This window comes from Ambystoma mexicanum, chromosome 1q (genome assembly GCF_040938575.1).
Source record: "Ambystoma mexicanum isolate Mex_15411 chromosome 1q, UKY_AmexF1_1, whole genome shotgun sequence".
NCBI classification, from domain to species: Eukaryota; Metazoa; Chordata; class Amphibia; order Caudata; family Ambystomatidae; genus Ambystoma; species Ambystoma mexicanum.
In genome coordinates, this window is record NC_090922.1 from 1,388,591,386 (window position 1) to 1,388,879,743 (window position 288,358).

A 288,358-nucleotide genomic window follows, 5' to 3' on the forward strand; every position below is an offset into this window, starting at 1 on the left:
CATATCAGTCTTTGTCCTGCACTGGGGCAGTCCAGCACCGAAATGCTAGGCAATTCTCCTCTGAACAAGAGTAGCAACAGCAACCCCAGACATGTGTTTCAGTCTGGTTGAACCTCATCAGTAGAATAGTGAGCAAGTGGTCCACATCTGGATTCCCCCTAGTAACTTAGGGTGAGACCTAAAGTTACTGGAAATATGCAAATAAAAAGGAGGGTCCTGGGAGACTCTCTGCCAGACATGAGTCCCGGTTACAAGAGCCTTACCCAGAGTATTTAGCTCACTATCTTTTACAGAGGAGAAATGTCCTACACATATCAGTCTTTGTCCTGCCCTGGGGCAGTCCAGCACCGAAATGCTAGGCAATTCTCCTCTGAACAAGAGTACCAACAGCAACCCCAGACACGTGTTTCAGTCTGGTTGAATTTTCTCTCAGAACATAAACTCTGGCCATCTGCTCCAGTTTCTGCCCTTCAATTGTTGATTTTAGTCTGGTGTAAAATGATCAGACTTCCTTCTCCCAATGCTAATGGATCATCTGTTACTTATCTCAGAGAACAGGGCCCAATAAAACCTGCTCCTTGTCACTCCAGTGTCCTGAGTGGAAACTTAGCCCTTCTCAGGAAATAGAAACTTAAAGTCTAGAAACAGACACTTATATTTGTGGAGGTTACATTTCCTTGGACACATGAGGCCTTTTTAATGTGGCAGCAGGAATGAAATACTGCCTTGTCAATAAATTGCATTTACTTTTCATGTAAAGCCTTTTAATATCTCTCATGACATCAATGTCCACTTCACTTTATGATCTACATTTGAATGGTTTAGGCAAGGGAGTTTCACTGTTAAACTGTTATTTTCCTTCCAAACTGTGGAATGCCCACCTTTCAAGGCATCTTTTGTTTTCAGCAAGGTTGCCGGTATTGACAAGTATTGAAAAGTAGGCCTCAGTCACATGTAATGAAAGGTACTTTCATGGCTTTGAATTTCGCATGCAAGATCCATTTTGCACTCTTCATTTTCAATGTACACAGCATTTTATGTGAAAAGCTGCATTTTGTCTATCTGTCAACAAGGTGTCTTTCCAATTCCCTTCTGCAGTCTGATTTCATTTTTCACAAGTTCCTTACTTCAATTGCAGAAGTACACACGTTTGAATTCACTAGGCACATTAGCAGTGTTGACATTTTGAGGCCGGCTTTTCAGTCTGCCAGTGTGCCTTCCCATGACAAGAAGGTTTTTCTGTAAATGTTGGGCCTAACATGACGTTTCAGTTCATTTGTTCCTGGGGCTTTCATTAAACCCCACATAGGTAAAGAACATTGCTGCTCTGCCGAACAGTTTATGTTCGTCTGGTATGTCATTATAGTACTCTATTGACGTTGCCAAAAATAATGTTCCCTTTTAATGCATTTTAGGGTAAGAGACCATTTATTTTGGTCATTTTTACTTGTCAGGGTGAAATTACCAACCTGCACCTCACACTGAAGCACCACCAGCGCCAGTGCACTTATTATCACTACGGAGAAGAGACAACCCCAAGTCGGGTGAAGCTGCATGTAGGCCTTTGAACCACAAGCCCAATAGTGTCCATTAAAACAGCTGTACCTACTTTCATGCCTGGCACGTCAACAACACATCTGCAACCAGTGTACATTTCAACTTTCACTGTGCCATTATTTCTGGAGCAGTGGGTAACATTTTTCACTGGTATTATGGGTACTAGTCCTCCCTCATTTTCTACCCAGGTGAGCGGTTTCATATATTTAGGTCATTCTAAAAGACACACTTTATTTGCATTCTGCACAACCTCCTCATACTGCTATAGGATTGCTAGTGGTTTGCATCTTATCAGTCCATCAACCCACCCTTTGGTGGTTAGTAAACTTCATTTTATTTGCAATTGGCCACTATCCCAACAACCAGGTATTTCCTTTCCACTAGCACCATTGCACTGCAGCAGTTTCTGGTCTTCTATTCTGATCTATCCCCTATTTGTATATGACATTATATATTTCATCGTCGTATGTTGTGTTTTAACATTGATCATCAGGGGTATTTGTTATATAGATTTATCCTCACGTGGAGAGCCTGCATGTGTTACCCACTCTATGGATGCTGTTTGGTCCTGGAATTGTCCTTGTGTCATGCATGATATGATATGATATGATATGATATGGCATTTATAACGCACCTATAAACAAGTGTTCAAGGTGCGACGAGGCAAGGGAGGGGGAACAGAGGGAAGACAGACAACGATCCTACTATGCCAGGTGTCATTCAGATCACACAAGTGAATAGTGGAAGATGTGTCAGGCAATGTGCTGTGTTTGTAGGTACTTCCCTTGCTATGAATACTCTAGAGGCACTCATGGCATGGCGGATGAGGGAACAGACAAAACAGCACTCATCAGACTTCTCCCTCCCCACTTCGATCCTGTGCTTGTACTACATGTTATTGGTATTGTGGGGGAATTATCAAAATACTTGCTCAAGTGTCTTCTGTCATGTGGCCCACTTCTTTTCAATCTATTAATTAGTGTACTTGCTCCAGGGATTGATTTAGGTGGGATTCTATTTTCCATTCTTTCAGTAGCTATACCTGTGTCCTTCTCACTGGATACTAGCCGGGCCATAACATTCTTGACAAGCTATTTTACTGCAATGAAAATAAACAATCAAACAGCAAAATGAGAAAAAGGTTTCTATAATCAGAATAGCCAGTGTATGTGCCTTTTGCAGATATCTATGTGTTTAAACTCGTTTAGGCGATAAGAGAGAATATCTAACATAATTAAAAAAACAACTTGACGACCTCAATGACGCTGGAAAAATATCCCTTCTCTTGCTTCTTGACCTCTCACCTGCCTTTGAATCGGTCAACCACCAGACTATATTGCACCAGCTTACCTTCTCAGATCACTGCCCAATGGATCTCCTTCTTCCTTGCAGACAGAACCTCTAGAGTCTTCGTCGGCGAAGCCTCCGCATCTTCAACAACTACCTCCTGCAGCATTCCACAAGGCTCCTGCATTTCCCCTACCCTCTATAATATCAGCACTAAACCCCTATTCGACCACCTGGACTCTATTGGCATCTGGTACACACACTATGCAGTTGATACTAAAATTCTGTTCCCCCTTTCGGGAGACCACGCCAGGACAGCCTCAAAGTCAACACCATTTATGAAAGAATTCAAACCTGGATGTCCGTCCAGTCCCTATGTTTGAAAAATGATTAAATTGATCTCCTCCTGGTGGGTACCCCTGCCCGGCTCGCCAAACTGGACATGCCTACAACTCCTTCACCATCAATGGCCATGCCATTCCAGTAGCTTTTGCCATCAAAACTCTGGGGGTCTACCTGGATGATACCCTTCATATGTCGAGGCAAGTTAACAACATTTCTTCCACATCTGTCTACACCACCAAGCTCACCCACGTGAAAAAAACATTTCTCTATGTTGACAACTGCACTGTATTCTCTTGTGCCCTTATTGTTTCTAAATTAGAATATTGCAACATCATCCTTTGTGGTACATCAGAAAAGAACCTAAACAAGCTACACATTTTACAAAACAATGCCATCCGAGCTGCAGTAGACAGAAGGAAACATGACCACATCTCTGATGCCAGAATAGACACTCACTGGCTCCCCATCAGGGAAAGAATCCAATTCAAAGTCCTTTCCATCTCACATCGCTGCCTCTCGAATGATACACTCTCCTACCTTGCCCAGAAGATAAACAGATACTCACCCGCCAGACCGCTGTTCTTTAAACAGCCACCTCCTCACTGTACCAAGTGGGATCCAGCTTCAACCGCCTGTGGAGCCACACTTTGGAACAATCTACCCCTCACCCTGCGAGCCAACCCTTCCTACCTCTCATTCGTGAAGAACCTTATGACTCACCAGTTTTGTTCAACTGTTGTACCCTGCTAACTTACTTCTCCTGTACTCTGCCTGGCTTGCATTTCCTGTAACAAGCAACTAGATGCTATAAATACAAAAATAAATTAAATAAATAAATACATACATTTAATAAATGCAATATTTTGCCAGAGGAACTATCTCTTTCCATTTCTTAAAAGGATAAGCAATCACAAGAAGAACCTAGTTAGGAGTGAGAGCAAATTTCTTTCAAGGACAATATATGTTTTTAAGTTGAACAACAAAACAGCTGAACAAATCTTCCAAGTTCCTAAAAAGGGATAAGTGTTCAGAGGAAATGAAAAGGCCAGAAAAAAAGGATGGTTATGGGGAACATCTGATATTCTTCCTGGAATGGGAAAGTCTATGCTCTGTGTCTAAAAAGTGTCTTTGGAGAATGCCGAACAATGTTCTTGGAATAAAAAAACAGTATCTCCTTATTCTTGCTGCTGCTGTTCCTGCTGGTGATTGGCTCTGGCCATCGCTCGCGTCTGGGGTCCTGGAACTTATTCTTTACCTTCGACCTCCGGATCGTTGGACAGGGGACCTGGGGGAGTAACAACGGTACTTATTGACGTCACTTAAGTAGAGGCAGGCTTTCCTTCTTTCTACTTTAACTGCAGAAGGGGTCACTGCGTCTACTGTGTAGGCTGCCTCAAATCTAGGTTTGTGCCAATGTGTCACAAAGTTCCTACAGAGGACCTCATCCCCCAGATAAAATTGGAGGGGCTGTAACAAACTATCTCTATCAATATGTTTGCAGTCGTCTTTGGTGACCCTTGAACCCCCTTGCCTTACCTGCTTATGTTTACAGATTAATTTCAGGGATTTAGACATAGCCATCAAATAATCATGCATTTCTTTACCAAGTACAGTGGCTGAATTCTCAGCATCAGTTCTAGCCTGTGTTGAAGGAGCAATTGGGGCAGTCATTCTGTGTCCTGTCACCAGCTCATGAGGTGTCAAGTGGTGACCAGAGCCTGGCTAATTTCGTAAGGAAAAAAGAGCCAGAGGAAGGCAATGCAGCCAACTCTTATGCAAGATATACTTTATTTTTGCTGTGCATTCCTTCAAGAGGCTGTTGAGGTGCTCACAAATTCTGTTTGCTTGTGGTTGGTAAGCAGATGAGAATGTATTCTTATCTCCAATAGGGCTGTTATGTATTCAAACACTTTGTTTACAAAATGGGGTCCATTATCCGAGTGTAGCACTTACAATAATCACCATGGAGGGAACACCTCACATACAACTAATGCTGCAGCCGATATGGTATCGGGATTTGTGCATCGACCTGCTTTGATCCATCTGGAAAAAGGCGTACAACTACGATCATATGTTTGTAGCCGTTACATTTTTTTAAGCATATCTACATAGTCGATATGCACACGCCGAAATGGTCCAGTAGGGTGGGGTACTGCTCCTCTCACCATTTTCAGTGCATGCCCAGCAGTACATTTCTGACACATCATGTAAATAAATCAGTCACATGCTCCTTCAGATTTGGGATCAACCAATCATCCGAAATCGACACTGCAAGGCATTCTTTGGAGATGTTTGCTGGATAATGAAGCTGCTCCAGTGCTAATGTGAGCAGCTCAATAGGCATAACAGGATTCGCTGTGTTATCCTGGCACCACACAAATTCAGATGGTAATAAAGAGCACCCCTTATTTCTCCACAAATACCTCTCTTCTTGCGGGGAATTCTGTAATTCCACAATGTGCGTTACTGGCAGTAGGTTGAACCCTTCTGTCATCACCATGTTATGTGTGCGTGAGTATTTGTTTGGGACAGTTGTAATGTCTAGCATCTCTGGAAAATATGCCGTCCTTTTTGCTTCTAAATCTGCAGCTTTGTTGCCATAGGAAAACATGTCTGTGCCTCGTGTATGCATTGCGCACTTGAGCACGGCTATCGCCGATAGATGTTCCAGGGCTTCTAATAGTCTCTTTAACAATAGTGCATGCTGTACTGGTGTGTCATCTGCATGCTGGTAGCCCCTCCTTTTCCAAGGTGACAACTCTGAATGTACTTTTGTTGTCATGTAGGCAAAGTCAGAGTGCACTGTCACCACCTCATCTTCATGCTCCTTGAACACTAAAATCATAGCTACCAACTCTGCTGCTTGTGCTGAAAAACAACTTCAAAGATTCCATTGTCTATTGCCTTCACCACTGCTGTCCCCCTACGTCGCAATTCACTTCTCTGGCCAATCGTTGATGACCCATCAACAAAGACAATCATATCCCCGCCTAGGGTGTTTTCCTTGATGCGAGTTGCGTAGTCATAAAAATCAGCTTAGGTACATAATCTCCCTCTTCCACAGGTTCTGCTATCAATCTTGCTGGGTTACCTGTGCGACCCCTACCATTTTGATCAATGTATTCAATATTATAACCTCGTTATTCAATGCTTTCTGGGTTGTCAATATGCTTTGGATTTCTCAAGTGTTGCAACAAGAGCATGTTCCACATATAATGTGATGTAACAGCCCATTGCAATAGTCACTGATTTCACAATTGCAAAGGCTGCTGCAGCCAATGCTTGTTCACTTGGGTAATGGCCTCTCATTACTGGATCTAAGATTCTGCTGTAATTTGCCATGGTTCGTGTCCCAGTGATGTTTTCTGTGTGGGGACAGCCGTCATCACAGCTGCATTTGAATGGGAGAACAAGAAAAATTACTCATTAAAATCTGGGATCCATAACACGGGAGCTGTGCTGATTGCTTTTCTCAACTCTTCAAATGCGCTTAACATCTCACTTGTCCATGCCAAAACTGTTCTGTCTTTCAGCGCTTCTTTCAGTTCTTCCAAATATGGCCTGACATACGTGCTGTAGACAAAGACCAATGCCTTGCAATTACAGCATCGCAAAAACTGTTGCATCTCCTTTACAGTATTTGTTCTGGCCATTTTTCTGATTGCCTCTACTGTTTCAAGTGTCACTTTCCCCGTTCTTTTGATATTATCTGGCCTATATACAATACTTCCTCCTGACAATGTTTCTTTGTCCATCTTGTACCCTTTTTCGGCCAAGACTGTCACTAATTTCACAGTCTTTCCTGCACTCTTCCTGTGTTGCACTGCAAACTAAGAAGTCATCCACATACTGTATGCCGTGCTGTCAGTTTGGATATTTCCCAAGTCCATGTCCAGCACTCAATTAAAAACACTGTGGGACTCACAGTACCCCTGTGGGAGGTCACTGTGTCGTTACCTAATTCCATGATAGGTAAACTTGGTCAAATATTTTGAGTCTTTATGCAGGGGAATAGAGAAAAAAGATTGTTCTAATCTATCACTGTATAGTATTGGGCTTTAGATGGTATATGACACACTATGGTTGCTGGATTTGGCACTAGTGAGAACTCAGCCTCAAAAATACTTTTCAGGGAACGTAAATCCTGTATAAATCTCGAAGACCCCTCTTGTGCCATTTTTACAGAGTACACTGCTGTGTTGCATGTTGATTCGGAATGCACTAATATACTTTGCCACATCAAGGCAGCAATGATTTCATAAACACCTTCTTCAGCTTCCTTCGACATGTGACACTGCTTTTCTTGTGGTAAAATGGCATTCTTCTTACTCCTTTTAGTAAGCCAACATCATATGGATTGTTAGTCCACAATGAACTCGGTACCTTTGCCAAATCCTCCTACATAAATGATGGTACCTTACTTAACAATAATATTAATTGGGGGGCCTTGCTGTAATATATTTGCAAATTATATGTAAAGCAAATGTTAAAAATCATCTTGTCATCTGAATTGTCATATTCAAAAAGGTCTTCATCAGTTAAGTCAGTTAGTCTGTGTGTTCAGTCAAGCACTACAGCAGTGTTCCAGGTTATTCCATTACCATAAACTCCATGTAATATCACTTTGTCCTCTCTATTGCTAGTTCTAATTCAGTTGTAATTATCTGCCCTTCCTCCACATCTGTGGGTAACTCTGGTGTCAGATCCATGCCCAGTCTTGTGCAGAGGCAGGACAAACACCTACCTCCCCATTGGGTCTTGGCATCTGGGAATAGTATTATCACAGGTTTCTGTTACCCGCCTAGGAAAGAGGTTTAGGGTCCGCTGAGTGCATAGTTAGGGGGTTTGAGGGTAACCGGAAAGAGGGTTAGGTAGAAGTTATGGATGGGTAGAGGGTTTAGAGGAAAACATGCTCCTCTGCTCCGGCATCCACTCCTGGGGTTGGTGATCTGCGCCATTTCATACCATTCACAGTCACACAGGTTTAATGCCTCATAACTCCTGCCTAAAGTTTAGTATGATCAACTTCCTATTGAGCCAAAAGCACTGTGAGTTTCAATTGTTCCTTGCTTATTCAGAGTGTGTAAACACTTCAGTATAAAATATTTTCAATAATAAAGTAAACACTACTTAGATGAGTGTTGCTTTCATCCTGGCTTGTTATCTAGGAGTCTGTTCCGGCAAAGGAGGCTACACTAGAAAAATACCAAGGAATTATGAGAATGCACAGCAGAAGCTGTCTGTTATCTCTACTGTGGAGGAGTTGCTTTAACTTTTACTGTTTGCACCACACGGCTGTTAAACCCTGCTACCATTCCCGCCTCCAGCACTGATGCGGCCCGTAAGTTCAACAGTTCTACTGTATGGTGGTAATGTTCTCCCGGACTTCTTATCACATGGGTAAATAGTCTCAGGACATATTAGCTGCTTGTTGGCTAAACATTTTTTGTACCCGTAATAGCATTCTTTGCATGCATGCATTTGTAGTAGCAACTATGCTGAACACATATTTCTAGGAACCTGCACTTATCTGGATCATGGAGCGGGGCCTGCGGTTGACACAGGTGGGGGAAGGACCTGCGAGGGCTTGCCTGCAGGAGCTCCTTTGAAGTGCGTTCCTTCTCCTTGGAAGTCAGTAGCGTGAGTGAGACCTCACGGGCTCAGGCATGCACGCTAGCAGATGTGTGTCCCTGGCCATGTCGGCAGGCTCGTGCTTACACGTGGCTGCTGGGAACGGAACGTAGTCTGGGAGTGTTCCTTTGGTTCCCTGGGCCTTTCCTATAGTAAACACAAATAAGTCTTCTGGAATACTTGATCCTAGGCCTTTTTCTTATACACCAAGCTTTGGTTTTATTTGCACTACTTGTACTGCCAGCCTCATGCCTTTGCCTGATAGTACTCCACCTCCCTCCAGCAGGCCCCGGCTTAGTAGGATGATTGCGGTGAAACATGCGGAGGAGTTGAGGAGTATGTACATTTTGTGCATGTTCCCAAGAGCGATCTTTCTGGCCCATACCTCTCCCAATCGATCAGGTACCATAATTGCCCTTTTCTCAACCGTGAATCTAGGATTGCTTTAACTTCAAAATCTGGGAACCCGTCTACTAGGATTGGTGGGCGTTTCTTTTAGTGAATGGATGCAGGGGCTAGCTTGAGTAATGCAATATGGTAGACTGGATGTATTTGCATCTGTCGGGGTAGGGTTTGCACTGCCACTGGGTTGATAATTGCTTCTACTGGGAAGTAACCTATAAAGTGGGGTTGGAACTTTCGTGATCCAGGCAAACAGAGATTACGTGTAGCTAGCCAAACCTTTTCTCCAACCTTGTACACAGGGCTCTGTCACCTTTTTCTGTCTGCATATTGCTTATACTTTTGTTTGGCTTCAGTTAGGTTGACTTGAATGCCTCGCCATGCTTTCTCAAGTTGTTCTTTGCGTGCCTACGCAGCGGGGACTGTGGTTGTTTCTGGCTGTGGAACCAGCTGAAAACGCAGATAGAAACCATACGTACCAAAGAAATGAGTCAATTTAGTAGAAGAATGAATAGCGTTGTTATAGGTTAACTCGGCCAACCAGATGGTGTCAGCCCTGGAGGTTTAACTTTCGTGTGTCATACAGCGTAAGTATTGTTCTAAAGTTTGGTTCATTCACTCAGTTTACCCGTCAGTTTCATGGTGATAGTTGATGGAAAATCACATATCGATCCGTACTGTTTTGCAGAAGGCCTGCCAAAAGCGTCATGTAAACTGTGGGCTTCTGTCTGATATAATGTGTTGCAGAATTCCATGAAGCCATACTGTATTCTGTAAAAACAAGTTAACCAAGGTATTTGCTGATAGTGTACCCTTACACGGGATGAAGTGTGCCAACTCGGTCAAGGAATCTATCACCACTAGGAGTGTAGTAAACCATTGGCTCTCTGGAAGCTCTACTATTAGATCGAGTGAAATTGTGTGCAAGAGCATAGGTGCTGTGGGTAGAGGACGGAGGTTCCCTGCTGGCTTCTGATGTTCGGATTTATTCCCTGAGCAGGTTTCACAGGTCGTTACATATTGTTGTATGTCTCGTTTCATGTGAGGCCACCAAAAGTGGTGACTGACCAATTCTTGAGTTTTGGTTATGCCTGGATGTCCCACAAAAGGCAAGTTGTGGCACCATCTGATTCCTTGTTGTTGGATTTTCATGGTTGGCAGAAACAAGGCTGTCCCATGGAAATAGCCCATCCTTTACTGTTTGTTGTTTGCTTGCGATATTCCACTGGGCAAGCTCTTGCGCTGTCATTGCGCCTCGGATGTCTTCGAACACATTATCCACTACGACATCACTGATGACACGAGTGGGAGGCAGTATGGGTTTAGGCTCTTCTGTATTCATAGTTGGATTGTTAGTCGGTTCTGGGTAGTGCGACAAGGTGTGTGCTTTCTTGTTTTCAACTTCTGGTCGATAAGTGACTACAAAATCGAAATCTGCGCAATAAATCGCCCCTCTCAGTTGGCTGGGGCTTAAAGCCTTGGCCGACTTCATGAACTGTATGTGCCGGTGATCAGTTAATATGGTGATTGTATGTTGGGCACCCATCCGGTAATGACGCCATTCTTCAAAAGCGGCTTTGATCGCTAGTAACTCACGATCAGCGGTTACATCGTTTTGTTCAGCTGGCAGTAACGTTTGTGAGTAATAGGCCACTGGATGTAACTCTCCTGTATTGTCCTGTTGCAAAAGGGTGGCTCCTATAGCATAACTTGAGGCGTCCATCTCCACCACATAGAGTCGCTTAGGGTCTGGATGAAGCAGTGCTGGTGCCGTAGTAAACACTGTTTTGAGGGCTTGAAAACCTGCTTCTGCAGCAGCGTCCCACTGGAAAACCACGCTCTTTCTCAAGTCTGGTGATGGCTGAACTTTTTTAGCAACGCTGTCTATGAACTGCCGATAAAAATTGGCGAGTCCCAACACAGTTTGTATGTCCTTCACAGAGGTGGGTGACGGCCAGTCTACTATTGCTTGCATCTTCTTCTTGTCCATAGTGACTCCTTCAGGGGGACAGGATGAATCCCAGGAACTCTACTGTCATCTTATGGAAGTCACACTTCTCAAGCTTGGCGTAAAGCTTATGTTCTCGTAGGAATTGAAAAACTGCCCTTACATGGTCTTGATGTTCTTCCATATTTCGGGAGTAGATGAGTATGTCATCAATATCGACAACTGCAAACACGTCGTGGTAACCCTGCAAGACTTCATCTAGGAAATGCTTGAAGGTGCATTGGAAATCCCAAAAGACATGACCTGATACTCATACAATCTGAACTTAGTTCCGGAAGCGGTCTTCCATTCTCCCCCCCCACACCCGCACCAGATGGCTGGCTCAGCGTAAGTCGAGTTTGGTATAAGCTGTTAATCCCAGTACCTGGTCTAATAAGACATGAAGCAATGGCGAGGGGTAACGATTCTTCACTGTGATACGGTTGAACGCTCTGTAGTCAATGCATATTCTTAGGTCTCTGGTCTTCTTTGGCACGAAGAACAAGGGAAAGGACACTGTTCAGGTCGAATGTCTTATGAATGGCTAAATTAGTATCTATATACTCCTTCAAGTGCTCGTTTTCTGCCTATGTTAACGTGTAGATCTGACTGCAGGGTGGGATTGCTCCAAGCTCTAAGTCTATCCTGCAGTCAAAGGTCTGATGTGGTGGTAGTGTTTCAGCCGTGGGTTTACTAAAGACACCCTTATACTCTTGATACTCTGAAGGCAAGCTGTTGCCTACATTCCAGATCAGGTTTTCTATTAGGCCAGGCTTGCTGTTACTGGATGCTACATTTGCCTTTTTACAATGCTTCAAACAGTGATCTGACAAGAACTGTACCAAACCCAAGGTCCAGTCCAGTTATACTCTTGATACTCTGAAGGCAAGCTGTTGCCTACATTCCAGATCAGGTTTTCTATTAGGCCAGGCTTGCTGTTACTGGATGCTACATTTGCCTTTTTACAATGCTTCAAACAGTGATCTGACAAGAACTGTACCAAACCCAAGGTCCAGTCCACCGTTGGATTGTGAAGCCCTAACCAAGGCAACCCTAATGTCAAACCAAACTGCTGGGCTGCTATGACGTTGAATCTCAGTCTCTCTTGATGTTGTAGGCTGCACTCCACCGGTTTGATTTCCTCCTATTGTTCCCTGTTTACCAGCGGTAGACTCAGTTGCTCTGCCAAGGTCTTATCAGCAAAGTTGTCCCTAGCTCCAGAGTCTACCATCAACGATACAGGAACTTGCTTGCCCTGCCAACTTAAGTGGCCTGCGACGGTCACATGAGCGTCCTGTGATTGCTGGGTATTAGCTAAGAATGTTGACGTGTCTTTAGATTGGCTCACCTGACCACCCTCAGTACTGGCGAGCACTGGCGTTTCGCGACGACTCTCCCTTGGGCTTGGTGGGGCTTGGTGGGGCAATCCTGAATGAAGTGGCCTGGATTTCCACAGAATAGGCATAATTTACAACGCTGTCTCTTGTCCTTTTCTTCTTTTGATAATGGCCCCCGCACAGATCCTATCTGCATTGGTTCTTCTTGGTTCTTCTCTGTTCCTTTAAAGGATTTCTGCTCATCTAAATGAACTAATGGCTTGGACTCTGACTTTTGTTGTTCCTGTTTGCATTAATTTTGCCTCTGATCAAGGCGTAGCGCCAGGCATATCATAGATTAACAGTTTTCTGGCTGGGGGTCAACTTGCGCAATCAAATCCTTGATTTCATCCCTTAATCCCTGGTCGAATATGGCCATCCTCTTCTCCTGTGACCAGTCCGTTTCTACCGCTAGTCGATTAAAGGTCGTAACATAAGTCACTAACACTTTGCCTCCTTGGCAAATCATCAACAGCTCTCTCTGACTTTAATTAGCAGTGCGGACCGCTGATTGAAAATTTTGATGAATTCCTCTAAGAAACCATCCCATCTCTACAAGAGTGCATCGTCCTTATGTATCAAGGGGGTAGCCCAGTAAGCGGCGTCTCCTTCCAAATATGAAATCACAAACGCTGTACTGGCTTGAGTTGAACAAAACACTTCTGGCTTTGTCAGAAAATGCAGTTGACATTGTATTACACATTGGTTGAACTTCTGTGGATTCGCCATGGTACCTTTCCGGTGGTGCTAACAGGAGTGGTGGTCTTGTGGATACTTGGACTTGGACCAGAGTGGGTGGGGCCCTGGGCAATGGTTTAGCTTGGTGCAGTGGTCTGGGCTGCCAGGGTCTGTTCCTGACCAGCCAGGCTTACAAAATGCTGCCAGGTCGCAGAGAGCTCGGCCTTGATCTCCTGCAGAAGGGTCAACATGTCCTCCATTGCTTATCATGCTGACTAGGTGCTTGACAACTCATGGTCTCACTCTTCTGTCAGATCCAGGCCCAGTCTTGCGCGGAGGCAGCACGAACACCTACATCCATGTTGGGTCTTGGCACCTGAGAATAGTACTACCACAGTTCTCTGTAACCTGCCGGGGAAAGAGGGTTAGGGTCCGCTGAGTGGGTAGGTAGGAGGTTTGAGGGTAACTGGAAAGATGGTTTGGTAGAGGTTATGGATGGGGAGAGGGTTTCAGAGAAAACATGCTCCTCGGCTCTGGCATCCCCTCCTGGGGTTGGTGATCTCTGCCCTTTCATACCTTTAACATTCACACAGGTTTAATGCCTCAGAACTCCTGCCTGAACTTGAGCCAAAAGCACAGTGAGTTTCAATTGCACCAACATTGCTTCATGCCAGCCTGCCCCCGGTTTGTCATATTGTGTTTGCCAACACCATCACTCTTCAGAAAACTTTACATGCCCACATGCTTCTTAGCAAACATTACATGCACACATGTTCCTTGCTTATTCAGAGTTTATAAACACTTCAGTACAACATTTTCAATAATAAAGTAAACACTACTTAGCTGCGGGTTGCTTTCATCCCGGCTCGTTATCGTTAGGAGTCCATTTCGGCATAGGAGTCTCCATTAGAAAAATAGCAAAGAATTATGAGTGCGCAGCGGAAGCTGTGTATTATCTCTACTGTGGAGGAGCTGCTTTATATTTTGCTATTTGCACCACGCAGTCGCTAACCCTGCTACCATTCAAGCCCCCAGCACTATTGCGCCCCGTAAGTACACAGTTCTACTGTGTGGTGGTAACGTTCTCCCTGACTCCTAATCATACGGGTAATTAGTCTCAGCCCATATTAGGAGCTTGCCCACTGAACATTGTTTCGTACGTGTAATAACCTTCTGTGCATGCGCACGTTTGTCAATATGTTGACGGGTGTCTTTCCAGAGTATAACAATGGCGTAGCCATCTCATGCTCTTATATGGTTATGGGCAATTTGTCTGTAAAAGGAACTCTTGTCATAGCACCTATAGAATATTGTGCCCCCACTGATATTCCTAACATAAGAAACTTTCCCCCTCTAAAACAGGATCTCGTCACCCACGTATCTACAGAAAAGGAAAAAGCATAGTCACCCGACCCTCGGTTCCTCTTGGTGGTCTGAGCTAATCAATAGAATTGGACACATTAAGTCACCTTGTGGTTGGCCTATTGTGGATACATGTTCAGCCCTGTTCGCGTAAAGGGATACCCTCCCACTACTGTCACACCCCTTGCTCTGGATACTGCCAGTACTGGCAGCAATATGTTTGCACCCCATTGTACTATGGCATCCTGGAGTACTTGTGGTTGCACTTGTGGGTGCGGTGACTGAGATTGTACCACCTATTGTGGTTGTTGAATTTGTGGTTGTACTATCTGCTGTGTTTGCGGCATTTGCGGTGCCTGTGTTTGCTGATACTGCGTGTAAACTTGGACGTTATATTATGTTGGCGAAGCGCTATACTGTGGTGGGTACGCTGACCCCCCTCTTGGGACAAGGTGTTGCCAGTTTTGTTGTATGCCTCCACTACTTTTACAAAACTGGAAAATGTGTCCCAGTTTCCTGCAGTCCAACATTGTGCTGCAGATCCTCCGAACCCTAGTTGCCCCCCATTAAACCCCCAACCAGTGGTACTTGAAATCCAAACCCTCTGCTTCTGGGTGAAAATCCTCTCCCTCGGGGCTAATAATGATATACCTGTCTTCCAGCGAAGTTTCCAATAATCCCTGGCTGCATCTGCTGTGCCTCCTGCATGCTCCGCTTTCCTCAACATTTGTTAATATGGCTCCTGCTAATGACAATTGTGACAGCTCTTTTGGCCCAATTTTCCTTCTTCTATCTTTCTTTCCTCATATTTTTTTCTGTCCTTCTCTTGCCTTAGTGTACAATGATGGACAATAGTTAATTCTATCTAAGGCCAGGGTTTCACCACAATCCCCACAGTTTTCTTGAATTTTCTCTGTACCTGTTAGCTGGGAGATGGGGCATAAAATTTGATGGCATGTTTTGTCCCACGCTTCTCTAGTCTCTAAACGCCATTTCTATTGAATGTTTTACAAATAGGCAGAAGGGTCTTCATCTGGTCCCATCTTTCACGTCATCATCGCACTCATGTCTGCTGTGTCTGGGAAGTGTAATATGAGTGCACTCCATACATCTGCTCGACAATTGTTAGAAGGGGCACTCTCATGTTGGGTATTTTTTGCTGTCACCCCACAATATCCTGCCCATTTCCAAATGTCGTCTGACTGTTCACCTAATATGGCAACAAACAAGCTTTTCATGTCTCCCACAGCTAATGTTATGCCAGCCGTCTCTCACTGTAACTCATAAATCCTCTTACCTGCACCTGCAGTAAGAGACTGTAAATTGTAAATTAAAATATTTGTATCTGTCTGTGACCAAGGTATATACTGCACTAGTCCTCTACCTTTCTGTAATAGAGAAAATTGTGTCAGGCCGGTTTTGTGTAAAGGTGCAGCTACACCCTTCGTCCTCTTTGGTGCTTCCGTCATGCTAACGTTCTTTCATCCTGCTAAATTTCTTAGTCTATTGTCTCGGGAGGATAGCTCAGTAGCAACGTGCTCGCCTTGGAAGCAAGATGACACGAGCATGCAGGTTTGATCCCTGGGTCTGTGCTTAGAAACCTCTGGGTATTAAGCGCGTTATAAATGACCTATCAAATTATATCATATTTACATATGGAGTCTTCCTTTCTGCCACCCTCGAGCTCATCTTTGGGAGCCAGCGGGTATTTAACAGGCTCTGGCCTTATCGCTGGTTCCTCTGAATTGGACCAAGCTACCTCTCTCCCGACAACCGTGCCGTAGACAGGGTTAATGTAGCTGCTTCTTCCGCACTGTCCTCGTCATCTTCCTTGTCTGTCTGTGTTTCTTCTTATTCCTCATCCCGTCTGTCCTTAAACTGTAGTCTTCAAAGGGGATCTCTCCTATATATCCCACTCATTACCTCTTCCAATACATCCCTGGCTTCCTGCTGCTGATTCATTCCCCAACCTCTTAATCCTGTGCCATCCCTTCTGTTCCTGTACGGGCTGTCACTTTTTCTTCTCTTGACGTCTTCTTCTCCTTTGTCTAACAATGTTTGACTACTCATGATATCATCAACTTCTTTATGGCGCCTCTCTTTTTTCCCTTTCTTCATCTCGTCTTTTTCCTCGTACTTTTTCTTCCTGTCTTTTGTTTGCTCTTTCTTTCTCTTCCTGTTTCTTTTCACTTTCCTGTCTTCCTGCCCTCTGTTCTCCCTTTGTTTTTTCTCTCTTTGTCTTTCCTTTTTTCTCTCTTCCTCCAGCCTCTTCTCATTCGCTGCCTCCTGTCTGTCTCTACCTTCCCTCACCTTCTCATAACATTCATCAATGCCCTTTTTCCATCAAGTTTCCATATTATCTTTTCCCCTTATCCATTTATCTGACACAATTGCCATCTCATCTCTTTTGACCTGCGTGCCATTTGCTCTTTGACGCTCCTCATCAACTTCTGTTAGGTTTGCTTGCACCCTGCACGGTGCATCAGATTCCTCCTGCAATAGCACTTGGCTTTGCCTGCTCACCTTCTCGCTTATGTTATTGTCTTCATCTGGGGGCGTATATATGGGGTTTGAAATATCCTGGAGTGGCCTTTAATGGGTATAATCCCTGTACAGTCGTGGACGGGTCACTAGTTTGGGAAGAGGAGGTGTAGCTCTGGGCTTTGTGCCATTTATATTGCGCTGGTTAAACATCTGTTCTTTTTTACTTCGCTCCTCTTCTCCAAACATTTTCCACAGCTCGAGTATACTTAATCTGTCCTGTAATTGCTTTCCCTTATGTGTGGCATGTAAATATGTGCACATGTGTTGCAGCATCGTTTTCAAATGAGTGCCGTCTTGAGGCCAGGGCATAAACATCTTGCCGGTCATGCCTTTTACCCACTGAATGTGCTACTTAAGGATTTTGTTTTTGTATCTAGGGAGTATCTTGAACCAATGAATGATGGGAGTATCCACCATGCTAACAAAGTGATGCCCAATTTACCAATGATCAATGAACACTGCTTCAACCCTTGCTCACCTTTTATGGGGGGTGAAGGATTTTAACTCGTTTCATGATGCAAATCTAGTGTTGGAATTTGCAAAGAATCTAAACTCATTTACATTCTCAGCAAAGTGTCCCTAATGCCATGCCCAGCACTTAACATGGGTAAAGGCTGCCAAATAAAACACCCATGCCGCCACTCATTTCGAAAGCATTTGGGAGACCATGGGTGCGTTAGGAATTCAGAGTCCTTCAGGGGCGCTGGATACTGAAGGCCTCATCGCCCCTCCCTCTGCCTGTCTGTCTGTCTCAGACTGGGGTGGAGTCAGAATGCTGATCCTGATCTGTGCCTGATCAAAGATTAGGCAGGAGGCCGGGTGAAGGGCGTTTGCTGACCCTCCGTTCCTCTTCATCCAACGAGATGACGCCTGGAAGAAAGGTGAAGCCCAGCATCCTGAATAAAAGATCATTGCTGCAGCCTGTAATGTTTTTAAAGCAAAAAAAGGGAATTTTCTGCTTGCATGATTTGTGAATGTATGTGTTTGAATGCGTGTGTATGAGAGAGAAAGAGTTTATTCGAAAAGGGAGCATGCATGTTAGTGATAGTGTGTATCTGAGTTTGTGTGTGAGTGAGACCTCCCTTTGAATGTTCTGAGTGCCTGTGTGTGAATGATTGAATGAGAGCTCTAGGAGTGTGTCTGCTTGTGTGAATGTGTATGAATGAGTGTGTGCATGGAAAGCTGGGGCCTTCGGGGTGGGAGGGGGGCACTGTTGCATGCAGCTTAACACCGTTGTAAAATTCCATGAGATGTTTTATTACTATGGCATGGCATTTTACAAAGGCTCTACTTATAGTAGAGCCAACGTGATGGTGAGTTTTCTTAACAATAGGGCTGGGGAATTTGTGCAGCTAGCATGCCACAGTAAGAAAACATGTCTTTGAAGCAACCAATGTTTTCTTACTGTGGCATGGCATTTCTTTACTAGGAATCAATGGTGAAGACAACATGAGTGTTCCAATTTAGTACTGGCCCACATTGGTGGGCCAGTCTGGACACATTTCTTTACTGTGGCATGGCATTCTTTATTGGGCATCAAGGGGGAAGACAGTACAATGAGTGTTCTTACATAGAACTGGCCCAGGTTGGCATGGCATTTCGTTATGGGGCATCAAAGGGTATTGTAGCATGGTGAGTGTTCCTATGTGGTGCTGGCCCACATTGATGGGCTAGTCTGAACATCTTGGCATTACTTGAACTGGGCATCAAGAGTGGAGGCAGCATGATGAGCTTTCCTATGTGGTACTGGCCCACATTGATGAGCCATCAGAACATATTTCTTTAATGTGTGATATCATTTTTTTTCCTGGGCATCAAGGGTGAAGCCAACGTGATGAGTATTAGTACGTGTCTAGACTGGCCAACATTTGTGAAGCCAGTCTGAATATATTTTCTTACTGTAGCATGGGATTCATTACTAAACAGCAAGGGTAAGGCAAACATGATACATGTTGTTCCCTTGCTAAATTTGCATACATTAGTGCAGCCACGCTTGACATATTTTCGTTTTGTGGCATGGCATTTTTTCTCCTTAATCCAACAGGGGTATGTTCTGATATGGTAATACCTGCATATATTGGTGCAGCCTCCATGGAAATGCTTTGGCACAGCCAGCATGACCATGTTTTTATACTGACATATATTGGGGACACATGCATGATGAAAATGTGTTGGGAAACGCTCCTGTACACGTTTGGTGACTTGCATCTACTGGATCTTTTCGGGTGATACCCCACAAAAACGATTGCAAACTGTGTCCTGTTGAAGTGTGCTGGAAATGCACGAGTTTCACTCAAAAGTGCATTAGCTTGGTAAATTCAGTACCAGTGCAGAGATCACAGGCCGATCTTAAAATAAACACCTCCCTGGCAATGATACACTGTGGAGATGTTTGATAATTTACCAACTCCCTCCCGTGCCCCAGGGGGTGGGGTCAGCAGAGGGAGGCTCTTGCATCCACAGGAACCTGCATCAGAGCGCTTCTCCACACACCTGTGTGCAGGCACCACAAGCAGCACCGCCTGACAGTGGTGTCAGGAACCTCAGCCCGTCCGCCATGGCTGCCTTCCAGCTTGTTCTCTGCTTGATTCTAACGACTCTCGGACCCGTCGGTTGCCAGGGAGGTACAGTACTAACAGTGTTTTATTCCTCTTTTAGTCCGTGTGTGATGCTAATACGGTTCTCACTGGAAACGAGGCTGGCACTGCTTGCCAGGAGAGCGTGTTTGTGTTGGCACCGCTGACTCGGGGTGAGAAAGTCTGGCTTCACCGCTGCTGAAACTCCCAATTCATTTTCTGTCTCGTATGTTGCGCAACTCGCCATGAGGTCACAGAACTCGGCGTGCCATTGGGAAATACTTCGGTTTGTCAACAGAGATGTACAAGTCATAACAGCAGGAACAATGGCAGAGCATTCTAGCGGGGCAACACCAACCTGTGCACAGAAAGAAGCTTGCAGGGAGACTGCAGATGGAAAGTTCTCCTTTACTGTCTACCTGCCACCCCGCATTTTTAGTTTTTAGTAAAGAAACTGAATCCGTTCAGTGGCACAAAAACGCAGGACTTTCTACCTTTCAAAAACAAATATACAATGAAACCAACAGACATCATTAGGCAGTTCCAGGATGCACATGCAATCTCCTCGAATGTTCCACGCAGGGTTCCATTCAATGCTCAAAAAGCCACGCACCAGAAACTGGACCCAGTAGAAACTCCGTGTAACTGGTTAACTGCAAGTTCCACCGGGAGAGTACAGGAGGAGGTGGCAGAAAGGGTGGGCACTCAGTCGGCGCCGAAGCCTTAATTTAGCAGCGGCTGCGAACAAGTGACCTTTTAGTTAATATTCGGCTGGTCCAGGTACTATTTGCTTCCTTAAGCAAACTGAGACTGTTCCTCCCTGATTCCGCGGGTACCCTTTAAAGGGCGGGTGTCAGCACCTGGCCAGGTCGTGTTGCTATAGAGCCCACCAACCAAGCAAGCCGAGGGGTCTACCTGCACCGCAAGCTGTCCATGAGGTCTGAAGGAGGTGTGGTCTGTCCCGCTTGCATAGTCTGGGGTTTAGTCATAAAACTATTAAGTCTTTTGATCGGTGACAAGAGGTGATCATGCTTCTTAGAGCCGAGATATCGTGGCCTAAATAAAATATGTCCGTTTTTATAAAGTGCTTAATGCCATGCCACCCCTGTGCTTTGTAATGGCTACTTACTTTATTTATTTATTTACGTATTTATTTATTATACGTTTTAGTTCATAGAACTTTTAGTATTTTTATATGCTAAACATTTGTTACTTAGTATAACCCCGATTTCATGGTACTCAGTTTAACGATCTCGAGTGGCCAAGTGGGCACTGCCCGAATTCAGACTTTGCCCCGAAAACTTGACATATTTGTCAGATGCAGCCTGGGGACTTCAGGGACTTTCCAAACAGGCACCTGATTGGATGCTTTAAGGGAACCTGAAAGATATGCGTGTATGAGTGGGAAGCTACTAGAGCTTTACTCTCCCATAAATGAGTCATCCTGTATTACACACTGGTTTGGCTCTCATCTTCCTGGCCTATCAGTCATGGTCATTGCTGGGACCTTGATCTTCCCAATTCACTACCATACCAGAGGCTCTCCACGCAGCCTCTGCCTCCTGCTCCTACACCGAGCATATTAGTCAAGCGAGGTGAATGATATGGACTTTGGATCAGCCAGAAGCGCATCTTCCTCTCTGCCTTTTCCCGCTGACACAGTGAGGCTCTTCTTACTTCCTTATCCCCTACAAGAGTCCTTGTTTGCCCTCATCTAACTGTTACATTCCACCATTGCAAGCTCTCCTCTACCCTCCGCCCCGATCACTCACGGTCAATCTTCTCCCCTCTCACCCTGCTAAAAACCTAGCTCATTACTTCTCCTTGTATCTGCCTGACTACACTCTTAACACTCCTGCTTCTTGCTTCTCTCCACCCACTCCCACGCCATCTCTTCTGCTGTATCACTCTTCCTGACCTCACCTGTGGAACTAGACAGTAATTTAGGAGAGCCAGTCCATACCAGACCCGTTGCACTCTCTTGCCCCATCACCTGGGCCCTCATCTCCTTCCTCTTCCATATCTGTCTTGTAACTGGTACTTGTTCCGCCCGTGTCAAAGTTGCTACGCTATTCCAATCTCAGATTACAGCTTCCAAGCCAACTCTTGGCCTGCCTCTCTGCTCGCCCACTGCTCCATAATCCTAGGGCATGTTGGGTTCCATGTCATCACTAACTACCTGGAAAATTAGATACTTTGTGACCCCTCCACCCCTACCCTTCTGGATGTCAGGCAGGTCGTCACTAAGAGATGGAACGGATGCACGTCTTCACCTTCCTCACTTCTGCCTGCTACTCCGGTCTATCCTCAAGTCTCATCTTCCTCGATTGTTCCGCAGCCTTTGACACCATGGACCACTCTTCCCTCACCCTCACACACATTGTTATCTGAGATCTAGTAGTCAATGGGAATACCGGATCACCTCTTGGCCATGAAATCGAAGCCTTTTCCTTTTCATGGAACTCTGGCACTTCCTCGTCCACCCTCTGCCAGTGTGAGCCCACCAGGGCTTTCTAGGACCACCCCTCTTCACAATCTACCGCTCTTCAATTGGCAAACTCATTGCCTCTTTTGGCTTATCCTACCCTCTTTTTCTCCTTTCCTTCTTTCACCCCTGAAATATCCCCCCATTTATCCAGCAGCCCCTCCACCTCCGGTGACTGGGTGACTGCTTGTTGTATTTCTTGATGGAATGGAAGTAATTCACCTCTATACTTCAATTGCTCTTTGCATCTCCAGCCCTGTTTCCTTCCCCTCTGATCTCCTCACACATTACCCAAAGTTTCGCAACCTGGGGGTCTTCTGTGACAGAAACCTCAAGCTCCAGCACTTCATTGCCTCAACTTCATGAACCCACTAACGTTTGAAAATCCATCCTTATCTCACCCATCACTGCAGTGCAACCTTAAGCTCTACCCCTCTCATAGGTGTCCTCGACTATTGCTCTAACTTCTCCCCTACCCCTTCAATCCTTTAACTAAAATACGGAACTTTGCTACTGTACCCATTCCTCCCCATCTCCTCTCATCGATGACACACCATGTAGTACTATTCACTTTTCAAATTCACCTTACCTGTCTTTAAATCCACCTCTCCACTTACCCACCTCCACCCCATCTAGCTAATTCATTCCATTGTTACCCTCCCTCTCACACTATTTGCTCACTGGCTTTTCTCGACCTATCCCTTCCCTGTCCAACCCGCCCTGCCTCCAGCTTTTGTTCAATGTCACACCTGGCACCATTTCGCTGGACTGCCCTAGTCACGGAAATAAAGAACACTGACTCTTCCCATATTTCAAATTGGCTAAAAAAAAACACGCTGGGAGTACATTTAAGGTTATATATCTAGCTGGTATGTCAAATATAATGAGGGGCTGGAGGAAGGAGACGGACACAGGAGGGTTTGCTACAAAATAATGCTTTTATTCAAAGAATAATAGGGTTGGAGAAAAGGTCTCACTATCTCTAATTGAATGAGGGGTTTCCCTGCCTCAACAAAACTTGCTAAAGGAACAGTCGTCAGGATGTCAAAATATATAGTCCATCGCCCTGTGTCAAAAACTAGCCTGGCCCTCACACTCTAGATCCTGCAAAAACCTTCTACAGGGGAAAATCAAAAATGTCCATTGTACCTAGTCCAAATTTCAAAGACAGTTCATCAACTCAAAGTAAGATTCACCTGCCCTGGTCTTTCCCATACCACAGTTGTGGTGAGCAATTCTTATGTGTGAACAATCAACACTTTAATGTTCTCCCAGTCTTAGTTCCTTTCCCGTTGATAGCTTATCCTACTTCGCTTACTCGCCTGCCAAGAGTTGCCAAACTATATTTCCCAGAATTACTGGGACGAGGACGAGTGGCTTTTTACAGGGACACACATTACATCTAAATTGTGCCTGTTTGTTCTTTGTTTTGTTTTACTTCTGTGATAGAATGGGTTCACTTTGTTGCCTAAACTACTATTCACTTATAACGCTCTTTCAGTAACATTGTCATGGTATAGACATAGATTTACTTGCACCTATTCCTGTTCTCCCCATGCGTTACCTGCATGAGTTGTTCCACGGTTCCTTTCTCTGGTCGTCAGCGGGGCATATGAGGGCATTCTCACAGTGTCGCCATGGTGTCGCTGACGTATAACTCCAAATCTGCACTTCAGCAGTACAGCAGTACCGCTCCTGTTGTCCACGCCGGGGCTGATAAGAGCTCTCCAATGGGGTTCTGTTTCTTCTCCTCACGGCAGGCGGTGCGCCAGTCCTAGAATTTGGCTTTATGATGCTGGCATTCCCTCTCTCTCTTTGCCCTTCTTTTCTTCCGGCACGCCTCCTGCGCTCGCCTGCTGGTACCATCGGAGCTTGGGAAGGCAGTGACTCTGCAGGGGCGTTCCATCTTTGTCGGCACCCTGATGGTTGCTGTCCTGGAAAATACTGTAGAAGCATCAAGCTTCCCAGCCCCACAGGGTTTTGCCCCCTTGATGCGCCCACTCACATTGCCAGCATTGGGGAGGCAGCTCATACTCGTCTCCATTGTGTCCGCTCCTCGCTGCTGTTCCCACCCGTCGGTCACAGCTCAAGCTTCCTGTGGCGGCTTACCAGCCTCAGTGAGAACGCTGCATGCGTTCTCTGATCTTGTTCAGGAAGGACATAGGCACACCACCGTGTGAAGCCCTGGTTTCTGCCAGCTCTCGGGCTCCCACCGTGTCTTTACGCCTGTCTTTCTATTTTTAAAATGGTTTGGTCCACCTCTTCTTCTTCCTTACTTTTGTTCAGAGTTTCACTTCTTTTCGTTTTCCACACCTGCAATTATGCAATCCACTTCCATGACTCAGACTTCCAATACTTTCACTACTACTGCCTTCCCCACAATGACAACTACTGCTTCTACCACTTCCCCCCCTACTCCCAAGGCTACTAAAACAACATGAGTTCAGTTTGTGGCTTGTTAGGATGGTTCCCCATCAAGTAGTTCACACATCCCTGTTGTACTTTCACTAAGTTCCATCTTTATGGCCACTGTGAAAATTGGGGAATTTCAGTTCCAATGATCAATGGGATGGGCAACTTGGAAATTACTGTGCCTGTTACCCAAGTGTTCTAGCCTAACATGTTAATTGTGAATTCAGCCACCGGGTACTCCCCAGTGTTGCTGTGTATGCAGCCCACCTCTCTTCTCATCATTTTCTACCAGTCCACCGGTAGTAACTCCAGCCATATTGCTGATTTCTTAGACCCAGATTCTTATTGGGCCCATACTAGTCTACCTTTTGCACTTGCCGGGACTTTATAAGTGGTTTTGTTGCCTGACCACAGATATTGGTCTGTCCAGGCTGACAACATGTCCAGGATTGTGGGCAGATAGTTTGGGAAGAGGATCTTCCCTTCCATTTATTGGGAAAAATACGGGTCTCCCCCTGATAGTCGGGATAGCTGCAGAAGGAATCATCTGCTTGATGATTCATTTCAAAACTTCCTTAAATATTAGGGTCACCATCCTCTTCTTGGGTTGTTTCCAAAGAACTACCTGTGTCCTCTTCGTCATAGGACGTTAGGTTCTCTATTTCCTGCTCAGATTCTTTTTTCTGTGTTTTTGATTTATTGTGTTCTGGTGGAGACTCACAGGCCGTATCCTTTATGAGGCAATATCCTGGGGGAAACCAAAAATCTTCCCAAGCGGATTCTGGTTCATCCAAGGGTAGTAGAGAGTAGCCAGGTGGTATCTTTCCTACGTCATACACAGGTTTTCTAATTTTCTGTGAGAACCCCTATTTAAGTGTGGGAAGGTAAGATAACTTTCTGACTTTAAAGGTTCAGGGAGGGACCTTTGAGTTCGGAGAGACCTGGAAGGATCACATCGCTCCCAATAGTTCTTCCTGTTCCTCGAGTTTTACCGGGGAGCTATATAGGTTTCCAGACACTGTTGTCTTTTCCTTAAAGGAAAAGTTTAAGCCTACCTCCCATTTAGCATGCACATTTTCTTGGGTCTCATTGGTTGCCCTACTGCAAAGGTTCCCATAAACAATAGTGTCCATTACTTCTACTTTAATCATAATTGGTTCTAATCAGAAGTTTAAGAAGGCCAAAGGGACTTCTTCCCCACAGACAGGAGGGATAATATCTTACTCCCACTTTTCTTGTCTCCTGCTCCAGGAGGCATTATATATGTGGCACCATTGGCGGCGAGACTGACCCCTAGTTCTAAAGAGATCAGAACATTATCCCAGGCAGGAACCAATTATTCACAAGGACAGAAGAGATTTCAACTATTTGCCTCCACTGTTTTCCTCTGGTGCAAAAGGGCCCCAGAGGTTAAGAGGTGGAAATTGATCCCTGTAAAACTTAGGTGTTTAGAGATTACCAGATTTTCTGGCCTAGCCTGATTTCTTGACCTTAAGCCTCTACAGTGGGTGGGTCATTTTCTATGTCCCTATCATAGGACATACTGTGGGAAAAAAATATGTGGGTCATCTCGTCTCTTAGTACAACCGTCTTACACACTATGTGGAATCTCAAGGTTTATATTAGCCAAGCCGCTTCCAACTCCAGATACCATATGTGAGGGGTTTCCCTGCCTCAACAAAACTTGCTACAGAGTCCCAGTCTGCCCCAGATCCTTGTCAAGTGAGGAGCTGCAGCTACTGCTACTGCGACGTTAAAGCTGCTCTGTTTATACTGTTTACACTGGCTTTTTAACATCAAGGCAGAGACTCCTGACTCTACCTTAAAAGTTGAATGCGTGCGCGGAGTGCCGTGCGGAATCCCGTGGAGAGTCCCAGTCTGCCCCAGATCCTTGTCAAGTTAGGAGCTGCAGCTACTGCTACTGCTACTGTGACGTTGAAACTGCTCTGTGTTTACACTGGCCCTTTAACATCAAGGCAGAGACTCCTGACTCTACCTTAAAAGTTGAATGCGTGCGCGGAGTGCCGTGCGGAATCCCGTGGAGAGTCCCAGTCTGCCCCAGATCCTTGTCAAGTTAGGAGCTGCAGCTACTGCTACTGCTACTGTGACGTTGAAACTGTTCTGTGTTTACACTGGCCCTTTAACATCAAGGCAGAGACTCCTGACTCTACCTTAAAAGTTGAATGCGTGCGCGGAGTGCCGTGCGGAATCCCGTGGAGAGTCCCAGTCTGCCCCAGATCCTTGTCAAGTTAGGAGCTGCAGCTACTGCTACTGCTACTGTGACGTTGAAACTGCTCTGTGTTTACACTGGCCCTTTAACATCAAGGCAGAGACTCCTGACTCTACCTTAAAAGGTGAACGCATGCGCGGAGCGCCGCGCAGAGTCCCGTGGAGAAACCAGTCTGCGCCGGACTGCCCGGTGCACGGTATGTCTGGCCGTCTGACTCTGCAACGCACGCTACTTGAAAGGCATGCAGGAATGGATTCTGATATTGAAAGTGAGACGGTAAAACCCCATGTAACTAGCATCAAGGTAAGCAAAGCTCTGACAGTTTCACCGAACATGGCGTTTGTTTCGCAAGTTCCGGCGTTGCAAATATTAGCCAAAACGTGTGCTGCTGAAAATGGGCTGAGGACCGAGTCCCCTGTAAGTACAAGTACTTGTTTGGCTGCACCACAAGCAGACTCGCCAGCTATTGTATCTAACATAGTGCACCTAGAGCCTTCTGCAAATGCACAGTTACAGCATGAAGAAAATGTTTTATGATCCAATCTCATGAAAACATCCGACCCTACGCCTGGTAATGTTATCAAGCGGCTTACTGAAACTAATGACGTCAATTTCATGAATAACTCTGAGGTTGTCAACGTGATTGAAATCAACACAGCTTTGTTTCTCTCGCCGTTTGATGTAACTGACGAAGAGCTTCTTCAAATACAAGTCTCAGCTGAGGCGGCTCGGCAAAATACGTTTGTTTTCATTCCTCCACCTACAACTGGCAACAACTGCATGGCACTACTGAGAAATCTAGAGAAACCATCTGCAGGTTCTGAAAGTGAAGGCGAGATGACTCGAATCCATCAGCCGAATGATGAGTCACTCAGCATTTCCAACATAGGAATTGTGGAATCTCAAGACAAAGGGAAGCAGGGGCAACATGAGCAACAAGCATAATGTCTGCTGGACTGCCTCTGCTCTTGAATGGCTCAAGTAACATGTTGGTACGGGCGGGCGGGTACCTACCACTCTTGTGATGCCACTGATGACAATCAACCTTCGTGGCAAGATTCACCATCCTCCATCGAACAGTGAAAAAACGATTGGACACGACTTAGCAAGTCGTGAAGCTCGCTTGGCAGAGTGCCTGACTGCTGATTACCACCAAATTAAAGACAAACTGATCAACAGTTTCGTCTCTCATTCCATGAAAACATCACATTTACAATCTAAAGATGCATTGCCAGCGGTGGATTTACTAAAACCGCAATATCAGACCTCGCATTCGAGATTTAAGGCACAGACCACCACTCCATTAATGAAAGGTATGCCCATGACCGAGAAAGTCCTGCAAACAAGGGAACCGATTTCTCCAGTTATACCAGGAACATGGTCGGTAGTTAACAGCAACCCCTTATCGAATTCAGATTTAAGTATGAGCAACACCAGCGGTCATTTAAAACCATCTTCCGATGCCCCTCAACAACATGACCAGGATACGGATCGTAATAATAAAGCAAACATATCAGTGACAGCTGGTATTCAAATTAACAACAATGTGCTAGCAGCAACTTCGCTAGCACTAATTCCTTTTGTAAAACTCTACGAATCCATACATGAAGCTGTAAAAGAGCAAGGTTCCCAATTATGCACCTTAATTACTAAAATGGAGAACAAGCTAACACCGCCTTACAGATTCAAACAGACAGAGAACATCACCTCACAACTCAATGGCAGCACCGCTTGGGTGACCTCGCATCCGGTGTACACGCAGACAACGTAATGCTTATGAATGCGGTTAGGAATGCATGAAATGGCTGAGGCATAATGAAAAACGAAATTGTGGGCATTTCGAGGCACAAGCCTCAAGTATTATCTCGTACCCTTTAACATCTGTCAAAAGTAGTAGCTCACAAACCCTGCCATCCAGTGTTCCGAGCGTAATGTCGCCAGTGAGGCATCCCGATGTAGTGCATGGAGCAGATCTTACTCAGAAGTTGCAAAAAGAAATCGCAACTGACTGTCTGCTAGCTGTTCCTGAGGTGCCCTCATCAAATCTAATTGAGCATTCGAACATTAACATCGGCACCACAGACAGTGGCATGTCAGCAGGTCCCGACATAACCAAAAAGTTGAATCCCAAGGAATTTGTGCCTAGAAAGTTAAAGCAACTCTCATTTGGTATTTTTACCGGACCAGCAAAAAATCTGTCTGAAAATGATCAACTTCCATTGAAAGTGAACTCCGTTCAAGTAGCACCCATGAAACGCAAGGCTGTGAAGCAAGGAGCAACCAGAAAGTCAACAAATACCAAACAATTTGTCAGGAACTTACCAACCCCACCGAAATCGGGTCTATTTGAGCGCAATAAAGACAAGCAAAAACTGGATGCACAACCAACAACCAATGCTGACTCAACTAAAAACTCTAAATTAAATGAAGCACAAGGTGTAATCAAAATACTAAGTACCAGGAAGAGAGCACGATTGGATACTGACATCGACTCTAGTGTGGTGCAAGAAGATTCAATTGATTTACGTGATCTATCCACCTACTCCACGGAGTCAGTCATCTCTACCAGTTTTAAGGGCTCAGGAGGATCGCTCACTCTCACAACTGCCATTAAAGTTCCAATTGCTACATTGAGCGGTTGACCCATTGACAAGACTTCAGACCAACCGATTGTTCTTGGTCAAGAGGCACATGAATTACTGCCAACAGTGCAGAGCTTTGGTGCTAAACATGTGACTTCAAGTTTTTCAGCTGGTTCTGAGCAAACAAAATACAAATCGAGTCACAATTTGAATCCTAAAATGACCCTGGCACAAACGAAAAATCAAAGTCTTCAAAACGATTATGACGTCAAGATCTTATGATGTCAAAAGTTCAGGTACCTGGAAGATGCGGTTTGAAAATCTTTTCCCTGAAGATACAGATATCAATCTTAACCGAAGGAACATGATGCAATTGCTTCACACAATTCCATTGTTGCGGACAATTTAGTCAGATGACATAGTCATCGTTGAATATATTTCAGAAGATGCTACCGATAGAGTATTTCTGCATATAAGATCGACTGCAGTAGAAAAAATGCTCCTCGCAGCGAAGGATGAAATATTATCCTATGGCTTTGACATCCAAGTAGAAAAGCCACAACCTAATTCGAGACATGGTTATGATTTGTCCACTAGGCGCAAAATCTTCGAACGACTCAAGAAGAGAGGTCCTAAGGCAGCAATTCAAACTGAAATTGCCAAATTCCTTAAATGAAATGCGTCATCAGGAGCGGAATGATAGTAATATGAGAAGGGGTGACCATTGCAGACAACTCATAACTAGTTCATCCTGATGGAGAGTATAATTGTGGACTAATCTCATGGAACACAAGAGGTTTTAACCATCTTTCCCAAGATTGGTCTCTACCATTGACTAACAACTTTGCAATATTAATGCAAGAGACTTGGCTGAGAGAACCCCCATAAAAGATGGATGCTCTGTATTGTTAAATGCAGCATGAAAAAACAAGTTGGGTCGTCCTTTTTCAGGGTTATTAACTCTGGTGAATAATGCCTATGGTTGGAAGATCATTGAAACCTACAACCCAAATATGTATGTACAAGGAACCTTGCTAGAACTAGACACAGGGAATAAAGATGAGGCAAAATATGTATTAACCACTTAAGTGCCATGGGTATTTCTCCCCAGTTACAGGGCCTTTTTTGGTGATTTTGGTATGTGGCCATTCAATGGCTTGTAACTTTTTTGTTACATTAGGTATTTCGGCCAAATATGGCTCCTTTGTTTCCCACATGTAGGCGGTCGTAACGCCACCCAGGAATCCTAGGTTGCTGTAGGGGGGTGAGAGAAAATAAGCAAAAGGTTCGAACAGTTTGGGTTTTTTCAAAAAATGCCAATAAAATGATGTACAAAGAAGCCTGTGGTTTTTTCCTTGTAAGAGTTAGGAACGAATGGTTTGCTGTGCTGAATTCCCCAATTTCCTGGCTTTCAAGAACAGGTAGAGTGGAAACGAAAAAAAAATATTTTGATGTGGTTATCAACTGTTTTGTGAGAGGTAGGCGATTTTGGCCATTTTTGCCAATTAGACATGCATGGACGGAATGGCAGAAAAGGGTAAGAAAGCCGAATTGGAGGACAGAAAGGCAAGTATTTCTGAAAAGTAGACAAAATTCCAGGTTTCGGAAGGGGTGATTTGCATAAGTCAGGCAACAACTAGGTAGGGGAAACTGCCATAGATTGGGGGAAAAGCAGGAAAATGACTGAAAAAAAAGATATGTGTTGGACATGGTTGGCTTGGTACGGCAATGGCTTCTATGAATTTTGAGAAAAGCAATGCTCAGCTACATTCCCCCGACACTTGCAGTTAGGAGAGCACACATGTTTTGTAGTGTTTTACAAAACAAGCAATACAACAAGCCAAACACTGAGCCATGGTACACAGGAGTTTTACGCTCACAGCCTGAACAGACGTACTTAGCATGTGTAAATCGGGAAAAACAATGTGGTGAGGAACGGCAAGCATACATTTTTTGAAAGAGCACAGGCAGACCCTTTCAAGGGTAGGTGACTTGTGCAGGTTACAAAAGTGTATGGTGCCTAAAGCAGCGACTAAATGTAGGTCACATTTGGGAAATGAAAGGGTTGTGTGACAAAGACCACCAGCAAATGGGTCAAAACGTTATGAAAACCACACAAACACAACATATGGCCTACCGTCCCGCGTTCCCACAGGTGTCCCGATGAAAACGGTACCTCACATGTGTGGGTGCACCTACCTGGCCGCCAAGGGGAAAGACTAAAACACAAGTAACTCCAAGTCTGTTTTCAGACCGGAATTTGAGACGCTCTGCCGACCGGCACAACATACAGATATGGGCCTCGGGTGTCCAAGCCACCGGGGAAAACAGGGAACCCCATGCATTTCCAAAAAGAGGACACCTGTGGGAATCTGCAGAGGTATGATATTCCCAAATCGCCCCCGAATTTATTACCCAGACACCCCCACAAAGTCCAAAATGTGGGAAAGAAAATGCATTTTCCACATATTTCGCTCAGCTCACCCATCGAAACACGCCCCCAACAACACATGGCCTACAGTTCCGCGTTCCCACAGGTGTCCCGATAAAAACGGTACCTCACATGTGTGGGTGCACGTACCTGGCCGCCAAGGGGAAAGCCTAACACATAAGTAACCCGAAGTCTGTTTTCAGACCGGAATTTGAGACGCTCTGCCGACTGGCACAACATACAGATATGGGCCTCGGGTGTCCAAGCCACCGGGGAAAACAGGGAACCCCATGCATTTCCGAAAAGAGGACACGCGTGGGAATCCGCAGATGTATGATAGGTCCAAATCGCCCCAGAATTTATTACCCAGACACCCATGCAAAGTCCAAAATGTGGGGGAAAAATGCATTTTCTGCACATTTCGCTCGGCTCACCCATCGAAAAACGCTCCCAACAACACATAGCCTACCGACCTGCGTTCCCACAGGTGTCTTGATGAAAACGGTACCTCACATGTGTGGGTGCACCTACCTGGCCGCCAAGGGGAAAGCCTAAAACACAAGTAACTCCAAGTCTGTTTTCAGACCGGAATTTGAGACGCTTGCCGACCGGCACAACATACAGATATGGGCCTCTGGTGTCCAAGCCACTGGGGAAAACAGAGAACCCCATGCATTTCCGAAAAAGAGGACACCCGTGGGAATCCTCAGAGGTATGATATGCCCAAATCGCCCCAGAATTTATCACCCAGACACCCCCGCAAAGTCCAAAATGTGGGAAAAAAACGCATTTTCCGCACATTTCGCTCGGCTCACCCATCGAAACATGCCCCCAACAACACATGGCTTACTGTCCCGCGTTCCCACTGGTGTCCCGATGAAAATGGTACCTCACATGTGTGGGTGCACCTACCTGGCCGCCAAGGGGAAAGCCTAAAACACAAGTAACCCCAAGTGGAAAGGGAAAACAGGGAACCCCATGCATTTCCAAAAAGAGGACACCTTTGGGAATCTGCAGAAGTATGATATGCCCAAATTGCCCCAGAATTTATTACCCAGACACCCCCGCAAAGTCCAAAATGTGGGAAAAAAAACGCATTTTCCACATATTTCGCTCGGCTCACCCATCGAAACACGCTCCCAACAACACATGGCCTACCGTCCCGCGTTCCCACAGTTGTCCCGATGAAAACGGTACCTCACATGTGTGGGTGCACCTACCTGGCCGCCAAGGGGAAAACCTAAAACACAAGTAATCCCAAGTCTGTTTTCAGACCGGAATTTGAGACGCTCTGCCGACCGGCACAACATACAGATATGGGCCTCGGGTGTCCAAGCCACCGGGGAAAACAGGGAACCCCATGCATTTACAAAAAGAGGACCTCCGTGGGAATCCGCAGAGGTATGATCGGCCCAAATCGCCCCAGAATTTATTACCCAGACACCCCCGCAAAGTCCAAAATGTAGGGGAAAAAACGCATTTTCTGCACATTTTGCTCAGCTCACCCATCGAAACACGCCCCAACAACACATGGCCTACCGTCCCGCGTTCCCACAGGTGTCCCAATGAAAACAGTACCTCACATGTGTGGGTGCACCTACCTGGCCGCCAAGGGGAAAGCCTAAAACACAAGTAACCCCAAGTCTGTTTTCAGACCGGAATTTGAGACGCTCTGCCGACCGGCACAACATACAGATATAGGCCTCGGGTGTCCAAGCCACTGGGTAAAAGAGGGAACCCCATGCATTTCCGAAAAGAGGAAACCCGTGGGAATCCGCAGAGGTATGTTAGGCCCAAATCGCCCCAGAATGTATTACCCAGACACCCCTGCAAAATCTGAAATGTGGGAAAAAAAACTCATTTTCCGCACATTTCGCTCGGCTCACCCATCGAAACACGCCCCCAACAACACATGGCCTACCGTCCCGCATTCCCACAGGTGTCCCGATGAAAACGGTACCTCACATGTGTGGGTGCACCTACCTGACCGCCAAGGGGAAAGCCTAAAACACAAGTAACCCCACGTCTGTTTTCAGACCGGAATTTGAGACGCTCTGCCGACCGGCACAACATACAGATATGGGCCTCGGGTGTCCAAGCCACCAGGGAAAACAGGGAACCCCATGCATTTCTGAAAAGAGGACACCTGTGGGAATCCGCAGAGGTATGATAGGCCCAAATCGCCCCAGAATTTATTACCCAGACACCCCGCAAAGTCCGAAATGTGGGAAAAAAACGCATTTCCCCCACATTTCGCTCGGCTCACCCATCGAAACACGCTCCCAACAACACATGGCCTACCGTCCCGCATTCCCACAGGTGTCCCGATGAAAACGGTACCTCACATGTGTGGGTGCACCTACCTGACCGCCAAGGGGAAAGCCTAAAACACAAGTAACCCAAGTCTGTTTTCAGACCGGAATTTGAGATGCTCTGCCGACCGGCACAACATACAGATATGGGCCTCGGGTGTCCAAGCCACCGGGGAAAACAGGGAACCCCATGCATTTCGGAAAAGAGGACACCCGTGGGAATTCGCAGAGGTATGATATGCCCAAATTGCCCCAGAATTTATTACCCAGACACCCATGCAAAGTCCAAAATGTGGGGGAAAAATGCATTTTCTGCACATTTCGCTCGGCTCACCCATCGAAAAACGCTCCCAACAACACATAGCCTACCGACCTGCGTTCCCACAGGTGTCTTGATGAAAACGGTACCTCACATGTGTGGGTGCACCTACCTGGCCGCCAAGGGGAAAGCCTAAAACACAAGTAACTCCAAGTCTGTTTTCAGACCGGAATTTGAGACGCTTGCCGACCGGCACAACATACAGATATGGGCCTCTGGTGTCCAAGCCACTGGGGAAAACAGAGAACCCCATGCATTTCCGAAAAAGAGGACACCTGTGGGAATCCTCAGAGGTATGATATGCCCAAATCGCCCCAGAATTTATCACCCAGACACCCCCGCAAAGTCCAAAATGTGGGAAAAAAACGCATTTTCCGCACATTTCGCTCGGCTCACCCATCGAAACATGCCCCCAACAACACATGGCTTACTGTCCCGCGTTCCCACTGGTGTCCCGATGAAAATGGTACCTCACATGTGTGGGTGCACCTACCTGGCGGCCAAGGGGAAAGCCTAAAACACAAGTAACCCCAAGTGGAAAGGGAAAACAGGGAACCCCATGCATTTCCAAAAAGAGGACACCTTTGGGAATCTGCAGAGGTATGATATGCCCAAATTGCCCCAGAATTTATTACCCAGACACCCCCGCAAAGTCCAAAATGTGGGAAAAAAAATGCATTTTCCACATATTTCGCTCGGCTCACCCATCGAAACACGCTCCCAACAACACATGGCCTACCGTCCCGCGTTCCCACAGTTGTCCCGATGAAAACGGTACCTCACATGTGTGGGTGCACCTACCTGGCCGCCAAGGGGAAAACCTAAAACACAAGTAATCCCAAGTCTGTTTTCAGACCGGAATTTGAGACGCTCTGCCGACCGGCACAACATACAGATATGGGCCTCGGGTGTCCAAGCCACCGGGGAAAACAGGGAACCCCATGCATTTCGGAAAAGAGGACACCCTTGGGAATTCGCAGAGGTATGATATGCCCAAATTGCCCCAGAATTTATTACCCAGACACCCCCGCAAATTCCAAAATGTGGGGAAAGAAACGCATTTTCCGCACATTTCGCTCAGCTCACCCATTGAAACACGCCCCCAACAACACATGGCCTACCGTCCCGCATGCCCACAGGTGTCCCGATGAAAACGGTACCTCACATGTGTGGGTGCACCTACCTGGCCGCCAAGGAGAAAGCCTAAAACACAAGTAACCCCAAGTCTGTTTTCAGACCGGAATTTGAGACGCTCTGCCGACCGGCACAACATACAGATATAGGCCTCGGGTGTCCAAGCCACTGGGTAAAAGAGGGAACCCCATGCATTTCCGAAAAGAGGAAACCCGTGGGAATCCGCAGAGGTATGTTAGGCCCAAATCGCCCCAGAATGTATTACCCAGACACCCCTGCAAAATCTGAAATGTGGGAAAAAAAACTCATTTTCCGCACATTTCGCTCGGCTCACCCATCGAAACACGCCCCCAACAACACATGGCCTACCGTCCCGCATTCCCACAGGTGTCCCAATGAAAACGGTACCTCACATGTGTGGGTGCACCTACCTGACCGCCAAGGGGAAAGCCTAAAACACAAGTAACCCCACGTCTGTTTTCAGACCGGAATTTGAGACGCTCTGCCGACCGGCACAACTTACAGATATGGGCCTCGGGTGTCCAAGCCACCAGGGAAAACAGGGAACCCCATGCATTTCTGAAAAGAGGACACCTGTGGGAATCCGCAGAGGAATGATAGGCCCAAATCGCCCCAGAATTTATTACCCAGACACCCCCGCAAAGTCCGAAATGTGGGAAAAAAACGCATTTCCCCCACATTTCGCTCGGCTCACCCATCGAAACACGCTCCCAACAACACATGGCCTACCGTCCCGCATTCCCACAGGTGTCCCGATGAAAACGGTACCTCACATGTGTGGGTGCACCTACCTGACCGCCAAGGGGAAAGCCTAAAACACAAGTAACCCAAGTCTGTTTTCAGACCGGAATTTGAGATGCTCTGCCGACCGGCACAACATACAGATATGGGCCTCGGGTGTCCAAGCCACCGGGGAAAACAGGGAACCCCATGCATTTCGGAAAAGAGGACACCCGTGGGAATTCGCAGAGGTATGATATGCCCAAATTGCCCCAGAATTTATTACCCAGACACCCATGCAAAGTCCAAAATGTGGGGGAAAAATGCATTTTCTGCACATTTCGCTCGGCTCACCCATCGAAAAACGCTCCCAACAACACATAGCCTACCGACCTGCGTTCCCACAGGTGTCTTGATGAAAACGGTACCTCACATGTGTGGGTGCACCTACCTGGCCGCCAAGGGGAAAGCCTAAAATACAAGTAACTCCAAGTCTGTTTTCAGACCGGAATTTGAGACGCTTGCCGACCGGCACAACATACAGATATGGGCCTCTGGTGTCCAAGCCACTGGGGAAAACAGAGAACCCCATGCATTTCCGAAAAAGAGGACACCTGTGGGAATCCTCAGAGGTATGATATGCCCAAATCGCCCCAGAATTTATCACCCAGACACCCCCGCAAAGTCCAAAATGTGGGAAAAAAACGCATTTTCCGCACATTTCGCTCGGCTCACCCATCGAAACATGCCCCCAACAACACATGGCTTACTGTCCCGCGTTCCCACTGGTGTCCCGATGAAAATGGTACCTCACATGTGTGGGTGCACCTACCTGGCCGCCAAGGGGAAAGCCTAAAACACAAGTAACCCCAAGTGGAAAGGGAAAACAGGGAACCCCATGCATTTCCAAAAAGAGGACACCTTTGGGAATCTGCAGAGGTATGATATGCCCAAATTGCCCCAGAATTTATTACCCAGACACCCCCGCAAAGTCCAAAATGTGGGAAAAAAAACGCATTTTCCACATATTTCGCTCGGCTCACCCATCGAAACACGCTCCCAACAACACATGGCCTACCGTCCCGCGTTCCCACAGTTGTCCCGATGAAAACGGTACCTCACATGTGTGGGTGCACCTACCTGGCCGCCAAGGGGAAAACCTAAAACACAAGTAATCCCAAGTCTGTTTTCAGACCGGAATTTGAGACGCTCTGCCGACCGGCACAACATACAGATATGGGCCTCGGGTGTCCAAGCCACCGGGGAAAACAGGGAACCCCATGCATTTACAAAAAGAGGACCTCCGTGGGAATCCGCAGAGGTATGATCGGCCCAAATCGCCCCAGAATTTATTACCCAGACACCCCCGCAAAGTCCAAAATGTAGGGGAAAAAACCCTTTTCTGCACATTTTGCTCAGCTCACCCATCGAAACACGCCCCAACAACACATGGCCTACCGTCCCGCGTTCCCACAGGTGTCCCAATGAAAACAGTACCTCACATGTGTGGGTGCACCTACCTGGCCGCCAAGGGGAAAGCCTAAAACACAAGTAACCCCAAGTCTGTTTTCAGACCGGAATTTGAGACGCTCTGCCGACCGGCACAACATACAGATATAGGCCTCGGGTGTCCAAGCCACTTGGTAAAACAGGGAACCCCATGCATTTCCGAAAAGAGGAAACCCGTGGGAATCCGCAGAGGTATGTTAGGCCCAAATCGCCCCAGAATGTATTACCCAGACACCCCTGCAAAATCTGAAATGTGGGAAAAAAAACTCATTTTCCGCACATTTCGCTCGGCTCACCCATCGAAACACGCCCCCAACAACACATGGCCTACCGTCCCGCATTCCCACAGGTGTCCCGATGAAAACGGTACCTCACATGTGTGGGTGCACCTACCTGACCGCCAAGGGGAAAGCCTAAAACACAAGTAACCCCACGTCTGTTTTCAGACCGGAATTTGAGACGCTCTGCCGACCGGCACAACATACAGATATGGGCCTCGGGTGTCCAAGCCACCAGGGAAAACAGGGAACCCCATGCATTTCTGAAAAGAGGACACCTGTGGGAATCCGCAGAGGTATGATAGGCCCAAATCGCCCCAGAATTTATTACCCAGACACCCCCGCAAAGTCCGAAATGTGGGAAAAAACGCATTTCCCGCACATTTCGCTCGGCTCACCCATCGAAACACGCTCCCAACAACACATGGCCTACCGTCCCGCATTCCCACAGGTGTCCCGATGAAAACGGTACCTCACATGTGTGGGTGCACCTACCTGACCGCCAAGGGGAAAGCCTAAAACACAAGTAACCCAAGTCTGTTTTCAGACCGGAATTTGAGATGCTCTGCCGACCGGCACAACATACAGATATGGGCCTCGGGTGTCCAAGCCACCGGGGAAAACAGGGAACCCCATGCATTTCGGAAAAGAGGACACCCTTGGGAATTCGCAGAGGTATGATATGCCCAAATTGCCCCAGAATTTATTACCCAGACACCCCCGCAAATTCCAAAATGTGGGGAAAGAAACGCATTTTCCGCACATTTCGCTCAGCTCACCCATTGAAACACGCCCCCAACAACACATGGCCTACCGTCCCGCATGCCCACAGGTGTCCCGATGAAAACGGTACCTCACATGTGTGGGTGCACCTACCTGGCCGCCAAGGAGAAAGCCTAAAACACAAGTAACCCCAAGTCTGTTTTCAGACCGGAATTTGAGACGCTCTGCCGACCGGCACAACATACAGATATGGGCCTCGGGTGTCCAAGCCACCGGGGAAAACAGGGAACCCCATGCATTTCCAAAAGGAGGACACCTGTGGGAATCCGCAGAGGTATGATAGGCCCAAATCGCCCCAGAATTTATAACCCAGACACCCCCACAAAGTCCGAAATGTGGGGAAAAAAACGCATTTTCCGCACATTTCACTCGGCTCACCCATCGAAACACGCCCCCAACAACACATGGCCTACTGTCCCGCGTTCCCACAGGTGTCCCGATGAAAACTATACCTCACATGTGCGGGTGAACCTACCTGGCCGCCAAGGGGAAAGCCTAAAACACAAGTAACCCCAAGTCTGTTTTCAGACCGGAATTTGAGACGCTCTGCCGACCGGCACAACATACAGATATGGGCCTCGGGTGTCCAAGCCACCGGGGAAAACAGGGAACCCCATGCATTTCCGAAAAGAGGACACCCGTGGGAATCCGCAGAGGTATGATATGCCCAAATCGCCCCAGAATTTATTACCCAGACACCCCAGCAAAGTCCGAAATGTGGGGAAAAAAATGCATTTTCCGCACATTTCGCTCAGCTCACCCATCGAAACATGCCCCCAACAACACATGGCCTACCGTCCCGCGTTCCCACAGGTGTCCCAATGAAAACGGTACCTCACATGTGTGGGTGCACCTACCTGGCCACCAAGGGGAAAGCCTAAAACACAAGTAACCCCAAGTCTGTTTTCAGACCGGAATTTGAGACGCTCTGCCGACCGGCACACCATACAGATATGGGCCTCGGGTGTCCAAGCCACTGGGGAAATCAGGGAACCCCATGCATTTCCGAAAAGAGGACACCCCTGGGAATCCGCAGAGGTATGATAGGCCCAAATCGCCCCAGAATGTATTACCCAGACCCCCCCGCAAACTCCAAAATTGTGGGGGGAAAACGCTTTTTCCGCACATTTCGCTCTGCTCACCCATCGAAACACGCCCCCAACAACACATGGCCTACCGTCCCGCGTTCCCACAGGTGTCCCGATGAAAACAGTACCTCACATGTGTGGGTGCACCTACCTGGCCGCCAAGGGGAAATCCTAAAACACAAGTAATCCCAAGTCTGTTTTCAGACCGGAATTTGAGACGCTCTGCCGACCGGCACAACATACAGATATGGGCCTCGGGTGTCCAAGCCACCGGGGAAACAGGGAACCCCATGCATTTCCGAAAAGAGTACACCCGTGGGAATCCGCAGAGGTCTGATAGGCCCAAATCACCCCAAAATGTATTACCCAGACACCCCCACAAAGTCCGAAATGTGGGGAAAAAAACGCATTTTCCGCACATTTTGCTCGGCTCACCCATCGAAACACGCCCCCAACAACACATGGTCTACTGTCCCGCGTTCCCACAGGTGTCATGATGAAAATGCTACCTCACATGTGTGGGTGCACCTATTTGGCCACCAAGGGGAAAGCCTAAAACACAAGTAACCCCAAGTCTGTTTTCAGACCGGAATTTGTGACGCTCTGCCGACCGGCACAACCACAGATATGGGCCTCGGGTGTCCAAGCCACTGGGGAAAACAGGGAACCCCATGCATTTCCGAAAAGAGGACACTCATGGGAATCCGCAGAGGTATGATATGCCCAAATCGCCCCAGAATGTATTACCCAGACACCCCCGCAAAGTCCGAAATGTGGGAAAAAAACGCATTCTCTGCATACCCATCGAAACACGCCCCCAACAACACATGTCCTACTGTACCACGTTCCCACAGGTGCCCCGATGAAAGCCGTACCTCATATGTGTGGGTGCACCTACCTGGGCGCGAAGGAATAAGGCTAAACCACTGCTATCCCCCTCAAAGGGTTTGGGGAGCCAACCTACAGATTTAGGCCTGGGGTGTTGCAGCCACCAAGAAAAACAGAGACCCCCATGCAATTTCGAAAAGAAGACACCCGTGTCAATCCATAGAGGTATGATTTGCGCAAATCGCCCCAGAATTTATTACCCAGAAACCCCTGCAAAGTCCCAAATGTGGGAAAATAAACGCATTCTCCGCATATTTCGCTCGGCTCACCCATCGAAACACGCCCCCAACAACACATGGCCTACCGTCCCACGTTCCCACAGGTGTCCCGATGAAAATGGTACCTCACATGTGTGGGTGCACCTACCTGGGCACGAAGGAATAAGGCTAAAGCACTGCTATCCCCCCCAAAGGTTTTGGGGAACCAACCTACAGATTTAGGCCTGGGGTGTTGCAGCCACCAATTAAAACAGGGACCCCCATGCATTTCCAAAAAGAAGACACCCGTGGGAATCCGCAGAGGTATGATTTGCGCAAATCGCCCCAGAATTTATTACCCGGACACCCCTGCAAAGTCCGAAATGTGGGAAAATAAACGCATTTTCCGCACATTTCGCTCGGCTCACCCATCGAAACACACCCCCAACAACACATGGCATACTGTCCCGCGTTCCCACAGGTGTCCCGATGAAAACGCTACCTCACATGTGTGGGTGCATCTACTTGGCCACCAAGGGGAAAGCCTAAAACACAAGTAACCCCAAGTCTGTTTTCAGACCGGAATTTGAGACGCTCTACCGACTGGCACAACATACAGAAATGGGCCTCGGGTGTCCAAGCCACCGGGGTAAAACAGGGAACCCCATGCATTTCCTAAAAGAGGACACCCGTGGGAATCCGCAGAGGTATGATTTGTGCACATCGCCCCAGAATTTATTACCCAGACACCCCCGTAAAGTCTAAAATGTGGGGAAAAAAACGCTTTTTTTCTGCACATTTCGCTTGGCTCACACATCGAAACACGCCCCCAACAACACATGGCCTACTGTCCTGCGTTTCCACAAGTGTCCCGATGAAAACGTTACCTCACATGTGTGGGTACACCTATCGGGGGCGCAAAAGGAAAAGGGTAACACACTGGGAACCCCAAGACTTTCGCCACTGCCCATTTTGTTCATGTGGGCAACCTACAGATTTGGGCCTAGGGTGTCGAAGCCAGCAAGGGAAACAGGGAACCCCATGCCTTGGGACATCTGCCTTGCGCAAATTGCCCCGGTTTTATTACCCACAATCACCAACAAAGTGTGATATTTGATGGGAAAAAAACACAATGTTCACTTTGTCTGGGGTTCTGGGTAATAAATTCTGGGCCGCTTCGCGCAAGTCAGACCTCGGTGCATTCGCATGGGTGTCCTCTTTTGGGAAATGCATGGGGTTCCCTGTTTTCCTTGCTGGCTTCGACACCCTAGGGCCAAATCTGTACGTTGCCCACTTGAACAAATTGTGCTGTGGCGAAAGGCTTGGGGTTACCAGCAGGTTACCCTTTTCCTTTTGCGCCCCCAGTAGGTGCACCCCCACATGTAAGGTACCTTTTTTATCGGGACACCTGTGGGAACGCGAGAAGGTATGATATCTGTGGTTGGCGACGTGTTTCGGTGAGTGGACACAGGGAAATGTCTCTGAAATTGGCTGGAAATTCAGACATTTCGCTCTGGCCACCCACTGAAAAATACCGCCAACAACACGTGGCCTACCTTCCCACGTCCCCACACGTGTCCCGATGAAAACGGTACCTCACATGTTTGGATGCACCTACCAGGGGCGCAAAAGGAAAAGGGTAACCCACCGGTAACCCCAAGCCTTTCGCCACTTCCCATTTTGTTCATGTGGGCATCCTACAGATTTGGGCCTAGGGTGTCGAAGCCAGCAAGGAAAACAGGGAACCCCATGCATTTTCCAAAAAGGACACCCGTGGGAATCCACAGAGGTCTGCCTTGCGCAAATTGCCCCAGTTTTTATTAGCCACAATCCCCGACAAAGTGTGATATTTGGTGGGGAAAAAACACAATGTTCACTTTGTCTGGGGTTCTGGGTAATAAATCCTGGGCCACTTCGCGCAAGTCAGACCTCTGCGCATTCCCACGGGTGTCCTGCTTTGGGAAATGCATGGGGTTCCCTGTTTTCCTTGCTGGCTTCGACACCCTAGGCCCAAATCTGTAGGTTGCCCACATGAACAAATTGTGGTGTGGCGAAAGGCTTGGGGTTACCAGCTGGTTACCCTTTTCCTTTTGCACCCCCGGTAGGTGCACCCACACATGTGAGCTACCTTTTTCGTCGGGACACCTGTGGGAACGCGAGAAGGTATGACATCTGTTGTTGGTGACGTGTTTCGGTGAGTGGACACAGGGAAATGTCTCTGAAATTGGCTGGAAATGAAGACAATTCTCAGACATTTCGCTCTGGCCAGCAAGGAAAACAGGGAACCCCATGCATTTTCCAAAAGAGGACACCCGTGGGAATCCACAGAGGTCTGCCTTGCGCAAATTGCCCCATTTTTATTAGCCACCCCGACAAAGTGTGATATTTGGTGGGGAAAAAACACAATGTTCACTTTGTCTGGGGTTCTGGGTAATAAATTCTGGCCCGCTTTGCGCAAGTCAGACCTCTGCGGATTCCCACGGGTGCATGCATCCCAAATGGAGGGCACCACCTCATGCATCCCTCCCTGGCATCAGATAGGGGAGGCCCCACCTCATGCATCCCTCCCTGGGGTCAGATGCCCCTTCCTAGGAGCAGATATCTGCCCCCAGGGAGGAATGCATGAGGTGGGGCCCTCCATTTGGGGTGGGGGGTGAGTGCCACCCCCCGTTGCAGTACAACATTCGCTGGCAATTTAGGGTGCCCCTCAGCCCCCCCTAAAATGCAACCTACGATTTTTGATTTTTTTTTGCTTACCCAAGTTCGCTTGGCGCAGATGGCCACATTAGTGTGCCAATCTGCCCCCAGGGTGCCCAAACCCTACTGCCCCATCTATTGGGGGTCCTGCCCCACCTTTTGTGGTGGCCCTCTCCTCACCCACACCGAATGGAGGGGGGGCACATCATGCAGTCCTTCCTAGGAGGCTCAGGGAGGGCTGCATGAGGTGTCCCCCCCACCAATTTGGGGTGGGGGGGAGAGGGCCACCACAAAAGGTGGTCCATTTTGTACTTCTAAAACACTGGCGCCCCAGAATGTGGGAGGACATGATGCTTTATTGGATTAGCCAGAGTGAAGAGAAACAAATCCTTCCCCATGGCGGGAAAGACACATACATAAAGATTGGGCTGGCATGGCACCCACAAACAAACAATACGCATCTTTCCCGCACATACATTATATTTTACGTGTCGGCACAATATCATTTTCATTTCATTTTCTGGTCTTCACATGACATACACCATATCACGAACTCCCCCCTGGTTACTATTCAAACAGCGTCACAAATGGAATGAATTGCCATTTGCAACTTGTTGGCCACTTTTTCATTGGTGCCCGAGCCAATTTTATGGCCCAGTCCTACCCTGTATAGGGGTTGGGTTAGGCAATAAATTAAGGTGGGGATGTGTGAGTGCGGCGGGCTGCTAGGGGTCTCACCCCCAAATAAAATAAAAAAGGAATAAAATGCAAAAAAAGTAAATATACTTTTGGGAATTAAAAAAAAATAATTCAGTGTTTTTGGCCTCTGCATTTTTTATTCTAGTGCTAGGGTGAGGTAGCACTCAGGTTGTCATTTGATATACACCCCAACACCATACTGTCAATCCTGTTTTCTGTGCATTCATTCTACATGTCTTGTCAAAGCTGTCCTCCCTTGTTGTTCCGATGCCCCCTCACACACATGGTTACTGTGCCTACCATTGCTGCTCATGTAGTAACTTAAGGCACCCAACCAATGGAGTTCCCCAACAGCTATTCATGCTCAAGCACAACATTGGTGAAGCTCTCTCTGCTATCCAAATAATTACAGATGAGCACCTGGCAAGGGGGAGCCAGCCAATCAACTCTGTCTGTGCCTGAACTGACAGTGTAAGCCCACAATTGGCAGGAGATCATAGTTGCTTACCATAGCCACCAGTGACATTCCACCCCACCGCTTGGCTCACCCTCACTCCACTACTTCCACCAGACCTCCACGCCATCGCTCTTCTACCCCACCATCTCGGCCCCACCACTTGCACTTACATGGTCTGCTTGCTGCATTTCATATTCCCTCCTCTGCCATGCTGCCATGGACATAGACAAGGGACTCCCCCCCAAGCCCATTTAGAGTCGTTGGCGGCCATCTTAAAAATGCCAGGGTGCTAATAGCATCAATTTCCATGTTCACAGCGGGATAGGATGTTAAAGGCCCTAATCCCGAGCAGAGGACCTTGCTTCACTCAGGTGTATTATGGCTTGGGCTACCCATATGTAAACTGTGCTGGTCCCCTTCTGTGAATTTGGGAATTAATGCTATGTTCAAAAGCTAATGAAGGAATATATTAACTCATTGTTACCACTGATTTGCTTTCTTGAGAAAACCTGGTACCGGCACGTGGTCCCACTAGATATCTCTACATACCCCCTCAGTCTTATTTAGAAGGTTTCAAGATCTGGCCTGATGACATCAAGGGGATTCTCAAGAAGCAGCACAAATGAAAGGAGCACAGTGTATGCACTTGTTACAGTTGAGCTGCTTTCAGAAATTCTCAGGTCACCTTATCACAAAGGTGACCCTGAGCATTTCTGGAGGGGCTGGGCTTTAGCACAGATTCACTGCCCAGCCCCGATGCATAAATTAGTGTCAGTAGCACGCTCCTGACACTAATGTATGACATGTAATTTTTTGGGGGATCTCATTTATTCTGCTAACTAGCACCACATTGCACATGCCCCGTTGATTCTCAAAAAATTAAAAGAATACATATCATAAAACCATTAATCAATTGCTAGTAGTGTCAGTTACTACATTTGTGGTCATTAATGCTTTGTTCATTGATCTGTTTCTGCTTATCAGCTCTCTCTTCAATGATGACCCATATCTCAAACATTTTCAATTAACAGGCGCTTATGACAATGAATGCAGTTAATATTGCTTAATTATATTTTCTCTACATTTTGCCACTAATAAGAGAGACTAGATGTGACACTACAAAGGCCATGGCAACACAAACAACCATAATGGCTAAACATTTGCCTCTAACCCACACATTATTGAGAACAGACCTAGCCCCTGAAATATTTCCGGACACATATGGGAGACGAATGAACATGATTACAGTGCTTTTATGAAACATGGTAAATTGAGGCATCGTTGGGCCTTATACAAGAAAGTTATCAATGAGAGTACAAAGGAATTGGATGCCCTTACAAAGGAAGAATTAAGGGAAACAGCTTCTCAAACAAATATGAGGACATTCTGGGAATGTATTTGTTATGAGCCACAAAACTCTGAAACTAGAAATAATAGTGGGACTATATATATATTTTTAATGTTTATTGGTTGAACTTAAAAGTCAATGAACTGAATGAACCATTTACATTTATTGGAGGGAGGACTAAAAGTCAATGAACTGAATGAACCATTTACATTTATTGGAGGGAGGACTAATGTCTTAGAAGCAGACTGGATTGATCCTTTTTCTAATCTATATAATCCTGCACAAAACGTATCCGCAGAAAAGGATTTTTTCTTTATTATTAATTAAAAACATATTGAACTCATTTTACCCTTCCAGACGTTACTAAGGCTATTCACTCAAAGGCACTAAAGAGTCCCGTTCCAGATGGTATCCTTGCGGTTTTGTTCCACTCCTTGGAAGACCTTTGGGCTCAACTTCTGGCCTCATTACTAGGTTGCCGGTCCGGTAACAACGGTACCGGTATGCTTGCCAGTACCATTGTTACCGGACTGGCAAACTCTGAGTTGTGCTCGCAGGTGCCTTTCATTCCGCCAGGTCTGCCCTGGCAGAATGAAAGGCACACGCGAGCACAGCATATCTGTAGCACCGGCACCTTTATGAACGGTGCCGGTTCTACAGGCATCCCCATTCCCATTGAGCCCTATGGGGCTGAAATGGGAATGGGGCTATACCGGCAACCGCGAAAGAGCAATTACCGGGTCTGGCGGGGCCGGAATACCCCGGTAATTGCCAATTAGCGGGGGCCGGATTTTCATGCCGGTATCGAGGTAGCCTTGCTGGTAAAACCAGCAAGGCTACCTCCAACCTCGTAATGAGGCCCATGTCTTTTACTACATGCTGGGAAAGGGAACATTTCCTGAGACCTGGAAACATGCTATTATTTACTCAATCTACAAAAAGGGCCCCAGGTCTGCCCCAGTTTCCTACCACCCAATCTCCCTACTAGACTCCGAATCTTTGCAAGGGTCATATTAGCCCGTTTACACTCATGGGTTGATATAGAAAATATCCTGTCTATGATGCAATTGGTATGTATTTGTATTTGTATTTGTTTATTTATATTGTACACCCTGCCCAGGAGCATCTGGGCACATTTCTTACAAGGTTACAGGTTAAGTTACAGGTTGACAGCCTCAAGTTACAGATTCTTGAGATGAAGGTACATACTAAAAGGCAGCGGTAGTGGATGTAAATATAGAGCATGTATTACAATAACAATTCGAAACTTATGATTGCTCATGATTATTTCGAGTAGCTTGGGCTGTCCACATGAGCGAGTCTTGTCAGTGCGGTCAGTACCACAGTGTGACAGAAATGTACAATCAAGCTAGGGTGGTGGCAAGGCCTTGCTCTGTGAGCCAGCATTTAGTATTGTTCTTAAATGCAGAGTAGCAGACTTCATTTCTGAGCGTGTTTGGGAGTGTGTTCCAAAGTTTGGATACAAGAACTGGGAAGCTGGACCCCCCTGCATGTTTTAGTTTAAATCTGGGTATAGCAAGTGAATGAGCTTGTGCAGATCTAAGTGGTCGGGTAGCTGTGTGTGCAGTGAGGCAGTTGGCCAGGTATTCTTGTGCCTGCTTAGTTAGGCACTTGTGTGTAAGTGCAAGGGCTTTGTGAGATATCCTAAGTGCCACAGGGAGCCAGTGGAGGTTCTGTCTAATGTCAGAGATGTGCACTTTTTAGGGATATTGAGGGCTGCTCTAATAGCATTATTCTGAGTTTCTTAGATCCTGTTGATGTTCTTTTGACTAGTCCCCAAATAAAGGTCATTGCAATAATCAGTGTTGGCCATTACAAGAGTTCTCGCCAAAATGATGCAGTTAGGAGTGGTGCTGAACGGTCTGCAGGCTGTCACAAGTTTACACGTGTATGCTGATGCTGAGACCACCGAGTTGATTTGTTTTGTCAGGGAGAGGGTAGAGTCAAGGTGGAAGCCGAGAGTTTTGGTATTGTTAGACACCTTGATGGTATTCCCATCGATGACAAAAGCTTTGAAAGCCGGGTCCAGTTTATTGAGTCGAAGGAGGGATCCGAGGGTAAGTAACTCAGTCTTATCATCGTTTAGACATAGACCATAGGTACCATCCAGGCTTGGATGACTGAGTAGATCTCATTGAGAACCTTTAAGTCTGTTGTGTAGTCACCAGTAATGGGAATGAGAATATGGGTGTCATCCGCATAATTAATATAGGTGACACCCAGATAATCGAGAATATCAAATAACAGTTTGGTAAACACATTGGGCCTTATTACACGGTAGGTGCTAAACCATGGTGCTATTAGCACCATGGTTCATGCTGGTAATTTACCGATTCCGCCATGGCGGAATGGGGAATTACCACCCCATTCCGAGATTGGCGGGGCGGTAATTCCCCATGCCGCCATGGCCCTTCCCCATTCCCATTTTTGCCCCATAGGGCATAATGGGAATGGGGAAGGCGTTAATTACGGTGCCGCAAATTGCGGTACCGTAATTAGCACCAAGGTCCCTTTGCGGGTCCCTACTTTAACGGCTGGTCTACACCAGCCGTTAAGGTCGGGTCCCACAAAGGGACCTCGTAGTAAGGCGGTAAGGGTTAACGGTCACCGGTAGCATTACCGGTGACCGTTAATCCTTACCGCCTTCCGTGTAATGAGGCCCATTGTATAGTGTAGGGGATACACAGGACCCTTGTGGGACCCCACATGTGATGGGTAAGGGCTCAGATGAGACAGATGGTGAGAAGACACGCATAGTTCTGTGTACAAGGAATGATCTAATCCAAGCGGTGGCCTCATCAGAGAAATGGGCAGCAGTTTTTAGGTGATGGCAGAGTATTTGATGATCGACCAGGTCAAACGCTGCCGAGAGGTCAAGTAGTAGTAGTAGAGCTAGCTTGCCATTGTCTTTAATGTCCTGGATTTGTGTTGTTAAGTCAATGTCTCAGTGCTATGTTTTGGGCGGAATCCTGATTGTCGGAGACCGAGGAGTCTATTAGACTCAAGGTACTCTTGAATTTGTAAGTAGAATGCTCGGTCTAGTATTTTCAGGAGGAAAGGCACTGTGGTAATCGGTCTATAATTTGACGGGTTGCTAGGGTCTATAGTGGGTTTTTTGATGAGATGGATGACCCAAGCATCCTTAAAGTCATCTGGGACCGTACCTGCTTTGAATGAGGCATTAATAAAAGTTGTGATTAACCGGGCTAAGTCGTGGGCAGCTTCTTTGATGATGGGAGCTGGGCAACAGTTGCCTTGGCAGTCAGATTGTTTAAGTTTTTTAATTATGTTTTCCACCTCCCAGATCGCTAAAGTTGAGAAGCTAAAGAGTTTGCAAAGGTGCCTAGGTGCAGAGAGACTGCCAACTGGTGCTCTGGAAGGAGGGTCAGTCAGTAAGCTACATTTTTTATTATTGATTTTAATCTTCAAAGTAGCTATTTTGTCCATAAGTGCTTTATGTATACTAGTGCACCAATCAGCATTAGTGATACATTTGTCTGCAGGGGTTATGGGAGATTCAAGTTCTTTAAGGATCTTGAAGAGCTCTTTTGTATTGGATTCTGCCTGAAGAATCCGTTTATTGTAGGTGTCCTTTTTTGCTGAGATAATTGCTTCCTTATAGTTAACTGATGCAGTGATCAGTGTATTTTTGTTAGCGTCAGTTGGATGGCTTTTCCAATGTGACTCTGCATTTCTTTTAGATTTACATAGGTCTCTCAGCTGAGGTGTGAACCACGAGTTGTAGAGATTGTTTGGGGACGGACCTGTAGGCCTTGGACCTATATCCTATTATATCAAAAACCCTTTTCATTAAACAAGAAAGAGGATATTTAGCTTTCATGGATGTGAGTATGGTGATTAATAAGGTCAACAGGGCCAAACTCTGAGATTGCCTAAAAGTCCTTAATTGTCCCATGGAACTGATAAAACGTCTGTTCTTAGTACACAATGGTACAAGAGCCTGTGTTAGAGCTGGTAATGGTGGATACTGCACAGTATGCTTCCAAGTAAATACTGGAGTTAGGCAACGCTGTGTTTTTGCCTCCCTCCTATGTTCCCTATATGTAAATGGTCTGCACGATTTCATACTAACCTGTGGGGCTGACACCCCTCGCCTTCGTGATATGAACATACCAGTCCTCTTATATGCGGACAATACAGTTTTAATTGCTAGATCCCCATTTCACTTCCATCTGTTTGAAATTATGCAATCTTAGTGCTGACTGGTTTGGCTAGGTACCTTACCTGGCCTATTCATATACATGAGTGAGTTTTAATTACGAGAGCAAGATTTAATTGAATCTTTTTGTGAACAATTAAGGCTAAATGGACAAACTTGGAGAATATTGTTAATAATTGCCCATTTTCTACTCAATTCACTGTAGATTTAATCTGCTTTATTTATATGTGCCCAATATACCGTGATATACGCTGAAATACTGTTGTTCCCTCTTTCACAACCTGAGCTTCTCTCAATGTACACCTGCCTTGTTTTTATTGTCAATAAATATGCCACTTTTGTGAAGTGCACTGAAAAGGAGAGAGTATCTAATGAAATATTGTATTAAGGAATACATTAACATAATTGATTGTATTTATGCAGGTTTATACTTATCTTAAACCTCTATACAAATACGTTGTATATAATGATTATATGAAGTCATGGTTGATATGGCTATTTATGTGAATTTTGTATTTTTTTGTATTTGACAAATTGTACTTTAATTGAAGTGAATGAATTAATGAATTGTTTCTATAGTAGACTTCTAGAAATATAATATGTGATTAGTACATAACTGCTATAAAACTTGAATGGAAAGGCATTGGAGACCAATGTTTGCATATGATGTGTTGCTGTTTATTATGCGGTCTCACTCAACTCATGGAGTTCCTTTGCCCCCAAGCAAGGTGGCACACAATAAAGCACTTTAAATTCAGGTTAACTTTGGTGAGGCCTAAAACCCGACTCACACCCAACTGCAACAAATACCATGTGTCACTAGGAACCAGGCTGGTGTGTAGTAAGAATATTTATTTATTTATTAAAAATGTGACAAAATGCTACCAGCCGACATCAGCCACCAATGTGGTGGCAACACCCAATATCACAACAATAACTCTATTATTGAAACAACACAGATGGAATTTTGAAACATGCAACAACAGATTTAATTTCGATTTAACCAATGGAAAACATTCACAATGCAATACAGGGTCCACAGAAATGACTCAGTTTGAAAGAATACTCTTCTACCAACAACCCCCACACTCCAGCCCTCAATTAAATATGACCCCCTTGATTTAAAGGCAAGGTGCAGGGAGTGAGAGCAGAATGGAAACATTGTTTTGGTTGTCCCAGGAGGATTGCTCAGCGGCAACGTGTTTCCCTTGGAAGCTAGACGACACGAAGCAACACAGGTTTGATCCCCGTGTCCACGCTTAGAAACCCCTGGATATTTAAGCGTGTTATAAATACGCAACTAAGACAAAAAACAATTACGTAACTAAAAAAACAACAATTCCTGTAACAGCGCCTCAATGCCCGCGGGCTGTGTGAGAGCTTTAAAATTGCAAATAAAAAATACTGATTTAACAGGTACTGTTTGGGAAGGGAATTCAATGGGAACAAATTGTTTTTGTGCTTGTTAGTAGAAATGTAACATTAGGGAAAGGAATAATATGGGAAACATCGTTTTTAAACTTTTAATTAAAAGGCAAGGTTGGGAAAAAGGGATTCCAATGGAAATCGTTTTTCAACACACATGAAAATAAAAGGCAGGACTTGGTAGTTTGTGGTCAGAGAAAACATACAAACAGGTGAGATGCAATATTCTGTAATTCTGGTTTAAAATGAATGGGGAATGAATGGAGAATTTCATTTTACAACACACCTTGACTCGAAAGGCAGTGTTTAGGATTTCTTATTTTGGGATAATAGACCCCCCTTTCTATATAGAAGTGAAGGGTTTCAGAAGCAGTCAACCAAGTCTTTATGGGCTATACTGGCTCTAACACACTTGGCATGAGATTTGTTAGTTTTTCATTCTAACAACACACATTCAGTGATTTTCTATATGGGAATTCATTGATTTACTTTAATCAAATGTACTAAGGATCTACACAGTGTCTCCGCCTCCCCACAATTTGATGGAAAGTATTAAGGCAGGCAGTCACCAACACAATAATTTCAAAAGATGGGTGGCTTTCTATGGGGAAACAAGTTGAATGAGACTTAATAAATTGTGTGAATGGCCTATCCAGTTTCACCCCTCTCCTTGACCCTCTAGTGGAAAGGGATAAAGACAGGTGGCTACCTACACAATTGATTGCTTTGGGATATCTACTTACATGGGAGCTCTATACTCTTTTCTCAGGAAGCTTGCCAGAATTTTAGGACACTCTTTTTTTGTAGACAGTTCACACCAGGCTTCTCCCACCACAAGGTCCCTCCAGACAGACTTCCTGGCAATGTTTCTCTGATGGTCTATGTATCTCTCCTTGCCTCTCTGTTAGTGGTTCCTTGCTATAGTCCAGCAGCAGGCTGTTTCCCAGAATAAAATCCAAAAAGCCTCAAAAGCCCTGTTCTGATACCAACATACCTTTTTATAGGGTTATTGACACTGCAAAATGGTCATAATACCCACAGTCAGGATTGGCTTGCTTGCTCAATTCACTTGCCACCAAGACTTCCACTGGCTGCCTATAGGACCAGAAGTTGGGAAATATGTATGATGTAGGCTGAGGGCGGAGAATAGATACATCATTTCAAAATGAAAGGGAATTTGTAAATCTTTTGTGCTAAAAAAACCTCATAATGTAATAGCTCCCTGGGTCTTTCAAATAACCCCATGATGATGTATATATCTGGGTTCGGTCCTATTTTTCACAACAAATCAGACCATACTAGTTTTATTTCAGCACGCCCTTTCTGAGAAGAGCTACTGTTTTTTGAGATTTTCTGCTATGCCCAAATAGCAAAGAATTTGACCATTTCCAGTTTAAAACTTATTTTCATGATCTACCTATTTGCCAACTTACCCATTTCTCAGGTGTATGAAAATGGCAGAATCACAATTTTCCTCATAATTTAACTTATGTGCATTGCAAACATTTTGTTTTTACAAGGTCACCATGGGCTTTTTCTTCTGTTTAATTTGAACCCTGGGTGGGGACGCTAGGCCACACGATGCTCCTTAGTTTTAGCCAAAACTGTATTCACTGTTTAATCCATGGCAATACGTCACATGTGTTAGTAAGTTTTATTTTCCTTAAGTTTCTCTTTCTGTTAAAACATTTGACCAGCCATCTGGTTTATCTGTGTTTATCTTAACATGTTCTTTTGCTTGGCTTCAAAGCCTTGCTCAGTGCTTAATGTACAGTTTATGGGAAGCTTGATCTTAAGGTCACTTCTACAGGGCATGTTATCAGCAACTAATTGAAAACCAGACATTCTTCTTGGTGGGCCCAGCCCCAACAGGTCTGGAGTTTGGTTTTCAAAGGGTATTTGTTCAGAACTAAATGCAGTTTTTATGAGGAACCTGACCTTAAAGGTTGTTTCTGTTGGTTGGGTTATCTGCAATTCACCACAAATGCAATCTCTCTTTTTATATATTTAAGCCAATCTTTAAGACCAGTCCTCCATCCCTAGCAATCATCAAGCCAAAGGGCTGCAAGGTCAGGATCCAGATGCACCCTATTCAGTTCAAAGTTCAATGGGGGATTTCATCTTAGAGGGAAAATCAATGGGCAGTTTACCATTCTGAAAGGCTAGCATATTACATTTAACCACTGTTTACCTGCAACATTCAATGCTGCACCAGAGCCTGTTGTTTATACATACAGTCTTTTCTTTATATAATATTAACAGAAATGAGATAACTCTATCCACACAGACAGCTCATAGTTACATCAGGGAGCAGTATTTAAATCTACACCAAACAAAATAAGCCTTTTTTGTGCATGCTGTCATTTTATATGGTGAAAACGGCCTCTTTCCTCCTGATGAATGTAATCTGTCCTTCACTTTATTTCTGGATTGCAAAGGCTGTGTTCCTTTTATTTAGCTTCCAAATGCACAACCATTTCTTTTCATCTCATGTGCATTGCTGCAGTTTTTAGATAGGTCAGTGTGTAAGCTATTTCTTTAATATTACAGTTGAAATGAATGAGTATCCCTTTGGTATTTTCCATGCATAGGCCATTATTTACCATGGGAAAATGATGTCCCCTTTAATGCTCAAAGTACGCCTTTCCAAAATGTCAGTCCATTTGTGAAAAGTAATTGTCTTTGTCCACTTGCGCACTTGTCCATTTTAATAAAGTTTAACTAGGCCCATTTCTTTCCACGTTACTTGGCCTTAAATCAAAAAAAGAAGTGTTTTGGACTGGTCTACATTTTCTAATGGATAGCACCAGCCAGCTTCACTCTTAAATTCTTGCTTGGCCTGGCCTCTTTATTTCTGTCATTTAGGGGCTATATTTTACCCCACAAATCCCCCCTCTTGACTCTTTCATTCAGGTAACTCAGAGTAAAGAGCAAGGAGAGAGTGTTTTTCTAATTGTATTTTTGGCTTTCATTTCATTCCATGAATTTACGCATCAGAGCATGTCTGCTCTTTTTCCCCATCCTGAAGGTGTGCACTCCACTCTTTTCGGGTTTTGGTCCTGGACCCCTCCCTTTCCGGTAGCTTCACCTCTGGGCTGTAGAGGCAAGGAGTTATTTAATCTGCCAAGATTAAAAGAGAGGTTAAGTATTTTATGCAGTACTAATTTCCTGGGTATTATTGAAATACGAATTGACAACAAAACAACATTACTTTTCACTTGACATATACAACTCACAACATGATCTACTTTTGGTGCATTCCTTATAAGTATAAGTTGTTTTACTCCCTGTAAATGTGTGATTTTCTCCATCAAGTTTCCATTCTTTCCTTTTATTCTTCAGGTGGTTCCTGGGCTCTACCCTCACTGTGTTCTTCAATCATTCGTAAAATGTCTGTCTGGGATGACAGCTTTTCAACTGATTGATATAGACCCATTTCTCTTCCGTCTGTTCTCCTTTAAGGATGCTGATCTTCTAGGCGACAAGTGAGATTTTATTGACAATTTCAAAGGCACCATGCCAAGAGGGGAGGAACTTCTGCTCCTTGGTCTGGTTCTTTAGGAAATTGTACACGTAGACAGTGTCTCCTACTTCGTACTCCTTCTTGGTAGTTTTTAAGTCGTAGTGGGTTTTCATCCTCTCTGCCGACTTTTCTAAATTGCGCTCAGCATAAGCAAACGCGTGCTGAAGGTGTTTACGTATATTTTCAATGTACTCATGGGTCGTGGACGCGTTGATGAGGGTCTGCTCTTGAGTTCTGTACAGAAGATGTTGAGGTAGCACAATCTTCATCCAGTCATGAGCGGAAATTGAGATACTTTTGTTGCAGAAGATGGTGTAGACCTAATGGCCACCAGGACCAGCGGTAATCATGAAGGCTGAAACAAGAGAAAATGTGATTGACGATTAGTGCAGCTGCTGTCTCCGCCTTACAGAGAAGGCATTCTACCCACTTGGCAAACAAGCATGGCACAGTCAACATGTGCTATTGTCCTCTAGAGGAGCGAATCACTGGCCCGATGAAATCGACTTGCAAATCTGACCAAGGCAGTTTCATTCCCCTTTTCTGTACGAGAGCTCTGTGTGTGAGGGAACTTGGCTGAAGTTGAGCACACACAAGGCACCACTTTAAGTATAGGTCGAGGTCATGACCCATGTGTGGCCAGTATGCGACCTTGCACAAGATTTCTAATGTAGTCTGAAACCCCTTATGTGTGTGACTTAACATCAGGCTCCAGAATAAGGTAGGTAACAACCACTGGTCACATCAAGATGTGGATATCCATACCAGCAAACCGTCTTGGATTCTGAACATTTTGAAAAACTTCATCAACACCCAGAGATCATCCTTCCCGATATAGTCGGGTTCTGTCAGAGGAAAATTCATGGGGTCTTCAATATGTTGATAACATTTCCCAATAATTGGGTCCTCTTTTTGTGCTGTAATAAAAACTGCTTCTGGGGGTTCTGTACTCCACTGGGTAGTTGAGAGTTAATTTTGTCATTGGTTTGGGACTTGGTGACAACAGGGATTCAGTTTCTAGGAGATCCCTGTGAATGGCTCTGGTTTTGGCCTACTGGTCACTCAAGTCATTACCAGTTTTGTCTGGTCCCTCTATTTTGGAGTGACCTTTGATCTTTTTCCTATAGATGGTCATCTCATTAGAGGTTACCAGATCATCAATTGATTTGATTAATTTCCTGTGCTTGAGCGGTTTGTTATTCGCACACAGCATGCCTCGATTCTTCCAATTAATCAGGTGTTCCATGAACCCATTCCTGACATGATCAGTGATTATGACTAGTTCTTTGAGTTGGAATTGTACGGCAGTGAGGATGGCTTGATGTACTGCCATCAACTCTGCCACCTGACTACTTCAAAGAACTATTTTGTATCCAGCAGAGCGTTCTGGGGCATCATTCACTAAGGCATTCCTAAGGCGAGCCTCTAGTTCTTTTTCCCCGTGATTGTCAACATGGTAGATGCACCCATCCACATAAACTGTGGGTATCCCCTGACACGTGTCTTCTTCATAGACTTTCTGCGGGGAAGTAAGGTACACCTCCATATTGTCCTTGGTCCTTAGACTTTCGTCCTCAACACAGTTTTCTTGAGCACAGTCATGCAAGTCAGCCAAACTTTGTGCTAGAGGACTCTTCTTGTTTTGCGCATATCTAACCTCCACAGGAAAGCCTTCAATGGACAGAATCCAGGAAGTAATTCTGGAATTACTCATGTTCCCTGTTCAGATGTGGTCACTTTGGAGATATTGCCAGGGTTGGTGAGGTGTCTCCACGATTATGTGCTCCCACTGAATGAATGGGCAGTAATTCTTCACTCCCCACACCATTGCCAGGAGTGTCTTTTCGCAATCACTGATTTTTTCCTCCACAGAGGACAATTGTCTTGCTTGTGTACAAGATTACTTTTTTGACCATGTCATGCTTTTGGTATAATACTGCTGTTAAGCAAGTATCTGAGAACTCTCTCTCTAAGAAGAATTCCTTGTTCTTTATAGGGTAAACCAAACAAGGGGCTTGGTAAAGTCTACTCTTTACTTGTTTTACTGCTTTGGATTGCTCGGTACCCCACTCCCACTTGACCATGGCCTTTAATAAATGGACAGGACCATGTGTCGTGTGACCTCTGCGTAGTCTTCAATGAGCTTTCTACTATAATTAGTGAGTCCAAGTAGGCTTCTTAGTTCTCGCAGAGTAGTAGGGTCTTTTAATTTAAATAATGCTTCCACCTTTTTTGCCTGGGGAATGAGAACCTCAGGTGTGATTTCATGCCCTAAGAAGTTCACGCGCATCTTACACCACTGTGCCTTCTGAAAGTACAGTTTTGCTCTGGCTTTCTGCAACTGGGTCAGAACATAGCATATTTCGGCTATGTGTTCCTCCACAGTTGAGCTCTTGATTAAGACATCATCTACAGTGCATCTGTAATTTTTGGCTTGTGTTGCCTGCTCTATGTCAACCTCTGCTTGCCTCACATGTTCCATTAAATTAGTATTTTCTAGCCTCATGTCAGTCAGTTCCTGAGAACATAACTCACTTTTCACCACATCTGTCCTTAACTGAGGTACTTCCTGAAACAGTGCACGACTTTCTTGACTTCATTTTAATTTTTCTTCCTTTACCTGCTCTCTCTGCTATTTCAAGGTGATCAGCTCTTGGTGCATCTGATCTAATTCACGCTGAGAATTAACCTCCCTAATGACTAACCGGCTGTTTTCAGCTTTCAGTTGTTTAATCTGTGCTTGAAATGTGAAGATGTCCTCTAAGCAGGCTCTATTGTGAACAACCTGTTCATTTAGTTTGTGTTGACTTGCGCTCAGATTTTCAACTCATTCTTTATACTCCCAATGCAGTGCAAAAAAAATGGGCCTCTTGCTCTGCATTCGCTTGCTGTTGTGTCGCGAACTCATCTTTTAGCTGTTGAATAATATTTTCTAAGTTTGAATCTGAATTTTGGCTTTGTTGCACTTTTTCCTCTAATTGGTCCAACTCTCTCTGAACTTGACTCAAAAGCTCAGACTGGTTTTGCACAGAGGCCACACTATCCTGGTATCTTTCTCCCATAATCGTCATATGGACATACATATAGCCTGTGAGCTGAGCCATTTTAACTTGCTCATCTTTGCTGGTCTGTGTCAGTAAAAGTTTGTCAAGGCCTGATGTAACAGCCCATTATCCTGCGACATATCAGCATTTGCAGAGGTAACCTCCTGCATCATTCTAGCTTGCCACATTTCATGTTCTTGTTCTACCCATTCACCTTTAATAAACAGTATGGATAGGAGGTGCTACCTGGCCATATTAATGTATACGGTGCTCATTCTGAAATGTGTTCTGCACCTGATATACACTCTATGCAAGGGCAAAAATCTGAACCCTGTTCCTGCTTAGTTTCCACTCACAATGACAACTCAAAATGTTTTATCTATTCGCCACCCTGGAATCCAGGGTACAGGTCTGAATGGCACCTTCACAATTCAACACAACTTTCCATCCACTGCAATGCAATTATATCAAATGAATATTCTGCTGCTACTGCACTGTCATAAGTGAAGACTCTCTACCAATCTCCGGCCACAAACCCCAGCATTGTTGCAGTTTATTAGGTGGTTACACTCAACTCAGGGAGTTCCTCCCCCCACCCCCAAAGCAAGGTGGTGCACAATAAAGCGCTTTTGATGTCAGATTCACTTTGGTGAGGCCTCCAACCCATCTCGCACCCAACCCCAGCAAATACCCTCTGTCACCAATGGACTAGGAATCAGGCCAGTGTATAGTGTGTTTTTATTTATATTTTTTACTTATGTAAGGTTTGACAAAGAAAACTAACAGCCGATATCAGCCATCAATGCTGTGGCAACAACTAATATCACAACAATAACTTGGCTATTAAAACAACACAGGTACAATTTTGAAACATGCAGTCACAACTTAGAATACATGTAATTTCAATTTAATCAATAAAAAACATTCACAATACAATGAAAAACATTGTTTTGCAACACACATTCAAAGGACAGGCAGTGCTTTGGGATTCTGGTTTGGGAGCCAAGGGCATCAATGGGAAATTTCGATTTTAGGCTTTCATTTGAAAGGCAAGGTTGGGAAAAAGAACTCAAAGGGCCTCATTACGACCCAGGCGGTAAGTTACCGCCTGGGTCGTACCTTTACCACCATGGCGTAAACTATGTTTACGCCATGGTGGTTGGCGGACTTACCGCCCCATTCCGAGGTTGGCGGGGCGGTAAGTCCCCAATCCCCATTTACCCTTCCCCATTCCCATTTTTGCCCCATAGGGCATAATGGGAGTGGGGAAGGCGTTAATTACGCCACCGTAAATTACGGTGGCGTAATTAACATCAAGGTCCCTTAGCGCCATGGATTTTAACACCTGCTAAAAGCAGGTGTTAAAACCTCCATGGCGCTAAGGGACCTCGGAATCAGGCGGTAAGGGTCGGCGCTGTTTACGCTGCCGTAAACCCCTTACCGCCTGAGTCGTAATGAGGCCCAAAGTGAAATAGTTTTTCAACACACATGAATATGAAAGGCAGGACTTTGTAATTTGGGTCAAAGAAAATGGGAACAAAGGGGACATTTTGTTTTGCTACACACATACAGATGAGATGCAAGGCTTTGTAATTCTGATTTAAAATGAATGGGGATGAAGGAGAAATTTGGTTTTGCACCCTCCACACTGACTAGAAAGTCAGTGTTTTGTGAATTACTTCTTTTACTACTTCTAGGGGATTCAGCCCTCCCTTCTATACAGAAGTCATGGGTTTCAGAAAACAGTCAACCAAATCTTTATAGGCTATACCGGCTCTAACACACTGGGCATGAACTTTGTCAGTTTCAAAATCTAACAACACTCATCCCGTGATTTTCCATATGGGTATTAATTGATTGACTTTAATCAAATTTGCTAAGTGTCTACCCACTGTCTCCCCCTTCCCCCACCATTTCATGGAAAGGATTAAGGCAGGCAAGTCTGAGCGCAATTCAATTTCAACAGAGAGGGTGGTTTTTTATGAGGAAATAATTTGAATGAGATTAATAAACTGTGCGAAGGGCCTACCCAGTTACACCACCCTTTTACCCACTAATGGAAATGTGATAAAAGCAGATGGCTTCCCACACAATTGATGGCTTTGGGGTATCTACTTAATTGGCTCAGGAGGCCAGCCAGATTTCTAGGAGCCTCTTTTGGCAGGCAGCTCACACCGGTTCTCTCCCACAGCGAGTTCCCTCCAGATAGACCTCTTTGAGATAGGGCTCTCAGTTTCCAGGCAAGGTTTACCTTGATGGTCTTGGTAGCTCTCCCTGCCTCTCTGCTAGTTGTTCCTCGCTAGAGTCCAGCAGCAGGACATCTCCTGTAATGAAGTCAAAAACCACGGTTCTGATGAAAACATACCCTCTTAGAACACTGATGACACTCCAACATTGTCATAATTCCCACGGTCAGGATTGGCTAGCTCCCTCCTTTCCACTGCTCCGACCAGACCATCTGCTTGCTGATAGGACCAGGAATTGAGAGGAGTGTATGATGCATGCTGAGGGACAAGAAAAGATACATAATTTCTAGATGACCGGGAGTTTTACATGTTGTGTTCTGTAATCTCATAATGTGGAAGCTCTCTTAATCTTTCAAATGACCACATGAACATATATATTCTTAAATTCTAGATTTTATGACAAGTTTACGAATGTGGCAATAAGCCACGAGACGGCAGGCCAATACCACCCCAGGTAATGCCCCCAGCGAGGGCCTTAACGAAATCCCGGGGCATTACCATGGGCCCTATTGCCCCACCGTCGAGGGGATTATAGCTATTATATCCCAGCCCGTTAGACCGGGATACTAATAGCTTTTTTATCTGTTCCGAAACGCTGGCACGAAAAGAAAATAAAAGTCAAATAAAATGGCCGCCGGGAAAGGGAGAAAGGGAAAACGTAGTCCGTTTCCCCTTTCCATGGCGGCCATCGGAAGCAGACGAGCTGGGAACAGAAGTGAAAGAAGAAAAAAGAAGGTAAGTGGGGTTTGGAGGGTGGGGAGGGGATAGTTTGGAGGGGTGGTGGAGGAAAAAGAAAACATACCTGAGGCCCCGGCGGGTTGACGAAGGCAGCCTCTAGCCATGGGGAGGCTCAGAGCGGAGATAGACCCGTTTTGGCCGTCTTCATTGGCCAACGCTGCCACGCCCCCCCGCCGGGAACAAAAGCAGGCATGTAGGTGCGTCCATGGGATTACACCGTGTTATGGCTCGGAAATGAGCCAATCGTGTTACATGTATCCAGTGGACACATCCCCAAAGGGTACTAATATTATTTCGGCTCGCCCTTCCTCGGCGGAGCTATCATTTTTCATGGTTTGCTGCAGCGCTTAAATAGCTTAAAATGGGACCATTTCCAATTCAAACCATACTTTCATGATCCATCACTTTACCAACTTCCCATTTCTCAGATGTATAAAAATGGCAGAATTATCATTTTGATCAGAATTATATTATTATTATTTTTTTGATATAGTTGAAGAATCAACTTTTCAATACAAATTTCTAAAAAAGAAACCAAACTCATACAACGCTAGAGATTGATACATAAATAAAATACAATTTTACATACAAAGTTGAACAGTTATACATAGCTATTACACGAAATTTCCTTTCGTAAAACCCTATAACATATTAAATCATAATCACAAATTAAATGAAATGCATATAATTAACCAAGTTTTTGCCTTTACATTTTGTTAAAATATTATGCCATCACTTTAAACGCTTTCTAAAATATATAAAGTCATGATTAAGCTATTTTTAAAAGGCTTCTATGGGGTAGGTTTCATTTGTGTTATCAAATTGCCATAAAGTTTTCTTTTAATTTTAGTGCTTTCAAAAAGTTCACAACAGCTGATCTTATAGTTGTTATCTTAGTATTATAGATTCAATGCCAGAAGTATTCGATTGTAAGAGGAGTACATGTTTAAAAATGTTTCTTAAAATATTCAATTCTCATGGGTAATAACATCGGACATTCCGCCACTAGATGGTATAAAGTTTCTGGAATTTTTGGCTTTTTACAGAATCGGCAGAAGTTCTCCGTTTTACTGATGACATTCCACTTAGCTAGATTATTTCTTGTATGCCACCAGTTCATTCTGAATCTTAAGAAAGCACTTCTTGCTTCCGCACCAGGAACTTTTAACAAATAACTTTCAGTAGTCCTAACTTTCTTAATGGCTACTTTATGAGATAGAGCATGTTTAGCCTTTTGGCATTGTTCATATGTATTTGTCCAGTCCCAAATCATAATTTTTTCTTTTGCTCTCTCAGGATTCATCATTAGCAATTCTTCTGAGACCTCTGTTTTTATCAAAAAATGTCTGACTTGTTGGCGCCACGTGCCCATTGCTTTGTGCTCACTCATTCTCATATAACTGGACAAGACATACAATAAAGAATGATCCTGTTGCACCATAATACATTTCCGATGTAGGCTACATAGTCTCCACATATACATACAATTTAACGATGATATTCCCAATTCATACCTCAACAAACACATCTGTGATGCTTTTGGAACATGAAAGACCTTTTTCCAAAATTGTCCTTCCAATCTTTGCCAGTCCATCTCGTTTCTCCAAACCCTGGAATCAGCACCATAAAGTACAGTCGGCACTACCTTTTGACAGTAAAATAAGATTATTGGTTTCAAGGAGAAAGTACAATATCTGTAATTTACGATAGATGCCTGCGAAGTAGAAGTGCTGATTTTTCTTTTCAATTCTTCAAGGTACGGTATATCTGCTCTGGACTTGTTTACATTCATTCCTAGATATTTATATTGGTTACATTCTCTAAAGTTTGAGCCATTAAGGACCACGAGAAACGAGATGCTCCTACTTTTTTGTTGGGTACATTCTTCAAAATGTTTGTTTTTGAAACATTTATGACCAATTCATTTTCTTGTACATATTTCCCCAGTTGGTCAAGTAAGTTTTGCAGCCCCCTTGTCGTTTTTGCTAATAGGACCAGGTCATCAGCATAGAACATCCAAAGCATAGCATATTTACCAAGGCGAGGCGCATCTGAAGAAACTCTACTAAATTTCTTCACAACATCAGCAATAAAATAATTAAAGAGGGTTGATGCCAAAAGGCACCCCTGCTTCAGACCCTTGTATGTTTTAATCGACTTCGATAACATACCATCCATTGTCAAGCGCACTTGTATAGAGGTTCCTGTATGAAATTGCATTATCCAATGTAATAAATACTTTGGGCATGCATTTTTCATCAGTTTGTCACACAGTAATATTCTTGACACAGAATCGAAAGCGGTCTCGAAATCAATGAAGGCCATATAGAGTGACTGATTTACTTGTAGCTCATGTTGTTTAATAGCATCAAGAACTTGTAAGTTCACCGAAGAAGCCTGTTTGATACGGGTCATTAAGCTTCGATTCCTTGGTCCATTTGTTAAAATCTCTCAGTACGAGACGAGCAAAAAATTTTGCAGGCGCATCAAGAAGCGCAATGGGCCTGTAATTTTTTGGGTTCTTTTTTGGGTTCAATCTGTCCCCTTTCTTATAGATGATTGACTTTTGCCATCAAGCTGGAACTTCTTTGCTAATAATTACTTGACTAAATATGACTCCCAAAATGGAAGCCCATATCTCAGGATTTGTCCTTAGCATAGCATTAGAAAGACCATCTGGTCCAGGGGCTTTCAACTTACTTAATTTTTTAATATACATTTCAATATCCAAATTATCATGGATCAATTCATGGATCCCATCATAGCTATGCTTGAGTTGTCTTTCCGGAAAGTGGGTTTCAGCATACAAAGAATTATAGTACTGTGCCCATATTTCCTCAGGTACCACATTTATTTGTTTTATGGATTGTTTGCTTCCATATACAGTTTTGATTAAGCCCCATACTAGGGCAGAATTCTTAGATACAATTGATTAGAGCATAGATTGAGCATCTTATAATAGCATTTTTGCTTTTGGGTGTTTTATCCAGTTTTTATATCTATTCTTACATTTAGATATCAAGAGTACCCTATTGTTGAGATTCTGTTGAGTTATATACCAAACCTCCCTTCTGAGATCTGCTTTTATAATGCTGATCTCATCATAAGAGTGTGGATGATTTCTCTGATCCATGGTAGATATTGTGGACGGCTTTTAAAATAACTGTAGTGTTCCCACATAGCCTTCGTGTGAATAATGTAAATCTGGTTTTAAAATGTCTTTCGGGTAAGATACCGCTGAAAGCAGACCATTTAGATTCTTTGTTGACCATTTGAAGCGATGACCCTTAGTAGACACTTCTAGGTAAGTTATATACTTAGAGCTGGAATTGGCAACAATTTCACTCGGCCAGGACCATGTGAGATGGAGAAAATTATGATCACTTTGTATCTGTTGTAATACTTCAAAGGAGGAAACAATAGAAAAAAACTCACTGTTAGTGTATACATAATCAATAGTGGATACAGCATTACCTTGTTGCCATGTTGCTTTAGGAGGGATGTCACCACATACTGCACCATTTATCATGATGAACCCCTTCTCATCCATCAAGTTTTTCCATTTTTTCTTAGTTTCTTTCATTTTCCCCCCTTTATCATTCATGCAATCCATGTTTAGATCGCCTACAACAATTATAGATTTGACCAGCTGATCTTTGCCAATCTTGTCCAGACATTTTATCAGATCTTTAAAAAAATGGTTGTCCAAAATGTCTAGATGGTTCCAGTATATATTGATACATGCAATAACATGATTGTTAAATGTAATTCGAACCAACTGCATGTAACTGTTCAGGGATGCCTATGCTTCAGCAGTCAAACCACTTGTTAACTTTATAGCTGTCAGAAGTCCCGCTTTTTGGGTGACCTCTAGCTAATTTGATGGCGGGTTCAAGGATTATGAAATGGTTTTCCCACACAGGGGGGGTAATAAGCCATATTTCATGTAACATAATTATGTCATATAAACCTAGAACAGACATTGAAGAGGATGTAAGATGCATGTGACCTCTAGTGTTCCAGGACGCAAGTTGAAAATAGGTCTTACTTTCTTTACAAGATAGCTAACATTCATTAAACACTTTGTTTTGGGAGAAGGTCGTTATCATTTTTGTTTTATAGTCACCTGCTGTAAAATACTTTATCGTCATTGGGTCAAAATGTCTATCAGCTAGTTGTGTCATTCCATTTGTATTATTCATATATGTGTTGGCTTGAGTTGAAGGATATATGTTAGCTACATTTAAGGAAGGAACACTATCTGCATTTGATACCGCAGTGGGGTTATCTAACAAGAAACCCAGATGATATATTTCATTTCTTGCTTGCCAGATAGAGTATTTAACAATAGCAGATGACATCCAAATTTTTACTACAGACCTATCATGATCATTGATGAATTCTATTTGAGCAAAGTCATCAGACTTGGTCTCTTGGAGTGCTTGTATACTTTGCATGATGTTTAATACAGATTCAAATCATATAATCCACAATCGCCACCTCGGCATTGTGAAATAAGGCTCACGTGGGTAGAGTCATTATATTTATTGTGTCTGTTTCTCTGTGGCATTTTCATTTTTTGTTGTTTATGTGACGCCGACTTTTTTGCATGTTCTTGCCCTGCTTTTACTCCAACACCGGCGTTATTTTGATATACCTTTGTCTCATACATTTTTGGGGTAAATTCCCCCACCCGATTGATCTTAGTTTCAAGCGGCCTTAGCATAGCAGATTTAGAGCTTTGAGTGTTTCGCGAGAAAAAGATATCCATCGATTTCATAATTTCCACTCGCCTTTCCTCTAAAGTTGAAAATGAAGTATCTTGGTATCTTTTTCCATGAACACCACTCTGCTATTTTGTATAAGTCACTTGTGAAGAAGGAAAAGTCTTCAAGGTATCCGCAATTTGTTCATGTTTAGTAACTTCAGTTACCAAATCATCAAGGGGTACATAAGTCAATTCATTAGTCAATACATTTTTGTCTCCTTTAGAGACCAATTGTATGGGTGGAAGATTCGGTTTATTTCTATTAATAGCAATATATTTTCGTACAATTGCCACACTTTTCTCTTGAGTTCTTTTGTCAGGTGTGGATAGCAGTTTTATAAATTGAAGCGAGTTCTTCTTTTTCTGTGTCTTCGTCAATTTCTGATTCTTAATTTTTTTATTCTCAAATTGCAAATTTGGCATTTGTTTCTTCCCTTTTTTTGTCACACTGAATATATTGTATGTTTCATTATTTACAGGAGGAAGCACAGTAGGCTATTTTTTTCCCCAGTAACTTCAACTCCTACTAAGCTTATTTCGTTGTCTTTCGTATCTTGTTGGCCAATGATTTCAATAGCACTCTAAGCTTTTTTCCCGTTCACAGGCAAAGGGTTTGTGTCCGTTTCAAGCTGTTTTAAATCGCTATCAGTCATGTTATTAGTCACTTCCTTTACTATTACAGGTGAGATAGTGTATATTTTTTGAGAATTTGAACTTTTAGGCAATACATTTTCCACATAATGGGACACAACATTCTTATTTTCCAGCAGTTCTTTAAGTAAAAAGTTTTGATCCAATAGCCTTGCATCAAGTGTTTCATACATTTTAGCCAAGGAAAATAAGGCTGTATTCATGGCCTGTAAGGTTAATTCCGTTGAGACCAGTGTAACAGGTATTTGCGTACATTGAGAGCCTGTCTTGCTGTGTTCGGAGTGTTTGGGGGAATGTTGCGTACATGAAATTGATGATATGGAAGAGTCATTGGAACATTCTGTGAACATCACAGGAGATTGGGACAAATGTTCTACATCGACCTCTACACAGGGTTGATCATCTGGAGCATCATGATCTAATGGATCTGCAACAATTTGTATTTTTTGTATTGATTCTCCATTTACATTATCGTCGTCAAGAGCCAGGTCCCCAGAAGATGTAATATCACGGGGTTGCACTGGCTCAGCATATATCATAATCTCTATCACAGATTTGTTAATGGTGGGGAGAGCAAAATCCCCCAGCAGATTTTCTTCGGAAAAGGCTGAAAGTAATGAATCGGATGGTGTACACAAGTCTATCGCCGCAGGGACTACTGGTGCAGTCTTTTCAGGGCTTTCCATTATCACTCGGCTGTCATCAGTTGTGTTTTTACAGCTTGTTTCATTCTCTTTGTCCATATCGTTAGGCACTCCCGATAAACTCTCAGCGTAAACTTCCTAATGTCACTAGTGTGTAACAAAGACCGGCCCCTTAGGGACCCACGATTGGCAGGGCCATTCATATTTCGCTTAGGAGTTGTATGAAAGTCGTAGGGTTTATCAGTCAGAGCTTCAATGTTGGGCATATTAGACCGAAGAGAATATAGTTTGACTATTAGGGTGGCTGTTCTATACCGATACAGTTGTTTAGTTTACTAATCACAAACTTTCAAACTTCATATAGATTAGTTCTGATGAGAATATATAAAGCAGAGAGAATTTTGTAAAATATTCACAATAATCTGGTCAAATTCAAATGCCACTCACTGCTTGTTAACAGTAAACAGTATACTTCAGGTGACTTCCGGGTGCGCTGCACACTCAGAATTTGAAGCTAGTGGCGGGCGGAGACAGAGGAGTGGCACAGATGATTGCTCCAATCACTAAGGAGCTGCAGAGGGTAAAACACAAAAGACAAAAGAGGCGGGAGATCAGGGGTCAGCAGCTCACTAACGGTTCTCAGCAAAACAGAGAACTCAGTTTACACATTTAGTTTTTCACTTTAGCAAGTTGAAAAGGATTACTTGAGGGTCAGGCAACTTCTGTGTTACATGAAATGACGTCCTCTCACAGACGTACCATGGCAACAGTACGAGCTCCACAGGAGAATTTCTTTCAAAAGCGCAGTTCAATCGGCAAAGTCTGCTGCAGTAAACAGTATACTTCAGGTTACTTCTGGGTGATTATATACATCACTAAAATTTCTTTTTTTTACATGATCCAGACTGGCTTTTCAACCTCTTTTAAATTGAACCAGGAGTGGGCTCGATAGGACACACAATGCTCTTTTTATTTAGGAAAAATGAGTTCAATGTTTAATCAATAACAGGGCATAACATGGCCCCAGTTTCACATTCTCTTAAAAGATGTGACCAGCCATCTGGTTTATCCATGTTTATCTTAATCTTTTCCTCCTTGGCTTCAAAGGGTCCTTGCTTGGAGCTTAATGTACAGTCTATGGGAAGGCATGACCATAAGGTCACTTCTGCAGGACAGGTTATCAGCAACTCCCATAATTACAAGCTACTTCTTTGTATATCTTAGCATTTAAATTAACAGTCAGACCTGTTTCTTTGGTGGGTCCAGCCCCAAAGGTCTTGACTTCAAGTTTTCAAAGGGTCTTTATTCAGAACCGATGCACCATTAATGGGGAACCTGATCTTAAAGGTTGTTCCTGTTGGCTGTGTTATCAGCAACTAACCACAATTCCTATCTCTTTCTCTGTATATTTAAGCATTTACTTGAAAACAGCCCTGCATTCCTGGTATGCATCAACTCAAAGGGCTGGGAGGTCAGGATCCAGATAGAATATTCAACTCATAGTTCATTGTGGAATTTCAGCTCAGAAAGAACATGTTGCAGTTTACCATTCTGAAACACTAGAATATTACATTTACCCACTGTGTACCTGTAACCTCCAATGCTGCACCAGGGCCTGTTGTTCACAATATAATCTTTTCTTTATACAATAATAGAAAAGAGGTCAATGAAACAATCTGCTGCATTCAAAATAGGGCAAAATTAGCACAGGGAATCAGTATCCATTTATGAAAAACGAAACAGGCCTTTCTCTTACAAATGTAATTTTGATGTGCTGAAATCAACTCTCTTATCACTGAATAAAAGCAGTCTGCCTTTCAACTTTATTTCTGAATTAAAAAGGCATTATTCCTCTTTTTTAGCTTCCAAATGCACAACTATTTCTTTTCATCCCATGTGCACTGCTGCAGTTTTTAAATCTGTCCATGTGTGATGTATTTCTTTAATATAACAGTTGAAACGACTTGAGTATCCCTTCGTATTGTCCACGCATAGGCCATTATTTACCATGGGAAACCATTGTCCCTTTAATACACCAAGTATGCCTTTCCATGTAAATGTCAGTTAATTTGTGAAAAGTACAACGACCCGAACAACAAAACGGCCACCTCCCTCACTAAGGACCTCCTGATCTTGGCTTCTCACAGAAAATCACTTCTCCTACCCATTCAAAAGGCTGCATCCTAGACTGGGTGATCGACCATAATTGTGACACAGCCATCGTTTCTAACACTGTCCTCCCATGGACAGACCACAACTGCCTTTTCACCATCCCATTAACGCTGTGCACCAAATCTACCACCCCAGCACTTGCTACATTAGCTAGAAGCGCCAAAAAACTCACTGCGGATAACATCTGTGCCTTTCTTGACCTCCCATGCCTAGCACCACCATTCTCACCAGACCCTAACACCCTAGCAGAGATATTCAAAGACACCCTTACACATGCAATTAACACCATTGCCCCACTAGAAAATAAGAAAGAGAAAAAATCATTCCACTCTAATTCTTGGTTCACTGAGGAGCTCCAAACCCTGCGCAAAAGCAAACGCTAGACGCTTAAAAACTAGTAGGTCAACCCCTGTGACCTCACTAAAGAAAACTTCAAAACTATCGCTAAAAAGTACAAAGACTCTATCTTCAATGCTAAATCCGAAGCATACAACCATTGCATCTCTGATGCTAGCTCCCGAACTAAAGAACTCTTTACTATCTTTAAAGAACTAACAGTCCCACACATCTGCACTGACGAGATTGTTAAAGATGAAGCATGGTGCACCAGCATACAAACTGCTATGCTAAAAAAAATAGACCTCCTCCAAGACAAAATTTCAGACCACTACAAGGCATTGCCCAAGCAGAACCTTCCAACTCAGACACTGCCTAATTCCAAAAATAGCAACCCTCCCAAATTTTCATTCATGGAAATCACAGAAGCAGATATCATAGACATTCTTAAACATCTCAAACCATCACAATGCAAGGGCGATGTGTGCCCCCCCCCAAAATCATAAAGGAATGTGCTGAGCCATTTGCTCCTTTCCTTAGCGCCTTCATTAATGCCTCATTCAGAACAGGCATAGTCCCTGAGAGCCTTAAAGAAGCCTGGGTGCGCCCGCTCCTAAAAAAACAACGCTAGACCCCTCTCAAACTAATAACTACCGGCCCATATCAACCGTCCTGTTCCTTCTTAAAATATTAGATAAGGCCGCCCACAGACAAATACTATACCTTGAAACCTACTCTATTTTAGGAAAAAGACAGTCTGGTTTTCGCAAAGGGCATGGAACTCAAATGCCTCACTGGACTTAAAAAACCAAATCACACATATCCTCGACAAGGGCAAGCCTGCCCTCCTCCTCCCCGTAGACCTCTCAGCGGCTTTTGATCTGGTTGATCACAAGACCCTTACCAATCATCTCACGCATGCTGTGCACTTCTCCAATCATGCAGCTACATGGGTCACTTCCTTCTCAGAAGGCAGAGCTATGAAAGTGTTTTCTAATATAGCTAATGCAGAGCCCACCATCATTAACTGTGGTGTTCCCCAGGGATCCTGTACTGCCCCCACCCTTTATAATCTTTTCACTAAACCTCTCTTTGATAATCTGGATGCACTTGGGATCACATACACTAACTATGCTGATGACACCCAAGTGCTCCTTCCACATACGGGGATTTATCACCATGACGCTACAACCCTACAGCAAATATAATCCACCATCCAAGCTTGAAAGTCCACTAATGGCTTGTGCCTCAATGGGGACAAGACAGAAATCCTCATTCTTGGTCAAAAGTTTACATTAGCCAATCTTGACTCGGTCTACTCTAACTTCCGTATTGACAACTGTATCATCCCAGTCTTATCATCTGTTAAAACTCTAGGGGTCCACATTCATGCCACACTATCCATGGATAAACAAGTCAGTGCCATTGTCTCTGCCTCCGCTATGAGCACTAAACTTATCAAAGCTATAAAGCCGTTCTTAATCAAGGACAACTGCCTGTCATTGCCAGAGCTACTATAGGAGCCAAGTTGGATTACTGCAATGCGCTCCTAGCTGGCACCTCCAAAAGAAATCTAGCGAGACTCCAAACTACCCAAAATAACTCACTCGGAGCAGCACTTAGTATACCTAAAAGTGACCACATCATACAAGCAAGAAAGACTGCTCACTGGCTCCCAGTCAAAGACCGCATTACATTCAAAATTCTCACTACCACTCACAAATGCATCAACCTCTCAGCACCATCATACCTATCAGACATACTATCCAGATCTCACTCAACAAGGCCCACCAGACATTGCTACTCTAAGCAACTCACGGTACCGTGCATTAACAGAGTTAAGGCAGGAGGGATAGGATTCCCCTACCTTGCCCATAAGCTATGGAACGCACTCCCTAATGCACTCAGAGCTGAAACGTCTCTCCATGCCTTCCGCAAAAATCTTAAAACTGCTCTTTTCAACTAACTAACTTCACTCACATACCCACTATCTGCATGTTCATCCATGTCTGATACTATCTATTCCAAGTATTCTGGTATGTATTTTCTGTATTTTTCTGTATGTAACTAAGCAATGATCACCATCTGTAACAAGCGCTACGATGCTCCTGGGCTGCTGTGCGCTCATCAAATGTGAATAAATAATAATAATAAGTGTCTTTCTTCACTTGCGTATTTGTCAATTTTAGTAGAATTCAGCTATGCCCGTTTCCTTCCATGTCACTGGGCCTTAAGTCAGAAAAAGAAGTGTTTTGGACAGGCCTGCATTTTCCAATGGATAGCACCAGCCAGCTTCACTCTTAAATACTGGCCTGGCCTCTTTATTTCTGATATTCATAGGCTATATTTTAACCCAAAGTAGGAGAGTTGGCTGACACCACACCCCACCCCTGCCCATGCTTTCTTTTTAAGGCCATTCCATGTGCAAGGCAATATCCAGATCCAGTATGCCTCTTTCTTTAGAAGCGGATTTCCTAGTTATTTTTTTCTTCGTGACAGGGTACATTTATTTTCCCAGATTCTGAATCTGGCATAAAATGTCTCCCTGGTTCTTGTATTCGGGAAATCAATTTGTAAGCTTCATATTTTAGTGTGCTTTGTCTGTGGCGAGGCAGTTACTCACAAGACCACTTGAGCATCTGATGTGAATCCCTGTGAAATCTGTTGTTAATATTGTACAATGCAGGGCATATTTAAGTGAATTATTTATACTTTGTAGGCAGAATTATCAACATTATTTCATTTCATAATGCTTTATTTCGACAGTAATGTCATAAAAGCCAACAAGCAAATTATACAATACATAAACAACACGACAGTCATTAAAAAGTATAAGAGAATAAAACAAGCACAGAGAACTAAAACAACCTGTTGAAAGATAACCAAACATCACAATATGATAATCAGTGCATTTGTACCTTGTGTCCTCCATGCCCAGACAAGATATCTACCGTTAGCAAAAACTGCTAAAATATTGCTAGAGTTAGTGAAAATCTGCCATGCTTCATCAATGGTCCGGCAGAAACACCACTCCTTTGGGTCATTTTTCAGGTGGCCATGACTCATCTTATGACAGATAAATGTTTATGGGGCGGTGAGAACAACATGACCCGCACACTCCTCCCATACTCACTGGTGTATCGCAGAGTAGAAATTTCCAGCCCTGCCTTTATGTTTATGGTGGACGCAATGTTCTGGCAGTTTAGCGAGTGCTGCCTTACTTTGGATCCTGGTTCGGTGCTCATTGTAACTTTCCATGGGGTACGTCCTTGTGTATTTCAAACTGCATTGGTAGGAGAGACAGTAAACCATGTTCTGGGGATAACAGTTTGACATAACCCTCAGGTCCCATTTTGCTGACACTCATTTGCTAGGCTGGTACAGGGTATGAGGCACAACGCCCACACGCATAATGTCCCCACATCTGTCACAATAGGCTCTTTTCCTGTCCTCATGAATAATTTGTTTTGAATACTAACTCTCTATGTTTTCTTTCTAGATTCAAGGGCTCCTCTTACAAATATTCTATATGTCTCTTCTCAGACCAATTTAGATGTCAGATGTCAAACTGGAGTAATGTGATCCTAGCTGTCTTTCTAGAGTGAAGGCTGGTGTTTAATTTACACACACTGTGTCTCACTTACTGGCCCTCATTACGACCCTGGCGGAAATCAAAAAACGATGGCGGAAATGCAATACCGCCATCGAATAGCGCTCGGTGCGATCATGATCCGTCACCGTAAAGTACGATGCCATTAGCGACACCGTAGTGAACGCCAACGCTAACTGCACCAAGTACGCGCACGCGCGCCATGCCAAACCGTAATTACCACCATGGCGCAACGGTACGCGAATTCTGACCCTAGCGGACATGCACCTAACGCCATCAAGCATGGCGGAAAGTACCATTCCGCCATGGTGAGAAGTACGGCATCGCGAACCAACCGTAAACGGCCCTACTGAGTGCCTGTACACCACTCCCTGGCCACATTGCACAACTCCTCGTAGGTGCAATGAAGTCACACAATGCAACCAGTGAAATGTACAAGTCATCCATGCCTGCCAACGAACAAATGAATCTAGGGGCTCCAAGTGCCTTGTGAGTGGCCATCCATATTTGCCATGGCACCATTGCCGCACTGATGCAGCACAGGCATGTGAAGGGTCAAGTCCAGCAACATGAACAGAAAAATGAGACAAACAAAAACAGGCCCCCCCATCGACTGACACCAGTGTAAGGCAACATTCAAAGCAGTATCCTGAGTGAGACTGCACCAGCCCTGTACTCCTGCCAGTAAACAAACCAACCATCAGCATAAGCATGTACCACACAAGTTGGCAGAGTGACTGAGCAGCCAGGCTCATCTCAAGAGGGGCCAATGGGAGCTGCAGGGCACAGATGGCACGAATACAGAAGCCATTCAAATGGACATGACCTCAGTCTCCCTCCAAGAAACGCACGCAAACACAGGCACCTGTGACCAGCCATATTCTGATAATCACATCATTCCACCAATCCACCTGGCTGACCGGCATCTGTTACACAAAAGCTAATCCCCCGCCCCTGAGCATGACATCATTAAAACAGTCATAATGGCAGCCCCTATCCCTGACCTCACTGGGCTTCGTAGGCAAACGCGCCCAGTACAGTACCACGCAACTATACTCCGAAGCTGGAACCCAATGCAGATCTCCTCACAATACATCGCTCCACAAATAGGAATATGCTACATCACTTGCAAAGAAGAACGCTACACGGTTCATATCAGAATAGAAATTTAATGCACAACAAAATCACCAAGCCCATACAGCCATTAGGTTATGAACTCCAAAATATATTTCATCATTGTGGGCTGCATCCGCAATAAATGACCAGCTTCTTCTTATGTGACGCCCTGTTCCTTCATGGTACACAGGGGCTACATTCACGTTCAAAAAGGCAACATGGAAGCGCCTAGAACCGCAGGGCCGTCCCATTAGGTAGGCACTAGTCCAGCTGAAAGGCCGAAATGTTGCTCCTAGCCACTAGTACTGCGTAAGGGCATGTGGCCCATTGGCGATCGTCCCATAAGATCGTAATGGTGCTCCACTGATTAACACGAAGCAGCAGGTGTCGGGTGTAAAATCCATCTGCAGGAGTGGCATACAGATGGCAGTGGCAAAAGGGGAGGAGATACCTGTCACCCAAATGAAATGAAAAAGAATAGTATGGGCATCCGAACTTCATTTGAATTACTCACTTCAATGATCACACTAAATCCACAGCCATATGCATGCTAGCCCACTCCAAAGGATTATTTCCACCCAAAAACCACTTGCGAATCATAACTATATATATCGAGGTGAAAACACTATTACAAACAAGTGTTTTTGTGCATGCGTCTGTTAAAACAGAATCCATTAGATGGGATTAGTAACGTGCATAGACACAAGTGTTTGAAGGCGCGTCGAGACAGGGAGGGTTCAACAAGGGCAGATAGACGATGGTCCCACTATGGCAGCTCTGCATCACATAGCGCAGGGGAGGTGGATAGATTCCAAAAAGCCCTGTACATGGCAAACTCTGTATTAAATCATCTGTCCATGCATCCATACATCATTCCCTCATCCCGTAATGAAAACGCCTGATTTTATACTCACATAACATGTGAAATTTCCATTGAGTCTGTGCGTTATGCAGTCTGCAAAATCCACTGTGCTCCAGCCCGTAATTCCAGTGTTGTGAAGTAACATGTATTTGGGAACGTCCGGCCTCATCGTCCACTACGCTATTGCGCATCCCATACTATTCATATCAATCATTGCATTCAAGCCATGGCCCCTGTCCCAAGGACATTGAACAATAGAACGTTATATTAGCAGTCAGACCTGTGGGCATCTCCTCGCCGCTAGCTGAAAACCGAAAGCGCCGTCCTTCGAATTCCTCATTTGCAACATCACGTCAAAAAGGCATCTGTGACCGCTTGAAATCACAAATTCATCCATCTAGTGCGGCAGTGTGTGAAAATGGCAACTGGCTTCACTCACAAATGGGACGCCCCGCCCGTCGGTGAACCTCGGTACAGTGTTGCATGAGGGTCCACCGTTAATCGAGTACTACATTCCACTGACCCTTCACAAGTCTGTTCGCGACTGCAAAGATAGTATGTGAAACAATGGGACCATAGCAGAATGAACATATGAACCAATATTACACTGCCATCGGGAACAAATACATGATTGTAATAGCAAGATGCCATTCGTCGAATTGCAGCGTTGTGTGCGGGACGTGCTCGCCCAAAGGGGATTGCAGCTTGCACAGGTGGAATGAATCACCACAGGTGGAGGCTATACAGCCTGAAAACACATAAATTGCACACCCAACCCCCTCCCACAACCACACCCACTCCGAAATGCTACCGGCAGGACTAGCGATGTTGGCCCTGGGGGACCTGATAGCACTGCAAGTACTCCAACTTCAAGAAGAAGACGAACACCAACTACTACAACAACCGGCCGCACAGAGGAGATGCAGGAGGAGGAGGAGGGCAAGGCAGGGCCAGCAAGGGCCGCCAGCACAGCCACTACAACCACGCAGGCAGCCCGCAATCCCACGCCTCCGAGCACATCCGTTCAACCTCACTGATGAGCAGATCCACACCCTCTACCGTTTGGACCGGGACACCATAACCGCCATTGTGGACATGACACAGGCTGACCTTGTCAGCATGATAGATAGCCCAACCGCCATCCCACCCCTACTGAAGGTGGTGTCTGTACTCCACTTCCGGGCCACAGGCACCTACCAGCACACAGTCGGACAGTTGCATGGCATTTCACAGCCAGTGTTCTCACGGACACTATTGCAAGTGCTTGATGCCATCCTGAGGCACGCAGACGACTACATCTCTCTAACACGCGCGGAGCAGGAAATTACAAACACAAAAGTGGAATTCCATGCACTTGGCGGCATACCGGGTTGCATTGGTGCCATCGACTGCACCCATGTGGAATTGGTCGTCCCACATGCCATGGAGGCCCAGTACCGCAACCGAAAACAATTTCATTCTCTGAATGTACAAATGGTGTGTGACTCCAACAGGATCATTACACATTGTTGTGCCCGATTTCCTGGATCAACCCATGATTCTATGGTCTTGAGGAACTCTACAATACCACGCTACATGGAGCGACACGCAGGGAACAGATCCTGGATACTCGGTGAGTCTCATTTCAAGTATGATAATGTGGGGTATGTGATGCGGCAATGACCTGGCAGGAAGGGGGGGGGTGCGTACGTAGCAATGTCATTCCACAAACATCCTTTATTGTCCACATACAGGTGATGCCGGGTATCCACTGAAGAGATGGCTCCTTACACCACTCCGGAACCCACAGGACCAGCATGAGGAGGACTACAACCATGCCCACTCACGTACGCGTGTAGTCATAGAACAGGCATTCGGCCTACTGAAGACTCGTTTCCGCTGCCTCAGCAGGTCTGGCGGGGCACTCCTGTACCGCCATGAGAAGGTTGCAAAGATGGTCATGGCATGTGTCATGCTACACAACATGTGCGTACGTAGAAATGTGCCCATGCCCCCTGACGCAGAACTGCAAGCACCTGAAGATGGTCATGATGAGGGTGGGGATGTGGCAGCACCTCAAGGAGTCTGCGAGGCACAGGAGGGCCGTGACATTCGTCAGCATATCATAGATGCATGCTTCTAGCACTCACGCCTGGTGGCTGATACATGGACACGGGACTTGTGGCACTGTGTGTGTCTGGAACATGCACAATATGGACTGTACGCCTATAATGGCCTCGTACACAAAGATCAATGTCCACACATCTCATTGGATGATCGTGCATTGTTTATGGCATATGTGAAATTATGTTACACACCCCATCGACCCGCCACCCAAGTGAGCCCAACACACACCCTCCACCCTCCTACCTCCCCCCCGAACACCAGTGTCCAAAGATGCTCATTGTCAGTGGGCAGTCGCTATTGCAAGCCCCCTCTCCGGGTATCAGGGGCACCCCTGCCTGTGGAGCGCAGGTTCCTCCCAGATCTACGTTGGGGGCTGCCCTGGACGGAACTTGCAACGGATGATGTCTCTGCCTGCTCACGTCCATGCATGTCCCTAAGGGTTTGTGAGAGCTCAGTGAGCACACGGCGCACAGCGGCAAGTTCAGCACATACGTCTTTGGACGTCGCATGCAGTTCCCCCCTCAGGCTCTCGGTGCTTCTCTCCATTTGTACTCTCAGGCTCTCGGTGCTTCTCTCCATTTGTACTCTCAGGCTCTCGGTGCTTCTCTCCATTTGTGCCCTTAGTGTCTCTGTACTTCTCTCCATTTCTGCCCTAAGTGTCTCAGTTGATGTTTCTATGGCTGCCTTAGTACCCCCACATTCATCAGCATGGTCCTTGAGGAGCGTGGCAAGTTGCTGCTGTTGCACGATCACCTGGTCGAGGGACTGTTGCCTCTGCTGTGCCATGGCCATTTGCGGTGGTGTCACAGAGGGGCTGGTCACCTCATGTTGCCTTGCCACAGGGCTTGTGGGGGATGGCCAGTCGTCGTCTTGTGGGTGCCCCTGCGTGGTATCCTCATGGTGTACGGGATGGAACAAACAGGGGGATTGAGACAGGTCATGGATGGATCTTACTTCGACATCCCCGTTTTCTGTGTCGGAGCATGCTGCCATTAATGCAGTGTCACCTATGGTGCTGCTGCCACCAGAAGCAGTGCCTTCTGTGGCATCCATTGGGGGGACCTGTGGTGGTGCTGTTGTGGGCATGCTGGCTGCTGGGGTGCCTGTTGAAGTTCCCTCCTGTGTGCTGCCACTTGATTTGTGCTGCTGCCGTGTCTTGATGCGTGCAGCTGAGGTGGAGGGTCTTTGGCTGTTGGTCTTGGCCCTCTTTGCAGGTGTGCTGGTAGGGGTGTCCTGGAGCTCGTCATTTGAATCGGACCCTGTGGTGGAGTAAAGGAGGGCAAGCGTTATTAATGGGTCTGTGGAAATTGGAATGGCAATGTATCACATGCATTGGGGTGGTACCTGAGGGTGATTTGGGTTGGGGCCTTGGAGGTGGTTTCATTTGTGTGGATTGAGGATGCAGTTGTTTTGCAGCCTGCAGTTAGGGTGTGCCTGCTGCACGTGTAGAGGGTGTTTTTAGGATTTTTAATTATTTATGTATTTAATGTGACTTTTAAAGTGTGCTATCAGGCCTATGTATGTGGACGTTCTCCTGGACATGTGTTACTGTTGCACTATGTGGACACATGGTACTTCACATGATTGGACATTGTGGATTTAGCATTGTTTTATTTGGCCCACCTACCTGATTCTTCGGATGTCTGCACTCCTTTCTCCATCCCTCCGACTCCCTCTATACTCTCCATTCCAATGGTGGAGGCACAGATTTCTTCCCAGGGGGTCAACTTGATGGGTGAGTCCGATCCTCCCCCGGTAGCTGTGGCAATGTTACGGTTGGCGGATAGTATGCTCCGTACGCGTATCCGCAAGTCGTCCCATCGCTTTCTGCATTGCTGTGGGTTGCGGGGTGCGGTCCCCACCGCACTTACCCGCTGTGCCACCAGGGCCCATATGGCCTTCTTGTTCGCAAGTGCCGTCCTGGTCATTTGCGTCGAGAAGACGACGGCAGCATTCTCCTGGAGGGTCTCTGTGAGCACGGTGAGTTCCTCACGGGAGAAGTGGACCTGCCGCTTGCGGTCGCACGCTTTTTTCGCTACTTTTCCCATTTTTATTGGTTTCACTAGGGTGGATGACGGGTTGGGATGAGTCTCAGGGTAGTATTTTTAATGGTTGTGTGGAAATTGTGTTTTTATAGGTGTACGGCGTGCTGTTTCCCGTTCCGGGACCATGTTTTTACTTCCGTTTCCGTATATTTACGGTCACCGTACTTTCCGATTGCCGCTCATTGCGGTGACCGCTAAGATGGGTGGCGGAATTGCACCTAGGGCGCCGTACGGCGGCGGTGAGGGGCGTTTTGGGGACATTTCCGCCATCGCGGACTTTGCACTTCCGCCATGGCATAGTGCTCGTGCCCGATGGGTCGGAATTAGCCGCACTTTGCTCCGTCGTGCAATGGCGGAAACGCTATTTACGCTATGGCGGTCAGGTCAGTCACTTTCCGCCAGGGTCGTAATGAGGGCCACTGTTCCAAAAAAGCATTTTTTTTCGTCTGCTGTAAATTAGAGTACATCTGATGTGTGGGTTTCTCTCATTTGACAGTGTTTTGAATTACAAAGGCTGTGGTTATGTGCCAGTTCATATAATCATCAAATTATTAGTTTATCTCTTCCAGATCTCTTCTCTTACTCATATTTGTCCATAAACCAATGTAGGTGCCAATGTAGAGACCATACTTGTACCCGTACGTAGGGCAAACAAGTAGGTCCTGAAAATAATGTATTTGGGACCAGTTTTGACAATGCCGATATAGGTCAAATAGGAACCCTTTCACAATCATCTCTAAAAATGACTGCCTCCGCCTCATATTGTGAAATGTTAGTATAGAGAATGGTCACCTCCAGTGCCACCAAGATCCATATTTATGGTCATTGACCACGTGCATAGATTGCCAGATATATGTAAGTATCTGGAAGCAAATGTTTACATAAATACATCCATGCAATGGGGCAAAGGTGCCAAAAGTAAACTGATGGCTGATACATTCTGCGGGCCTTAATGTGTTCTTATATGCTTTCGGCAAAGTGTGGAAATCCGCAATTATCTTGTCTTTCTTCTGAGGAAATTCACCCTCACATGGACTAATCCAGCTTTGTGGTGAACGTTCCTTCACTCCTTGTGTGAACAACCTCTTGATCCAGTTGGTTGGATCATTTGCAAGTGGTTGATGTGACTATCTACTAATTGTCTCAAATACTTTGCATCAAAATACTACATATCAAGCAACACCTATGCTTTATTCTTGGCAAAATCATCTAGTGCCTTCTGATCTTTCACTGTAATATTTTGTTGCACCACCGCCGGTTGCCTTTGTATGTTGTCAATCTCTTTCTAGGTAAAGTGTTTTGAATGTCAAAATCTCTGGACTCATACCTACATTGGGGTGTAAATAGGGAGGCCAGACATAACCCGCCATTTCTATTACTCATCACGTGTGGGTGCTCTTTGTAATAGTACTGCAGTCTTATGTTCCTTAAAAAGGAACTAACTTCAGTCTGTAGAATCAGAAAGTTAGTCAACTTGGTGGAGGCCAAACAGCAGTTACTTGCCAAAAGCATCTAACGTAATCTGGTCATGGGTTATTTGTGAAACATTCATTATTGCGACCACCAAACTGGATCTAGTCTGTAAGCTACGCATCTGTTCTGTATCTGAGTAGGTGGCAGAAACTGAAACCACCATTTTCTTTCCCACCCCCCTCACTGGGGAAAAAAGCATTGTGGGGATTGGTATTCTTCAGTAGTTATCATTCGACATGATGACCCAGGCCTAGGCCCATCTGCACTCAATGATTCAGAATTGCTTTCAGATGATCCGGAAAAAGTGATATATTTATATGTGTTTGCCTCCACTGTGGTGGCCAATTACACTACCTGTCAGTCTGTGAAGTGTGCTCCAGAGTGTAATTAGCCTTAAAATAAAGATATACTTTTTCTTTATTATAACTATCTATATTTTCCAGTTTGTATGTTTTTTGAGGCAATAGGCTGCTCTTGTCTGTCTATTCATAGTATCTCTTTTCAAGACAGTGATGGCCCTAGCAGAAATCGTGAAATAACCCTCAGATATGAATGGTCTATAGTTCTACAAAGTAGCAATTTCATGTTGCGACTGCCTTAACTTAATGGTTTGATGTGATCACCCAATAGGAGCCAAGCATAATTAGATTGGCTGCAATTGAACAGTCAACATTTTGGCCAATTGCCTGTTGCAAGACGAACTAAGGGATGGTGTCTGTGGTATCTTGTGGACATGGAGAAAGCATTATTTATGCACAATTGTTTAAAGAGTACAGGACTCACTGTGCTGCCACACATTAACTCCTGTCTCTCACTTTGCACAATCACCTCAGCACATGAAAATAGGCCAAATCTACTCCCTCATCAAGAGACCATCGCTCTACACCACAATGCCTGAAAACGAATGTCTCATCATTGTCTTTCCATACATCACCAGAATCCTTGAACACTTCCTCATGAGGCAACTCCAACAATGCATCAACACAAATGTCCTCTGCAACTCCTTCCAATCAGGTTTTCTCCACAGCCCACAGACTGCAACGCTTCACATTCTAGATGACCTCCACAACATCACTAACAAAGGACCCACAGCCACCCTCATACTGCTTCACCACTCATCAGCCTTCAGTGACACCGGTCACACTATTCTCCTAAACATCCTATCCCATAGAATGAAACTGTCAGGCACTGTTTTTGGCTGGATCACCTCCTTCCTCGCTGACAGGACACACTTTGCCTTCATGACCCACTATAGATCTGACCCCATGCCAGTCAAGTATGGAGATGCATTAGGATGCTCCCCATCTTCTCTCCTCTTCAACCTATATGTTGTATCCCCCAAAGCGACCCTTAACAACCACAGCGTCCATTATTACAGATGACACACACATATATTTGCAAATGTCCTCCCCCTCATTACTCTCAAAATCTGTCTTCCACCATCAGCTTCTGGATGTCTGGATGGCCACCCACTTCCTCAAACTCAACCCATCCTAAACAGAATACCTCCTCACCTTCCCTTTGCCCCTAGGAACAAACCCACCCACCCACCCTGGACCAAAGACCTGGACCTGGACCCATCACAACAAACCAACGCATATCCCTCTCCACAACTGTCAAGACCATGGCTTCACCTTCAACTGCCACCTAACCTTCACACATCACATAGCTGCCATCACCAAACCATACAACCTACAACAGCACCTCTTATGCACGATAAGACACATCCTCCCACCGGATGAATTCCAGATCGCAGTGCAAGCACTACTTCTGTCCAAAGTGGATTACGGAAACGCTATCACCACTGGACTGCCCAACAGCAACCTTGCCCCCATACATAATGCAGCAACAAAACCTATCCTGTACGTACACAACCATTCACACATCATCCCATCTCCCTTCCAGATCCACTGGCTCCACATGCCCCAGAGAATTACGCATTGCATTGTATGCAAAGCCATCCATCTTAAAACCCATCTTACCTTCACAGTCAACTGAAACCCATCAGAAAAACCAACCAGAATCTCCGAGACATTCCACTCTGAAAAATAACATGCACACAAAAACAAGCATTCACTCAGTGGGCACCCAGAGGCTGGAGCACCCTACCACTCCACACCCACACGGCACCCTCCATCATCACTTTCTGAAAAAGCTTCAACGCACACCTCTTTTCCCACAGCTAACCAGGCCATTTCATTAACCCTGCATCCACTATCTATCCTGGCCTCCCTATCCTTCCCTGAACAGTTTGTATCTTCTTTTTCACCTCCAATCTTTTGAAGGTTGTAGGATGTTCCAGACTCCCTGGGTAGGGCCAGAGTTGGGAACACATTAAAATAAAATAAATACTTCCCTATTGGATCATTTTGTCATGCAGACTCTTCCTTATTTAGCTGCATGACAATCTGTAGGATTATTCCTAAACTCAGATCCCATCTTAGAATATGAATTATTTTGGGGGTGCAATGCCTCCAATTCATAAGCAGAAACTTGGTGAGGTCTGGATTGTACTACAGAACCTACTAGGACGTTTGAAGTGGGTTGGTGACCCCGTTGGGTAGCTTCTGGCAGACTCTGGAACGTCAAGGTCGTGACCAGGAGTGGGGAACACAGGGAGTGAGAGTGCTGAAGAAACGTGCATGTCCAATGCACAGGAGGAGCCCGGCTGCATCGCGATGCAAATCTCAAACAAGCATGCCCTGACGCTTGTCACATATTTATCCATCACTCAGCGGATAGAAAATGCAGTAAGTTACTGTGATTGACAGTATCACCCACATTTCTGAATACAACCGGGCAGATAGCTCAGGTAGTTAGCGCTGGCCCCTACATGGCAAGGCTTGCACTTCTCAAGTATGAATCATTGCAGCACTGATGCTGCCCTTCATCCTTATGAGGTTGATAAAATATGTGGCATTAAATTTAGTTCGACAATATTCCTTATAATACATGGCCACACACTGTCATCCCCTTGATAACATTTCCTCTTAGTCAGCTACTGTAAGAGAGCACGCAGTTGTTGATAACTATAATCAATGTTGAATCTGTTTGAATTAAAAAAAATAAAAACACTAATGAGCACGTGTAATGTGCTGGAGAAAACTGTTTTGCAGTTTTATTAAATGCATCTAAAAACTGTTTTCTTTTTAAAATAAATAACGTGCAGGTTGATGTTTTCTCTCATGTGTTAAACGCCAGCATTGGACAAGATAAACACATTACCATGAAGTGTTCCTTGCCAATTAATGACTGTAAAGTTTCAAAGGAAGATATTGTAGCAATAAGCCCTGAGACGGCTGGCCAATACCACCCCAGGTAATGCCCCCGGGGCCCATAGTTACTTCACGAGGCCCCGGGGGTATTACGCGGGTAGTATTGGCCCATCGTCGAGGGGCTTATTGCCATTAGTACCCTGGCCCGTTAAATTGCTGCTGCGTTTCGGAACACATTTGTTTTTTTTAAATCAAATAAAATGGCCGCCTGGAAAGGTGGCCATCCGGAGCGGATGCGCTGGGAACAGAAGTGTTCCCAGCGTGTTCACTCCCGAGAAAAGAAAAAGGAAGGTAAGTGGGGTTGGCAGGGCAGGGAGGGGATAGTTTGCAGGAGAGGGGGTGGAGGAAACAAAAAAAACATACCTGAGTCCCCGCATGGGGAGGAAGGCAGCCTCCAGCCATTGGAAGGCTCGGAGCGAGGATTGCCCCGTTTCGAGCCTCCTCATTGGCTAAGGGCCGCCACGCCACCACGTACATAGGCATTCAAGGGATTCCCGGCCTGGTAATTCACTGTTGAGGGCCAATCAGAATGCTTGTTACATTCTGGTTGACCTTCTCTGGGTACTAATTTCGAAGAAAGGAATGTGAGTAACTTGTCAAGGCTCTAATGAAGTGGTGCAGTGCAACTCGAATTCCCTTTCTTCTTGCTCAAGCAGCAGAAAAGTTGACGATACAATTCAAATGATATTGATTGCAGTTCCAGGAGTGATATCATTTTCTTGTTTCAGCTGAGTGGTGAGGTCACAACTACCGGTAATATTAAACTTATTTACGGGCTTTTATACGGTATTGCAGGCTGCCGTATATTCTAAAAGCGTGGAGTTGAATTGCTTCATGAAGGTCTGTCTTAAGTACAGCCGTCAAACCTTGACATCTCAAATAGGGCCTGTTGACAGTAATCATTCACGTGAAAAGGTGAAAACCCTTTTGAACGGTTCAAAGGCGGTATTTAGTAGGAGTGCCATACATTTTAAATAGTCCCTTTCTTGCATGTTTCTTTGTCTGCACTCATGTAGATATGCAACCCAGGATATTAAGTAGCTTTACCAATCAGACATAAAACACATTGTACCGTTCTTCCTTTCTGTAGATCCAAGTGCCAGGGCCAGGAAATTCCCACAATGGTTGACTGGAATCATCGCTGTGTCTGTGTTCCTCTTCCTTGTGCTCATCGTCTTTGTCATAAACAGGATCTGGTGTGAGCGGAACCAGTAAGTCGGCCATTTACATTTGTTTTGTTTGAGCAAAGATGTATTTTTTTTCCTCGCCCATCGATATACTGATGTCCATTTTGTACAAGGTGCTATGTCTTGCTGCAGTTCTTTGATTAGATGATACTATTAGGCCACGTGTCCCCTCAGCCTGCATTGTTGTTTTGCATTATTCTGGGTTTCATTTGTCATGCAGCTGCCTTTATAAATGTATCCCATTTGTGTAATTAGAAGATGTTTCCAAGCTTATAATATGCTTTTGCATGCTGTTGGCACAGGCATCTATTGTTATGCACATAGAGATGGAAACCGAACCGGCTGGACTAAGGACTGCATTATAAATATGCTATGCTGTTGGTGTATAGCCTTTTGAATGCACACTACTGTGTTGCAAAAGGATTCCTGCAGCACAGAGGGAATATTTGAGATATAGGAGAGTGGGACACTATGCCCAACTGCCAAGAAGAGAAATGGAAAGGTCCCTTCACGACCCACACCTGCTTTCCTGAGTTCTGCGGTGCTCCTCTCACCCGGATGTACTTGTCCAACATCCTGCATTGCTGCTGCAATGCATAGGGCATGGTGAGAAGAAGTCTGCAGCACTCTATTTTTCCTTCTCCCTCCTTGCTTCGCCTCCCTTCTGAGTGCCTGTTGTTGGTAGTGGAACTGGGAAAGTGGGTGTGGCTCAAACAGCGCAGTTGTACCTCATACCAAGCATATCCTCTCTTTCACAGCCACACCTGTGTCCCTATACCTGCTGCTAGATGCAGTGCATGGCTCAGGGATTGCAGCCATGCCCCATTCCACGCTGCAGTCTGCAACCCAATAATGTCAATGCACCGGAGAGAATTGCAATGTTAACGCTTCCTCTACTGTTCAGACATCCTTCACAGCCCCTCTACATGCAGGCGGGCATGAAGTAGATATGCTCCTTATGCTAACTGGGCAATTTCAATGGGCATACTCGAATTTGGCCTTACATTGTTAACTGTTCTTGCAGAAATGATGCCTGGAGCGGTACATGGAGATATTCGAACAGAGCCTTGCAATGCTAACTGGGCATAATGGAATCAGGCTGTGTAGTACTAATTGAAAAAAATGGAATCCTGCCATGCAGCGTTAACCAGGTCTAATGCAAAATAGCCGTTGAATGCTAATTAGACATACTGGGCCTCATTACGAGAATCCCGCTAAAGGGCCCATTTCCTGCATGGAGGAAGTAGCGGGTCTGTGCTCGTTTGACGCCGCTAATAGTGGCTGATTACGAGTGCGTGAGCATGCGCGAACCCCCATGCCGGTAATGGCCATACCGCCATGCCACTAAAGGCCCTCCAACCCCTGATAGCGGCATCACAGGGCCCGCCGTTACCGCCTCCGCCTAGGAGGCACCCCTTAATACCGACCCGGTAATAACATCATATAAATACCGTGCTCGCAATACCGGACCCGGAAGTAACATCATTGCTTCGGAACGGGAAATGCACTGGCAGCCATCTTTAAAAACACAATCCATTGCAATCCTCTCAATCCACCAGTGCTGCATAGGAGAGACCAGGCCCATTTAATAGGACATGTCCAAGGCTACCCGAAAAACCAACCCCCACCTGCGCAAGAAGTGCTTCTCAGATGAGGAATTGAATATGTTGGCAGATACCCTTGCTGCCCATGGCGATGAGGTCTTCACCCATAATCTCAAAAGGGAAGTGCAGCAGAGGAAGAATGAGATATGGGAGGAGGTAGCACGCAAGGTGTCTGCAGTTGGCACCACCCCACACACCGTCAAAGACTGCAAAAAGAGGTGGGACGAGCTCCGCCTCAGGGTCCTTAACATCCTGGCCAGCAATCACCGGGAGGCCATGGCCACAGGCAGGGGTGCCCACTCCCCGGTCAAACTCATGCGCTGGGAGGAGACATGCAGCACAGCCATCCAGATGGAGTCAATAGAGGGCTTCGGGAAGATGGAGACGGGTGCCGCAACATCTGGAGATGGAGGTGAGTGACCCTGCAAACCCCAGTAGGGCAAACCATGACATAGCACAAGTGATGTGGAATAGAGCCTAGGCAAGACAATGCATGGCCCATCACACACACATCAACATACCCATGTCCAGATGGAGGCCCAAACCCTGCCACACTGAAATGCATGCTGAGTGCCAATCCCATTACCAACACACAGAAAACACACAGGGACCATTCCCATCTCATACATCACACAAACCCCAATACAACGGCATACAACCTGGCATGCATCATTGCCGAATTGAGACGTCACAGCCAATGCCAAAATGACCCCCACAAACTACACTGTGTGACACACCTTTCTAGATATCACTGCATGAGAAATGAAAAACTCCACAGCACCATCTCATGCATTTTGCATGTAACACCATCACTGATGCCCTGCATCTCTTCTTCCCCCCCAGGCACCGATGGAGAAGATGGCAGTCAAGACCCAACCACAAGGCCATCCATGTCCTGGGCCAAACCACCTGGCACTGGCAAAACCACCTCCAGGGCAGCATCACGGCCCACAGTACAAGCCAGTGCCAGTGCACAGGCCATGCCGGCACATGAGGGCCCCACAGCAGTGGATGAGACTGCAACCACAGAGCTGCCAACAACAGTGGAAAGGGAGGCCAGTGGCACCCATTCTGCTGCAACAAGTTCAGTGGGTGAGGCAGCAGCCACAGCCCCACTCAGTGACATTGACATAGGAGCAGAGGAGTACCTGGACCAAGAAGGTACAATCCATGTGGCATGTCCACACAACCCAAGCCCCCGTCCACCTCCCAACACGCCACTCAGTCCTCACTCTCCAGCCCCATGCTGGAATCTGCAGTTCTGCTGCACAACCCCCAACTCAGTACCACCCCAGAGGCCAGCCCTGCAATGACACACCCTGCCGCAGCACCATCAACCTCTGCTGCTCCCACTGGCTTGGAGGCACAGCTGTCAAGGGTGGAGGCATTGACATTGGGCGCCAACATGTGGCTGACGGGGAGGAGACAAGGGGGGAGATCCGTCAGGCCATTGCTGGGAGCACTGCCGCAATCAATGTCTGTGCTGTAATGATCTGTGACAGTTTGGGGGCGGTCACGCAGGTTCTGACTTGCATTCTGCAACATATGCAGCAACAACAACCTGCGCCAGCCATGCAAATCCCTACGGCATCCACCCCGATTGTACTCCTCTTCATGCCTGTTATGCGGGTTCTGCACAGGGGTAAGTAGCCACGGCTTCAAGGGATAGCCTCCATCACCTGCATGGGAGTACAAAGAGGTATGTGTGGGTCATTCTGAGCTGCCACCTTTAGGATTCACGGCCATGGCCACAGCTATTTGGTGTTGACATGCACATGTCCCTGTACGTATGCACACAGATTATTTGGATGCATTGTGTACTGCAATATGGTCTGCTAGTCTGGGTAGCGTTGTACAGATGATGCAGGGTGTTCACTTGCATGCTGATGCGGATGTACTGTGGATGCGGAACAATGTCTTGCCTCCCATAATTGCAGTGTATGCTAGTCTGTGACTAATCACAATAGCGACATTGGCACAGTTGTAATCATGTTTAGTCATGCATCGCTTGACATACCCATGGTGGCCTGGTTGTGCATCTTGCATGTTGTCATTGAGGTACGGAATTTCTCTAATGTGTGGCAGTGATATGTCATGTTCGGGTTGGGAGGTTCAGGTCAGAAGTGTTTAGCTCTGAGTGCATTGTCCACTCACTGCCCATTCCCACCCAGGTGGAGTATGCATCCCCCCATTCCCACCCAGGTGGAGTATGCATCTCCCCTCCCCCCATTCCCACCCAGGTAGAGTATGCATCCCCCCACATCACAACCCCGATGCACTACCATGTGCCAGTCAGGCAACTCACCAAGCAGCCAGGCACGTCGTCCAGCATGTCGCTCCATGTGACGGGGTAGCGTGGAGTTACGCAGCACCATGGCATCATGTGTCGATCCGAGATATCGGGCACAACAATGTGTGATGATCTTGCTGGAGTCACATACCATCTGCACATTGATGGAGTGGTATTGTTGCGATTGAGGTACACCACCTCTATGGCATGAGGGACTACCAATTCGACATAGGTGCAGTCAAGGGCACCAACGCAATTGGGCATGCATGTCAGTGCATGGAAGCCTACTTTAGTGTCGGCATGCTTCTGGGCAGTCCGTGGTAGCGATATGTGGGTGCTAGCATGCTTCAAGAGGGCTTCCAGCACATGGGTCAACATGCATGAAAAGAGTGGTTGTGATATACCATGCAGCTGCCCCACTGTGTGCTGATAGGTGCCTGTGGCCAGGAAGTGGAGCACAGACACCACCTTTAGTAGCGGGGGGATGGCAGTGCGTATTTCAATGAGGCTGACAATGTCGTCATGTATCATGTCCACTATGGTGGTGATGGTGTCCCGGTCCAACCGGTACAGGGTGTGGATCTGCTCAGGGGTTAGATTGAATTGACTGGGTCTGATGCGAGGGATTGGTGGCTGCCTACGAGGTACTACTGGCTGAACTGGTGGTAATTTCTGGGCCTGTCTCACCCTCCTTCTCCTCCTGCGTCTCCTCTGTACTGCCTGTTGTTATTGCTGTAGTTGTAGCAGTACAGGCATGTCCTCCAGCCCCATGCAACAACTAGTGGTATCATTTTGATGTGGGAAGGGGTGTGGTGTGTGGGTGTGCTCCTTTTATGCTGGGACAGACTCCATTGACTCCACCTGTGGTGATTGTGGGCACCTGTGGCAGTTGCCTCCACTGCAGGTTGCTATTTATTGGTGGTCCGTGATGCCTGTATAGACGCATTTGTGCAGGCCCTAATTACCACCTTCGGGATGCCGGTAAGTGCATGCCCGCGTAACTTGTGATGCCCTCCTAAAACCGACATCCCGGTATTTCCTCCGCAAAGGGGCGTGTGTACGCCCGCCTGTCGGTATGAAGGGGCACGGTACGGGCGGTGGCGGTATTGGCAGGTTGTCGGGTCGTAATGGCCCGGACCCGTTAACGATGCCGGTAATACCATTCCGCCTTCCTTTTTTCATTACCTCCATGCTCGTAATGAGGCCCACTGTGATTAGGTCTTGTAGTGCTAAGTGGCCATAATGGAATAGTTTATCACTGCAGGGTTAAATTGCCATAATGGCTATGTAGTGCTAGCTGGGCATAATGAAATCGGGACATGCTGCTTTTAATGGATGCAATTGAATTGTATTACTGTATTTGTATTTATTTGAGGTACATGGAAGTCAATTTCAATGGAAAGTACTTACAATAACAATAGACAGTGGAGGTGTTCACCAGAAGGACGTCTCTGCTATAGCACAAAGATAAGCACAAGTGGTGAGCGGGTTTATGAAGGTGGGGACAAAGGTGGGATTCATTTGTTCATATTGTTATGTTAAGAAGGTTAACAACAGCAGCAGAGGCAGTTGTAGTGATGAATTGTCGCAGTCGGAGAGCCATCAAAGAGCACCAAATGGTTGTGAATCTTGGACGAGTGGCCAAGAAGACCAGGCTTGAAGGTGAAAGGAGAGGCAAGGGTCGGAATGTCGCTGCGATCAAGAGAAAAGATGACTTCCATTGTTTAAAATGAGGAAGCAGAGAGCCATTCAATGGCAGATTGCTGTGACAGATTGCAGTTAGACCGTATATTATCTGTAGAGGCAATCAAAATGTACAACTTTGAAAATCTTCAGAAATATTTTTCAAACTTCTGTGGAATCTGAAGTGCCATATTAACAGAGGAGAAATCTGTTGGAACTGTCGAAACATTCTAAAATCTGCAGGCGATTTCTAAAATCTGCTGAGAATTTTGAAAGTCTTTGCTCATAGGAAATGTTCATTTCCTGCAAAGAAATCAGATTTACAGATATTAAGTATCTCTAGTTAACTGTTGAAAGATGACTGGGGTTAAGGAGGGAAAAAAGTAAGAAGATGTGAGTGTTGTAAGCAAAGAGAGGGTAGTGAAAGCCAAAGGACAAGATAAGTCCACCAAGGACAGTGGCATAGAGGGCGAAGAGCAGATGTCCAATAACTGGTACTATGAGGATGCCAATAAGGGTAGGAGTGAGGATTAGAAGTGTGCAGCTTCCAGGAGACCATAAAGGAGCACTTGTGGCCTGCTGTATCAGTAGCCTAATCTGCAGTACCCGCTCTGCTTGGGGTGCAGAGCATGTTCAAAGATTAGAAGATACCCATTCGACCACCACAGTGGCAGCAAAGTCACTGCAGCACAGGAGCAACATTTAAGATATGCCCTCTGTACCCAAACTACGATGATCATGAGTACCCCATGGTGGCATGGTAATCTCCAAGAACAAGCTGTGCCTGAGATTTGGCATAGTGCATGGCGTTACTTATGATTCTGGCTGCGGAATCACAGTTGATATTGCACATTGTGGGGTACATTTAAGGCCTAAGGCAGAACCCCCTACAACAAAAACTGTATTTCAGCAGTCACCCAAAAATGGCTGTGATTTGGTCTGCTGAGCACATATGGGATGAGAGTTGAACACAGCAACCCCAAGAATAGCTGCATTGTGTTTTCATTCACATGAATCCAGAGAAAACAACTGAAATTCAGAATGGCTATGCATTGCTGTTCTGTCGTTTAGACATTCAAAGCTGCACAGGAAAATGACTGCATTTAAAACTGCATCACATTGGTGCTACTATCATTTTAAACATCGCACAGTTTTGTTCTTTTAAAAACAGAACCCTGTCTGGGTAGTTCGATTTGAACACCATCAAATAAGGTCATCCCTCCCAGAACGGCAATGTTTCATTAGTAAAGTCCATGAAAAGCAAAAGAATGCTTGTTCAAGTCTGCACGGCTTAGATTTATTTTTTTAAATAAACCAACACTTGCAAAGAACTTCTAAGAAAAGATGCTCTCTCTTGAGCAGTGTCAATTACCAAGAAACCATTTTCAAGCACATCTCTGTGTCCAGAAACTGACCAGATCTATAAAAAGCCTTTCAAAAAGTAAATGTAAAGAAATCTGTGTGCAGGAAAAAAAAGCATTTTGTGAAATTAACATGAGAGAAAAAGAACATGGGTGAATCTGCTTTTGTAAAGCAGAAAATGACATTGGGAAAGCTAAATGTGAAATAATACTGTAGCTCACACAGAAAGACAATAGTACATGTGTGGAGAGGGGCTGCAAAGATATGTATATTGTGCTCTGTCTTTCCCCACAAAAGACAAATTATCCTGGCTGAGGCCCAGGAAATTCTGTCAAACCAGGTTGGCAGCAAAGCTCATTTCGCACCTACCAGTGACTAAGGCTGCAATGACATGTGGCCTGTGCTTATGGACTTGTCAGTGTGATAATTACAGGTTCTCCCAGACTGCCAGGCAGAAATACTCCCAAGGACAAAGGATGCGGGTGAAGTCCTGGGTTTTGCCATGTGATTCATTCATCCACTGGAGGACTTCAAAGGGGAGTCATAGAAACCCTTGTGCAAGCTGACCCTGGGGAGACAATTTGGATTGTGGGGGTGGCAGCACTGCCCTCATTTTTGGCAATTCCACCTCATTGACAATGTAGGACATTTATAAGATATTTTTCTCCGCAATCTGAATAAGCAGTAGTGTGATATCATGACAGTTTTAATGTGATTTTTGGACAAGCACAATAAGACCATGTGCATCTCTCTGGCACATGGTGGACTGAAATGGCAGGAAAAATGCATTTATGGGGGAAGCATAAATGACACAGACATTAAACATGGGGATACTATGCCAAATACTATTATGCATATGTGTAGCCATTTGCTGAATTGTAGATAACGCGTATCTCCTGAAAATTGTGAAATTATGCCCAAGGGCGAAGCAACATAGCACAGAATTGGCGTTCGAACCGGCATATTCCTTGTAAAATATGGAATCTGGCTATCTGATTTTTATGATGGCGACTATTGTAAATATGAAGTTTTGTTCCATAACCCACTTTTGTGAAAAATAGGCTTGTGAGACAAAGGGAGTCATAAAAGTACACACTCATAAGGTGAGGTCACTTCCCTGGAACCAATCAGCCCGCAGGGAGGAGGTGACACCCGTAGCCTGGCCCATCCCATGCAAGGGATTAGTCCAGAGCACTTCTGCCCAGAATTCTAAAATTCTATGAGGTCACTCTGCCTATATAAGGGGTAGACACGGAGACACAGGGAAATTCAACATTTAAAATTCACCCTGCAAGATTCCGAGACTCCAGAACCAGATCCAAGGGCAGCTGATCCCATCCAGGCAGAACCACCTATTCAGAACCACCTATCCAGAACCACATTCATCACAACAATCCAGGGAGAAAGGAGGAAAGGCAGCTGATCCCTTTAGGAGAATCCAGTGACCAGACTATTTGCCCAGCTGACCCAATCAGCTGTCCACAGTGACCAGACTTTGCCCAGCTGTTCCCCACCAGGAGAGCCCAGCTGACCCAGTAACCAGAGCTCTTGGCCCAGCTGACCCAGTAACCAGAGCTCTTGATCCCGCTGCCTGTGACAAGATATGTGGCCCTGCCATCTAGAGACCCGGATGGCTGTCCACATTACCAAACCCAAGCTTACCATGTAAGTGTCCTATCACCCAGTACCCCAAAACTGCATATCCTGCTCTTTTACCTTGCACCCTTGTCCAACCCTATTCAAATCCCATAAAAACCCTAGTCATTTTCCAAATTGCCAGTATCCTCTGTTCACCCTTTCCTTAGAAGAATCTGTTTAGTCTATATCTGTTAGCATATTTCTTTATTTCCTTCAGTTACCTGTGTAAGTCCCAAGTACGGTTTGCAATAAATTAATTAATTCCCCATTGAAAATTCACATTCATTATTGTTGCACTTCAATGGAAAAATTTTGTCGAGTGGTTTTACTAGTTATAACCTTAAAATATAGTTTCAGTAGACCTGATCACTGTGCTAACAAAACTGATTGCTTTCCTTTACATAGCCGACTTGCATTTCCCATTATAAAACCCCTACTATCATCCTATAAAGAGTCTTCCCTTCCCTTCAGTATCCTATCTGTTCTGTGTCTTTGTTTGCCATCCCAAAAACCGATTTGCAATTTTGATTGCTAATCCCATTTTCTTAGCTGTTTGCCAGTTTAAAGCCTGTGTGAAATAAAAAGTTGCAATTCTGCAACTTGTGATTTTTGTTGCATTGTTTTCCTCCCAAAATCAATTTCCTCATCGGTGTTCATGTTGCTTCAGTACCCTGCTCAGTAGCCTGTATGCTTCCTTGACTCTTTAGTACAGCCACATACATTTTTGTCTTATCTGTCCTACCACAAGTGTAAACTGATCGACAAGTAACAAGTGTAATCTGAGCATGCTCTTTTGCTCAATTTGAAGGTTTTCATTTTTCATTTTTGGCCTCCGATTCTGGGGTGGTGAGTCGAATTTAAAAAACAATTTTTCCCTCTTGTTGCCACTGCTTTCCATCCAAACAGAATTTAGTTAGAAGGTTTTTGGGGAGTGTTGCAGGGGGAGTGCAAAATAAAAGTGCCATCTATGATTGTGAAAAAAGTGATTTTGTTTCCATTTCTATTTAAGATTTATGTCGTTGATGTCAGAACGTTGATTAATTGTATTACAACATGTTACATTATATTGTCACCAGACTGGTGATTGCTGCCATAAATTAGATTTTGCTCTGATTTTCATTTGAATTCTAAAAATAAATAAATATTTCTTTGTTACACACCAGCCTAGTTCGTGGCCCATTGCGACACAGGGTGTTTGCTAAGGTGGGTATGTGACGGGTTGGGTGCCTCTTCAAGAAAGAATCCAGGGTTCAAATAAAAATAAAAAGGCATGTGTTATTGTGCGTCACTTTCAGTGTCAGTGGAAGAAGTCTCTGGATGGAGTGGGCCGTGTCTTAAAATCCGTTACATGTGTCAGCTCCTATAGGTCAGCTCTACTCTGGAAGGGAATGTGTATTCAGGTCAGACGGGCCGATACTGCCACATGGCAGGATAGAAACCCAGGCGTCCCTTTGATTCTCTTTGTGAGGGCTCGTGTCCTGGGCGCAGGTATCAAAGGAGCACACCCATTCAGGAGGAATAGACTTGCACCAGGGTGCTGCATAGCTAGAGGTCTTTGTTGTCAGTAGGAGCGAAGGGCATATGAGATATGATATGATAATTTATTTATATCAAACTTGTACACAAGTGTTTCGGAGCACGACAAGGCAAGGGGGGAACAGGGGAGAAAGAGTAGGACAGGCAGGAGTATTCTGGACACTGAAAGGATCCTTCTGCCATCTTTTATCTCACAGACTCATTTTTCCTTTTCCATCTCCTCTGCTTCATCAAGATAAACAGGTCAAAGTCCACTCCAGCTAGGAGCAGGGATTCGTCCCCTTAAGCCAGCTCACTTTAGACCAATCACCCGAGGACTTGGGCCTTTAAAAGAAGGAGTCTCACACCCCTTCAGCAGAATTCCCTCAGTTCCCAAGGATCCTTTAGGTCTGAAGAGGTGTTCTGAACATTCTCACCTGAACTTCCTTTAGGACAGTTTCTCTGTCCAAACCCTTCTGCCAGAGGTGAAGAAGGAGCCGTCCAAGACAGAAGGAAGATCTGTCCCCTAACCATTACCAGGGAACATCGGGAGTGACCAGTGCTGTAGACCAGGACCAAACATTCTGCAGCAGATCTTCCGTGCCATAAGAGCAGACCCTGAACTAGAGCATCCTGTCCTCGAGTACTTTGCAAAGGCCTCACAGCCCCTGAAGGGCCAGACCAGCTGCAGCTCCCTGTTCTAGCACACCAGACCAGTCACTCTGTGTTCCCCAGATCCTAAAAAATAGGGAAGGTGCGGGTGCTGGTGTCTTCGTTCCTCCAATTAGCCAGACTATTGAACTGCATCTAAACTAGCTTGATACCGAATTATGTCCTAGCGTAGCACATCACCTGCTAGGCCCAAAGCGACTGCTTGACACCGGAACCCAAACCTAAGCTCTGGGGGCTCACTCGCTGACACTAACCGGGGGTAGGCCCAGTTAGCCAGAGAACTGCTGCCTCTTTAATAGCACATCAATGCGCACTTAATCACCACTTCAACAACCACCACCCACCGACTCGAACCCCACGACTTGCCGACCACTCTGGGCGGAAAAAGCCCTACTCGGCCTGGCCAACTATGAAGCGTGCTTGGGACTGCCCTGACCTGCATCATTGAACCGCTGCCGTTCAACCGCATAGAACACCCGCTTTCTACCTTACTCATGGCCCGCTTGGTGCAAGGGTTTCCACAATCTGATGTGTCAGCACACCAAGAACTGAATTCAGGTACTGTGACACTGAACTACCCTCACAGTCCACTAGGATGCTAGAGACTGGTTAGGTCATGATAGCTCCTGTTTGCAACCCAATTTCCTTTTTATGGTAGTGCCTTCCCTACGACCACTGGAATTGCACTTAGAGTGCTACTTTCTCCAGTCTGTCGCATCTCTTCTGTTCTTTCGTTTGGGGTGGGTTTTTGCCAAGTAGTCTCTTTTCGTTCTGCATACAGATTGTGCTTTTTATTAAAGTATTTATATTTTTATACAACATTGAGTGGACATTCCCTTTATATTGGATTGTGATACTGTGTTGTTTGGATCACTACTGGTGCACCTTCACATCCCTCTTAAGAGTATAGCCTTCTCTCGGCCCACGTGACTACAAAAGGCAAAGGCGGTATATTTCTTGATTGTCCCAGTGTTACCTTTATGATTGAGTTGTGTTTTGGTCTGTAGAAGTATTAGGGTTGAGTGGGCCATTTTACCCCTACTCATCCTTGTACTGCTGTGAGGCAGAATCCAATTTGTCACACTGGTGGCAGAGGTGGGAAGCTCAGCCGGCAAAAATAAGTCTGTGTAGTTAACATTAGATTTTACTACAAAAACATTTTTACAAGTATGTAACTCGACATTCATGAACAAGGTGCAGACCTTGATAGCAAGTGTCTTGAACAACCTATGCAGAGAGAAGGGTCTCCCTCATGGCGGTAAGCCAAACTTCTGAAGGACCTCCAAGCTTTCAAGGAATCTAGGGGTTTGGATGGCTGCTTAGTGACCCGCAGGGAACTGGAACCAATAGTCATGGTGCTCACACACCTGGGGGGCATGAAAACTGCTGAGAAGAGTGATAGTGATATCACTTCTCAGCATTCCTCCCACCAGACACAGTGGTCTCACAAAGATCACAAGCCTCCTGTAAGTCACACTCATCTGTGGTTTCCCGCGCTACGGCCAGGCCTACTGGGAATCTTGATGTGCTTGACGCCAACAGGCTAGACCTCCTGGAGGAAAGGATAATAGCTCTGGAGGAACGGAAACAGCACACTGCCGAGCCCCTGGCTGAGAAGCAGCACAGGGACTATGATGTTGAGCACAATGGAGCTTGAAGCCTGGAAAGAGGGGCACCGAAACTTCCAGTGAAGAAGGAAATATCTACATTGGTGGCTCCCAACTAAAGCCTAGCCTCTCCAAGGACTTAGTCCAACTGTATGACGACGGGAGGGATATTTTTGACTGTTTTGAAAATATGGAGTTAGCTTTGCGCCACCAGGAGTTGCAAGAGGAGTTGCGGGGTGCAGCCCTTATGAGCTATCCACCGACGGTTGGAACTGATGTCATAATTCAGTTGACATCGAAGGAGAGGCCTTTCTTATCCAAGATGAAGGCTGCAGTCCTCTGGAAGTTCTGCAAAACCCCAGAACAGTATGCCAAGAGCTTTAGAGATCTCACTAAGAAGGGGAGTCAAGCCTTTTAGGCATTTATGCATCAATCCCTAAAATATCAGAGTGCTTGGGTCACAGGTAGCAAAGTTGACACATTAATCAGCATGTTTAACCAGATTGCATATGAGAGTATGCTCAAAGAATGCGAGAAGGAGTTACACCAGCCTTTAGTGGAGAAGACTATTACAGGCCCTCAGGAGCTTGCAAAGGCTGCTGATCGGTTTGTGGCTGCTCACAGCAAGAAAAAGGCCAGGGTGAGTGTATCCAAGCGAGATGATAAGGGGCTAGAGAAACATAAATTGAAGAGGGTAAGAGGGATTGGGTCCTCTTGCCAAGCGAGGACCCAAAAGTCAGAGGGGGGGCAACTCATCACCTACATCATCCACTTTGGCAGAAAGGAGAAGTGAGGGCACCCCCAGCCCTGGGGATCCGCATTCACAGCCCCTTAAGGCTACTTTACCTGCAGAGTCAGGAAATATAGAAAAGGAGATTCCTCCTTCAAGTGTAGACCCAAGACGGCTGTAGTTAGTACTACACACATGGAGGAGGAAAGAGAAGAGGAAACAGTCAATGTAGGCATCTGAGATGATAAATTCCCACCCTGGTATACCTGAGCGGGAAAGGTATTGCATATCCCACTGAGGACCTGGCTCCAGCTAACACAGAGATCTTTTTGGATCTTTGTGATACTGTTGAAGGTATCACCGCTGCGCGATGACAGTGGGTGCGAGAAGACCAGCTCATCCCTGGTCCTCCCAGACTACAATATAACAAGAATCCTAGAACACAGTACGCTAGTGATGCTGTATCAAGAACAATGGCTAATTTGTCAACAGCCAACAAGTGTTTCAACCCTATTTGTGTCAATCTCAAGGCTGTACCATGAAATGACAACAACAATGTAAGCAATAAACATAAAATCACCTGAATAGTGAATCCTAAAGAGTCACAGGCCACAAGTGAAGTAGAACAGTCAATTGAGTAACAATAGTACTATGATACAACAAACACCATGTATTACCAAATACAATTTTAAAAAAAGTCCTACGCAGTGACAATGTACAAAACGGGTGGGGCAGAGATTTAAGGGGAAAAGAACCAACCATTAGTTACTTACTTGTAGAAGTACAAACTACAATATGAAGAAACAATGGTCCTAACAACATCTAGCATTTCTTACCCAATTTTAGATTATCAAAGCTGTCAATTGTTCTGTCCACAATGATGAGTGTCCTGCTTATTAGAAGGTCCAGATAATTTCACTTGCAAACTAACAGGCTTGTTGAACAGTTCAACATGACCATCAAGGGTATTATAGGTGGTTTGGATGAGCCACCCAGGAGAAAATTGGATATTCTCCTGCCACATCTCTTGTTCTCTTACCAGGAGGTGCCACAGAACGGTGTCATGTTGATTACCTTCAAGTTCCTGTTTGGTCATCCCATTAGGGGTGTCTATGTCTGGTGTAGGAAGGATGGAAGGACAAATCCCTGAACTCCTTCCCACGACATAGTGGACTATGTGTTTGGCTTCCAATCCTAGATGGCCAAGTACAACCAGAACCTGAAGGCCAGCTAGGAGCTCATGAAGCACTGGCGTGACCAGGAGGTGACCATGACTGAGTACACAGCGGGCCAGATGGCCTGGATCATGTAACTCGTCAAGCCCTGTGCCTTGCACAACAAGTTGACTGGGCCCTGTGTGGTGCTGGAAAAGATCAGTGAGGTTGGTACCTCATTGATATGAAGACACTGAGGCAGACGCATCAGGTCTTTCATGTCAACCAGCTAAAACTCCATTACAGCCAGGATGACTTAGTGACTTAGTGATGGCTCTGGTCATAGATGATGAGACAGGAGGAGACGGATCCCCTACCTGATTTGTTACATGCAGAGCCTACCCATGGGTCTCTTGAGGGAGTTCAACTCTCCCCAGACCTCACCGTACAGCAATGGTGTGACTGCAAGCAGTTGCTGGACCAGTATGCAGGTCTGTTCTCCTGACACTGGGGAAGAACGATAGGTGCAAACATGACATCGACACTGGAGCCAGTAAGCCGGTGAAGAGTAGGTTTCACTGGATGTCAGACAAAGTCAAAGACACCATCAAGGAAGAGGTCTCAAGGAAGATGTTGGTCTTTGGGATGAATAAGCCTTCCTGCAGCCCCCTGGGCTAGTGCAGTGGTACCGGTCCCTAAAAAGGCAAATAGCAGGAAGATCATTGCCTGCTTTTAAGTGGACTATCAGGGGCTCAACTCTGTCATGAAGAGAGATGCACGCCACATCCCTCGGGCAGATGAGCTAATCGACCGTTAGGCGCTGACTGATTCATGAGTACCTTTGACTGCCCCTTTGACCCTAGACTAATCGCAAAAATTAACTTTTCAACCTTTTAGATGCTCTTTGTCACTTTATTTGTGTTGTTGTTGTGTTTTTTTAAAATAATGTATACACTAGGCTACTCGCACCAGCCTATCACTTTAACACATTTGTAATACTATTGGTATGCAAGCCTTTGTTGAATCATGCTGCAATATTGTGTAGAGATTATGCACATTGTGAATTTAGACTAATGTTCAAACTAATTAAAAAGCTTGATTGAATCAAGACAAATAATATTCACTTAATCTCAAGTTCTTTGAACAAGATACTGTAATAAAACAAATTGATTTTGTATGCAAAATGATTAAAAATCTTCGGACTAACCACTGGTATGAACATCCCTCCCTGTGTATTAGTGTCCTACCTTTGACCTCACGGCCGGGCACTGGCAGTTCAGTATGACCAACCCTGCAAAAGAGAGGTCAGCATTCTCCACTCTGGACAGCCACTATTAGTTCACTGTTATGATGTTTGGGCTCAAGAATGCCCCTGAGATTTTCCAGAGGATGGTAAACAGGTCCTAATGTGGCTGGAAGACTGGTGCCAGTGGTACCTGGGAAGATCATCTATCCCAGCTGGAGCAGGTGCTTCAAGCCATGCGGAAGGCTGGCTTGACTGTCAAGACATCCAAATGACAGATGGCACAGGGTACTGTAACATACCTAGGACACCAAGTCGGTGGCGGTATGAAACAGCCTCTCCAGGCCAAAGTCCAGGCTATGATAGACTGGGATCTCCCCACCTCCCAGACTCAAGTGAGAGACTTCCTGGGCCTCATGGGTTATTACCGGCCCTTCATGAAGGGGTATGGGACTCTTGCCCTTCCCCTGAATGACGTACCTCAAAGAAGCTGCCAAAAAAGGTCACTTGGACCCCTGCCTCTCAGTCATCCTTCCAGAGCTTGAAGGGTGGCCTGTGCCAGGCCCCTATTCTGAAGATCCTGTATTTTGGCCAAGAGCTTATTATACAGACAGATGCTTGCGTATTTGGCATTGGTGCCGTGTTAGCACAGCAGAATTCTGAAGGGTAGAATAACCTTGTGCCTCCTAAGTAGGCGCTTGACCAAGAGAGAGTTCAGCAGGGCCACCATTGAGAAGGAGCCATTTGCGGAAGTCTAGGCAGTACGCATGCTCAAGCCCTACATTTGTGGGTCTCACTTCATTGTCCATACCGACTACAGACCTCTCAGTTGGCTCATGGCCATGCAGGGAGAGAACCCCAATTTACTGCATTGTGCCATATCCCTACAGGGATTGGACATGGACATTCAACACAAAACGGGGACGCAGAACTCCAATGCAGATGGCCCCAGTAGGTACTTTCACCAGGAGGAGGAGCCAGACCCTTAAAATGGTGAGTCTCAGTGCTTTTGGCTAGAGGACATGAGGAATTGCCATCTGGCAAGGTTGCAAAACCCTGGCTTTTTTGATGTTTAGTATTTAGTGTTAAAAAGCAGGTTCCATGCTCTTTATGTTTACTTCATGTAAGTTTATTCCAGTTTAACAATTACAGTTCCACATGAAGGCATTAAGGACATAAGTAGTGGACAGACACCGGCTTCCATCACCCAGGGCCAGCCAGCAGTAACTGTCACTGAATAGAACACTCACCAAGGATATTCTATCATCCACACACAAACATTCCACATGACATCACCAGATACATCACCCGAGACAGGCACGATACAACACACCTCCCTCCTTTACAAACCTAACCTGCACACAACAAGTCACACACCACATCAAAACGACCACCTTCCAAGAACAGAAACACATGACACCCAGCAAGAAACACACACTTCCACAGCCAACCCCAACCAACAAAAACATCACTCCCAGACAAACCGCAAACCAAATACCCTCACAAAAAAACTATCATCCATCTACCTATTCCTGCCACGAACAAGCAACAGGGCTCTCACCCCATGACCGACCAACCTTTACCTAGGCAACATCACCTACATTCCAGACCCCCACACAAGTGCTACTCCTGGAACAGGTGACAAACCCCCTTTCGTGTGGAATTAGCAATGTATGGGCCAGTAGGAGAAATGACCCCTTTGGGGCTGCAGATGGTAATGTGCCAGGTGGTCAAATGTAGCTGTGCCCCAGGGATTAACTAAATCAGTTATCACGTGAAATGGAATCTGTTACTGTGCTGAAAACGGGCGTCATTCGTGAACTTTAAAGGCTGCCTCCATAAGTAACGCTGGGCTGGGTGGTGGAGGTGCTAATAATTTTCAGCTGGTGCCAAAGGCTTTTGCAAGTATAATGAAGCCGGTACAGAAGGGGCGTTGCGGATTGTAGCCCCCCACCAGGTCTATGGCTGTTTACTGCAGTAAATGTATGAGTATTGCCCCTCATACTAATGTGCTGACGGTTGAGCACGGGAGTTGTTTTGAGCTCTGCTTCCGCGGTGAAATGATGACGTAATTGCTTCAGCTGGTGGACATGGCGATGCTATGGAATGCTGCCATCACAGTGCTCTGGAAATGCTTTCCCGAGGAAAACTACGCGATCATGGACAGGCAGGAAAACAGGTTGGATAACTCAAGTAAAGCACCCTGTGGGATCGACGTATTGTGATGTCATCACGTCGATAGGATCCCGTAGTATCTGTTTTCTAATTGTTGGTTCCAGGCTTTCGCTTTCCCGAGGTGCGTGCAGCAGCCTCTGTGGGACACTTCAGGCTAGCTCCAGCTGAGAGTTGGCAGAAAACGATAGCAGTGTTTTGAGAGGAAGCCAAGCCGCTCCATTTCCACGAGTGAAACGTGTTGTAGCGGCCAACGAACACGGTAACTGGTGGGCGTTCATGACAGCTCTGCTGATGCTGGATGATGTGTAATAGTTTCTAAAGTCTGCCATCCTGGCGAGGAAATCCACTTAAGGGTTCGGGAATTGTGTTTTTCTCATATGTGCGGTCTGCGCATTTTGTGTATACAAATGTCCTATTTTCTAATTGCTCATGTGTCCCTTGTGTTTATACACGGGTCAATTTCGCTAATGTGGAATGGGTATGTTGATGGGTCAGAACTCGTGGGCAGTGCCAGTATGGGTAACTCTTGTGGGTGAATAAGCATGGTGAGGATTTTCGGCTATTTTTGTGCAGGATATTAACGCCTATTTATGGTGACGGACATTTAGATATGTTTGGGTCTAAAATGGCTATGGACTCTTAGGTAAATAAATGTGTTGGGTATGGGTACATTCTTTCACTTGTTGGAATATTGGTTATAGCGTTTATCTGTTAATTTTGAACATGTTTCATTAGAGCTCTGCACAGGCTGTGTTTGATGCTAGTGTTTGGTTGAGATGTGCGGTAGTACATGTTTGTGATAGAATTAACCTTTTTGAGGAATTGCAGGTTTGGAGTGGAGAGCAACCTCGCACATGGACTTCTGCTTGCAAAAAGGTGTTACTATGTTGGTCATGTAGATATCATAATGTTTCTATGGGATGGATAAAACTAACGTTTTTTTTGTAGGATTTGCAGCGTTTAGAGTTGCATGAAGCAACATGGACTGGTAGGGATTTCTTTGGAGCTCTAATCGCTAATGGACATTAAAGTTGTGATGGAGCCTATTAATGGCTATCGGGCCTAGCAATGGCTATCGATCTTTATGATCATAGGAGTTGTGGGTTTGGTGTTTTGCTTCATTTATAGCAAAATATGGGTAATGCATTTTATTGTCTTAGAATGCATGTTATGAATTTGACTCTTATAATATTGTACATAATATGCAATATCTGTATCTGGATGGGGAGAGTGTCAGTGAGAGTTTGGTAACGGATTGCACTCACAGTTAGCATGGGTTATGCGTGTTCTTCTGTTTTTAAACATGTGAGTTAATTTTTGGGTAATGTGTGCTTGGTATGGTTTGGACAATGTATGTATGGTGCCATGAAGTTTACATGAAGCAGTGTACTCATGTTAGGTTATTGGTAAAAGTTGAACTGCTAGGATGTAGTTCTAGAGCGGGGTAGTGCCCATGCTTTTGCAGTACAGGAGAATGTTTGTCTTTTAACTTTCGAGTTGGGTTTGGTTGATGAGTTTATCTCTCTTGCTAGGTAAAGTTTGAACGACTATGTGGGTTGTTTTAAGGGGAGGTAGCGCCTTCTGTAAGGTTTCTTAACCTTCTCATCATATTGGACTGTAGTAGCTGACGTTGAAGGGGTGGCTGGGGACGCCTAGTAATGACCCGGTGATAGTGGGAGTGGCATGTCCATACCTGGTGAGTAAATTATTTTCTATGTTACGTGATTTTTAATTTTGGATTTTGTCTTGCCTCTTGGTTTTCAATATTTGACTTGGTTGAGGATGTCATTCTGGCTAAATATACTGTTTCAGTTTTTACCAGTTTCTAATGTTCGCTTTGGGAGTATGTGGCCACTGCTCTCAATGTGTTTGGAGGGATTGTACATCTTGGTACGGTGCGTTGTGTATGTTGTTGAGTCCATGGGTGTTTCTGTTGGTTTGAGTGATGTTCAGTGTTTCCAGTCAATACTCCCTGTTGATGTGAGGTTGTGGTTGATGGTTTTGGAGACTTTGAGGTCTTAGTTCTCTAGAGTGGCAGACTAGAGACCTGCTGGAGATTCCAGGGTGGCAGCCTGGACACCCGCGCTGTTGTAGGCGGGGGGCAGGTGGCAGGAGGTGTAGCACTTGTGTGGGGGTCTGGAATGTAAGTGATGTTGCCTAGGTAAAGGTTGGTCGGTCATGGGGTGAGAGCCCTGTTGCTTGTTCGTGGCAGGAAAAGGTAGATGGATGATAGTATTTTTGAGAGGGTATTTGGTTTGCGGTTTGTCTGGGTGTGATGTATTGCAATGAAAGCATTTCCAGGGCACTGTGACGGCAGCATTCCATAGCATCGCCATGTCCACCAGCTGAAGCAATTACGTCTTCATTTCACCGCAGAAGCAGAGCTCAAAACAACTCCTGTGCTCAACCGTCAGCACATTAGTATTAGGGGCAATACTCATAGATTTACTGCAGTAAATAGCCATAGACCTGGTGCGGGGGCTACGATCCGCAACGCCCCTTCTGTACCGGCTTCATTATACTTGCAAAAGCCTTTGGCACCAGCTGAAAATGATTAGCACCTCCACCACCCAGCCCAGGTTACTTATGGAGGCAGCCTTTAAAGTTCACAAATGACGCCCGTTTTCAGCACAGTAACAGATTCCATTTCACGTGATAACTGATTCAGTTAATCCCTGGGGCACAGCTACATTTGACCACCTGGCACATTACCATGTGCAGCCCCTAAGGGGTCATTTCTCCTACTGGCACATACATTGCTAATTCCACACGAAAGGGGGTTTGTCACCTGTTTCTTCCCCTGCGCGTGCATAAACATGTCAGGGCTTCTCCCTGGCGACCCCTGGGGCCCAGCTTGCCCACTAAGCAAGCAGTGGGCCCATAGACTTTATAGTCCTGCCAAGCCTTCTCTCTCCAGCCCCCTGTGATGCCATTCATAATAGGGGCTCATTTTCTCCTGCCCAGGGCCCTGCTTGCCTACAGCTTATGGGCGCTGGTCCCACCAACAATGGGGCTTTCTCCCTCCGGCTCCCCCTGCACCCTGGGCCCCTGGGTGATGGGACTTACAGTTTATGGGGGCGGTGTCTGTCCTTCTCCAGCAGCTTGTCCTTCCTGCACCCCCCGCAGCAGGGTCCTCAGTCCTTCTGCTTGTGGCACATAGGTTGCCAAATCCCATCCTCGTCACCATTGTTAAAAAGCAGGTTCCATGCTCTTTATGTTTACTTCATGTAAGTTTATTCCAGCTTAACAATTACAGTTCCACATGAAGACATTAAGGACATAAGTAGTGGACAGACACCGGCTCCCATCACCCAGGGCCAGCCAGCAGTAACTGTCACTGAATAGAACACTCACCAAGGATATTCTATCATCCACACACAAACATTCCACATGACATCACCAGATACATCACCAGAGACAGGCACGATAAAACACATAGCACATAAAATGATGCAGGTGATTCCTTCTTGAAAGAGGTAATCTGCTAACCAGATCTGCCTTTGTCGCAACTCCATGCCAACGCATAGTGCACTTGTAACCTGCTGTATCAGTAGCCTGATCATCAGCACCCATTCTGCTCGTGGAACAGAGCAGGTTCATAGGTCAAAAGATGCCCATTTGACTGACGCAGCGACAGCAAAGTCACTGTAGTACAGGGACGGCATTTAATATATGCCCCCTGTACTATGATGATCATGAGTACCCCATGCAGCTGACATGGTAATTTCTAAGAAAAGCTATGCCTGAGTTTAGGCATAGTCCATGGCAATATTTATGATCATGGCCGGCACATCCCAATTGATATTGCACATATGCCAGCTCCTGTGAGTCAGCGATGCTGTGGAAGCGAATGTGCATTCAGGTCACACGCGCCAATACTGCCTGTTAGGAAGAATTCTAATTTCATGGCTAATTTCCCTTACCTAGTGAGTGCCTCTGCAGCTTTTCTGGATCTCTGTAGTTGTTTCTTTCCACTTGGTAAGAGTGTGAGCTTTTCCCCCACTCTTACCTGTATTTTGCTATGTGTTTTGACCTGTTTTTGTGATTGTGAGCTCTGGAGTACACCACTTCAGTACCCCCCCTCTTTTCTGTCCCCCAGAAAAGGGTAAAGTTACCATTAACTTTACTTAGTCAAATTTAACCACAGATCCAGTACACACCATTTTACATGGAGTGCTAGAAGGGTTAACTCTTAACTCTTTTTATCTGTACCCCCTAGAGCATTGTTTCGCTCTTTTAACATTTAGACATGGCTGGTGGCATGGTATCTACCCTAAATTTCTACCGCGGTTATCTTATATAACTGTGGTAATATTGTAGGCTATTGTGTTAGCCTCAGACTTAAACCCGCTTGACCAAATCCTTTTTCATTTGGCTCTGGTGCGGTTTATTCAGCATTTCTTTTGTTAAACTCCTTCTTGTGTTTTACTTTGCGCGGCAAACCAGGTTTGTCTTCTTTGTTCACTGTCTTTTGGTGGGCTTCTACCTAGAAGCCCTCCTCAGGGCGCCTGGGTGTCTAGATGGGCTAAATGTGAGGAAAGCGTGTAGTCACCCCCTGCACAGGGTATCCTAGGAAACCCAAGTAGCACTTTGACATGATTGGACAAGGTGGTTGTCGGGGCTGGACAACCCCCCTGCTGGGTGATTGACAGCCAGGCTGTGTGAATGGGGGTTTTTCGCATAAAAGGCAGGTCTCTTGTGCTGGAAGTCAGAGAGTTGCCACTGGAACTACAAGGAACCGACGAGAAGTGGAGGAGAGGTCGACTGCTGCAACTACCCCATACCGGTGAAACCCTACTGAAGTCCTGAGCTATCTACCCTTCAACGACTAAGAGGAGATCCAGTCCAGAGTCTTCTTCCCTTGAGCCTGGTGGGGATAACCAGCTCATCTTCTTCAGCCAGAAGTCGCCTTCGTGGTCGAAATCGCTGCACACTGCTGTAGTGGTCCGGATAGCCACCTGAAGAACCTCTCCTGTTTTTAAGGAGCGCACCTTTTATTCATTGTCGCTGCTGCCGGCCTCATCCCTGTGTGGTGCGGACCCCCTCATCGTCCTTCTTCATACTGAAGCTGCAGGAAAGCGTGGGTCTGCGGGAAACCAACAGGAACATCTGCCGTGGCACCAGCTTCGTTCTTTGAGAAAGGTACTGTGACCTGTTTTAGGAATTTTGGGTGAAATCCCTATTTCTCTACCTTAAGGCTTGTCCTTACTTTTCCCTCCTTCTTATAAATTTTGCTCCTGAACCTTGACAATATCAAAGTATTCTTGGCAACGTTGAATCTCGAACTGTCCGACTGTATGATCCTCGACAACAGGCACCCGGTGTCACTTGACTTTGGCTCCGGTCCCTTGACTCTTGAATTCCTGTCTATGTGTGTTCTACGAATCTGTCTGCCTAACCAACATATTGCCTGTGATTTTTGCCCCCAACTCTCTCTGGGTATTTCGGGTGCTAAGTGTGTTTTTACCCCGGTAGCATTTCTTGCCGCGGATATGCGTTTATCTAGTAGACCGAACTGTCAAAAAGTGATCGCTTTTGTATTCCCGGTAACATGTTCTGTTTCATAACACCGGTCCATTCAAACACAGGGTACTTGCCTCGGAAAATACTGTACAAAGTGAATTGGTTAGTTGTAGTATATTTTACGTGTGGTTTTTGAATTAATAGAAGTGTTGTGTTAATAACAAATGGTTAAAAAATAAATGTACTTATATTTTTTACCTAAAACCTTAAGTCAGTGTTTACTTGAGTCACAGTAATTGTGGTCCCTTTGTGTAATCTCTGCTACTGCTCATATACTCTTGAGATAAGCCTGGCTGCTCCGCTACTGCTACCACTATAACCTAGTAGTACAGGCTTGTACCAAAGGTAAAACTTGTATTGCCACCTGTAGTCTTAATTGTGTGTAGTGGTCCCTAAGGGCACTGCACGGAATTCTGCCTAACACTGCCACACAAGAGCAGAAACCTAACCACCTCCTCCAGAGTCGTCCGCACAGCAGGCAGATGTCCTGTGCCCAGGTATAAAAGGAATGTACCCATTCAGGAGGAGTAGCCTCACACCTGGGTGCTGCATGTCCAAAGGTCTTTGTTGGTAGTAGGAGGGAATGGGTAGGGGTAGGATAGGCAGGAGTGCTCTGGACACTGGAATAAGCTTTCCGCCATCTTGTTTCACACTGTCTCTCTTTTCCTTTCCTGTCTCCTCTGCTTCATCTGGAACAAAGAACTTTGGGCTTAAAATCAACAAGGCAAAGTCCACACCAGGGGCAGGGATTGATCCCCTTAAGATGGCTAGCTTTAGACCAATCAACTGAGGACTTGTACCCCATCAGCAGAATTCTCTCAGTGCTCAAGGATTCTTTAAGTCCAAAGAAACGTTCTAAACATTCTCACCTGAACTTCCTTTGGGACAGTTGGGCTGTCCAAAGCCTTCCACCAGAGGTGAAGAAGGAGCTGTCCAAGACAGAAGGAAGATAAGTCCCCTAATCACTCCCAGGGGACATCAGGAATGACTAGTGCTGTGGACCGGGACCAAACATTCTGCAACAGACCTTGTGTGCCATAAGAGCAGGCCCTGAACTGGAGCATCCTGTCTTCGAGTCCTTTTGAAAGGCCTCACAGCAACCAGAGCTTCGATGTTCGGTTGCTCTGTGTTCCTCCCAACCTGAACAAAGGCAAGGTGCCGGTGCCTGCGTTCTTCCAACCAGCTGAACAATTGCACTGCATCTAAATAATAATAATAATAATTTAATAATAATAAACTAGCTTGACGCTGAATCGTGTCCCAGCGAAGCATCTCACCTGCTAGTCCTGAATCTCTGGAGGGTCACTTTCTGATGGGTTACAACCATGGCTTGGCCCACCTAGCCCGACAACTCCCGCCTCATTAATAGCACCTCAATGCACCCTCGGTCACCACTTCAACGAATGTCACCCGTTGACTCAAACCGCTGGAACATCACTCACCGACCTCTCATCGTGGCCAAAGCCCAACTCTGCTTGGCTAACTGTGAAGCGTTCTTGGGACCACTGTGTCCATCATTATTGAACTGCCGCTGTTCGACATCACAGAGCCCCTGCATTCAATTCTGCTCAACGCTTACTTGCTGGTCGGTCTTCCACGATCCTATGTGCCTGAACTGAGCCTTATGAGCTTGCATCATCAATTAAACTTGAGTCTGATGTGTCAGTGCACCAAGAACCAAATCTAGGTATTGTGACACTGAACTGCACCCTCGGTCCACTGGGACCTCAGAGAATGGTCAGGTCACGATCACTCCTGTTTGCAACCCAATAACCTTTTTATGGTAGTACCTCACCTACCATCCCTGGAACTACACTCAGAGTGCCACGTTCTCCAGTTTGTCGCATCTCCTCTGTTCTTTCCTTTGGGGTGTGTTTTTGTATAGTAATCTCTTTTAGTTCTACGTGCAGATGGTGTGTTTTATTAAAGTGTTTATATTTTTATAGAAGCTTGATTTGGACATTCTGTTTATTTAGGACTGTGAAAATATGTTGTTTGGTCACTACTGGTTCACCTTCCCGCCTCTCTTGGAAGTATAGCCTTTCCTTGGCCTTCGTTACCACAAAAGGCAAAAGAGGTATATCTCTTGATTACCCCTGTTTTTCCTTTATTTTTGCATTGTGTTTTGATTTGTAGAAGTGTGAGGGCTGAGTGGGCCATTTTACTCCTTCTCATCGTTGTACTCTTGTGAACCAGAATCCAATTCATCACAGAGGTAATAAAGGCCCAAGCAGATTTGAGATACCCAAGGTCCTGGAGAGTGAGAAGAAGAGGCGTGATCAACAGTGTCAAAAGCAGCAGAACGATCCAAAAGGATGAATGTAGAAGGGAGTTTGGAGATGTGAGAATGATAGAGAAGGCTGGAGACATACATGAGTGCAATCTCAGGGGAGTGCTTACTACGGAAGACAGAATAAATTGGATCTCCATGGTCATTATCCTCAAGGTACTAAGTCATCTGGGTAAAGACCACTACTCAAGAACCTTTGAATAATGGTGTACGAGGGAAACCGTGCAATAGTTCCAGGACATTTAGGTCAGCAGAGGATCTCTTCCAAAGGGGTAGAACAAATGCTAAGGATGCAGGGAAGAGTTCAGAGGTGAGAGACAGGAGAAAGAGGTTAAAGAGCACAGAGAGTTGAGTGGGGGTGATTGGGACTAAGTATTTGACCATTCAAGGAATAAGCAGGTCAACAGAAGCCAAGATGGGTTGGTGTATCAAAGGATGGGTAGTAATTTGGTAGGGTATCTAGGGAAGAAGTAGTTAAGTGTAGAAGGTGTAGGGGTTGAGATTGTGGACAGAAGAAGTGTGGGATAGGTAAAGAGTGGAGGGCTGTGACTGAGAGGAATAGTAGGGAGCAATGCCATTAACAGAGATGGAGGGAGCAATTCATATTTTCTCGGGAGTGTAAGCAAAGTTTGGAGGGTAGATGAGAGTTTGCATGAGTATTTGCAAAGGGGGGGATTAGATTTGTGCAGTAAGATGATTTTGCAGAGTCCAATGCACAGGATAGAGCAGCAATGCCATATGTGTAGCAAAGGGTAGGACACAGGTCTTGGATTTGTGCAAGCATTGTATGTTACAGCACATGTTTGCTTTGAAAGACTGGATCTCAGAGGTGATCCAGGGCTGAAGACAGGGTGGGAAGGTTTAATTTGATGGATGATAGTGTTGGTCAAAGGGAGTCATAAGTGCATAGTGTAGTCCGAAGAAGCAGGGTCAGTGAAAAGTTATGATTAAAGTTGTGACACATGAGAGAGGTCATCACATCATCAAGGTAAGGGGCAAGGACCCTGCTTGAATGTCTTTTATGTCATTGAAGAGAGGAGAGAATAGGTACAGTGGTACAGTGTGGAGACACTCAGACGCACTGTTGGCCACAGAGAATGTGGTCAATGGAGAGCTCAGAGGGAGAGGAAAAGACAAGGTCAAAAGAGTACCCACTAGAAAGGGCAAACTGTTCCTGGAGGGAGTAGAGGAAGGGGTCAGATAGGAGGGAGTTATGTTCATAAAAGGATGCTGCAGAGGGACTGGGGAACTTAAAGTCACCCAACATGACAATTGGGACGTTGGTGGGAAGTGACATAAGGAGAAGGTGAAGGTCAGGAAAGGAAGAGTTGAGAGGGCCAACCGGTCAATTAAAATCCACAACAGTGGGAGCAGTAGAAAGGTGGAATTAACTATACGATTGTGAGCTGGTGAGCTGATCCCCTGTTCCAAATATAGGAGATTCGTACCACATGTTGCTTTGTGGAATCTGGTATGCCCGGACTAATGATGAAAGTGTGTGTTTTTCTCTCACCCTGATTACTGTGATATTATATGATTGGATACAGAGGGCCTACAAATGTATCTAATGCTGGACCCGAAGTAGTAGGAATATGTTCATATTGACACTACCTAGCCTAGAGCCGAGAAGTAGCCTGCATCATGATGTGGACTTGCTTCATTAGGTAGATTGGGCATAAGTGACTCATATGCCTGCAGGTGTTTCATTTGCAGGAGAGAGAAATTAAAATATTTTAACATTTACTATAAGGTGGAAGAGCGTCGATCCCTGTGGCTTCTGTGAGAGGGACCAGCCATTTGTGAATCCTGGGTAATTTATAACATATTCCCGGAAGGCGTCGGCAGTGCCACCTCTTTCCCACCTTTGTGGGCTAGGATTTGGGAGACGTTGACATAGGAATGAAGCATGAGGACAAAGAAGCAAATAAGCTCCACCAGTGGTATTGATGTCAATTTCCAAAACGGTGTGGTGTAGCAGAAGTGACAGCACATGCTCGGTGATATCACATGAAGTATTGTCACATGACATTTGACTGATTTCAAGACTAGGGGTCAAACCTTTGTAAAACACTTTCGCGGGCTGCTCTAAAATGTTTTGGGCAGTTTTGACATACCTTATAGGAATACCATGACATTTCAAAAGGGTCAAAAACCACCTTGGGTTTGGAGGATGGTTTCCAGTCCAGCAGTCCAATCGGGAGGTGGTAACGTCTAATAGAGACTTAACCCACAATATTAGAGGCGACACATTAACAGCAGATATTTCAAGGGTTTTTAAAAGACCCAGGTTAATTTCTGTTCATGGGCATGTCCAGGGAGCGGCCTGGGGTGGCACGTGCTACATCTGGAATCGGATTGGCCTCCCCAGGTGTCATTATCCTAAACTAATGTGTGTGCGTGTGTTTGTTGTGTGTGTTGTGTTTGTTGTGTGTTGTGCGGGCTCTGCTTGGATGCGGAGAGGAGTGGATAGAACAGATTCACAAATTGATGCGTATGGAGGAGGTTTAGGGTGCTTTTTGAGAGTTGTGGTGCTTTTGTGTGTGTGTATGGAGTTGGTTGAAAAACATAAATCCTGTATGTTCCACCTTCCAGTTCAACAACATTACTCCCTTTGATTAGCCTCACGCTTCCACCCACCTTTTCCCAACACTGCCCTCTCCACCAAGAAAATACATGTGTGCTTAGCACTGCTTTGGTCTTTCCCTTCAACAAAAAAGTCTCCTCCTCCATTGAACGACAGGTGTGCCTAACACTGCCTAATCTTTCTCGCCCACAGATAAAAGACATGTGTCACTTACATTTCTTTGGGCCTCTCCTCTACCTCCAAAAGACACAAGTGCCTAACACTGCTTGACCTTCTCCTCATCCATTTAAGTAAGGCTGTGGCTAACAGTGCTTAAGCCTTCTTGTCAGGAGACAAAAGACACGTGTGTTATGGCTGAGTAGAATGTGGAATGAGGAAGGGAGCAGTAAGGGCAGTTGGGATATAGGAATAAAGGAGTTCAGATATGAAGACCGTCTCCTGTCATCATTTAATGGAGACATGTTACTAATAATTATGTAAAGGAGGTATGCAACAATTGGCGACGAGGTAGCGACCGATCCACACTGCTGACCTATGGAGGTGGCCAAAAGAAAGCAACCTGCAAGGAACAGAGGGGCCTGTGATACTGGAGGTGAGGAAGATGAATGGTGAAAAACAAAACAACCCGAAGAGATAACTGACCCAAGATTAGCTGAAGAAGTACAGAAATATTGGCAGCATGAGGAGGAGGCTGGGAAAGCATGGCCTGTGGAGGTGGCCAATGCGAATAGAGAAAACAGAAGCAAAAGGAAGAAACAAGACTAAGGATAGATAAGCGACTTAATGAGGAGGTCGTAATTAAGGCAAAGAAAAAAAAGAGAAATAAAATTAAAAGAAGACCGGAAAACAAGAAGTTGAGATCAACACGTAAAGACTGCTGATAAAGGAAAACAGGGAATAACAAAGACGGTAATACGCGCAGCAGAGACATCACATGTAAATATTTACAGGGTAATTCATAGAAATTCGCACAAAAGTGGCGCACGCGGCTGGCGCACAGTGTCCCCGTGCGATACACTGCGCCAGCCGCGTGCGATAAAATCCTTTTCATCGCACAGCGTATTCATGGATTCTAGGCTCCGAAAACAGCCGTGGCGCAGAGTGGCGCAGCGACCCTGCAGCAGCGCCAGTTACGCCCCCAAGAACGCCCTCGCGCAAGGAAAAGCCTTCAAAGTCCCCAAATCATTGCAAAGGGCTGCGCTAACCCTGGACCAGTTCACAGGGCTGGCAAACAGCAAACGCCAAGCGTGGAACGTGTATTTCAGTGGTTCGCGGGAAGTTCCACACGCGATTGTCCTGTGTACGTGTATTTCAGGGGTGCGCAGGAAGTATCACACGCAAAAGCAGCAGGGTACGTGTATTCCAGGGGTGTACGGGACGTATCACACGCCAAAGCAGCAGGGTACGTGTATTTCAGGGGTGCGCGGGAAGTATCACACGCAAAATCAGCAGGGTACGTGTATTACAGGGGTGCACGGGAAGTATCACACGCGATTCCATCAGGGTACGTGTATTCCAGGGGTGCGCGGGAAGTATCACACGCGATTCCATCAGGGTACGTGTATTACAGGGGTGCGCGTGGAGCACCACACGTGAATTGCACGTGTGGGTCCTCCCAGGTGTTCCCTCTACACCCTCCACGGCCCCTGCAGGTGGCCCACACCACAGGGGCCTACACTGCACATGTCCTGCAGGCACCCCATCAACCATGGCCATGCCCCCCAGCCAACCCACATGTCACCTTGCACGACTGCCCACCAACGCATGTCCCCCTGCACCCACAGCCACCAGGGGCAGCCTCCACCAGGCCCCCACCCATGTCTCCCATCACCCCACCCCCCAGCAGTGCCGGGGCAGCCTCCACCAGGCCCCCACTCATGTCTCCCTGCACCCCCACGCCCCAGCCCCCAGGGGCAGCTTCCACCAGGCCCACACCCATGTCTCCCTGCACCCCCACCCCCCAGCCACCAGGGGCAGCCTCCACCAGGCCCCCACCCATGTCTCCCATCACCCCCACCCCCCAGCAGCGCAGGGCCAGCCTCCACCAGGCCCCCAACCATGTCTCCCACCACCCCCACCCCCCAGCCACCAGGGGCAGCCTCCACCAGGCCCCCACCCATGTCTCCCACCACCCCCACCACCCACCCCCCAGGGGCAGCCTCCACCAGGCCCCCACCCATGTCTCCCTGCACCCCCACCCCCCGGCCACCAGGGGCAGCCTCCACCAGGCCCCCACCCATGTCTCCCATCACCCCCACCCCCCAGCAGTGCAGGGCCAGCCTCCACCAGGCCCCCACCCATGTCTCCCTGCACCCCCACCCCCCAGCAGTGCAGGGCCAGCCTCCACCAGGCCCCCACCCATGTCTCCCTGCACCCCCACCCCCCAGAAGTGCAGGGGCAGCCTCCACCAGGCCCCCACACATGTCTCCCATCACCCCCACCCCCCAGCAGTGCAGGGGCAGCCTCCACCAGGCCCCCACTCATGTCTCCCTGCACCTCCACCCCCCAGCCACCAGGGGCAGCCTCCACCAGGCCCCCACCCATGTCTCCCTGCACCCCCACGCCCCAGCCCCCAGGGGCAGCTTCCACCAGGCCCACACCCATGTCTCCCTGCACCCCCACCCCCCAGCCACCAGGGGCAGCCTCCACCAGGCCCCCACCCATGTCTCCCATCACCCCCACCCCCCAGCAGTGCAGGGCCAGCCTCCACCAGGCCCCCAACCATGTCTCCCACCACCCCCACCCCCCAGCCACCAGGGGCAGCCTCCACCAGGCCCCCACCCATGTCTCCCACCACCCCCACCACCCACCCCCCAGGGGCAGCCTCCACCAGGCCCCCACCCATGTCTCCCTGCACCCCCACCCCCCGGCCACCAGGGGCAGCCTCCACCAGGCCCCCACCCATGTCTCCCATCACCCCCACCCCCCAGCAGTGCAGGGCCAGCCTCCACCAGGCCCCCACCCATGTCTCCCTGCACCCCCACCCCCCAGCAGTGCAGGGCCAGCCTCCACCAGGCCCCCACCCATGTCTCCCTGCACCCCCACCCCCCAGAAGTGCAGGGGCAGCCTCCACCAGGCCCCCACACATGTCTCCCATCACCCCCACCCCCCAGCAGTGCAGGGGCAGCCTCCACCAGGCCCCCACTCATGTCTCCCTGCACCTCCACCCCCCAGCCACCAGGGGCAGCCTCCACCAGGCCCCCACCCATGTCTCCCACCACCCCCACCCCCCACCCCCCAGGGGCAGCCTCCACCAGGCCCGCACCCATGTCTCCCACCACCCCCACCCCCCAGCCACCAGGGCCAGCCTCCACCAGGCCCCCACCCATGTCTCCCATCACCCCCACCCCCAGCCACCAGGGGCAGCCTCCACCAGGTCCCCACTCATGTCTCCCTGCACCCCCATCCCCCAGCCACCAGGGGCAGCCTCCACCAGGCCCCCACTCATGTCTCCCTGCACCCCCACCCCCCAGCAGTGCAGGGGCAGCCTCCACCAGGCCCCCACTCATGTCTCCCTGCACCCCCACCCCCAGCCCCCAGGGGCAGCCTCCACCAGGCCCCCACCCATGTCTCCCTGCACCCCCACCCCCCAGCCACCAGGGGCAGCCTCCACCAGGCCCCCACCCATGTATCCCATCACCCCCACCCCCCAGCAGTGCAGGGCCAGCCTCCACCAGGCCCCCACCCATGTCTCCCACCACCCCCACCCCCCAGCCACCAGGGCCAGCCTCCACCAGGCCCCCACCCATGTCTCCCATCACCCCCACCCCCCAGCAGTGCAGGGCCTGCCTCCACCAGGCCCCCACCCATGTCTCCCTGCACCCCCACCCCCCAGCAGTGCAGGGGCAGCCTCCACCAGGCCCCCACACATGTCTCCCATCACCCCCACCCCCCAGCAGTGCAGGGGCAGACTCCACCAGGCCCCCACTCATGTCTTCCTGCACCCCCACCCCCCAGCCACCAGGGGCAGCCTCCACCAGGCCCCCACCCATGTCTCCCATCGCCCCCACCCCCCAGCAGTGCAGGGCCAGCCTCCACCAGGCCCCCACCCATGTCTCCCACCACCCCCACCCCCCAGCTACCAGGGCCAGCCTCCACCAGGCCCCCACCCATGTCTCCCATCACCCCCACCCCCCAGCAGTGCAGGGCCAGCCTCCACCAGGCCCCCACCCATGTCTCCCTGCACCCCCACCCCCCAGCAGTGCAGGGCCAGCCTCCACCAGGCCCCACCCATGTCTCCTTGCACCACCACCCCCCAGCAGTGCAGGGGCAGCCTCCACCAGGCCCCCACTCATGTCTCCCTGCACCCCCACCCCCCAGCAGTGCATGGGCAGCCTCCACCAGGCCCCCACCCATGTCTCCCATCACCCCCACCCCCCAGCAGTGCAGGGGCAGCCTCCACCAGGCCCCCACTCATGTCTCCCTGCACCCCCACCCCCAGCCACCAGGGGCATCCTCCACCAGGCCCCCACCGATGTCTCCCACCACTCCCATCCCCCACCCCCCAGGGGCAGCCTCCACCAAGCCCCCACCCATGTCTCCCTGCACCCCCACCCCCCAGCCACCAGGGGCAGCTTCCACCAGGCCCCCACCAATGTCTCCCATCACCCCCACCCCCCAGCAGTGCAGGGCCAGCCTCCACGAGGCCCCCACCCATGTCTCCCTGCACCCCCACCCCCCCAGCAGTGCAGGGCCAGCCTCCACCAGGCCCCCACCCATGTCTCCCACCACTCCCATCCCCCACCCCCCAGGGGCAGCCTCCACCAAGCCCCCACCCATGTCTCCCTGCACCCCCACCCCCCAGCCACCAGGGGCAGCTTCCAACAGGCCCCCACCCATGTCTCCCATCACCCCCACCCCCCAGCAGTGCAGGGCCAGCCTCCACGAGGCCCCCACCCATGTCTCCCTGCACCCCCACCCCCCAGCAGTGCAGGGGCAGCCTCCACCAGGCCCCCACACATGTCTCCCATCACCCCCACCCCCTAGCAGTGCAGGGGCAGCCTCCACCAGGCCCCCACTCATGTCTCCCTGCACCCCCACCCCCCAGCCACCAGGGGCAGCCTCCACCAAGCCCCCACCCATGTCTCCCACCACCCCCACCCCCCAGCCCCCAGGGGCAGCCTCCACCAGGCCCCCACCCATGTCTCCCACCACCCCCACCCCCCAGCCACCAGGGGCAGCCTCCACCAGGCCCCCACCCATGTCTCCCTGCACCCCCACCCCCCAGCCACCAGGGGCAGCCTCCACCAGGCCCCCACTCATGTCTCCCTGCACCCCCACCCCCAGCAGTGCAGGGCCAGCCTCCACCAGGCCCCCACCCATGTCTCCCTGCACCCCCACCCCCCAGCCACCAGGGGCAGCCTCCACCAGGCCCCCACACATGTCTACCACCACCCCCACCCCCCAGCAGTGCAGGGGCAGCCTCCACCAGGCCCCCACCCATGTCTCCCTGCACCCCCACCCCCCAGCCCCCAGGGGCAGCCTCCACCAGGCCCCCACTCATGTCCCCCAGCCAACATGTCACCACAATCTAGATCCCTGGCCCTTATGGTCAGCCTCCAAATTGCAAACACCCACCTGAGTATTGCATCCACCCACTTAGAAATGGCAAAAACATGATCTAACCCCAATTGCAAGTTTGGAAATGAACACATGTCCCTCACATACACCCAATAGTTGTCAGAGAATGTCACAACCCATATCATGATATGCATGAAACCAATGAGATGATACTACACATTGAAGTTTGAAGAAAAAAAATGTATTAAACGCAACATAAATTGAATCAAAAATAAACAAACAATAATGGAAAATTCAAAAAAAAAGAACAAGCAGGTACGTGAAATAATGCAAAACCACAAATCATAATGCAAACAAAAGGTGTCCAAAGTCACAGTCCACAAAAGTAAATACAATGGAAAATTAAAATCGAAAACCATTGCTCCATGGTGAAATCATAAAAAAAAAATTAAAATCCAAAATTCAACTATATACAGAAACAATCCAGGGTCCATGATCCCAACCGAAGAAATGAAACCTATCTAATAACACTACCTAAAAAAATAACTATATACAAAAATGTGGCCCATTGTCCAAAAGGTCCAAAACAAATGCAAAACCAAAGGAAACCTAACACTAACTACATAACTATTTACAAGGGCAGCGGGCTAGTCCGACGGCTCACTTCGGGATGTTCCGGGCCAGGGCATCATCGAACTTCTCCTCAATGTCCTGGAGGTGGTCCTCCTCCATGGCCCCGAGGGTCCGCAGGGCCGTCCACACGTTCCCCCCAAACTCCCTGCGGATTGCCTTGAGGCACTTGGCCCGCCTCAGGGCTCTCCGCTTGGAGTTCTCCGCCCTGACCATCGTGAGCCGTGCCTCTTCCGCCCGCTGCCGCTCCGCATCTATGGCGTAGCCCAACCGCTGCCACACGGAAGACACTTCCCGTCCTGGGTCCTCCTGCCCTCCGGCCGATGCCTGCCCCTCCGATGTCGAAGGCCCCGAGCCATCATGGCTCCCACCACGTTGCTGCTGCTGCTGCGCCTCTGCCCGTGCACTGCCTCCTGCTGCCTGCACATCCTCCGCCGGCTGGGGTGCAGTCGTTGATGTGGCCACCCCTGCTGGACGTCCGACTCACGACTGTGGCAGGGATGCCTCCTCCACCAGCCTGGCCGTACCGTCAGAGGCAGCTCCACAGGGCACCCAGGTGACTGATGGGTGGGAAGATGGCACAGAGGACGACTGGCGCATAGGGGGTTCAATTGAGGAGGGGGTCGGAGCAAGCCCCATCAAACGGAGGAATCCGGCCTGGGTGACCTGTCCCAGTAAGCCGATGCGGTCAACGAGCCATTCGAGATGACGTGCAGTCTCCTCATGAAAAGACTGCAGGTCACCTCGCATGGCCCGTTGACGCAACGCCACACCAGTCAGGACAGGCTCAACCCGGATAGCCACGTCTGCAGGCAGAGGAAGGCCAGTTGTCGTGAGCTCATCCCCTGCCTGAAAACGGGTCTGGACGTAGGCATCCCTGCTGGTGCAAGATGATGCAGGAACAGGATCAGGGACAGGATTGCACACAGGCACCTCTGCAGCGACCTGTGCTGCCTCCTGTCCCTGGTCCTGCACTGCACCACTAGCACCAGTGGAATCCCCACCTCCAGACCCCGTCTCTGTTGCTTGCACGGCCTCCTCCTCCACCAAACCCCCCACCAACCTGGATGACTCCGTGCCATCTTCCCCCGTTGGGCCCTGTGGGGTCCCAGCTGCCCCTTCTGCTGCCGAGGAGTCCAACTGCGACCTCCGCCTCTTGGACTTCCCCCTGGCAGCTGCGGCCTGGGACGTGGCACCGGACTCTTTACTCCCCGACGAGATCACAACCTGGGAGGGGAGCCGGGCCTTGCGTCTCCGGCTGGCGGTGCCATCCCCGCCGCTGTGCTCCACAGCACCTTCTCCGCCCTCTTCATCAGTTGACGCTGCAGACAAAAAACACAGGCATCAGGGCACTGTACAATGGACACATACACACATGACAGTTGCACATGAGTGGCATTGGCAAACCTCAGACATGGCATCACAATTGGCAACACACATGCCATTTCTACATGCACACATGAGCCATACCACAGCCACATCGCAACTGCCAGCACCATCCATACACATACAACAGCATGAGTGGGCAAAGGGGAGCCAGACATCACATGCAACACAGGGAGTGCACTACACATGCACGCACACCACCACACTTGCATGCATGTGTACACCTCAGCCAACTGTCGCAGTGTTCCGATGGGCATCCATGTCACATCTGCCAATCAGGCTTCCACATCCCGCTGTCACATGCATCCATGTTGCATCACTGTTGCACCCTTGTCAAATACACACACATGCACATGTACACAGTGCTGATACATGCAGCTGAAAACAACATACATGCGTGACATCATGAACATGCCTACTTACATACACATTCATACAAACATGTGAGCCCACACAACTGCATTTGGCATGCAAGCCTACACACACAAGCACCATCCATGTCTCACACATGACGGCACTCGCATGTGTTAGCCTCACGGTCCTGTATACCCCCACCCATACTCGGCCCCATACAAACAGATGTGCAACCGGCACACTACTGGCACATCACCACACGCACAGTTTACAATCATGATGCATGTACACTTACCGCTCGACTCCAGACGGGTCTGCCTCTCAAGGACCTGGATGTGGAGCGCTGGGGATATGCGTTCCAGGACCCTCATCTGATCTTCCGACAAGTGGCCCCGGCGCCCCTTAGCATCCGCTGACTTCAAGAGGCGCCCGGCCTTGTTCAGGGTCCTGGACCTGAAGTCCTCCCAGCGCTTCTTGACATGTTGGAAGTCGCGGACTGCCACCCCCTCCACGTTGATGGCAGTCACGATGTCCGTCCAGATCCGAGTCCGTCCTTCCTTGTCGGCGCGCAACCTTCCGTAGAGGGCATCATACTGCCCCAGGACTTGCTCCACCAGGACACCAACTTCCCTGGCACTGAAGCTGGTGCCCCTCTGCCTCTCTGGCCGGGGGTTGTCAGTGGTGTCAGATGTTGCAGTGCCCGACATGACAACCCCAGAGACAGGAGTGGGTGGGCAACTGGGTCCTGGGGCTGGGCTGTGGAGCGATGGAATCCCAGTCGGGAGTCTTCGGTTCCAGCAGGGGTGGTCACAGCAACAGCACCCCTGGCTGATGTGCAGGCAGCAAATGGCAGGGCACGTGGGCAGCAGGCAGTCAGGCAGCAGCAGATGGCAGGTGGGAGCGTGCTCAGGGCTCTGGGGGGCAGTAAATTGGCTTTCTGGGCAGGAGCGTGGTCTTCCGTGTGCTTACGCGTGGCCAGCTTGATACAGAGTGATTTGGCACGTGAAAAGTCCTGCACGTCTGTGTGTAATTCGAGGAAAGGCCCTTAGCGCATAAGCGCGTCTGCACGCATACGCAATTTCATTGGACCAAAGGCCCTTAACACGTAAGTGCGTCTGTGATGTGACGCGTGCAGGTGTTTCCCTCATTACACGTGATGACAGAGCACACGTGGATTTCCACCAATCGCGTGTGAAACTTCCTGCGCACTCCAGAAATACAGGTACCCAGGCCAATCGCGTGTACGCTCACTTCCCTCCGATTACACGTGATGACACTCGGACGTGCAGTTTCACCACGTGTGCTCGCATATGCGATTTCATTGGCCCAAAGGCCACCATGCGCAGCTGTGACGTCACGCGCATGTCCGTAGAGAATGGCGTGTGTAAAAAAAAAGAGATACACGTCCAAGTGTCAAAGCGCGTAATTGGTGGAAATGGCCTCATCGCGTATGCGCGTCTGTAACGTGTGTATAAAAGGTACGTGTAGAACGCCATTTCTTTGTACGTGCTTTTTGTGGAGAGCGAGTGGGTGAAATCTGTACTTCTTGTCGGTTCACACGCGATTTACTTCACAGCGTTTCCAGTTCGTACTCCCTGTTACCTCTGACAGCTTTTTCTCTTTTCCTCTTTTTCCTGGGCCTGTTACCTCAAACAGCGTTCCCTACTACTGTTGTCCTGTCTCCTCAGACAGCGTACAATTCTTCTTTTGGCGGGGGTGTTGCCAACGCGCACACGTGCATATTTTTCACGCTTTTGTTCCTGGCAGACGGTGAGTTGCGCACGTATTTAACATCTGTGCTTGCCCCGTGTGTTGTGTACCCCTTCAGAGGTCATTCTAGGCTGCGTGTGACACACATACGTTCATTCTTGTTTTTCTGGGTGCCACAGCGTAGTGCAGGTTTATTTTTCCATGCACATGGTCTAGGAGGGGTTGCGTGCACCTTACTTCCCTTTTTTGGGGTGCCTGTGCGTTGCGTGACCCGTCTGTCATGATCTCTGCTTCCAAAAGGTCAGGGTTTTCCCAACTCCCTTGGAAGCAGATCCATAACCCAGGTTCCGAGTGCCAACCAGTCCCAATTGGGACCTTTTGGACCCAGTCCTGGCGCCAGTGGCACCAGGCTCATAAATATGCCCAGTCCCAGCGCTGGAAGCGCCGGGCTCATAATGCTTGGGTGGACTTACCTTCAGCAGACCATGCTGCTTACTTGCCTGCCAGTTGAGCCTCTGATCCTCTTCTGTTTGGAACTACTTTTCCTGTTGGGTGGGGCTGGAGCCACTCCCTAGATTCAGAACACTGGAACTCTTCTGGAAGGCAGGAACTCTTTTCTTACCAGGAACTCTTTTCTTACTTAGGCGTGGCTGTGGAAGGAGACACCTAAGCACTACAGGAGGCTATTTAAACCACACCCGGTGGATGAATCTTGCTTTGCGTTATTCTGCAACCTCTGCAGCAGAACGCTCATCGTGTCTTCTGCATCCGGTCCTGGGCCTAAGGAAAAAGGCTTACCATCCTGAATCCAGTCTTCAGCAACACCTATAAAGACAAGAAAGAACAGGTTAGCATTCCGGCATCTGAAAGGCAAAGGCTTACCATCCTGAATCCAGTCTTCAGCAACACCTATAAAGACAAGAAAGAACAGGTTAGCATTCCGGCATCTGAAAGGCAAAGGCTTACCTACTCTTCGTACGCTCCGGAGGCCTTCGGCGCTGCATCCCGCATCTGAAAGACAAAACAAGGTGCGTTTAAAGACATTGGGGAACTTTAATACTCACGTGCCATTACTCCTTTCCACATCTAATCCAGTGGGTATTCCGGCACCCTGCAGCCGCTCCGAACTCGTACCTGCAAAATAAAAAGACAGTTAGAGCGCATAGTGAAGCAGGCAACAAGCGCTTACTTACGTGCTTCCAGGCGCTTCTATTCATCACACGGGCTCCATCTTCAACTCACTTCAGCCCGTCATCCGCCATCGCCGGAACCCTGCAAAACAAGAGACATCATTACTAAAGACTTTAAAGACATTTGAATGACTCGAAACTTACCGTTCGTGCAGTAAACGACGGACAGCAGTCCTCTGAAGTCAAGAGGCCTGCGCTACCTAGCCAGTGAAGAAACTGGTTACAGCACCCTGCCCCGAGGCAGATGGAGAGCTCGGCATTCACTTACCTAAGGTGAGAGCGTTAACCTTTGGGGGTCTACAGGAGAGGAGAAGAGGAAAGAGATAGGGACACCCCAATAACCCCAGTTCATTAACCCCATATTTTCTATCTGCAGACATCTTACTCTACACGTCAGGCATACAGTGCACAGAGGTCCAGCCCAAAGAGCCAACCGGGTGCTACACATCACCTTTGAAGATACGGTAGTCGCCCAGTCAAGACCGGCGCCTCTGCGAGAATCAGGTGAGCGTTACAGAACGCAAAGCCTACCGCAAAACTCTCGCCCAGGCGCTATGGAAACCTCGGATACTGACCCCCTAGCCCGGTTACTTGGGGAACTAAGGGCAGAAGTGCATGCAGCTCGTCAGGAAACGAATGCTCTAAGAAGGGAACTAATTATTTCCAAGGAGAGAACAGACAATCTTGCTAGACAAGTGCTACAGTCACAAGCCGGACAGACCCCGTTACCCGCATCAGGGGCAAATCTTCCTTCAACATCCTCTATGAATCCAGTGCAGATCAACCTACCTGGGAATGTACCTCTGGCCCCGCCCGAACGATTTTCTGGTGACCCAAAGAGGTTTGCAGTATTTATCAATCAGTGCCGGTTGCACTTCTTATGCCGGCCAGGAGCCTTTCCAACTGATCAAGCAAAAGTAGCTTTTGTACTTTCGTACCTTAGTGGCAATGCGGCAGACTGGTCGATCCCTCTAGTTAATCAAGATGATCCGGTTCTCCATGATTTTCAAGCCTTTCAGCTTAGTATGGAAAAACTGTTCGCAAGACATTCACAGGGGCAGGCCTTGGACAATGAGCTTCTTTCGTTGCGACAGGGTAATCAAGACCTTTTGGCTTATATTGCATCTTTCAATAGACTAATAGTGGAAACTCAATGGCCTGAGGACAAAAGGATTACGCTGTTTTATAGAGGTCTACGTGGAGAGCTCAAAGACGTTTTAGCCCAAGTAGTGAATCCCCCACAAGACTGTTCGGATTATATAGACTTGGTCGTTCAAATAGATCACAGGCTGCAGAACAGGAAGGCCGATCGTTCCAAGTTTGATGCTCGAGTATTTTCCAAACCGCCAACTCCTTCCAAAGGAGTAGACTCCGGGGAACCCATGCAAATAGGGGGTCTGAAAGGTCCTCTTACACAAAGGGAGCGGGAAAGGAGGAAACAGTTGCAATTATGCCTATATTGCGGAAACTCAGGGCACTTTCTTCGAGACTGTCCGGTGAAACCTGCCAAGAAGGCAGTAGGAGCTGCAGTTACCAAAGTTACAAACTCTGAGCAGGGAAACGACCTCGCCCGACAAGAATAGAGGTCCTCTTGCCGAGCGTGAAAACCAGTTCCGTGACCTCGCATTTCGTGATACCTATGGTCCTCATTAGCCCTGATAATCCGGATCGATTACATGCAATTGAAGCTTACGTCGACAGCGGTGCCATCGGCAATTATGTGGATCATGAAATGGTTTTGAGGATGAATCTAACTCTTTGTCCCAAGGCTGTAAAGGACGTCATTACTACGGTGGATGGTACGGAGATAGCCTCCGGGCCAGTAACGCATACCACTCAAGAGGTGACGCTAGTAAGTCAAGATGGACACCATGAGAAGATCGTGTTCGATGTGATCAAGGCCCCTCAGTTTCAGATTATTCTAGGAATACCTTGGTTAGAGAAACACAATCCTCTGATCGATTGGCGAGCAAGAACGGTCCAGTTTCCAGAATGTGTCTCTACTTGTCACCCTCCACCTGGTGTTGCACTGGCCGCAATTTCTTCAGAGACTCCCCAGTTACCTCCCGAATACCTAGAATACCAAGATGTTTTCCGGAAGGATCAGGCTAACTCTCTACCTCCTCATAGGTCTTATGACTGCCAGATAGACCTGATACCTGGATCTACTCCTCCTTGTAGTAGAATGTATGCCCTCACCGAGCCTGAGAACCTTCACCTTCGACAATACCTGGATCAATACCTGGCAAATGGGTTTATTCGTCCTTCCAAGTCCCCTGCTTCTTCAGCTTTGTTCTTCGTTCCAAAAAAGGAAGGAGACCTTAGAACTTGTATCGATTATCGCTCCCTGAACCAGATCACCGTTAAGAATAGATATCCGTTACCTTTGATCCCTGAACTCCTGGACCAAGTCAGAAAAGCATGCATATATACAAAGCTGGATCTTAGAGGAGCTTACCACTTGGTACGAGTAAAAGAGGGCGATGAATGGAAGACGGCCTTCCGCACCAAGTATGGGCTATTTGAATATCAGGTCATGCCCTTCGGACTTTGCAATGCCCCGGCCGCCTTTCAATATTTTATGAACGATGTCCTCAGAGAGCTCATAGATGTATGTGTTGTTGTTTACATTGACGACATCCTCGTTTATTCTTCATCGGAATCTGAACATCGGAAACACGTGAAAATGGTCCTCGAAAGATTGCGTCAACACAAACTTTTCGCTAAGTTGGAAAAATGTATTTTCAACGTGACTGAAGTTGAATTCTTGGGATTCATATTATCACCTGGCGGAGTGCGTATGGATTCAAAGAAGGTCGATGCAGTTCTCAAATGGCCATCACCATCCTCCGTAAAAGGTGTGCAAAGCATGTTAGGCTTCGCTAACTTTTACCGCAGGTTTATCCCCGAATTCTCTCGAATAGTCCAGCCCATCACTGCCTTGTTAAAGAAAAACAAACGTTTTGAATGGTCTACCGAGGCGGAACAAGCTTTCCAGGATTTGAAGACTAAATTTATCTCTGCACCAATCTTAAAACACCCTCGCCCCGAACTCCCCTACATCGTGGAAACTGATGCTTCAAGCCTTGCCATGGGGGCAGTTCTATCACAAAAGGACCCGGTAACCAATCAGTTGCATCCCGTGGCATTTTGGTCCCGCAAATTCTCGCCTCCTGAAATCAATTACACGATTACTGACAAGGAACTTCTGGCTATCAAGTCTGCCTTTAAGGCCTGGCGGCATTATCTGCTGGGGGCCCGACACACCGTTACTGTGATTACGGATCACCGAAACCTGCAATATTTGAAGACCGCAAAAGCCCAATCCTCTAGACAACTCTGTTGGGCATTATTCTTTGCCGAGTTTGACTTCATAATTACCTATCGACCTGGTACAAAGAACGGTAAAGCCGATGCCCTTTCTCGGATGGGAGTGGAAGAACACTTGGTCAACCCTAAACCTGTACCAATCATTCCAGAACAAAGAATTCTGGGTGTAATCGCCACAGAATCCATAGAGGAAGTTAAGGATAAAGCCAGGCAACTTGTAACTCCAGCAGACATACAGAATTGGCATCTGCAGGGAAAGGACTTTGCAGTAAAGGACAACTTATTGTATTTCCAAGAACGATTATACCTACCCAGCACAGATTTACAGAAAAAAGTAATCTCTTGTTATCACGACTCTTTAATGGAAGGTCATCCCGGTATAGCCAAGACCTCAGAAAAGATCAAGCGCTACTTCTGGTGGCCGTCTTGGAAAAAAGATATCAGAGACTTTATAATGTCCTGTGGAGTATGCGCCCAAAACAAGAGTCAAAAGGAAAGACCAGCAGGCCTCTTACGCCCTATTGACATCCCACCTCGCCCTTGGCATACGCTTTCTATGGACTTCATCACCGATCTACCTCCATGCTCCGGATACAATACGATTCTAGTAATCGTGGACTTATTCTCCAAGATGGCGCATTTCATTCCGCTCAAAGGCTTGCCAACAGCAGCAACTCTGGCCCGAGAATTTCTCGAAAACATCGTCCGACTGCACGGTTTTCCTTCGGTTCTAATTTCGGATCGAGGTAGTCAATTTATTTCTCATTTTTGGCGAAGTTGCTGTCGGTCGGCTCAAATTGATGTGAGACTATCGACCAGTCACCACCCTCAGACCGACGGACAAACCGAGAGGACCAATCAAACTCTGGAACAGTATTTACGCTGCATGCTGCAACAAACTGAAAAAACTTGGAAAGATATCCTTTGGATAGCCGAGTATGCCTACAATAACTCTGTCCATTCGGGAACTGGGAAAACCCCGTTTTTTCTTTTGTACGGCAGTCACCCTCGAACCTCGGAGTTGGATCCCCTCCAAGATCTTGAAACACCAGCAGTAGACTACCTGCATTCTACAATCACCCAAGCCTTTAAGGAAGCTGTTTCTCACCTTCAAAGGGCTAAAGAACAATACAAGAAAGGAGCAGATCAAAATCGGAAGGAAGCCCCTCACTATCAAGTAGGGGATCAAGTCTGGTTATCCACCAAATATCTATCTCTAAAAGGGCCACGCACATTCAACCCAAGATACCTTGGTCCCTATTCCATCACTACCATAGTAAACCCAGTAGCGGTCAAGTTGGACTTGCCCCCGCACATGAAGATACATCCGGTCTTCCACGTCTCTCTATTAAAACCCGTGCAACCTCAAACCCGACTAACCAAATCTCCAAAACCTATCCTAGTGGATGGAGAACTCGAGTTTGAAGTCAAAAGCATTCTGGACTCCAAGATCTCCAAATCTAAACTATTCTACCTAATTGACTGGAAAGGCTATGGCCCCCAAGAGAGATCCTGGGAACCTGCTGAATATGTCCACGCTCCTCGCCTAATCAAAAGATTTCACCGAACATTTCCTGACAAGCCAAAACCCCCGGAGAAGCCCGGTTTGGGAGGGGCCTTGAGGGGGGGTACTGTCATGATCTCTGCTTCCAAAAGGTCAGGGTTTTCCCAACTCCCTTGGAAGCAGATCCATAACCCAGGTTCCGAGTGCCAACCAGTCCCAATTGGGACCTTTTGGACCCAGTCCTGGCGCCAGTGGCACCAGGCTCATAAATATGCCCAGTCCCAGCGCTGGAAGCGCCGGGCTCATAATGCTTGGGTGGACTTACCTTCAGCAGACCATGCTGCTTACTTGCCTGCCAGTTGAGCCTCTGATCCTCTTCTGTTTGGAACTACTTTTCCTGTTGGGTGGGGCTGGAGCCACTCCCTAGATTCAGAACACTGGAACTCTTCTGGAAGGCAGGAACTCTTTTCTTACCAGGAACTCTTTTCTTACTTAGGCGTGGCTGTGGAAGGAGACACCTAAGCACTACAGGAGGCTATTTAAACCACACCCGGTGGATGAATCTTGCTTTGCGTTATTCTGCAACCTCTGCAGCAGAACGCTCATCGTGTCTTCTGCATCCGGTCCTGGGCCTAAGGAAAAAGGCTTACCATCCTGAATCCAGTCTTCAGCAACACCTATAAAGACAAGAAAGAACAGGTTAGCATTCCGGCATCTGAAAGGCAAAGGCTTACCATCCTGAATCCAGTCTTCAGCAACACCTATAAAGACAAGAAAGAACAGGTTAGCATTCCAGCATCTGAAAGGCAAAGGCTTACCTACTCTCCGTACGCTCCGGAGGCCTTCGGCGCTGCATCCCGCATCTGAAAGACAAAACAAGGTGCGTTTAAAGACATTGGGGAACTTTAATACTCACGTGCCATTACTCCTTTCCACATCTAATCCAGTGGGTATTCCGGCACCATGCAGCCGCTCCGAACTCGTACCTGCAAAATAAAAAGACAGTTAGAGCGCATAGTGAAGCAGGCAACAAGCGCTTACTTACGTGCTTCCAGGCGCTTCTATTCATCACACGGGCTCCATCTTCAACTCACTTCAGCCCGTCATCCGCCATCGCCGGAACCCTGCAAAACAAGAGACATCATTACTAAAGACTTTAAAGACATTTGAATGACTCGAAACTTACCGTTCGTGCAGTAAACGACGGACAGCAGTCCTCTGAAGTCAAGAGGCCTGCGCTACCTATCCAGTGAAGAAACTGGTTACAGCACCCTGCCCCGAGGCAGATGGAGAGCTCGGCATTCACTTACCTAAGGTGAGAGCGTTAACCTTTGGGGGTCTACAGGAGAGGAGAAGAGGAAAGAGATAGGGACACCCCAATAACCCCAGTTCATTAACCCCATATTTTCTATCTGCAGACATCTTACTCTACACGTCAGGCATACAGTGCACAGAGGTCCAGCCCAAAGAGCCAACCGGGTGCTACACATCACCTTTGAAGATACGGTAGTCGCCCAGTCAAGACCGGCGCCTCTGCGAGAATCAGGTGAGCGTTACACCGTCATCTTTCCCCAGGGGTGACATACAGCCTTGCTAGAGCACTAGGGTATGATTACCATCTGGTACCCAACCCCTTTGACCCCCAATTGCCCAGGACAATAGTTCACATCGACTCCCATACGCACAATAACATCAGTGCCATGGCTGGGAGGCGAACAAGCCGTAAGGGTGGCAAAGGTGGCCGAGCCCCAAGTGGTGCCCGTTGTGAATCCGGTAGGGGATGTGGCCGTGACTTGCAAGGTGCCCCTAGCCCCCCATGTGTGGAGGAGCAGTCAGGGACACCCATGCCCCCCCCGGTTGAGGTTAACGTGGCTGACACCATCCATGCTCAGCCCTTGTTGGACCAGCCCACTGTGGAACCAGACCTGGCACAGGGTGACTCCATGGCTGACTTCCAGGTCAGCAGGTCTAGGCCACGTGCGCCGGTGAACGTTGGTGTCATCAGGCGCACGTGGATCAGGGGCAGCTAGGTCATCTGCTGCCCCGCGTAGGCAGGCTGGGGAGGCTGCAGGGGCAGCTGCGGCTCCATCCACCCCACCTCTCACACACCCAGCCAGGACAGTGTCGGTCCAAGTCCATCATGCTGACATTCCCCCTGACACCATCACACTTGAGCTAATGCCTGCACCAACTCCCATGCTGAGTGTGCAATCCCATACCCCTAGTGTCCAGTGCGGCGTAGGACACTCAGGATCCCCACCACCTTCCAAGCGGAAGAGGAAGAGTGCTCGTCCAGTAGAGGCTGATGCCCCAGACACGGCTACACAGTCCGGCCCATCAAGGAAGCCCAGCTTCAATGAGGCCGAACTGAATGCACTTGTAGAGTATGTGTCCGCACATGACCGCGAAATGGTGATTGGTTCAGGATCCAAGACCACACCTGCACAACGTCAGGCACACTGGCAGACCATTGCGGACATCATAAGTGCCCTTGGAATCGTGAGGCGCACAGCTACTGAATGCTACAAGCGCTGGAATGACCTGAAGAGCAGGGCAAAGAATAAGCTGGCCTCAAGTCATGCCGCAACTCTAGTGACTGGAGGTGGGTCTCCAGCAGACGACATAGAACTCACTCCACATGAGCAGGTTGCTGGGACCTACGTCACGGAGGAACAGATCCAAGGCGTGGGAGAACTGGCAGATTACGAGGCATTGTCCGGTGAGTGCACATGCATGTGTGTGTCATCCATGTGCATGGTGTGTGTGGGAGGGCTTCTGTTTGGGTGCCAGGTGAGGGTGTGTTTGCCTGAGTGGTTTGGGTCACCCATGTGCCTCTTCCTATACGTTCTGCGCACCAGCCTTTGGGTATAGCAGCATCCCTTCTGCCAACATTAGACATCCAGCCCAACACCACGCCAGTTGCCCTTGGAGTGTAATCTTGCCACAACATTGTTGCTTATTTACCTCTGTTTATTCTGGCAGATTGTTTGCATACCACCACTTTTACTCAGGATTTTTCAGTCCTATTGTCACATGTCTGACATGGCTATGGTACAGTGGACTGGCTTAGTTTCCTGGACATGATTTGTTTAGACATGTCCCTGTGCTATAGGACCATTTTGGACTGGAAGCTGCAGGTTAAACATTTGAACCATTTCAATGAAAAAATCAATTACATTAGCAAACTGGACTGAATCCACAATTGGTGACCTCCTCTCCCTCTTCACTTCATGGCTAGGGTACATGCCATCTATGTGATGTCATGTGTATTTGACCTGCCAATCACTGGCCAATGTGTGATGCCACTGCTAGGCGGCATGCAGCAAATGTCTTCATCTTCCATCTTGGTGTCATCAATGTGTGCCATCTGCCTCCCCTTCACACGCAGTGACGGTGCATGCATGGGAGGGTTTTAGTCATGTGGGACATGTGTCAATCAAGTACTGTTTCTGTAGCCTCTCAGCCCTAATTGTGTGCCATAGTGCTAATGCCTGTTTCCATTTGTTTTCTTTTATGTCTTTGTAGGGGATGACGCACTTGATACTGCTGGGGTTGTGGAGATGGTGCAGACCCAGGAGGGGTCTGAGGGCCGACCAACCACCAGTGAGGGACGTGGTGTGGTGGTGGGTGAGAACCCACAACTGCTGCAGGTCGTGCTCTCAAGGGGTGTCTCTGACTGCACCTCCCCCGAGCTGTATTCAGGTGTCGATTCGGATGATGAGACCTATGTGCCGTCGCAGGTGAGTGTTCCTGGGAGGGATTCTGTTCTGTCCGACCCACCTGCACCAGTGTTAGAACACTCAATGGGGATGTCAGTGTTGGCAGGTACGCCTTTGGTGGTTACGGATGCAGGGTCACACTCCGCGACATCTGATCCTGTTCCTGGGCCAGCAGATCAGAGGGGGAATGCAGTCCTGCAGCCTCAGGCAGTGCCGGCACAGCAAGGCGCAGTTCGCCTTGCCCCAGACAGGTGTGGTGCCCGCCGACGTGGTGGCCGTCAGCCACCTGGCAATACCGCATGGGAGCAATCCATATACGGTATGGCAACCCAACAGGCAGCATCATCAGAGATGATGGCTCAGGCCATGGATAGGGTGGCCACTTCCATTGTCCCCCCCGAAAGGCTGATGGAGCGACTACAGCAGGCAACTGACTCCATCTGCCAGTCACACAGGGAGGACATGTTGGCGTCCGACAGGGACAGGTGGGCGGCACTGGTGACTCTGCAGGAAGCCATTTCCATAGAGTCGCAGGGCCACAGGGAAGCCCTGAGGGTGGAACTCCTACACCTCAGGACGACTCTTGTTGAGCTTGAGGCTTCGACAAACAGAAGGACAGAACAGCAGCTGGAGTGTCTCACACGTACGCTCTCAGCTGAGATGCAGGCAACTAGGGTGGAGGTCCGGGCATCCCGTGAGTTGTTGCATGGGGACCTCCGCACACTTATCCTCCAGAACGAGACCTACCACATCCGCATGCTTGCAGCCATGGAGGAACAGACTAGGGCTTTGCGTGGGCTGCCTCCCATAGTGCCACCACCTCCTGATGCAGCTGCAGAAGGTGAGGAGAGCGACAGCAGTGATACTCCCACAACAGGGTAGCCGTGTAGGCCATGAGCCCATGGAGGTGTTTTTTTTTCGCAAGATCCACACAGGTGGGTTTTGGTGTGCACCCTGTCCTCGGACCTCCTGGGTGGCCTCCCCCACACCCCCCCACCCGGGCCCATTAATGGCCATTTATTTATTTTTTTATTTTTATTTTTATTATTTTTTTTTTTGGGACAGTGTGTTGCCTTTTTTGGCTCCCGTGGGCATACGCTGCATTGTGGCTGGGCACATGCAGGCTTGTCATGAATTTGGTTCAGATGCTTGGGTTATTGTGACACACACCCCTCCTGCTTCCCATTTCCATGGGCTTGCAAAGGGTGTGCCCAAGTGACATTGACGTACATGGTGACATTGGACTCCCATTCGATGTGTGGGCAGTCTGTAGAAAATACTGTGTATACATTCATATTGCTGTTGTATTGTACACTGCATGGTGTATTGATATGTGCCTCTGCATCCATCTCATCCTCCTAATTTGCAGGTCCATTCCTCATGTCTTCACTATGCGATCCACCTTGGAACTGGAGTCCATGTTGTAAGCAGTGCACCTACACGCTTGCGTAGCGCTAACACTGTATACTTGGAAGTGTTCGGAGGGCTGGCATCATCAGGTAGTGAGGCTAGCAAATTTTTAAGTCTGTAATGTCATGTTTAAGGTAGGTTGGAGGTTGTGTAGGTGATTGGTATTCTTGGTAAGTATTTGGTAATGTGTGTTGTAGGTCCTGCATTACTGTGAGCATTTCATGTGTGGACATGTTTCCATTAGGGACACTGTAGCTGGTGACACTTGGGGCATGTTGTGGGGATTAATTTGTTTGCTCTCACATTGCATGACATGCCATGGTGTGTTGTGTGGCCGTGCCGGGGAGGGGTTGGGTGACATGGCACTGTTTTCATGTAGTATTTTGCAAGTGGGTATTCATTTCTGCAGCATGGAAGTGTCTTTTGATGACACTGCATTGGTGGTGTTTGTGTAGGTAGGGATGCACACATTGTGACACTTCCACATGAACAATCTCAGGCTGCTATGGTTCTGACAGTTGACTGTCCCTTTGTTCGTCTTAATTGTCAGGTCGAGTCATCATTGCTTATCAGATGGTATGTGCCAGGGCTGTGTGCACTCCACTGGGGTGTGATTTCTATGTGAAGTAATTAGCCACCAGCTGCGTACGGGCTGCCTCACCCCGAGCCCTCTCCCCTCCCATGCGCAGCGGGCGTGCATGTGGTTGGGGATGTGGGGGCACCACCATGTCCACAGCCAGGCCCCGGCGTGTTGCAACATTGTGCAGGACACATGTTGCCACTATGATCCTGCATACTACTGGGGGCGCATATAACAGCTGCCCGTCAGAACGGTCAAGGGAGCGAAAGCGTGACTTGAGCACTCCGAATGTGCGCTCCACTATGCCCTGGGTTGCAATATGGGCTGTGTTGTATCTTACCTCTGGAGGCGTGATGGGGTTCCGAATTGGCGTCATCATGTGGGTGCTCAGAGGGTAGGCACTGTCCCCTGGTGAGGAGGTGATGGGTATCATTAGTGGGGTAGTGACATAACTCTGCATCTGACATGCATGCATGTGCAGTGGCATTCATACTCACCAAGCAGCCATGTATCGCCATGCCGCCCAGCTTCTAGGTCCCGGCTTAGGGTAGACATTCGGTAAATGAAGCTGTCGTGGTGGACCCTGGATAGTTGGCATATGCTGAGGTGATGATTCCCTTGGCATTACATACTACCTGCACGTTGATGGAATGCCAGTGCTTGCGGTTTCTATAGATGTGCTCAGATGCCCTGGGGGGACATAGTGCCACATGGGTGCCGTCAATGGCACCTAGTACTTTTGGGAATTGTGCCACACTGTAGAAATCGAGGGTGGCAGCCTGCCTTTCTGCAGGTGTCCTGGGCAGGTATATGTGCCTATGGACTGATGGGCGTGCAGTGATGATGTTCAAGACCTTGTCTAGGCAGCGTGACTGCGTGGCCTGAGACACCCCACCCACTATGGCACTTGTCCGCTGAAATGATCCTGTGGCCAATAAGTGCCATTGAGGACCTTCTCCAGGGGGTTGAGTGCTTGGGAGCACAGGGTGGGTGATGTGAGGTCATCCTCCCACTCACTGACCAGGTCCAGTATTATGTGTGGTGGAAACCTGTACCTCCCATACACCTGGTCATCAGGCATCCCAAAAAGGCTGGTTCTGGGAGTGAAAATTCTGGCCCTCACTATCCTCCTCCTCCTCCTTTGGTAACCCACGGCCACTGCTGCTAGGAACGGTATATTCATCCTGGCGTCTGAGCTTGTTTGTTGTTTGCGTGCAATTTTATGCTGCGCGGGTCGACGTACGCCTGCTTCATGCTGGCGTACGTGTTTCAGGATTGGACCATTTATTTTTCGGCGCGTCGTAGGCGAACGTGTGATTCTTCCCGCCCACCCCAGGAATACACGTAGCACGCTCTCCCAGGCCCAGTCGCGAGTAAATATTCCCGCCCACCCCTGGAATACACGTACCCCACTCTCACAGGCCCAGTCGCGTGTGGAAGTTCAAGCGCACCCCGAAATACACGTACCCAGGCCAATCGCGTGTGAATCTTCCCGCGCACCTCGGAATACACGTACCCAGGCCAATGGCGTGTGAATCTTCCCACACACCTCGGAATACACGTACCCAGGCCTACGCGTGTGGAACTTCCCGCACACCCCGAAGTACACGTTCCCAGGCCAATCGCGTGTGGAACTTCCTGCGCACCCCGAAGTACACGTACCCAGGCCAATCGCGTGTGGAACTTCCCGCGCACCCCGGAGAACACGTACCCAGGCAAATCGCACGGCTGGGGGTTGGGGGTGATAGGGGACATGAGTGGGGGCCTGGTGGAGGCTGCCCCTGGTGGATGGGGGGTGGGGGTGGGGGGAGACATGGATGGGGGCCTGGTGGAGGCTGGCCCTGCACTGCTGGGGGGTGGGGGTGATGGGAGACATGGGTGGGGGCCTGGTGGAGGCTGCCCCTGGGGGGTGGGGGTGCAGGGAGACATGAGTGGGGGCCTGGTGGAGGCTTCCCTTGCACTGCTGGGGGGTGGGGGTGATGGGAGTCATGGGTGGGGGCCTGGTGGAGGCTGCCCCTGGTGGCTGGGGGTGGGGGTGCAGGGAGACATGAGTGGGGGCCTGATGGAGGCTGCCCCTGGTGGCTGGGGGGTAGGGGTGGTGGGATACATGAGTGGGGGCCTGGTGGAGGGTGTCCCTGGTGGCTGGGGGGTGGGGGTGCAGGGGGACATGAGTGGGGGCCTGGTGGAGGCTGCCCCTGGTGGCTGGGGGGTGGGGGTGGTGGTAGACATGTGTGGGAGCCTGGTGGAGGCTGCCCCTGGTGGCTGGGGGGTGGGGGTGGTGGGAGACATGAGTGGGGGCCTGGTGGAGGCTGCCCCTGGTGGCTGGGGGATGGGGGTGCAGGGGGACATGAGTGGGGGCCTGGTGGAGGCTGCCCCTGCACTGCTGGGGGGTGGGGGTGATGGGAGACATGTGTGGGGGCCTGGTGGAGGGTGCCCCTGGGGGGTGGGGGGTGGGGGTGCAGGGAGACATGAGTGGGGGCCTGGTGGAGGCTGCCCCTGGTGGCTGGGGGGTGGGGGTGCAGGGGGACATGAGTGGGGGCCTGGTGGAGGCTGCCCCTGGTGGCTGGGGGGTGGGGGTGGTGGGAGACATGAGTGGGGCCTGTTGGAGGGTGCACCTGGTGGCCGGGGGGTGAGGGTGCAGGGGGACATGTGTGGGGGCCTGGTGGAGGGTGCCCCTGCACTGCTGGGGGGTGGGGGTGGTGGTAGACATTTGTGGGGGCCTGGTGGAGGGTGCCCCTGCACTGCTGGGGGGTGAGGGTGGTGGTAGACATGTGTGGGGGCCTGGTGGAGGCTGCCTCTGGTGGCTGGGGGTGTGGGTGGTGGGAGACATGGGTGGGGGCCTGGTGGAGGCTGCCCCTGCACTGCTGGGGGGTGGGGGTGATGGGAGACATGGGTGGGGGCCTGGTGGAGGCTGCCCCTGGGGGGTGGGGGCCTGGTGGAGGCTGCCCCTGGTGGCTGGGGGGTGGGGGTGCAGGGAGACATGAGTGGGTGCCTGGTGGAGGCTGCCCCGGGTGGCTGGGGGGTGGGGGTGATGGGAGACATGGGTGGGGGCCTGGTGGAGGCTGGCCCTGCACTGCTGGGGGGTGGGGGTGATGGGAGACATGTGTGGGGGCCTGGTGGAGGCTGCCCCTGCACTGCTGGTGGGTGGGGGTGGTGGGAGACATGAGTGGGGGCCTGGTGGAGGCTGCCCCTGGTGGCTGGGGGGTGGGGGTGCAGGGGGACATGAGTGGGGGCCTGGTGGCAGGCTGCCCCTGCACTGCTGGGGGGTGGGGGTGATGGGAGACATTTGTGGGGGCCTGGTGGAGGGTGCCCCTGGGGGGTGGGGGTGCAGGGAGACATGAGTGGGGGCCTGGTGGAGGGTGCCCCTAGTGGCTGGGGGGTGGGGGTGATGGGAGACATGGGTGGGGGCCTGGTGGAGGCTGGCCCTGCACTGCTGGGGGGTGGGGGTGATGGGAGACATGTGTGGGGGCCTGGTGGAGGCTGCCCCTGCACTGCTGGGGGGTGGGGGTGGTGGGTGACATGAGTGGGGGCCTGGTGGAGGCTGCCCCTGGTGGCTGGGGGGTGGGGGTGCAGGGGGACATGAGTGGGGGCCTGGTGGCAGGCTGCCCCTGCACTGCTGGGGGGTGGGGGTGCAGGGAGACATGTGTGGGGGCCTGGTGGAGTGTGCCCCTGGGGGGTGGGGGTGCAGGGAGACATGAGTGGGGGCCTGGTGGAGGGTGCCCCTAGTGGCTGGGGGGTGGGGGTGATGGGAGACATGGGTGGGGGCCTGGTGGAGGCTGGCCCTGCACTGCTGGCGGTTGGGGGTGATGGGAGACATGTGTGGGGGCCTGGTGGAGGCTGCCCCTGCACTGCTGGGGGGTGGGGGTGGTGGGAGACATGAGTGGGGGCCTGGTGGAGGCTGCCCTGGTGGCTGGGGGGTGGGGGTGCAGGGGGACATGAGTGGGGGCCTGGTGGCAGGCTGCCCCTGCACTGCTGGGGGGTGGGCGTGCAGGGAGACATGTGTGGGGGCCTGGTGGAGTGTGCCCCTGGGGGGTGGGGGTGCAGGGAGACATGAGTGGGGGCCTGGTGGAGGGTGCCCCTAGTGGCTGGGGGTGGGGGTGCATGGGGACATGAGTGGGGGCCTGATGGAGGCTGCCCCTGGTGGCTGGGGGGTAGGGGTGGTGGGAGACATGAGTGGGGGCCTGGTGGAGGGTGTCCCTGGTGGCTGGGGGGTGGGGGTGCAGGGGGACATGAGTGGGAGCCTGGTGGAGGCTGCCCCTGGTGGCTGGGGGGTGGGGGTGGTGGTAGACATGTGTGGGGGCCTGGTGGAGGCTGCCCCTGGTGGCTGGGGGGTGGGGGTGGTGGGAGACATGAGTGGGGGCCTGGTGGAGGCTGCCCCTGGTGGCTGGGGGATGGGGGTGCAGGGAGACATGAGTGGGGGCCTGGTGGAGGGTGCCCCTAGTGGCTGGGGGGTGGGGGTGCATGGGGACATGAGTGGGGGCCTGGTGGAGGCTGCCCCTGGTGGCTGGGGGGTGGTGGGATACATGAGTGGGGGCTTGATGGAAGCTGCCCCTGGTGGCTGGGGGGTAGTGGTGGTGGGAGACATGAGTGGGGGCCTGGTGGAGGGTGTCCCTGGTGGCTGGGGGGTGGGGGTGCAGGGGGACATGAGTGGGGGCCTGGCGGAGGCTGCCCCTGGTGGCTGGGGGGGTGGGGGTGGTGGTAGACATGTGTGGGGGCCTGGTGGAGGGTGCCCCTGCACTGCTGGGGGGTGGGGGTGGTGGTAGACATGTGTTGGGGCCTGGTGGGGGCTGCCCCTGGTGGCTGGGGGGTGGGGGTGGTGGGAGACATGGGTGGGGGCCTGGTGGAGGCTGCCCCTGCACTGCTGGGGGGTGGGGGTGATGGGAGACATGGGTGGGTGCCTGGTGGAGGCTGCCCCTGGTGGCTGGGGGGTGGGGTTGCAGGGAGACATGAGTGGGGGCCTGGTGGAGGCTGCCCCTGCACTGCTGGGGGGTGGGGGTGATGGGAGACATGGGTGGGGGCCTGGTGGAGGCTGCCCCTGCACTGCTGGGTGGTGGGGGTGATGGGAGACATGAGTAGGGGCCTGGTGGAGGCTGCCCCTCGGGGGTGGGGGGTGGGGGTGGTGGGAGACATGGGTGGGGGCCTGGTGGAGACTGGCCCTGCACTGCTGGGGGGTGGGGGTGATGGGATACATGGGTGGGGGCCTGGTGGAGGCTGCCCCTGGTGGCTGGGGGGTGGGGGTGCAGGGGGACATGAGTGGGGGCCTGGTGGAGGCTGCCCCTGCACTGCTGGGGGGTAGGGGTGATGGGAGACATGTGTGGGGCCCTGGTGGAGGCTGCCCCTGGGGGGTGGGGGGTGGGGGTGATGGGAGACATGTGTGGTGGCCTGGTAAAGGCTGCCCCTGGTGGCTGGGGGGTGGGGTGCAGGGGGACATGAGTGGGGGCCTGGTGGAGGGTGCCCCTGGTGGCTGGGGGGTGGGGGTGCAGGGGGACATGAGTGGGGGCCTGGTGGAGGCTGCCCCTGGTGGCTGGGGCGTGGGGGTGGTGGGAGACATGAGTGGGGGCCTGGTGGAGGGTGCCCCTGGTGGCTGGGGGGTGGGGGTGATGGGAGACATGTGTTGGTGATCAGTAGTGCAAGGTGACATGTGGGTTGGCTGGTGGGCATGGCCATGGTGGATGGGTTGCCTGTGGGACATGAGCAGGGGTGCAGGGTAGTCCCCTGTGGTGTGGGCTGCCTGCAGGGGCCGTGGAGGGTGTAGAGGGAACACCTGGGAGGACCCACATGGCCAAATCACGTGTAGCATTCCCCGGCACCACCGAAATCCACGTACCCTGCTGAAATTGCGTGTGAATCTTCCCGCGCACCTCGGAATGCACGTACCCAGGCCAATAGCGTGTGAATATTCCCGCGCACCTCGGAATACACGTACCAGGCCAATCGCGTGTGGAACTTCCCTTGCACCCTGAAGTACACGTACCCAGGCCAATCGCGTGTGGAACTTCCCGCGCACCCCGAAGTACACGTACCCAGGCTAATCGCGTGTGGAACTTCCCACGCACCTCGGAATACACGTACCCTGGCCAATGGCGTGTGAATCTTCCTGCGCACCTCGGAATACACGTACCCAGACCAATCGTGTGTGGAACTTCCCGCGCACCTCGGAATACACGTACCCAGGCCAATGGCGTGTGAATCTTCCCGCGCACCTCGGAATACACGTACCCAGGCCAATCGCATGTGGAACTTCCCGCGCACGCCGTAGTACACATATCCAGGCTAATCGCGTGTTGAACTTCCCGCGCACTCCGAAGTACACGTACCCAGGCCAATCACGTGTGGAACTTCCCGCACACCCAGAAACACACGCACATGCTATTTTTGACACAGCGGGTGTCCGTGTCACACAGCGGGTGTCCGTGTTTGTCGGTACCCCTTTGCACCTCATTTGTCCTAGAGGGCCACTGTATGGCCCATTCATTATGGCTGTATATGGGTGCTTTTTGTTAGCGTACATTTTGGCGCACATTTTTTTCAGTCGAAGGGGCGCTACCGCCTGCTTTCTTGTGGCGTACTTGTTTGGCCCTGTGCACCTCTTTGACCGTGCGCTGGTTTGCCCTATTCGATTCCATGAATACGAGTTGTTGGCGAGCGTGTGGGCGTTCCGCGCACTTGCCTCCTGTACTTCACCCGTGACGCCCATATTTTCACGCGTTGTTCCCCATTCCGAGTGTTACGCCCCGTGTTCCGCCTACTTTTGTGATGTGCGCCGCGCTATGTGCGATTTCGCAGTGGCCGTGGCGCACGCTGTTGGATGACCTGTGCGCCGGCGTGCATGGCGCACATTTTTAGTGCGCATCCAATGTTTTTCTCGCGCACAGACTTCCATGAATCGATGTGCAGTGGTTTCCCTGCGATTTTCGCACTTGCACTGCGATTTTCGCACTTTTACTGCGATTCGCACGTTTTGGCACCTCTGCGCGGGAATTTTCAGCTCACATTATTTCCATGAATCGAACCCATAAAGTATTAGAAAGCAGACTGCTTCACAATATTGTTAGTTAACACAATCTGAAGTGGATACAGTTGAAAATAGGAAAAATGTGCAACGTCACGTTTATTTGACTGTTATGACTTTGTACTGTAGCATACATGAATATGAGCATTGTTTTTAAAAGATCTAAAGTTGAGATACTCACTGGTACTTGAAGTGATAGAGTCATGATGTAACCTCGGAGGTTAAAAGAGAGGACCTGATAACGTAGAAATACCTGCAGCCATATTTGCTTCGGCTGAGGGAAATAAGGAAAGTTACCATGACAACGCGACAAATGTAAATGAAGGCTGCGTTGCAAATGTTACTAAGTAGGCAAAAAAAAAAAACACAAAACGGAACTTGAAAATGAGTGTGCATATTAATATTTACTTTAAAAAGTGTCAACAACGAAACGCTGTATAACAGGCATGATCTACAAGAAGCTTAGCAGCATATCAGCACATTCTTAACACAGTGTTTCGTAGACATGAAAACACGTGTCGCAATGTTTATTTTGGATTCAAGTATTAACAAAACGAGTATTGTCATGACAACACAGTGCTAGTAAAACTAATTTTGCCCTTGCTGTAATAGGATTGAAGAAACCGTAAATACGAGTTTATGGTGTGAAGTTGCAGTGAAAGCAAATAGTGTCAATAGAAGTGCACGAAGACACACAAATGCAAATAAAAGGTAACCACATATTGTAAAAGTCAGGAAGCCTTCCGATGAGCCTTATACTTTATTCGAATTGACACATGCTCAGTCAGAAGCAGAGAGGAGCCTGATTACCGTCAGCATGTAGTAGAGGGGCATATATCAAAACAAATACTGCACTTATGGGCACAGGAATTTACTACAAGATCATTTCAGCAGAACTACCATGACTATATAATAAATACATATTTTAAGTGGCCATACAGACAATCTTGCCATACTATGGAGCATAATGAGTTCCCTGCATCGAGCTGCAATTTAGTTGCTGCAGTACCTTGAACATTTCTTACCACAGATGGATCAGCATCCAAGGATTCGAGTATTTCAAGCAATGTTAAGTGATAGGGTCTTCTCCAATTGCACTCACACATGTATGACACCAGCAGACAAATGTGAACAATCAAGAAAGAACAATATGATTTTTAATAAAATAAGTATTGTCATGCAACGACAGTGTTGATAAAACAACCTTGGTCTGTGGGTCACAATTTCATATATGATTGTTCCGGCACAAATGCAATAAAATGGAACAGGACAATTGAAAGCGGCACGGGCAACTCTTCAAACAATAAAGAAAATAGTATTATGCAGTCAAGCAACAAGGATAACAACAGTGTGCATGATTAGATGTTTGCTAATAAAGAAGAAGAGTGAAGTAACGGCCGGAAGTGAGTAGCATTGTCTGTGAGTAACATAGGTGGAGATACAGCCCCAATCCAAAACACTATGATCCCAGTGGACTATTTACGTTGCCCTGACCCATTCATACTTGAGCCACAGAAAGATCAAGGGCAATGGTGGCAGGAATGGATGGAGGAGTTTGAAGGAATTTTGAAAGCGGTGGGAAACCAGGATGCCCAGAACAAAATGGACATATTTAAAAACTTGGTGGGAAAGGAAGTGAAGAGTATAATTGCAACTATTCCAAGTCAGGAAAGAACAACGTATCAAGCATTGATTTCTGTCATTGGTGAACGATTGATTGTTTCTTCAAATCGAGATTATGAGCATTACACATTTAACAAGTGAACACAGAAGCCACATGAAACAATTACGCAATTTGTGTTACGGTTACAGAAAAAAGCAGCATACTGTGTGTTCACACATTTTGGTAATGATGAGACGATAAGGCTAAGAATAACAGAAGGATGCACATCATCGCAACTCCAGAAACATCTCCTAAGAGTGCCTCTCCCTTTTAAAGAATTCTGGAATTGGCTAGGATATATGAAAGGGTTGAGGTGCAGCCAATTTGGGAATAAGAAGTGAGTTAAATGCCATGGTTGACTTCAAGATTAACTCACAGGAACAGTCGCGATTGTCAAACATGCCTTCCAGACAAAAGCATGGGATAGTGAAGGCAGAAGGAGACCAGAAAAATAGTGTTACAGATGTGGATCTGAGTTCCCACATAAAGGTCGGCGATGTCCTGCACTTGGTTGAATGTGTATCCGATGTGGTAAAGAAAACCATTTCAGGGTCATGTGCAGAGAGAGAGTGCTGTTATGGTCAGCATATAGGCCAGATGCACAGCTGATATCGAATAAGAGGGATGGCATAGTGAGGTCTCACAATACGAGGTCATATTGGGAAAGAGGGAATGTGTAACCCAATAGTCATGCAATGATACGTCTGGGATATGATAGCGTATCGCAATCATGCCGAAGAGGGGGTCAGGGGCAGAGTAGAGAAAGATACCAACATCAGCTCGAAACCTGTCCTTCTCGGATTGAATATCATATCCTTGTAAAAGGTGAAGGTGGGGAAGGGAAAAGTGAAGAAAGAAAGAAAGACAAAGGTTGGACAACTCGCAAAAGGAGAGCTGAAGAGAATCAGGTACAGATGTCAGTGGGTGAGACTATGCTGGGCTGACAGAAGCAGCGAAAGAGAATGGGCTCCGGTCATGAGACAGGGCCTCTAATAGTGACAGCTGTCAACAGGCACAAGGTTATGACCATGATGGATGATGGTGATATTGATAGGATATTCCAGGATGATTCAGAGGTAGAACTATATGAGGAAAGGAGGAATGAAGAAACACCTGTTGGCCTCATGTCACTTAAAGGTTCTGGACATTCTCCATCGTGTTTACATAGTGAAGAAGAAGATCAAGGGGCAACCGGAACAACTGGTCGTCTTCAGAGACCTATTCGAAAACCCTCCCATCTTATTGAGCAGATGTAGAAGTGGTCTTGCTGGACAGATGGAGAGGATGAACTCCTATGATAAGCAAGGGGGAGGTGTTATGGCTGAGTAGAATGTGGAATGTGGAAGGGAATGCAAAGGGGAGGAAAGAAGGTGGAAGGGAGCAGGAAGGGCAGTTGGGATATAGGAATAAAGGAGTTCAGATATGAAGACCGTCTCCTGTCATCATTTAATGTAGACATGCTACTTATAATTATGTAAAGGAGGTATGCAACAATGTGCACATATTACTGCTTTTGTCTTTTCTGCCAACAAGAGACATGTGCCTGACACTGCACCAACGAAAGATACCTGTTCCTAACCTTGCTTTGCCCCTCTACTCCATGAAAAATACACATGTGTGCAAATCACTGCTTTGGTCATCTCGTCCATTGAAAACGGGTGTGACAAACAAAGGACTGCTTTGGGCTTCTTCATTGGCCAAGTACACATCTGCCTAACATTTCTGTGGATTTCATCAAAAATAGATGTGTGTACCTAACACTGCTTTGGCTTTGTCCTCTGCCATCAAGAGACACGCGTGCCTGTCACTGCTTTAGACTTTTCCACCAATGGAAAACATGCGCCTAACATTGCTTTGGTCTTCACTGCACCAGCAAAAGGCACATTATCCTGAAAATGCTTTGGTCCTTTCTTCCATAAACAAAATACATATGTGGCAAAAACTGCTGTGGTTATTCACCTGCCAACAAAAGTGTTTCCACAAAGGAGACACAAATGGTTAGACCAAATCCATCTCCATCCCACAAACATGTTCTCCAATAGCCCCTGATTTAGTTCAGTGTGGACTAAAATGTATGAGCTAAACAGACAGCAGCAAATTTCTTTTGAAGAGCATGCCCTCAACATTTTAAAAACCACTTAACATTTTCAAATCCCCATAATTCTGAACTGTAAGGAGCAGCCACTAGACTTTGCCTGATCAATGCTCCGCAAGTTGCTCTCCGAACAAATTAATAATAATATACAATTAATAATATGTTGCAGACAATCCCGATTTGCCCGCGACTGTGATATGATGTGTGTCTTTACATGATCAAACCCTCCTGAGTATTTGTGTAAAAAAAAGCCTTATGTAACTATGGTCCCTTATTCTTTCCAATTTCTCCACCTTCAGCGATAAATGAAGTACAATTTCTCTTAGCCCGTTAATAAAGATCTTAGTCTTCCCGGCAGTAATAGGCATTTTTATCTTCCATAAAAGCCAAATAACAATCAAATGTTGTTATGCATAAAGAGTTCTACAAATCTGGACTATGTGGTCTACAGATTAATAAAGGGACTGGTGTCCTCACAGAGATGGAACTTTCAGGCCCACATCTGCCAGCTTTACTTGCAACAATTTTGTGTTGATGGAAAAGAGAAAGGGTGCCAAGGCACATCCTTGCCGAACACCCCCAGATGCTGGAAATTAATTGGTATACTGCCCGGAATACCACAGCTCACCTCGGTTCAGTGTATTTGAGTTGAATTAAACATAGCAAGGTGTTGATGCTGGTCAGACAGCACAATGAGCTGAGCACCTGTTTCTGACATCAGGTTTGAATCCCGGCAGGGCCAACTCAACCTTTCATCCTTCAGAGGTCGATAAATTGAGTACCACGCAATACCATGCTGTGGGATAATAATATCAACTGGTATCCCAGTGCTCAGATGCCTCCAGACTTGTAGCGCTATATAAAACTAGATATTATTATTATTATAAGGGTGGTGGCATCTTTAAGGCCTTCAGAGTCTTCCAAAGCTCTGATCGATTAATCATGATGAAAGCTGAGCTAAGATCCATAAACACCTCGTAGATTAGATCTTTAGTGCTGTGTTTAGGTAAATGTTAATCACCTCTTGCACAGTGTCTAGACCTTCACAATACACCACCCTGCGGTTCAGTAAAAATGTTGGTACATTAAAACCACACAGCTAGTCTTTGGTAAAATAACACAAAATAGTTTGAAAGAAGCATCTAATAAGAACATAGCATGATGATATTTTGGCACATTTCTGTCTAGCGTTATAAAAGTTGGGACAACAAGAGTTTGGAGCTAAAATTGCGGGATGAAGCCAGCCGCCCAGATTGCATTAAACAATCATGTAAGCAGGGGAACCCAAATATCGATACTATAATTGAAGAGAGCCATAGATAAGGATTCTGGGCTTGGGCTCTTATTAGAAGATTGTGGAAGTAAGATATTCATAAGCTCTTAACATACAGAATTCATAAACTGCAAGATATAAATCAGAGAAGTCAGAGCTAAAACAACCAAATTTACTGTCCAAACCTGTCACATCCAAATCCTAGAACTTTGAGAAGATGTCGATCCATGAAGAAGGCAGGGCATTAACCTCTTGCCTGGTTGCTTGCTGGGGGCTATATGCCTGCTCATTAAGTGAATACTGGAGGACAGTCGAAATTTATTTTTTTCATCTGATCAAGTTTTAAATGTTTTCACCACAGCACTATATTTGAGGGATAGCTGAAAATGTACATTTAAGATTCACTTTGATAACTCTCTCCCAGAAGAGTTGGTGTGCTTTGGCAGATGTGAGAGCCCTACATAAGGACAGTGTGACTTTCACATTCTCTTTGTTGGTTTTGTTAAACTGAAGCAGCTATGGTTTACAGACGAAGCCTGTTTTTGTAGAGTTTTCAGAGGTTTGCTCATCTTTTATAGATTCTGTTTGTTTGTAGGCTCCATTTGATTTTGTGTTGTTTTCCTTTTCAATGTTCTCATGTTCCTTTCCCTGTTCCTTTTACATTTTCTGTCACATCAAAATGTTATAATCCTAATCCCATTTGGCAGTGCGTTTGACCTACTAGAGTTTTTGTGACTTAATCATGTTCTAAAGCCTTCCACTAGTTGTTGTTTTTAACCCCACAGAATCTTTTTTCTTTCCAGTTTGTTTATTTGTTTATGAAACCTAAAATAAAGTTCAATTTGTGTCTGAACCACAGAATTCTATGCAAATCAATATGCCTGTCATAGTCAGTACTTGACTGTGTTGTTGTCTACAGTGTTAGTCTTGCATAAGAAAAAGGGATATTAAAATGATGAAGCAGGGCAGGGATTTGGATGTGGAAGAGGAGGTTGACTTTTTGTGGGATAAGGTCATTGATTACTGGGTGGAGGTTTCCGAGGGGAATGGCGTGCCTTGTTTGGTAATGAACCCCATTGGTCCCACACACTCGCAGTCCTAGCAGGTGTTGCTTGAGGTGAGGGCGTAATTAGGGGATGGCTCAGACAGTGGAGAAGAAACAGGGCTGACAGAGGATTTGTCACTGCCAGAAGGTATAGGAGGAGGCAGGGCCAACAACAGGGAGTTTGCTACTGTGACAGGAAGAGACAGCAAAGGGGGTGGTGAATTAGGCAGGTCGTGGCCACTAAAATAAAACACATTCACTTACAGCCACTTTCCATAATATGCTCCTGCCCACAAAGAAATAGGAAACCTTTTCTCTGCAACTAGTATTTGGTCTATCAACTGAAAGATCAGTCACTTGAAGCCACAGAATATAAACACCTCCTGCGCACAAGAACTATAATACATTTCCTCTGCAACTAGTATTCTGTATATAACTAAAAGATTGCACTATCACAGCCACTGAATACTGCCACTACTGACTACTAAGAAATGTAAGAGTTTCTCTGCAACTAGTTTTTGGTATTGGCACTATAAGATGGTAGGTTTACTAACAGCCACAGATTATAATTTCTTCCTGCCTACACATCAATATAAGACTTTTTCTCTGCAGCTAGTATTTGCTATGGGAACTGAAAGAATATCCACTCGTTTAGAGATTGTAAATACACTCTCTAACCTCGAAGAACTGTAAGATGTATTATTCAAAACTTTGCAAGCAACTAGTATTTGTCCAGTAAAATACGCACTTTTCCAGCCACTGAATGTAATCTAATCTTTTGCCTGACACCAATCAATTATGTGATGATCTTGCACTCACAAGAAATGGCACATCCATTTATGTCATGCAAGGTGATCACTGGGATGCAGTATAATCAGAGGTGGTGCAAGAACAATTGCCTATCCTATTTCACTATCGTACCTGCCTCCACTAAATCCTTTTTTAATGTTCTACCTGTGCCTCAACTAAAACCTATTTTCTCTACCAATCCCTCAAATAAAGACTGTTCCCTTAACTACTCCATCAATCTCCTGCCTTTGACTAACAAGACAGACCCTGAAACAGAAGCATGCATGCTCGATCTATACCATTGCAGCGTAAATCACCCAAAACACTTTGCCTGAAATACTGATAATGCACGGAAAAAATAACTTCACTTTAATAATAAAAAAATCACAATATTCAAGAAGGTTGGTTTATTTTCAAATAATATCGTGGGAATGGGAGATGTTGGCGCAGCATATTTGCTCGAAGTAGATTTCATTGAGTTTTTGTTACATGATTTTGTCCCAAATATATGTGGCGGAGGGTTTGGTATAGGGGACTACAGGGGGGCTATGAGGGGTCCCCCCCACATATATGTGTGGCAAAATCACCCATTAAAAATAAATTGATAAAATCAACTTCGAGAAAATAAATTCGACCAAATCACCTACAACCAATATCACAAGCTTACTTAATAGTTCAACATGAACGATTGTAGGAGCATGAAGCTGAGATTATTTTACAAATGAGCCTGATCTGTCACTCTCTTTCTCTCACTTTCTGCACCCTCTCTCCCTCCCTTTGTTTTGTCTCTTGCGCCCGGTCTTTTTCCGTGGGCAGGAGTCACGTGGTGAGGAATGCATTTGCCAAAGCCACGGCAACGGATGCGGACAGCGGTGCACGCATAGACAAAAAACACACATATCTGAAGGGAGGAGCTGCCATTTCATGTTTCTTAAAAGTAGAATGAGAGCAGCTCTGGCAGAGCCCTTCTTAGAGGTGGCATTTAGAGTTGGCATTTAGAGGCATACATTGTCAACATGGGTATCTTGCCGAAATGACCTTGTCACGCTCAAAGCACATTCTCTATATGGTGGTAGGTGTGGGAGGTGAGGTTAGGCACTGTGCTGAGTTACACAAATAGATAATGAGTTTTAATCTGAGCATAACACAAACCAAGAAGGAGACAAAATGGGGTGCGTTCCGGGTAAAACACACTATTAAACATGTATGCTATGATCATGTCAGTAGATAGTGTAATCTTAAAAAGAGCATTGCACTTGTCTTAGAGTGTAATCTTAAAAAGAGCATTGCTCTTGTCTTAGAGTGGAAAGCACTTTATCAAAACCTATAATAACATTCTATTTTCGGACAGGTTATCATTCCACGATGGACAGTCTGGTATACTCCTATAGTACTCTTTTACATTATATGGGATCAGCATCACAGATATCACCATTGAGAGCTGCTGAACATTAAGGAGACCTGATGTCCTGAGTAGAGTGCTCGAGGGCTCAGTTCAATGGCTCCCAGGATCTGCCAGAAGCAGAGCTAGCGCCACCCAATGAACGTTCTGGTGGCATCTCCCCTTGCTTTCTCACCGTCAAATTATGAGTGACTGACAAGCCACATAGAACAGAGGCGCAAAGCCATTGTGGCTGTTCAGCAGCGTGTCATGCCTGGTAGTCCCAAGGTACACCCTCTATCCCCTGAACCATGTCCAGGCTTGTGGATCCTTCGTATCATAGTAAGCACTAGAAACACCAATTTACAAAGTCGGACATAGCAAAGGTGGCCCCAACCACCATTATACATACCTTCTGCCATCGTGATACACTGCACTACCTTTGCCTGCAGTGCTGGCCTCTTTTCTGTGATGCTTTCATTGAACTGGCCTTGCCTATTTGCATTGTGTAGCTGCCACAATCTCTGTATCCAGAGGTAAAAGAGGCAGTGGCAGTGGTACAAAGGATATTGCCTAGGGTAACAGCTGCTCCCCAATTTCCATCCCAAGCCAGTGGGCAGATATACACATTACAGAATAAAGGAAAAAGAATGGACCACGAGGCACCCTGCAAGACAACAAAAGAGGTTCCAAGATGAAGCAGGGATTGCACCATAGTGCATCCACCCGGTCAGAATGGAATGGAGCCAAGAAAGGGTGTTGCCACTAATCCTGACCACCACTGTAAAAGCAGCAGATAGTTAACCGTACCAGACACTGTGGAGGTAGTTACTTAGATCAGCACAATGACACTGTAGCAATACTTGACAAATGATGTTGGTATATGGGCTTTAACAAATCCGTAAATGTCGTAACTTCTCCATGAGAGGGAGCCCATTTCCATGGGGCCAGTGAGGTGAGACTGCCACACGATAGTCTGAATTGCAGTGGTACTCAGCGGGAGGATCTCATGTGGAGGGAAGCCCCCAATGGGACCAGCGATGACTATTCAGAGAAAACGTGGTATAACCACCATACATAACCCCCATCTCACCCACTTACACTATGCAGACTCCTCGTGCTCCACACACTTGCATATTTCTCTGTAGGGTAGATAGTACCAATCCCTCTGGAAATACTGAGACGAGGAAGAGTATGGTTTGCCTAGGGAAGACACACTCAGAAACTGGGGAAAAGAAGAACACTGACAACCCAGTGGAGAGTGAGAGCCTCACACCTGAGACAAGGAGAAAGCACGGAGCAATATGGAATACCCCACAGAACAAACATGAACAGACTAGACAACCTGAACCAGCCGAAATGAAACAATCAATAAAAAGAGAAGAAGGACTTTTGGTCCAAGGGCTCTCTGGAGGAAGCGCAAAAGCAAGCAGAGAGCAGAAGTGAAGGCAGTAGAAGACCTGGATGCTGAGAAGGGAGCTGAAAGGAGTGGGGTCGGCCTTTGCCAAGAAGAAGAGATGACAAACCAGAGGAAAAAGGCTCCAGGTGTTCCTGAAGTATGGGGAGCACTGGCAGGAAGAAGATTGCTATGGCAGATTTGCTGCAAACCGAAGAAAGTCCAGGAGAGCTGGTGAGTCACGTGGATGACTGCAGGAGCTCAGAAGAGCCTGAACCCTTGCAGACCATGAGATAAAGTATGCAGGTTGCCACAAAGGCGCTGGGGGCAAAGAAAGCTGGTGGTAAATCAGAAGGGGTGAGAAAAGCCTGAAATACACAGTCTAGGACCCTCACTACCAGAGTGAAGAGACAAACATATATATTAGGCCACACAGTGCTTGGCAGGAAAATAAACCAAGTCTACCAGAACATCTAAGAATGGCGAGTCTGGGACTCACAGTCATATGAAAAAGAGCTTCACCCTTAATTTTCATAGTTATAGTACCTTGCAGGGTAGTGAACCAGGTCGGCTATGAAACCAGAAATTATAGGGAGACCAGAGAGTCAGGGTAAGGCAGTCATTCCCTCTAGTATATTTGTGAACATTGTGAGAAGCCAAGCGAACGGAGGCATTTCCTTGACATTCAAGAAGCCTGGAAGGAGCCAGGAAAGCCACAAGAAGGTAGGCTTTCTCTTGGCAGTGCAAGGATCTCAGAGAGAACCCGGGGATGAAAGTCAGTGCCCTGGTTATTTTGTGAAAAATGTGCAAAGCTAAAAGAAGGGAGGCATTCCATTGGCATTGCAAGCAACCTGGAAAGGGCCAGTAAAGCCACGAGAAGGAAGGCATTCTTTCTGCAGTACAAGGAGCCAAGTGAAAACCAGGGAAAGGGTGTAATCCCTCTGGCATGTTTGTGAACATTGTGAAAAGACAAGAGTAGTGAGGCATTCTCTTGACATTGCAAAAAGATTAGTGCCCAAGAGAAGGAAACTATTCTCTTGATATCAGGACTTTGAGTTGCAACTTTGTGTCTTTCAGAACCAGAGAACTTTTTGCTACTTTGGAACTTTGCTTTAAACTTTGAAAAAAATTGTGACTTGGGAAAGAGATCCATTCCTCTCTGATACATGCAACTGCGACTGTCCAGAAGAAGAGAGTCATTCCTCTGGATAAAGAGGACAGCAAATCCATATTAGTTTAGTTGTAAGTGAAAGGGTTGGAAATAGGTTTTTGGCACAGGTCAGGGGACTCATTTAGTTCTTGGACATTCTGACGGATTCCTTAGTTTTTGTTGAGGCAGGGAAACCCCTCTTAGAGTTAGGGCAAGATATAGATTTTCTTTTAATTTTCCAAATTAAAGTTTCTACCACCTGTGTGGCAGTCTCCTTACTTCTGCACCTCTTCAGGGCATATTATTGCACCACTAAGAATGTTGTGTGAGTAGAGGATCACATGACACCAATAAATTGTGTACAGCTATTAGATTTATTTTTCAATGCTTGTTTTCTACGCTATGGCATTTAAGGCAGGTAGAAACATTGTTTTGTAAGCAGCAACACGATAATATTGTTCTTCACTTCTTCAAAGGAATATAGACAAAGAGGATAGCTATGGGGCAAGATGATTGTCTGGGATACAAGACTACATTGGGCCACATGGTCTTAATAACAGGTTCCGCACTTATTGGCCAGAGTCTGGCATGGAACGCGATATAAGAAACCAATTAAATTTTTAGTTTTTCGGTTTTTATCATTGATTATGTATTTTGTTGATACATAACAATTTTAGATTCATGAAGTAGTGATCTATAATTGCATTTTATGAGTTTTATTCGGCTTTGAGATGAGACTGTACCCATTTGTATGTTGCCAATTTATACATGTTCCCTTAATTTGCTTTACTTAGAGGAAACGACCTTCAGATGGTGACTGAAAGAAAAATCACAGAAAATAACGAGGTGATGTCCAATGGAACAGAAGGACACTATTCGACAATTCTGCAGTTCAGGTTTGTGGCTTATTTGTTGAGCTAAGTTTGAATGAGTGCTTTATTTATTGCACGTATCTTGTTACTTTGCCTGCAAATGTGGGAAGTGGGGCCCCTTTATTGGGACAGCCATCCCCCTCGATGTGGTGCTTTATCTCAACATGGGAAGTATCATAAAAAATATTTCTTCAGAATCAACAGTGTCTTCAATTATTTACAGCGTTTCTCCTTCTTTGAACTTGTATGCGTGTATCCTCAAAAGGTAACTTTATTTTGCTCCTGTCTGGATCCCACCCCATTACCCAATTAAATATAAAGATATCATACACAACAGGTGAATTTCTAGCCACTACAAGAATCAAGAGAAATCGTTCCTTGAGGGAACCCACCAGCCCATTTTCCTTTTTATTTGTCCATGTGCAATATTTACTGTACACTTTTTCCTTCCTCCCAACCCACAACATATACCTGTTTCCTGCCCACTCTCCATACACATATTCTTCAATCGGTACATCTTCCACTCGATTTATCTTGTTTTATCTTATTCCGCTTCCACTGACTTTCTTTAAGCTCAGCCCATTTTATTTGTCTTTTGGGCTGCTTTGCAGCAGGTTCTCGGGCCCTTTACAAATAGGCCAGTCCTTTTAAGTTCATTGTTCATTTCATCCTAAAGTACTTGAATTTCTCACTCTTCTTTATTGGAAGTCAAATAGTCATTTGGGGGGGGCATTCGATTGTTTTTGGGGAACACAACGATGGGGTAGTCTCGTAGGACCAATTTCTAAACATAAAGCAACTGTAACTGGGCACCTGGCCGGGTCCCTCGATCTTTTCTCTCTGCTCTCAGGATTGGTTGCCAACAATCACCTGGTGTGTAGATATCTCCCATCCACCTGTAATATTAAACTGAATGAGTCTCTTTCGAAAAATAAGTGTGTTTTTATCGTCAGTAGTGTCTCCTCAAACCCAGTCCTTAAAATACCTACATGTTTTTAAACACTCCTGCCTCCTAAACAATTTCTACTTAATTTCTCTTTTTCTAATATAGTAGGATGGCTGCTCCTTTATCTCTCTTTTTGCACATCTTGGTGTTACTTTATACTAAATACATACTGGCTGATACCGGGATTGGCTATGATCTAAGGTCATAAAAGATGTCAAATTTTTACTTTTCTGCATTGCCCAATTTTTCATGGGCCTTCTTTTCTTTAAATAACTGCATAAAATACTAAAGGAAACTTTTCCTCTGTGGTTGTCCTTCTCAAACCAAAGAGTCAGGCGGTCTCCATTTTAATGAAAATAATAAACAACAAGACAGATAACATAACAAATTCAAAACATATGCTCAAAAAAGGATGTGTTTTCTTCAATCACTCACCTTCTGTCTTCTTGGTGCATCCGTAGCTGAAGAAGACGAAGACGCTTCTTTGTATTCTTGCTCCCTGCAGAAATCTAAATAGAGGCAAAGTAATATTGGAACTGGCAATGTGGTCACGTATTTCCTTTGCTTATTTCTCAAAATAGTTTTACTGAGATCATCTCTTTAGCATTCTCAGCCCACTGAACTGTAAGCTGCTCTTCTGCAAAGTAAAAATTGTTGGTGCTCATTTAAATGATTTATCATCAATGTAGCAATCAAGCCTGTCTTTCTTTAGTTTTTCTACCATGCTGAACATGTTCTCTGTACTTTTGTGCTATTTAGACTGTATCCCTTACTGCCTTTTTTCTGTACTTACCTGGGTTCTCTTACTCCTAATAATGATCAATAGTTTGTTCACATACTTGTTGTGTGAACTTGGTAATTACCTTTTCATTTTCTACTTGTCCATTAATACCTTCCTTTGTCATAATATAATTTTTCTTCCCATTATTTCTATACTCTGCTAAGGCCATTTAGACATTCCTCCCGTGCTCAACAATTACAATAATTTTCATCTGTAGAACATAAATCAACGCCATCATATTTATTCAAACAATGTTTTTGTTACTTACTCTCATATGTTCTTTGATATAGTTCTCAAAAATCATCTCATATTATCAAATCAATCTTAGTCATCTTTGGCATTTCATTAATTATATTTAATTTTTTATTAAAATTCATTACAGTACTCAATTATAACAAGCACTATCAATTGTGCTCTTTCTTTACAAATCTGGATATCTGATCCATTTGTGCTTTTCGCTGTTTTAATATCCATTCATTCATTTATTTATGAATTTATTTATTTATTTATTTCACCTTCTAAATTGTCATTCATCTCTTAATTTTGAACTTCTTACTTCTGCACTTTCATCCTTATCTGTTTATGATTTGCTTATATGAATTAGTCTAATTACAATGCAAACCCTCATATGTTTCATATTATAATCCCTTTCATATGTATACTTTTTCATTTTGTTCCCCTATTTGTTTCAATAAATCCATATCATAAGGGCCTGCGGTCCACGGGACATTTGGCACTTTCTCCAAGTCTTTCTGAAAATACACTGAGCGTTGCTGCATCATTGCCATATGCTATAAGATTTTCCCTTTTCTCTTTTAGTATGTGATGCTCCTAAAGAAACACTACTTCATCATTTGTTTAGTGTTCTCTAAATATGTCATCCTCAATGACGTCAATCAACCTAGACCCTTCTTCAAGAGCTATCACTGTCCTCCATTGTCTACTCTCATCATCCATTCCTTCGAGCATTGTCACATCCTTCCATACTAAGGCTGCTTTTAATTCTGTGAGGATAGCCTGTCCCCCCCTCTTTGTCCATGGGTATTCGTGATTTTAAGCACAAATTCATCAAATATTCCCACAATTTACTCAACTAGGCCGAATAATCATGTTATTAGACTGCTGACCTTATGATTTAAAAAAGCTTTACTGAAACACCTTGCAGAGCCACTTGCCCTTTGTATGCCAATATAACTTCACCAGCGTTCAAATGGTGCATTCCAGAAGTGGAACACACTACCCCTTGATCAATAAATAAAATCATCATTTTAAGGTTTTTCATCCAATCACTTCCCAGAATATTGACTGGTGCCTGTCACAAATATAACAAAGCTTCAGTCATGTCACACTCTCCGATAGAGACTGGTATTTCATCAATAAAAGGAACTCAACCAATAGCTCCAAAAATAAACCTGATCACCCATGGCAATTCCCACCATGGACATCTTTCCTCCTTCGTTCATGGACGTGCAGTCCCAGTGTCTACCAATAGATTAAACATTTCTCCTCCTATCGTCACATTACCCCTTGGCTCCTCTTTGGAGTCTAATATCTCTGATAATTCTAAATACATCAAGTCATCCTGTGAGTTATCCTATTGTGGGTGCATTCATACCCCTGTTCCTGTGAAAGGATTTCCTCCTACCATAGTAGCACCTCCTATTCTGGGTGGCAATAGCTCTTCTGTGTTTGCATATTGCTGAATCTGCATGGGGGCTCACTGCAATTGCCCCTGTAGTGAATTCATTTTGTGCTGGCTCTAGCTGCTGTACCTGTTGCACTCTCAGCGCTTGTGTCTGGTGCAATGTCTGATCCTGGCAAACCCTTCCCTAACTTGTGAGCTATATGCTGGAGAATAAGCTGCCCCCCCCCTTGAGAATTATCCATTTTTATACATATCCTTGGTTCCCGTATTTGCAAACAATGTGCCCTTTCATTCATATGTCCAATATACAGGAGGAACCCTTCTAACTAGTCCCCCTTGGTTAAATCTTCCTTGCATATTCTGACTCTTGTTCGGCATATTCTTAAACATGCTTTGATTATTCCAAAAAAACACCTCTTTCTTTATTTCCCATTCCTCTGCCTTGTGGCGCAAATCCATTCCCGCCTTGGCCCATATGGCACTGATTATTCGCCTGTGATGGACCCACTGCTTGCTGTAGCCCCAATCCTTCTCCACTCATCAATACTGCCCCTTCAATGGCATATTTTGACAATGTTTTCTGATCTAATTTGGCTTCCTAAATTTTTCCTAACATCGTCTTTTTTCCTGTTTTTCTACTGCAACAGCTGACAGTGATGCAACTGTATTTTAAGCCTCAATTTCACTTCCATTCCCTCTTGCTTCCCCATGTGCCTCTGTACCTGCCCAGGCAATCCCTGACATAAAATGTGGTAAAATACTGCCACTGTTTTCACCTCTGCTCGCACTCTTCAAGCGGAATATAAACATGCAGATCTTCATCCTCTTTAAAAGGGAAATCTAACTTCCTTCACATCATATTTTAGCAAAACATAATATCGCTAACTGGTGTCCCTAATATAAAGCAAAAGCATCCTGTATATATGTGCGTGTGCAATATTCAATTCCTTCTTCCGACCACCTATATGTGCCTTTTGTGTGCATTGATCCTGCAATCCATTGATTGCCTGTACTTCCACAAGATCATGTGTGTATGTGTGTATGCATGCCTTCTCATGTGTGTGTGCATGCATGTGTGTATGCATGTGTGTATGTGTGCATGCATGTGTGTATGTATGTGTATGTGTGTATGTGTATGCATGAGTGGGTATATATGTGTGTGTGTGTGTGCATGTGCGTGTGTGTGCATGTGTGCCTGTGTGTGCATGTGAGTATGTGTGAATTCATGTGCATGTATGTGTGGTTGTGTCACTCCCCCTCTTCTTGTAAGCATATCATTACAGAGTTTATAACCTTAATCATTTCTATTTCTTTTCCCAATAAATCAATTCTTCACATATAATAATACTCCATAGTGTGCTCAATAATTGTGCCAAGCCTTCTTCATTCTTCTTTGCCAGTGCCTCAGCCTGCTCGTACCTTTCTCATAAATCCATTTTACTTGAACAAACCCCACAATGCACTCCTTTTCTTGAAAATCATACTAATCAAGGTGTGTGCATCTATAAAAAATACTCCTCTGACCTAATGTTTTCTCAATAAATGTGTTTAAATATATCATGCCTCTTGTCCACATTGTGTGTGACCTTAGCAACAGTGCACTTTGCGAGCGGTTCCCCTCATTACTTACTGCTTCCCTAGTTTTAAAGACTAAATTTGCCATCAGGCTTTACATATAAGATCAACAATTTCATACAATAATACATTTCATCATATCACAAAGGGTCTAAAACCGATAGCAACCTCGAAGAGAATTAAAATACCTACATCCAAATTTTATTTTAAAAAAACGTGCCACCAGACAGTTCCATTAAAATAAATAAAACAACTTCAGAATACTGACCGTTTCCTAGCATTAAAGCTTGCCATGTGTTATACATATTAACATTATTATGAGTATTATCATAAGCCTTCAAAAATGTGACTCCTAAAAAGTTCAGGCTTTCACAATGACATATTAAATGCTCAGCAGTTTCTATGGTTAAAATCCCACACAGTCTACAGTATCAAATTCTTTTAGGAATTCCCAATTTCGCTCCTAATATTTCCAGCGTGTCTCGCATATTACATTTAAATAGCAAATACTGCCCTATGTTTCCACAATCAGGGAAAGCCACTTGGTACATTGGCGTCATTATATTTGTGGACCAAAATTCCAAAAAAAGGCAGCTGTTCACTTTAGTCGCCAAATTAAAAATATCACGTTCTTGTGCCAAATTAAATATAGATTTCAGTAGACGTTTAGTTTTGGCATGGGTATTTTGTAGACATGGATATGCGTTTTCTTTAGCCAATTTATGGTATACCTTGCATATCACAAATACACTACCAGCATCTAACAGAAATGCTTTTGTTTCAATGCTTTTCATTAGTTCCACAAAAAAAGTATTATTAGCTAAAGTGCATAATTTCACATAAAACATAGCATTTTATATTCTAAAATGTCTGTGGTACCCCTGAGATAACATTCTAATAAAAGGTATTCTATAGATACTGATTTGGGCATTCCGAATGAAATCTTCAATAATTTCACTTCAAACCAGTTTTTTTCATTGGTATGTCTTGTTCCCCATATTTCTGTTGCATACGATTTGTATAGGAGCAGTATGCTGTTGACCGAGAAGCCACCTTGTTTACCAATAAAATGACTTTATGACATCACTATTTTCAAACATTTCATTTTTGTCTCTAGCCAAGGCTGCTTCCAACTGACCCTCTCGTCAATCATTACACCTAAATATTTATAACATGTTAATACCTTTATGATTTGGTCCATAATCGTCAATCTATACTTATTAAACCCAAAACCTTTGGCCTTGTCTATGAATGGTATAATTTTAGTCTTACTCAGACCATTCAATTTTGCAAAGTTTTCCAAGGCCATCAGTTTGTTTTGGAGGCCTTTGGGGGAGTAATCTAGAAGTAGCAGGTTGTCTGCATAACCCAGCCATCCCAGTCTGAAGGTGCCTAGTTTAATATCATCTGCTAATGTGGTCTGGGTATTTGCCATACAGTAATACAGTAAATATAAATTACATAATTTAGCTGCCAGTATGCAGCCCTGCTTGACCCCTCTCGTAGTTTTCATGGAGGAAGATCCTTTTCTTTCTTTATCAAGGTGCATTCTTACAGTGGTTTCCGTGTAGAGTAATTGAATCATGCCTAGTAAGCTAGCCGGTATTCCCCAAGCTTTCAGTTTCGCCCATATTACTCCCGTATAATGGTGTCGAAAGCTGCTGTAAAATCTATAAACGCAGCATATACAGGGATATTACGAACTTTCCACGAATATTCAATGGCTGTTACTAAATTGACTATATTGTGTGTGGTGGAAGATTGCTTTCTAAAACCAGATTGATTAGCTGGCGGTATATTAAATTCATCAATCCACTGGTTTAATTCAATCAAAAGAATTTTGGTGAAATTCTTTGCAGGGATATCTAGCATGGCTAGCAGCCTGTAATTTCCAGGAACTTTCCATGAGCCTTTTTTGTGCACCAGGAGAATTATACTCTCTCTCCAGGATGAACGTATTTTCCCATGTTCACCAATCCATTGGAACAGAATATTTAATGCAGTTGCCCATTTCACCGGAGACATCCTCATCAGGGCATTGCAAGTGCCATCTGGGCCTCCTGCTCTAGAAATTCTTCAGATTCTTGATCGGATTGAGCAAGTCGTTAAGGGTATATTTGCTTTTCCAGGGGACAAAGATACCCTCTGTATTAGTATCACTGGATATAGAGGCACCTAATGTTTTTACAACATGTATTATCCAATCTTTCTCTGCCACACTATTTATGGGGAGTTTTGTTTTCTTGGTACCATTAATTACCACCCAAATTCCTTTGCTGTTGTTATTCTTCGCAAATAGTGCTATGCTATGCCATATTTCATTAGCTTTTTGTGTTCGATGGCATCAAAGCCATATCCGGTTTGTTTTTTTAGCTAATCTAATTCTCTGCAAGGCATCTTTGTTACTGCTATTCTTAAGTTCTCTGATTGCAGCTCTAGTGAGAGTTACCACATGTTTTCCATGACATGATTAGGTCGATATCATCGATTCTACTGGCAACCACTACCAATAGCCATTAGTCTGAGGCACACCATCTTCAGCCGGCTTAGACATACTTCTCGAAACACTGTTAACTATCGCTAGCTGGTCTTTTACTATTAGCTTAATTACTCCTTCTTTCATAGGAATCTGTGTAGTGTGTGAATTGCCTAGCCTCCCAATATTCAGAGGATTTTTGGGATATTTAATTAGAGGCATCATGGTTTCTGTACACGTATACCCCAGCTTTTCAAATAGGTTACCATGGATTAGAATATATTCATTGGTCAATTTATAGGTATACCATACATTAGTAATTACATCAGTGGAATGGAGGTTACCATGTGTAGTGGAACTATAGATCTAAATAGTTCCAAGAATGCCTTTCTCATGTGTTTGAGAAACACTGTCCTCTGATAAATGTTATTCTCTTCACCCACATGTGTCCTTTACTTGTTCCCCGAAGCAGCCATAATCAAAGGCAAACAACTGCACCAGGGCCCAGGATTGCAAACTCTCTTGCCACGTCTTGGGCAAAGACTCATGACTTACTTGCTCTCTCATCATTTTCCCTCCTCACCCCCATGACTGTCTTCCTACAATACTCTGCTTTATAAAGGAAACTTGAAAAGTACAAATACCATAGTGTCTCTCAAATATATAAATCCATATAGAACTATGTTAGGCAAAAGATTCACAATTGTGGAATTATCCCCCCTCATCTGACTGGGAGACTACAAATACCAGAATGCAATTCAGAAAAAGACAAACAAATGCAATACTTCCAAAGACAGTAGCACAGTTTAAAAAATAATGTGGATGCTTTGTGTTTTCTTAGTGTGTTATGAGATATTTAACACAAAGAAAAAAAAGAAAACACATGGCATCCAGGACTGTGGAATGTGGACTGTGATGCACTAACCGGGACCAACCCTGCTTAGCTTCAAAGCGAGGAAGGGGCCTGCTTCCTCAGACCATGTTGCTCTAAGTGGTCTTGTAAAATGAGCTCATTTATTATGCAACATGGCCTGAGGGTACCAGCCACTGCATTGCTTTGAAGCTAAGTGGGGTCAGTCCTGGTTACTGCATGGATGGGAGTCGCGGATGCCTATTGTTTCACTGGCTGAGGCCAGAGATTATTCACCCCCAGCGTCACTGTAGCTGTAAAAATATTTATTTTCTATTTGTTTTGCTTTCTTCCCCCCACCAAGCCCTCACTAAGTTCCCACCTAAGCTGCGCCAGCTCCCCCTACTCACCAGATGGCCTCCTCACATTCCCTGCCCTCTCCCATTCCACACACAAAACACACAGTTTCTTTGACGCAGTTTGCTTTGTGATATCAGCTATTCCCGGATATAGCCAACATTACAGAAAAGCTTTGTGTTGCAAACTCAGTCCCTAGACCCCTCCAATTCTCAAATGTCACTTAGTGTCCTTTAGCCACCCGCTCACTCTAGACTGAAGACAATTGCATGTTTTTGAACCTGCACGTGGCTTTTTTCCTGTATTTTATTTTCCCATAACCTCGGCTACATCCGCGGCTATCTCTCGCATTGAGCAAAAACAAAAATGGTGACTGTTTCATTTCTAAAGAAATCCGGTTTTGGAAATTTAGACGAGGGGGCATCTCCTTGTCCATCAAATATTTAAAGAACTACTGCATGGAATAATCCCAAACCATAAAATGGGCTCCAGTAAATGCTTCCTGCCCAAGTTATTTTGGACGTGGTCCAAATCCAAAAGGGAATGGAAAGTGGCCTGCAAATTTGATTTCTTAATTTTTTTGTCTTATAAATACCTTTTTCATTTTTTCTTTCCCAAACATTGCAATTGGGGGTAGGGGGACATCCCTAATTGACTTCAAAATTTCGGCTAAATCCGTCACACAAATCAAAAGTTATTAGCAATAGAATTTGTTATGGTTCCTGTGGGAGCACAACTCACCTTAAATATAGGGTTGCGACCACCACCGTATAATATATATAGTCATGTTTTTAAACAGACTTAATGTTATGTTGTCCAGTTCAGCACGCTCATTTATTATTTCACTATAAACATGACAAAAACATTTTCAGATCTCTTGCAGTTGCAATTATTGATTAAATGCAGCTCAAGTTCTTGACATACAAGTGCAGCTTTCTGGGTTTGGGCATAATATTAAAGGATAGTTCCGGGACTTTTTTTTTATTGTCCCTACGGTTCGGCCATGTGTTTTTAAGCATAAATCGGTAGATCGTAGAAAACTTTCCTATGGACCTTACCCGACTTTTCGTCCATTAACGCACTCGAAATCAGCCGCCATTTTCTGATAATCCTATCATTTCCCCCCATCGCCCTGGCTCACCTGCTTTTGCGGCACTAAATCAAATCCCCCGCCCCTGAAACAGACTTTATCAAAACATTCATATTCCCCGCCTCTATCCGTGACGTGACTGTGCTGCGTAGGCAAACGCGCCCAGGCGTCTTCTACGCGACTACACACAGAACCCGGAAACCAACACAGATTAGCTCACAACACAGCGCGCCACAATTCGGAATATGAAACTGTACTTTTAAATCAAACCGCAAGATTGTAAATTTGGTAAAGTACATTTATTTGACATCAAATGTTTAGAGAATATTCAGCGATTTGCATTTTTATTTGCTCACGTTCCAAAAAGTTCGTTTTGAGGCACGCGATGTTCCTTTGCTGTACACAGGGTCTTAGATCATCTCACAATACAGCGCCACAATTCAGAATATGAAACTGTGGTTTAAAAGCAAACGGCAAGATTGTCCATTTGGCAAAGTAGATTTATTGGACATCAAATGTTTAGAGAATATTGTGCGATTTGCATTTTTCTTTGCTCTCGATCCAAAATAGTTTGTCTTGAGGCAAGCGATGTTCGTGTGCAGTACACAGGGTGTTGGTTTACGATAAAATAAGCTCTTCGGTCGCACTGATAATCGCATGGCTGTTCCAACAACGAGGCACTAGGCCACCACAACGGTCTGTATGTTGCATCTAGCCGTTAGTACCGCGTAAGGGCATACTTGTACTTGGCGATCGTCCCATAAAAGGGTCAGGGTGGTAACGTTGTTCACGCGGAGAAGCAACTGGCGGTTATAAAAGCCATCCGCCGGTGTTTGGTACTCGTGACACATACAATAATGAAGGATGTACCTGTTTTAAAAACATAAAAAATGAAAGTAGTCTCACCATCAGATCTTTATTAAAATTATTCATTTTATATATTAGGTCGGGAAATTATTTCATAGCTAGGACAGTGCAACTGGGTATTATACGTCAAGGGGGGGCTGCAGGATACTGAGACAGTCCCCCAGTGCAGGGGTTGACAGGGAGGCAGTGCAGGTGGAGAGTGGAAGGGCCCAGGACCGAGGTCGCAGACAGTGAACCAGTTGTAGCAGGGGAGAGGGAGAGAGAAAGCAAAAGCAAAGAGGAAGGTTTTGAGGTGCTTCCGTAAAAGGAGATGGTTCTCCTCAAGATAGTGCGCGGTACAAAACAATATGCCACATAGAACGAACAAGTACAACTTAACCCGTCTTTAAAGCTACTGTATAGTAATTAAATTGTGGTATAAACTCATCTAAAGAGTTACTTACATTATATTTGCATTTTCCATTGTGTCTGTGCGTAGGGCAGCCCCGAAATACCACTCCTTCTATGCCGACGTTATTTCTTCTAATGAACGAACATTAAATGGCTTTCGTTTCTGAAATTATATTCATTATCGTTTCTTACGTTATTGCCCCACACCCCCAAAAAGAAGTCTTTCGGGATGGTCCCGGCCTGTAAAGGTCAAATAACAATAGAACCTTATACTGAGTCGTGGGCCATTCCGGCACCCGAGCAAAAAATCAAAGCAGCTGACCTTCACTTTGAACGAGCACACATTCCTAGTTAGCTACATTCAGTCTAAGGCCATCTCACAGGACTTGAAATTTACACTCCATCTTTGCATTTTGTCTGCGTGCATTTGCAGCCCCAGAGAACCATAAATACGGAGACATTCTATATTTTTTGAAAAATGATTTATATTACTGTTTGGTTTAATTTAATGCGCAAATGAACAAGGTTGGATAGACACATTGCATGTACACTGAGCAATCACTTTTATTTACACAATACATAGCTACACATATTCAATGGGCCTGCGACATGAGGAGACTCGAGAGAACAGACAATCAAATTACAATCATTTAAACCGTGATGTGTATTTCTCAATGAGCTCTTCTTTAGGTGGACATGGAACAGAGGCAATGTTGGGTGGCAATGCAGTTGTCCCCTGCACAGGTTCGTTCACAACTCCATGTATGTGCCTATCTAGGACATCAACAATAAGTCTCTCAATAAACTCATATTGCATATCCTGAAACACTGGTTTGATCACCCATTGTTTACTTCTTTTAGTGAAGTCCTTATTGTAGCGAAGCGTCCCTAAAGTTCCGGTCGTCCTACTTTGTTGACGGCCAACATTATTGTTATGTGCCAAGACCGCTAGAAGAGTCCGATTTATCATGCCCTCCATGCCAAAATGCAATCGTTTTGGCCTGTACTTTAGGCACATATTGTGGAACACCTCCAAATCTCCTGTGTGGCAGAATTCCGTGAGTCCCCTCAAATCTCTTGTTATAGTTTTATCAAATACAATCTTTTCAATGGCTTTGTGAGTGGGTGATGAAGGAATCAACCACTTCTTCTTCCGTGCCTCCTCTGTGGACAAATGGCCATGTTCACAATTGTGGAAATGTTGGTTTGTGGTCCAGCGGTGAACGTTGCTACAGTGTAGCATTACTGACCGCCATTTTTCCAGTAGAATTTCCAACGACCCTCCACATGTTTTTGAGCTCCACCAAAGATGGTTGCTGATTGACTTGGACCACTGTGAAATACCTTGCATATCTTTTTTTTTACCTGCAGCGGACATTTTTTTATTGATTGTTTTTGCAAGATGCCAAACGTCAAATTGGTGATTTATATTTTTGTACTCTTCTCTCATTGTCTTGGCAATTGAAACGTGTCTGTCCGTGGCTATCAGGTCGATCACCATTCCCCGCGATTGTAGTTCTTGCAATGATGCTACAAAGCCAACTTTCTCCATGGCCACTGAGGATGTACTTTGTGACACCTGCACGACCACCGAACTCACAATTTTCTTACTTTCCATGTCCTGAAAGTGGTAGGTGCAGTACTTGGCTGAAAATCCTGGGCTGTCGCACTGTCCATCACCGGCTAGCCTGAACCGTTTGCCCGCGAATGTACTATCAATAGACATTTTTTCCATTCTCCAAGCTTCGCTAATGGCTGGAAATAGATAATCGGTTTGGTATTTGTAGAACTGAGTTTTTGCAATGAAATGGATTCCCACAAACTGAAAGAAAGACTCTAACTTTTTAAAACTTGAACCACTAAAAAGTGCAGCCGCTGCACAAAGTAGATTGCCTGCTGGCAGTTGCCCCAGCATGGGTTGTGCAGACCATGAGAAAGGATGATATTTTGTACAGGTGGCATGTATTTTAAGGTTAGTGCCTCGAATTGCACGAGTCACATTAATCAATGGCTCCCCACATACTTCCCCACCAACCGAATGCCCACATTTCATCCGAATAATAATATCAATCAAACAACTATCGAATACAATGAATTTGGCCTCTTTCCTTATACTGTCACTCTGCATCCCAGCTGGTTCGGCCTGTAACGTTGAGGACATGTCACTCACATGAAAGGTAGAATCTCTGATATCGTCTTCCGCTATGTTCAGTGATATTGATGGTGTTTCATTGTCGTCCACTTCATTCTCTTCCATTGCAACATCTGTTCCTTCTCCGGCGATGGGTGAATAAAACAATTTCTTCAACTTTCTCGCGGTCTTAGTTTTTGCCGGTGTGGATTCTGTGAATTGATCTCCGACTGCATCCGAACTACCAGGAGGACATTCACTATCAATGGCTGGATGTTGTATAGCTCCGTTGTCAATCACTTCATATTCTTCCCATTGGCACGATGCATCTCCAGTCTCACGTCCCTGCCAAAAGGTTTGACAAGCAACATCTCTCGTTCGCTTCACTGTCTGTGTAGATCTAGTTCGTACACCCACTCGCAACTAGAGGACAGATTGGAAAAGGGATGTTCAGTTTAAACACAACTTACAGTATTGAACTATTAACAGTGAAAAACAACATAATATAGTGACCAGGACACTAACCTTCTTTTGCTTTCTTTTCTTTGAAACTTTCTTGCCTCGAACTTCAACATCGGGACGCTGTTGCTCCGACTCGTGTGTGCATGTCTCCACTTCCTCTTGCGCTGCAACGACTATATTTTCATGATAAGCACATCCATCACGCACTGACGCTCCATCGACTCCCTGAAACATAGAACTTTCATTAGTATGTATAATAATATTGAAAACACAAAATGTACTTGGGGACCAATACCCACGTACATCTCAATAGCAAAACACGAATGAACGCTTTGTGTAGAACATTCAAACGACAATTATTCACGCATTGTTGATCTAGTTAGATGGAACTGTCAAGATCCATACCTCGGGCTCCTCATAGACTTCCATTGATGATATTATTGAAGATGATGCTTCAGTAACTCCCTGAAACACAGTAATTGCATTAGTATGGTTTTCTATTTTGTTAAAAAGAACATACACTTTGTGCAGGCGTCAACGGCTCATCTAAATAGACCTGCACAAATGATCAGTTGTCTAAAATAAATAATGGATATTTAAATATGATTCGATTTGCTCGATCGTTAGAAGTGTCACCACCCAGAGATCTGCATCAACTACTAGGGGTGATGTTCTTGTAGAAGAAGCTCCGTCATCTCCCTGAAACATAGTACTTGCGTTAATAAAGAAGGAAGTATAGCGGATGTAATCACGTCATATGATTTCGCTTGATCGAACTGTCAGTATCCATACCTCGAAATGCATAAGAACATCAAGGGACGATGTAACTGCGGTGCACACTTCTGCAAGCTGTTGCGCCGACCCGTAACTGCATGCTCCCCCTTATTCTTGGACTAATGCTCCATCGACTCCCTGAAACATAGGACTTTCATTAGTAATGAACACAATATTGAAAAAAGAAGACACATAGGAGGGCGACAACAGAAGGACATATCAATGGCTAAAAACGAAAGAAACATTGTGAGTAACAATCACGCTACAAGAATGCAAGATCTGATGATCTCCATCGATGGAACTGTCCGGAAACGTACCTCGAGCATCTGAGTGACATCAACGGTTGTCGTCAATGCGTTGGACTCCTCAGCATCTCCCTGAAAGACAGTACTTGCATTATTTTGGATAACAATAATTATAACTGAAAACAAAGACTAGAGGACGAGTACAAGGGTGTACCATTAGGTAAAATAATCACACGATAAATTAAAACTATTGATTTACATGCCTAAAACAAGTCAGTGGCAGAATAGCTAAGTAAGATTACCCGATAGGCGCTTGAAGTGGCTGATGACTGCAATAACGACACGGATGGAGAATCTTCCACCTTCATATTGAGTGGATACATAAATGGGGAAATTATTGTTAGCTAATGCTACACACTACCGCAAGGCCGAGAGATAAATACGTAAACTTGACTCACCAGTGGAGGGATGTGGACGAATAGAGTGGGAATAGCGGTTGAGAGCAATTTTCGCTTCGCTCGCGGTGTGTTCTTCTTTATTAGCAATGATGTGGAGTACATGTCAGAGGTAAAGTGCCTGCTGCAGATGCGGTATCGATCACCCCTCTTGTCCGCAAAGACTTCTAGGACTCTACTTTCAAGCTCAGACGGTGGATATCCGCAATATCGGACCCATTCTCTTATCTGATCTATTGTCTTAGGGAAAACATGCATTATAGTACCTTCAGATTTACTATGAGTCTTCGAAGGGCAACCGCCAATGGAACAGGCAGCCATTGTGGAAAGTTATGAAAAGTAAAGATCAACAATTCTCCATGAATACCAATGTGTTAAAAAATAAAATGACACATAAAAGGTTCAATGCAAGGTTCGTTTTGGTTCTTGGAACTATACACGTTATTCACATGCGGATAAGTATTTGAATAACTTTAAAAAAATAGAAAAATAATTTCACTAAACTCAGAACATTTGACTAGTTCCTTGCATGTACTGTCTTGAACGAAAAGAAATTGGACGCAAAATGATTATGGTACATGGCCTTACCTTGACGAACAAACAGTTAGATGCAGGGATCAGAGTAGTTTCTTGTCGTAGAACAGGAGCAGTTCACAGGTTGCAAACTGACGAGTTTCCTCGAAGTGGTCACGGAAGTTCACAAAGACGAAGAGCAGATAACCAGCACCTTCACGGGTTGACTAGCAAAGCGCAAAGAAGTTCTCATTAGAAATATGAAGTGGGTTATAAAGAATTCGAAACAGGGGTGTGTTTGTGAATGACGTGTATATGTCGTGGCATTATGCGGTTTGCAGGGGGGCGTCCAGCGTGAGGGGGGATGCTTGGCAGGAGACACGGGGTCTGGAGGTAGACATGGGAACAACAACCCATGCTCTATAGACCACTTTGAAGTGTACATGCTATTTGGCACCTCTTGGCCTTTATCGCTCCCTGACAGCTCCACTTGCCAGCACAAGTACCCCGGTGCGAACTGCCTTTGATAGGGCGGGGGGTGGATTGGGGCGGTGGTCGTGCAGACAAGACACAGGAAGACTCGTGAATGGAGACACACTTATGTGGATTGCAGGGGGGCGTTCAGCGTGAGGGGGGATGCTTGGCAGGAGACACGGGGTCTGGAGGTAGACATGGGAACAACAACCCATGCTCTATAGACCACTTTGAAGTGTACATGCTATTTGGCACCTCTTGGCCTTTATCGCTCCCTGACAGCTCCACTTGCCAGCACAAGTACCCCGGTGCGAACTGCCTTTGATAGGGCGGGGGTGGATTGGGGCGGTGGTCGTGCAGACAAGACTCGTTTGCCGCAGGGCCTCACCAAGGAGAGGCCATCTAACTGCATGTAAGAGGCAGGCTGCAGGATCTAGTACATGGAAGGCAGGGGGGTGAGTTTATAAATACCTCAGCCTCCCAGGAGAATATATGGGTGCAGTTCACCCTGGAGACCCTGGATGCCTAGGCAGTTAATCAGCAGCAGGCTAGCCTGTGGTGGCAAGGCGGCACGGGCCAGAGGGGGTCATCTCTGTACCCGGTGCCCAAAAGGATGATTTATTATGATCAACCATATTGATTATTTACCTATAACCATGTTTTCTATCAATAAAATCCAACGGCCTTTTATTGCCAACGCTTGAACAAAGTGGTGTGGTAAGTATTTTTGGGGGAGGAGGCAAGGCCGGGAGGCTTGATGCCAATCCGTAAAATAACATATGTATGTCTGCTGCATATGGGTTCAACGGTTATGTGGATTGAAGGTGGGCGGCCAGCGTGAGGGAGGATGCTAGCCGGAGACATGTGGTGTGACAAGACAAGGCACAGGAAGACTATTCAATGGAGACACACTAGATTCATTTAAAAAATCAAAACAACCATTGTTAAAATATATGTTGGGTTTTATTTTAGATCTTAATTTCAATTGAACATAAATAATAAACATTACACATTGTAAAGTTCCGGTTGCAGCACATCCAGGGAAAATCCGCGGTATTGTCCACTGTCGCTGGGGAAATGTTGTCTAATGGCAAGTACCGCACAGGCAGGTATTACTCTCCGAACGCGGTGTCCGAGCCTCCCGTGAAGCCACCAAGTGAAGCAACGATAGGCCACCAGCCTGTACCACCTGTGAAAATGAAAGATGCAAACTGTATTAAAATGACAAAACTTTCTTATCACTGTCGATTCAGGTAAAAAATGTCATTCTGCTTTGAAAAAAATTCTATCTAGAAAATGCACAATATGGAACCAATTTACATGCATTCGAATGATATATAGATGTAATTTTATATGTGGGAGACGACCATGAAATAGTAGTGGCATCACTGACATCACAACCAGAGTATACTTACTCGTTACTCGGATTACGCGGACGAACAGTGCCGCGAAGTTCGTGCATAAGCACCATCATCATCCTCAACACGGTCCGTGAGAGGCAGGCTTCCCTGAACTCTGGTAGCTCGGTGATGCATTGCGGACTTGGCTCGCCTTCCGAAATGTAGGCCAAGCACCCGGAATTTTCACGGCAGCAGCAGTTCTCCTCCTCAGTTGGCATTAGCTCGCACCGATTGCACGTGCACCAGGTGGAGACGCCGTTCATGCGACATGGTCCAGGCTCTTCATCCGTTGACTGGTCCTCCCAAATGCCGTCCGAATCCCCATCGTTTCCGCGTGCTTGCCTTTCCAGTAGTTCTTCCTCGGTGTACTCGGGCTCGTACATATACGGCATTATTGTAGCCATTGTGTGGTAAAGAAAGTAATATAATTTACAGAGATGGTACAGGTGTTCACAAGGCCTAGAAGCGGCGAAGGTAGCTGACCAGAGCACAGAAACGAGTCACAGAATACTCAAAGTAACACAGAGAGAAAAATGGAATCGAAAATCTGCTGCTGTGTGTTGTGAAACGGTGTGTTTATACTTATTGAGGAAAGAGGCGTCCTGCCATTTCCATGGCGACACGTCATTAGCTGAGGCGCAGCGATTGTTGACACGAAACGTGCTTTGGCGTTGGGAAATGGGCGGAACGCGTCTGCTGATGTCAGGCTCAGGGGCGGGGGATTTGATTTAGTGCCGCAAAAGCAGGTGAGCCAGGGCGATGGGGGGAAATGATAGGATTATCAGAAAATGGCGGCTGATTTCGAGTGCGTTAATGGACGAAAAGTCGGGTAAGGTCCATAGGAAAGTTTTCTACGATCTACCGATTTATGCTTAAAAACACATGGCCGAACCGTAGGGACAATAAAAAAAAAGTCCCGGAACTATCCTTTAAATACCCTTCAATGAATGTAAGCCTCATTATAGGTATGGTGGTATTAATACAAAAAGGGCATATTTTAATTAGGGCAGTGGCTAAGGCACCAATCACAATGGATGTTATTTGATATAACTTCACTCTGTGCCACCAAATAAAGAAGAATTTTGTTGATCCCAAATTGAGTGAACTGTCAGCATATGGTGAGGCAGCGGGCGACGCATAGCTTCCTTGGGAAAGATTTTGCAGAATGGAAGCGTTTGAATCAGAGACAACAATGCTTTGGGCAGAGCATTCTCCAAACAGACCTCTTAATTAGGAGAAGTATGTTGATTCTCCAGCTGTGGTAACAGAGGTCCTGTGATGCTGGTTCAGATTATCAGTGAACAGCAAGAGGGTCAACTGCATCTCTGGGGTGCAAAGCCGGAGAGGAGCAGTCTGCAGTGAGGTCTCATGGTAGTGAGGTTCACTTGCAGCTGCACCATGGATCGTGACTGCAATCCTGGGATCCCTCAAGGCTCAGCCATTTCCCCTGTCCTATTTCATATCTACATTAAGCTATTGACCAAGTTCATCATCTCCCATGGCTTGCCTTGCCATGTATACGCAGATGAGATGCAGATCAGCATATGTCTCAATTTTTCTCAGCCTGAGACTGCTGCTCGGTTGAGACTGCTTACAGGCCATGGTAGTTTGGATGTGCAATAGCTGATTAAAACTGAATTGGGACAAGATGAAGATACTTGTAGCAGGAGCTCCCTCCTTTGCTGACCTTTGGACTCTGCTATTTTGGCCATCTTCTCTTGACCCTTTTCCATCCCCTGTTCCTTTGGTCAAAGATCTAGGATTTAAAATCTCAGCCTCTCTCTCAGCTGGAGCCCAGGTGTGTGCAGTATACCAAGTCGGCGTTCTTCAACTCAAAATACTCTTGAAAGTCCTTCCTTTTTTACTATCCCACTTGCAGGCTCATGTTATTACCTCACTAGTACTTGACTCCCTGGACTATTGTGACTCTTTTTCTGTCACAACCTGATTATCTTATCATACGGTTGCAAGTTCTACAGAAAGCAGTGGCCAGACTAGCGATTCACTCTCTGTATGGTGCTCATATTAGTCTGGTCCTTCAGTCCCTCCACTGGCTTCCAGTGACAAAGTGAATCTAGTTTAAATCACTTTGCTTGCTTCATTGCGCCTTTTATAAGGTTGGTGCCGAATAGATTCAATTGAAATGCTGGTCCTGTATCCCTTCTTGCCACTTCGCTCATCTGATGCCTGTTTCATTCCGATCCCTCTCTTCAAATATGCTCTTATTGGGGGTTGTGCATTCTCAATTGAAATTAAAATAGGAGAAATGATCTCCGGTTGTATGGCTCACCAGTGGGAGATGAGGAAGAAGATCCAGCCAAATCAATTGATTCATTCTTGGGTAAACTTCTGGCTCACCCTGTATTTTGAATGTGCAGAGTGTGCACATGGTTTGGTGACCTTATGTAGGTCTGAGAATGGACTTGAAGAAAAAGCTCTGACCAGACCCCTAATGTACCTACTTTTACCTTGATCACAAGTCCAGCTTATCCTAAATGAGGCGAAGAAGCCTCAGCATTTAAGCTAAACTAGTATCTGTTTTTGACAACTTTTTGGAGTGGGTTCTGCCTTGAGTTCTTTATTTAGGGCCTTGCTCACGCTGCTCTCCAAACCAGGGAAGGACCTGATAGCTGCAAGGAATTCCCATCCTGCTTGATAACATGCACTGCAAGAAATGTGTTAGGGCTTTGGTAGCTAGGCTTGCCTCATAATACTACAGAGGTAGTACAAGATATTAATACTATTGATCTGACCCATGACTCCTATTCTAAGACCCTCCATCAAGTTTACCATAGTCAACAGGAGGAAATCACCTCTGAAACGCAAAAAGGTAAAACATACAGCATCAATCGGGCAGTGAGTAAAGCTATGCAATGCCCTCTTAACAGTATGGAATACATCATCTCTGAAGCCTTCTCTAATGGTGACCAGGATGCGAAGGGTTCGAATTTGGCCAGAAGCTGGCAGACTGTTAAAGAGAGGATTATTCGCGATCTTGATAAGTGTGAGACGGTTATGGACTCCCAAGCCTGGATTGATTCCTCTGACTTTATAATCCCCCAGTCAGGTAGGATCGATTAAGAGATCCAAATAGACTTCTTGACTACCTTAACTGTAACTAAGGCAGAAATAAGTTGGCAAACTGATGGGGAGCTGATCAGTAATTCACTATGAATGATTATTCCGCCGTAAATCAGACTATTTTACATGGTCTTGACGGCAGTGTTCCTGCACCTTCTGGTCCCATTATTTCACTTTGCAAAGTGACGTCAAATGGTTCGCTTCCACTACGTCCTAGGTGTCCTTTGAACAATTCAATCTGCCTCACATTGAGAAAAGACTTACGCCTGAGAAAGGCCTCTACGCCTGAGAAAGGCCTCTATGCCTGAGATTGCAGATCCACATTTAAAAGGGCTGGTTGCTGACAAGAGAAATATAGTCATCATGAATGTAAACAATGTTAAGAGTCCTGAGCCGCGAGAGTCCCTGCAGGATAAGGCACTGGCATGGGTACAGTCCAAAACCGGCGGGAGTTATATAAGAACTCAAGATCTTAGGTTTCTGGGGCGGGTTCAAATCAAGGAATGGGCATCTAGCAATGGCCCTGATTGTATGGTCATTGGATGTGGCTGCAGTAATCTTCCCACTATCCTTGACCACTGTAATTCATTAACAAAGTATTCATCTATCACGAGTTTAAGAATCATTAATAACTGATTTCTTTGCGCTTTTAATTTACATTTTTCTTTTTTATGGAAGCTTTTTGTTGAACTGTTTTCAAAGATCAATGTATTGATTGTGATGTTTCTGTGTTGTTTTGTGTGCGCCCTTATGCCTCCGGGCATTGGTTGCGCGTTATAAATGTATTAAAGTAAAGTGAAGTATGCCATTGCTGATTTTACACGATAGGGACTTGTCTGAGACAACCTAATGGGGGCCCATTCAACAGGGGTACATCGAAAGTACTGCCCAAGGTAAACTACTCATCGTTTCCCATGCAGCACTTTATGATAGGTTATTTAGAACACGCTGACCGAGAGTTTGAACCCATGTTGCTGTGTGTCGTCTTGCTTCCAAGGCGAGCACATTGCCCCTGAGCTATCCTCCCGAGACTTTGCATGTACTGAATGCTGTAAATAACTCATGTGAATCCATCCTGTAATTAGGTGACAACTTAACATTAGGAGGTATTTAAAACACAACTGGGGTTAACTATTAGCACCATACCTGTAAAGGGCACTACATCTGATGTATAACAACTGGAACGCACATGCCAACATATTCTCTATGTTGTATTATGGGTTCCAGTGCGCATCCATGGTCAGCAGAAATGTGTAGGAATTGGCAAGAATCAAGGATTATTAAGATTTCCACCCTATTACTGCATCAGGCCTACACTTTGAGACTTTTGGGCCAAAGGACTGGCTCCCAATATAACTTATCCTGGAGTCCACTATAAACCTTCAAACATCACCCAATATCTTAATCCACTACCCTGGTTGGGAGTATAGACCAGGGGCAATGCATTTGTCTTGGAAACAAGACAAGATAGTAGTACAGGTTCGAATCCTGGTCTTGTGCTTGTAAACTGGTCTCTGTATTAAGCGTGTTATAATGGAACAATTATACTTATACAGACATTATCCTTAGGACCATCAAAGCGAAGAAAGTAAGTAAGCCAATCAATATTTCTTTTGTGGTGTTAGGGGCAACCTTTCCAGATCACATTTATGTTTGTTCAAGCGTCAATTACCTTTGGAGTCATGGGTTATAACGATAGATAGCTCATAAATAGGCACCTGTCGTAACACTATCGGCTGGATCACAAGCCACCCCAAACTCTTTCATCTAAAAATATAATTTGCATTAATAAAAAACTTGTGAGCCTCTAAGGATTTCAAAGGCATGGTCTAGTAAAAAATGTTATTGTCCCTACGGGTCGGCCATGTTTTTGTAAGCCTAAGTGGCTCGATTTTAGAAAACTTTCCTATGGACCTTACCCGAGTTTTCGTCCATTAAACGCACGCGAAAACAAGCACCAAGGAGCCGCCATTTTCTGATAATCCTATCTTTTCCCCGATCGCCCTGGCTGACCTGCTTTTGCGGCACTAAATCAATTCCCCCGCCCCTGAGCCTGACATTATCAAAACATTCATATTCCCTGCCTCTCCCCGTGACGTTACTGTGCTGCGTAGGCAAACGCGCCCAGTCGTCTTCTACGCGACTCCACACAGAACCCGGAAACCAACACAGATCAACTCACAACACAGCGCGCCACAATTCGGAATATGAAACAGTACTTTAAAATGAAACAGCAACACGGTACATTTGGTAAAGTACATTTATTTGACATTAAATGTTTAGAGAATATTCAGCAATTGACATATGAACTCCGGAAGCCATTTATTTTCTTTTATCTGTATCCGCAATAACTGTTCAGTTTCATCTTGAGTCACGCGCTTTTCAATATTGGAAACACAACACACACTTGGGGTCGACGGCACAGGTACATATAAAGAGATAACCGCAAATGATGCATTGTCCAAAAGAATCAAGGAAAATACAAATATGATCACATTTCATCGATTTATTTCAACGATTCCTTTACATCTGCATCATCTAAATGAGATGTTGTGATTGTGGTGGAAGCTCCGTCGTCTCCCTGAAACACAGTACTTGGATTAGTATGGTTTTCAATATTGGAAACATAACACACACTTGGAGTCGAACGCACAGGTACATATAAAGAGATAACCGCGAAAGATGCATTGTCCAAAAGAATCAAGGAAAATCCAAATATGATCACATTTCATCGACTTATTTCAACGATTCCTTTACATCTGCATCATCTAAATGAGATGTTGTGATTGTGGTGGAAGTTTCGTCGTCTCCATGAAACACAGCACTTGCGTTAATAGGGAAGAAAGTATTGCAAATGGAATCACGTTATATGATCACGCATGATGGAGCTGTCATTATCCATACCTCGTGCTGCTGAAGAATATCTATGGATGTTGCAAATGTAGTGCGCACTTCCGAAAGCTGTTGCGCCGATTCGTATACTTGAATGTCAGGCTCTGCATCAAGTGCAGGGGTTGACGCTCCATCTACTGCCTGAAACATAGTACTTGCATTAGTGAGGATTACAATTGTGAAAACATAACACACACCTGGGGTCGACAGCACAGGTACATATCAACAGCTAACCATGAATGAAACATTGTGTAGAACAATCAAACAACAAGAATTCCAGCTCTGATGATGATGCTCGATGGAGCTGTCAGTATCCATACCTCCTGATGTTGAAAAACATCTAGAAATGTTGTAGATGTGGCGGACGCTTCAGCATCTCCCTGAAAGACAATACTTGCATTAGTATGGATAACACTAATTATAACTGAAAACAAACACCAGTGGACGATAACTAAGGTGTATGTCAATTGGAAAGCAGTAACCAAACATTCGGTAAAATAATTACACAATAGAATAAAACTATTACTTGACATGCATAAAACAAGTATGTAGCAGATTAGCCTAGTAAGATTACCTGATACGCGCTAGAAGTGGTTGATAACTGCGACCACGTCAAGGATGTAGAATGTTCTTGCTTCAGATTCAAGGGATAGTCAAGAAGTTGTAAAGGTTAATTAATGATTGATAATGAAATGCCAATATTAAAAATAGCCATGTAAGCCGACAGAATACTTGAAAAATGCTCAATACAGCACAGTTCCCTGTCCCCACATATATATACATTGCGTTTGTGGGTTATGAAATTGAAAAAGAATATATTGATAAATGTCATTATTCAAAAAACTATACACTCATATCAATATCGAAATTATTACAAGGGATAGAACACCTACAATACCAATTAATCCACTTGGCTACACACTACCGCAAGGCCGAAAGCTAAATCCGGACACTTGACTCACCGGTGGCGGAATGTGGACGAATAGAGTGGGAATAGCGTTTTCGCGCAATTTCAGTGCCATTCGCCGTTTATTCTTCTCTGTTACCCAAGAAGTTGTGTACATGTCCAAGGAAAAGTGCCGGCTGCAGATGCGGTATCGATCACCCCTCTTGTCCTCTAAGACTTGTTGGACTCTACTTTCCAGCTCATCCAGTGGATATCCGCAATGTCTGTCCCATTCTCTTATTCGATCAACAGTTTTCGGGAATTGTATTGTAGTTCCTTCAGATTTCGCATGGGTCTTCGAAGGGCAACCGCTAATCGAACAGGCAGACGTTGTTGATAAATCTGAAAAGTAAATATCGACATTATTATACAATCTTCAAGAGTAAAGATTTGATACAAAAGTAAATGAATCATACAATGATCAATGCAAGGTTTGTTTTGGTCGCAGGAACTATACCAGTTCATTATGTGCTGCTTAGTATTTGCATAAATTGCAGAAATGTATAATTGATGTGACTGAAATCTGAACATGTGACTCGTCCCTTGGATGTTCTGTCTTGCACGAGAAGGAAACATGCTTACATTATAGACTGGACCCCCAAAGGATGCAATTCAATGACAATAGACAAAGATGAAAATAAATAGATCTATTGATAGCATAGCAATGGAAACTCAAGTCAATACCAATGAGACCAATGAACATAGCACTATTGTGTACTCTTCTCGAAAATAGATAGAAATTTAAAAATCTGCGAAATATGACCAGGATACATGGCCTTACCTTGACCAAAAAACGGTTGGATTCAGCAAGCAGAGCAGTATGTTGCGGGAGACTAGGTGGATGGCCACAGGTAGCGCACTGATGGGAATGCTCGAAGCGGTCACAGAAGTTCACGGATAGCACGACGACGAGCAGATTAGCATAGATCTCAGTGGTTCTCAGGTAGCACGTTCAGGAGTTGACTTGCAAAGCACAAAGATGTTCTCATGAGACATATCGAGTGGTTTTTAAAGTATTAGAAACTGGGGTGTGTTTTATGAATGAATGACGTGTGTATGTCGTGGTATTAGGGGGGGCGGCCTGCTTGAAGGGGAGGCCTGCCTGGAGACATGGGGTCTGAGGAGGCCATGTGACAGATGGCCCCTTGGCGTGGGACACCTTTTGAAGTGTACATGCAGTTTGGCACCTTGGCCGTTTGCGCCCGTCACAGCCCCCCATGCCAGAGCGCATCCACCGCGAGAACCGCCTTTGATACAGGGGGGTGGGATGGATGGCCCTGGGGCGTGCAGATAAGGCACAGGAAGACTGCTGAATGGAGACACACTTATGTGGATAGCAGGGGGGCTGCCTGCTTCAAGGGGAAGCCTGGCTGGAGACATGGGGTCTGAGGAGGCCATGTGACAGATGGCCCCTTGGCGTGGGACATCTTTTGAAGTGTACATGCAGTTTGGCACCTTGGCCTTTCGCGCCCCTGACAGCTCCCCATGCCAGCGCGCATCCACCGGCGTGAACCGCCTTTATATCAATATACAGTATAACGCCTTTATATCAATGATAGTATATCGTTGCTTATCAATAACAAATGCCACATACCGGAGATTCTTGTGAGCATAGACCCACACTTCAACCGGTGTATTATAGTGGTCAAGACTGTTTAATCCAATGGTAAATGTTAGTATAGATATATGTGTGACTTTTATAGAGACATAACCTACTGAAAGACTTTGAACAAGTGTGTTTTAGTGCATGCATTATCGAGAATATGTTATGTTAGCTTAGATAGATAGTGACCACCCTGCTCCACAGCAACCAGACCTTCACCCATTCGGAGCACAGATGTATGACGTCCATCCTTGAATGGAGAGACACTTGATTCATTTAAAAAATCGAGACAACAGTTCTTAAAATATATGTGGTGTTTTATTTTGTATCTTATTTTCATGACACAAAAATACAAGACTTTAAAGATTATACAGGTCAGGTTGCAGCACAGCGAGAGAAAATCCCCTGTACAGACCGCTGTCACTCGGGAACGTTTCTCTAATGGCACGAACGGCACAGGCGGGTATCACTCTTCGAACGCGGTGTCCAAGCCTCCCGTGAAGCCACCATGTAAAGGAACGATAGGCCACCAGCCTGTACCACCTGTGAAAAGGAATGTAACAAACTGTTTTTAAATTACCAAGATAAGTTTGGTAAACGTTTGTTGTCAATGAAAATTCTTGTAACTAATGGCATTTTACACGGACAAATGCTATCTAGACAATGCACACTATTCAACGACTTACATGCGTTACAATGATATGTAGATGTAATTTTGGATATAGTAGAAGACCATGAAATAGGAGTGGCATGACAAGCAGAGTATACTTACTCGTTACTCGGATTACGAGGACGAACAGTTGCTCGAAGTTCGTGCATAAGCACCATCATTATTCTCAACACGGCCCGTGTGAGGCAGGCTGCCCTCAAGTCTGGCAGCTCGGTGATGCATTGCGGTCGTGGCTCGCCTTCCGAAATGTAGGCCAGGCATCCCGAGTTTTCTCGGCAGCAGCAGTTCTCGTCCTCAGTTGGCATTAGCTCGCACCGATTGCATGTGCACCAGGTGGAGACGCCGTCCATTCGACTAGGCCGGGGCTCTTCATCTGTTGATTCGTCCTGCCAACTGATGTCCGAATCCCCATCGTTTTCGCGTGCTTCCCTTTCCAGTAGTTCCTCCTTGGTATACTCGGGCTTGTACATGTAGGGCATTATTGTATCCATTGTGTGTTAAACAAACTAAAATAATTTATAGCGGTGGTACTGGTATCTGTTCACACGGGCTACAAGCGGCGAAGGTAGCTGACCAGAGCACTGTATCACAGAATACTCAAAGTAACACAGAGAGAGGAATGGAATCGAAAACCGGCTGCTGTGTGTTGTGAAACGGTCTGTTTATACTTATTGAGGAGAGAGGTGTCCTGCCATTTCCATGGCGACACGTCATTAGCTGAAGCGCAGCGAATGTTGACACGAGTCGTGCTTTGGCGTTGGGAAATGGGCGGTACGAGTCTGCTGATGACAGGCTCAGGGGCGGGGGAATTGATTTAGTGCCGCAAAAGCAGGTCAGCCAGGGCGATCGGGGAAAAGATAGGATTATCAGAAAATGGCGGCTCCCTGGTGCTTGTTTTCGCCTGCGTTTAATGGACGAAAACTCGGGTAAGGTCCATAGGAATGTTTTCTAAAATCGAGCCACTTAGGCTTAAAAAAACATGGCCGACCCGTAGGGACAATAAACATTTTTACTAGACCATGCCTTTAATGGCTCATCGAAATGCAGAATATGTATTAATCACATTGAGGAAGGAATGAGGGGCTTAGAAATATGCTCTTGTTGCCATCTACATTGAGGCAGGAGTTTAAGCCTGGGGAAAGGGCTAAATTTAGGCCACACTGTTCACAAGTGCATTGCGATTATGTTGTGATGTAGTGGCGGAATGGATTATTGGTTAGAAGAAGAAAAACGAAGAGTGCCATTATAATTCAAGCTGCAAGAAAGGAGCCATTGGTGGAGAAGCAGATATAAAATATACTAAACCAGAAGTTCATATTAGTCCCCAGAAACAGAATACTTTCCTTTTACTTTTCAATCAGAAATCATCAAAGGAAATCCACCACTCCTGTGGGACCCATTATACATTGCAGATTTTCAGTGGCTGAAAGGAAAACTCAGAGTAAATGGATCAAATTCTAAAGAATCACATACTTAACATTTTAGAGTATTGTTCCTTCGGATTGTAGGCACTCTTGGTGACCATGTTTGAAACATCAAATGCTTCGCTTTTGAGTACGTTGAATTAGTACAGACAGATTTTGACTAAAATGTAGATTTCTTCGGCCGTCTTTTAATAACGAAAAGGTATCCAGCCCCCTATGCTCTGAGTTTATCTTGCCTAAGTCTATGACAGATGTTGGCTCTATCACTGTTGTGGGGTTGGCTGCACTATGCATGCATCTACTGCATAAGCTGGTGTAAACCATAATTTATTGTAAATGTTATGTGTGTCAATCGAAAGATTGGTGCACATTTGAGGTATACAGCTTTCAACAAACAAACACATTACAAGATGTAATCATATTTTAAAAATAAAACCTAGGATCCACCAGGGGGCGCGGAGATGTTCTAACGCATCTCGGCTCGTCTCCTCCGCAGGGCACTGATCGTGGGACCTGAGCCCCCCCCCGACACCCCCGGAGTGAGAAGCTGGCATCACCCCCACCCATCTGAGTGAGCCGGGCACCCCTGGCCCAAATTTGAGCCCCCGATGGGGAACCATCCCAGAGATAAGAGCTTCTGAATTTAGAGGGACAGAAACCCCTCCCCCCTGCGGCGCCGTGGCTCCGCGAGAATCTACGGCGAACCCGGGCCCGAGCGAGGCCTGTGGTGGGGCTCGGCTACCCTGACTGGCGCCCCCCCCCCGCCTAGTGCACATCGGTAGGAGCGGGACGCATCTGGGGGCACCGCAGCGGGTCCGGGAGCCGGAGGCGGTACTATGAAAGCGCCGTGGAGTTCCAGGCCTGGGCGAGGCCTATAGTACAAGGAGAAGGAAGGTGCGTGAGGGCCCCCACAGGTGCTTGGTGAACCCGCGTAGGGCGAACTGGAGATTCAGGAATCGGTGTCGGCAGTGCGCGGGAGGCAGGCAAAGCACCGCACTGGCCTACACACGCACCGCACTGGCCTACACACGCAGCACACGGACTCCCACAGGCTGAGCGGCGGATCTGCACCGAGGAGGTAAGGAGCTGCAGGCCCGGGCAGGAGGACCTCCGGGAGACTGAAGGTGTCACGGGAAGAGTGAGGCTGGGGAGAGCCCCTGGCATACACCATCTCGGGCAGCGGAGTGTCCCCCGAGTACATCGGCTCCCAGGCAGACAGTACGGGCACTCAGGGCCCAGTTGGGAGAGATCGGGCTCAGCAGGCCACACCGGGGTACAGACACGAGGGCTTAGAGATTGGTCCACCCCGCGCCCAGCCTCTGGAACATTAAGTACTGCCTCTGCTCCGATGGGTGAGAGGGGAGGTGGGAACCTGGCGGAGGCGAAACCTATCCCCGCAGGAGTACATTAGTCGGGGACTCGGACCCCCGTTGCTGGGTGTCCGCTCCTCGCCCCTCGGCTGACATTGGCCCTCGCCCCCCTGTGGCGTTGTATGCGTGTGTGATAGCGGGTCACCTTGGGCACAAGGTTTCGGGAAAGGCCCCCACAGAACAGGGATGCTTGGGGAGAGTCTACGAACTGGAAGGAATCACTGCAGAAGTTTCGCCGCACGCGCCCCAAGCCCCTGATACCCCCTGAAATGGCAGCCCTGACGCAACAGTAATCTGCTGATACAAGCACAGTCACCAGGGGCATGGCGGCCCTACTGGAGGAAATTAGAGGCTTTAGGGCGGATATTGCTCTACGACTGGACACCTTGGATAAAAAAGTGGACAATATTGACGACAGGGTTCAGGCACTGGAGAACAATACAGCTTCAAGCGACATCTTTGAGACACAGTTTGACATGCGCCTGTCGAAGCTCGAGAGAAGAGAAGAGAAATGCTCCTTAAAAATGGATGATTTGGAGAATAAGGAACGCCGCTGTAACCTATGTTTCCTAGGCTTCAGCTATCAATGCAGTAATAGGAGTGCTATTCGAGGGGGCCAACACCAACAAACCCAGCATTGACAGGGCCCATAGAGCGGGCGCATCCTCTAGAGGCCCCAGATCCGTTCTAGTTCGCTTTCATTACTTTTCCGAGAAAAGCAGGATCCTCGAACTGGCTCGCAAGAAGGGCCCGGTGGAGTGGGAAGGGGCCCGGATCTCGGTGTATCAAGACCTGTCGGCCTTCACCCTTGCAAGACGTCGCCTCTGTTCCCCATTGACGAAGTTGCTCCAATCCAGGGGGGGTCCGATACAGGTGGGGATACCCATTCTCGCTCTCTTTCGAGTTCGAGGGCTACAAGTATGCCTTGATCACTGAGGACGATATCCAGAGAGTGTTGGGCGAACTTTTGGACAACTCAAACATGGAGATGGGGGAGCAGGACCGTGAACAAACCCGACAGGCCCAAAAGGGAACAAAGCTCCAAGGGAAAGGCGAAGAGTTTGTGGCCAAAGGAAATTTAGGAGAGTGGCCCCAGCCTCCCCGGACCTTCCGAGTACCTGAAGCGAGCTCTTGGCACCAGACGGAAAAACCGGCATTTGACTTTGTGAATGGAGGGTGATGTAACGGTTTGTGAACTGCGTTGATCCTGGGGTGGGGGGGCTCGAGTTATAAAGAGTTTATGAGCCCGGAGGGGGGAGACAATGGTGGCCTGGTCTGGTGATAGGATGAAGCCATGGAACAACCAGGCGATGAGGGGGAAGGGGGGAAGGGGAGGACGGGGAAAGAGGGGGAGTTGGGTTGCTGGGGTTACAGTTATGGCGCGCCAAGTTTTCTGGCCTTTCTCGCACCCCTGGGGCTGTCTCTAGCCGCTAGGGGGTTGCGGAAGCACTGTGGGAGCAACAACGCTTGCTGTTCTAAGCATGGAGCTATGAGACTTTACCTGTGTTTTAATGGATGATTCACTCCAATTCATGACAGTGGGGTCATTAAATGTCCGCGGGCTCCACTCGCCTACAAAAAGTCGCTAATTGTGAGGGAATTTGCGAGGTTGCGGCTTCACTTTCTCTTTTTGCAGGAGACTCATTGGGTTCGGGGAAAGCAGCCTAAGCTCAAGGCCAAGACCATTGAGCAGATGTTCACGGCTTCTTCCCAGGTAAAGAAGCGGGGTGTAGCTTTGTTGGTCTCCCCTGGGGCCCATTTTGTATTTAAAGCCTCAAAAGCGGATCCGGATGGTCGGTACCTCATGGTAAAGGGGGAAGTGCGGAGCCGTTTGTTCACATTGGTCTGCATATATGATCCGAATGAAGCGCAGGACACCTTCTGGGAGGGAATGAAAGGGATAATCATGTCATTTTCTGAGGGCACCCTACTGGTGGGTGGGGATTTTAACATGGTGCTTTGCCCCGAGAGGGTCAGAAAGTCTGATAAACCCTGCCCCAACATCTGTCTCCACGAGAAATTGGCGTTGGCCTTCCAGGAAGTAAATGGGGAACTGGGTGTATGTGACACGTGTATACCCGAGCGGGGTTGGAACCCTGAGTACACATACTATTCAAAGCCACATGCTGCTTTCTCTCGTATAGATTACATCCTGGTTGATTCCTCGCTGCATGGAGAGGTCTCAGACTCGGGTGTGGAGATCGTCCCCTGGACGGATCACGATATGATAAAGATTAGGATTGGCCTTCTCCCTTCCCCGGCAACCGGAACCCGGTGGCAGTGTAACAACCTCCTCCTGCAAGACAAGGAGATACGCCAATCCCTCCTAGCAGCCATAGAAGATTATTTCACCCTTAATGACAACGGGGAGGTTGGTGCTATGGGACTATGGAAGGCATTTAAGGCAACGATTAGAGGCACCCTTATTGGTATAGGGTCTGGGAGAAAAAGGGAGAGGGACCGTGAGGAGAAATTGTTAAAGGAAAAGATAGAGGCTATCCAACCGGGGGGTAAGTTGAAAACACAGATGTTTCCCGGGCAATGGGAGGAACTGCAGGGGTTGCGATCTAAGTTGGCGGACCTCCAGGTGGGACGAACGGAAAGGAAGCTCTCATTTCTGAAACAGAAGTATATGGAAAAGGGGGAAAAGGCGGATAGGATATTGGCCTGGAGACTTCGAGAACTTAGGAACAGTAGGAGGGTGAATTCATTACGCACCCCAGAAGGGGACTGGACCGTGAGGGATAGCAAGATTGCAGAACAATTCAGGCTATATTATGAAAAATTGTATTGCTCAGAATATACGGGGGATGGGAATGATGTTGACAGTTTCCTAGACTCCCTTCCCATCCCGGGTCTTCTTCCTGACAAGGCTGATTCTCTTGAACACCCCATTTCCCCGGAAGAAGTAATAGACACCATATCCTCATTAAAGAGCGGCACTGCCCCGGGGGACGATGGCTTTACAGTTAAGTTTGATAAGACCTACAGATCCATGCTTGCCCCATCCATGGCTAAGATGTACAATGCTGCACTGGATCAAGGCACCCTCCCACCCACGATGATGTCTGCTTTAATCGTAGTCCTGCGTAAAGAGGGCAAGGATCCCTCCTATTGCCAATCATACCACCCCATATCCCTCCTTAACACCGATGTTAAAATATTGGCTAAGCTCCTAGCGAATAGACTAGCAAAGCTCCTCCCTACCCTAGTACATGGAGACCAAGTGGGCTTCATCCCCGGTCGCCAGGGATCAGATAATATAAGAAAAACTCTCGACCTTATGCATGAGGCATCTAGACAGGGAGTGGAGGGGTACCCCTGTCGCCCCTATTGTACGCTTTGGCAATGGAGCCACTGGCCATTGCGTTTAGGAACGACCCGGAAATCACGGGAATACGGTGTGGTGATTGTGACTTTAAGCTATCCTTATTTGCGGACGACATTCTGGGCTACCTAACAAATATTCAAGACTCCCTGCCCCGGTTATTTGATCTTGTACACTACTTCGGTTCCTTTTCTGGACTGAAAATAAACACGTACAAATCAAGCATCATGCCCATGGGTCTGGGGGATCGAGACATCGGAAGTGACGCCGACATTCTGGGGGTTAGAATTGAACGGAAATCCACTAGGTACCTGGGCACCACCATCCCCAGAGATCTATCCCAACTATACCAGTGCAACTTCCCGGGGATCCTTGCTCAGGTTAGCAGCGACCTCAGACGGTGGGCACCCCTCACGCTTTCCTGGCTTGGGCGCATGGTCACTGTGAAGATGAATATTTTGCCCCACCTCCTCTACCTCTTTGCAGTGCTTCCAGTCGTGATACCCGAGACCTTTTTTGAACTGCTTCAGTCCCGTGTCCTCCAATTCATTTGGAATGGTAAGCGGCCGAGAGTTAAAAGCTCCACCCTGACCCTCCCAAAGCTTTATGGTGGTTTTGGTCTCCCCGACTTCCGGCTCTATTATAAAGCAGCCCAACTCCGGGTGATGTTGGAGCATATGTGGGACGATATGGGAACATATTGGACATATGTTCAGGACATTCACACCCACCCGAAAAAAGTTAGAGACCTTTTGTGGGCCCCTCCTAAGGCTCTCCCTTCTCAGCTCACAACACACCCCACCCTGGCAGCCTTGTGGGCAGTATGTAAGCCTAATAAAGCTAATAAACAACTGTCTTCATGGCCTTCCCCTTTGTCCTCGCTCTGGGGCCCCCCATTGATCTGGGCTCTAGGGGTTTCCGAGACACTCAGGCCTGCTCAGACATGGATCTGGAGAGGGTCTCTCAGCTCTCACGAGAAGAGGGCTTCATAGAGTATGACAACCTGATCGAGGCACTGACAGATAGACCACCCACGGTCTTTGAATATTTACGTTTGAAGGGGATTTTGACCCACCCTCGCTGGGCTGACCAGCTTAGACGCTCCCTCACTCCTTTTGAAACTATACTGGCTAAAAGTACAACTCGAAAGGGTTCTTTATCTAAGTTTTATAGTGTTTTGATAACAGCAGACCTAGAAGGTAGACAACCCTTCAAAGAAATATGGGAGGAAAGGCTGGGCACGCCATTGGATGATCACACTTGGAGGGCGGTCTTTAAAAGTATCTTTACGGGCTCTCTGTATACCGCTGCCATGGCACATAGCTTTAAAATCCTCCATTCGTGGCACCGTCCCCCGGCCCTGCTCTCCAAGATGTTTAGAGAAGTGTCCCCCTTTTGCCCTAGGGGCTGTCACCAACGAGGAACCTGGTTTCACATGTGGTGGGGTTGTCCGGTCATACAGGTTTACTGGTCGGAACTACTCAGCTGGATTAAAGATATCGAGGGGTTTGGCCCTTCCCTACACCCGTTGGAAATTCTACTGGGCACTCCTATGCCGGAGACAGAATCAAATGTTTATCCCAAGGTCCCAAGGCCCTTCCCAAGCGCCAGCCTCCTCCATGCTACGAGCGGGGAGGCTGGCGCTAGCCCAACAACGGAATGGCTCTGTAAACTTAGGTCGATTTTTGTATACGAAAAACTTACTGCAATAACAAACGATACCATGACTGATTTTCTACAGGAATGGACTGCAGTTCTTCTCCATGATGATTGTATTTCTATGCGGTTGTATAATGAATACTGAGCTGCTCACACCCCCCAAGGACCCGAGATGTTTCCTGTTCAACTGGCTTTTGGTCGGACCCCACTGTCTCAAGTGGTACCTCTAACAATCATGTGGTATGCAAGTGTTCTCCCCTAAGTTTCAATAAGTTTGCAACACCTCAAAACTTGGCATGTTGATCTATTGGGGGGGTGGGGTGGGAGGAGGGAAATGGGGAAGGGAGTTATTGTAAAAAAAGAGAAAATATCATTGACGATCTGGTTCATTTTGATTGTTTTGCTGGTTGGGTCGGCTGTCCCGCCCATCCCTATATGTATTTTGTCAATAAAAACAAATTAAAAAAAACAAAAAACCTAGCCCACTGGTGAATAATGTAATCATAGAAGACTCAAGCATTACGAAACCTGAATAATTTGTAAGACTAAATGTCAGGCAACATAATTTGTCTTACGTTATTTTAATATAAGAGGCCTCAGAATTAGTCACTAATTTAAGGGGCAGCATCTTTCATGAACAAAAGTAAATTTTTGGTATTTATTTATATTTACTGAAGAATTCGTTTTAATATTGGCAGCCTGAGGCCAGTATTTACACATTTATGTATTACATAGAGTGGTCCTGATGGCAGAATCTTGTAGAGGTGGATCAGGCAGTGTGATTGGATAGGAGGGTGGAAGCAATTTGGGGGCTCCGTCCATTGGTAGCAGGTAGAGTTTGAGCCACGCTTTGACGTGTTCATCTGAAGAGATGGGTGAGAGCTGTCGGAGGGGACATAGCAAGACTACTGGTGGATTTACAGCTGAATAGCAGGAATTTAAGGAGAGAGGAGTTTTGCATGAAGAGCCGTGCAGTATGGTGATGGTAGGTAGAGGGGTGGGGGGATAAAGGAAGGTCGAAAATTGTGCATGTTGCAAAGTTGAGGACTTTATTGAGGGGAGCATAAGAGTAGAAGAGCCCTTATAATGAATAAATGTTCGCTTTGCATCCTAACAGCTAGTGATATAATTGACAGATATATTTTGGGATGACTAGGGTAGATGTGCCTCAAAATATCATAATCTATATATAACCAGTGGTTGTGATGTTGCAAATTGCTAACGCACTAAACAAACGTTATATATATGTTTAGGGTTTATCTTATAGTGCGTGGCAACTGTAAATTTGAGTGTGTATTGAAAGAATAGTTTATACTGTTTCTCAAATAATAAGTGCACCTCATTGATCAAATACACAAAACTCTGGCTCATGAGAGCCCCGAGAGGCATTGGCCCTCATTCTGAGTTTGGAGGTAAGTAACGCTCCTTACCGGCATGGTGTAAATAGTCTATCCGGGCAGTCACCAGTCCGCTAATAGAGGACTATTACGACTTCACGGGCACAAGCTTTACGCCATGCCAGTAAGGTCATTAGCGCCATGCCGTTAAAGGCACCTAAAATGCCCTTAGCTGCATCAAGCATAGCGCAGATAACAACACCGACAAGATACAATGCAGCATTAGCGGTGACTGCAAATACCGGTGACCGCTAATAACAGTCACCACTATTAACGGTCACCGCCATTATCGGTCACCGCTAATAAGCGAAACCGGAAGTAGAGTCATCGCACAGGAACGGGAAAGAGCACGGCGGCCATCTTTAAAAACACAATCCATTGCCATCCTCACCACACAGGACCCCTCGGACCCTGCTGTTTTTTGGAAAAGATTCACCTATAAAAACACTATGCCCAAGGCCCTGAAGAAGGGAGCTGCCCGCCAGCGGAAAGAATGGTTCAATGAGCATGAGCTGCAGATGCTGGTAGACACACTGCAGGAGCATGCTGCCATAGTTTTCTCAAATAACATGAAGAGAGAGGCAGTACTGAAGAAGAAGGAGATCTGGGCACTTGTTGCTCAGAGTGTTAGTGCTGTGGGGAACACACCACGCACGATCAAAGACTGTCGCAAGCGCTGGGGCGACCTGCGATTTAGGGTACGAAACATCCTCTCAGTGAACCGCAGCCAGGCCATGGGAACAGAAGGGGGTGCCAGTTCCCCAATCAAGCTCACTCCATGGGAGGACATCTGTGCCAGCATGATAGGGATAGAGGGGATCGAAGGTGTTGGCGAGATGGAGTGTGGCGCCACAACATCGGGCGATGGAGGTGAGTGTACAAAGTAAACATTGCAATGCAAAATCTGATGAAAGTCAACCAATATGTCAGTTCAAAGAGTCAAGCCATGGTCCCACACTCACACACACTCCCAGCAAAGTAGGCGGACACATTACAGACACATGCGGATGCCTGCTGCAAGACAATATTGTACATGACACATACCACACAAAGATGTAAACGCCATGAGTCACACAGCGTGCAGGGCCAAAATACTATGCATGTCAGATAGCACTGCTCTTGGGCAACATGAGTGACGCCGACGTATGCCTGGATAAACCACCCATGTATCAAAGAACGTGATCATCCAAACACAAATGCCTATTACCCCCAATTGTGTGGATGAGCAATTGTCCTAATGTATGTATGATGCCTATCAAAACATCACTCATGCCGTCCCTCTCTTCCACCCCCACAGGCACTGACCATGACAGCGATGGGCAGGACACAACCCCTGCACAGTCCACAACCCGGAAGAGGTCCCGAGATGACAGCAACAGCCCTTTGCCCTTTGACCTCGAGGAGACGGCACATAGAGGGCGAAGGACCACCACCACCCATTGGCCATCCTGATGATTCATGCGAGGCACCACAATCCGAGGAGTCGAGTTTGGCAGAGAAGGAGGCAGCCACGGCACCACTGGCTGTGGAGGACACACAGGACGACATATGGGTGCCCATGGAGGACGATGTTTCGGAAGTGGTCTGTACCCTGACTCCACCGGGATCCCCCCAAGTATCGTCCCTCGATACAGAGCACACCACCACCCTGGAGCAGTCTGATCAGGAACAGACGGAGGGACACTTCAGTCCACTTTTCACGACTAGGGAGGCTGAGAAGGCTGGGCAGGACAGCCAAGGGCCGACTATCTCCACAGGCGCACCCGCAGGGCCGCAGCGGTCTGACCTGCTTACTGCGTTGTGCGGGATTTTGTCGAGGACAACAGACTGGCCAGACAGGAGTGGTGTCAGGACTTAGCCTCTCTAGGCAGGTCCATCACAGATAACACTGCCTCGATGGCCAAATCATTTGCTGACAACACCAGCCGCCTCTGCGAGAGGTCTTGGATCTCCGGCAGGTCTTAGGCCACATAGCGGATGCCATGGAGGCAGGGCATCCCGCTACACAATCACAGCACGCAGCCACACCATCTTCCTCCAGTTCTACACAGACAAGCCCACTCCGCAGGTTGGCACGTACCCTGCGCCGGCAAGACATGCCTCCCCCTGGACCAGGGAGTGCCAATTGATCGTCAGGGCAGCCTCATGTAGGCATTGGAGACTCGATGGGACATGTGTGGGGGAGTTGTGGGGGGAGGGGGAGTGGGGTGAGGGTGTGTGGGGGGGTTGTGGGGGGAGGGGGATGAGGGTGTGTGGGGGAGTTGTGGGGGGAGGGGGTAAGGGTGTGTGGGGGAGTTGTGCGTTTTTGGTGAGGGTGGTGGAGGGTTTTTGCACTTACGTTTACATTGTTATATTTAATACACCCATTGTGTGAAAAACAAGACCTGAGTGGACATTCATCATTGCGCATGTGTATTTAATTCATTTACAGTGCATAGTGTAAATGTACCCCTACACCCAGTGCCCTCTGTCCAACCATCATGTCACCCTCTGCTGCCATGTGTGTCAGAAATATTGTGTAATCACTGACTGGCGCACAGCATGTCCCTCATGTGCATCGGCACCGCGATGATGTGCAGCCACATCTTCTTCTTCCCCTTCATCATCACCAGGTGGTAGCAGTTCAATGTCAGGGGGTAGGGGCACGTTCCGGCGGATGCACATTTTGTGCAGCATGACACATGCCATGATGATCTTGGCCACCTTCTCCTGCCTGTAGAGGAGTGCCCCACCCGATCGGCTGAGGCAGCAAAATAGTGCCTTCAACAGGCCAATGGTCTGCTCGATGACCACACAGGTACAGGTATGGGAACGATTGTAGTCCTCCTCGTGCCTGTTCTGTGGGTTTCCGACAGGGGTGAGGAGCCACGGCTTCAAGGGATAGCCACTATAACCTGCATGAGAGGCAATTAAAGGTAAATGTTAGGCGAATCATGATGGACAGCTGTACTAGTCACACATGCCTGCAGGTTATCGTTGCCCACACGCACATGTCCCTGGATGTATTGACGCCATTTTCAGTCCCTCAATGTGTCCCGTGCCATGGACTAATGGTGTGGGTTGCATCTTCAAGATGATACATGGTGTGCACTGACGTCTTGTTGCACATGCATCGTGTACGCATAGAGCTGTGTTAGTGTCAAATTAGTGAGGTGTTGTGTTCTGTGAGATTTAGGGAGCGTTGGCAGTAGTCTGTGCAATATTGGGCAATCAGCACTGATCATTCCCATGGTGACATGCAGCACTCCTGTGGGTGTGCCGGCCCTGTGACAGACAGTGGATTCCCTAGTAGGTTCAGTTCAATGCACTCCCAGGGGTGCTTGTCCTGTGTGATGATTTGCTGGAGACAGCAACATAGTGCATATGCACTGCATGTTGCTGGATGGCGTTACATAGGGTGAGGTCCACTGATGAGTGGTGCACATGTTGTGGGATGTGGGATGGTTTCCTGTTAGTCATCTAGTGACAGGTGTCAACCTTACTTCATTCCTATATGATTTGGGTGTCATATACCGTTTGTGATGCTTTGGGGCACAGTGTTCGGTGATGTGCACATCGTGCAGTCACATCTACATTGGCAGCATGGTGGTGTGTGCATCTCTCCCCCCATTTCAATGCCATGTGCCAGTCCTGCAACTTACCAAGCAGCCTGGCACGTCGTCCAGCATGTCCATACATGAAGCTTGGTAGCGTGGAGTTCCGCAGTACTTTATGATGCCGCTAATAGCGGTCGGTCTGGTCAGAATAGCCCATAGCGGTAAACGATGTCGGTATTCCTTTACCGGCATTGTTGTTCCCTTAGCACCAACCTCGGAATGACCCCCATTGTCTGGAAAGGGAAAATCAGGGATGGATCCTCAGCTGAGGCCTGGGTGGAAGACCTGCCAAGCAAACTTGGAAAGCATGTCATTTGAAGGTGTGGATAACATGGACAAGTATGACGGCGGTCACATTTTTTAAAATAAATAAATAATATAATATAATAATAATAATAACATGGGTTCACATATAGCGCAACACGCTGGATCCCACCCACTTCTAACCACTGTATAAACAATGCTACTATTATCCAATTCAATGGTACTGAATTAATCGACGTCAGAAGGATGAAGTGCTGAGTTGCCAGAATGCAAACTTGAGAAGTGCGGGGTGGACCTATGCGTGAGGCAAGCACTTAACTTGCGATTCTTCTTATCACTATGGTGACTAATTAGAGAGTTTGTGTCTTTATCTTACACATTTCCACCTCCAGTCGTATATTTCCTCCACTCAGCTTCTTCCCAGGTCTTCCTTTCTAGCTCTCGTCCCTCCCTCTATCTTACCTTTTCCACTTGGGATTAAGATGTGTTCCCTAATTGTTTTTGTTTACTTTTTCTGCAGAACCCTCACGTCTTAAAATATCAGACTGCAATTTGAATGTGAGAAACATTTTGCGGTTTAAAAACTTTTGCAATCTACAGAGCATTGAGTTGTGTCTCTAGTCTTCAAACTGTTACTAGTTGGTTTATCATAAATATTTTTGAACTTGTTAAATTGTCTTCAATCAAGCAAAAAAGGTTGCTTTACGAAACAAAGTTTCAATGTGCTGGGGAGTATAAATGTATCAATGTATTGCCATAGATACAAGCAGTGTGATGCGCTACTGCAAAGCCATGATTTAAGCCGCCTTTGGCATGTATCTGGGTTATGAACTTTCCTACATACTTGGTATTCCTAGTTATGCATTTGCTCCATTGTTTGTGCAACACCAATGTTTCCAAATGCGGCATTAACACTTGCATATTGGCAAGTGCCCATTGTGTGAGGTTGCGTTACTCAGAACACTTGACAACAAGCCTGTCTAGCATTTACGTGCCTACATTTTGAATTGTCCTGCATGCTGACCCTACCTCCTGTCATTCCAGATCCAACGAGCATGGGAACGCCTATGAAAATGCAGTGGAACCAGAGGCGGTGGTCGTCACCACACCCATGTGACAACGCACCAATCGCACATGGGGATGACAGTGCAATCTCTGACAAAATCAAGCACCAGTGTTTAGCAGCAATGTGCCCACCTGGTGTTCATTACAGCGACAATGTTTCTATGTTCTTATATATATTTGTGTTGAGATGTTAATGGCTAAGTCAATCTTCAGAGATGTTGGTCAACATGAAGGTACTTTGCCAGAGTGAGGTCTACTGCTTTCTTATGAAAATCAGGCTCTTGCGGAAAGTTGATTTTATTTTTTATCCATTTCTGAAATAAAGTTTGTAGAAATGTTTTGAACTCTGGTGTTTTCTTATCTGTACCTTCAGGATAATGGCTTGGAGTGCTACTTCATTTTTCCTTTCGTAGAAAGCACTCCACTGAGACTGCACTCATGCAGGTCTCCAACTTTCTCCCTAATGGTCAGCTCTCCAAACTCTGTAGATTCATCCTACATTCATCCTTTTGGACGTTTCTGCAGCTTCTGACACTTTCAACCAATTCTCTCCTCCTCATTCTCCAGGACCTTGGGCTCTGCAAATCAGCTCTTGCCTGGATTGCCTCCTACATGCAAGCTCAATCCTTTAACATCTCTTGAAACTCGCACAGCCTTTTCCCTGTCGGTGTCCCCTCAAGGATCAATTCTTCGACTTCTGCTCTTCACCCTCTATATATCTGGCCTGGGACGACTCCTCATTCTTTGGCTTTCACTATCACCTTTTTACTAATGACACTCAAATAATGTTCTCCACTGACTCATTTTGAACTCTTCAATAATGGAAGTCATTGTTCTCCCAGCTTTCAATGCAATCCCTCCCCTCTCTCAACATTTTCCCCCCTGACCTTCTTGCTCCCTCACCCAAGGATCTCAATCTTGGGGACCCTTTTGATAGTGGTCTATGACCGCAACAATTCACCACTGCCTCTACTGCTCGTATTAACCTCCTCAACATTTGGAAAATGTGTCCTTTTCTTACTTATCACTATATAAAAACTCTAATCTCCACTCTTGTGCTGAGAACACCTGACTACTGCTCAAGCATAAACCTTGGCCTTCATCTCTACTACCTCCTCCCTTTTGACAAAGTCCTCAACATTTCTACCAGCACTCTCTGCAGACTGCCCAGATCGTTTCCCACTTGTAAGTACAGATTGCATGCTGGTTGGCTGTCCATGCACTGCAGCTCTCGTTTCAAATTCCTTTGTCTAGTCTCCAAAGCTATTAACATTCTTGCTCCTCAGTGCCTGTCTGATTGGATCTCATGTAAAGGTGCAGAGGGAGGAGACTCACATTCAGGTAGCATGATGATTGCAATAGACTTTTATCAGTCAAGAAAATAAAAAGAAACCTAACTTTCCCTAACTCTAAGAGGGGTTTCCCTGCCTAAACTTAAATACTAGCGGTTTGGTCAGAAGGTCCATGTAAATCACCATCATGTGTCAAAAAGCCTACTTCTGTCCCTTACACTTAAACCAAACAAAAGATAAAGTAGACTTTCTTGGTCCAGAAGAATTACTTCCTTCTTCTGGACTGGCGATAAAAGTTCACTTCCCAGTGTTGGTTTCTTCTTGGGGGAAAGGTTCCCTTGGCCAGGTCAAAAATGCCCTCCAACACAAAAGACAAAGTTCCAACACTTTTCTTTGGCAAACACACTGCTTATCTATTAACACTTTGTATCAGAATGTCTTATCAGCTCTGGTTACCAGGAGAATGACTCGATTCTCACGGTATCTGAATTTTACACTTCAACACAATGAGGCAGAATGACTCCCTTCCCCTTGCCTTGGCTACCAGGAAAATACCTCCCTTCTTCTGGTATCTTGGCGTCAGGATTTAACAATGCCAGTGGGAATGCCTGCCTTCCTCATGCCTTTCTTCCACTTGCTTTACCACAATTCACAACCCCAGGAGCATTGACTCCTTACCCCTGACTTCTCTTATACTTGGTATCCCAGTCTACAACTCCAGGGGGAATTACTACCTTCTCCTGGCTCCTCTCATACCTGGTTTCACAGTGCACAACACCAGGAAGAATGACTCCCTTCCCCTGGCCTTTCTAATATTTGATTTCATGGTTCACGACACCAGGGGGAATGACTCTTATACTTTAATTTTGGCAGACCTGGTTCGCTCTACTGCCAGGTACTGCCTCAAACAAGATGACTTTGGATGGATCTTATTTTGGGGGTATGGGTGGCAGGCTCTAAGTTCTCTATGGCTCACTTCAGGCAGACCTGGTTCACTCTCCTGCCAGGTACTACCCAGAAGATTTCTCTAGCTCTTCTTTTGCGGGTGAGTTTCACAGACACATGTGTGTGCTGTTTTACCAGGGTTTACCTCCTCACACCTGCTCAGTGTGTTTGGAGTCCTCAATGAATCCCTCATGCCTTCACCAACCATCCCGGGAAGCCTGGTACCTTTTGGGTTCTTTCTGGCTTTCTCCTGTAGATCTAGGCTTCTCTGGGCTTCAGCTTCAGTCTTCCTCAGTTTCTCTTGTTCCCTGGTGGGCTACAGGGTGTTCTGCAGCTTGTAGTTTCTCTCCACATGTGCATCTTCACTTGCATGCACCGCCTAGGCTCCTCACATGCCTGAACCATTGGATTGGCATTTTTCAATGTGGTCCTGCCGTACACCTTCCAGGCTCGCGATTCCTTCAGGGAAAGCTCGACACACAAGTAAGTCCTTCCTTCCTCTTCATTCTGAATGCGCACTGACGACTAGAATGCCCATTCAAGTTCTCATCATGGCTCTTCACTATTCTGCACCTCCTCCTCATCTCAGTTCTTGTCAAGGGAGTCATCCTTAGGTAGTCCCTACTCTTCCTTGTCTCAGTGGATCTTATGTCACTGGCACTACACAGGTAAATGGGGTGGTTGGGTGTGTTCTTGAGGCGTACCACATATGTAGGTTGAGGAGGAGTAATTGGGAATGGGTCATACCCTGTTCTCCTTAGATGTATTTCCCTGTTTACAGAGGGGGAGTCTCTCCCCATGAGAACCTCCTGCTTTGTACCACCCGGACTATTGGGTAGTGGCCTCAACTCTCTCGCCTCATGGGCAGGGGCTCCCCCTCTGGGAGAAGTGACGACGTCTCGGTATTCGTTTACTCACCATCTGATTCACTGTGATCCACTCTGCACTAAACCTCAATTGTCCCATATCCTCTGTTTGCCTCCTCTTGCTTCCGCTTTTTCTCCCTGCTTAACCATCTCCACAAGACCCCACTGCCATTAACAATCAAAGCCAGCTTCTATTTAAAGCTCAGCTTAAACTTCACTTACTTGCCAGCGAGGGAACTCTTGCTGCCCTCTCCACCATCCACCATCCTCCCTACCTGACTACACCAATCCCTCCAGTTATTTTGTATATTTAATTAGTGCTTCTTACTAGTTTGAAGATCTTTCACCCTTAGGTTAATGTTACCTTTGTAAAACATCTGTTTTCTTATATACAGTGTGTTTGTTAGCTTTGTTTTGCCCCTTGAATATGTCCAAATTGTATCTACCTCCTTAAACGCGCTCACTACTTGTTCTCATCTTTATGCTATCGTACAGGCACCCTTCATGGGAATGCTTCCGCCATCTGTAAATATGTTACTGTCAGTCATTTCTGATAGAAAATGACATCCCTGTTATTCAAATAATATAAATACAAATACAAATCGAACTCTCATCCCTAACATACATTAATTAGTGCCCTGCTGATATGTTGTGTCCCTAACAACCATCAACCACTTCATACTCTATAATTTTATTTTATTAATAATGTGTTACAGTTTATTTTAAACTTTACACATTAAAAAAAAAAAAAAACATTAAAAAAAAAACTAAAGATAGAATTTAAACATAACTAAGCTAATACAAAAACTAAAAACTAGCCTAAAAACAATATCATAATACATATATTGCTTATTGATAGAAAAAACAGTTAAGCACAACGCCGGCATGTTATACTTATTATTCTAAACATTAATCGTTAATAAAATTGCTCCTACAAAAATATAAAGTTGGTCCTACGAAAATATAAAGACTCTATAATACTCTGCTCACAAATTATAGCAAGTATCTACAAACATTGATACATGCTAATCATCTCCTTGACCTTCAGACCACACAATGGCCAACATGCCATGTGCCTTGTCCAGGATTAGGTTTGCGACAGCCAGATTTATGTATCCTGATGATATTCAGCATCTATGAACTTCATCACCCCTAGATCTCACACCTTTCAATACACACATCACCACATTATTCTGGAAATGTAGATACTTAAACCACAACAGAGCATGGCTTCCTTTGTTCCCCACTATCGATCTACTCCCATACAGACCCAAATTGCCAAGAGACCATATAATTGACACAACCCACATTATATAAGACCCAATAACATATAACATATTCTGAGTAGTGTTTCCAAAACACCACCATACCCATAACTATATTAAGGTATGCTTAATTAAGCAGTGAAAAGGCATAGGAAGACCATATGACCTTTGGATTTTCTTCCAGAATGCCATGCCACCTTCCTCTCAATTTCCCTGTCCAATTTCCTTTCCTCACCTCTACTCAACATGTCCCTTTTCATCTTCCCCAATACCACCTCATATATCCATTGTATTATTTCCCAAGTCACCATCTGCGCCACAGACCAATATATTGTTCTTTGGATCTAATTATTGCAATACTATTGTTCCTGATCAACCACACAGGAAAAATGATTGGTCTGTAGCGTAGATGGCGACTTGGGAAATTATACAATGTGCTTTTGTGTAAGACTTTGGTACTGAGTCACTCCTACTGAAGCTGCTACTTGCCCACTATTGCGTGAGAAATTGAACAACTGACTCTAAAAATGGAAGAATTGGACTTACCCAATTAGGTGTGGTAGGTAGCTCAACCAGGTTTCAGCCCTGATTCTATGTGATCACCTTGCATATCCACATTAGGTCTTTTGCCCGTGAACTATTGATTGCGGGCAAAAAAGACTAAATACCAGTGCTCTCAAGCTGGCCAACCTGCCAAGCCATGCCCATTGACACACATGAGTGTGTGCAGCGACTGACAGGTGTGGCCCTGCCAAAAGTGGAAGTCACATTCATTGAGTGTGTGTGCGTTTGTGTGTGTGGGTGTGTGTGGGGGGTTGATGGTTTGGTTTGGGATAGATTGGGGATCCTGGCCGTAATGTTTTTGGTGGAGAAGGGAACGGGCGGATGAGCAAAAAAGGGATTCAGGGGATGAAACCCTTCCGATTTCAAAATGTGTGGGATGGACGCCCAAGAGGATTCAGGGGGTGAAACTACCCTGTTCCTTTTACTGTCCGTTGAAGGCTGCACAAAATTGGTGTAAAAAAGGGGAATTTATTTCGGTGTGGCCTTCAACAGTCGGAATAATGACATTGAACGTATTTATCCACTATTAACCCCCACAATAGTATGATTCCCTTGCATTTTTTCAGTATCCACTGCACCTTGTTCTCTATCACTACTTAATGGTTAAATGTCTATCCAAACCATCCAAGCACCCCTTCTGAAAAGGGAATTGCTGTCTTCGTCCAGAGAATGCTACATTCTGTGGGATAAGAGTGATACTGAGATCCCCTGAAGAGAGAGGAGGCAAAAGAGACAGTAGGGAAAGGAGATTTAGTGAGGGGTAGAAGAGACTGAGTGGAGAGAGTAGAGGGTCTTTCATGTCCCGAAAAGTGTCAAAGTTTCTGGTAAGTGTAAAGAATCGACAGTATAGTCTCATGGAGAGTGACAACTTCAGTCCCAGGAGCGGTAGAGTGAGAAGGGACAAGATGGAAACAATCTGAGTGGTCAGATGTCAGGGTGGGTGGTGCTGTAGGACAGCCGTGCTACAGTGTTACTCATTTTGCTGCTGTATGTGATTAGTGGGGATACATGTACCAACCAGGTCATGAACAAATGGATTTGGTTAATCAGTTTGACACACCCCCTGGGCTCTAAATAAAGTAATATTGACAATGGATGTGACATTATCCAGGTCCATTAATCAAATAATCTTTTCAGTGATCGTACCAGCTTCACTGTCATAAACATAAGTGTCTATGCAGAAGCTCTCATCTCAGTCAATTGACCATTAATGAATTGAAGATGAAGGATCAAAAACCCAGTTCTATACGTAAATGTATGCTGCAATGGGTGTCACGTGAATCCCGTTCCAGTAATACATTTCTGTGCGTGGTGAGTACAACACACACCACCTAACCAGAAACAATTTGATGGCAGTGGGTCTCACTCATCACAAATGAATCACAGAGTCAGGTCTCGTGCATCTCTTCAAGCCACAACCATTTATGGCCATCAAACAGTTTGATGTGTGCGGCATGTGAGACTCATCCACCCAGGTCAATTTCTTTACAACCTGAGTCATAGATCTCACCTGAGCCATGTATCTCATTAAGATAAATACAAATGTGCTAGGGCTTAAATGGAAGGGTACCCCTGGCTTCGCAGGAGAGCTAGTGGCAGCTGCTGATAAATTGGGTTCCCTGGGTGATACCCAGGAAGGCAATGGGGATTCCCGCACCGGCATGAGTGCATCCATGGCAAAGGACGTTGTAAGAGGATACAATTCAACACTACAGCTAAGTCAATGCCTAGTCTGGGATACTGAATGGAAACCCTTATTGATATATCTTTATGTGCAGTTCATAAGTTCTGGATGACTACCCATATATAACACCCCTCTCTTAGAATCCCTCTGACCCCACTGAGCCAAGAAGTAGTTCTGTTTTGCAAGTTTAAAAGGTTTATTTGAGAAATAACAAGAAGAGAAATAAGTGGGCACCACTTGACAATAGATCAGCGAGTATCAATTTTCAAAAAATCGTAAACCAAATGGTCGATTAGTTCAAATATTTCTTATCCTATTTTTCAAAAAGGAGCTGGCTGTGATGAATTCGGAGACACCCAAATCCAAAATACATGTGCAGCAGAAGAAGACCAAGTGAGATACGAGGTCACACAGCCGCTCTCACAGGAACCCAATCCGGGTTTATAAGTAGACGAAAATAATTTCAAGTTCAATTAGTTAGTAAAAATTATATATTGTTGATTGAAGAAAGACAACGTTCAGGTTCAGTTGTGTTTCCACATCATTTTATCAAAGAAAGGAATCTCTTATGCGAGAGGTCACTAATACACTCTTAGTGAGGAAGAAATTGCCACATCAAGTTTTTCAATCAGACCAAAAAATTGCCAATGCATTTCGGAATAACATTTCCTTCATCAGGGCAGGTCTATAAATCATGTATACCAAATCATCAAATAAAGTTAACCATCATCATGTGACAAAACACATTAACACATGTTAGTGTCATATATATATATGAGAATGTAAAGAACATACCATTTGGTTGAAGTAACAGTAGTAGATGGTAAGATGAGGAAGCAAATTCGAGAAAAAGTAAATAGAAAATGATGAGACGCTATACGATATGAGTTAAGGACAGTGAGATAAAGAACGAAAAGAAAATGTTTTACCTGAAGTAGCAAAATGTGTGTGCTGTGTGTGGCGTTGTCAGCTATTTAGAATTCAAAACTGCCTGATGTAAAATCAGCGCAGAAGAACATCCTTCAGCAGTATGTCTGTAATCAGAAAGCATATGTGTTGGTAAACGGGTGAAATCCGTGTATCGGAAACAAAATGTAAACGTTAAGACAAGCTTACCGTGCTGGACACGGGGAACTGTGGTGCTCCCGTTGCCTGCTCGTGAAACACTGCGGCTGTAGCATCGAGGCGTCGCTAGGGCAACGCTTCCTTTAAAAGACACGTGACCGCAAGACAGCCCAAATTGGCGCCCGGTCGAAAATGTGAGGCTGCATTCAAACCCATGGGTTTGTTCAGGACAAATATTAATATTTGTCTGGCCTCATGGCTATTAATGAAGAATTGTGGAGTGTTAAAAATGGAAAACCAAAATTGAAATGATAGAAATAAAAGAAATACTATGCTAAAGTCATAAATGTAAATGTCAGTCTGGCCATGCCAAGGGCTGAAGACCCCTGGTGAGTGGTGTGCAGTAAAAACATTAATGACATATAAAGGGCAACTCTTGAGTTCACAAATAAGCATATATATACTGCGTTATCGGTGGGGAAGTCCAAGGGGGACCCCTTTGGTCCAAACATGATACAGTGACATTTGTCGTACATAGAAGAAAACCTGATCACATGGTTATATATTGTAACGCTTTCAATTTACATATCTAGACCCCTGCTACGGTTGGTGTCGTCAAAGGCAGCATCTTGGGTCCCAGACAATTTGTCCAGGAAATGCAGCAGGGTAACTTATAGGTCCACATTCTTAGGGCACAAAGAACATATCAACCAAAACAGATAAAATTACGGATCATAAGAAGCAGTGGTAATTGATTTCTTCATTAATTCCATTTGGGGCCAGACTACCAAGTTTGTCGATCCAAAACGTCTCTCTGCGGTTCAACCGCTGGTTCAAGTCCTCGTGTGGATTGATCCTCGCGATTGTTTCCAAATGGACACAATTCGTGATTTTGGAAGCAATCGCGAGGATCAATCCACACGAGGACTTGAACCAGCGGTTGAACCGCAGAGAGACTTTTTGGATCGACAAACTTGGTAGTCTGGCCCCAAATGGAATTAATGAAGAAATCAATTACCACTGCTTCTTATGATCCGTAATTTTATCTGTTTTGATTGATATGTTCTTTGTACCCTAAGAATGTGGACCTATAAGTTACCCTGCTGCATTTCCTGGATAAATTGTCTGGGACCCAAGGTGCCCCCTTTGACGACACCAACCGTAGCAGGGGTCTAGATATGTAAATTGAAAGCGTTACAATATATAACCATGTTATCAGGTTTTCTTCTATGTACGACAAATGTCACTGTATCATGTTTGGACCAAAAGGGGTCCCCCTTGGACTTCCCCACCGATAACACAGTATATATATGCTTATGTGTGAAATCAAGAGTTGCCCTTTATATGTCACTAATGTTGTTACTGCACACCACTCACCAGGGGTCTTCAGCCCTTGGCACGGCCAGACTGACATTTACATTTATGACTTTAGCATAGAATTTCTTTTATTTCTATCATTTCAATTTTGGTTTTCCATTTTTAACACTCCACAATTCTTCATTAATAGCCATTAGGCCAGACAAATATTAATATTTGTCCTGAACAAACCCATGGGTTTGAATGCAGCCTCACATTTTCGACCGCGCGCCAATTTGGGCTGTCTTACGGTCACGTGTCTTTTAAAGGAAGCGTTGCCCTAGCGATGCCTTGATGCTACAGCCGCAGTGTTTCACGAGCAAGCAACAGGATCACCACAGTTCCCCGTGTCCAGCACGGTAAGCTTGTCTTAACGCTTACATTATGTTTCCGATACACGGATTTCACCCGTTTACCAACACATATGCTTTCTGATTGCAGACATACTGCTGAAGGATGTTCTTCTGCGCTGATTTTACATCAGGCAGTTTTGAATTCTAAATAGCTGACAACGCCACACACAGCACACGCATTTTGCTACTTCAGGTAAAACATTTTCTTTTCTTTCTTTATCTCACTGTCCTTAACTCATATCGTATAGCGTCTCATCATTTTCTATTTTCTTTTTCTGAAATTTGCTTCCTCATCTTTACCATCTACTACTGTTACTTCAACCAAATGGTATGTTCTTTACATTCTCATATATATATATGACACTAACATGTGTTAATGTGTTTTGTCACATGATGATGGTTAACTTTATTTGATGATTTGGTATACATTATTTAAAGACCTGCCCTGATGAAGGAAATGTTATTCCGAAATGCATTGGCAATTTTTTGGTCTGATTGAAAACCTTGATGTGGCAATTTCTTCCTCACTAAGAGTGTATTAGTGACTTCTCGCATAAGAGATTCCTTTCTTTGATAAAATGATGTGGAAACACAACTGAACCTGAACGTTGTCATTCTTCAATCAACAATATATCATTTTTACTAACTAATTGAACTTGAAATTATTTTCGCCTACTTATAAACCCGGATTGGGTTCCTGTGAGAGCGGCTGTGTGACCTCGTAACTCACTTGGTCTTAGTTGAGAAATAAAACAAAATATAGATACCACGCTTTTATAATAAATTAATAATCGATACCGCCTTTATAAATATAATGTTAATCAACAATGGGTAATCTGACACTAGCACACTTCTTTATAATCAATGAGGAGTTAGTATAGGATGGATAAAGTAGCAAAAATACTTTCATGATTTCAAGGGAAAAGCAATGAGGAATAAAATGCAGTACAGAAATACTTGATATGATTTTAGCAAAAGATAAGATAATCAATTTTTCTCTGGCAATTCACCCCCTCCCCTATGTTATGTAAGAAATGGAAGGAGATGGAAAGAGGAGCACACAGTTCTCAGGAATGCAATCAAAGACAATACGAAATTCAATTCCCACCCCAGCAGCAAACACAGGCCCAAGTGCTTTGAATGTGGTGGCAGTGAAGTGATAAATATGCTGAAAATATGCTGAAAATGCTTTTAATTCCCTTTAGGAGATTCAGGGTGAGTGAGAGATACTTGGGATGAGCTCAGGCTCACATTAGCAATGATTCCGGGATGGTGATTAAGAGGCAAACACATTTTTAGCAGAGGAAAGCAAAAAGCTGCTATCTTTTTACAGGTAAAGAAATCAGGCCAAATCGCAAATAGCGGCAAAATTCACGAGTGCGTGAATCGTGATTACGGCAAAAGTTGTGCAGCTTTAAAAATGACAGATGATACGATTTCTAGGAGGCAGTTCTACTTAGGTTAAAATAGTTTGGATTAGATTATTTTAACTAAGAGATTGGTTCTGCACAGTTCTACTAGGTACTCACAATATAAATTTGAAATAGGCCTTGCCACGGATCTGGTCAGGTTTTGGACTGGACTCCGGTTCTGGTCTCGGCACTTCACAGTGATCTGGGTCAGCTCTCTGGTTCTGCTCACAGCGGTCTGGGTCACTCTGGATCTCTGGTCTGGTCTCTGGCAATTGTTCTTGGCAAAAGAATTCAAACAGCTCGCCCGGCTGTGGAATAGTTGCAAATGATTTTAAGGTTGCTGAGGCCTGCTGAGATGAGTTCTCAGTTTGTGGGTTTAGGCCCTTGCTTTAAGTTCTGAAGTAAAGTTCTGGTCTTTGGAGATTGATGGATTTGAAGTCTGGATCTCTGGATGTGAAGTCGTCGGTCAGCATGCTCCGCAGCAAATGGAATTGAATCCCTCTACCTGTCCCAGCAGTCTCTTTTTATGTGTTTTGGGAAGTGGGTGTGTGCGTTGGTCATAACTAAACCTGCCCCTCTCACTTGTCATTGGCCCAATTCTCCCCTCTCCCATGATTGGGGGAAGGAAATGGATTGTCAGCATGATGAAGTCTGTTTATGGGTCAGAGGATCCTCCCCTGGTCAGTTTGCCCACAAATCTATATTTGATTCAAATACATCCTTCCCAGATATACAATTTGTTGAAATTACATGTGCACATTATATATTCCTTATGGTCCATGCTTGTCCGCCTCTGATCTTCCTGGGAGCTTGCATTCAAAAATGACAACATTTTGCGCTTTTTAACTGGTTTTGCAATATCGGACATTTTCCCAAAATTACACACATGTGCGCAAGGAGTATGGACATTAATTGATGAAGTGTCAGATTTTTAACATGCAGACATTTGGAGTGAGACCCTATTTTCCGCTAGCAACCCCCCAGAATACACCACAGGGTCCTAACGCCTCTCAAAATGTTCACAGAAAAATCACAAAAATAATGATATTACTTATATAATTCTGACAAGTCCGCACTATGAGTTATCTATCTTTTTAAAATTATGCCCTGGTCAAAAAGGGGTATGGCTTCCCACATCACAGGGTGGAATAACTGGTTTATCCACTTCCCCCAAGCTCAGCTGCTAGCAGAGGCACTGCCCCTCCCAGTTTCCCCTAAGAGGAAGCCACTTTACGGCCCCCCAATATAACATTTGCCTGAGTCCAGGACAGGCCTTTGTTCAACTCCCTGTAGTCCCCAGCTGCTCCACCCCTAATCTAATCAGACAGGTGACAACTCCTTTTGGCAAGGGGACTGGCTGAGCAGCTTTCAACTCCTGTCGGGGGTAGTTGTCAGGCAGAATCCAGTTTCATTAAGCCAGGTTTCAGCTAAATGTCACTTTTTGTTCCCAGTTTTCTACATTCAAATCAAACTGACAATTTTTACATATACATTAAATAATTACTTCCTTCAAGTCATTTCAGAATATAGTTTTACATTGTATCCACCTCTTAGCAAGTCTTTCCTTGGTCTGGTTTTGTTTCATTTGTTCAGTTTTACACAAAAGTCTGGTGGTTTTAAAACGCCGGCTTTCTGGTAGTGGTGAGTACTGGTAATGCAACCATTTTTGGGATTAAGAAAATGAATTCCCCACAGTTCTGAGTTGCTTTTTTGGCAATCAGCATTGCCATTCCCAATGGTTTCAGGCTACTGTGTGTGTAGCCCACTGGTGGTTTTAGGCAGTGCCCTTCTGTGCTCACAACATAGGCAAGAATGGGTGGCAGCCTATTCTTCATGTTTTCCCTGTGCACTCTCTGGGGAGTTCTGGCCATCATGATGTTTTCCATGCCACTACTGCACAGTTTTATTGTAGGGCTTGGATGCATGGGTAAAAACATCCCACAAGCCGGCAGTCTGCTTTCTCTGCCTATCACACGTCATGGAAATAGCGGTTGGGTTATGCGTTACTCTCAATGGTGTTTATCCGGTGGTATATGGAGTTATACATGCAGAAAAAACAAAATGCAGGATTTAGCTTTTTCGTTTCGTCCTATGTCTGCACAATCCCAGTCATTGTGCGCTGTTTTGACCCCAATAGGAGCTGAAACTATTAAGGAATATCTGAACTCTATGGACCAAATGCAGTGCCCTAATGCACGTTATTCAATTATTTTCTAATGAAGAGGCAGAGATATCTGATCCAAAAAAAAGTGTTGCCCTGAGTAAATGAATGATCTAAGAAGTGTTAACAGCAAACATTGCTGCACATGACCCTACAGCACACCACACCTTAGTAAAGATTGTGTTACGGAAAGATCGATTTCATTGTCAGGGAAGACCTAACTTCTGCTAGTAGTGAGCACCTGGTGTTGTAGATTCTTGTTATTATGTCCACTGATACAGAACCAGAAGGACCTATGCACTTTCCATGAACAGCTGAATGAAGCACAAGGCCCAGCACTGCCAGTCTAGGCATTAACTGAGCCGCTAAGCGGACACCAAACAGGTTGCTAACATTATGGAAAGTGATTCCTCCATCCCTGGCACCCCTGATCTGATGGACCTGGTAACTGAAGGTAGAGTGATGATGAACGAAATGTGATTTAAAGGCTCTCAGAATGTTGGGTGAGTTTGAATGAAGATCTCATGATGAATGCTGTGTGCATTAAAGGTTCAGATATTTTTGGGTGAGTGTTTAAATGATTTTTCTATGTGATTGTCAGTCGTGGCTGAGCTGTGTGTCAAGCTGAGCGGTGGCCCCTCGGTGTTTCCTTTTCCTATATGTCTCTTAAATACTTACATATAAACTAAGTTAAATAAAGCCTGCAACCTGTGACCTTTGAACATACAATACTAGGTAGTCAACAGTATTTGTATTTTTTTTAGATCAGGAAAGAGTACTCCTCCCAGAAACACTTCACAATCTCATCCTGCACACCAGAACTTTCCCTAAGCAGGTAAAATGGGAAGAGTGCTGACGAACGAGCAATTCATTAACTGTTCTGCTAAATATATACCAGCCCGCAAACCATTTACTCCTGTTATTGCTCGGGCCTGAAAGGGTAGTCATGCTTTTTTTTTAAACTGTACCAAGTCATTGGCTCTAAGGAAACTCCCAATGCTTGGATTGGGAGTTGATGCCCAGCAGATGCCAGCCACTGCAAGTTCAGTGAACCAGCCTAGCTCTCTCACCATGACCCACTGACCCACACAATCCAGAACATGGTGAGCAGAGAACCACAGCAATGCCTAAGACATCAGGCGGCCAATGTGGATCTGGCTTGGGTTCATATTTGGCTATTCATGTTGTGTTAGGTCAATTTCTGTTCAGTGACCCCCCCCCCCCCGAGTGCTTATTAAATGTAACATATTTATTTTGACGCTTACAGTACAATGTGTCATTTTTAGTTTTTTTATTTTGTTATAGCTGCAACAACCAGCCTTTCAAAAGAAAAACGTCAGATAAAAAAAATGAAAAATACATTCAAATTACATTCATAAATAACGAAGTTAATAAATAACAGAGTTAGAACATCACTTAATTCTCGTTTAGAATGCTTACAGGGCATTATTTCCAAGAACCATTCTCGTTGTTATTATTATAATTTAGAATGCCCAAGTGTATTTTACCACAGCGTAAAGGGTACGCATAAGATGGGGCGACCCCAATGATCACCCCTGGTGGTTTCTCACATACCCATTGCCTTAGAATTATGGCCTGGGCACATTCTGTCCCACTCCAGACATTAAGGGAGGAAGGATAGCTCAGGGGCAAGGCGTTTGTCTTGGAAGCAACAGAACACAGCGCAACCCAGGTATGAATCCCGCCCCAGTGCTTAGAAACCACTTGCTGGTGTTAAGTGTGTTATAAATGAACAGTAAAATAAATAAAATAACGGTTTGCCCTCTGTCAAAGTATGACCCCTCCTCTCACAATTATCTAACTAATTTGCTTTCTAAGTTTAATTCTCTTCCCCAGTGAATTGATTTATGTGTTGGAAAGACACGGGTCATTGCTATAATATCATCAGGGGTGGACCGGAACCAAAAGAGGCCCTGCAAATAATGTTCGAAGTGGCCCCATATTACACATTTTCAGCAAGCACACCACTTTTCCTATGGGGACGTTTTGAAATACCACACAAAAGAGGCCCAGGATGCAGAGGCCCACCGGGACATCTCCAGAGTTCCCTATAGGCCAGTCCACCCCTGCACTTGAAATCCCTTCAACATTGGCTTAAGAATGGATCTTGTAACCATAGAGAGACCTCATTGATAGTCCATTCTAGGATCTTGACAAAGCTATTAGACCCCCTACATAATTTAAATATAAATGAATACCATTATAAATAAACACCAATAAATACCAAAGTCTTTCAGTGGAGTGATGTAGCTTTGTTGCAAGAAATTATTAATAAGTAACTGGAAGAAAGAATTAAAATTTAAAGTGCAATCGTGGCTTCCGGTTTTCTTGCATAACTTTAATATCGGCAATAATCTATCAAATCTGCACCCTGGCGTTCAAGATGTTTTGGACTATGATTCACATGATCCATTGTCATTGATCATGCTGGCTAGGGTTGATGGGTATTGAAGTCCAAAACATCTGGAGAGCCAAAGGTTGCAGAGCCCAATTTATCAGAAAAGAACAAGGCCAGGTTTTTAGAAATGCAGTAGACTTTTTAGACTTATAATGTCTGTTCATCATGCTTGGAGTGTAAAACCTTATATCCATCGGAATTGCATTAATACTTTTGTATTTCTTAAAACCTTAAAAATTAGATATTTGTAATTAAAACTTGCACTCCTTGAATTATTTAAACTGTCTTTTAGCAATGAACTAGACTTGTATTTGGTATACAGCTGCACGCAGAGTTTACGTTATCTTAAGCACACATATACTGTATGTTTGGTCTGCATGTACATTTGTAGCAGTCTCATGCCAATTATTAATACCCCGCAAGGGTCACCCAGAATGAAACAAACATTCTGATCGGCCCTCGCTGGGGCATTACCCGACTGGGAATCCCTTGGGCGGGATTCCACTACTTTGGACCCGGCGGGATGGGTGGGGGCAGCGTGGCAGCCCCTCAGCCAATGAGGATACTCAAAACGGGGCCATCCCCACTCCGAGACTCCACACGGCTGGAGGCTGCCATCCTCCTACGCTGGATATTCAGGTAAGTTATTTTCTTTTCTACCCCCCTTGCCTGCAAACAATCCCTCCCTGCCCGCCCAACCCCACTTACCTTCTTATTCCTCCTTTTTTGGGAGCGAAAGCGCTGGGAACACTTCTGTTCCCAGCTCGTCTGCTCCCGATGGCCGCCATGGAAAGGGAATACGGACTCCGCCTTCCCTTCTCTGGTGGCCATTTTCTTTGACTTTTTTTTCTTTTCCGAAACAGAATAAATGATATTAGTAACCCGGTCTTGCGAGCCGGGTACTAATAGCAAAAAGTCCCTCGCCGCGGGAGGATTACTGAGTTAGGTAATGTCCCGAGGCCTTCGTTAAGGCACTCACAGGCATTACCTGACTCGGTAATGCCCCCACGGCTCGTGGCTTATTACTTAAATATAACTTGTTAGGTTAGATCCAGAGGTGTGTCCATGAAGCTCCAATGAAGTAAATTAGGCCGCCGCAGGCCTGTGATCTGGACCAGTGTGCCATAGAATGAGCGCAGAAGGTGCAGTGCTCCGGTCATTGGCCTAGTGGACGTATGTGAAGCCCTATACCAGTGAAAATGACTGAGGCCTGCTTTCCCAAGCACATGCAGAGACAAAGATTGTGCAAGTAAGATAGGGCTTACCGCACATATGGTGCTGACTATTGTGGCAAGCGAGCTGAGGGTCTATACAATCGAAGGGTTTGTCACGAGTAACTTCTGGCACGGCTGTGGCAGGAGAACCAGATGGTACGTAATGCAGTGTTAGCAGGCTGTGGGGTCATTGCTGTGGTGCTGAATTGGACACTCACTGCATGATGAAGCCAAATAAATGTATGTGTGGCATTGACATCCCTTACATTTTGGCCTCCCTGGAGCTGCAGGCCCCACCCATATTTGCCTTGTGAAAGGATTCTGCAGAAGCAGAACCTCTGACCCAAGCATCAGCAGGGAGAGGGACATTGCTTTAAGTCTTGTACACGCCATCATGGTGAGAAAAGTGAGTGGCAGGGATGTTTGGGAGATCCACCTGTGCTGACAGAAGGAAACAAATGAATGCTGGCATCCCTCGAGGACATGCAGGCAAACATGGAGGCTAAATTCACCTGGATAGTTGCAAGACTATTGGATGTGGAGACTGACGGCAAGGCAGTGGCAGCACGAATTACGCCGCTGGTGATCTCTATGATGAGCATATAGGATTGAGGATGAATGTTGCATATTTAATCAATGTTGGGTGATGAACGTCCTCCAGGTGCAGTAGACAATTGCTGTTGAACAGTGCAGAGATAGTGAATTAAACACTCTACTAAATGAGATACTCTTGGGTACCCGAGATGATGTTGTCAACCTGATCAAGGACTGTAGACTAGCAATCAGGTGGGGCTCAGAAGCAGATGACAATTGCAGCACGGAGATGACTGTCCGATTGGTATACCAAGGACATGGTAGTGGTGGTAATGGCTGTGGTGCAATGGAAGTGTTTTGAAAAGGGAGGTCTCAGTATCCTACTTTTTCCATCCGTCAGGGCGGTGCCTTTGAGCAGTCACCCCATTGTGGAATAGTGTTTTATGTTGTTAGTCTATGTATACATGTCTGATATTTATTTATTTAATGCTATGTAGGGTAAGTGTTAAATAGGGGGCAGTGGAGTGTTAGGATATTAGGGGTATGTTAAGTAGGGTCAGGTTGGCCACGGTTTTAAATAGGGGGTAGACGGGAGGTACTCTGGCATGAGGTAGCAGGATAGATTGGTGGCCTGCCTGAGCTTGCATTGCAAGACAGGATCACCCACATAGGCCATCCTCTGACCTCACACTTCAGGTTGGTGGTGCCTGAGGTTAGAAAGGAGATTGTTTGCAGCATACTCACCCTAAGGGTCCCTAGGACCACTCAAAGGAAGGGTGTGCTAATGTAGCAGGTCCCTGTTTACTTGAAGCTCATGGCAGGGCAATCCTAGGCTAAAGGATGTAGAAATCTGAGGTTTTTAATAAAGTGGGGTCCCTCTTGGGATCCCTATAAAAGATCGATCTGATGTCTGTGTCCATTAGTCTTCCAAGGGTGTAACGCATCTCCTGTATTAACCATTTTATATGCAGGTTGCTCAGCACCTCACCACAACAGCTGGTCTGGGATGGTGGGGTGGTGCCAGTGTGTTCCAGTTCTGGCCCTGAGTATTTCTAATACAGTGCCTGCCCGGGCCAGAAAAAAAACAGGGGCTACTCCCTGTTTTATGCAGCTGTAGTAGAACAGTGAGTTTGCTGCTATGAAATTGGCTAGTACGTCAATGAGTCCAACTATTTTATTAACCATTCCAGAACTGGAACATACTGGGTGGTGCCAGTGTGTTCCAGTTCTGGCCCAGAGTATTTCTAATACAGTGCCTACCTGGGCCAGAAATAAAACAGGGGCTACTCCCTGTTTTATGCAACTGTAGTAGAACAGTGAGTTCACTGCTATGAAATTGGCTAGTACGTCAATGAGTCCAACTATTTTATTAACCATTCCAGAACTGGAACATACTGGGTGGTGCCAGTGTGTTCCAGTTCTGGCCCAGAGTATTTCTAATACAGTGCCTACCTGGGCCAGAAATAAAACAGGGGCTACTCCCTGTTTTATTCAACTGTAGTAGAACAGTGAGTTTGCTGCTATGAAATCAGCTAGTCCAACCATTTTATTTCTGTAGCCTTGTGCCCTAAAATTGTGGCTGCAGCTTCATGAAAGTGATTTACACTTACTGATTTACAGTCACTGTTCACAGCATAGATTGTGGCTAGTGCTTCATGGAAGTGATTTACAGTTTCCATTACTGGTATAGATTATGGTTGAAGATTCAGTAAAGTGGTTCACAGTGACATCTTGAAAAAATAATAAAATGTTCCTCTGTTCGGTTGGTACAACGGCATCTACTGGAACTGTCATGTTTTAGCATAGAGAATCAATTGCCTTTTACCCCAATTTTCCTTAAAATTGTAATCTAAAAAGGGACGATTTGGAAACACCCTTTTAAAACATTTTGTTTGAGGAGAAATCCCCTAAAAATCCTCCATTACCTAGGGCTCTTAGGTAAGCTCAGGCCGCTCACAATAATGCAGCAGATATTAATTTCCCTCCCAGGAAAACTATTCACCTGGTGGCAATGACCTTGAATCGTTTACAATTCCAATGCCCCATCAGGAGCTGCCCGCTCTGGTAGCACCCAAACCTCCCAGGAGGATAGCTCGGCAGCAACGTGCTCGCCTTCGAAACAAGACGACAAGAAGCACCACAGGTTCGATACCCGGGTCCGCGCTTAGAAACCTCTGGGTATTAAGCACGTTATAAATACGCAACTAAGACATATTCCTGAAACAGCGCCTCGATGCCCCTGGGCTATGTGAGCGCTTTAAAAATGCAAATAAATAAATAAATAATAATACAAATAAGTAAACTTACTTGGTGTGCACTGTGGTGGGCAGGCACCACAGGCCAGGCACTACTCCCTTCTTTCGCTGCTAGGTGAAAGATGTAAGATTTAATTCAGAAGCTTAAATCTGTCACCTAGTTCAGCTCTGAGCGAGCCCTGGTGGCAGCATGTCCATTGAACACGCATGCTATTCCAGAGTCTGTGACCTGTCATTTTTCGAGAAGCTGGAAGGAGTGCTACTCCAGCAGGGTTTGCAGAAGAGACCTTGCATTTGGTGTCATGCTACTGAACATTACGCTACATTTTACAGAAAAATGAAATGCCACTAGAGTCTAACATTTATAACACTCTTCCTGCTCATTCACTCACAAACTCACACACTCTAGTCACGCAACAATGAAAAGAACCACACATAGCCTCACACAAAAGCACATGACCGAAAATCTCTTGCGTCTTCTACCCTCTCAGTCCGACTAACCTACCCGCACACCTTACCCTCTTACTTTTCAGGTGGTGATACTGTGCAGTATAAATATCCTTTAACATAACGTATCTCTGCCGAACCCCCCAGAAATCTCCTAGTGTCTACTTATACAGCCAACAATAAAACCTCCCTTTCCTTGAACTAAACAAACACTAAAATACACGTATAAAGCAAATATCCCTTTCATTACGTCTCCCTGCCATCAGTGTGCCATTATTCTGGAGTCTCTTCATCCCCTTTCAACCCGCCCCCCCGCCCCCCGGCTTGTTCACCCACAATGAGTGCTCCTTTCATTGCCCCTCTCATACCTCGTTCTCCCTTCCTCTGTCCATCGAAACTGTAACCTCACAAAGCTTTTCTTTCTGCCGCGTTAAGACATTCTTTCACTAACAACTTTCCCTTCACTCCTATCCCGGCTTAAGTAGCCTTCCCCCAGCCCTGTGTCTGCAGGTTCAAAATCCAATAGGCAGAGATCCGCCTTAGGTGGAAAATGTAAGAGTAATTCACCTGGGGAATGGCGACCAATCGCTAAATGAGCAAGTCATTATTATTTAATGCAGTCTTCCTCTTCCTATGGCTGTTTTTTGCATAGACACTTCTACACTTAATATTGACCTACCATTTACAGTCAACACGTGATCATGGTCTGCAAAAGTAATTTTTTGCATTTAATGTGCTACCTGATTTTTTCAATAACTCAAGCCATACCAGTCAACTATTTTCCTACCGCACCATACCCGTGTATCCCCTTCAATACCTGGCCTCTTGCATTATGTCATGTCAGAGATTTACCAGTTGTTGATACATGTTATCAATGTATAACCTGTTTGGATTAAAAAACAGAAGACATATTGCATTATAATACTTTAAGCAGTTTATTCAAATGCATCTAATTTGTTCTTCTTTTTGTGCTTTAAAATACGTGATAACATACATTTGTGCTCACGTGTGGCACTCTAGCAGTGTACATAAACATAGCACTATAAACAGTGCTTTCAATGTTAATGGCTGTAAAGTGTCCCAGACAGCTATTTTACAGGACAGGAATTTGAAAAACTTGTCTCCGCGTTATTTAAGGGCTGCTGTGGAAGCTGAAATTCTGCTCTCTGCAGGCTCTAGCAGCGGGCATTGTGACGTCACAACTGCAATATGGCTTTCATCCCCGCTGTGGGGGGCGGGAATGGCCTTTAACGGCCCCCAGCCCAAGTCCAGGTAGGCCCGAGCAAAGCCATTCGCACCCCGGGGTTTAACCCGGGTTAAGATAGGTTTTTTGTTTTCATCCGGAGATTGGTGCTCAAGCAACGCCAATCTCGGGAGGAAAAAAACTAAAAAAGAAACAAAGATGCCCGCCAACATATGGAAAAAGTACTAAGTCCCTTTTGCATGTTAATGGCGGCGGCCGGAAGCGGGAGGAGTGCCGGAACCAGAGCACAAACCTCCGATCCAGCAGCTAAGTGGAGACGGAGGGGGTGGGGAAGAGGTTTGAATTGTTTGGGGTAGAGGTGGGGAGGCAACAGAGAGAGACACCCTGTTGCTTCCCCACATACATTTTTTTAAATGGTACCACCCGGGGAAGGGCCTGGGGGGGGGGGCTGGAACAGTGGGCGGAGAAAGTGCATTCTCACCCTCTGTTCCGACCACCTGATTGGCTACTCACACTTTCCTGGGGGCGAATAACAGATTACAGAGTGGCAGTGATGACATGTTTTTATTACAGACCAGGAGTGATGTTACAACTAGCCTGTAATAAGAACATTGTTTACAGGTTTTTATATGGGTATGGCAGCTGCCATGTATTAGCAGAGGCATCGAGGCCCACCTGGGCTTCCGAAAAGCAATAAAAACCATGTTGTTTGTATAAACCCCACTCAGACATGGTACTGGACATATGCATTTCTCACCTGTCAGTGCTCACCTTGCCAACTGTATAAACTATGTAAGGCAACCCTCCTTATCCAGGCTATTGGTAGACATGATCTCTCTGTAACTTTCACTGTTGATTGCATCTTGCACTGTAACTAAGTCACTTCCTTGAAATAGCGCCCCGATGCCTCCGGGCTGCGTGGCGCTTTACAAATGCAAAAATAAATAAAATAAATAAAATGATGGATATAATAGTAACTCTTTTTTTTATGAAGGTGCTTGGGGGTAGAATGGATTTGCCATCGAGCTCTCTTTTAGACTCAGCAGTTCATGTAACCTTTAAACAGGCCCTTGCCCACATCAGCAGTTCTATCGCAGTCATACCTTCTGAAGGAAGCATGAGCAGTGCACTGTGACTCCCAGAAGCGGGCATGCCAAACAAATGTGCGTGAACTTTCAATTGCATAACAAGTCAACTGTTGAAACCTGCATTCATACATGCCAGATATTTAATTATTGACTCATGCAGTGAAGTGAACCTTGCCGACAAAAACAAGGTATTAGTTACCGCGCCAACTTGCCCTCTCTGCCTTCATACTAAAGCTTGCATTGGGTGTGGTTTATTTTCCCAGCCGCCAGGAAAGAGATAGTGGCTCACCTTGGGGCTGTGGCCTAAATCCTGATGACTCACAGTGCAGAGAGTTTCCCAATTTTAAATGATGTTCTTCTTAAAAACAGGGTTTCAGGATTCAGAAGCAGGATTCAATACAGCTTAAAGTGAGGAGTAACTGACTTGTTCTTTGTGACCTGCTGCTCCACCTTCCGATTTACGAGTTGTGGATAGTAGATGCCACTTTATCGCCACCTATACGCTGAACTTATTGCACTGGAGTACAGACAGGTGGGTGATTGAATGTGATGAAAGACACACAGCGTATGGGAGCTATTTAGTTATTTACCCACCCATCGACCCCATCAGACATGCTAACCTTGCTGACCATCACTAAACATTTCATGATTTCCCCTCCTAAAACCGACCCTCTTTTAGCTAATTCCATCATGCAGTAACATAACACTTTGTGCTTTATTGGGCCCTCCAGCGTTATTTCTAAACAGTCTTCAGAGAAATATTGCCTTCATTGGCACTGTAACTGAGCTCCTAAAGTAATACAAATGTCTTAACTAAATTTGCCTTCAGCCACTTGAGTTATAAGGAGGATGTTTTAAGACCATAGGGGTCTTATGGAACCCGACCTTGTCTAAGAAGTGGCACATTGTGACTCTGCCATGTTGTCATCAGATCTTAATCTGTGGACATGAAAGAAACAACAGCTGGGGGTGGGGGTGAGGGGAACAGGTGAGTAGCCAGTGGACAAACAGCTTAGTGAAGAAAAACATACACGAGGATGGATCAAGGTTGAGTTAGATGGGATGCGTGTTTCTTTACTGTGATTAGTTACTGAAAAGTGTGAAAGAAAGTTTAAGAAATGTGCAGCCAGTTTTACAGTCAGGATTTAGCTGTGATGGCAGTATCTAGACCAAACGATAGTTGGTACTAAATATGGTTGGTATGTGGTTGCGTGATGGAGAGGCGCTCAAGCGGGCCTTAGGAATGTGGATAATGGCCATGAAGCATTATTTTGACAGTGGGCCTCATTACGACCCAGGCGGAGGACCATGGTGCTGTTAGCACCATGGTCCATGCCGGTGTCCGCCATGGCGGAATGGGGAATTACCACCCCATTCCGTGGTTGGCGGGGCGGTAATTCCCCATGCCGCCATGGCCCTTCCCCATTAACATTTTTGCCCCATGGGGCTCAATGGGAATGGGGAAGGCGCTAAGTACGGTGCCGCAAATTGCGGCACCGTACTTAGCACCAAGGTCCCTTTGCAGGTCCCTACTTTAACGGCTGGTAAAACCAGCCGTTAAGGTCGGGTCCCGCAAAGGGACCTCGTAATTAGGCGCTAATAGGTTAACGGCGCCGAAGCCTTTTACGGCGCCGTTAACCCGTTAGCGCCTGGGTCGTAGCAAATGCACACCTACACAAAAGCCAAAGCTGTGAGCTGTGCCAATGCTTGTTTAGTTTATGTATGAGTGTACCTGCCCTTGAAAAACCCAAATCAGACTTCAGCTGGCCCCTAAATATGATTTACGAATTCTGAATACATTTGTAATGTGCCACAAGACAGACTAGCTGTATCAAGGAGCAAACTCAGCACACTCTTAAGCAACAAACCCCTACGTCTGACTTTGAAGACGAGCCATGCCTTAATAGCTATGTGTAACAATAGGTAATTTATCAATATTACAGATGGAAAGTGGAAGCTCATTCGAAAGGTGAGGGGCGAAGAGCAAAAATACACAATCGCCCCTAAAATTAAAGATCGATTTTGTGATTTCTAAAACAAATGTTTCTTATTTCGTGAAGCCCCACCTTTTGGACTTTGACAGGAATATCACCAAATGAAATGCCCTTTTTATTTCTGGGGCATGGAGTCTTAGAACTACTAGGGACTCTGGAGATTTCATAACCCTTCACAACATCAGATTTCCAGGGTGCTGTGAGTCTAAGTAAGTAAATATATTTATTTCGGATTTGAAGCAAAATGTAATGTAATTTGTGATTTGTATAGCGCCTTTATCCCATTGGTATGGCCTCAAAGCGCTGTAGGTGAAGGCCCTCATCGGGCCGTAATCCGAGGTTTGGGAAAACTGATCTGAAGAGTTTAGAATGCGTGTGCGCATTTTGGCCAAAATGTACTTGGGAAGGGGTGGCCAGGTCCGTACTAGCTAACCATATTGAGCTAGCAAGTGGATGGGGGCTTTGAAGTTGACAAGAGAGTATGCAAGAGTAGTAGAACTCATTATGTGTTCAACTAGACCAGATTTCTGTTGTGGGGAATAGCTGCATTCTAATGGCAGAGGTGTTGTGCGGTGTGTCATTGGGAGTGGTGTATGGTTGCAGATGTGTGCGGGTGGGTGGCCTTGCCTTCGGCTATCTTCCATAAGCATGGAGTGTGATAATTAACCGTGTTCTCTGGATGGCTTCTTGGTTTCGTAGGTGTGGCATGGAATCTCTCCTGTGGTCTGCTGGTGACTGTTAGATTATTCTTACCGTCATTCAGTGATTTCATGGAAGTTCTTTGTTGCCTTGTCCTACCTGGAGTGGTTGACTAGCTCAAGAAGGCAGGGTTTGTCAGAGATGTAGGGGTAATAGCCATTTCTTGAGGGCCTTCCGGAAGGCCAGGTGGCCCTCTATGCATCGGATATTAAGCAGCATTGAATTCTAGATAGTGAGGGCATGGACGGAGAAGGAGGAACCTCTTATTCTAGTGGATTTTAAGGTGGGGATCACAGGGGTAAGTGCAGTGCCTGAATGATGGTTTCTGTTGGGTTGGTAGCGGGTGATTCTCTGTTGAAGGTATTCTGGGCCTGTCTTGTGGAGGGGGCATTGAGTGATGCACATGGCTTTCAAAGCGTCTTGTCATCCCAACAGCAGCCATTGGGGGATAGAAAGGGTGGGGTGATGTGCTCTCTGGTGCAGAGGACAAGGAGGAGCCTAGCTGCAGAGTTCCGGACCATTTGGAGCTTTCTGAGTTGAGAAGCAGGGACACCCAGGTAGAGGGAGTTGGTGTAGTCTTGGTGGGAGAGGACAATGGACAGGATTGCAGTGACTCTGTGGAGGTAGGAGAGGTAAAGGAAGATGCATTTGAGAGTGCAGAGGTGTAAGTAGCAAGATTTAGGCACAGTGTTAATGTGGTGTGAGACTATCAGGTCGGTGTCCATGGTACATCCCAGGTTTTTCACTACGGTGGATGCCACAGGGGGGCTAAGGTAGAAGGCCAGAAGGTGGGTTGGGGGAAGAGAGCTGTCTTCCCACAGAGCATAATTTCTGTTTTTTCCGGGATTGAGTAGAAGGTGGTTGGCTATCACCCAGTGATGGATATCTGTGAGGCAGTATGTGAGGTCATGGTGCGGGGTGCAGATGGACTTGGGGTGTTAAAGATGATTTGGGTATTATCTGCGTAGTTGTAGCAGGTGAGGTTGTGTGAGTGGATAAGTGTGTGGGGAGGGCTCATGGAGCGGTTGAAGAGAAGAGGTGATAAGCAAGGGCCTTTTGGGATTCTGTTGTTGACTGGGCGGATGGACCAGGGCAAGGGGGTGGGTGATTTGGTATCTGTTGGGGAGGAATGAAGAGAGCCACCTTAGTGCTCTGCCCCTTATGTAGAGGGAGTGGAGTCTGTCAATGAGGTTGCTGTGGTCGAGAATGTCGGAGGCTGCCGATAGGTCAAAGAGTATGAGTGTGGCACAGCCCTCTGTGTCTGCAGTGCATTAAAGGTCACCCCATAGGGAGATTAGGGAGGATTCAATGTCATGGAGGGGTCTGATGCCAGACTGGGTGGGATTGAGAAGGTGGTTGAATTCAGTGAAAGTGCAGAGCTTCAAGTAGGCTGTTCGGTCAGTGAGGTTGGCTAAGAAACGGGTGTTAGGAATGGGTCTGTAGTTGGCTAGAAAAAGGGGTCAATTGAGGGTTTTTTGAATAGGGGTTTGACATGTAACATTTTCAGTGCTGTTGGGAATATGCCTTAGGTGAGGGAGGAGTTAAGGATAGATCTTGTGATGCCACCTGGGCAGGTTGAGGTAAAGTTTTATTTGAGGTGGGTAGGAGGGCATGGGTCACTCGGGTATCCAGACAGACCTCTGCTGTTGAGTAGCTTAAGGAATTTGGGTCGAGATATGGGGGTGAAAGAGTAGAGGATAGGGTGTGAGGGGGTGGGTTAGAGGGTTCATGCAGGTGAATAGGTGGATGGGTAGGGAGTGCTGCTAGTATTGTTCTGATGGTGTAGGTTTTTTTCTAACGCTGTGTTGTAGAAAGGGTCTGTGATGGCATTACAGAGAGATTGGGAGATATGTAAGGGGGAAACTGCAAAGTGGGGCCATGAATTATGTGATGATCTTGTGGAGTTCCTTGCTCCTGTTACAGCGTTCGTGATTCTGTACCCGTAAAAGGATTTTTTGGCCTTCTGGATTTTGGTTTTGTAGCCATGTTTCTGATAGGTATAGGCTGTTCTGTTATGGGGAGATGGGATGGCCCTACATCTGCGTACAAGGGAGTGGTTGAGTGTTTTAAGGGATTTGAGGGAAGGGGTGAACCATCCGGGCGAGTGGCCTTGTCTGTTGGAGGTTGACCTTGAGGGGGTGATAGATAGGAGGACATTGGAGAGCCATAGGTCGAAGTGACTGATAGAGGGTAGTCCTCCCTAGACTGGTAGATTGGCAAGGGAGGGTAGCAGGGAATGGGCCAGGTCTGGGGTTTCTATGACCATGTTCCAAAGTGGGACATGAAGTGGGGATGGGTGACAGGAGCAAGAATGGAATAGCTGCATTTTCCATCCATGTGAGCGGTCGTGGGGGAGCATGGAGATAAGGTTGGTGGAGCTGAACATTGGATCAAGAGTATGTCCTGCCTTGTGAGTGGCACCTGTTACCTGGTGAGTGTCTTGGGCATCAACCCATATGCTGAGGTCCCCAAGCAGAGTGTGGGAGGTGTGGCAGACCATGATGGCTACTTGGGAATCGCTTAGGGCGTTTGTGAAGTGCCTGTTGTAGCCGGGGACTCTGCAGATGAGTAGGAAGCTGTGGGTGAGTTAGGGGTTGATAAGGAATTTCACTAGAAACGATGCACATTCTGCATTGCATGCCTGTGCCTCAGAGTGTGAGATGGAGAAGTGAGGTTTATGGAGGTAGGCAATCCCACCTGCTCTGCTAGTTCTGTTGAGAATGATGAGTGTGTAGTCAGTGGGGAATGCCTTCTGTGAGATGGGTCGGAAGTCATCAGTGAACCATGTTTCTGTCTGGGCTTTCAGGGGGATGCAGTTGTATATTTTGTATCTGTATTTGGCTACAGAGCGGCCTTCACTAGATTGCATGAGAGTAAGAAGGAAGAGTGAGAATTGTTGTTAACAGCTGGAGATGCAAGTGGTGGAAGACTGGGAGGGGTGGATGGGGATATAGTGAAAAGTATCCCCCAGTCGAGGACTCATGGGGGTGTGTGGCATTCAAGGGAAGGGGTGGTTGAGGGGACTGTGATGTTGATAAGGGCAAAAGTAGAGGGTTATATGGTCTGTGGAAAGAGTGTTCCTGATGTGTGGATCTTTGGGGGGAAGTCAGTTGTTGTAAGCGAAAGAGCTGAAGGTGAGGGTCCTGAGGAGGTTGGGGGTGCTGGTGAGGGTGCAGGGTGGTGAATGAGGTCAACCAGAGAGGGTGTTGGTGAGTGGAGTAGGGACGAGTGAAAAGGTGCAAGGTTGGGGATGCAGATGGGTTGCTGATTTCCCTAGGAGTGTTGAGGTGGCTGGGAGTCTTCGTATCGGGTGTGTTGAAGGAATTGTTGAAGAGGGACTACACTGGGTTGGGAGGGATGGGGAATGTTGTTATGGTGTGGGTGAGAGGTGTGGGTAAGGATGTAGGGGGCAGATAAGGTGAGGTATGAAGAAAAAAAAGGATGGTCTGGGTGTTGCGGATGCTGTGTTTGAGGGAGTTCCTGGGTGCCTGTGGTGTGTTTGAGGGTTTGGTGGGTAGTCTGAGGAGGGGATGTTGGAGAGGGATGCCCAAAAGGCACTTAAGGAGGGGAAGGATGAGGTGGTAGGAGGTCTGCTGGGCACAGGGGTGGGAGCGGGCAGTGAAGGAGGGTTGAGGGAGGAGGCAGATGGAGCGGGTGGTATGGTGGGGAGTTTTCCCCCAGATGACAGGATGTGTGGTGAGTGCAAGGGAAGGGGGTGGGCAGAGAGGTAGGGCAATTATGCCTCTGGTCTGTGAGTTAGTCGGCATGCTGTAGAGACTGCTGCCTCTGTTCTGCTGACTAGCAGGAATGGGTGGGATACTGTCACGCTATCAGTGCTATCGAAGAGGAGACTAGGTTTGGTGAAGCACAGCAAGAATGTAAGAGGGTTATGCTTGGGGTGCAGCTAGGTTCAATTTAGTATTTAGTATTTATTTAGTATTTATTTTATTTCTAAAGCGCACCAGGCCCAGGGGCAACCCGGCGCATAACTTAGATACAACATGATGAAAGCAGAACATGGCATTATTTACAATGTTTACAGATGAGTTACATAATTTACAATCAGAAAAATAGCAACAAGAAGACAAGCAGAATGTATATACAAAGGTACGTCATAAGTACAAGTTAGGCAGTGAGCCGGTGTTAGATGTCTTGGGAGGACAGCCAGACTTTGGTAAGGTGTTTGAATCTCAGAAAGGAGGGTTCTGCTCTCAGCTCATTAGGGAGTGAGTTCCATAATTTAGCTGCCAAGATGGGGAAGCTGGTTCCACCTGATCTTTGGAGATTGAATCGTGGGATGACGAGGCAGTTGGCTTGGGCCAATCTGCGAGGTCTAGTGGAGCTATGGAGGGCAAATCTGTTCGCCAGATAACAAGGAGCTTGGTTGTGAAGGCATTTATGGGTAAGAGCCAGAGACTTCAAGGAGATTCGGTGAGGGATTGAGAGCCAGTGAAGGTTACGTCTAGTGTCAGCTATGTGTTGGCGCTTGGTAATGTTGAGGTCTGCTCTGATCGCATTGTTTTGGACAATTTGTAACTTGTTTAAGTTACAGCGATTAGTGCCTAGGTAGAGGGCATTGCACTAATCAATCTTAGAGAGTACGAGGGTCCTAGCCAAGATCACAAAATTAGCTGTAGAGAGGAACGGGCGACATGCAGCAATAAGTTTACAAGTATAAGCCGCTGCTGATGAGACTGAGTTGGTTTGTCTAGTCAGGGATAAGGTTGAGTCAATATAAATCCCTAGAGTTTTTGTGTCCTTAGCAGTAGGAATAGTATTCCCATCAATGGTGAAGGACTTAAAAGCAGGGTCAAGTTTGGTGAGTTTTTGTGGTGAATGAAGAATGAGGAGCTCTGTCTTTTCATCATTTAGGCAGAGTCCGTGTTGGGCCATCCATGCTTGGATGACCTGGTAGATGGCATTGATGGCGAGGGAGTCAGTAGTGTAGTCACCTGTGATAGGGATTAGTATCTGGGTGTCGTCAGCGTAATTAGTATACGTGACGCCCAGATGGTCCAGAATATCAAAAAGAGGTTTGGTAAACACGTTATACAATGTGGGCGAGACACACGACCCTTGAGGCACGCCACAAGAGACAGGAGCAGGTGGGGCGGCTGCTAGTGGAGAGAACACGCGCATTGATCTATTATCTAGGAAGGAACTGATCCAGGTTGAAGCTTTGTCAGAGAAGTGTGCAGCTGATTTGAGGTGGTGACAGAGAATTTTGTGATTGACAAGATCAAAGGCCGCCGAGAGGTCCAGGAGAAGAATAGTGCAAGTTTGCCTTTGTCTTTTAGATCTTCGATCTGCGTTTTTAAATCGATAAGGGCAGTTTCAGTGCCATGGCGTGGCCGAAACCCTGATTGCCTAAGTCCCAGAAGTTTGTTTGATTCAAGGTATTCTTGAATTTGTAAATACGCAGCTCGGTCGAGGATTTTTAATAGAAATGGGACAGTAGTGATTGGCCTGTAATTTGTTGGTATGCTGGGATCCAAGGTAGGTTTTTTCAGGGGAGGGATGACCCACGCATCCTTTAGGTTGTCAGGTACAATCCCAGAGCTAAAGGAGGAGTTGATGAGCGTAGTGATGAATGGTGCTAGGTCGTGAGCTGCTTCCTTAATAATGGGCGCAGGACAAAGGTCACCATGACAGTTGGAAGGTTTAAAGCTAGCGATGATCTTTTCCACTTCAGAAATGGAGAGTGGAGAGAAGCTAAAAGGAGTCAGAGAATCTGGGATGGAGTGGTTTATGACAGGTATAAGGTTCGGTTGAGGGTTGGATTGAAGGCTAGTTTGTTTGTTGTTGATTTCAATTTGGAGAGTGGCAATCTTGCCTAGGAGAGCCTCTTGGATTTTGGAACACCAGGTGCTATCTTTGGTGCAGGTGTCAGGTGCAGTAATAGGAGTTTCAAGTTCTTTTATGATTTTGAACAATTCTTTGGTATTGGATTTAGCTTGTTCGATACGTTTATTGTATGTGTCTTTTTTTGCCTAGAGTATGGCTTCCTTGTAATTGAGGGTAGCCAAGAGTAGACACGATTTGTTAGCTGGAGAGTGGTTGCTTTTCCAGTGAGATTCCGCGATTCGTTTTACTTTGCGCAAAGTTCTAAACTGGGGTGTGAACCAAGAATTCAGGTGGGCTCGAGGTTTGGATTTTCTCAGTTTAGAGGGTGCGATGGTGTCTAAGTCTTTAAGCATAGCCCGATTAAAAGCGTCAACCAAGGCCGTGGGGTCAGAGCATGAGAGAACTTGGTCATTGAGAACAGGGAGGAGGAGAGGGAGTAGTTTGTCGCAGGTGGTGCCACGTTTATTGCGAGTGGCCGTAGCAGGTGAAATGCTAGGAGAAGGGCTGACAGGTTTGGACTGGATATTGAACGTAATTACGTTGTGGTCAGTCCATGAGAACTGTTGGTTGGAGGTGATGTTGATGGGACAATTGTGGGCGGCTATCCAGTCAGGGGTTCTGCCCTTGTTGTGGGTAGGTTGGTTTATGAACTGTGTGAATCCTGCATTAGAAAGGATATTATCAATAGTCGTGGCAGCAGTGTCCTTGGGGTCAGAAAGACCTAGGTTGAAATCCCCCAATATCGTGACTTGGGAATTAGTTTTGGTGTTGTGAGTGATGATGTTAGAGAGGTCCTCAGCGAAGGTGGATAGCGGGCCGGGTGGCCGGTAAAGTAGATGGAAAGTGATAGAGTGGTTAGGGGTAACAGCTAGTTTAGCTGTCAATGCTTCCAGAGCGGAAAAGTGGTGCATGGCAGAGAGGTGGAAGTTTAGAGCATTTTTGTGGATAATGGCAATGCCACCACCTTTGGACTGATTAGAATTACGGTCATGTCTGATGATGTTATAGCCTGGAGGGATGGTGAGGGAGAGTAGAGGGCCTGAGGCTGCGTGAAGCCAAGTTTCGGTAATTGCTATGAAGTCGAGGTCAAGGTTGAGGATGAGGTTGGCTACTTCAAGGGCGTGAGCCGAGAGTGATCTGGCATTGATTAACGCACCTTTGATATCGCTCGAGTTAGGGAAATTAGAAAGGGATGGTGAAAGATTTGGCGTAGGTGTGGCCGGAATGGGGTTCCGTGGCAGTTTGTTACGATGCGCTGAGTGATGGGAAGCGTGGGTGAGTCGTGAGCCGAGTCTGGCATTTCTCAAGGTGATGGAGCATGGTATGTTTGGTAAAGGTCTAGAGGCAAAATGTTGGATCCATAAGGCTGGGTTGTTGAGGTAAGGGTTGGTGTGGAGAGCAAAGGAGGGCATAGTTGTGGTGTGGTGCTGGTGTAGGTGGCGGACGGGGACGGTGGTGTGGTTGAGTATGGTCCAACCAGAGTGCAGTATAAAGAGGAGAAGGGTGGGCAGTAATCTAGTGAGTAGGACACTGAGAGTGTACATAGGTGAATCTATAGCTATTAGACTGTAGGTGAAGGGCATGTTGACCTGGTATAGTCTAAGAGCAAGTGGTCAGATAGAGACCAAGAGGGCTGTTAGCAACCGTAAAGGACAGAAAACCCAGGGTGGACTGTGGGTGACTGTGAGTCATAACACAATCAGTGTAGTTTGTTAGCGACCTTACGGCGCAATTCAATCAGGGTGGTGTGACCAAAAGGCACAGCACAATCACAATGGTCCATTGGCGACCAAAAGGCACAACACAGTTACAGTGGTCTGATTAGTGACCATAAGGCACAACGCAGTTACAATGGTCCGATGGCGACCAAAAGGCACAGTACAATCTAAATGGTCCGTTAGTGACCATAAGGCTCAACGCAGTTATAATGGTCCGATGGCGACCAAAAGGCACAGTACAATCACAATGGTCCGTTAGCGACCATAAGGCACAACGCAGTTACAATGGTCCGATGGCGACCAAAAGGCACAGTACAATCACAATGGTCTGTTAGCGACCATAAGGCACAACGCAGTTGCAGTGGTCCGTTAGCGACCATAAGGCACAGCACAGTTACAGTGGTCCATTGGCGACCATAAGGCATGATACAATAGACTTGCAGGTTGGGTAAGACATTGGCTTGGTGAAGGGATAACACGGTGTGGCCCCAAGAGTACTGAGGTTGTATAGTCAGCTGTAGTAAGACGGGTAGGGTCTAAAGTGACCATATGGCAAGATACAGATCAGTATGGACTGATAGCGATTATAAGGTACAGCATTAATCATAGGTAGATTGTAGGTGACCCTAATGCGCTAAACACATCAAAGGATATAGTATCTAGGATATAATGCACACGAGTTATGAATAGGCCAAGGTAGCATAATCAGGAGGCAACTGTATGCAATGGGACAAGGTGGTAGTTATGCAAATAGCGTGGGGCGCATATCATAATAGGCAGAGGTTGTAGTACGGAGTGAAACACATACCAGGTTGGAAATAAGTCAAGAAGAAGTGCTGGATAAAGATGTGGTCCATGGAGATTGTTTCCTGTGCGAGTAGAATTTAACAGCAGTTGTGTACTCATAGGTGTTGATCGCCGATAGCGGGATGAAAACTGCTCCGCCGACTTTGCAGGAGGTTTCACTCTGCAAGGCTAGTGGCGCAAAGTGGCGAACAGGGGCAAACAGGAAGGGGCCTTGTAGCACAGATTATTCTAGATGTAGTAAATTCAGGCTTGAGGCTGTACTGTAATGTTCAGCTAGAATCAAGACAGCAGCTAAATCAAATATCCAGCTAAATTAAGAACATAAACTGTATTCGCATGCACAGCTAAAATTAAAACCAGTGGCTAACTCAAATGTCTTGTCAAATTAAAAAGCAGTGGCCAGCTCAAACATCCAGCAAAAATGTAAAACAGTGACTAACCCAAACATATTCTTGAATTTAAAAGCAGTGGTTAGCTCGGATATCCAGCTGGATACAAAACTTAAGCTATGTTCCAGCATAGAACTCAAATGTGTAGTAGTTGTGTACACAAATATCCAGCTAAATTCAAAACAAAAGCTATAGTCTAATGCACAAATACATTTAAAAACAGTGGCTAACTCCAATGTCTTGCAAAATTAAAAGCAGTGACTGGCTCAAATATTCAGCTAAATTCCAAACAAAGCTATATTGTAATGTGCAGCTAAAATTGAAAAGTGCTTAACTGAAGTATCCAGCTATATTCTAGCGCACAGTTAAATTTAAAAACATTGCAGAGGGTACCTGAATTCAGCAGGATGGCTAACTTCAGACATCAGCAGGTTTTAAAGCAGTGGAAAACTTCTTAGATTACCTGGAAACATCAAAATGGATAACTTCAGAGCGGTTTTAAAGCAGTGGTAAACACAATGGCAACTTCACAGTGCGGCAAGTTCTAAAGCAGTGGCAAACCTCTGAGATCACCTGGATTCATCAAAATGGCTAACTTCAGAATGCAGCAAGTTTTAAAGCAGTGGCAAACTTCAGAGAGCAACTGAATTCAACAAAAGGGATATCTTCAGAATGCAGCAAGTTTTAAAGCAGTGGCAAACTTCAGAGATCACCTGGATTCAACAAAAGGGGTACGTTCAGAGTGAATCAACTTTTAAACCAGTGGTAAACTTGAGAGATCACCTGTATTCATCAAGATGGCTATCTTCCTATCTTCAGAACACAGCAATTTGTAAAGCAGTGGCAAATACAATGGCAACTTCAATGCACAGCACGTTTTTAAGCAGTGGCAAACACAATGGCACTTCAAAGAGCAGCACGTTTTAAAGCAGTGGCAAACTTCGGAGATCACCTGGATTCACCAAAATGGCAGCACAGTAAAGTTAAATGGTTATACTAATTCAGTGGCACAATTTCAGAAATACAGCACTGGCTGCTCTCCAAGATCCTGCAACCTTACCTGATTGTTGCAGTAGAATGGCTTTGCAGGGTACCCAGTGTGAACAGGACAAACATGCAATGGGGAGGTGCCCTAGGGATGTGCCCTTTGCCATGGACCTTAGCTGGCTGCCCGGGCAAGGCTGTCCTCTCTAAAGATATGGTGTTCTGCTCACGTGTTATTAGCACAAACCAATGAGCACTAGTCTGGGCAGGCACTGGGGAGCAGGGAGAGGCTGGCCTGGGAAAGGGAGGCTGGGTTCGATGTAAATATACTAACCACATTCAAAATGCCGAGAAACAAAGTGCGCTGGGCCTCAAATCGAAAGCGTACCCAGCAGAGGTCAATCCCTGCTTAGGGTCAGAACTGAAAGGCTGAGATATAAACGCATATTTTATGTTCTCTTAGTGCTCTGTGTTCAGTAACAGTCTAGGGATAGAGCCAGATTTAGTTGCAAAATCTACCCTCCTCTAAAATTGTAAATATGGACTGTGCAATATGTGTATTGTGTGTATCAAACAATATTGTAGAATCGACTGAATGGCAATAAGTAGGTCTGCACTAATGTAGCCAATCCTCCCTGGTTTACTCATTTTTGGGGTCAAGGATTGCAAAAAGTTACCAATACAATTGATCTGGATTGGCAATAATTGATTGTTAAGTTTGAGTTCAGTAAATAATGGGCTATCTCCGCCCTCCTTGAGGTGACAACTATGCAATCTTCCCTTAGTGATTTCTTTGTATTACCAATACATTAAATTCTTCTTGCCATCAAGACTGCTTGTGGATCAGTAGCCAGTCCTGCAATGGAAGTGTCCATCCACCGAGCCACGTTGTTGACCAGAGAAGTGGATGATTCTCAGTTGTTGTGATTTAAAACAGGTGCTTGTACAATAATATCTGTAATGAGAGCAGACACAGGTAACACATCGAATAGGGCAGTCATTCGTGGTTCATCTACATTTGAATGAGAATCACATGTTTTCCTTGATATTCCTCATATAGACTCCAGATGGGCATTAAAGTCCAGAATCCCCTGAGAATCAGGTTTATCTTTGGTGAGATCATCATTACCCTTGTTTGGAGTAGAGGTTGACAAAGTTTGCATCACAGGGCTGCAAGTTTTTGTCTTTGTCAATCATAATAGATGGGATATCCTTAAAAATGACATTTGATGAGGATTTAAATGTGGTGTGTGCTAGAGTTGTTGCTTGCTTTATGGGTCTCAATGTAAACTGAAGTGGATGATAGGAATTGCAAGCTATCACTATCCCCAGGATTTTCTCAGTAGATACTGAGGGGCTGATTCATGGAATTATTTGCCTGGAAAATTGGGTATTGGCATGCCAATCTGCACGCAAATCCCTGTTCGGCGGTTCATAGAACCGAATGCTTGTGACTTTTTCGGGACTTGTGTTGATTCCGCACAGGCCCGGCACGTCTCTTCGAGTGAATGGGCACCATGCACAAGACTCCAAGCATAGTTTGAGACGGCCCTCCAGAGCGACCCAATTAGGGAACGGAACATGCAGAATGAGGAAGTTCATGCGAAAATGTGGGCGTGTTGAGGGATGGTCCACGGCCAAGCAATAGCATGCCCATACCAACGCAAATACAACCGTATTCATGGGTTTGAACTTGGAACGTCGCTGTGCAAAAAACCACACGCAAACCACGGGACCCATATGCCACATGAAAGCAGGCATAAAATCCAAAGGCCATAGGAAACAAGCACACTAAACGCTGATCGGGGTGACGGCACGAACAATCACAGGTGTGCACGTGAGTAAAGAGCACTTGTAACTGGCAGGCGCTCTGTAAGTTACAATCAGCACCAGTCAGCTTATGATCAGCATCACTCAATTTACAATCAGCATCAATCAACTTCCATGCCCTCTGTCAGCACCTTGTAACTTGGGTTGAATAAATGTGGAATGCGTAGAAAACCTCTGGGCGCAGGCTTGCGCAGTGTCGTTCTCGGTGTGCAAGATCTGTGGGATCAATGCGCCCTTTTCCATTAATTGGGCCCTAAATGTCCCATAATCGTTGTGACCATAGATATAATAAGGCGAAGAGACTTGAATGTAGCTAGATTCAAAGGTATATTATCTTGCATGACTTCTATCGTGATTGGTTTACACGCTGATCTAGAAGATTCTGCAGCCAATGACACTGATATCGTATGTACGGTTTTGGTGCTGTTTCCATTTGTTTGGTTTTATTAATGAACTAGACTAGCGGATTTAATCATACTAGACCATTTAGAATTTTTATTGGATTGACTACACATTTTAAGACCCCCGTTGGTATATGTGCCCCCCTATGTAAGAGGGTTTAATGCTCAATGTTTAGGTGCGTTACTTTGCTTTTGCCCTCTGTTCAAGAGGGGTACTGTTTGCCTTAGCTTTAGATGTATACTTTTTATTTTATTTTAGCACCGTTGATTAAATTGTGGGAGTCTTTTGACACCATTGTTATTGGCAATCTCAGGCTGAAATCAGTGAACAGGGAGGGAGGGGGCACTGACCCGGTCTCACCCAATGCAGCCTCTTCATTATTGCCTGTATTGGTGTTGCTATTGCTGCAGCTAAGTGCTGCCAAAGTCGAGGTTAATTCTATACAGAACGTGGGAGTAGCAGTTGTCTTCTTATCCATTTTGCTCTCAAGAGCTGTAGTTGTAGCTGTAGGGGCTATTTTTACAACAGTCAATCGCACGGTTCTTAGAAAGCTCAGAGAGTGAATTCCATGTCCGACTTCAACTTAGTCTGCTGTCTACTGTGTTTATGTGAGTCTATCTCTGACACAACCTGCCCATGCAACACATCAAGTGTACCGAAGCATCGTGTTTTATTTGGAACTGCTTTTTGTGAGGGATAGAAGCAGTGGTTTTTCTCTTTCCCATAGGCAGGGGGCACCGGAGAGATTGTGCATATCAATATAATAGCCTATGTATCTTATGGTAGGCAGCCTGTAGAATATATGATAAAAGAGATTCGAAGGGCCCGATTAGTGGAATTCATTGCGTAGTAAATAGGGAATTTGCACACCATTTTGCACACAAAACCGAGTTTCTCGTTTATGGAATCGACTGCGCTGGACTTTTTCGTACTCTGCAGGGACTTCGCACAGGGTCGGTGCATCTCTGCGAGCGGCTGAGTGCATTGCACGAGACAACTCGCAGAGCGTGGGCTTGGCCTGCTCATAGACTGGAGTAGGGGGCGGTTCTTGGAAAATGTGGACCAACAAGGGAAAATGTGGGCAGTCCAAGGGACAGCCCGTGCCAGATGATTGCATGCCCACAACTGCACAGGTAAAATCATATTCATGGATCTGACCGTGCAACCTCACGTCAGGGAAATTACCATGTAAAGCTCTCGATGTCACTGCTACCGAAAGGCAGGCGTACAGACACTTGCACATAGGAATCACAGAGCAGAGCTAAGATTGCATGTCGGATTCAATGTGTGCACGCAATCGGGGTTCTGATAGAAGTTAGGGTGCAGGAATGTTTTATGGGGGTTTGCATGCCTTTTTACCAAGAAATCACTTTTACGATACGTGTTGCGCATGTTGATGGTGTACTGGGAATAGTTCTCAGGGACACTACGCAGCATCACCAGGGTGCTGGCTTGGCTGCAGGGGACCCCACACAGGATTACAGGGGTGCATGAGTTTACACCCGTGGTCTGCGCACAGGTAGGTATTAGTGGCTGTATCTGCTTTGTGGAGGGTGTATCAGGGACGTTCCGGCCCCAATTTAAATATAGGCATACTTTGCGAGGACAATTCCATGAATGCACAGAGTGCACTGAACAAGTTATGCACGCAGGTTTGCACAGAGTCGTTATTGGTGCGCAGGCTTTGCTGGATCTATGCACACTTTTCCATGAATTGGGCCCAAAAGTTGTCAAAATATAAAATAATATAATCAATGGGTATATGACTGAAGCATATTAACTAATTAAGCGTAGATAATTAGAAACAATCCTGTAGTTTTCCAAAGGCAAGGTGACTGAGGAACATTGCCAAGTTCAGAATAAACACAATAACAGGAGTGGTCCTCTGGGGCCCTTATTCTAGTCTCATCTAAACCCAGACCCGTCACTTCTATGTGTGCAACATAACCATTAATGGATTTTGTCCTCACTGCATTTCAAATGGCCTGGGGTTCCTTTGCAGATCGTTGACACACAAAACAACCCCATCATCTTCACCAGAACAAGCTGGGGCAGGCACGTAATTAAGGACCACTCTTAATTCTCTGTGGCGCCTTAACGTGCACCTTGTGTTTGAGCATCCGGCACCGGCGTCTGACACTGGCACGAGTCAGAACGAGTAAAGCAGGGCAGAGTCACGAGTGGGGCTAAAGGAAAGTACGCTAGAATGTTGGGGCGTTGGCAGAGCTTGCCTTAGGGCAGGGCAGGCCGGGCGATGGCTCGTGCCACTATGCCCCCCCCATGGCACCATTAGCCCCCCACCACGCCAGCTCGGGGAGTCTTTCAAGAACGTTCCCGAGCTGGCGTAGTGGGAGAAGGCGTGGCCGGTGCCCTTATGTTATTAAATGACGCCGACAGCAGGGTGCATTTAATAACAATAGGGTGCTGATAGCACCCTATTCACAGGATGATTACCTCCCTGCTCTGACGCTGCAGCCAGGAGGTTTTGAGCATGAGCGTCCCATTCCAGTGATGAACCCCCTGTGAGGCGCTGGAGCAGGGAAGGACAAAACAAATGGGGCGCTCCTGCCCCCCTCTTCCCCTTGGCTCTACCCCTGTTGACCAGGGCATAAGCGGAAGGGGTGGGTGCCAATTCGCCCTGGGTGCTGCTGCATCAGGCCGCACCAGAGCCGCTGACTGGCCGCTCCCGACAGCCTTCATGCTGTATCTGCAAGTGGGTAAATAAATACACAATGCAAGGGACTGTCTACATTGCATTAAACTCTCCCCTGGAAACACAATGGGCTCTTATTGCGTGTGTCAGATATGTTCGTGCTGGCTTTCTCCAATGCTATCGATTTTATATGTATTTGTTTATTTTTAATTGACGTTTTTGGTTCACAAAGAAATCCTTTAGTCAAACAATCCACATAACAAAATAACATACATAAATCAAACTACAGACTTGAACAGACATTAATCACATTTAACGATACACAAGCACTCATTCATATAGTAATGGTTTTCAATTCTTAATTCATAACTATAACACAATGAAAAACCTTTCTACCACATTCAATTATCAATTAATTAACCTTCAAGAACAAACTCTCTCTAAAAAGACTTAACCTAATGGTAGATTCACAGATTGTTGACCTAAAGCTAAAAGACGACTCCATAAAAATGCTCAAAAAACCACATTATCTGCAACAAATAAGAACTAAAATACTTATTCCTCAAATCATAAGTGCCACTACACTCTATTAACAACTGTTCTGTAGTTAATCGAACCCCTTCCCTACAAAAGCGACAGGTTCTCTTTTCACGAGATATATGTATATATTTCTCAACAATGTATTTTGTATTGAATGTTTTGCTTTTATGTATGTAACTGTATTTGATGTTATATTTGATTGCTACTCCATTGTTATTTGTATGTAGAATTGTTTAATGTATGTCTTTGTCACGACAGGTTCATATGAGCCGAAGGTGTACTCATAAAATCTTCATGCTTACTTGAGTACTAAACACAGAAACTTAGAGGAACTCTGTATTGAACCGAAAGCCAGTGTGGGGATTGACAACATGTAGAAACCGGTTCATATTTAGTCAATCTAAACACTTTACTGTGCCCCTGTTCTGCACTCTCTGTAAATGTAGGAGTTGAGACTGTGGGAGCATGATATATACCTTGCCATAGTGCAGCTTCCAATTGATAAAAGAACAAGTAATAGTGGAACAGTAGACTTTATCCACTTAAGACAGAATATAGCAGAGCAAGCATAATTAGTCAAATTAAGATTGGGTCATTCACGGATCTGGATTGTTGATCTATTGTAGGATTATGGAGTCCATATTTTGGACCTGGGAGGATGGCCTCTGTTTTACTAGGATTCCTTTGAGGGTCTTTATCCAACATCCAGTGTCTGCTACTTCCAGGAGGCCCTTTGATATATCCGAGCCAGGGCCTTTACATCCACATGCAGTTGTGTATCACCTGCAGATGACTGATACTTTAAGGAACTTGGCAAAAATAGAAAGCAACAGTCTGAAACAGATATTTGGTGATTGTGTTGAGTCCTGGGGACTCCACTGTGACGAATCAACTTCCGGGGCACCAGTGGTCCATCGATGAATATCAGTTTGTAAACCATCAATCAGCCCCACACATCTAGTACACCAGAAGGGATACACACAGATTGGAAACACAAGCAAATTGTAAACCTCCTTGTCCAATTATGGTAATGTGACTGGAATGGCAGGCTTATCTCTGAAAAGGTCGTGGGTCATTGGTTAGTTGCAACACAGCGAAAATACAATTATTACCCAATGATAAAATGGACTGTCGAGTCAAGGTTGTATAAAAATATATACTTTATTATTATAAAAACAGACAGTTCTAGCACACCACGAAATACACCCCACCATTAAGGGAATGCAGAGGACAGAGAGTTTGAAAGAAGGAAAAGGGATGCTCTCTGGATACTGACAGGGGGGTAGTCGGTATAAAATATTATCGCAATAGTTCAAGGTTACTTGGCTTTAGCACAAAGGAAGCAATGGGTCGTAAAATGTCACTCGGAGCCTTCGGAGAGGGACCAGGGGGACAGACCCACAATGTACCTTGTGCTGTAGGAGTTCTTAGTGCTCGACAGGGCACTTTGCAGCTTCTGCAACAAAGCTCAAGATGGGATGACAGCTGCGGGTATCAGGCGGCAGGCAGTTTGGCGAGCGAAACTGGATGGACGGCTGCAGGCTGGCCTACACAGTGGCTTGGGGTCAGGAATCGTTGTTTCAGTGCTGGTCGGTGCTTCTGAAGCACTTGTCGAGGCATCTCGGATGGCTTTAGTCACTGCGTTATAACAACAGTCAGTGGTACAGTAGGTTGCAGCTCGAGGAGCTCGACTGGCTCGAAAATGTCCTTTGGGGTGGACATTGGTAGATGACTGTTGATGCACTCCTCCTCGCTTCTTCACTGGACTCATGTAGCCCTTTAAGTTGGACAGCCGAAAGCTGAGGAGAGTGTTGAAGGCAGCTGCCTTCTCTTTGGTTTCGGGTTCAGACACTCTCTGGCACTTCCTGCCTAGGAAGTGCGCTGCAGAGTCTGGCAGGGCACTGTGTGTGCTGCCTGGGTACCGGTTCTGGAGCTGCTGGAGGCTCCTCTGGATTCGGTATCTCACTTTGTTCCCTTTGAGATGCTTAGGGGAGGGATCTTGCTTCCCACTTGGAGGTCCTGGTCTGGGTCCAATGCTGAGTTTTTGTTACTCCTGGCAAAGTCTTCAAATTATCTGTTTGGCCCACTTTTGAAGCCAATTAGACCACAGAGATTGGTGTAAGCTCAGCCTACATTGATGAACCAATCCTGGGTTCCCAACAAGCATGTAATACCAAGCCCCACCCTTCTTCCTGTCTGTTGTAGATAAAAGGGTCCCTCTGGGTTAATCGAGCTCTCTGTGGTTCCTAGCCAAAGCGGCAGGTCTCCTTTGAAGGCGAAACCAAATTTTCTGTCTCCGTCAAACCACATACTGGTACCTTCTAAATGGGGTTCATCTGCGGGATGACTACTGTAAACACGCAGTCCCAGACATAACATTTCACTGTCAATCGATACTGAGGGCGGGAGCTGGCTTCAGGTTGGCACAGTGCATATAAGGGGTGTTGCGGTCTCTGTCGCCTTGCTAGCCTCTGCAGGCAGGCCATATGTGAGCCTGTTTGAATTAAACTTTGATTAGTATGTGAATACTGCCACCAGCTACATGGCTCAACAAAATGTGGATTCATGGAGCCTTCTTTAGTCAATTAGGCTGGTCACAGCATGGGAAAGGTTTGGCCCTCCCCCTTCTGGAGATGCTTTGTGTACTCCACATGTAAGATCCCAACTAAATATGACAGGGTGGGACTGCGCCTGTAGGCTTGGTCCACCCAGAATACACAGGTTTATGCATGTGCCGTGCAGTGAGCATAGAAAAAGGTGTGCGGATTAGCCCCACACTTTTTCTGGAGGTTGATCTACCATCATTCAATTTCATTTAATTTTGATATAAACCCAGGCGAGTGCACAACCACTGTGCAGATGGTCGAATTCCTCACATCCACATTTCATTGGTACTTTTAAGGAAAGGAATTAGTCTAATCTCACTTGTTGAAACCTGCCCTTTAGGAAGAATGAAAATAAACAACCCATTGCATTATTAGAGACACCCACAAAAAAATCGGGAGAGGAGGATATTAAGTAGTGGAAGAATATCTTGCAAAGACAATGGTTGAATATCAAAATTCACTTTAGTTGTATTCATAATACTGTCCATCTAGAACACTCTAGGGAACGTCTCCTGGCTGAAAAGCGGAAGAGCGCCATGAGCACTGCCACACCCTCTGGTGGCCCATATGCCACCCTGGGGCCATGGGCATATTAAATTACTGGTGCTCCCCACAGTAGGGGAGCACACAACGTTTTCAGCCCTCTTGGGCTGCTTATAAATAAAGGGGCTGCATTCTCTGAAAGGTGGCCCACCAAGACTCCCTGGACCACACCTGGAAGACGTGGCACAGATGTAAGAAAGTTGTGGGGTTCCCTTATGCTGCTGCTACCTGCTGGGGTGCTCCTAGTATAAGCAGTCTAGACATTTATAAGACTTTGACCTCCCACACTCTGTTGCTGAGGCTATTGCCCACTGCCTGCTGCCAGAAACACCAAGTGAGTGTGAAGACAGAAGAACTTTGTAAAAGAACAGCAGCAAAGACGTTGATACAGCCCTGCCAGGATGTCTCAGAAGTAAGGTGTTTGTTTGTATAGTTTTTAATAGAGTGCACTGTATGGACATTGTATATACTTTTACAATGCTTATACTTTTCATTTGTATATAGTGTTTTGTAATTTCCCTTTTTGTGAAGAAACCTTGAATACCCTGCTGGTGTACCGGAAGTGAAAAGGATAAGTGAGCATATAACAACTAAAAGAACCGCACAACAGCATTCCATTGTCCCCCTTTCCTTTTGTGGGCCAGTTACTTTAACCATGTGTCCTTTTCGTTTGGGGTTATTTGGGGATCCTGCCCTAATCATCTGACTTTTCCTACCTTCACCACATTCACAGCGGGGATCACCAGGGTGATCGTGAACCCAGGGAGCAGATTTTGTTGACAGGAAAGGTGGGTCAGGTTATAAATTAAGACATAAGATGTATATTTTGTGTGTCATATGATCACCCCGCTACAAACTACGTACTGACGAATATGCTTGGGACCCTTTAGTAGTATGCCCATGTTTTGCTTCAAAACTGATCAAAATAAAAACGATTGCACTAGACGTATCTTAGGAGCCTCTAATATGACTAAGGAAGTTCAGAGTTTAAGGAATCGAAAATGTTGGTTAACCCTGTTCTCCCTTCTCCAAGCTTATATGATAAACGACAACTCTTTTTTAAACAAGATTGATAAAATTAGATCAGTGCATGATTCTGTCGATCCAGCCTTGGGTGGTGATATGCTATTTTCTTATGTTTTGGCAACCTCTTCTTAACAGCCATCTGTTGAATATTTTCAGGCTGGTCTCATATCAGCATAAGGCAATGGCTAAAGCTCATGCATCATGTTTTCTTATCTGTGTCCAGAGGCGTTGCTAGGGGGGGCTAAGGGGGCTATAGCCCCTGATCTTTTGGTTGTAGCCCCGGATAGAATCTCAGGAGCTACAGCCAAAAGGCTAGCTAGCCCCCAGTCCCAACAGTTCCGACATCAGCGTAGCCCCGGGTCTTTTCCAGACCTAGCAACTCCCCTGTCTGTGTCCACCCGGCTCTTGTCAAAAAAGTAAAGACGACTTCAGAAATATCATGAATACCTCCGTCTATACTGAATTAGTGCCGAAATGGCTAAAAGTAGAGCTAAACAACCTAAACTCAAGGATTCTTTGTTAGGTCAGGTTGGTCCCACTCATTTCAGACTGATTTCCCTACTGACATTCTCAGCGATGGTGGAGTCCTTTTCTACAGCCCCACTGCAAAACTTTGTGGAAAGTCACTCTATGCTCAATACACATCATATACCTACTGATAACACTGGGTCGGTGGTTATATGATTAGTGACGTTCAAAGGCTGATGGACCTTGAAGAAATAGGAGTACTGGTTCTGAACCTTTCAGCAAAATGTTACAATTTCGAGAAATGTTACAATTCGCACTTTTGAGTTTAGAACTTCGGGTGTGGGTTGTGGTGCTCCTCAAGAACCATCATTTTCGCCTCTTCTTTTTCATTTGTAGCTCCAGCCTTTGGCTCAGTTACAAATACACCACAGCATGTACTTTTACTCATGATGCTTCTCCATTCTGAGAGTGACCAGCATCACTCTCCGAAAGCTTGGTGCTTTTTAAGTGCATGATAGAAGCATGAACATGGCTGAATCCCAACAGAGTGAAATGCTACCCTTCAAACATAGAGGTTTCTTTTATGTGGATATGACCACAGATTGTGAACTCTTGGCCCCTGCCAGGTTTTGATTCAGAAAGCAATCCATCTTGGGGTCTAAGTGGATAACCGTTTAGCTCTCCATTGACAGCAAGGTCTACTTATCGAATCTTGCTGTTTTCCTTCATCTTGTTCTCCTTTCTCATCGGCTGACCTTGGTCATTGACTTTATTTCTTCTAGGCTTGATTTATTTGTTTGTTTGTTTTATTATTTGTATTGTGCACCAGACCCAAGGGTATCAGGGCGCAAAGCATAAGATAATTCACAGCTTGGTAACACATCAGGATCAATACAGTACATGTGAGATACACAAGACAGAAATAGTATACCACTTTGATCTGCTTAGGTCTTACGAATCATCTACTGCATATCAAGCTTTGGCAGGGAGAGAGCTTTTGGTCCTCAATAGCAGAAGCCATGTGACTGCTGCATTGAAATGCCCTCACTGGCAACCAATTAGCCAGCAGGGTTTGGTTCTTCGCCTTCTATAGGACTTTTTGGGCCTGAAGGTGCCTTCAACCCATATTTCAGTTTTGCATTAACTTTCCAATTCATTTGCTTTGCTCGTCTGAGTGCTATCTCCTTGTGGTTCCCGATTTCAACAATGGGCGAACTGGGGGGTCGGGAGGGGAGCTCTGGAGATGAACCTTTGTAGTGCAAGCTGCCCTGATTTTGAGTTTCTTGCGTGGCAATGGTGCCATTACTCGGATTATCTGAGATTCCGGAAAAATGTAAACATGTATTTTTTCCCTGCTAAAAGCTTGCACTTAAAAATCCTTCGTAATTGGCAAGTGCCTTCCAACATCACGTCCACAGCGCCACATTTGAGTCGTCTGAGCCCTCTATAAATATATATTAAATGACATTGAATCAGCTTGCACAGCAGTGTAAAGCACGCATGTGCATCCCAAACATAATAGCGAGATGACATGTGAACAACTGCACACAGCTTGAGGGTGTTGTTTGGTTATTTACCCACCCATTGCCATTTCCACACACACCTGCCCCTCGCTGCCCAAGCCACATCCCGCTGGGATCTATGTGAGCGAGCTCTATCAAGCAGTAACGTCAAGCACTGTGCTGCCATTGTTATTTCTAAGAAATCTACTGTGAGTTAATTGCTGCTGTAAATGTTGTATTCATATAATAACAATGTGCAGGAGCAGGTAGGATCCAATCCCCCGCCAATCCGTAATGCTGCAGGAGCAGCTGGATTCACCTCCTCGCAGCCGCAGTCCTGTGCACTACAATATCTACCCCAAAGCACCCCTACTAGCTTCAAGACTCTCACAGCCTGGGCTGCATTTTCCCCCCAGCGTCGAGCCGAGTCTCTGTGACCCCTCACCACTCCTAAGATGGCCGCTGGAGCAAGCGTTTAACATTTGTTTATCCTGGTTGCTTAGAAACCGTCCTCCAGCCTGCCTTACCGGTCTTGAGGGCTGCCGGTAGGCGTAAGTCGGCTCCCCTCGCCCAAGGGCCCCAGAGCGTAAGGCTCAGCCTGTCTGTTGCCTGTCCATAGCCGTAGAGGCCGTCAGCCAGATCCGCTGTCCCAACCAACACCTTCCTTCCTCGTGAGTTCTCCTCTTACGGCTCTTGTAGAACTGCTGAACACCCATCTCTCCCAACCTCTTGCCCCTCCCCCACCCTGCCATGGTGCTTTAAGCACGGACACTGCTTCACTGGTGCCTCGGCATGTGGCGGAGCTGGATCCACCACGCATGCAACTATACTGGCTCAAGGTACGCCCTAACCGCTTAGTCCCTTGCCCCTAAGACTTGTCTGCCCTGCACATTCTACTGTTATCTATTGAAAAAGTCTACTGCTATATATTGTATCTTAGTAACTACATCTACTGCCTGCCTGCCGCCCTGATACGCCACCAGCTTACCTGTACTGCAGACATCACCAGTATCACCAATTATTGCCTTTTTATGTATTGTGCCCACCACCCGCATTGTCGTTGCTCCTAATGCTGCACAGGCCGCACCTAATGTACTTCCTACTTTTTGTGACCACCGATCGTCTATCTGTATTACAGGCCTCACCATTGCTGCCACTGTGTATTGTGCCCGCCACCTGCATTAATTCTTTGCTCGCTGAACTGTATTGCCTACCATTGATTACCAAGGCATCCCACTAAGTATCCACCATTCTCTTATACGCACACGCATAAGAATACACCTTGCACCTCCACCACCAGGCCCCTCCTGCTAGCGCTAGCATTCACCACTCTCACATACTCCTACGTTACTCTATCCATTCTGCTTAATCCCCACCTGATCCTCTCCTCCCACACTACCCATCAAGTCACCACTTCAACTTACCTTGCCACCTTTATGTTTGCCCTGGTCACACTCTGCCACATGGCCCTACTAAACTCCAGGACTACCAGGCTTTCTCAGACTGGGATCTCGCACTCACCTCGCCATCGCTACTTCATGCACCACCACGGTTAAGGACTCTGAGGTCCTGCCTGATCCTTTACGCATGACAACCCTTCAAAGTATCCCCACCACCCCTACCAATGCAGCCGGCATGCTCAAAACACAAACCAACATGCAATTCCGCTCGCCCTCCCTACCGAAAACTCCATCTCCTCCCCCCACTCCTTTCTCTAAAAAGAACACACCATCGCCCACGCTTAAATGCGCACTTATTAATGCTTGCTCCCTCCCCGCTCACGCCTAAGAGTTCAACAACCTCCTCACCACCCACGATCTTGACCTACTGGCCATCACAGGACCTGGCTTCATGAGTCTTCCAGTCCAGCCATCTCACTAGCTCTCCCACACGGATACTCCATCCTCCGACTAGACAGACAGCTCATGAAAGGAGGAGGCGTAGCTCTCATTACTAAAGACGCACTGTCTATCAGGTTGTGCAACCACCCTTGGGAAGGTAATGCTGACCTTCTCTCAGCCAAACTGCACTTATCCCACAATTGCACCATAAATATGCATATCATGTACAGGCCCCCAGGAACAGCCCCTGATTTCCAAAGACATCGCCTCCATGTACTAGGAAGCCAGTTAAAAAGCCCCACTAAAACCCTATCACTCTGAGACCTCAATCTAGGTCTTAGCGACCCCAAAGACAGAGCAGCTACAGCACCAACTAAAGAACTCATAGACCAAGGGTTCATTCAAAAAAGTTACTTGTCCTACTCACAGTAAAGGCCGCACCCTCGATTGGGCGGCAGACCACAATTGCTCTACTACCATCACCTCCAATATAGCATACTCGTGGACGGATCACAACTGCATCCAATTCACTATTCCCACTGTACCCAAAACTAAATCACTCAACTTATGCTCCCCCTGCGCAGGTCAGATGCTCAAAAAAATGAATGAAGGACAACCTCCTTCCACTCCTGTGAGTCCTGGATCTTAAACCCCCATTCGCGAGGGAACCTAGCATATTCGCAAAGATTTACGCTGACACCCTTACCCAAGCCATTGATGCCAGAGCCCCGATTGAATGCAAAAAAGAGAAAAAATCCATGCACACTAGCTCCTGGTTCTCAGATGAACTACTGGCCCTACGTACGAGCAAACACAATGCACTACCCAAATGGCATGCCAATCCCAATAAGGAAGAATTCAAAAGGCTATCCACGCAATATAAAAAAGAGATATTTAAAGCCAAGTCAAACTATTTCAACCTTCGGATCTAAAAGGCCAACTCCAAATCCAAAGAATTATTCTCCATTTCTAAAGACCTTATCACCCCTTACACCAGCCCTGTCGAGCTCACCAAAGACAACGAATTGTGTTCCAGCATACAGGCAGCCTTTCTTAACAAAATAGACACACTCTGAGAAAAAATGCAGGCGCAATTACCTAAGCATGACCATCTCCGAGAGCCCAGTCTCCCAACCCACAATTATTCTGACCCGCTCTTCTTCTCCTTCCGAGACGTCTCAGAAGCAGGAGTTATCAAACTCCTCACACATCTGAAACCATCTGTGCAAAGGAGACATCTGTCCTCTCAGCATTATTAAAGATTGCGCTGAGTCCCTGGCTCCTATCATCACAGCATTCATTAATGCTTCATTTGCACCAGGTACCATCCTGTCCAGCCTTAAAGAAGCCTGGGTTCGCCCCCTACTAAAAATACATACTCTAGATCCCACATCCCCTAACAACTATCATCATATCACCACCGTCCCATTCCTCCTCAAAATCCTGGACAAAGCAGCCCACAACCAAATCCAACACTTCCTTGAATCCAATGGCATTCTCGGCAAAAGGCAATCTGGATTCCGGAAAAGCCACGGTAGCAAAACCGCTCTTCTGGATCTTAAAAACCAAATTACCGAAATCATGACAGAGGCAAACCAGCTCTCCTTTTACTCCTTGACCTCTGAGCCGCTTTCTCATCTCTCCCATGCTGCGCACTACACCAAATAGGCCTCCTCTTGGATAACATCCTTCCTAGAAGGCAGAGCCATGAGGGTTTTCTCGGACCAGGAAAATGCAGCTCCCTCCACTATCCTCTGTGGAATCCCCTAGGGCTAAACACAGTAAAACCTTATCTTTCCAACCAGAACTGCCTCTCTATTGCCAGAGCCACTATTGGGAAAATATTAGATTATTGCAACTCTCTTTTAGCAGGGACCTCAGCAAAAAACCTAAGCCGACTGCAAACAGTTCAAAATAACGCACTCAGAGCAGCACTCAATATCCCCAAAAGAGACCATATCACGCAGGCTAGGAAAGATGCCCATTGGCTCCCAATAAAGGACAGGATAACTTTCAAGACCCTCACTGTAACCCATAAGTGCTTAAGCTTCTCCGCCCCTCCATACCTATCAGGGTCGATAGCCAGAGACACCTCTTCACGCTCCAAAAGAACTCACTATGCCATTCTACTTCACATCCCACCCTTCAAAAGGGCCAAAGCGGGAGGGATTGGCTTCTCTCATATAGCTCCCAAACTCTGGAATGCACTGCCCAACGCACTCAGAGCTGAGACCTCCCTCTGGGCCTTCCGCAAAATGCTGAAAACCACACTCTTCAATTAACTCAACCTCTTCACACAACGCTTTGCACACCCCCCTAGCCTCCCTTCAGGCCTCCCTTGTTTTTAAGTATGTATTTTTATGTAATGTCATGTATCCGAGTTTTGTATTATGTACTGCTCAAGTAACTAAGTATGTTTTTATGCAATTAAGAACGTTGTCTCTAACAGCGCCACAATGCCCCAGGGCTGCAGTGCGCTTTATAAATGTTAACAAATAAATAAATACATAAAAGTCTTAACAAAGTGTACCTTCAGCCACTTCATATCTGCCAACGTTCCCACAAACTACCGCCCCATCATGACCATACCTTTCCTCATTTAAATACTTGACAGGGCAGCCTGTTAGGAAATTGGAAAAGTTTGAACTTCGCACGCCATACCACTGACTGAGGGGTGGACACGTCATCATCATCATTTCTGTCACTTTTGCAAATTGCTACAAATATTACAATATTTATGGTAAATGAGATAAGTGTTACATTTAGGTAACTTTGTGTTATTTTGTGAAGAGGCAATACGTTTATAGATTTGCATGCGCGCAGAAACAAAACATTATGACACGGCGGGCACCTCCCCACTCGGGTGAAGCAGGCATTCAATATGTGCACGTGGAGTTTAGCTATATGAATGGCGGTCATGAGAGGAGATCATAATAGGTATACAAATGCATACATCATGGTATACATGCATGGGAAGTATTTTTCGAATTTAGTAAAAGAAATGAAATATATGAGGTGTGGTTGCTTTGTGTATCATGGGTCTTCATATTGTGGATTAATTAGAAGGGTGTTTTTTTTAGCAATCGTGGCAAAGGTGTACACAGGCCGTCAGCAGTCAGGGAACAGGTTTTGTAAATTGGTCAACGGGGTAGCTGCGGTCAGTTTGCAGATGCTCAAGTGCTGGAGGGCAAAGAAAAGATATGATCTCTGATAAACATGAGAGCTCATTGTTGTAAGGGATAGGCAGCTTGTGAACTCAGGGGTATTTGGACAGGTGGCTCACCCAGGTCACTTGCAGCGATCAGTAGTAATACATGTCAGGAGAGCGATTGTGTTGTAAGAGAGTGGGCGGAACTCATATGAATAGGAAAGGTCAGTAGTCATAAAAATCAGAGACCGGACAGGTTTGGGCAATGCGATTAGCAAACATGAATAGGTCAAAAGAGAATCTACGTGTCTTTCGCTTGTCTTCATGTGCCTAGGTATTTTTAGGGTAAGTCTGTGGATGTCATTAATAGGAATTCTGTTATTGTGTAACTAAGAGGCATGGCGCCCACCAAACATGGAGAAGTTTTGGGAAGGGGTGTGTTGGAAATGTAAACTTTGTAAGTATACATTTTTAGGGGGTTGTGTCATAATGTATATGTCTGATGAACTGTGTGGGTTTTAGATTTTGCTGCACAGGGCAACCAATCGTGTTTGGAGGGATGCCTTTGTAGTGCTATTGGTATCTGGGGGAGTGTATTAACTGTTGCAAACTGTATATAATGTATGTTCTTTGTGTGGTTCAGGGAGACCATGGTTAGTGTCACTCTTACATGTCATCTAAGAGCCCCCTCCCGGTCATCTGTACAAAAAACATGCTTTATGGACAAATGGCACACTTACTAATTCTAGAGGTGGGTCTAATTTGGGTAAGGGATGGAGCTAGAGATCCACACCTACAATTTGGCGAGCCAGATAGGTGCCCTAGGAAAATATTGGGAGCCTCCTGTTCATCCAACTCCACTGTGGCCCTTCTCTGCAGGGACCAGCTCGTGCATGAAAAAGAAGTGGTTTGCAGGCACCAACAGGGTTGTCTAGTCCCTGAGGTGGACGTTCCGCAACCCAGCTGTGATGCAGAACCGATTGTGGGAGCACCAGTTCGGAGCGCTTCGATGTTTCGACGTCCATGTAAGTGCATCTTTGTCAGGCAAACCATGTGGGGTGTAGTAGGAGAAAAAGGAAACCAGGTTTTTTTAAGTAGGGCACGATATATGTTTGTGGGATTAGAAGGGACTAAGCAGGTTGAAGAGTGAATGTGTTTAGGAAGTGTATGAATCGTTTTATGTTGTTAAATTTGTATTATTATCTAGTTTGCTATTTAAGAAGTGTAGTCTGTTGGTGCAATGCGTTACTCATGGGGATAGTCTCGATACCCTTCAGGTTGCTTGTCTGGTTGGCTGGAGCCCTCACTTTAGAGTGAGGTGGCATTTTACGGTAAGTCACCCATAGATACCTTTCTGAGGCACATTTTCATAAGGCCTTACTTGTACTAATTGCGCGGGCGGACCAAGCACCTCGAGTTTCTTAGTTCATCTAACGTAGTGTGGGTCTCCTCTGGTAGTTTTGGGGAAGATGGCTTTGTAGTAGAAAGGAACATACTAGTGAAAAGAGGAAGAGATACAGCGTTGTTGTAGTGGAAAATATTGTACTCCTTCTATGCTCGAGTGAAGATGAAATCTCAAAGGAATGGAAAGGATTCGGGCCTGCGTGTTTTAATAAGATGTTGTCTTTTGTGTGCGGTTGAGGAATACATAGTTATTGAGGTGACTATGATAAAGAAGTGAGTGCGGAGAGTGAGTGCGGGAAAATCATTTAAGGGACAGAAAGGGAATTTTTGTGTAGTCATTTTTGCGTTTACTGTTTGGGTTTTCGAGATTTTGGGGGGGGTTTTGGTGAAAAATTGAAGCTCCATTGAATCATTTATGTCAAGTGCTCCCCGGACATAAAATAAATATTTTTAAATATCATCGGGAACGATGGAGGGACACGAAGGGCAAGATGCCTAAACAGTGGCCTAGTGAGGGTCCTATGATAAGGATATATTGGAAAATCTGTTTAAATAGACTGAATATCTTGGCGCTATGGAGGTTATATGCAAAGGGCGGGAAGGCCCAGAAGGTCATGGCTATGGAGGAAGAGATGAGTAAGGTGTAGGATTTTTTTCTGCACCGCCCCTATATAGGTGCTATCCTTTGTCGCCCGCAGAGGGTATACAAATCCAGAGTTTGAACCCCCATATTCTCCAGTGACTTCTCCGGTCAGGGGTAACACCTCAGTCGGCACCAATTTTCGAGAGACAGGAGTAAGAGGGAATCAGAAGGGTAATGTTTTCTTTAGTAAAGGTTGTTGGCAGGCCCTGAATGGAAGAGGAAAGAAGAAAAGTATAGCTTAAGGATAAATCAGTGTTAACCTTGGGACTAGAAGAGCCGGAGTGAGTGGGTTGTAAGGAGTAGGAGAGGGGAGAATTGTCCCCTGGTTCCAGGAGAGAATAAATTACAGAGATTAGTGGAAAGACAACAATGACAGAATCAGGAAGAAGCAGCAAGGTAAGTAGAGAGCGAAGTGGCAGAGGTATAAAAGGATAGGAGTAAAAAGCAGGAAGATGAGAACAGGAAAACACAGGAAGTGGAGGAAGGAAGATGGAGACAAGGTCAGATTCTCGTACGGCTTGTAAAATCTGTCATAAACAGAGTAAGTGTGGACATGGAAAAGGGAAGCACTGCTACAGATGTGGAATTAGAAGGAAGAGGAAGAGAGATGGCTTGCTACGGCAGCCCTGAGGGTGTGGTCGTCCTCACAGAAAGATCAGGGGATGTGATAGAAGGGATAGAGGAGGAAGAGGAGGATTACTGAGAAACAGACAATGAGCAAGGAGGACATGAAGCTTTTTTGTAAGAGGCGACAGGAAAAGGAAACGGAGAGTATGGACCAGGCACAAAAGGCAGATGCCAAGCTGGTACAGGAAAAACTAGTGAAGATTTGTTTAGAGGGGGCAATGATAAGTAGCCCCATAGAGGGACAGCAGAGACAGTTGGGACAAAAGGGAAAATAGACTCTGGAATGATACAAACATGGACGACAGGTATATACCTGGACCAAGACCGATGAGAAGATTTCATGTGGTAGGGTAGGATTTTTGTGAGGTGTTCAATGGGCCTATGGGAGGGAGGTATGGAGGAATGTATGGCGTACAGTGTTTGGTGTGTCGAAAATGGGGCATGTGTCATGGGATTGCCAAAGTTGATCACAGTATTTTAATGCAGGTCCCCTCCAGATGAATACCCAAATATCACCCTATGCCCCGAACCCTGGGAACTGGAATGACACAGACTCATGCACTGACCATGTCAGCCCATGTGCCAGTACAGGCTTGCTAGAAGAATCCTCTATCAAATGTGACAATTACCCATTAAACTGGAGCAAGTGTACTCAGAGGAAACCCTTTTTCACATCCTGGTGCTGAAATGTATCGGGAATAGGCCAGCTCACAGGTATCCCTCACATGTCCAATTCTATCGGTTACTACAGATCTGGAAGAGGAAACCTGAATAGGTGTAGAGGTAGGTAAACAGACATTCTCTTTCATGGTAGAACCAAGGGCCACGAAATCCTGTATTAACGCCTTAAGTGCCAAGGATGAGTATTCTAATCCTTTTTGCATGGACTTGCAAAATAGCCTGGCAGTTAAGGGGTTAAAGAAATTGGATTTCCCTTATCAGGCAAAGCAATGGACACGCAGGGATTTTCTACAGCTGTCCTATTGGTTCTGTACACTGAAGATTTGCGTATCAAGGTAGTTATTAAACTTTTATTTGATCCCTTGTTATACTGCAAAGATCCTCTGGCAAACCTTTTGGGAAGGGACGTCCTGAGCAAGCTTTATATGATCACTTTTTCAAAGGATGGCATAGTGTGCTCAACTCCAGGATTGTACCCAATGTAATTATGATAGTAATTGTTTATTTATAGAGCACTTATACACGGTAACAGGTAATAAAATCACGGCAAAAAATGTTGCCGGTAAAAAAAATCGGAGGTTGTGGGGGTGTCCCCTGCTCCCCTTAAATGGTATAATGGGTCCAGGGGTTGCAAGGGTGTCCCCCGCATCCTTTACATGATTGTGGTGGCAAAACCACAGCATTTTTGCTGAGATATTTTGTATTCACAGCCATTTTTGCCGCGATTTTAAGACATGGAACCTTATACACAGGTGAAGTGCTTCAAAGGGGAATACAGAGTCATTCTTAGTCCTTGAAATTTCCAAATGATCTTGCAAAAATGACTAACAAACTAGGCTTGACAGCCTTACTAGAAGAGCAGGTGTAAGAAAAAAAGGATGGAGTGAAGCGGGAAGAGAGGGTTAAGAAAATACAGTCTGTAAGCTACCATGCTCGGCCAATGACGTTTCAAATAGCGCAAGTGCGTGACAGACAATAGGTCACCAGGAGGGGGGTCACGGGAGGAGAGGGACATACAGAAACAAAAATACAACCTTACTAAGCCTAACGTAAGTGGCAGACATGGAATGAGGGGTTTGGGGAAGGGAACAAGTGCTCCCAGTCCTAGGTGCTGGGTTAAGTGCTGAGAGGTTGCCATTCTCAAGGAATGAGTAAAGAAGTGGAGAAGTGGTGGGTGGAGTGCAGAGGTTTAGGGGCAAGTGCGAATACTGGCAGGGGGGCCTGAGACCTGTGTGGCTCTGGAGGTGCAGCAGGCAACCAGTCAGCAAACGAAGCTGAGATAGGGAGAAGGGAGAAGGGCAGTAGACAAGAATAGGCAAGAGAAGGACGTTTTTCCTTGCATATTGCAGCAACAGCGCGATTAGGGGGTTGCCACTACATTCTGCATTATTCTTGGATGGGGTAATGGTAGTGTTAATTTGGGTACCTGGAATAAGAGATCAGACATGGCGGATACCCCTAGAATGTGTGTTCCAGTCTGCCGAGTCACAGGAAATAGCACCAGAGACTATCATTACCATTCTTCTAGAAGCCGTGGTTGTGAAGAAGGACAGGGTGGTTCTTTCAGTCACCGTTGAGGAAGAAGGCAATTGGCGCATAGTGTTGTGTATTGAACGACCTCATTGTTAAGAGATGAGTTCGATGAGCAATTGTTCAAGAATGCGAAAGATGCAGGAAAAATGGTCTTTGAGATTGGGGTGCCTTGTCAGGTAATGGTGGAGCAAAGGGAGGTACCACAGACCATGCTCATCGTGAGTAAAACATCGCTATAATGGAAGGAGGATTTGGAGAAAGTGCTGGACCACTTATGGACCAGCAATCCCCATGATGTGGGGTTATTGAAAAGTGTAGGTGCAGTGCAAATAAAATTAAAACTAGGAGCAATTATACCAAAGGTTAGGCAATACCTCATGTGTAAGGAGGCATTTATGGTATTGTTGAAGCAAGGCATTATACAACCTTCTGTGTCCCCATGTAACACAGCTATTTACCCTGTGAAGAAGGCAAAGGGGTATATTTGGAGGATGGTTCAGGATTTCCAACCTCTGAACGACATTGTTGAAGCAGAATTTCCAGTGGTACCAAATCTCCTGCTACCATTCTCTATGAAATTCCTACAGGGTCGACCACTTCACAGTTATTCATTTGAAAAATGCCTTTTTCTCGGTTCCTTTGCACCCCGATTCCTAGTACCTCACAGCGTTATACGTATCGTGGACAGAGATTTAATACACAAGGATACCCCAGGACTATTGTGAATCGCCCAGTGTTTTTAACAGAGTCATTCAGATGGATCTGGGGAACTTACAAATGTCCAGCACTGTAATTCAGTACGTGGATGATTTAATTGTTTGTAGTGCTTCAGCGGAACAGTGTCGAAGAGACTCCGTCAGGCTCCTCACCCTGCTCGCAGACAAGGGGTTCAAAGTGGACAAAGAAAAACAGCAATACTGTCACACAGAAGTAGTGTATTTAGGACAGGTTCTATCATCTGCAGGGAGACGGGTAATGCCTGAGAGAGCTACCACAGTTCAGAACACACTTCAGCCAACTATGGTAAAACAGATGTAACAGTTTTTGGGGCTCTGTAACTATTGTAGGTCTTGGATTTTTGACTACTCTAGTTACAAGAGGCCCCTGCTGCAAGCTCGCAAGAAAGCACCGAAAGAGAAGAGTCTGATCGAGTGGTCAGATGAAATGAGAACTTCTTTTCAGGAGTTCAAGGCTTTGATGAGTAATGCTCCAGTTATGGCGACTCTGGATTACCAACAGCCATTTTCTCTTTTTTCGCATACAGATGGGAAGGTAATGACAGCAGTCCTAACACAGAAAACATTGTTAGGTCACAAACCCTTGGCCTATTATAGTGGGTTGGTAGACTCAGTTATGCATGGTCAGTTTCCTTGTGAGCAATCTCTTTCAGCAGCAGCCTTTGCAATATGAAAGTCCTCAGCCATTCCTATGGGCTGCCTGGTGACACTGTACGTGTAATTTTGGAAAAATCAACTTTGACTACTCAGAGAGTTTCAGGGTACAAGGTTATTTTGTAAAATGCTTCTGTATGACCAATGAGGTGTCACGTAGTAAACCCAGTGACTTTTTTGGCTGACCCAGTGCAACCTCACAGAGGATGTTCATTATTGTGTGACCTATGAGGGAAATAAGGGACAAAATACAAGTGTTAAAGAAGATGCTTTGAGGACAGGAGGAACACCTTTTGTTGATGGATCATCAATAATTGATCAGGATACTGGTGAGAGACATACAAGAGCAGCAACCTGGTATAGGTACCACCTTCTCCCGGATATGTACCAGGTAGAGGTGGAGAAGTGATTGCCGTTACATTAATCTGTGCAAGCAGCCAAATTGGTGGCACTTTTTGAGGCACTGGAAATGAGTAAGGGGAAGGCAGTCACTCTCTTCTCCGACTCTGCATATGTTACCAAAACAATACATTCTGGGTTATCTAGATGGCAGAGAAGAGAGTTTAGAAGATATGATGGGACCCCTTGTTATGCTCACCTGGCTGCCACAGGGGCGTCGATCGGACCCGGACAGCTGTGACCTCCTCCAACGTGAAGCGTAGTGCAGAGATGACAGACAGGACTGGACCGCCTAATCTCGTCTGCTTGACCCGTAGAAATATTCTCCTGCAAGTGGAGAAAGGGATTCAGCCACCCGTGGATTTTAGTAATGGCACTCCACTGTTCTCCCCACTAATCACCACCGATATTCACTTTCTGTAAACTCACCTTATGTTTGTAAATAATGAGCTCTCCATCCTGTGTGGAATGCAGGGGCGCGTAGATACCAGCTACTTCACTGGTTTGAGAGCGTTGGAAGAGTTCCGGATGAATATTGACTCCGAGGTTCCAGGCGAGAACCCGTAAGTATAAAGTTCAAAGAGTTCAATATGTCCGATGTTCACCCTTGTACATTCCTTTCTTGTGTTGCAGCTGGGTCCAAGGGAAGATTGTCTTGTGGCAGCTGATGGTGTAGAGGTAAGAGTCTGTATTACCCAACACTGTCCGGCAAAAGATGTGTGTGTTTAAATTGCTGGTTTCTCTCTCCTTACAGGGGCGGCATATGAAGTTGCGGTTTGTTACAAAATAATGCCTCTGGTTGTTAATCAGGTAAGTCTATGGTGGAGAGGTTCTATTTGTTGGCTCTCTCGGCTCACCTTATGTTTCTTTTGTCCCCTAGATGGTGGAATTCAGGGGAGAAAATGATGGCGGCTGCGCCGGATTGAAAAATGCTGTGAGGACTGGTGAGTATTGCGCGGCGCTGCAGCTGGCGATGCGACACGTGTAGAATAACGTCCTTTTCAAGTTCGAAGACGTGATGGATCCGGAATTCAGGTAAGGATTGAAATAATATCTGTTTTCTAACCTTTCCTTCTTCTTTCTAATGTTGCTAGGAGCTCTGGATTCGAGACGTGCGTGGCTGAAGACTGGATGCTGACTGCAGGCACGGTGAGCGTTACGCTGTTGGATGCAGAATAACACAAAGCATCTGCTGCTGTTCGGGCGTGGTTTAAATAGCCTCCAAAGTAGTTCCAGGTAAGAAGTCCCTAGAACCACACCCGAGTAAAAAATAGTCCCTGTAGAAAAATAGTCCCATCCAGGCCTCACGTTGGCTTGGATTAATTTGCAGCATGGTCTGCATGAGGTAAGTAAAGTCTATGAGCCTGGCGCATATGGTACCAGGACTGATTTCTATTATGACCCTGGCGCCTAAGGTGCCAGGACTGAACCCAGACAGCCCCCAGCCGGGGCTGCTGGGGTTTTATTAAATACCTGGATGCCTGCTCCCGGGGATGATGGACTTGATCCGGATGCCCGGGGGTAGGCATCATGACAGCACTCCCCCCCAAGGCCCCTCCTAAAGTTGCTCTTCCCCTTGGTCCTGGTTTGTCTAGGAAGTTCCGATGGAATTTCTTCACCAACCGAGGTGCATGAACGCGATCACTAGGTTCCCATTACCTTTCTTGTGGTCCGTAACCCTTCCAGTCGATTAAATAAAAAAGTCTTGATTTAACCATCTTAGAGTCCAGGATATTCTTTACCTCGAATTCAGTTCTCCATCTATTAGGATGGGGTCAGGTGGTTTGGTTAATCTTGTCCCAGGTTGAACTGGTTTTAGAAGTGAATCATGAAAGACAGGATATATCCGCAAATTAGAGGGTAATTCCAAATTGACGGCCACCGGGTTGATAATGGCCTTAATGGTGTAAGGTCCCAAATATCTAGGATTTAAAGTTCGATTTCCCTTTAGAGGTATGTGTTTTGTAGCTAGCCAAACTTGATCTCCAATCTGGTATTGTGGAGTTTCACTTCTATGTCGATCAGCATTTTTCTTGTATTTCTCCTTTGCTTGTTTCAAGTGTTCTATTGCTTCCTTAAAGGCTTGTGTAATAGTAGAGTGCAGATGAGTCACTGCAGGCATTTCTAAGTGTTGAGGCGAATCGAGTTCTGAGGTTCGAGGATGATGTCCATATATGGTATAAAAGGGGCTTTGTCCGGTTCCTGAATGTACAGAGTTATTGTATGCGTATTCGGAAATCCATAAAATATCTTTCCAATTGCTTTCGGTTTGGTGTAGCATACAACGTAGGTATTGTTCAAGAGTCTGGTTGGTCCTCTCCGTCTGACCATCAGTTTGGGGATGGTGACTGGTTGATAGCCTTACGTCGATGTGCGTCAATTGACAGCATTTCTTCCAAATTTGCGAAATGAATTGACTACCTCGGTCAGAGACCAAAACGGAAAGAAAATCCATGGATTCAAACAATGTTTTCGAGAAATTCCTTGGCCAAATTCGAAGCGGAAGGTAATCCTTTTAAAGGAATGAAGTGGGCCATTTTGTAAAAAAGATCCATAATAACTAGAATGGTGTTAAATCCATTACACGGAGGTAGATCTGTAATGAAGTCTAAAGACAAGGTGTGCCACGGTGTAGGTGGAATATCCAAAGGTTGTAAAAGGCCAGCTGGTTTTGTCTTCTGACTTTTGTTTTGGGCGCAGACACCACAAGACATCACAAATGACTTTACGTCCTTTCGCCAGGTGGGCCACCAGAATTGTCTTTTAATTTAGCTTCAGTTTTTGCGATACCTGGGTGTCCTCCCATAAGGGCGTCATGATAATTGGAGATGACTAGTTCTTGTAGTTCCTTATGTGGTAGAAATTGACGTCCTTGATAGTAAGGCAGGTCATTGATGACTAAATAATCTTGGCCTTTTTTACCCAGTCCTGCAGGGCTGTTGGATCGAAAAGTTGTTGGATTTGTAAATTAATGTCTTCTAGAGTCTGTAGAGTAGTTATACCAAGAATTCTTTGTTCTGAAATTATAGGCACCGGTTCCGGGTTCGAATATACTTCTCCCATCCCTATTCGGGATAGGGCATCTGCCTTGCCATTTTTACAACCTGGTCGATAAGTGATCACGAACTCGAATTCGGCAAAGAATAATGCCCACCGAAGTTGACGCGATGATTGGGCCTTGGCTGTTTTCAAATACTGCAGATTCCTGTGATCTGTGATGACAGTGATAGTATGCCTGGCACGAGAAGATAATGCCGCCAAGCCTTGAAGGCGGACTTGATGGCTAATAACTCCTTATCAGTAACCGCATAGTTTAATTCGGGTGCTGAGAAATTTCTTGACCAGAATGCTACTGGATGAAGTTGACCGGTTGCGGGATCCTTCTCGGACAGGACAGCTCCCCTGGCTAAACTGGATGCATCGGTTTCAACTATGTATGGAAGATCAGGACGTGGATGCTTTAAGACAGGTGCAGACGTGAATTTCGATTTTAGCTCTTGGAAGGCTCTTTCAGCCTCTTCAGTCCACAAAAAAACATTTGTTTTTTCGCAAAAGTGCTGCACATGCTTTGTACCCCTTTAGGAGAACTGGGTGATGGCCACTTGAGGATTGCGTCCACCTTTCGAGAGTCCATTCAAACTCCTTTTGGAGTCAGGATAAATCCCAGGAATTCAACTTCTCTAGAATGAAAAACACATTTCTCCAATTTTGCGTATAATTTGTGCTGGCGTAGTTTCTCTAGGACTGCACGAACGTGCTTCACATGGTCTGATTCTGAGGAAGAGTACACTAGAATTTCGTCTACGTATACGACAACACAGACGTCAATGAGTTCACGAAGGACATTGTTCATAAAATACTGGAAGGCTGCTGGTGCATTGCACAACCCGAAGGGCATCACCTGGTATTCGAATAACCCGTACTTGGTGCAAACGGCTGTCTTCCATTCATCGCCTTTCTTTACACGTACCAGATGATATGCCCCTCGGAGGTCTAACTTAGTGTAGATACAAGCATCCTTTACTTGGTCTAGTAATTCGGGGATCAGAGGCAATGGGTATCGTTTTTTTACTGTAATCTGATTTAATGCGCGGTAGTCTATGCACGTTCTAAGGTCACCTTCCTTTTTAGGCACGAAGAAAAGAGCTGAGGATGCAGGAGATTTGGATGGACGAATGAAGCCATTAGCAAGGTATTGGTCCAGATATTGTCGTAGGTGAAGATTTTCGGGTTCCGTAAGGGCGTAGATTCTACTGCATGGAGGTTGTGCACCGGGTACTATGTCAATTTGACAATCGTATGATCTGTGAGGTGGTAAGGTATTTGCCTGTTCTTTTTGAAAAACATCATGAAATTCTTGATATTCTTGCGGTAACTGCACCACTGGATTAGTAACGGTGGCTAGGCTTTTGTATAAGTTTTTTTCCAGGTAACAGCTGTGTGCATAATCTGGGAAGGTTACTCTCTTCTCTCGCCAATCAATACAAGGATTATGTGTTTCCAACCATGGCATTCCCAGAATTATTTGGAATTGCGGGGCCTTGATTAAATCAAACACAATAGTTTCTCGATGCCCATCTTGACCCAACAGTGTCAGCTCAGTAGTGGAATGAGTTACAGGCCCAGAGGCAATTTCAGTTCCATCGACTGTGATGATGACATCCGAAGTGGTCTTTTTGCAAAGGGGTAGATTCATCCTTGAGGCCAATTCGTGGTCCATGCAGTTTCCTACAGCCCCGCTATCAATGTATGCACTTACTGGGTGCATATGTGATGGCTGCCTTGGATCAATTAGGACCATTGGTATAATTAGGTGGGAGGTCTGAGTGTCCTTCTTTAAGCTCGGCAAGCGGACATATACGCTTGTCGGGCGTGGTCGTTTCCCGAATCAGGCTCTATTTGACTTTTGTCAACAACTCCTACTACTTTCTTGGGTGGTTTTATAGGGCAATCCCATAGAAAATGTCCTGCGGTTCCACAGTACAGACACAATTGCATCTGCCGTCTCTTTTCTCTTTCCTTTTGCGTTAAGGGTCCTTTAACCCCCCCCCGATCTGCATAGGTTCTGATGCATCTGTTCCTTTGGGGGTGACATTGGGTTTAACCCATACCCGACTCTCAAACCTAGCTCGCTCAGCCTTTCTATTCTGAAGTCGGTGGTCTAACTGGACCCCTAAATCTATATATTCTGCGCAATCCTGAGGTGGGTTCACAACTTGAGCCAAAACATCTTTCAGTTCTCCCCGAAGCCCACGATGAAATAATGTAATTCGTTTCTCCTCAGGCCATCCGGTTTCCACCACCAACCTATTGAAGGTTGCGATATAGGTTAGCAGATCCTGATTACCCTGTCAAAGGGATAAAAGTTGGTTATCCACGGCCTGTCCCTGTAAATGTCTGGCGAATAGTCTTTCCATGCTTCTTTGAAAACCCTGAAAATCCCGAAGAAGAAGATCTGCCATTAAGATATGATAGTACAAAGGCTACTTTGGCTTGGTTATTTGGAAAAGCTCCAGGTCTGCATAAAAAGTGCAAGCGGCATTGATTCATAAACACTACAAACCTTTTTGGGTCCCCAGCAATGCGTTTGGGTGGAGCTAAAGGAATAGCCCCTGGTAGGATTACTTGCACAGGATTGCTCGATGAAATAGGAGCTGGGATTCCCCTGAGTCCAGGTAGGGGTGTTTGCCCAGCTTGATTTTGCAGCAGTTGTCTAGCAAGATCATGTTTGCGTTCTTTTGACACAATCAGTTCTCTCCTGAGGGCATTAGTCTCTTGGGGCGCAGAGTGCACTTCCGCCCTAAGTTCCCCTAATAATTGGGCTAGTTGGTCTGTTTCGGAGGTTTCCATAACGCCCGGGTGGGAATTTGTAGATAGGCTTTGTGTTCTGTTATGCTCATCTGGCTCCCACAGGGGCATCGATCGGACCCGGACAGCTGTGACCTCCTCCAATGTGAAGCGTAGTGCAGAGATGACAGACTGGACTGGACCGCCTAATCTCGTCTGCTTAACCCGTAGAAATATTCTCCTGCAAGTGGAGAAAGGGATTCAGCCACCCGTGGATTTCAGTAATGGCACCCCACTGTTCTCCCCACTAATCACTACCGATATTCACTTTCTGTAAGCTCACCTTATGTTTGTAAATGATGAGCTCTCCATCCTGCGTGGACTGCAGGGGCGCGTAGATACTAGTTACTTCACTGGTTTGAGGGCATTGGAAGAGGTCCAGATGAATATTGACTCCGAGGTTCCAGGCGAGAACCCGTAAGTATAAAGTTCAAAGAGTTCAATATGTCCAATGTTCACTCTTGTACATTCCTTTCTTGTGTTGCAGCTGGGTCCAAGGGAAGATTGTCTTGTGGCAGCTGATGGTGTTGAGGTAAGAGTCTGTATTACCCAACACTGTCCGGCAAAAGATGCGCGTGTTTAAATTGCTGGTTTCTCTCTCCTTACAGGTGCGGCGTAAGAATTTGCGGTTTGTTACAGAATAATGCCTCCGGTTGTTAATCAGGTAAGTCTATGGTGGAGAGGTTGTATTTGTTGGCTCTCTCGGCTCACCTTATGTTTCTTTTGTCCCCTATATGGTGGAATTCAGCGGAGAAAATGATGGAGGCTGCGCCGGATTGAAAAATCGTGGTAGGACTGGTGAGTATGGCGTGGCGCTGCAGCTGGCGATGCGACGCATGTAGAATAATGTCCTTTTCAAGTTCGAAGACGTGATGGATCTGGAATTCAGGTAAGGATTGAAATAATATCTGTTTTCTAACCTTTCCTTCTTCTTTCTTCTATTGCTAGGAGCTCTGGATTCGAGACGGGCGTGGCTGAAGACTGGATACTGACTGCAGGCACGGTGAGCGTTACGCTGCTGGATGCAGAATAACACGAAGCATGTGCTGCTGTTCGGGCGTGGTTTAAATAGCCTCCAAAGTAGTTCCAGGTAAGAAGTCCCTAGAACCACACCCAAGTAAAAAATATCCCTGTAGAAAAATAGTCCCATCAAGGCCTCACGTTGGCTTGGATTCATTTGCAGCATGGTCTGCATGAGGTAAGTAAAGTCTATGGGCCTCATTACACGGTAGGCGGTAGGGATTTACCAGCACCGGTAAAATACCGGTACCGGTAAATCCCTGCCGCCTTACTACGAGGTCCCTTAGCGGGTTGGAGTTTTAACGCCTGCTTTTTACAGGCGTTAAATACCAACCCGCTAAGGGACCTCGGAGCTAATTACGGCACCGCAAAATTGTGGTGCCGTAATTAGCGCCTTCCCCATTCCCATAGAGCCCTATGGGGCAGAAATGGGAATGGGGAAGGGCAATGGCGGAAGGGGGATTTACCGCCCCTCCAACCTTGGGATGGGGCGGTAAATCCCCTCTCCGCCAAGGCGGTGCCGGTATTTTACCGGCATGAGCCATGGCGCTAATAGCGCCATGGCTCACCGCCTACCGTGTAATGAGGCCCTATGAGCCTGGCGCCTATGGTGCCAGGACTTATTTCTATTATGAGCCTGGCGCTTAAGGCGCCAGGATTGAACCCAGACAGCCCCCAGCCGGGGCTGCTGGGGTTTTATTAAATACCTGGATGCCTGCTCCCGGGGCTGATGGGCTTGATCCAGATGCCCGGGGGTAGGCATCATGACACCCCTGTCCAGCACGATGCGCTGCTTTCATGATTAATCGATGAAATAACATTGCCTGTTAGAGTTAGGGGTTGTTAAATGCGCTGTGCATACAAGCAATACTGACGTTGTAGCACTTGGTAATGATACCACGGACCGATCTGCAAAGGCTGCAGCATATTTGCCCCTCCCAGATATCCCAGAAAATTGAGATGATGTCGCAATAGGCACAGTTGCTGGTCACATATACTGCAGTCCCCTTGTCACAAATTGTTGAACTGCAGGGGAAAGCACCACAGGAGGAAAAAAAGAGTTTTGGACAAAGAGGGGGTGTATGCCCTTAACCACAGATGTGTTGTGGAGGTTGGACCTGACAGGGAAGGTAGTGATGCCTGTAGAGTTGTTTCTTGTGGCTTTGGAGCAACTGCATTTCCCGGCACATACTCCTTGGTGACAAATCGCAGCAGAACTTCAGGAGGATTGGTTTGTGTCCAACCCCTCTGAGCAGGTGAGTAGGTTTATTGGTAATTGCACACTCTGTAAGGAATTCAATTCACAAAATACTATAAGGGTTGTAAGAGGGGTTATACCCCAACCTTCAGGTCCAATTAGGGAGTTGCATGTTGGTTTTGTTGACATGGTACAAAGGTGCAGCACCTATCATTATTTAATTGTGATTGTGTGTCCATTTTTCTGATGGCTTCAAGCTGGACCCTGTGGCACCCTGACGCCAACTCAGCAGCCAGGTTCTTGGTAAGGGAGGTATTTCCAGGGTGGGGCATTTGTAAAGTTTTAAGGTCCAATAATGGGACTCACTTCTTTAATGCTTTGTTCACTAAAATTACTTCACTGTTGGGGATATGGCACAGGTTGTGTTTGGTGTACCAGCCTCAGGTCAACAGGCATGTAAAGCGTCTCAATGACTTGTTGAAAACCCAAACGTCCAAAATGTGTTGTGATTTACATAAGTCATGGCTTTATTGCCTTCCCTTTGCGTTGTTTTGTTAAGCTAGAAAGCCTAGAAAGGATCACCATCTTGGTCCCCATGGGGTGGTAATGGGTCATAGAATGTTTACACCTCTCTCAACCGCACGCATAGGTATGGATGCACATAAATCAGCAGTAATTTGGGGAAATAAATGTAAGGACTATCTTAAGACTTTAACCAAGAGTGCTAGAATTGTGTCCTCACAGGTTACTGTATCTCATCAGCAAAACAATATCGAAGCCAGCGTGGGACCAAACAAACATCAGCAGCCATTGTTACTCTCCGTGGAGAGGGTCTTTTTCTGCTCTTTTTTCTGTCGCTGGAACAACCATTGATTCCACGGACATCATAAGGTCATCTTCTCTTCCCTGATGGCCGTGAATAAGGGGGGCATTAAAGCATGGGTGCATCTGCATGATGTACAGAGGGACACCGGTACGCCCCCACTGACGCCTGAGGAACAGCAGTCTATTAATAATTAAGTTAAGTGGGATCTAAGGAATCATAGTCATTCCAGCTGACAGGGGGGAGGAGAGCATATGAAACCTGAGAATTGTTTTAAAAGATTGTCTTAAAATGTAGAATTGTTTTAGTAGGAATTGGTTGTATAAGGATTATTTAGGACTTTTTTTGTTTTTCACAACAAACATAAGGAATGAAATGTACAATGTGTTCAGCAATTTGTAGAATTCTTTTCTTTTTTCTTTTTCGGTCATATGTGTTGGACAAAAGATGTGTACAGGGGAGGAAAAATTGGGTTATTTCAGTACAATGGATGCACTATCAGAAACGCAACAAAGTTTTGAAATAGATTTTGCATCTGATGATTATGATGGGACTTAAAAAATTGTAAATGATGCACACAGTTTTGCAGCTGATAACATATGGTACGAGCAGATGAAGAGAGTGGGAATAGAGAGAGTAACTGGTCACGGTACATTTGCTCGCTCATTCCCCATGCCTCTGGTGTCCCTAGACTATTTATTCTTAATGAGGTTGATGCACGTTGTCTGGTGCACCTAGCCCTATGAAGGGTTTGAGAGCAGTTTCAAGGGCAATCTGTAGCAACTTATGTCTTTCCCATCGATGAAGAATGTTCAATTACATATGGGGAATATCTCAAAGATGTTCATTGTACACAAAGAGTACAGCTTAACCTTGATGGTCTGATTATCGTGAACAGCAAATGGGAGCAAGGAGTAATGAGTTACAAGGCTGGAGGGGTTGCACAAAGTTATATGGTATGTGGAAAAGTTTGGAAACAAAATGGTGCCTGAGAAACCTGCTAAGATCCGGTTACTTACACATTTTTTTCTGTGTTTTAAGGGCGATGGCACAGTGCCTGTGGACACAAATCAAAACTGCAGCACCACTCTATATACCCCTGATTTAGCTGGAGGTAAGGAAGCGATTCTCAATTTATTCTGGTCATGTGGGCCCTTTCCATACAAACAATTGCCTTGTGCCCGTCCTCGTGGTTCCGCAGTCCCACCTGACACTATCTGAGTCCACATTTGTTTCCCCATTTGTCCCCAGTGCCCCTTGCATCCCTTGGGTCATGGGACATGGACAATCTACAAACTTTACAGGGCTCTGGAAAAACAGAATTTCTGAGGAGATCGAAAGAATGCAACTATTTGTCAGCATGCATCTTCAGAGCCTTTAAGGAGCATTCCAGATCAGTTTCGACTGTTTAGCCATACTGAAACTTGTTTCCCCTCTCTATTGGCCCCAGGCGTACAATCGACTGTAAATGCAAAATGAAAATAACCTCTTACGAGTTGCTATTATTTGTCAATTCCTCTGTGTTAGAGTTCAGTACCATCAAAGAAGAATTCAGGGATTTGTGTCTTGTAGCCTTGCAGAATCCCTACATTTTGGACCTCCTAACAGCTTTGAATGGTGGGGTGTGCCATGAATTGGGCAAATGTTGCTGCACATATGGGCCTCCTATTGACTCAGATAATGGCACTTTGGCTCAAACAATTACTGAATTGCAAATTCTGAAGGGGACCATGGAGAGGGAGGCCGAAATTACTAATGACTCTTTTTTGGACTCTCTTTTCTCTTGGATGCCATCATGGATGAACATCATTTTAAAATTATTTCTACCTGTTCGATTTCTTCTCCAGTACTTTCTTGTTCTTGTCGGTTATGGCTTCGATGCTGCTCGACTCAGATGTCTAGGAGTACTGCCATGTTTCTTGTAACCACATCTAAGGCAAGGTGTAGGACCAATTCTCTTCACATGAGCACTCAAATTGATTTTGGAATGATTGAAGGGGGTGTATGTCCTTCCCCTGGTTGGAGTGAATGTGTCGAACAATGGGTAGATTGCGGAACTAATGATGAGTCAAATTGGGGTTGTCTAGCGGAGGAGTTTTTGAAAAATGGTTGTGAAGATTAGTTCCATAAAGACAGAGAGATTGATAATTTGGAAATTGGTGTGTTAGGTAATGGATTAACTAAAGGGGGGAATGTTGGGTAACTTTACGTGCCATGCCACTGACTGCGGGGAGGACACGTCATCGTCGTCATTTCTATCACTTTCACAAATTGCTACAAATATTACTATATTTATGGTAAATGGGACAAGTGTTTACAATTAGATTACTTTGTGTTATTTTGTGTAGAAGTGATACATTTGTAGATTTGCATGTGTGCAGAAACATAAAAATGAAACATTATCACACAGAGGTCCCATCCCCACTCAGGTGAAGCAAGCAATCAATATGTGCACATGGAGTTTAGCTATATGAATGGTGGTCACGAGAGGAGATCATAATAGATATAAAAATGCACACATAATAGTAATAGATATGAAATATATGAGGTGTGGTTGCAATGTGTATCATGGATCTTTATATTGTGCATTCATAAAAAGGGTGTTTTCGCCATTGTCGCAAAAGTTTGCAAAGGCCGTCAGCAGTCACGGAACAGGTTTTGTAAGTTGGTCAACGGGGTGGCTGCGCTCAGTTTGCAGATGGCTCAAGTGCTGGAGAGCAAAGAGAAGATATGATCTCTGATAAACAGGAGAGCTCATTATTGTAAGGGATAGGCAGCTTGTGAACTCACAGGGGTATTTGGAACAGGTGGCTTCTCCCAGGACACTTGCAGAGATCAGTAGTAACACATTTCAGGAGAGCGATTGTGCTGTCACAGAGTGGGGGGAACTCATGTGATTAGGAAAGGTCAGTAGTCATAAAAATCGGACAGGTTTGGGCAATGCGATTAGCAAACAAAAATAGATCAAAAGGGAATCATGTGCTTAGGTATTTTTAGAGTAGGTCCATGTGTGTCATTAATAGGAATTCTGTTATTGTGTAACTAAGAGGCAAGACTGCCACCAAATATGGAGAGGTTTTGGGAAGGGTTGTTTTGGAAATGTAAAGGGGATTGTGTCACAATGTCTGTGTCCAATTAACTGTGTGGGTTTTAGATTTCTCTGTATAGGACCAGCAATCATGTTTCGAGGGATGCCTTTGTAACAGTACCGGGGAAGTGTATTAACTGTTGCAAACTGTATATAATATGTGTTCTTTGTGTGGTTCAGGGATAAAAGGGTTAGTGTGACTCTTAGATGTCATCTAAGCCCCCTCCCGGCTGTCTGCACAATAAACTTTCTTTATGGACAAAAGGTGCATTTAAAAATTCTAGAGGTGTGCCTAATTTGGGTAAAGGGCAGAGATAAAGGTCCAGCCCTACAAGCCTAACTGCAAATCCCAAATTACCTGGAAATTCAAAACCTCCTTGGCCTATGCCAATCAGGCTTCCTCCCCATTCATGGTACGGAACCTGCCCTCTTGGACCTAAAAATCCAAATGGATGAAATCAAAGACAAGGGTAACCTGGCCATCCTCCTCTTACGTGACCTCTCAGCGACCTTTGACTGGGTCAATCACAAAATCCTCTGCCAGCAACTCTCCTCTGCTGCTCATTGCTCAGCCAAAGCCATAGGTTGCATAGAGACCTTCTAACGGCACAATGAGAGTGTTCTCCACCTCTGCGGCAGCCCCTCAGCCCCAGTCACCTGTGGTTTGCCACAAGGCTCATGTGCTCACCGACATTATACAATATCTTTACTAAGCCCCTCGTTGAACTCCTAGGTGACCTAGGTGTCACCTACACTACCTATGCGGATGACACACAAATCCTCCTACCTATCTCTGGCAACTATGACACTGACTCCAATGTGCTGAGCGAAATATATCAAACCATTCAGGCCTGGATGGCACATCATGGACTATGCCTAAAGGATGAGAAAACTGAACTGCTCCTTATTGGCACACAATCTCAGCTAAACAAACTCATTGACTCCTACAAATCCTTTATTATTGATGGAAACATCATCACTGTTGCTAAAGAGGTAAAAATCCTGGGAGTATACTTAGACTCTGCGATATCCCTAACTAGACAGGTAAACGCTATTGCATCGGCAGCAGCATACATGGCTAAACTGATCAATGCCTGCAGGCCTTTCCTGGCCACTGATAGCTGTTACACATTTTCTGGAGCCCTTATACTATCCCGGATTGACTATGTTAACTCCCTTTTTGCAGGCTCCAATTCCTGCAATATAAAAAATAATTACAGGTCATCCAGAATAACGCTGTAAGAGCCGTGCTAAACTTCCCCAAAAAAGACCACATTTCCACAGCTACATGAATTATCCACTGGCTCACGGTCCAAGAATGCACCATGTTCAAAATGCTATCTCTGACCCACAAATGTCTACCTAACATTGCCCCAATTTACTTGTCCAGAAAAATTATCAAGGCCCAAGCCATCAGACCTACCCGCTCTGCCTACTCACACTTACTCGCCATTCTGTGATACAGGCGTCTGAAGGCCAAGGGCAGCAGCTTCCCTGTGATCGCTGCCAAACACTGGAATGCCCTGCCGCTAGCTCTAAGATCATATCCCTCCTTCTGGTCCATCCGCAAGGGGCTCAAAAGTTGTCTCTTTTCCCAAGACCTCCAAAAGTAGTTGAACATGCACAACTCTACAAGCACTTGGCAATTGTCACTTCCACATAGACCAGAAACACAGATCGATGCACCATGTATTTACCACCTATGTTTGTAACCATTTAAAACCACTACTGTAAAGAAAACCAGCGGCCAGATGCCCAAGGGTTCGGTGCGCTTTATAAATATCAAAATAAATAAAAAATAAAAAAAAATCTGTTCCTTGCACTGACATTCTGTTAAAAATATTTTTTGACAAAGCTAACACTTTTGACTTGTGTTTAACTATTGGAACTGCTATTTTATGCCCAGGCAATCACCATTTTCCAGTTGTTGCTATCTTATAGCTAGGTAGCACTGTTATGGCAGCGCCTGGCGAATGCCTATCCTATGCCTACCCAAAGCCAAAACTCTTGGCATTGCTAATGCTTGCTTAAATCTTCACTGCCCTGAATCAGCAGAAACCAACAAGTGAAGGACACAGCCCATCTGGCAATGGATAGCAAAGGCATGATACAAGTATATTACATATTTTCATTATATGTTGGGGTAGTTAGATATTATTATACATTAGCTGACCGGTTTATATCGTCTCAATAATACCCACCTCAATGGCTCTCATTTTACCATCATCAGATGTTTCATTTAAATGATTTATCCATGGCATCATGCCATGTGACTGTCGTTCCCTCAGCTAAGCCTTTCAATATGAATTGCCTGTAATTAACTACAAGCGTATTCATTTTGTGTAAAAAATATCAGTTGCTGAGGTTCAGCATATTCCTCTGCTTTGTTATCACCGTCCTCAGTCAAGTGGTGCAGTACAATTGCCCCTCTTCTACCCCACTTTCGCCCCCATCTTTCTGCCTGCCTTTGCCTCCATGCATCATCCCTGAGCCTACATATATCTTTCTGTTTGTCTGAATACAAAGAAATGTGTTCAGCATACAAAAGTCAAACTACTGGCTTTGCTTCCTCGTAATTCCTGATACTTTTTGCTCTCCACCCATCATTCCTTACTCAAGCTCCTTGACTCATCTTTCTCTGTATCTCCACTATGCTGTTTCTTTATTCTGTATCTTAATTGTCTTCTTCCTCTCTCTCTTTGATTTCTCCCTCTACTTCTCTCTCTGTTTATCATTCCTTCTTACTACTCCTTATCCCTCTTTTCCATATGAATATGGGTAGGGTATTCGTTTGCATTTGCATTGTTGTTCTTGCTTCTCCTTGGAGATCAAGCAGTAATCATTGTTCCATTCACGTGCAATGTCATCAGGTGTTCTGGATCGAATTTTGAATCTGACTTTCTCTCTTGTCTGCATACGAGCACCTTGTCACCTATTTGCAGGTCGGTAATTTCTGCTCACCGCCTGTCATTGGCGTTTTCGTTCATCTCTTGTTTTCTGTGAGCATTTATGTCTCTCATCTGTTTTGCACATGGTCGCTCGGTTCTTCTGTGAAATGAGAGAGTCAGGTCCTTATTTTCCTACCAAACAGTAGGGACACTTCCTTGTCATGCCATGTTGCGATTTTCTATAGTCCATGAGCATGCTGCACACAGCCTGACTGAGCAACATTTCTCTTTGCTCATTTTGCTGGAGAACTCTTTTTAAGCTGCCCATGAATTGCTCCACCATGTCATTGGCCTGAGGACATAGTGGAGTAATTCTTTTGTGGCTTATTTCCATGTACTGCAGGAACCTCACAAATTCCAGACTGCTGAAAGGTGGGCCATTATCTGACTTTAGGACTTCTGGAATGCCCCACGCAGAGAAGATATTGTCCTATACAGGTATGAGAGTGCTGGTCACCGTGGACAATATCAGGTGCACCGCTGGACGCGAGAGAAACTCGTCCATGATTTCCAGCCAGTACTTATTTTCCTCGAAGGACCCAAAGAAGTCAATTGCAAGATGGGCCCACGGTTGTTAAGGCATTTTTGACATTACCAGAGGATCTGGTCTGTTTGGTCTGGAGGTGCTATGGAAATAGGGGGCACATATTGATGGTGCGTTCTACAATTTGATCCAGCCCTGGGAACCACAAGGTGTCTCTAATTTGTCTCCTCGTGGCCACCATCCTACGGTGGCCCTCATATGAGAGATTAATTACTGCCTGTCCGATATCCGAGGGAATAATTTTCCGAAGCCCTCTCATGATGAGTCCATCCACTGATATTGACAGTTCTTCTATTACATTCTTGAGCGTGTGCATTTCCACAGAGAGATGAGTTTCCTGTACTTAACTGGTGTTGTGCAGATCTCTCCATCTCCCAGATTGGATCAGTTCTTGTAACTTCAGTAGTGCAATGTCTTGCACCGTGTGACTTGGGATAGTTTTGGATGTGATTGCCCTGGGAGGGCAATGGAATGCCAGGCTTTTGTCGGTGGACTCGCATGGCAGCGGATGCCATGACATGAAGTCTGCTGGGTTGTACTCCTTCCCTGGCTTGTGGATGATCGTAAAGTCAAAGTCCTGTAGTCTTAGGCCCAAAACTTCCATAGATGGTTACCAACACCTGATGATTCATCACAATCATGAAACATTTGCCCAGGAGAAACATTTGGAAGTGTTTGCATGTCAGACGATGGCAGACCTTCTTTTTCCGGTTGTGAGTACCAGGTTTCCACATCTGAGCGGCTCTTGCTGGCGTAGGCTACAACAGTCTGAGGAGATTCTGTCCCAGCTGATGTTGTGCCTAAATCGCTCCCAAGCCAACTAGGCTGGCATCAACGGTCAATTTCGTGCACAGATTTTGATCGAAGTAGGCTATGTGTTCTGCTGATGCAATGTCATTCTTGATCCGTGCAAACACACCTTTGCAGTATTGTGACCACTGGAATGGCCTGCCTTGCTTGGTGAGCTTTCAGAGGGGCGCGCTTGTAGTCGCAAAGTCTCAGACATATCGGCCACACTAGCTGGCTATTCCCAGAAATGATCTTACTTCAATGATGTCTTTGGGGGGGTGAGATCGCTGCGATGGCAGCAACCTTGCCTAGATCCTGGCTCATGCCCTCTTGTTAGAAGATGTGTCCGTAGAACTTGAGATGCAATTTGTGAAAGACACATTTCGCACTGTTGTGCATTGACACAGCATCCACCAGTACCATTCACACTTGATGCAGGACATGATTGTGCTCTGCCAGCGTGGCCCCAAATATCAAGACGTCATCGATATAATTGAAGCAGTTATTTATGTGGCAAATCACTCTCCTCACACTCTCTTGAAATATCTTGGCAGCCGAGCATATGCCGAAGCCTGAAGAGCACAACCAGCAAATGTGGTGAAATACCTGTATTGTTCATCTATCACAATCTGATGATACCCTTTGTTCAGGTCAAATTGTTAAAACACTTTTGCTCCAATCAGTAGGCTGATCACATCATCCAGGTTCATTCGGACACTCTCTTGGGAACAGCTACTATGGGAGATACCCATGGAGTGGGGCCATCTGTCGGTTCTATCATGCCGTGCTTCAATAGGCGTTGTATCTCTTACTCCATTAGTGGTTGCATGTGTACTGGAATCCTCCTTGGGTTTTGAGCAACCGGTAGTACTGATTCATCAATGTGGAGTACCATGGGACTTCCTATCAGGCACCCAATGCTTGCAAACAGGACCGGGAACAGTTGTTTGGCCGAGAATCTGGACTTCATGTTGTATGCCACTGCTGCTGGTTGCCAGTCAAAGGATTGACAGTGAAAGGGTCGACAGGTCAAAGGATCGACACCAAAGGGTCGACAGGACAAAGGATCGAATTTTTATTTATTTTTTTCATATATTTTTTTTTTTTTGGGGGGGTCCCCCCAAAATCCCTTTTTTTGCTAAAAACCACTTTTTTTCCCTAAACGAAAACCTAAACAAATATATATAATTTTTTTTAAAAAATCGATCCTTTGTCCTGTCGACCCTTTGGTGTCGATCCTTTGTCCTGTCGACCCTTTTGATTCGATCCTTTGACTAGACACAATATCCATCTCAATGGCTGTAGGGTGACCAAGTAGGTTGCTCCCGGGAACTTCTCCTTGAAGCACATGAAATTCAGTTTGGGTACACTTCTCCTTGTATCTTAATGATGTGGAGAATTTCCAGTGGTTTTGCAACGGCCCCCTCGCCGTCCACTGGAAAACCTTCAGGTCAGACAGACATAGATATGGCGGGGATGTCATCTTGTGGTATTCTGACACGTCATGATGTTTAGGGTGGCACCAGTTTCAATGAGGAATTTGGCCTGATGGTTCCCTACCAGCAGGTTAATGTTGCCTTCAGGCGGGCCATCATGCTATTCATTGTGTAAGCGTAATTGCGCTGAGTTGGTTCTCTGGGAGGTGAGAGCAAAGGAGATCTTCCTATCATGTGTCTCACGTGGTGCACAAGGTCTCGCCTCACACTAGCATCTCCCATCGGGCCCTTCCGATGTGCACTGAACTCTTGCTTGGATGGCGTAGATCTGTACCCCAGCGATCGTTGAGGCAGAGCGTTGCAGACGACCGCTAGGTGGTTTTCCGCATGCACAAGCAAATTCAGGAAATTTCACTTCTTCTTGATGGGGACATGGAAGACCACATCTATAACATCTTCCAGACAACACAGGCCCTCTGGACATGTGGCTGTTAGGGGGTCCCCTCTGGCTGATGTCGATATTTGATAAATTTGTTCTTTCCTGGGTACCTTAGAAGTTTCAATCTGTGAAGCTTGTGTGTCTGCCCTGGACTCTGACCTGGCCATTTGCAATATGGTAGCCAGCGGGAGAGGTTCTCGAAGTAACTTTTTCCTGAATGACGATGACAAACACACTCCTATAATTCGCAGTCGAATGGCTTCTTCATTCGAGAACGTGTTAAACTCGCAGCGTGCCGCTAACGTGCAAAGACGGATTGTGAAGTCGTCCATTGATTCGCCCACCAGTTGACACGTCCTGTTAAAGAGGTGTCTTTCATGATCGAAGTTGCGCTGGGGGTCGAAGAATGCACTAAGTGCATTTTTGAGGCCAGAATACATCTTAATTTCCTCTGGAGCGAACGTGGATATAAGATCTTCTACCTCATCTCCGACTATGTTCACTAGAATCCTTATGGCCAATTTGTCAGGTGCAGTTTGTCATGTGCGTGCGCGTCATTTTCGAATCTTCTTATCCACTTCTCCCATAGAGGTCCCAAGGCTTACCTATCAGTCATGTCAAAAGGCCAGGGGACGGCAAAAAAGCTGCTGTACCACGTGCATCCTCTTCATTCAGCTCAACTTCTGACATTATGGAATGAGGTAGTCCCTGTGAAGGCCTCAGCAGTTCAGGTTTCAGGAAGCTTCAGGTGCCAGAGTTGCATTTACTTGCATCCCATGCTCATTGTCCTGTCCTTCATGTGTGAAAGGACATGAAGGAGGGCTGGATACACTGAAGGAAACTGGGGTTAACTCCAGTTTACAGAGAAATAATCACAATGAGCCGGAGAACATTTCGCCCTGCATGCGGGAAACCTAGTGTCCATGCGCGATACGCACTCGGCTCATTGGCTGGCATCTCTACTGACATGACAGAGCTCCAGCGCTCCCTTAACTGTGTCCTTGCCAGGGCACGACAGGTTCCTGCCATGCCTATTGGTCAAGAGGAAACTCACCACCAAACTGCACTCTTTCGATTTTGTAGATCTCAGGCCTCATATGATCTATCATTTTCATAAAGATCACATTGTTCCTGCTTAATTGTCTATCCTCATCCACTCCACTTGACTATTAACGTTCCTTTGTCTTTCTTCCCACTGTAATCTTCTTTTTTGTTAATCTTTCATCACTTCTCTATCTATTTGGATCTTGCTGTCACCTCACAGTTTTGTCATAACCTCAACACAATAATAAGCCTACATTTTTTATTACCCATTTCAATGTTATTTGTCTGCCTGTTGATGTTATGTTATGTTATGTTATGTTACCTAGATTTGTAAGGCGCACGGTCGCCCAGAAGCATCATGGCGCTGGTGAGGAAGCTGCTTGCTAGGGGAAAAACAATAAAGAGCCAGAGAACTAGAAAAGAGTGGTTTTCAAAGCTTTTCTGAAAGCCAGATGGTTGGAGATAGTTGGAAGCCGATGAGCGGAGACTACGTTCCGGAATATATCGAGAAAATTTGGATTGAAGGAACTCGGCTCCTGAGCCATGGATTGCCCGATGGACAATACACAGTGCCTTAAAATTAACTCGCTGAGCCACTGGGAGCCAATGGAGTCGGCGGAGCACTGGCGAAATATGGGCACCATAGGGAGAGCCAGCGGCTAGTCTAGCTGCCAAGTTCTGCATACGTTGAAGCCGTTGGAGAAGGCCAACTGGTTGAGACAGGTACAATGAATTGCAATAGTCCAACCGTGTGAGGACTAACACAGCCGCCACGGGAGGACACATGACTTCCGGAATCATAGGCAACACCATCTTTAGAACCCTGATCTGGTGGTGAGCGGACTGACACACAGCCGTAACCTGATTTGACATTGATAATGAGGCAGAAAGAATAACCCCCAGGTTCTTCACTTTATTGACTGGACTAGGCAGAGGACCCAACGACGTGGGCTAGAAAGCAGGGGTCCATAGTGAGGGGTTGGTGGGGCAACCCACCAACATCACCTCCATTTTATCGCTGTTGAGCTTGAGCCAGTTTCGGTCCATCCATACGGCGACTGCCTTTGAACAGTCATGAAGACAAGCTGAGACCTCAGTTTGATCCTGATCTAGACGGATCAGGATTTGAGTATCATCAGTTTAGGAATAACAATTGAGTCCATAGGAACGAATGAGGCAGACCAGCGCCCAGATATACATTTTTAACAAAATCGAGGAGAGAGAGGATCCCTGAGGGACACCACAGGTAAGGACACCCTTACACTCCCATCTTCGCTCTGGCTAGACTCAGAGCCTGCATTGCCTTTAGCATATAATTCAAGATTGGTTGGCTACGAGTTTGATTGTCAGCATTTCACATTGTGTGGTTGCCTAGTCTCTTTTCTACTTCTACTAAGAACCACTACATTTTCTCTCCTCCTAATAGGGCCCATCCAGTATAAACAATGTATAGGCCATCCAGCTTTTAGCGATTTTGCACTTGCAACAAAAGCATAAAATGTGTCATTTTTAAATGTGCCGTACATTTCTGAAATACTGCTAATAAGGCACACAATATAGCATTTCATCCATTGCACACTTATTATAATTATAGTTTTTGCCACACTATTTCCTTTTTTATGCTGCAAATTTAGAAAATCAATGCCACTATCTCCTTAATGCAGTACTGCTCTGAGATTTTAATTGTTTTAGGTCTTTCTTGTTCTTTTCCCTTCACCAGAATGGCTGCCTCGAGTGTATAGTGCTAATTTTGAGCACTCTACTCACTGGTCAGAGCACTCTACTCAGTGGGCAGAGCGCTCTACTCACTGGTCAGATCACTGAACAGATATCATAACAGACCGAAATGCTGAAAGATATGAAACAGACCACTAAGGTGGCAGATGCCATGTGCTTTAAATCTTGCTTTCGGAGTTCGTACCAAACGCAAGCAATGCATGCTTTCATCGCCCTAAGGATGCTGGATGTGAAAGTCATTGGAAGAAAATCTTTGGAGTCTACTCCGACATATCATTTCTCCTTAAAATCTCAGTAGTTACAAAAGCATAGAGGATTTCATGTATTATTTGTTTGACTTTTAAGAAATGCACAGGACACCTAGTTCACAAAGGAGTCTGACACATTTTTGAGGGATATGTGTCAGTGCAAACAATGCATTGACCAGCACTTTTGCATACGGAGCAGGTGTGCTCCTAACGCTAATCTATAACAGGTGGTCAGCACTGGCGGAGCATTTCTCAGTGATAGGCTCGTAAAGGTCATGTGCACATTCAGTAGATATTTCTGAATATGGAGAAACTTTTTTGGGTGCAAGTGAGGAGATATGTTAGCGACTTCAGAATCGGGGGGTGGGGGGGGGGGGGGGGAGAGGGGAGATATCTTGGCTTCCTCACTTGGACAAAGTGTGTGTACGTCACCATTTGCCACTGCCATTGGCTCTGTCAAGTGCTTGAACAAGAAAACAGACTCAGTGGCAATTGAGCATGCATACACAGCTGACATTTACAATTCCTCGTTTCACTTTGCTATTCATCCATTCATGTGCTGCCATTCTTTTTGGCAGCCCCCCCGTTGTTCGCCGCATTATCTGACTTGGGTAATGAGTGAGCTAGGAGATGGCTGTGATAGCCAGTGTTTACATCTGCCCTGAAGACGCTCGAGCCATTCGCTACTTTATCCCCCAGATCAGTACATCTCCACTCATGCTGATAAGGCCCCCGTGCATTCAGATGCTGTGGTGGAGATGCTGCATCACCGGATGCTGACAAGAAGAGCGCGACCGAGAATGCAGATTCCACAGCCGTTGGTCACTGATATCTGGCAAAGCGGAACTGATGCCGGACCGGAAGCCAACGAGATTGCATCATGAAATGCAGGCTGTGCGTAATCTGTGATGACCGCTAGACCGTCAGAAAATGAGACCTGCCGCTATGTGTGTCGTGTGCCATGAAAATTAATTTGTGGTACAAAAGGCAACCAAAAAACACATTTGCTAATAATTCTGGCATTAGAATAGCAACACCTTCAAACATCTGTGTATAACCTACAGGTCTAAACCTCAGACTCAATGCAGTGAGGTAGAATACTCATTACTTTTTCTATAGGCTTCATTACGACCACAGAGGTAGACGTGCCGGTAAAAACGGCACGGCTGCCACCAGAGTTGTGTTTATTCCGGCGCCTGGCTTTGGGGAATAACCGGGGTATTACAGCACCTGTGGTCCCGGTAATTCCCCAACGCCAGACTCTGGAAAAAATTACTCCTCATTCCCATTCTAGTCCCATAGGACTCAATGGGAATGGGGAGGAGGGATGCACCGGCACTGTGTACATCAGTGCCGGTGCTTCCGTCAAGGTCTGCGAGTGGGTGCCTTTCCGCCCGCCAGGTCAGACTCAGAGTATGCCGTGCTGGTAACAATGGTGCTGGTAACAAACCGGCACCATTGTTACCGGACAGGCATACTCATATGTGTCCAAAGGATGACAGGGAGAAGAAATCCCGAGAAAATCCGTCCCATGAAACATTTTTGGTGAATACACATCAGACAGGCAAAATGATAGAGACATATGGCCCTATCGGCAAAACCACACATGGAGCGGGGTTCTGCGCTGATTGTACCCCTGAGTGTGTGTTGTACTAACCCACAAACCAGGACACACATGGATACATTCACTGCAGGCGCCTAACTCTAGAAAGTGTCAGGAGCCTCTACACCAGTTGTTGACAAACTGTGGCTCTTCGTGTGTTTTGGGCTACGCCGCCCATAATACCTCAACATTGATTATGCTGACTGGGGTTGAGGGGCGCTGTAGCACAAAACCTCAGGCAAGCCACATTTTGCAGATCACTGCTCTAGACTGTGAGAGTAGCATGGAGTAGAGACAGAGAGGTGATAGCGTGTAAGAACATGAAGTGGCCAGGCCAAATGGGCTACATAATAGGGCAGGTGCAGAACCGGAGGTGGCTGGGCCACATGATCCACACTATAGAACAGGCAAGACTTAGAGGAAATGCTAGAATAGATAATCTGATGGGAGCCTTGGCACAGAGGCTGGTGGAGGCCAGGCCTTGAGCTCAAGAACTGGAGAGTAGACTGCTGGGGCCTCTATCCCCGGTACTGCTGGTAGCTGCAAAGCCACCTGGACCAACGAAAGAAGTTTGCATCCTTGGAGTAATCCTTTGCTGTGGAGTGATAACTATTGCAGCTACTTCCAGCACATGTAATCACAGGAATGCAAGTCCGCTTTTTACCAGCACTTAACTGGGAAGAAGTGAGCTTCTCATTGCAGCTCAGAAGCCAGAAGCCTGCAGTGAACACCACCAACTACTGATAACTCCATGATGGAGTTGGAGCTCATATGAAGAAGATCCTGCACTTGGTCTACCATTTTGACTGGCCTTTGTCCAAGCTGGGCGGCCATTTTGAAATCATACAGTCGCCTCATTTGCCCTTCCAGACCTCGTGCTATCACCAGGACACACTGTGATTGGCCGTGTTAGGACATAGTAGGTCCTAGAGCCATAATCCTGTCCATCCATTTACCCATCAATAAAGAACTACAATGTGATTTCCATTTAAAAATCATCGCAATCACTGTAATGAACTTCCACCAATACATGTACAAACTTCACTTTGAAAGTTGCATTTCTTGGTCACCTAGGAACCTGTGATTTCTTACACTGCATTTCTTTATCACTCCCCTCCCCTCCACATGCCCAATATAACTCATTGCCTAAAATGCCCTTGCCCATATTGCTACTCTACCCTCCTGTTCTCTCTCTAAATTTCTGCTTTCGCTCCCCCCTGATCTCTCCCAAAAGGGTGAGTGTCTTCTTTTCACTGATTGCACCCTCTCCCCTAGCTCAGTCAATCTTCTCTCTCTCCTGTCCCGCTTTCTGTCCTCCTCGTCTATTGCCCACCGGAACCTCAACCTCTTCTTCTTCTTCTTTTTGCAACAGTATTCCCCTCTGTTATTTTTAATCATGAGTCTAGATGTGTGCCTCCAATGTTATTTATGTTATCTAAATCATACGTAGAACATGCATACTATTCTTATTGACTCTTTGCTCCAAGGCAGCCAGATGTACATTTAGCTTCTTCATAGAGTTACACAAGATTTGTTTGGTCCATCCATGCCAACAAAACTGACTTTCCATTTCTACAGGGAGCACTTATACCCCGCCTCAACTTTATCACTAAAATCTGATGTCTTCCAGGCCTGGGGAGCTGCTGCTGCCCTCATGTGCGCCTCTTCCTTGTGTACCTTTAGGTGGCTGCCTTAGGCAGGTGCTGCGAACTCTGCAAAGCCTCCATTATTCCCACCTGGGCCGCATTCTCTGTATTGGTCCCCCAAACTCAGTTACTTCCACCAGTGTCACTCCCTTGACCCTGTGCATAGGCATTTTTTTATGTGGTTCTCCTTGTCACACATCTGCAGCTCCAGCTCACTCAGCCACAAGGGAGGTAAGAGGACAGCCCTGGATTCAGGCCATGTTGCTGCACGGGTGGTTGCGCTACCTTGGAAATGATTAACCATTCTGCCACCTGAAGAAATAGTTGTGTTTGCTGCTTCGTGGACTGTTTTGGGGGGAAATGTGTTGCTAGGGACCAGGCGTGGGTAGGTAAGGGGGAGAGTGGAGCAATCCTGTCCAGCTATTGTCTTGGGGGGGATGCAGCAGATTGGGGTGGAGAGGACATGGGATGGACAACAATGCACCCCTGGCTTTGCTGTGGCACGTACAAGATGAGATCCATTATTTACCAGTATGTTTGTCCTAATATCTGTTGATAGGTACTTGCAAGGGGGCATTTAAGGCTGATCAGGAAAGGGAGGGAGACTAGAGAATTTCGGAAGGTGCACATTTCAGCTGGTGACCCTCGTTAGTTGCCTCCGTTTTCTCCGGCCTCCAGCAGGTGGCATGGAGAATGCTCTGACGTCAGACTACCAGGCCTTGCTTCTTTCTGCTAGCCATTCTAGCAAGATAGTTCTGGGGGAAAACAAGGCTTTTCTTGGGGTAGGTGGTCCTTTTAGAGCCAAAGGGGCAAGGAGAAACATATATATTGAGCATCAGTGCCCTGGTGAGGGGCTACAGCCATTCTGATTGACTGGAAGCCAAGACATACCAAATGGCAAGGCCTAAATCCTCAAGATTATCCTCATATCATTTGGTTGCTCGTGCTCCCACCTGCTGCCACACCGCTGCTCCATGTTTCTTATGCCTCCTTTGCCCCAGTGGTTGTTTACTCACCCACTCCTGTAAAATCACCCCACTCGCCCTCCTTGTGAAGTCCTCCTCTTCGTTTTACCCTGCACATCACCCGCCTCTCTGCCCCGGGTGGATTTTCTATTCACCAGTCTTCTCATTCCTATTTCCTTCCATGGATACCCCCTTCAGTCACTTTGCCAGTCGTGGCTGGTGAACTTTTTAACTGGAGGAGCGTAAATATTTGTCCCAGATATGCCACAGCAACCGAACATAGCGAGGGAGCCTGCAACAGTGAAGTGGGATCAGGCGGTTTCTCCCACCGAGAATTTTGTAAAATAATGGGTTACAATGGTGAATGTTAGAGCACTTTTTAGAAAAATTGGGTAAAAAGCAAAACCGTTTGCAATTCATTTTGTAGGGTAACTCATGAAAAAATCCAATAGATGCAAGTCACCAACAGTGCACAGGAGCATTTCTCCAAAACATTTTCATGATGCCTTTTCCCCCAATATGTTCCAGCATGAAACATTTTCACATTGGATGTGCCCATACATTTCCATGCTGACTGCACCATTATACTGTGGTATTGCTATATAAGAACATACTCATGTTTGCTTTGTGCATAATGCCAGTAATGATACTATACTATGATACTATGTCCATGCTTGTTCTGCCAATATATGGCATTATCCCCACGTAAGAACATACTCCAGTTTGCTTTACCATTAAACATGTCCAAACTGGCTGCACTAAAATGCCATAAGAGGCAACATAACAGTAATCATTCTTGCTTTATAAAAAGATGCCCAATACAAAATGTCATACCACAATAAGAAATGGCTAGACTGGTTGCATAAAACTGCCAGTCTTGCTTCATAATAACACTTATCATGCTTACTTTACCAAGATGTCCAATACAAATGTCATACTAGAATAAGAAATGACTAAACTGGCTGCATTGAAATCCCAGTCTAGCTACATGATAACACTTATGCTTGTTGTATCTAAGATGCCCAATACAAAATGGCATGCACAGTAAGAATAATACAACTGATGATGCTTGCTTTATCAAAGATACCCAATACTAAATGTCATGCCTCAGTAAGAAATGACTGGTTACATACAAAATGCCAGTCTTGCTTCATCATAACACTTATCATGCTTGCTTTACCAAAGATGCCCAATACAAAATGTCATACTGTAAGTGATTTCAATCCGGCACACACCCAAGTCAATGCCTAGCATGTAGTGCACAACTGAAATCCTTATTTATTTTTGTCTAAAAGTTCCTTATTCTGAACGATATACCACTAATATCACGCCCTCCTCCTGGAACCCCTAGGGTCACACTGAACCAGGAATCAGGCTGATTTGCAAAGGTAAATATTTATTTATGTATTTAAAATTTAATCACAATATGTTTTAATAGGTACACAACAATCACCAATGGGGTGATGTAACACTGAATAATCTCTTTAATACACAAGGAGTAAGTAAGTAATGAGCAAAACAAATCAGCAAAGAAAATATTACTTTTGTGTTGGTTCAGATCAAATAGCACTGTGGTTAGAGGTTCCCCCTGCACACCCCTCAACCCCCAATAGGTAATGTAAAGAGATAGGAGGAGAGAGCAGGTATTCAGGAATGGCAGAATTCAAACAGAATATTAATCCCACGTTCCCCATTTCAAACACAAGAGAAACGGAATTGACTGTCAAGCTGTCAGAATGGCTTTTAAAGTTATCTTCAGAATAGACTGGGCAAAAACACCAAATATGGTCAAACTCTGGTCAGGGAATTGGATCTGGTTTAGGAAAGATAGCTTGGCACATCAGATTGGCAGGATCTGCAAGGAGTTCTGGTCACAGCACAGCACAGGACTGGACTGGATCAGCAAGGCGCTCTGGTCACAGCACGCCTCTGGACTGAACAGGATCTGCCCTTCTTGGTTCTGAGGATGTTTATTTTCAGCAGGCAAGCAGTAACAGCACAGCCCGGCTGTATGATGTTGCTTCCCCTTAGGCTTGTGGGGTTCTGTTCTAGAATTTGAGGCCTAGTTGAAAATGGTTCAGCTATGCAGTGGGCCCTTTTCCTTTGCCAAGTTTCTGGAGTCTGGAGCAAGGAAGATGCAGAGTTCAGCAGCAGGGTGCTCCGCCAGCATCAGGATAGTGAGTGAATCTGTCTGTCTTTATGAGTGGTGAGCTGTCTCTATTTATGCTATTAAATGACATCATAAAGGGGGTGTGTGGGCCGGTTTAGCCTAAGCTTGCCCCTTTGAAAGGTGATTGGGTCAGAGTCTACTCTCTGCCTTGATAGGAGGAGAGAAACAGAGTGTCATCTTTATGATGCAATTTTATGAGGCTGAGAATCCACCCCAGCTCCTGAAACACAAAATCTACTCTTGGTAAAATACATATTTCCACATGTGCAACTTCTATTAAAAAATCACAGATACAGATTACATATTTTACTATGAACATAATGTCAAATTTTTAAACAAATTTCTACAAGTGTGCATGTTTAACATAGGAATAAGTGTATAAAGTTTCACAATCCTAGCGGAAATAAATTTTGCGGAAAGAGGGACACGTCCCGCAAGATCGAGGGAGGCGTGGCCATGTATATGGTGGAGAGCAGGAACTGGTCTGGGGGAATAGGGGAGGTGAGTCTGTGCCCCCCCGTGATACACCTGTTGCAACCACCGGTGCACAGAAGGAGCCATTGGCCCCCATCCCTCTGCATACACAATACGGCAGCCCGATCCGGCGAGGCTCAGATGATCTGGCCCGCTGGGGGAGGACACCATAAATAAGAGTGCCAATTAAGTGAAGGGGGTGCCCCTAGGGCACAGGGGCCACTCAAAGCATTGCTGATCTGGAGAGGTTGGGGGTCCGGGGCTCAGCAGTGGCTGAGTCGTGACACGAGGCCCGAATGCAATCTAACTGGTACTTCACCTAGAGAAGATGCCAAACCGGTCCAGGCTCCTGATCAGGCTGAGAGCAGGAGAGATCCCACGCTACAGGTCCCAAGGGGGACAGCAAAAGCCTGAGAGAGGGCCCACCACTCCAGGTTGCTTGGCCCCCTGCAAAAGAGGTCAGGAATTGGTGGCATGGCTGGGGGCCCTGCGTGGACAGTGAGAAGGGGCCCAGGGACCCTGAGAAGCACACACATGGTGCATTTAGGTACTGGGGACCCCATCACAGCTACCCCACACAGGGGGAAGGGCCGCTAGCAAACATTGAACCATGCTACTCGGAGATGGTGCTCCTACAGCGGCGGCAAGTCATTGGCGAGTGGCTGTGGAGGAGGCCCCACGAGGGAGGAGCAGGAAGGTGAGGGCCCCCGATATCAGGGTATGTGCCCGCCTCAGGTGCCACAGAGAGCAGCTGTATCCCGGGAGTGAGGGCGCTTTTGCAGCATTTCACTGACAAGTTGAGGTGGAACAGGCCTCCAGTGGAAGGTGCAGGGAAGTGAGGGCCCCCGAGGTCAGGCATGTGCACACCGCCATGACACAGAGAAGTGCAACACACTAAAACAAAGGTTCTTCAAAATGAGAGACTCTGGGGAAGAAGGAGACAGCCACCAACACCCCCTGTTAACCACCTGTTAACAGTTAGAGGGTGCCCAAGTGGAGAGTCGCAGTGGGTAGCAGGATGGTGTGCATGGAGGTGTAACAAAAGTTGGCCCCCTTCAAATACATGCAGGGGGGAAGCAGAGCCAGAACCAAGGTGCAGACCGACATGGCCACTGCCCCAGAGGAAATCATGGCCACGAAAAGAGATGGAAGAAATTAGGAATATGAGAGCAGACATCGGAGGCAGGGTTGATAAAATTTCCCAAAGGATAGACAAAATGGAGGAGAGATTAGAGGAGGTTGAGCACAACCAATCTTCACTCGACACTCTAGAGACAGAAATGGACACATGGATGTCGGAAATGGAATGACGAGAGGAAGCAGTCAGGTTGAAGCTGGATGACTTGGAGAATCGAGAAAGGCGTAATAACCTCAGACTCTTTGGTATTGCAGACAGAGATGGAGAGACGGAGCTAGACCTGAGGAGAATACTACACGAGGTCATGAAATTGGTCTTTTAGGATGACTCCATTGATGAGGCAAAGATCGAGAGGATTCACTGAGTGGGGGGTGGCCGGGGGTCAGATGTCAGTCGGTACCACAACTACTCCAACAAGATGAAGATCCTTGAGAAAGCGAAGCATAGAGGCCTGGTCATGTGCAGCACCTCCAGAGTAACAATCTTGAAAGACCTGTACTCCTTGACACTAACCAAGAGGATGTTGTGCTCGCCCTTGACTAAGTGACTCAATGAGAAAGGAGTGAGATATAGATGGGGGGTCCCGTGCACCATCTCCTTCGAACTGGACAGACAAAAATATCAGATAACCTTGGAAGAAGACATTCAGAGGGTCACGGGGGAGTTGCTCGGAGAAGCCGCACATCATGGAATCAGGGAGAAAACTCCAAAGAAGACAGGCAATGGCTAATCAAGGCAAAAAGGAGTAGACGGATGCCGGGATCCAGAAAATACAGGAAATTGAATATATTGCCTGGGACAGACACTTGATCTATAACCGGAGCGACCAAGGCAATGACACAAGACGAGGGAAGTCACTCCCACGTTGTAAGATGGTGTTGCCAGACTAAAAGGATCTCCACCCCACTGTGTTCTGTTAAAGTAGTTTGTTATGTCGGGGTGGTGGAAGGCAGCGAGGCCTGCCATAAGACCGGAAAGTTGTTGTTAAAATTAGGTGGGGGTAGTGAAGGGGCTCAAGGGTAATGAGGTGGTCCGATTTTGACCTTGTAATGCCAACCGGGAGGAGTCGGGCACTCTATAGGGTTATTAGGAGGGGAGGGGGAAGCGCTGGGGTGAGGGCTATGATACGGGTCCTTTGGAAGCTAGGGTCCTCGGTTGTAGGGGGAAAGAACTATGGGTATAGGACGTCTGGAGATCGAAGGGGCATCATGAATGGTGGAATTGCAGGATGGCAGTAGTCACAAGTGATTCGGGTGGATGCCATCTAAGGGTGGGAACATTGAATGTAAAGGGAATGAACTCACCCATGAAAAGGTCTTTGGTGGCTAGGGAATTTCGGAGAGCCGGTTTTGACGTGATGTTCCTCCAGGAGACAAAATATGCAAGAGGAGGGGAACAGAGGGTCCCCAGCAATGTGCAGTGGCAGGAATACCTCGGGTCAGGCCCCCTGAGGAAGTCGGGGGTGGGAATTCTCCTAAGTAAAAGGCTGAGAATGGAGATTTCAAAGGTGTGGTCTGACAAAGAAGGTAAGGCCCTCCTGGTTTCTGAGACCATAAAAAAGTGAGGTTTACATTTGCAACAATATACTGTCTGAACCAGATTCAACTGAGGTTTTTGATGAAAACTCAAGATAATGCTGAAAGCTACGGGACATATAGTACTGTGGGGTGATTTTGATATGTAGGCAGACCTGAAACTCGACAGACAGATGCGGGAGAGGGGGGGCAAGAGGTACCACGAGCGGTGTGTGGAGAGGTCCTGGAAATTTTGGAAGTCTATGGGTTGCGGGATATATGGAGGCACATGCACCCTAATAAAAGAGGGTACACCTTTTATTCGGCCCCTCACGGCACCATCACAAGAATTGACTATATGTGCATCTTGAGGGGTCTGTGGGAGGAAGCTCTGAGCACTGTGATCCTCATGATCACATGGTCAGACCATAATTTAGTATTAGTGGACATGAATTGGCATGGGATGGTACCCAGCGGGTCTAGATGGAGATGCAATGAGTCTCTATGGAAGGACCCGATATTCCACGCAGACCTGACCAAACAAATTGGGGAGTTCTTTAAAACAAACAATACAGGAGAGGTTCTGAAGAAAGTGGTGTGGGAAGTGGGGAAGGCGACCTGGATGGAACTCCTGATCAGGAAGGGGGCGCAGAAGAAAAGAGAGCAGAAGCTAATCGAAAAATAGACTGCAGTGTGAAATCACCTGGGCTAGGGACACGACGGAGGAGTGAGAGGAAAGGGTGCTGGAAGTAAGGGGGAAAAGGGAAGAGCTTAGACTCCTAGTGGAGGGTCAAATAATCAGGAAACTGCAGGGCCTGAAACAAAACATTTATGAGAAAAGAGGCAAGGTGGACCCATTACCGGCTGTGAGGTTGAGGGGACAGCAAGCCGAGCAGTGGGTGGAGGCCATAGAGAGGATGGATAACAAACATGACCCGGGGATGGATGGGATTCGTGAACTATTCGTAGCCTTTTATGAAAACCTCTATAAAACAAATGCTGATCCAGAGGCTGGAGAAATTACAATGTACTTGGAGGGAATTGGGATGCCAAGGCTCTTCCCAGAGGAGGCAGAGATGCTAGAGGCCCTGATAACCGTGGAAGAAGTCAAGCAAGCAGTGGCAAGATTACCTTGGGAAAGGCCCCGGGGGAGGATGGTTTATCAGCAGGTTTTTATAAGGCTTTTGTGACACCTATCATCCCCTTTCTGGTAGAACTCTTTAATGATATCTTGGAGACAGGGGAAGACCCAGAATCCTTCTCCCTTGCGCTGATAACCGTGATACCTACGGAGGCTAAGGACCCCCAGATATTTGGATCATATCGCCCCATCTCCCTCCTGAATATTGATGCTAAAATGTACACTTGAGTTCTGGCAGCAAGACTTGAACAATATATGCCCCAACTGGTCCACTCAGGCCAGGTGGAGTTTATAAGGGGACGGCAGGGGGCGGATAATTTGCCGAAAACCCTTCACCTGATCAATGAGGCACAGGGGATGGGTGGGGATCCGGCGCTTCTATCGGTCGATGCTGAGACGGCCTTTGACAGGGTTGAATGGGGGTTTCTTAATGCAGTACTTGGTAAGGTGGGCTTGGCTACAGGGATTATAAAGGGTATCATAGCAGTTTAGATATCCCCCAGACATGCGTGGCAGTTAATGAGGCTATTCTCACTGGTTCGCCCTGAGCACGGGTACGAGAAAGGTTTGCCCACTCTCCCCGATTCTATTTGAGCTTTCCCTGGAACCGATGGCTCAAAGAATTAGAGGGGATCCCGGTGTAAAGGGACTCAAGGTAGGGGGTGTGGAATATAAGTTTGCGTTGTACACTGATGATATGCTTCTGCATATTAGGAACCCTCTCACATCAATACCCAGGTTAATAGGATTCATTGATCGGTATGGAGACCTCTCTGGTTTTCAAGATTACTAGAGCTAAATCAGTGCTGTTCCCCCTCGACAGGGAAAGGGATGGAGAGATAAATAGGTTCACCCCATTATGTTTACTAGACAACTTGGACACTTTGAGATATCTGGGGATTAACCTTACGAGGGACCTGGGAGGCCCTTTTCAGCAAACCTCCCGACACTCCTGCCTGGATTTAAGTCTGATTTGTAAAGATGGGGAAACTGACTATATCATGGCTCGTACGCCTCAACGCTCTTAAGATGGTTTGCTTACCAAGGTTCCCATATGCAATCCAATGCTTCCAATCTGGGACCACAATGCCTTCTTTGAGGCGCTGGTGAAATTCTTATGGCAGGGGGAAAAAGCCCTGAATAACTTTCGAGGCTCTCAACCTGCCGAAAGACAAAGGCGGTGTGGGGCTCCCTAATCTCAAAATGTACTATGTAGCATTGCAGTTAAGGGTCCTAATAACGCATCTCAGAATGCAAAGGGAGTTTCAGTGGGTCGGGCTGGATAACCTCCACCTATCCCCTGCAACTGTGGGAGAATGTGGCGATGGGTGCCGAGAGGCAAGCTCCCCTGCAAAATTCGGGACCACCCAATCCTGGGCACAATTTGGGAAGTTTGGAGACAGGGAGCGGAGATGCAGGGGATCACGACATGGCCCTCTCCTTTAACCCCTTAAGTGCCAAGGGTGAGGTATCTCACTGCCAGGGGGCTGGATTACCTTCAGTTGCATGTCGGCGTGCGTAAAGCACGCCGACGTGAAAGTGAAAGTAATTTTCACCACAGCAGCCATTTCGGGCTGCTGCGGTGAAAATAGAAGGTGAATGTTCACCTTTCTCCCCCTCGATCTCCGGCTGCATTTCAAGCCGGAGATCGAGGGAGGTGTCGTTGGAAAGGGGAGATTGTCCCCTTTCCAACAACACCCTTTGTGACAGCATTGCTGCCTGCGGATCGGGCGCAGGGCGCTCGATACGTGGGCAACAATGCCCACTAGTTACCAGGGATACCTTTGTGACGTGGGGAGAGCTGCTTACAGTAAGCAGCCCCCTTCCCCTCCTGGCCGCCAAAGCAGGGGGGCACATATATAATGACCCCTGGGGGCAGACAGGTGACCATCTGCCCCCAGGGATGGGGGCATAAAAAAAAATAAAAAAAAATAAAAAAACATGATGGGAAGGGGGGAGGGGGTGTGGGGGCCCTAGCCACCAGGGATTGTTTCGGAAATGGTGTCCTTGGAAAGGGAAGATTCTCCCTTTTCCAACGACACCCTTTGTGACAGCATTGCTGCCTGCGGATCGGGCACAGGGCGCTTGATGCGTGGGCAGCAATGGCCACTAGACACCAGGGATGTTTTTGAATGCGGGGGGGAGGTGCAGCCCTCGCCCCCCGGCCCCCAAAGCATGGGGGCACATATGTGTACATCCCTGGGGGCAGATGGTTGATCATCGGCCCCCAGGGAAGGGGGCAAAAAAATAAATAGAAAAAAAACAGAAATTAACAAGAATGGGGTGGAGGGGCCTGGAATTCTTTTGCCCCCTGAAATGGTGGTGGCCCTCCCCCTCCCACACCAAGTGGAAAGGGGGGCACCCCTTGTAGTCCTCCCTGAGGGCAGATTTATTCCCCCAGGCAGAAATACATGAGGTGGCTCCCCATCCAATTAGGGGGTGGGGGGAGGGCCACCAGGAATAAGTGTGCAGGCCCCCCAAAGGACAGGGCCTGAAGGTTAGGGCCCCCCCTGGGGGCCGGTGGCTGATCATCTGCCCCCAGGGAAGGGGGCAAAATAAAAAAATAAAAAACGAAAAAGCACAAAAACAAAAGGGAATTTTGGGTGGGAGTGGGGGGGGGGGCACTAGCCACCATGGATATATTTTACAGAAAAGTTGGATGTCCCTCTCCTCCTCACCCCAAGGGGAAAAGGGGACACCCCTTGTAGCCCTCCCTGGGGGCAGATATCTGCTCCTAGGAAGGGGCATCTGACCCCAGGGAGGGCTGCATGAGATGCCCCCCTCTTATCTGGCCCCAGGGAGGGCTGAATGTGATGTACCCCCCTGCATTTGGTGAGGGGGGTTAGAGGGTCACTCCCCATTATATTAGAAAATTACCTGGCGGTTTAGGGTGCCCCTCAGCCTGCCCTAAAGTGTAGTGTACTATTTTCCATTTTTTTTCTTTGTTTACGGAACTTGCCTTGGCGCAGAGGGGCACATTGGTGTGCCAATCTGGCCCCAGGATGCCCAAACCTTATGCCCCACCCACCGGGGGGGCCTGTCCCACACATTTTTCATGGCCCTCTCCCCCCCACCCCAAATGGAGGAGGGGTGTACCTCACGCAGCCGTTTGTAGGCGGCCCAGGGAGGCCTACATGAGGTGCCCCCACCACCCATTTGGGGTGAGGGGGGAGAGGGCCATCAAAAATTGTGGGACAGGTCCTCCAGTGGGTGGGGCAGTAAGAGTTGGGCACCCTGGGGCCAGATTGGCATACCAATGTGCCCCTCTGCGCCAAGGCAAGTTTCGTAAACACAGAAAAAAATGGAAAATGGTGGAACACATTTTAGGGGGGGCTGTGGGGCACCCCAAAGGGACGGGGATTTTCTAATGGGACGTGGTGGTGACCCCATCTCCCCCACCCACAATGGAGTGGGTGCCATGTCATGCAGCCCTCCCTGGGACCAGATATATGCTCCTAGAAATGGATGCCTGAGCCTAGGGAGGAGTGCAGGACAGCCCACCCCTTATCTGCCCCCGGGGAGGGCTACATGAGATGCGCCACCCCTCCAATTGGGGTGGGGGTGGAGAGGTGCACCCCCCTCCACATTAGAAAATTCCCCGGCGGTGTAGGGTACCCTTCAGCCCCTGCTAAAGGGCTGGCTGCCATGTTGAATTATTTCTTTTGTTTACTAAACTTGCCTTGGCGCAGAGGGGCACATTGGTGTGTCAATCTGGCCCCAGGATGCCCAAACCTTACTGCCCCACCCACTGGGGGGCCTGTCCCACAATTTTTGGGGGCCCTCTCACCCCCACCCCAAATGGAGGGGGGTTGTATCTCACACAGCTGTTTGTAGGAGGCCCAGGGAGGCCTGCATGAGGTGCCCCCACCACCCATTTGGGGTGAGGGGGCAGAGGACCCCCAAAAATTGTGGGACAGGCCCCCCAGTGGGTGAGGCAGTAAGGTTTGGGCACTGCGGGGCCAGATTGGCACACCAATGTGCCCCCCTGCACCAGGGCGAGTTGGGTTACCAAAGGAAAAAAGTGAAAATGGTGGAACGCATTTTAGGGGGGGCTGTGGGGCACCCCAAAGGGACAGGCAATTTTCTAATAGGATGGGTCATTGACCCCCCCACCCGCAATGGAGTGGGTGCCATGTCATGCAGCCCCCCTGGCACCAGATATCTGCTCATAGGAAGGGACGCCTGACC

The 288,358-nt window shown here is 46.3% G+C and overlaps 1 protein-coding gene across 1 annotated transcript; it reads left to right on the forward strand.

Annotated features, from left to right (window-relative positions):
• The first annotated feature begins 19,638 nt into the window (after positions 1-19,638).
• On the forward strand, positions 19,639-194,906 carry PDZK1IP1 (PDZK1 interacting protein 1). Its single transcript, XM_069635393.1, has 4 exons — positions 19,639-19,793; positions 85,661-85,781; positions 153,759-153,860; positions 194,542-194,906. Exons 1-4 carry the CDS (start codon positions 19,727-19,729, stop codon positions 194,612-194,614), a joined length of 363 nt encoding a protein of 120 aa, XP_069491494.1. The 5' UTR covers positions 19,639-19,726; the 3' UTR covers positions 194,615-194,906.
• Positions 194,907-288,358: the final 93,452 nt, after the last annotated feature.

Excerpts from the sequence above, each read along its gene's own strand:
- PDZK1IP1 (XM_069635393.1), top strand. The coding sequence starts at position 19,727 with ATGGCTGCCTTCCAGCTTGTTCTCTGCTTGATTCTAACGACTCTCGGA. Across the intron at positions 19,794-85,660 it reads ACCCGTCGGTTGCCAGGGAG|ATCCAAGTGCCAGGGCCAGG; the intron begins GTACAGTACTAA and ends TCCTTTCTGTAG. Across the intron at positions 85,782-153,758 it reads ATCTGGTGTGAGCGGAACCA|AGGAAACGACCTTCAGATGG; the intron begins GTAAGTCGGCCA and ends TGCTTTACTTAG.